The sequence below is a fragment of the Podarcis tiliguerta genome (genome assembly GCF_965153285.1).
Source record: "Podarcis tiliguerta genome assembly, chromosome: 1".
Lineage (NCBI taxonomy): Eukaryota > Metazoa > Chordata > Lepidosauria > Squamata > Lacertidae > Podarcis > Podarcis tiliguerta.
The window spans coordinates 31,193,936-31,481,662 of record NC_139534.1 but is presented as its reverse complement, the minus strand read 5'-3'; the positions used below and the strand labels follow the sequence as shown (position 1 = coordinate 31,481,662).

Genomic DNA, 287,727 nt, shown 5'->3' with positions numbered 1-287,727 from the left:
CATTACCTGGGGGTACGCCTCCTTGAGCACACCACAGTGGGACCTTCTGAGTAAACATGCATAGGATTGCATTAAAATAGTATGGCTGCAACTGAGTAACTTGTTTGATCAAAGATTAACCTTTTGAGCAACTTATAAAGATCCTCCTGATTATTTGGGTAACTTGCATATGTGTGTGGGTGTGTACTTTTTTTGAGAGGGGGATAATATAAGTATATGCTTAGATAAATGCCAGGTGACAGGTGTCATTTTGGAAAAAAAGACTCTTGTACAGAGAAGGGCTTTGCTCTTCCAAGATGTAGCACATTCATTAATCATCAAAAAACAAAAAAGCGCAATATTTTACATGTCCACTCAAAAGTAAGGCTATATAACATTTACCAGCTTAAAATACAGCTAGGCCGTTCAATTTGTATCAAAGCTGGTTTTGGGGGGAAGTGCATCAAAACACAGTATTTCATAAGAAATTACAGGGTAGATACAGTCTGTATATGGATTGTGGCTAATGCCATGTGTACAATTGCCATCCAAAACAGTGGTGGGAATACAATAGATGTACAGTAAACAGGACTGTGTATGCAGCTGCTATGTGTACACACTACTGCTTCCCAAAACCATGGATGGAGCGCACTGGGTGCAAAGCCAAAAGGGGTGTGTACAAAGCCTAAATCGCATTGAACAGTGGAGCTTACTCCCAGGTAAATGGACATTGTATTGTCATTTTAAGTTTCTTTACCCACTTACCCGAGAGTAAACCTTATTGAACTCCGTGGGACTTCTGAATAGACATGTATTTAAAGCTATTGATTTTTTCATGTTCATATTTGTATAGTATTAGTCGGTTAATTTATTAAATGGATTGATTAATCATTTAATTGTTTTATCGATCAAAACAATTAAATCAATCATGATTTCTGTAACAGGTTGAAGCCCTAACTGGAAGCCATGCACCTTAAGAGGCAAATCTAAATGTGCCAGGACTTTAGAATATGTTGGGTAATAATATTTTGGATAAAATGACCCTTTTATGTCTCATAATTAGGGGTTGATAGCGAGACGGAAAAGAAGAACCCAGTCATTATATCTTTGTATCTAATAGGACAAACATTCTCCTCTGTGTGGAGCTCATAATAAGATAAAGCCCTGGAAACAGCTAGTTGCAGTGCTGTAAAATTGAATTAGGAGGGACTGTGGAGCAGAAGGCTTGTTTACAGCATGCAGGGGATAATATTAAATATCTCTGCAAGGAACTAGATGACCATTTCCTAGGAAAACAGAGCTGTAATGAACAACTATTGTTGAACAGCAGGGCAAACAATCAAACTGAATGTAATTAGCAGCTCATATATGTGATATATAGAGCAATACGCAACATCATTCCAGCAGATGCAACAGGACTTTCTGTTACTTACCTCCTGCAGCCCCCTAGAACTTTTCCTGTGGATTCTTGGAATACACAGCTGGCTGCAACATACTAGATCTTTTGGTTTGACTGTGGCTTCTTAAATACACTTTGGAGTAAAGCATACCATCCTAAACAGGTTCGATTTCCCTATATACAGTATACTATTGCAAAATCCTATCATTAGGGCTTAATTAGCAAACGTGGGAGTACTGGTGCTGAAGCTGGTCATTTTTTCTTAAATGGGAGCCCTGCTGCATAATCCAATCTACGCAAAACCTGGTTGTAGTTACGCAGTGGGGGGAGTGGGCCCCCTTTACATGCTCAGTGTACCTCTTTTTGTTATTACTTTTCAAGCTCTAAAGTTGATGCTTGGCACCAAAAATTAGGTTGCTTGGGTGAGCCCTGGCTCACATTACGCCTTGTCTTTTACCTCTGTGTTCTGCTTGGCCTCATTTAACCTCAGTTCATCAGTGTCAACAGTATTATTAAAGCTCACTGTAGTATTGGTATGGTTTACAGTATGTCTCATCAAATCAAAGAAGGAAAAAGAACCATTTTTGTATTACTGAGATGACTTAGATGTAATTGCTCCAGTCCATCATCCCTAATTGCTGTTGTCAGACGCTACAGAGGAGCACAACAGGGGTAAGGAGGGAGAACTTATGCCTGAAGAAATGAAAGGATGAAAATGAGATGACATTCAAAATATCAAGCATGAACGTGCAAGGAACTCAGGAATAAAGGAGACACTCTCTCTTTGGGAGTGATCGTGGGGAGTTTCTGCAACATTTTTCCAGCAAGTCTTAACCTTACTAAGATATATGCACACACAGAGGGAGACTTTTTTTTTTCTTATGCCATTCAGTTCACTTTTATTTATTTGAGCTATTGGACGTAAGCAAAAATAAAATAAGATATGGAATTTAATCTAGCATCTACTAAATTCATAAAAACAAACTGGGCAAAATGCCATTATTCATTTTACAAGCAATCAACTCCTATTCGGATACTGTGCAACAAATAAATTATGTGATTTCCTAGAGACCGTTAAATTACAGAACACAATAACCAATCTCAAATTTATTCATTTGCTTAAAACACTGTGCTTATTTAAATTACTGCTGCTATGTGGTTCGCATGAACAGGTATCTTTTGCAGCTGGTTACTCAGTTGGTTGAAAATAAATAAATAAATAAATAAATAAATAAATAAATAAGCAAATTCCAATAGTAATTTAATTTAAAATGCATTCTTGATTTTCCATGGAATTTTATTTTTGTTTAATAATAATAATAATAATAATAATATATTTATTTATTCATACCCCGCCCATAAAACCTACAGATAAGAAAATACATGTCCACCAATACAACAAGATACATAGTCACCTCTCTTTTTTTTTTTGTTTTAACATTCATTTTAATCCCTGGAAAACATATCAAGAAAATTAGGCTTTCCAGATTATCTGTAATTTGCATATAATTTTGAACATAAGTGATATGTGAAGTTTTGAAAGGGCAATTCAAAATTTTATTTCCCCCAAAGTAAAGCAATAAAACTTCACAGCTGAAGGACAGGACTATGTTTTTCCTATTCCCTTTGTTTTAAACGAGGCAGACAGTGCTGAAAAGAACTGAACCATTTATTGTAGCTCATTATTATACCTGTTTCACAATTACATTCTCTCTCTCACACCCACCCACCCACACCCACCCCATAGACTCACAGACACACAGAGCTAAACAAATCAGAGCCTGCATCTTTAGAGACTAAATGTCCTCACCCTCTTGAATTTCATCAAGGCTTTCTGAAACAAAGGCTTTAAAGGAATGATTTCATCTGCAGGGAGCTCTTGAGAAGAGGCACCCTTGCAACGCTACAACCAGGCTTTGCTATTTGCCCTTGGGCATGCATTTTGTTGCTGCTGCAGTGAAGAGTTTTTATGGGAATGGTCAGGACCTTTGCACAAACACACAGAAAACCTTTTGATAAGAATTAATAGAAGCTAACTGTATAATCCTGATTTGCTTGCACGAAGTTTACAGTGATGTTAGATTATATCCGGTCTTTATTGAGCATACATGTTCTTCTTAATCATTCATTCCAACCCATACTTTTCAATTAATTTCCATGCCATCTTCCAAAATGCAAAAGATCTGGCCTATTAAAGGTGCCTGGTTTATGTGTTTTACTGGTTTTTATGTTATGCCCAGTGTGACAGAAATAGTCACACTGTCCTAAATCCACCACTGTTGCCGAGTGGAGCAAGCAGGGGAAGGAACCCCTGCCCCCAGTGTAAATATATATATATTCATATCTATACTTTTAGTACCAAGTACTCACATTCTCCCATTTGAGGTTTCTGGCAATGGCATCTTAACATTTCATTTATCTGCCTTGGTCATGCTGGTTGATGATCTCTCAGAGGCCTTTGACACCATCGACCATAACATCCTTCTGGACCGTCTAGAGGGGCTGGGAGCTGGGGGCACTGTTATACAGTGGTTTCGCTCCTTCCTCCTGGGCCGTGTCCAGAAAGTGGTGGTGGGGGGGATGAGTGTTCAGACCCCTGGGCCCTCACTTGTGGGGTGCCTCAGGGTTCCGTCCTCTCCCCCATGCTTTTTAACATCTATATGAAGCTGCTGGGAGAGATCATCAGGGGGTTTGGATGGGTGTCCATCAATATGCAGATGATACCCAGCTCTACCTCTTTTAAATCAGAACCAGTGAAGGCAGTGAAGGTCCTGTGCGAGTGCCTGGAGGCAGTTGGAGGATGGATGGCAGCTAATGGATTGAGGTTGAATCCTGACAAGACAGAAGTACTGTTCTTGGGGGACAGGGGGTGGGCTGGTGTGGAGGACTCCCTGGTCCTGAATGGGTAGTTGTGCCCCTGAAGGACGAGGTGTGCAGCCTGGGAGTCATTTTGGACTCACAGCTGTCCATGGAGGCACAGGTCAATTCTGTATCCAGGGCAGCTGTCTACCAGCTCGATCTGGTATGCAGGCTGAGATCCTACCTGCCTGTAGACTGTCTCGCCAGAGTGGTGCATGCTCTAGTTATCTCCCACTTGGACTACTGCAATGTGCTCAACGTGGAGCTACCTTTGAAGGTGACCTGGAAACTACAACTGATCCAGAATGCGGTAGCTAGACTGGTGACTGGGGGCGGCCGCCGAGACCACATAACACCGATCTTGAAAGACCTACATTGGCTCCCAGCACATTTCTGAGCACAATTCAAAGTGTTGGTGTTGACCTTTAAAGCCCTAAACAGCCTCGGCCCAGTATACCTGAAGGAACGCCTCCACCCCCATCGTTCTGCCCGGATGCTGAGGTCCAGCACCGAGGGCCTTCTGGCGGTTCCCTCACTGTGAGAAGCAAAGCTACAGGGAACCAGGCAGAGGGCCTTCTTGGTAGTGGCGCCCACCCTGTGGAACACCCTCCCATCAGATGTCAAAGAGATAAACAACTACCTGACATTTAGAAGACATCTAAGGGAAATTTTTAATGTGTGATATTTTAATATATTTTAAATCTTTGTTGGAAGCCACCCAGAGTGGCTGGGGAACAAATAAATATTATTATTATTAATCTTTAATTGTTCTTTTTGTATGCAGTTTTTCCTATGAACATTTGTTTCTATATACTCAGTTGCATGTTTAACTCAACCACGATTATGAAGACCTGAAGCTTTGCCATCAACGCTGCACAAGGATGGGATGCAATGCCTTTTGTGTATGAAAAGTGCTATGGAAATTATGACTAATTATGACTATTGAACAAACCTGTGATGTGACTGTGGAAATAGGCAGGCATTTCTAACCTAAGTGTTTAAGAAATTCATGTTCCATCACATGTCAGTGTTAGTTGTGGAGGCTTCAGCTTGGTAGTGTGTTTGATGCTCAGTCAAGCATGACAGCATCAAGCCATTCAAAATGAAGAGCAGAAAAAACATCATTGAAATCTATATGTGAAGCGACGCTGATTACAGAATGCATCTTTTCTTTAGTTCACGAAGTCAGCATTTGTGGGGGACTCTCATTGCATCTGAAGCTCAGTGACGTACCATAACATCCTAGTTTTCTGAATCTCAGTTCTGTTAGAATCTCCCAACTTTAACCTATGAAGAATGATCAGGTTCCCAGCTAGTAAAATCAAAGGAAGAAAACGTGTTGACGTTTGCCTTGGGGCACTGGTTGTGTGTGTACCAATTGACAACTGCTGGGCACTTAAACTTCTGTTCTACAAATCAACGCATCCCTTAACTAGAATTTAAATAACCATAGTCTTCTGGACTAAATATGAAGAAAAATAAAATTACACTTAGCCTTTCATCATCATCATCATCATCATAACCAGTGCTATATTATGAAAATCATGGGTCCTGTATGAGGCAGCAGAGAGGGCCCTCATTAATTGGTAAATTTTCAGGGGGCAATAGTACACTGCCCCTGTGCTATATTATAAAAATCAAGGGCTTCAGGAGAGTGGTTTATTTTTTAGCCTATTTGGTCTGCAAACAATAAGTAGACAACTACTTCATTTTTGGCCAACTGTTAAGCACCTATTTGGACCAGCCATAAGTAGCTTCCGATATAGTCTGTTGTCATTACTCAATAAAATATTTACATTTCTATTTTGTCTTTAATAGAAATTAAGCTTTGCTGAAAGCCTGAGACTCCACTTTTAATAAAAGTACATGGAGTTTTGAAGGTTCCATTCCCTAATAAGTCTTCTGCCTCTGTTCAACCACCCAGTTGCACACAGTGCGAGTAACTGCACTTTTTGCAACACAACATGTGAGCAAAATATCAACAAGTCAGTACACTGAAGGCCTGAATATAATCCAAGCAGTTTGCCCTGCCACTTTGGGGTGGAAAATACTCCAAACCTGCCCACCAAAAGTCAATGCAAAAAGGAGATAACATGGGCTGAAAAGGCGTAACACATAACTCCTTATACGCTGCAGCGTAAAGTGCCTCAAACTGTCAAAACATATAATAAATAAAACAATCAAAGAAGCCTGAAAGAGAGATGATGAAATCTTGTAAAGTGTAGTATATAGTGTAGCAGTCTTTATTTTTCAAATTAAACAACTTGCATACAAGTAAATCATTGGTACAAGTCTAACATAAAAAATGATTTCGGCAGGCATCTTAGTAAAAAGAGAAGATGCTACTGTGCAATTTGGGAAAGAGCAAGGTGAAGAGAATATTTGTTATCGTTCAAGAGGAAATGCTTAGCTTTACAATGCTTTCTAAAACCCTCAGTTTTGCATGTAGACAAAAAGCATTAAAGAACTCTGCTAGATCAGGCTAAAGTCCCATCTAGTCCAGCATCCTGTTCTTACAGTAGCCAGAAGCCCATAATTTGAATGTGTGACATAAAAGGTAAAGGTAAAGGGACCCCTGACCATTAGGTCCAGTCGTGACTGACTCTGGGGTTGCGGTGTTCATCTCGTTTTATTGGCCGAGGGAGCCGGCATACAGCTTCTGGGTCATGACTAAGCTGCTTCTGGCGAACCAGAGCAGCGCAGGGAAACGCCTTTTACCTTACCACCAAAGCGGTACCTATTTATCTACTTGCACTTTGACAGGCTTTCGAACTGCTGGTTGGCAGGAGCAGGGACTGCTGAGCAACGGGAGCTCACCCCGTTGCGGGGATTCGAACTGCCGACCTTCCGATCGGCAAGGCCTAGGCTCTGTGGTTTATACCCATGAGTGACATAATTAATACTTATTATACAGAGGCATACTGCCTCCAGCAGTGGAGGCAGCATCCTCCATGAATTTGTCTAATCTGCTTTTGAAGCCATCTACATGGATAGCCATCAGTACATCTTGGAGAGAGTTAAAGTACTTCTTCACATAACTCATAGTTATCTTCTCTGCCCTTGAACTTCCAATGGCCTTTGCGATTTGAGTACAATACAAGCATGTATAAACAACTAAGCAGGTGAAATCACCAACCTCAATTAAAATTTAAGACCTATACAATTTAAAACTCAATGCATTGTTGTGGCCCTTATTTTAGTTGGGGTTTCTAAAGAATTTTGCAGTTTTTGCTGTCGGGCTTGTTTTGATTTCCAGTGAGAAAAGTCACATAATAATCAGCTGGACACTCTGACTGAGACAATAATAATGGAATGATTAACTCTTCATGTGAATCTCTGTATAAGGAGCAAGACAAAAGCACATCAACCAGTTTTAGCTCTGCCGCCTCCGCATGAAGACTTCTTCAGCTTCATTAGATGGTCCCAAGTTCTAGTATTATGAAAAAGGCTTATCCACTTTTCCCATACCACTCAAAGTTATATATGTCTATCATGAGCCCCGTCTTACTCACTTTCTTCCTCCAAAGAGCCCCGAAAGTTCACTTAGTAGATGCTAAAGAAGTCTTTGCCAACCTGGTGCTCTACAGATATTTTAGACTTCAACTCCCATCAGCCCTAGCCAGGGTTTGTAGTCCCAAACATCTGAATTTATAGTCCAAAACACATGGAAGACTGTGTGAACAGAGATTGAAGATCTGGGCATGCACTCTTGTGAACTTTAATTAATACTTTTTAAATGAAGTAATCCAGCTGTGAACACACGCTTTATAACAATAACATCTGCTTCCTTGTGAAAACACTGAATGACAAATATCTGTGGGTCCTATTTGATGTCACTGTGTCCTGAGATTTTTGCATTTGTGAAACTGACTTATGTGTAATCAATGTAGTCTTGAAATGATTCCTTCTCCTGCCAAACAAATTAGTCAGTCTCTCCACAAAGGAAGTGGTAGTCAAGCAACATGCTTTAGAAGCAGCTTATCCAATATTTACCATACTTCTTATCTGATGAAATAGCCACACTTAAGTTGACCAGAAGAACAGCTTGGTCTGCAGTGGTTTTTTTCTTTTCCTTTCCCCCCTCTTCCCTCTTGATGCAAACTTTTCTGCCTGGAGGACCCACTCCATTAGTACTTTACCACTAAAGCACAGGACATTAATTTCATGCGACATGCTGCTTAAGTGTTCTCATTTCCCATCTGGCTAGAACAATTATTATTCTGACTTGGAAGGCTTTGTCTGTGACACATCTTCCTTAACTTGGGAATGCATAGTTCTCTGAGGAGAGCAAATAAGAATGGAGCCCTTTAACCCCAGGGGTGTTATTTTTTGGGGTGGGAATGAGGACAAGCTTTAGCAACACAACTCTCTTGTTACAGTAGTCGCTTTGCAGTTTCAGAACTAATCAGTTATTACAATTTCTGTTGAAGGGACAATGGGCTAACCTCCTCCTCTTTCCTTCCTTGGAAGAAAGTGCCTCTCGTGCCTAAAACCAAAAAGATAACTTGCTTTTGTATTAGTTTCTTTAGCTCAGACATGTTTTCACACACATTATTATTAGAAGCTTTATGAAAGAAGGCACATGAAGGGTATGTAGAAACCATAGCTGATGAGCACTGAGGAGAAACAAACTCAGCCCACTCCAAACCACAACAGTGGAGAGTTGTTATGATGCACCTTTCACAGACCCTTTCACACAGTGAAATAAGAGAATTCTAGTCCATGGAAGAGGAGAATAATAAGACATGGGGTGCTGGTATTTTGAATTCTTCTAAGGATTTTGATTCCAGCAGCATCACAGAAGGTCATGTTCTTCAAGATATCATCTTTAGACGTCACTCAATGGCTGCTTACTAAAGAGTCTTGCGCTGGAGAACCTTGTGCTTGATCTCGACTCTTCCAGTGGGTTTACTGGACGATAAATATCAATAGCATCGTATCTGCTTCAAGTCTGTGCACTACTTCCAGAGTTTTCAGCCCATATATAGCAATGAACATATAACATGGTGTAGGCTGTAGCAGGTCTCTTCCATTCTTGATCAGTCAAAAGCTGATTACAAAAGGGTATAGGCACACAATGATCTGATCTTACATTGTGTTAAGAACACGAAATTGATTTTAATTGTACAGGCTGAATATATAATATTTTGTATTAAATGAATGTGTTCTTGGTCCTTACTGCTGTATCATTGAATTTCATCATTTTTCTCAAGATTGCAAATGAGGATGCTTTCTTCAATGGCTGGAGTGTCAGAGTTCGCTTCTTCTGGACAAGCACTTCTCAGCTGCAGCATCCTTCTACAGAGATGGGTGGGTTTGTTCAAGCACCACCAACATGCAAATATAGCACTGGCAGCTATCACAAATGTCAATAATACCACCAAGACCACAATTCTACGGTACGGTACTGGGAAAGGTGAAGGAGGAGAGGAGAAAACATCAAGTGAAATAACACTACGTTTTGTTTTAGCTTCAATTTCTCTGACTCAGATATAGCAAAGTTATTACAAAACATACCTTTAACGGGCTGTACTGAAATTTCATGATAAGCTGAAAAATAATAACCCAGAATTGAACAGTGTAAAAGAGTGGGCTTGCACAATTAACTGCTTAAATAGTTATACACAGAAGATATTAGTCTGTAGTCATCAAGTCAAGTCTCACATTTAATAAATTCATCTACATGAAAAAAGAATTTGAGAACCAAGGAACAAATCTGGCCAGGCAATAACATCAATACCTTAACTAAAAATGGTCCAGCTAAAGAACATTTTATCAACAATTAACCATTCATTCTTCTAGCAACAAAAATGCTTTTGATTTTTATTCACCTGTACATATAGGGTTTAACCAACTAGCAATGCAGTCCCAATATTTACTTAGAAGTAATCACAACTGATTCAGTGGAAGTAATGAAAGGGAATCCCACAGGAAAGTGATGAAGTAGTACGTTTCTTGCTCACTAACAGGAATCAATTTTCAGTATCCAACCAAGTGACAGAAAACCCCCCCACTCAAGGTATGTGATAGGTGCAACAAAACTGATGCTGTGGGAAGCCGGGCTGCTGATGTGGCAGCGGCTCTGCCACTCCATAGAGCCCTGCTGACAGGAGGTGGGATTTTTACTGGCGCCAATAATCTGATTAAGCGTAAGCTGGAAGGCTAGAATTCGAAGAGGAAACGACAGTGCCCTCAAACATCTCCTTTGGCAACCCCGTCTCCAGCTCTCTCAATTTTGTATTTTGAAATTTTTGTTTAGATCAGAACCTGGCCCCTACTGCCCACTAGTGAGCGTTTCAGGATTCTGGGTGGGCGGTAGGGGGTTCTACGGCACAAGCTGAATCCTCTTTCCATCAAGCACTGGTGGGCGGTAAGGAAATTTTACCAAGTAAGATGCATTAGTGGGTGGTAGGTATAAAAAGGTTGACTACCCCTGGTTTAGATAGATGTGTTACTTGATTTGTTTGATTTTTTTGTATGTGTGTACAGTTGGCTTGGCTTGCAGGGGTGGGGGGTGGGGAATGGTCTGAGCCAAAATGGGCCTTGACAGCTTTGCAGATTTCAGGTGCATTCCCCAGGCCCAAGACTGGGGACCCGCATATGTTGTTTTCAATGTGGATTCATACCTGTGCTTCTTTTGCATACAAATCCTTTTTTATCTTGGCAGGTTGATAATTGCCAGACTCCATCTGTGGTCCTTAAGGCAACACAAACTTTTCCTGTCAGCTGACCTAGATCAGGTTCTTGGATGCCCCAGTTTGAATATTGAATGGGGGAACCAGTAAACCACATTATTGTATTGTCTATGGGCAAAAAAATGTGGAAATCATTATACAGCTGTGCAGAGCAGAATGCAATTCTAGTTGTCACCTTCCTTCCCAAATATTTGCGTACATCAGAACTGATTTTTTTTGGGGGTTTTCTAAGAGTATCTATGAGCAGAATACCATATTTCTGTTGCTTCCTGTATAAAAACTAAGCAGTTTTTTGGGCTCTGCAGGGGTGAGGGTAAGTTCCATCTACCTTTAGCCGCCTCCAAGCAAGAATAAGAAGGTGTCCTCCTTGCCATAGAAGTTAAGCTATTTTGGAGGTGTTCATGGAATATTTATGAAAATTCAATTTCTTTGGGGATCTACCCTCATTTTAAAAAATGCAATATGTTGTTTATTTCTTTTTTTAAAAAAAAATATTGGTTTTTAAGTGTTTGCTGCTCACAGCCTTTGGGATGGAGTGGCTTACAACCCCAAAGAAAATAAAGTTATTTGTTTATTTCATTAACTTCATACATCACTTGATTGTAAAAAAACAAAAAACCTCAAAGCAATTTACAAACGATCAAACAGTAAAACCGAAAAAAGTTCACAACTGTACTTGAAATAATAAACAAAATGAGGTGTTTCCTCTAAGTCCAAATGATCAGGGTTGATCAGAATAGCTTATAGCAGGATGTGCTTCCTAGTCACTTCTGAATAAGATGTAATAATAATAACTCTGGGCGGCTTCCAACACATATAAAAACATAATAAAACATCAAAGACCTCCCGATACAGAGCTACCTTCTGATGTCTTCTAAAAGACATCTCCTTGACATCTGATGGGAGGGCGTTCCACAGGGAGAGCGCTACTGCCGAGAAGGCCCTTGGGGCTAGACATCAGTGCCTGGGCTGAACAATGTGGGTGAAGATGCTCCTTCAGATATGGCAAGAAAAAGCCCAAGATGGAAGGAACAGCATTGATCAAGAGGTGTGGCAGGGTGTGTGTGGGGAAAACCCCTGGAGGAAACAACAACCAGTTTGACTGCCAGACCATCCGTATTTCAAACACAGAGACATACTTATTAGTAGGTATTCAGACTGAGGAATTAGCCCATTACATAAGAGGAACTGCAACAGAAACAAAGTGATTATGTAGCCAGAATTTGGCAGAGTGTCTTACCGACTACAGCGTGTATGTTAACTAATGAGCCAAGCAACTTGCCCTGTAAAGGCAGCTATACAGAAACAGATGGGTGTATCTGATCAATTCCCTTTACTTACTCTCAGTAACAAACTGGATATTCAGCCAAATTGTTTCAACTGAAGGCCCAGAAGAATGCAATTCTTCCAGAAGAAAAGCATTTTCATGTTCATCTTCAATAGTTAGAAGATTAGAACCTGAGGATGAAAGCAGAGAGAAAGAGAGAGATTCAGATTTACGCATGATTTGCTTAAAAACCAACACTCTCTCACAACGCTATCTGAACTCTACGCATTGCTATCAAATACAATGAGCAGACCATGCCAGTACATTGCCAGTTGCAATAGTTTCTAGTTTGTTTCCAGGCTCAGTTCTTTGAAGTGCTAGTTTTTACTTTTAAAGTTAAGACCAGAGTGCCTAAAGGAATGCTTGCCCTCACATGTGCCTCCTTGGAACCTAAGGTCTTTACCAGAGACCTTCTCTGATTGTCCCCACCAAGTTAAGTACAATGGGAGGTTACTAGTAAGCAGCCCTTCATCCACTGAGGACAGACTCCCTGTGTGATGCTCACCTTATGGAGGTTTGCCTATCTTAATGTCAGTCCGGCATGATAAGTCACTGAATGAAAGGGCATTAATACTCAAATATGAACGGCAGTACATAAAGACCCCCCCCCCCAATAAATCCTCAGCTACCTTCCATGATACTCGGAATCATTACTCAATATCATGGGTGCATCCTTAGATCAAGAAACAATGTCATATTAATTCAAGATATATATTTACAGAGTAGAGATGAGCTATGCTGCACAATAATCCAAAGAGAAAGTTGCACGGGTCTGTTTCATTGCAATTTTCTCTTGCAGGCATGTGAAATTGTCAGGAATTTCCCCCTCCTTAGTAGCTTTGAGACCTGCGCACCAACAAAAAAGCCTAGCAAAAAAATTCCAGGCTAGACCTTCTGATGATGTACTCTGGTACGAAGAAAAACAAAATTACATGCACAGCAAGATTACATACTTCCTCATTCCAAAGCAGCACCAATAACCTTTCCATAGCTGTTTCCATAAATACAATGGTTCGGGTGTGCCCAGCTAGGCCAAACTGGAACTGGGGAGGTATAGCAGTAGACTATCCCCCCAAATCTCAGAAACAAATCACCTCCAGAAATGGAATAGTTCTGCTTTTGGAGTTTTTGTGTCTATACTAGTCATAACAATACTAACCAGATTTCCCCCCCAGTAAGGGGAAATCTGCAGTAACAAGCAGGGGGTGGGGTGCAGAATTTTGGATGCATTCAACTCAAACATGATGCTGTGGGTGGCTCCCTCCCACCTCAAAAAAGAGTGCTGAGACACTGCAAAACCCCATAAATTTGCTGGTATGGTGCCCAATGTGGTGTTGCATGTAAATTGCCTAGTTAATTTTTATTTTTCAAATATTTAGAGTACAATGAATTAATAACATACAGTAATGTGTGAAGTGGCCATGGACTCACTGCTTTGGCAGTACCAGAGATTTATCTAGCTTTTTCTGGACTGCATCGGCTATGCTGAACAACATCAAAACAGATCAATAGTCTTTGAAATAACTTCTCTGAAACTTTGAAAAGAACACTGACGATTAGGCGATGCAAGGCCATAAATCCTCTGCCAATTTTTCCACCAACAGATTACCTTGCTTTTTGCAGAATTCAAATGCTTCATCAAAGTCTGAGTTCTCTAAAACTGTGGAAAAGCTGTAGCAGCTCCTTTCAAATTTTATCCAAGGGACAGGTTTTTCATCACACAGTCCCTTAGATTCAGCTGGCTTCTCCTCTGTGACAGAAGGAATAGTTTAGCCACAACAGAAAGGCAGAATTTGCTCTCCAGAGATCTAACAAATTCTGCATTTGCCTATTGAGATAAATATATTACATTAGCACCAGTCCTATGTCTGCAGAAGAGTACTTGTGTACCTTGTGCCTGGGGGAATGTACATTACCAAAAACTTTGAAGGAAATGGGGCAACACTCTGTTTTTAAGTAATCCTTTGCTTTTTTTTAAGAAACTTCCCCCAAGAACCATGAAGCATGGTGTGGGCTCATGACATAATATTTTCTGCTCCTTCACTGTACTCTCTTATTTTTTTATCAGCTTAGCCCCAGGCAGCCGAATCATCCCCATCACAAAGAACCAGCTCAACTGAGCAAACTGGTTGCACTTCTCGTCATATTTGGGGAAAGCTGTCTTCTTTCCTTAGGCAGACATGTTATTACAAAGTCTGACTATTTACAGCACAGGCGAAATACATCTCAACATGGAACATTTTTTAAAAAGGCCCTTTCCTCATTTTAACTTCCTTAAGATGAAGCTCAGAGGCCAGAATGGGCTCTTTGCTGAGACGGTTTCAGTGTTTAACGTGAGAGAGAACCAGCTTACGGGGTGGAATATGGCAAACTGCCCCATTCAGAAGTCTCTCACAGTCAGTGCTCCTCCAGCGTCCATCAATATCAATGTAGACACAGCTTCCAGAGGTCTGTGATTCCTCATCTCTCCAGAATGTATGCAGAGGCTTGGTACCATCTGACCATTCAAAATTAAGGCCATTCTGACAAAAGAAATGTTTGATTACCTCTGGCAGTTCACAAACTGATTTTTATTTTTTAACTCTTTCTCGCAAAATTGCAGCCCATCCTCTCTCAGACAGACGTCTCTCCCAGTCCCAACTAGAGATGCCAGGGATGGAAGAAGAAGAAGAGTTTGGATTTGATATCCCGCTTTACCACTACCCGAAGGAGTCTCAAAGCGGCTAACATTCTCCTTTCCCTTCCTCTCCGACAACAAACACTCTGTGAGGTGAGTGGGGCTGAGAGACTTCAGAGAAGTGGGACTAGTCCAAGGTCACCCAGCAGCTGCATGTGGAGGAGCGGGGAATCAAACCCGGTTCCCCAGATTACGAATCTACCGCTCTTAACCACTACACCACACTGACTCTCAGTCCGAGGACTGACCCTTGGATCCTCATGCAATGCAGGTGTTCTACCACTGAACTGCAGCCTCTCCCCCCAGTATTTTTTAAAAAGGTACTTATAGAGGCAAATGGTAATAAAGACACACATTGTTTTATTTACAAACTCACTTAACATGTTCAGCTACTGAAAGGGTAAATTTGAACATACTTGCTAAATCACAACAAATGAGCAAATATTTTAAATACCTACATCTGAAGTGAATAATCCAATCCAATGGGCAAAGCCCAGTCGATTTACAATTACAGTGAGGAAGGCTTGGTGATAGTGGTCTGAAATGCTGACCAATTCAGCCCCATTTTCCTTGCAGGTTTTTAAAGCCATGTACCAAGTCATATTCCCACGGATTAATGTATATGTCTTGTTTGCATACTCTAAAGTATTTGGTACTGGGTACATCACGGAAGAGTGTATGACATTTCTAGACATATCTGTGACAAGAATAAAATGAAAGATCAAGAGTTACCTGGAACGCCGTAGAAAACCTTTTCAGTTTAATGTATGCTATTAAGAAATTTACATTTTCAAACAGGATATAGCCATGTGTGAAAGTAACAACTAAATTAGTCTATTAAAAGCAGCAAGGAAAAACCCCAAACAAAATAGATATTAGAGGATATTATGGTACATAATACTATTACCAGAACTTGTTTAAAATTCAGCCAATGGAGGAGTAAATAATAAAATCACATTTTTCGTTGGCTCAGTATTTGAAAACCTTGAAAGCACCAATCACTGCACAGACTTGGACCAGAACTGAATAGTAGCATAAAGGAACCAGTTGTGCCTTTTCACTGACCCTAGCACTGAGTGCTCACTGGAAGGACAGATCCTTGTAAGCATAATTAAAAGGCATAAGCCCCATACTAGCACATCACAGTTCAAGCTGTAAGTACTTTGAGAATTTAAGTTTATGCTGAATTTTAAAGTACATTACCATAACAAAGAGAGTGAATATGACAATTCTCCAAGCAGTTTCAACTAAGTTGTTGCATGCACAGATTGGGGTCTGTACACACAATGGGATTTCCCCTCTCTTCCCTCTTTGCCCCCTAAATTTGCTCTGGAAGGTTGGAGGAACCCCCAGAACAGGTGTGGGGGGAGCGTGGTAGGAAGGAGAAGGGGGTAAGGTCCCACTGCATGTGTAGACTGCATTCCCATGTGCATAAGCCCCACCATGTTGAATCCTATCCAATGGAAATAGATTCTGAGCAGGACTTACCAGTAGTTGAATGGAACATTATGAATCACTCTTGCTTATGGGGTGCTACTACTAGTATCCAAATACAGTGGTACCTCGGTTTTCGAATGTCTCCGTTGACGAATGTTTTGGTTTTCGAACGCCGTAAATTTGGAAGCAAATGCTTTGGTTTTCGAACACGCCTTGCAAGTCAAACATGCCATGCAGCTTCCGTATTGAGTTTTCGGTTTTCAAATGTTTTGGAACTCGAACAGTCTTCTGGAATGGATTATGTTCGAAAACCAAGGTACCACTGTAAGGACAAGAGTTCTCCTTTGGTCTAGGGTGACATCTGCTACTAGTAAAAAATAAAATAAAATCATATGATGAAGCTTGAAGCAGTCTTGGGAAATGGGAAGAGTGAAAAGCTCAACCACTAATCTTAGCCAGTAGGACTGTAACATGCCCAAACATTCACTAGAGAGAAAACATTTCATGTTTCATTTCCAAAGAAGAGAGCAGAGATACAAATGTGCCATTGCAGCTGGATGATCATAGGCCATTTTTGTCTCATAATACTGTTGTGTCTACTATTTCTTAAATTGCTTACTAAAATTAACTCAGAGCAATTTATGACTCATATGGTATCTTAAAATATCATTTGCTTGTATTTTCTTTAAGATAACTCACTGGGGATTGACAGAACTGGGAGGAAAAAGGCACAGAAAGGAAAAAGAAGAGGTTCTGTTTTTTGGCAGACCTTTAAAACCCCACTATGCCATTTGTTTAAAACCAAACCCTGTACATTCTCTCTTGATTGTAAGATAAAGCACTGGCGGAGGAAGAGGCATGGGGGGCGCACACCACCCCTGGCAGCGTGATCCTGGCGGGGTGCCATCGCGGCTGCCCACCTCCTGCACGGGGCGCCACGCCCCTATGGGCGGCACACCATGCTCCCAGAAGAAGAAGAAGAAGAAGAGTTTGGATTTGATATCCTGCCTTTCACTCCCTTTATGGAGTCTCAAAGCGGCTAACATTCTCCTTTCCCTTCCTCCCCCACAACAAACACTCTGTGAGGTGAGTGGGGCTGAGAGGCTTCAAAGAAGTGTGACTGGCCCAAGGTCACCCAGCAGCTGCATGTGGAGGAGCAGAGACGCGAACCCGGTTCCCCAGATTACGAGACTACCGCTCTTAACCGATGCGTGCCACGCCCCTACGGGCAGCGTGCCACGCCCCCGGGATGTGTGCCAGCCCTGACCCCGCCTGCTCTCCACCCCCGCCCCCGGTGCCAGAGCATGAAGCTCCGCCACTGAGATAAAGATCAGTCCCATGCCAAAAACTGCACCCCCTGAAAAGTAGCTCCACTCCAGGAGTCAACAGAGCCAAGAGAGATGTGTGGAAAGAGCAGCACCAACTAGCAGTTTATACATTGCAGAATGGGGAGGGTGCTGGCCCATTCTCTTCCCGCTTCTCATCCTTCTAAAATCCAATTACTAATTGTAGCAGTAAGCACTGATGGGAGGGAAAATGCATTCTGTGTTCTGCACAATGCCAGGAACACTGTTGGAGCAAAATAATGTTAAATAGTAAGCTAAATCCCATACTATGACTATTATACCTCCTGAAGTGCTAATATGTCTTGGAAATTTTCTCACACAGAAAAGGAACGGAACATACATGCTTACAAAAAGAAATGTTACATGATTTATGTTACTTTTTTTTTTTTTGCCTCTGAGGGCCACATGTGAAGCAATGGGTGTGTGCTCAGGACCTGCCCCCCTCCACAAACACAAACACACCCTCGCTCAACAGATGTGCATATACTCATTCAACATACACAATAGTTTTTCAATCCTTTATCTACTTATCTGGGAGTAACCCCTGTAAATTCAGTAAGACTTAATTTGGAGTAGACATATATAAGTGCCTTTTTAGGGGTGGGTAAGTAGGAAAAAAATATTTTGTTACCTTGAGCCTTTTGGCAGATAAACCCATTACTTTTTCCACAGTTTTCTAGGTGCCATTTTCCCATTAAACTGAAGCTAGGTTTATTTAATATGGAAGCACATAGCGGAGCTTTTTCTTGGATTTCAGTACTGTGATCATGGTGATTCTGTAAACAATATGTTATGATGGAAATCACTGTGAGAACAATACACACACACACACATACATACGGACACACACACACACACACACACACACATGTGACATATTAACAAAATGATCATCAGAAAAAATAGAGAAGATTACTCAGTATACAGTAATGAAAAGACCCTGAACCTTTTATGAAAGAGCAATAGATTTCTCAGTACTTAAAAAATAAAAAGTTTGACCAACAAACTTTTGCAAAGTTGGTTGCATCATAGGCAGCTAAAAGATATTTTCAAAGAGGACAATAAGAAAGGCTTTCTATACACGGTTTCTAAATTCCAAAAGGAAGCAATAGAGGAGAACTCAAAATTACTAAAAAAGATGTACAGTATCCTCTTGGAATGGGAAACGAAAGCTGAGGAAGTAAAATTAGTTATGATCAAGATATAGGCCACAATATACAATTCGAAGATTGGATAAAACTTTGGAAAGTAAATTTGAAGTTTACAGACTATATATTGTTAAAAGAAAATTATATGAAGATGATGTATAGATGGTATGTATCACTGGTGAAATTGGCCAAAATATATAAAAATGAACAGAGGGGGAGTGTTGGAGGTATAAAGAGGTTGAAGGGACCTTTTACCATATGTGGTGGGATTGTAAAAGTATTAAGGTATATTGGGAAATGATATATAATGAATTTTAAAAAATGTTTAAAATAACATTTGTTAAGCAGCCAGAAGCCTTCCTGTTGGGTATTTTAGGACAAGGTCTGCCGAAAGAGAAAAGGACACTATTTATGTATGCTATGATAGCGGCAAGAATATTGATAGCACAGAACTGGAAGACTGTGGAACGCCCTCCCTTCAGATGTCAAGGAAATAAGCAGCTATCCTATCTTTAAAAGACATCTGAAGGCAGCCCTGTTTATGGAAGTTTTAAATGTTTGATGTTCTATTGTGCTTTTAATATTCTGTTGGGAGCCTCCCAGATTGACTGGGGAAACCCAGCCAGATGGGCAGGGTATAAGTAATAAATGATTATCATCATCATCATCATCATCATTATGACAATGTTTATTAGAAAGGACTGAAAAGGAGGAAAAAGGCAATGTCAAAAAACACACAAACGAAAACTCCACACAAAGCTACTTTTAACACTTGCCTGAACTGCTTCTGCTGGATACCAGTTGGAATATTCCACCTCTTTCCCATTGGCCCATCTTTCGTAATCAGTACTCTGCAGACCAATCCAGATATTTGATTTATGCCCAAACAGATTCATTGTTATGAAAGCTAGACAAGGAAATCACAGTTAGAAATGAATCACCTGTAGGTATAAATCAAGCAATTGAAGATGACAGACTTTTTTTAACCCATTAAGAACAGAAGCAAAACAATTAAGTTAGTCTCTACTCAGTGGCACTTTACAGAGGCTGAAGTCACATGGAAGTGAAAAAACTACTGATTAAGCCAGTGGGGAATGACCTGATGTAATGCTGTTTTCTTTCCCCACCTACTCTGTGGTGTATTTTGCCTCTTGTGCGTGCTACAACAGAGGCTAACACAGCTTGATCTATGCCTATTCACTCAAAAATAAGTCCTGGTGAATCAATTGAGCCTTAATTCCAGGTAACTGTTTCCACAATTGTGACCACCCACTTGAAGCTTTATTTGGAAGGAAAATGAAGAAGTAGCTACAGCATTCTTCACCGCAGTCTAGGCCTCAGTTGTTCCACTATCTTTCCAAAAAGTTCATCTGCTCTGGTGGAAGCCAGAACTATAAATGCAGTCAAAACAATAGAACAAGAAATGAGGGCCCAATATGCGACAGACACAGACAACAGCAGCTTCTTCTCCTTTTTCCTCCCAGAGAAAGTGTGAAATGGCAAAAAGGTTGTCACGCCAGGCACAGTTACATGGGAGTAACTCAGGCTTACTTTCAAGTAACCTCCCTTTATAGCTCTCTGTACCTCTGTCTCCTTCGTACTGTCAATTTCCAAGTTTATTTGCAAAGGCTGAATGCAGTAGAATACTTTACCAATGCAAACACAATACAAGACTGGGTGATAGTTATAGTGTTTAGATCTGGCACCTTACCCTAGCAAGCACTGGCACTGGTTAGTTATCAGTGTTTTGAAATGGGACTTTTTTACCTGGTGTTATTTTTGCTCTTTTCAATATCAGATTAGAACCCACCTCCTGTGAACAGAAGGCAGGTCTAAGGCCATTTCCTGCGTAAGGCAGGAATCCTTGATCCTCAAGTAATCAACCTTTAATTCTGGAGGAGGTTATGAGGGCAGCAACAAGCGACATCCTCTTAAGGCCATGTTTTAGGCATCTGAAGATGTCTGAGATGGAGGACAGCCCATTTGCCCACATGGATGAAGTGCACAAGGCCATACAAAATCTATGCAGTGGCCTGTTTCACTTCTTTTAGTATGAGAGGTGACAGCAAGTCATCAGAACCCATGGACAGGATAACTTTAGCTACAGGACATGTTTTTAGGGAAGTCAGACGGTCTTTGGAGAATATATGGGACAGATTTCAATCAAATCAGAAGAGGCTGGTATGCTTTCCTCTAAAACACTTCTGAGAGCTACGTAAATCTATTTCTTAATGACATATTTATTCTCTTGGCCCCTGGCTGATCCCAGGTAGGGAGAGTGAAGCGTCTGCCAGTCTGTGCAGTGTTAGGTAAGTACATTTTCAGGCACTACCCTAAGCCACATACTCCCAAACCTTCCCTTCCTATCTGGCTTAAAGGGAGGAAGTGCTGAAGCCGTTGGGTGTCTGCAGATTGTCGTTCTGATATTGTTTTGACATTGCATTTTGATTTTTGCAGTTCTTAAAGAGCTCAGCAGAAATCTTGTTTTGCTGTTTGAGGCAGGAAGACAAATAGACATCAAGTGTGTGTGTGTGTGTGTGTGTCCGTCCCAAATGCCAGAAAACAGTTTTAGTCCTGCTTTGTTTTCCCAAGAGATGGGACCTTTCCCAGAATGGAATGACTTCCAACGTATGAAATGAGAATATACATCTTTTTTGACATCATTACTCCCCCCTCCCCCCCGGAAAATACATTTATCCTCTTTTAACTACAGACTTCAAAGAACAGCTGGAAGAGAAGATCTGTAGTGGTAACTAAACGATGTGCAGTTGTATTTTGCAGCCATAGTAGAAAACAACAAATATTTGAATATAGCACAGAAAACTCACTCAGGTCATATTATTTTTAGTGTTGAAGGAATCGCATTTGGATCCTCTCAGTACCAATACTTAAGAATAGCTACTGAAACTGTTACAACTCACTTGTGGTTTTATTTAAGGTGCACAGGTTATCTGTTGGTTAGGCCAACATAAAACAAACATAAAACAAACATAAAACAAACAAACAAAAAATCTTTATAGTGCCATTATGAAATGGTTCACTATTATACCTTGTTCAACTTCATTTTCAATTGAAGCAAGCGATCCATCATAGTGACTGCAGAAAGCTTGTGCAGAATTCCAGCTCTTCAGGAGGCCTGGGTCTTTTGGAATCTGCACCAGAAAGCACTGCTCAAAAAAGGAAAGTTATTTAAATGGAGCAGTAACTGTTAATGGAGGGGAAGGGTATATTTTGACCTACCTAGACCTTACTCTCTAGGGCAACCCATACATAATAATAGCCAACAACTCAGTGCTGTGGAAATAGTGGGTAGAAAGAGGGATCACACAACTCCCAACACAGAACAGCACATTTTAAACCTTGGCTGCATTCCAGAAGGCATTTAAGGTCCCCTCTGCCCTTGGTAGGAACTTGGCAATTTCCACAACACAGTAGAAGGGGAAGATTTGGATCAGACGCACTAAGTGCAGGGATACACCAGACCTATTACTCATGGCACGTTCCTTGGCACTCTGCAGAAAACTTAACAAATGCTTCTGTTCCTTAGTATGTAATGCACTAAGCCCAGTCGTGAACTCAACCAGACAAAACTGGAACACATAACTGGAGATTTGCCTAGCAACAGCACAATGGACAAAAAGCTTTGTGCAGCGTTAAGGCAGCCACCTGCAATATTAGACTGAGACTAATTCAACAACAACCACAACAAAAACCCTGCATCGAGCCTACTGGACACCAGCACGCTTTCAACGCCTGGGCATTTTGCCCACAGACAAATGCTTCTCTGGCAGCCAAACGAAAAATTCATCATCACTGGAAATCCTGAGTCACACCAGGCATGGATGGTTGGATGCAGGATTTTTTTTTTTTTACAATTAGCAGCTCATGAGAAAATCTTGTTTTGCAAACAACATAAAAACCCATTCTTTCAAGTGACTTTCTGCAGCTCTTCACCAAGTAGCTCACATCTTGCCACAAAAAGTGGGAGGCTTAGTGTAGAAACAGCAGCCTCACCAATCTGCCATCTGCTTCACTGATAATGCAACAAAAGGTTGTTGCGTATTGATTTTGATCTTTATTTAATTCACTGCCCAGAACACAGTGACTGAAGAGATTAAGGAGTCAAATGGAGGGTGGGGAGGAAAGACCAAACTACGCTATTGGAAAAGCGGGGGAACCCTAATAAACTGTCCATTAACCCCCACCCCCAAAAGAAAACTTGCACCATTAAAGACAAAGACAGATCACATGTGTTTTGGCCCTGAATAACTCATATAGGATTTGAGTTGCATGGCCTAGACAAGAGGAAGTTTGGAAAGAATGAAGAAGTACTGTAAGTTGAAGAAAGGAAAATGAACAGGAGTGGCTGACGTAGGTGTGTGTGTGTGTGTGCGCACGCGCGCAAATGTGCTGTTCCACTTACCAGGATGGGGCAAGATTTAGGGCTAAGCAGGCACACTGGCAGGAGCCCCACAATGCTGGCCACTTCTGAAAACAAGTACATACTCTTGAGCATGTTAAAGGTGGGGGACGAAATACAAAAGAAACCCCAGATTAGGAAAATAGACGAATAAGGAAGAATTAAGTGTACTTGGAAACAGAAAGCCACAAGGGAGAGAAATTTGACAGGGGAAAAAAGTGAAGTGATGAGCAACATTGGCTAGCGAGGCAGCTTGCCAAGGGAAACTGCTGACGGTGACTGTGTGAAGATTAGGTCAAGACAAAGGAGAATTAAAGTGTGTGTCTGTGTGGAAATTCCCACTATTACTTTTGGGTGCTGGGAGGAAGTGTTAGAGGCAGGAGAAATCTCAGCCAAAAAACCCCAACCAAGTGCAAAGTTGCAGCCTGAATGGTTGCTCCAGGTATGAGCTGCTGGTTTTCCATGGTTCTACCTGAGGTAACTCACCAAGGGCACATAAGAACAGCCTTTCTGGATCAGGCCAAAGGCCAATCTAGTCTAGTCTAGCATTCTGTCCTCACAATGGCCAGTCAGATGTTCTATGGGAAGCCCATAAGCAGAACCTGAGTTTAACAGTGATTCTGCAGCTGGGTTTACAGCACCCTTCCATTTTGGAAATGTATGTATTTTTGCTATGGAGGCTGCCCAGATTCACAGGCACAGCGTAAATCCAATTTCCAGCTTCTACTGAATTAACTAGTTAGTTTCGCACTACTATGTTGACAGGGGTGCCTGCCACCTTCAGGAAGGTGGTCATTATTAGCTATAGCTGTAACGTATGATATCAAGGCCTCCCAGTTGTTTCATGTGCTCTCAACATTTGTCTTCCATCTGACGAAATCGTCAGATTTCCCATTAAATCAGTAGTCACCAATCTTTAGGGACAAACTGTAGAAAATGTACTTCTTTTGGCTGCAAAAGAATGCTTATTTCAAGCCTAATTTCAATGGGGAAGGGGAGGGAGAACTTGTGGGTATCAGGCAAAGCACGTATGCTTCTGCGGCTGACAAGTTGGTGAATTCTGCTATAAATCAATGGGAACAAATTATATATGAAAAACTTTCCTCTTAAACACTAGCAGCATCCAAATGCGCATTTATTTTTAAAAGTGTATGTTAATGTGCTTTGGTTTTTGTTGGTTCAAACAAAGCAAGAAAGTACCTTGAATGCAAAATAAAGCCATCCTTTGGGGCAGACTCCTTGATTAGGCTGCTCTTTGGGTATTTCTCTCTCAATAGTCCATATCTTTTTACGTTTGCAGATACAAGGTAGAGAATTGGTACAGCTTGCAAATCCCCACAACCCTAAGATAAAAAAAATAAAATCAGAATACTTATTAATACTAAACTTACTATGTAAATACAGATATAAAAACACTGGCTATAAATTTGTTTTATACGTTATGATTTATGGGCAATGGTTATTGAGACTTATGTCCCTTCCAGAAGAACACTTATTTAATCCCAACTTATTTAATCAAACTATATTGCCGTAAACAGCTGCTGATGCAACACTAAAAACACATGAATAATACTTATGTACTTCTGTTTTTGTTGAAAACTCAGTGTAAGAAAAACAACAGGTTTGACTTTGTTCCATAATCCTCTTTCTTGCATTACAAGGACAAAAAATGTAACATCTCCATGTGTGAAGACATGATTTTCACAAATGAAGCAACTTTGCTCTAAGCTCAATAATGTGGGAGCAAAAACTGGAAAAGGCCATTTCACAGTGCTCAAAACTTTCTCCAATATTAGGGCTTGTGGTTCTTTTTCAAGGTATAGTGTGGACCTACAACAATCATTGCTGGGATGATAGAAGCTGCCATGTGGTTTGTGGGGATGTTTCCTGAGCTCCCCAAGATTAGACTGTAAACTTTCTATTGTAGAAATAGTGATTTATTGTAGCAATAGTGTAATGCCATAGGTAAAACTGTAGAAGGGCAATTTGGTGGCCATGGCAGAAGGAAGCACTTGGATCATGTCATTTGGGTTGTACTCTTAAGGCTGTGATCCTATGTGCATTTTCTTGAGCCTGAGGGCTCATTCACACTTCTGCTTGAACCATGCCTAGACAGCATGGGTCCGAGTGGTTTTCTCCTTGCCCCACTCCTTTCCAAGGGAAAGGAACAAACAGATAGGAACAAATGGCAATCCAGGGAAAACCCAAATTGCTGTTTGTTCTGAATGAGCAGTAAAGAGCAGCTTCCACCAGGGGAACGAAGTGATACAAGAGCAAGTGTGGATAAGTCCTATTGAGCACAGAAAGAGGCACTGTGGCAGCACTTACTATTATTCACATAAGTACCGTGCTAAGTAACTTTTGCTAATAGGGTGTTTCATCTGTTAGCAAAATGCCAATGTTTTGCTTGCTTGCTCACTTAAATTGGGCTGCAGAGCAACTGATTCCATACAGGAAAAGATTAAAAGAACAGGTATACAAAGAGAAAAGGGAGAAACAAAACAAAAGCATATGGCTCCTCGAGGATTTGCAGTCTGGATGACAAACACAGCACCTGTGGCCAGAAACATATCCTCAACAGCTCTGGCCAGAAAAACAGATTTATATATATATATATTTTGTTATGAAATGCATATGCATAATTTATCATGCAGGAAAAACCTGGCAGAAATGATATAAATATCTACTCTGTTATCTGAGAATATATTGGGCTGGATCCAACCTAAATTAGACTGTATTCCTATTCCCCTGCAATAAGTTATGTAACAGAAATAGCTTCCTAAATATTTCATTTGCAGGAAACAGGAGGCAAGTCCTAGTGTTTTCAACGAGACTTGCTTCAAAATAATGTGTTTTAGGATTTGTTTTGGGATACCAGTGATCAAAAGATAATACACACCCCATTTTTCTTTGCAAGTTACTTTGAAATGTGTGTTGTATAAAAGAGGAAGAACACCTTAGTTCTTTTTTCTCTAATCACATATGACTCAGTTTGGTTTTGTATGTTGTTCAGTAGCTTAGCCTTGAACTCCCAACCCAGCTTAAGTCATGTGTAGTTGCACATGACTGGTTGCACTAAAACGTAGATGAGAATTCACACCTAGTATAAAGTAATACACAACATCAGAATTTGCATATGCACCTAATTTATGCATTATTGAACAAATAGTTGATATGCATACAGAAGCCTGCTTCCATGAGCAAATCTCCTTCAGTGCAATCTCATTTCAATGACTCACTAATGACTAGAAGCCCAAAACTTAAGTCATGCTGTCAACATTTAAAGGCCAAGCATGGGGCATAACGACCCCTATGCCTGGGACATGAGAAACAGCAATACGTTGTTCAAATTATCGTCACCAGCTTTAACAGGAACAGATATTTTGGAACAGAATGAAAGCTACGTCAAAGAAAAGTTTCATTAAATATTAGAAATACACAAAATACAATCAATCCATCTCCTTTATTGACATAGGGTAAAGTGCATCGTATACATGGATCAGAACACAACACAGTTAACGAAACATAGTAGGAGATACTTTAGGATAAAACTGTCCAGACATCATGATGTACAAAAATGACTCTTAGGACCTATGGTGATGTAATTTCATAGCGTCACTCGAAAATCTTGCCACATTCTCCACAATGTCATTACTACAATTGTTAAGCAGATAAGACACCCTGGGAGAGTCTGTGCGATAAATCGCCTCCTTCAATAAGGAGGTCAAATACTTGTCATATATTTTTGTATAAAATGGGCAATAAAATAAATAAAATAAAATGTGTGATGGATTCAACCTGTTTTGTGCCACAAGGGCAGTATCTTTCAGCGTATGGGATTTTCGAGAATCTACCTTGCAAAACTGCAGATGGTAAGACGTTAAATCTTGCGAGGGAAAGAGCTCTGCATAGTTGGGGATCGTAAAGCTGGTATAAATATGGAGTGTCTTGGCCAAATGAGGGTGGAATTCCCAACCTCAATGGGGAACAGGTTTTTTTGGCTGCACTGCAAAGGGTTTGGAATTCAATCTCTAGGATTCTGCACTTGATTGTCCGGAGTGCTTCCAACTGTGGGAGTATAAGCAGCGACTCAAGTGATAGGCCACAGGTTCTGATTTTGCTCTAAATGTAAGCTAGCCATTTGGAGTGGTGGGATTCTGCCAGCATGAGGAAAGTTAAAGAAGGCAGATTGAACATGAAATGTAGGCGGAGCCAGAATTTTATAGCAGTGAGCCACTATAAATATATACTGTACCTGTTTGGGAAGAAATAAAACCACATTTGTCTCCTTCCACATTCATAGGTCTTTCTTCACCTCCTTCCCAGTTTTGGTATAATAATGGTGAGCCGTCTGCCCATCTGTGTAGACATTTTAAGTATTTAGTTCTTTCACTGCAAATGACTGTCAAAAAACCCTTTATTCTAAACCTAGGGCATGGGCAGTCTGAAGGCAAGTTGAATCAATCTTGAGAAGCTAAGCATATCTGCATCTTGCTAGTACTGGATGGGAAACGACCCTGGAATTCCACTGAAGAAAGGGGAGAAATGACTGGAAAATATAATGCATTTTCTAGAACAATGATTTTGAATTCATTGATTTGCTTATCAATTAGTGGATTAAGATGTAATTAAATATATCATTTTTTTAAAAAAAATCCATGACTGAATGATTATTCAATACAAGTGTAAAAATAAGGGATGGGACCAGAAGAATCCAACTCTATAACAGTCAAAGAAGCTGCAACACTTGAAGATAATAGATTACCAGCATATTCTACAGTACCAATACCCCCCCCCCCGAATCTGTAACAAAGATCTAATCTAAAACAGGAGTTCTGTAAATTCAAAATAGAACAGATGACAGAAAAAGAATCCTTTCACCAGAAGCCAACTATAAGAAGACAGAAATAATTTGTTTAGGCTTTTTTTGTGGGGGGTAGGTTTCCTTCCCACCTCCCTCAAGAAGTCATACGAAAAAACCGCATTACACTTATATTTATAATCCAGAAGATATTATTGTAAGGGAAATGTCTTGAAGTCCAGATCTCTCTCCCTTGGTGTGAAATCTAAGCATAGTTTGTAAGATTGGACATAATAATTCAGTCTTACCGAAATCCTTCAGTAGCTATTTCTGAATGTAATGCAATCCACCAATCATTATTCATTTTTGATACCTGTAAAAAATAATAATTTAAAACAATTTAAAAAACAAACAAATATTAGATGAATTTCTTGCTTGCTGGTATACAGATTTATCCAACTCCGTCTTGCGTTATTTATGTTATACCAGTCCATTAAAATGAAAATATGGGAAACATTAAAATGAACGGCAGAAATCATGTATCAGCTCCAACTACTGCACAACTGCACTCATTTCACATGCTAGCAAGGTTATGCTTAAAATTCTACAAGGCAGGCTTAAGCAGTATGTGGACCGAGAACTCCCAGAAGTGCAAGCTGGATTTCGATGGGGCAGAGGAACCAGAGACCAAATTGCAAACATGTGCTGGATTATGGAGAAAGCTAGAGTTCCAGAAAAACATCTACTTCTGCTTCATTGACTATGCAAAAGCCTTTGACTGTGTCAACCACAGCAAACTATGGCAAATTCTTAAAGAAATGGGAGTGCCTGATCACCTCATCTGTCTCCTCAGAAATCTCTGTGTTAGAACTGGATATGGAACAACTGATTGGTTCAAAATTGGGAAAAGAGTACGACATGGCTGTATATTGTCTCCCTGTTTATTTAACTTATATGCAGAATTCATCATGCAAAAGGCTGGGCTGGATGAATCCCAAGCTGGAATTAAGATTGCCGGAAGAAATATCAACAACCTCAGATATGCAGATGACACAACCTTGATGGCAGAAAGTGAGGAGGAATTAAAGAATCTTTTAATGAGGGTGAAAGAGGAGAGCGCAAATATGGCCTGAAGCTTATCATCAAAAAAACTAATATCATGGCCACTGGTCCCATCACCTCCTGGCAAATAGAAGGGGAAGAAATGGAGGCAGTGAGAGATTTTACTTTCTTGGGCTCCATAATCACTGCAGATGGTGACAACAGTCACAAAATTAAAAGACACCTGCTTCTTGGGAGAAAAGCAATGACAAACCTAGACAGCATATTAAAAAGCAGAGACATCACCTTGCCAACAAAGGTCCGTATAGTTAAAGCTATGGTTTTCCCAGTAGTGATGTATGGAAGTAAGAGCTGGACCATAAAGAAGGCTGATCGCTGAAGAATTTATGCTTTTGAATTATGGTGCTGGAGGAGACTCTTGAGAGTCCCATGGACTGCAAGAAGATCAAACCTATCCATTCTTCAGGAAATCAGCCCTGAGTGCTCACTGGAAGGGCAGATCCTGAAGTTGAGGCTCCAATACTTTGGCCACCTCATGAGAAGAGAAGACTCCTTGGAAAAGACCCTGATGTTGGGAAAGATTGAGGGCACAAGAAGAAGGGGACGACAGAGGACGAGATGGTTGGACAGTGTTCTTGAAGCTACGAACATGACTTTGACCAAGCTGCGGGAAGCAGTGGAAGACAGGAGTGCCTGGTGTGCTCTGGTCCATGGGGTCATGAAGAGTTGGACACGACTAAACGACTAAACAACAATAACAACAGCACCACCTCACAGTCGCTTCTGGCTGGACTTAACCATCCAGGGACCCTTTACCTTTTACCTTTACCTTTTACCTTTACATAGCGGTAGTAAGAACCTTTGGCCTGTGGGCCAAGTTAGGCTTCTCAGTCTACCCATTTGATACAGCCCAGCCACACCACCTACCAGCCATTTGTCAAGAGAAGATACACAACAACAGCATTACAGCTGAATTTTTCAGAGAGCACCTACACCATTAACTTGCCTCAGTCTCTGAAGAGAAAAGAAACTGCATTTCACCAATTTGGAGTCACTATATATTTACATTTGTCACGATTATGTAGAGATGGCTACTATAAGAGTTGAACTATAAATGTCTTTCAAATATTTTAAAGTGTCTAATCCCCAGGTTGTTGTTTTTTTGTAAGACGGAGGAGGCAGGGATAAATTCTGTTCTCTGAAAATGTAGAAAAATAACTGGTTATGTTACCTTTTTTATTCTGCTGTGGATAAATTCCTGTTCGTTGGAAGAATGTATTGTTGCTATATTACCGTGGAGCCAGCCACAAACAAACTGAAAAGTGGACCAGTCTGAGGCGCTGTCATAAAAAAGGTATTCTGCTCCTTGATAATAAAACCACGATGGCTCTAAAAAATCAAGTTAAATATTATCTATTTGAATATGTACGTGAGGTAATTTTATAGTTAATTCAGTTTTATTGCTGTGGAGCTGATGTTCCACAAAAGGAGCAAAATCCTTCTAGATCAGAACTTGCAGCATGTTTGGATAAAGATGCTCCCCTAGTGGTAAGATGTTGCTAAAACTGTTTAATTTGGGAGATGCTGTTGCAAGTACATTTTCAGATTACATACAAGACTTGTTTTTGTTTTGTTTTTTGAAGACATTTTGGTAATCCGAGTAAAATTTAAGTTAATACAACTGACTGATTTTATTCATGTCTTTAAGGAAACACAGAGAAACCTTTTTAAAATTATGTTCATTAATATGTATACAGTATTTCATAAAATGATACTGTTGCAGCATTTGTGAAATAAAACAAACAAACAAACCCTCCCCTCCCCACCTCATACCATGTATATACCACTGCGGAATCCTTGGTTTCACACCTGTAACAGAAACAATGAACAATTTGTGCCACTCATGCAATGGGCTTTCACAGAAATTATTTAACTATAACCCTCCCTTTCTTAAGTATCTTTTGCTAGGATTTCATTAGCAAATTCTCATCAACAAAGAAAACTTCCAAACTAATGAACAATACAAGCAAGCTAAATATACTGCCTTGTAATCTTCAAATCCTGGTAACTGCGATTATGTTCTGCTGGTGCTATGAGTGAGGATGCATCCTGCCTTAGGACAAGATTAAGGTAAAGGGAAAAAGGTAAAGGACTCCTGGATGGTTAAATCCAGTCGAAGATGGTTATGGGATTGCGGTGCTCATCTCGCTTTTCAGGCCGAGGGAGCCGGCGTTTGTCCACAGACAGCTTTCTGGGTCATGTCGCCAGCAGGACTAAACCGCTTCTGGCGCAACGGAACACCGTGAGCCAGAGCGCACAGAAACGCCGTTTACTTTCCTGCTGCAGCAGTACCTATTTATCTACTCACACTGGCCTGCTTTCAAACTGCTAGGATGGCAGAAGCTGGGACCAACAAGAGCTCACCCCATCACACGGATTCGAACTGCTGACCTTCAGATCGGCAAGCCCAAGAGGCTCAGCGCTACCTGCATCCCTTAGCTCATCTAGCCCAGTATTCTATACTCTGACAAGCAATGTCTTTCCAGGATCTCAGGCATGTCTTTTCTTATACCTTGCTACCTCACCCTTTTGTATCTAGAGATTCTGGGGACTGAACCCAGGTCCTTCTGCCGGTAGGAACTGGCGAGGCAGGTCTGTTCACCTGCGCTCCTGGTGTCACACTCTGGATTGGATCCCCACTGACTTGCCGCCCATAGTGCATGAAACTGGGAAGCCAGGGGAGCAGCTCAAATGTATTCCGCTTGCAAGGTATGCCCTCTATACTGAGCCATCACCCCTCTTCTTTATAAAATAGTCATAGCCACATATAGTGAAATATAATTATTAAGCTAGGCTTTTTACCTTTCGGTATTTTGCATATCCATTCACGCTCAGAACTGCAGTGTAGCGGCAAGACTGTTCCATTAACTGTATACGCAGCACAGCTCCTCACATTATCTTCAATGTAATTGTTTTCTAAAAAAGCAGATGCAACCTGCCACAGAACAGTGCATTAAACTGAGTTATGATACACAGACAAAGATGAATACAATTAGTAAGGAAAAGACTTTTGGACAGGTTATGCTCCTTCTGTTTTTATGTGTGGAACGTATTTGTTTATGGTCACCCTAATGGACACTTCTCAAAGTGCACTGTACACTTGGCCACAGACACATGGATTGTGTCAGATAATATGAGTATGTGTGTGTATAATAGCACTATCTTTAAACTACATGGAAGCAGCAAGCAGGTAGAGATGAGTTTCCCACCTCTGTGATCCCTAAATATGAACAGCAACAAAAGCTGGGTGGTTTGTAATTCATTGTTGGTATATAGAGCAAGGGGTCCACAACTTTTTTGGGCCCAGGAAACATTTGGACACGTGGGAAACGGTTGTGGTATAACAAAATATCCCTTTAAAAGAAGAAAAATTGGGAGGGGTACTGAAGATGCTCAGAAACAACCCCCAAAACAGGAAAAAACATCCTCATTCCCCAAACAAAATACAAACCCTATCAAAAGGCAGCCATCTCAACCAAATACCAAATCTCTCTCTCTCTTTAAACCAAACAAACCAGAGGGGCAGGTATGTACCCAAGATGCTGAAGCATTTATGTCCCCAATGATACACCATGACCCTTATGTTTATTATTTTATAGTAGTCCAGTCATCTTAGTGGCCCTACGATAGTTTCCCGCTATCACTTTAATTCTGACTCTGCCATTTTAATTTCCCTTTGATTACATTATTTAAAATCTCTTTCCTTGAGATATGATATATCAAGGTAAGGGCTTGTCAATATTTAAAGTGTACTAAAAGATATAGGCTGCATTTGCGTGCAACACTAAGTTCAAATGCATGAACACGCTGGCTCCCCTGGAAGAGAACAGTTGCTTTGCTTTCTGCCAATCCTTTAAGCTCAGCAGGGCATGGCAGTTAGCATTACAGTTTGTGGTGAGGAGGCAACTTAATCACAATCTCATGTTTGCATGACACAGTAAGCTAAACCTTTTCTTAGCTGCCATTCTGAGCTAAAAGGACCAGGGAGGGGCAAAGTGAGTGTGAGCTCCTCTCTGGGAATCAGCAAATTTGTATGGACCATGTAAACTGTGGCTTGACTTACTGTGATGTGTGACCCAGGCCACAAACTGAATCTTGTTTTGAATGGTCAGAAAGTTTATCAATTGGTGAAGCAGGCAGGTGTGCAGGAAAAACAAGTTGTATCTAATGGTAATTTTGACTTAGTGGAAAACTTTTCCTCTCATGCAACTCAGGCCATCCAATTTTCACTGACCCCACCTACCTTCTATAGCTTTTCTCCGATTCTGTTCCATTGGATACTAGAACCTTTAGAACAGGGTTTTTTAGAGGTTGAATTGGTAGGATGGGTTAATGAAAATTGGTTTCCCTGCCTTGCATGAACAGGAATGCTTTTTCATACAGCAAAGCCACCACTGGAAACAGTCTCATTTGTTTTCTACTATTTAAAGCCCATTTCAATGTAATGAGGGGAAAAATATTTACAGGCGTTCCATCAGACCATTCCCAGGATCCTCCGGCTAATGGGTTCCTTTTGTTGAGTCCAATCCAGAACTGTCTTTCTTCATCACTATGATTAAAAAAGAAACAAACCCCAGAAGACAGATGAACACTGTTAGCCACTATTGTACCTTTGCACACATCAGAATAGGATGTGTGAACAGAGCTGAGGAAAATTGACTGAATTGTTTGATTCACTCCTGAGTTTTCTGAAAGGGTGACCCAATTCCTGACCTTTTGAAAACAGGAAGCAAACAGCATGCTACAAGTACATAGAGAAGCCTTAATTGGTTTTAAGGAAAAGAAGTTGCAATTTTTATTAGAGGAGCTTGTGAGTAAAGAAAGGCAGTGCTTCCTGATATTTTTACTATAAATCAGGAGTGGGAAATTTTGGCCCTCCAAATGTTGTTGGACTACAGTTTCCATCAGCCTTAGGCCATGCTAGCTGAGACTGATAGGAGTTGTAGTTCAGTAACATCTATCTGGAGGGCCAAAGGTCTTCCCATCTTTGCTCTACATATTACACCCAATCAGCTTTTCTTGGCATTATTTGTGGGCTGAAGTCCATTTTCTCAGATGCATGTGGTGTCATCCTTACTCAGTGTGGCCAAAAGACCACAAAATGCAGAAGGTAAAGTCTTCCGGGTAAACGTTATTTTCTACAACTTACACACACTGTATGATTACAGCAGAAATATTCTAGTTTATTCTTAGATTAAATTCCAAGTTCAAAAGATCTGTATCTGAAAAGAAATCGAAGGAACAAACACTCATCTGATTTCCCCTCTCTTCTGCAGAAGTCTCTTTGATAGTCAACGGAAGACTTACACATGAAACATGGTGTTCAAAAGTTTGCTCAAGAAATCCTCTTCAAAGGCATGTGTAAAACTAGCAAGATGTGCTCCAAAATCTTGACACAATGCTTCGGCTTCATCCCAAGCCCTTTTCATCAGTACTTTTTCACTGTGAAATACCTGTGCAATAAAACAAATACCCCCCCCCCCCAAATAGTTTAATTTGCACATTGTCAAAATACTATGGAGGGAAGAGAATACAGTCATACCTCGGGATAAATACGCTTCAGGTTGAGCGCTTTTGGGTTGTGCTCTGCGGCGACCAGGAAGTAACTGAGCGCGTTACTTCCGGGTTTCACCGCTCGCGCATGCGCAGATGGTAAAAATGACGTCACGCGCATGTGCGGAAGCGACAAAACGCGACCCGCGCACGTGCTGTTCTGTTCGGGATGCGAATGGAGCTCCAGAACAGACCCCGTTCGCATCCCGAGGTACCACTGTATACAACATATACTAAAAAAACCTACAAGCCTGTTCTAGAATAAATAAATTTCTATCCTTTTGTTATCTACAAATATCACTCCATGCTTTCCAACATTTCACAACTGAAAAAAGAGATGTGTGTATAAAATCTCCTGTCAAGTGTCACTGCCTGAGCTTGCCCCAGCTATTATATGTGGCTAAAGGGTCTACTTTGCTTGCTGCATGTTGTATTCATTTACCCACTCTGCAATAGTATTGTTTAAAAGCTTAGGTGTTATTTGTTCTTTTTGGTAAAAGATACAATATTAAAAAACACAAACTGCCTGGCAATATTCTATCAAACTTCAAATACATATCTCAGCTTCTGCAGCACGTGTAATGGCAGGTTCTCCACTGCCTGGTGCTTTAGCATTTATACCCATGTATTTAAATGCACATGAGACAAGTTGCATCCTTCCCAACTGAAGCCCTGGAGGGGTAGTTTGTTCCTGGAGAATGGCAACTTGTCCATTTCAAACTTACAGCAGTTTAATAAGGCACCTCAGAAGTAAAAAATAGGAACAATGTGGGGATGTTGGTTTCCCAGGAAAACCAGAACTGTCCATACTAAATAGGGCCACTTGAACTTTGTGTCTGGCATATATTATACTATTTATTACCCCATCATGGATTCCTAAGTTCATTTCATTTGAGTTTTCAGTGAGAAATGTGTCCCCCTTTTCACCTTATAACAGCTGAGCAGATTGTGGTCCGATTCCCATCCAAACATGCAAGAATTAAAAGTCTTCTCAAAATGTGATTCTTCATTAGGGTCATTTTCTCTTTGGTATTTAGCTTTTTGCTTACACAGTGACATAGCCTTGAAGCTTGTACAGTTTTTCACTTCCCAAACACCAAGAGGTCCCTTCTGTCGTTGCATAACAACACACCCTCCAGAATGCCCTATAGTGGGGTGGGGGTGGGGGTGGGGAGAGAAAGACATTTTAGCAGTATCATTTTTTTCTTTACAAGTGTGGAATTTTTTTGTTGGATGGTAGGTTTTTCCCTTCCAAAAGACAGAAGCAGAAGGAAGCCATTTTCAGATGCCATAATTTTACTGTTACCAAATGTGAAGTTTACATAGTATGACCACTTTTAATTTTAATAGCCATAAAATAAATAAATAAATTTTGCTTTTTGTTACACCGGTTCTGAGTGATACCTAAGGCTTATTTCATTACATCAAACACGCAGTGCTACCTAAATAAATTATTTGTTGTTGTTGTTTAGTCGTTTAGTCGTGTCCGACTCTTCGTGACCCCATGGACCAGAGCACGCCAGGCACTCCTGTCTTCCACTGCCTCCAATAAATTATTACATTTACTAAAACAAAAATACTGTTCAAAACATTGCAGGCATTCTTCATGCTGTTACTACTCTGTCTTTATAATGTCCAGTTTTGGAAATTTGAGCTTTGTTACCTATTAAGTAAAAACAAAAATTGTGGTGGGCAGGGAAAGAAAATTATTACTAATCCCTAATTGTAGCCATTAACTTATGATTCCCAAAATAATATCTAAATACCATAGTTTCACAAAAGGGAACAAAAATTATTTTAGGAGTCCAAGAGGATAAGGATCAATATTTTCCTCCCCTATGCTTGGGAAAGTATCTAACCTTGCTATGCTTTGAAGGTGTGTCTGCATAACTAGTATAATTTAAGGCTGCAGTCCTGTGCATGCTTAATATGAGAGACAGACAGAGAATTACTTTATACAATGGAAGTCTTTCTAGATAAACTTACAGAATTACATTGAATGTTGGCAGTAAACTAATTTACAATACAATCTTCACAATGCCTATGCAGAAGTAAGTCCTGCTGCATTAAATGTGGCTTACTCCCAGAGTAATGGAGTCACAATTGCAACCTTATTCAACAGTTTCATCTATAGTACATACACTGAAAACATCTGGGAACTGAAGTAGGCACCACTAGAACCAGATGGTTTAAGTTCTTATGCTACAAAAATATGCCAACTCATCCAAATAACTCAGTACCTGGCCGTGTGCCTTTCTGCCCTCCCCTCTGCTATCTCCATCTGTCTGCTACAGACCTGATCCTGTTTTCTACTGGATTCAAGATCGATGTCTGAAACAGTGTTTTAGATATATTGTTTGGAGGTTCTGCAAGGTGCGCATGAAACTCAGACATAACAACTTGCTCCCAAAGCAATTCCCTCTTGAGAAACCATAATACAGACAGCAGCTTTAGTTATCTGGGGAAAGGATATAAGAAACACCAACTAACTAGGCTTTTTAAGTCTGTGAATATATTTCCCTATAGTCAACCAGTAGAGGTCACTGTTGAAGGACAAGAAGAATCCTCCTCCATAATAAACCAGGCAATGCTTGTCCTTCCGGCTATAAGAAATGAGTAAGTAAATGAAACTACAGAATGATGCAACATTAAATCACTGTGCATTACTAAATGGGGACAGAATACAAAGAGAGAGATGTTCGAAGGGCTGTCTCAAGTGGATAAATAGCAGCTTGGCAGATAACTTCAAAAGCCTACCAGCACAAAATATAGTTTTCAAGCCTTTTAGTTCTGCAAGTACTTACAAGGCAATTTTAATGGTGAAGCTGCTAGCAGACTATTTGCCCACAAGAGATTGCTAATCAGGTTAAGTGTATGAGCAGCTAACTGTAAGAATGGAATCCGGAAATTAAGGCTGCCATTCCAAACACACTTTCGAGCCATGTGTTTTAAATGTTGGTTAGGCCATTGTCTTCCAGATGCTGTCCTGCATTATGGGGACTGTAGTACAGTAGCTGGAAGATACCGTGAAGGCTATCCCTGGTATCTAGCAGGCTATCAAACACTTAATTTGTTGTACTTGCAGGTTCCATTATCTTGAGGTAAAATTTAATGTTATAGGTAAAGGTAAAGGGACCCCTGACCATTAGGTCCAGTCGTGGCCGATTCTGGGGTTGCGGCACTCATCTCGCTTTATTGGCCGAGGGAGCCGGCGTACAGCTTCTGGGTCATGTGGCCAGCATGACAAAGCCGCTTCTGGCGAACCAGAGCAGCGCACGGAAACGCCGTTTATCTTCCCGCCGGAGCGGTACCTATTTATCTACTTGCACTTGACGTGTTTTCAAACTGCTAGGTTGGCAGGAGCAGGGACCGAGCAATGGGAGCTCACCCCGTCTCGGGGATTCGAACCACTGACCTTCTGATTGGCAAGTCCTAGGCTCTGAGGTTTAACCCACAGCACCACCCGCGTCCCATTTTAATGTTAGACTCTGGCCCAAATTAAGACATCCTGGTAATAAGCGGAAAGTAGAAAGTGAGGGACGCGGGTGGCGCTGTGGGTTAAAGCCTCAGTGCCTAGGGCTTGCCGATCGCAAGGTCGGCGGTTCGAATCCCCGTGGCGGGGTGCGCTCCCGCTGTTCGGTCCCAGCGCCTGCCAACCTAGCAGTTCGAAAGCACTCACGGGTGCAAGTAGATAAATAGGGACCGCTTACTAGCGGGAAGGTAAACGGCGTTTCCGTGTGCGGCTCTGGCTCGCCAGAGCAGCGATGTCACGCTGGCCACGTGACCCGGAAGTGTCTTCGGACAGCGCTGGCCCCCGGCCTCTTTGAGTGAGATGGGCGCACAACGCTAGAGTCTGTCAAGACTGGCCCGTATGGGCAGGGGTACCTTTACCTTTACCTAGAAAGTGAGGAAAAGTGTCACGTTTGCTTCAAGAATCAAATATTAACAAGAGCTATAAAGGTTATAACTCACTAGGTTGATATTTTCCCCAGTTTGTATAGGTCAGACGATAAGGCTTCCCATCTTTATTTAGCCAAGTGTATTCTCCTGTATTGTTGAGGTCTTGCAGTGCTATCCAAAAATAAAGGTTATCCGTTTTCTCCATGTTGTGAATCATACTGTTGAGAAAACCCTGTTCAAACCTTGAAAAAATATGAAATAAAAACAAGGTATTAGATTCCTTACATCACATTTCAAGAGGCACCCCCTATTCATCCTTTTGAGCAATATAGAAGCAGTATAGAATCCTGTTGAAACTGAACAAATGACTGTGTTACCTTGGGTTAAGAACTTAATTCGTTCTGGAGGTTCGTTCTTAACCTGAAACTGTTCTTAACCTGAGGTACCAGTTTAGCTAATGGGGTCTCCCGCTGCTGCCGCTCCAGAGATTTCTGTTCTCATCCTGAAGTTGTTAACCCGAGGTACTATTTCTGGGTTAGCGGAGACTGTAACCTGAAGCGTCTGTAACCCGAGGTACCACTGTACATAAGAACAGCAGATGAAGCACATTAAGTGTCTGGTTTTTAATACTTCACTAGGGGCAAATGGTGGGCTGTGATGCAGAGGCAAGCTCCGTTAGAGGAAACTTCAAGTTACTTCAAGAAAAACAATATGCCAGATCTCTTTGGCTTAGATCTCTTGGAATGCAAGTTCAAACGGCCACTTGCTCAGGACATGCCTCTTCTAACTGGCATCCTGCTCATGCCATGAGCATGCCGGCTTTCAGCTCTACAGTTCTACATGGAATCACAGAATCATAGAATCGTAGAGTTGGAAGGGATCCCAAGGATCATCTAGTCCAACCCCCTGCAATGTAGGAATATGCAGCTGTCCCATATGGGGATAGAATCTGCAACCTTGGTGTCATCAGCACCATGCTGTAACCAGCTGAGCTATCCATGACTTGGGCAACACACATTAAGAGGGCATCTCTTTCTCCAACTACAGTGGTACCTCTGGTTAAGAACTTAATTCGTTCTGGAGGTCCGTTCTTAACCTGAAACTGTTCTTAACTTGAAGCACCACTTTAGCTAATGGGGCCTCCTGCTGCTGCTGCGCCGCCGCACAATTTCTGTTCTCATCCTGAAGCAAAGTTCTTAACCCGAGGTACTATTTCTGGGTTAGCGGAGTCTGTAACCTGAAGCGTATGTAACCTGAAGCGTATGTAACCCAAGGTACCACTGTACAGTTATTCTTTTAAAGGTACAGAAGAGGCTGCTTTCAGTTGGCATGATTGGTGCATCATTCAAATAAGACTATGCAGAAAGCCATCCCTGGTGGTTGTTCTATATCTCTGTAACATGCTTCCTACATAGGTTTGTAAACCCCCATGTGTGGAACATCTACCAGAAACACTGCAAGACTATTTTTAAAAAAGTGATCTTGTCCTGCGACCTTGTGAGGTATGGAAAACAGAAGCGTAAGAAAGGCCCTTCTCCGTAGTACTGCCTAAATTACTACTATGGAATTCACCACCCGGGGAGGTCAAGGAAGCCTCTGTACTTTGTGCACTTAGGTAGCAAGTTGAGGCCTGAACTAGACACAATGTTAAATGCATCCTTACATTTGCACCTGTTGTGGGAGCTGATAATTATTGGGATCTCAGCAGACGGGGGCAGGGAGGGGGAAAAGATGGAACTCTTTCTTCCCCTGGCTGCATTCCTGATGAAAAGCATTCCTTCAAAGCTGGTATTTGTGCTGGGAAGAAATTCTCAGTTGAGACCAATAGGGGAAGGAGGTTTCTTCCAGTGCAAATAATAGCTTCAAAGTAGAGTTGTTGGTTTTTTTATTAAAAAAAAAATCAGGACAGCAGCAGGGGAGGGGAGGGTTAAACTCTCCCTCCCCACCTGCCATGAATTAAACCTATGCACGTTTAAAGCACAGAGTTTATAATGAATAAAAATGTGTTATCATAATCAACATAATCAGATGGACAAACAATGATCAGCCAGATAAATAAATAAATAATAATAATAATAAATATGTTATTTATACCCCGCCCTCCCTGGGCTCAGGGCGGCTAACACCAATAAAATCACAGTGAAAACATAATAGAGGAAAAAGAGGGGGGGGGGACCAATTTAAAATACAGGTTAAAATGCAATTTAAAATGCAGCCTCATTTTAAAATAGCCGATAAATCAAGACCATTAGGGGAGGGAAACATAAGGGTCAGACTGAGCCCAAACCAAAGGCCAGGCGGAACAGCTCTGTCTTGCAGGCCCTGCGGAAAGATGTCAAGTCCTGCAGGGCCCTAGTCTCTTGTGACAGAGCGTTCCACCAAGTCGGGGCCAGTACTGAAAAGGCCCTGGCCCTAGTTGAGACCAATCTGGATGCCTCCAGAAAGCTTGCAACTGTTGGAGAAATTTTAAAGACTGGAGGCACTGGTGGAGGAAGAGGGGGGCGGGGGGAGCACACTGCCCCTGGCACCACAATCCCAGTGGGGGGGCCATCGCGGCTGCCCCCCCTTATGGTGGGTGCCACGCCCCCACAGGCAGCGTGCCACACCCCTGGGATGTGTGCCAGCCATGCCCCCATCTGCTCTCCACCCCCAGTGCCAGAGCATGAAGCTCCGCCACTGACTGGAGGTATCTCTCCCAGAGACTCAAAAGGAAAAGATGCACAATGCAAGTGAAAAGACAGGCTTTTAATTGAATACAAACATACAAACAGCCTCCTGAAAAATCTGAGAGAGGCTGCAAAGAACCACATCCAAAGCAATGTTTCTTATACATTTCCTTTCCCATAGAGATTCCAACCCATAATCTTCATTCTAAACCAAGCGGAGATCCTTATGCTCTTTTGACTAGCCCACTCCAACCTTGTCATTATAATAATATGTAACCACACACTGCCATCCTTCAATGTTTGATTTAATTAATTACTGATTAATTATGCTATTCTTTACCTGTCTACAAACGCCTATTCATAATAACCCATGATTAATACATCCATTCTCTACATTAACCTAAATTCAATGATACAGTCCCGCCTAGCCGATCACCTTTCATGTATTCTCAACTTTTCATTATTTTACATTGGAATGATTTTCACATCAGAATGCAGGATATACTTGAAATATACTGGGTTGTGTGCGTGCGTTTCTACTAGGAGAAGTTGTTGAGAATTCATACATGGATTGCTAAGCAGCACTGCTATTGTCAAATACGGAGTTTTAACAAGCAAAATGGAATCCTAACAGAGAGATAAAGGGAGTTGGGACATTATCCTTCACAAGCAGGGCATGAAGCCAGAATCCCTCCCCTGATGTTCTGCACCCCAGCCCCCCTCCCAAAACTGGTATTCAAATGAACACCTCTGTTCCTAGAGGCTCAATTTAGCTCAATGGAGAACACGCACTGAAAATATCCTGTCCTTCATAAATTTGTCAAAGCCACAAATATAATTAAGGCTGCAATCCTATACACACTTTCCAGGGAGTAAGTCCAAATGAACTTCATAGGACTCACTTCTGAGCAGACAGATTAAACTGAGTTGCCTTCAGTGTAGTACTAAGGCAAACACTAAGTCCGTGCAAGGATTTCTCATTGCACACCAGTACATCCCCCCCCCCCCCCGTTCCACCCATGTACCCTCTAGATCTGTTCTGGAGCAGATTTCAGGACAGTACAGGGCATATGTGGTAGGAGAAAGGGGGGAAATCCCACTGCGCCAGCACTAAACCCTGCAAGTATTTAATTGAGTACCTCTCATTGTCTGGGGCTTACTTCAATTTAAGAATAAAGTGTAATGAAAAAGAGAAAATCGCATCATCTAAGTAACCAGAGAAAACCTGTTACTGGAGTTATTTCTTATTGTTTCCATATGGCGAAACTGGGTTATTAAAATGAAAAACGAACAATGAGAATAGTTTGCATCAAATAGCTGCACATGAGCAAACGAGTATATATTTGTCAGGATTGTTAGCAAACACTCCCCGGCTTCCTGTAATGAAGATGGTGTAAATCAACCCTGAAGGAATTAAAATGTCAGAATTCTTGCATGCATGAATAATTGCATGTCGCTGAACATTTCAATCTAGCAAGTAACTGATTAATTCTATCCGGTTTTCATTTTGACTTGAGCAATAACAATCAGAACATTTTATTTCCGTCAGTTTTAGCTATTGATCCAGCATGGTTCTTCCATTTTCTTCTCCAGTGTCATAAGAGAGTTAAAATACTGTTGTTGTTTTAAATTGTATGGTAGAATTAGGTACCTGTTCATTATTGTTGCAAGTAAAGGACAGTAATAGCCACTGGAGGAGTGTTCAAAGCTTCGAGGAGTTTTGTCCACATGGTAGCAATATCCACCGTGCCTTTCCCATCCCTTCAAAAACAAACGTTGGTTATTGTAACATATGGCATATTATAAACATGAACTTATCTATAAATAATTATTGGATGCCACCCAAGTAGGTACCAGAGAGACTACTGAGGAAGGGAAGGAACACTGGAGAACCAATGACAGTCAGAGTAGGCAAGAATAGTCAACACCATGCCCTCCCGATGTCATTGGAAAATACCTCAGCTGGTAGAGCATGAGACTCTTAATCTCAAGATCATGGGTTCAAGCCCCATGTTCGAGAAAAGATTCCTTCATTGCAGAGGTTGGAGTAGATGACACCCACGCTCCCTTCCAAATCTACAATTCTATGATTCTATGACTACAACTCTAACTATCCCTGACTATTAGACATGCTGTACTAGGACTGATAGGGAGTTGGAGTTTACAACATCTGGAGTGCACCATGTTGGCGATCCCTAGAGTAGGTGATGCTGGCCTAGATGGGTAAAAGGTCTGAGCTGGCAAAATCGGCTTCTTTTGTTCCCTTTCTATACATGCATTTTACCCACTCATCATGCAAATATGATTCACACACACACACACACACACACAGAGAGAGAGAGAGAGAGAGAGAGAGAGAGAGAACAGAATCCATGCATAGTGAAATCTATTCAGGACACAGTAATTTCAAGGGGAGAGTTAAGCAGAGCCTAGTGGAGAAATGATATACGCATTTAATCAGAAACAAGACTGATGGTTCAATGCGGCATGCTCTCGGGAAAATGTACATAGGATTGCACTGAAGTGCTTAACATTGACTGGATTGTGACCACACTGCATCTTGAGAAGAAAGTGTCAAGATTCAATGCAAATATAAGGATGATAAAGATGGGTATAAAGAGTGTGTAAGAAAGGTAGATAATTGAGAGTTATTTTGTTAAATATTTAAAGATGTTTGGCTGCTTAAAGCACCGAGAGCTGATGAGGAATGTCAGGTCAGTGGGTAAGTATTTCATTATTTTATTTAATCACTCATTGAAACAATTTATATACCACTCAACTACAATAGTTTCTAAATGGTGAATAACAACAACAGCAGCAGCAGCAGAAACAACAAAATATGCTATCTATCTGACTGGGTTGCCCCAGCCACTCTGGGCGGCCTCTAACAAATTAAAACATTAAGCGCAGTAAAACATCAAACATTAAAATCTTCTCTATACAGAAATATATTGAACCTGCTTACTGAACATCATGCTGACTCAGTTTGTATTATTGAAACCTATCCCGATCAAAGGTTGGTGTGAACCTATCCCAAATGAGCTCTTCAGGCTCAACTAAAGGAGCAAAGAGGGTGGAGTCAGTGTACCACCTCTCTGATTAGCAACACAGACAATGGCTAACTTTGAGTGCGCTGGGCTTCCAAGACAGAATAAGGATTTAGTTTGGTGAAGAGCTGTGGCTCAGTGTTACAGCATCTGCTTTGCACACAGAAAATCTGTGTCCACAGCATCTCCTAAATCCCTGGACAGCCTCTGACAGTTAGTGTAAATAATACTGAGATAATGGACCAGTGGACCAGCACATTCCTATATTCCTATGATGTAAGAGTACTGACTAACTCATTGCCTAATAGTCTCCCTACCTGAGCTGACGGGAGTGGTTTTCAGTGTGGTGTTGAAGGTCCCAAGTCCTGCGTTTTAGTTCTCAGCTGGACATGGAATTATTGCTGGATTTATTAATGTTGTGGATATGTAGGATGTTTTGTAATTTTTTTTAATATTATCGCTGTTTAAATTTTTATTTGTGTGTAAGCCAGCTGGAGAGCGTTCTTGCTCATAAAGATAAGCCTCTAAATTAGTTTAAAAAAATAAATAAGCATCCCGGGAAGAGTGCCATCCCAGCATACCCTGTCAATGTCATGACCTCATTCACTAAGAAGCCCTATAATTTGAAACAGCCTACAGCCAAACACTTAAGCATTATTAATTGTATCAAATACATACTGAAATGTTATAGAAACTCGGTGAATTAGGGTAGACTTTACATGGGAACTCTGTTCAGTGCTGTGCAGTAGGCTGTCAACCTCACACTGAAATAACAAGAAAACTATTATTGAATTAAATACTAGCCTTTGTATATTTTGAGAGAGAGAGATGGGGAGACCATTTTAAATTAAGGACGGTAGAATTTACATCTGGCTGAACTATTTCTCTGAGTATTTTAAACTGAAACAACTAGAATTGCCAGTGTAATATTATACAGTAATTTCCCAATAATTCTGGTACCTCTGTCCAATTAGAGATAAACTTGCAGATAAAGGTCATTTTTAATGTGAATTGTAATACCGTCAAACTCTTATTATTCATTGCACAAATTTACCTTAACTCATCAAAGAGTAGTTCCATATTAACTTAATTTAATGTTACTAAACCTCCTTCTCCAATCCTTAAATTATGTTTTGCCGTTGATGATTTGTATGGATGAGGTCCTAGAAGGCTTTTATCCATGCTATTCTTTTACGTTTCTTACCAAACTTCAAAATTGGTACCCCATTTCTTCAATGACTCTGGTAGGAAATTGTTAGTTTAGGTGTTGCCTAGAAGGCTCTTCAATACTAAGAATCAGGACCCCAGTCTCTTATAAAAGTTGAAAGGACTAAATCATTGCTTCCCAGTGACTGCAGTGAATGCTTCCCTGTTGTGAAAGAGAATGGTAAAGCAATGCCCAAGTGGTAGTCCACATGTCTGGAGCAACTGAGCTGTTAAGTCACTGGAGCTTACTTCCAGTAATATGTTTGGTATAGTAATATTAAAAGCAGCTTAACTAAACTTGGCTGAGGAATCACGTAAGAAGGGACTGGTATTTTATTTAAGTTCTGGTAAGGCAAAACTGTCTATCAATTAGTTATCTCAGCTTACTTCTTTTAGATGAACTTCAGGGGTCATTCCAATTTTTGTTTGCAAATAAAAACAATATTTTCTGACTTAAGCAAAGAATCTTTCTTTAACTAGGTATGGAGCTATATCTACTGTTGTCTTTGCTCTGGTAACCTCTAGGTTAGATTACTGCAATGTATTATACGTAGGGCTGCCTCTGAAGACGTTTCAGAAACTTCAGCTCGTGCAGAATTTGGCGGCCAGGTTGCTCACCGGGGCAAGACGGTCTGAGCATATTACACCGATCCTGGCCCAACTGCACTGACTGCCAATTAGTTTCCAGACCCAATTCAAAGTGCTGGTTTTGACCTACAGCCTTAAATGGCTCAGGACTGCTATATCTCAAGGACCACCTCTCTCCATAGGAACCTATCCGGACCCTGCCCTGAGTTAATCATCTGAGGCCCTTCTTTGTGTACTTCCTTTATGAGAGCTCTGGACGATGGCAACATGAGAATGGCTTTTCTTCAGTGGCTCCCCTCTTTGTGGAATGGTCTCCCCAGGAGGTCCACCTGGAGCCTTCATTATACACCTTTAGGTGCCAGGCGAAAATGTTCCTCTGCAACCAGGGCTTTGGCTGATTAACACCTTATACCCCTTTTAAATGTCTTTGTGGGAGGAGGTGTGGGGAGGGGATTTATTGGTTTGTGGTTTTCTTGTTCTTGTTTTTATTATATATTTTGTGTTTTTTATATTTTGATTTTATGTTGTGAACTGCCCTGAGATCTATGGATGAAGGGTGGTATATAAATTTTAACAACAACAACAACATATGTATTGGGGGTTATGTAGAACCTTTATCTCAGTCATATTATTATCATGAAAACACATCTAAAAGCTTTGTGCCTGTGAGCCCTACATTTTTCACAAAAGATAAAGGCATATACCGGTATCTGTTATTACAAGAACTTATGATTCTTTATTTGCAGGTGCAGGTTACTTTCCAGCCCCACCTGCAAGTGAATATTTTTTTCTCTTCCAGCCCAGCTTGACTTCAAGCCAGGAATGCAAAGGAAAAATTTGGGGTGCAAGTTTGAGTGTGCTCTCAATTCTTCTTACATTTATCAGCAGCATGAAGTTCCAAGCCACAGCTTGAACTTTCCTGCGCCTGACATTATATATGTCAGACCAGGGAAAGTTGGGTGTGGTTTGCCCCAAACAGACTGGTAAACCAACCTCCAAGGTCTGGTGGGCCTAATTACACCTGCTAGCTGACGATTACCCACCAGTGAACCACTGGTGGACCTTATAAGAAACTGCTCTGTTTAAGAGCCATTTACGATTCTGAATATTCCAAGTCACAGAATAGAGACACATGATGGTTGTACAACAACTAATTGTGTGAATCATCACCAAGTTATAAGTTTATCAGCTCAATTCAATCAACCAATTCCTTTCCCTGGAATTCAATGGACCAAACTGGATTAATTGGTTACAGCATTGGCTACTTACATAAAATTCTGACATTTCAAATTGTAAGTATTGTGACCCTAGTTTAACCCAAATGTTGTCAGCTTCAAAAAGCAACATTTCTTCCTTTCTTCCTTGTCAAGCATCTGACAGCTCCATGATGCCATTCCAAAAGCTGGCTTAGGGAAAGTGCCTAGATAATCACTGCTTTAGTGTTTAGACAGCTAGCTTAAGGAATTTGACCTCAGTAACAAAACATTTGCCCTCTGTTAGCAGTTTATAGATTAGGAGAAGGGGGGGAACAGTTTGTTGAATTAGTAATAAAATCACATGGCATATGGCCAACTGAGCAATGAGCACTTTGCTGCAGTGTCTAAGAAAGATATAGAATCATCAATTTGTCAGAAATATCAAAATGATTTAAAAAAACCCAATCAAAGCAAATAAGCAGGATAGTCTTCCAAGCACATATGCCTGAAGCCAAGAACAAATGACGGCACCGATGGGTTATGAACTTAGAGATACTGACATGTATCTCATAGTCACAAATGAAAACAAAATGGATCTGGATCCTCTAATTTTTACTCCAAAATGTCAACTAAACTCCTGGCTAACTATGCACTGACATTAGAAATGAAGAAGTAGTTTCAGACTGGAGTGGCGACATTCAATATTATGAATGACAAATGGAGGCAGAGTTTTCAATAAGACATTCAGCCCAAAGGCTGCCTGTGAATGCAAGAGTTCTGGTGCTCAAATAGGAGTTCATGCCAATGAATGGCTTCTCCCATTCAATGAAGTGTCAGGGAAAGGCCCACATCCTCATTATGAACACAGAGCTGTCCAAATATTGCAGCAAATTAGAAAGCACATGCATGCTGGCAGACATGTGTGCATGGCAGACCACCCGCAAGCAGGAAAATGAATGGGGTGTTGCTCCAAACAGTCTCACAAAGTTAGCAGCTAACTTCCAGAATGTTAAACTTTATCATCCCATTCAAAAATATATGTGACCCTTTGCATTAACTTTATATTCAAAGACTAGGCAAAGGGCATATCAGCATATATAAACATGAAGATGAGAAATAAACTATTTATACCACTATGATGGCTACCTGTATTTCACTGGGTACTTCTGAGAGCCTCAGTTGTCTTAAATTTCAATATTTCAATATATTAAATGGTCACTGAATAACAACACTGATATATTTATAGACAACTTTCACATACACACCCCAAAGTAGAGAAAGCAAATGATATAAATTAATAATTTCCGAAAGAGGAAATTTAATAGCCAATTAATCCAAGTGCCCATGTATGGATAGAAGGTTAACACAACCTTCTCTGTTAAAGAAATAGTTGTTTTCAATCCTGTCATTCCTCTAGAAACAGTATAAAAGCCACAGGCAAGATGAAACATCATAGCGCAGTTGTTATTTGTACAGATGGTCGACCAAAGTGCCGTGCCTTTTGATGTAGAAAGTTAGAAGAACTGCATTCAAAATCGCTGACAGAGCAAGTGACCCACAAAAGGAAAACTTCATGACCTCAATCCATAAGCGCTCCAACATGCTTACAGAGATTCTGCTTCAAAGTGCATGGCAAAGCCTGCCAATCAGGTGATCAGTGGTGCCTGCAAACCTGTTTTTGACTCAGACATGACTTTACCTGCCCTCCCACCTGACATCATATAGGATGATGTCATATATGGCAATTTAGGGCAGGTGGCCATGGCTTGGCCAAACGGGGAGGCAAACCAGAGGCTGCCCACCCCTGATCTATAGCAACACAACTTGTTTTGGAAACTGGAATTTTGTTAATGAAGCAGTGCTGTGCATATTTACCTGAAAGTAAATCCCATTGGTCTCAGTAGGATTTGTTTCTGAATAAACATACATAAGATTAGACTGCAAATTGGGAAAAGGTGTGAAATTCTAAATATGCTTGAATTCCTATCCAGATATATTCAAACACTTCCAATATTTACTATTTTAAATGAGGCATAACTGTAGGGTTTAGACTTACTTCTGGGCAGCCTGATTCTTCCTCTGAAATGAGATTTCCAACAGTTCCTGCTCTTTTACAAATATAAAAATATATGTCTTTACAACTTTTAACTTTCCAACGTCCCTCCTAGTTAAAAACAAACAGGAAGAATTAATGAAGCTTAATATGTCATTATTTCAGGGGGGGGTATTAGCTTAATGGGCTTATTCATAACATGGGAAGGAAAGCTGGTGGTGGTGGTGGTTTGTTTTTGATTCTTTAGAATATTAAAATACTTTGATTACAAGTAGAAGTTGTGCATTCTGCTAGCGTTTTTAGATCCCCCATAGAGTTTCATACTGTTAAGTGCATGAGTAGTCTCTACTTGACTAAGCAAATGTTTGTTAGATGTGACCTTAATCTCTCTCTCTTTCTGTGTGTGTGTGTGTATAAGCACACACACATTAATAATAAATGTATTAAATAAAATACGATAAATTCATGTCAAGGCATTCGTATTTTAGCTTCCACTGCTTGTTTATTCTACCTATTTGCCTCTGGAATTGTCTCAAGAGCTTGATGACCTACTCTGAAGTGTCAGAGTATTTCCCGATATTGTAGCGGGTCAAAGCCAAACAGTGAAGAATTGTGTTTTTGCAAAAAGTTTATCTCGGAGGACATCTCATCTACAGCCTGAGGATAGGGAAAAACTGAGTGGCCAAATGGAAGGTTATGAAACTAGGAGAGGAAAGTAGAAACGTGAAATAGGAATGATTCTGAAAAAAAGGATAGGTAGAGCACTCAAAGCCCTGAGATAGTGCAGGAGGGGGAAAGAATGGAACTGAAAAACCAGTGGGCCTACAGGGGAAGAAGGTTTATCAAACAGCCTAAGGAGAGGAGAGCGGTGCCTTATTAACACACATTTGGACTGGATAGACAAGGTAATTGTGGACGAATATTGTTCCATTATGATTTGCTGTGTGCATGAGAGCAGTCATTATATTACTTGAGAATCATCAAGCAAATAGAGCTCTCAGAATATTCTACTTCTGAGGCATTGCACACATAATGAAGCAAAACAAAACACACACAAACAAAAACCACCACTTCTAGGACAGAAACATTTACAAAATATTATTATTTTTATATATAAAAAAGAGAAAATAAATAAAACATACATATTGCTCAGCTGAAACACAAAGTTGATTTCCCCCCTGATGGACATTTGGCTCTTGTTTGTGCCAGTAAGTGAAGGTTACCGGAGATCCATCAGACCATTCAAACTCAACTGGGGTCTTATGACTGCTCAGTCCAAGCCAAGTTTCTGTCACATTTTCTGTAGTATACGATTAAGTGCATTTTAAGATGATTTGGACACACCAGGTCATTTTCGACAGCACAATAAAAAACACACACAAAGTTGTCTCCACATTTTAGTCAGACTACTCTTTTGCAACCTAGATAGGCCCCTAATTTGATGCCCTGTCCTAACATGCAGGTGACCTACTGTTTTGAGGGCTGCCGTACGTCCGGAATTTCCCAGACACAGCTGGAATATGGCAGTCAGAAACAGTGCCTGGGCAGAAATCGCTGATCAGGCCAATCTAGTGTAGCATCCTGTTTGCCACAGAGGTCAATGGGGATGGCCTTTGGGAATATGAGGGCAATGCCACTCTGCCACTGTTGCTCCCCAACAACTGGTGTTCAAAGGCACTGGAAATTCCTCATCCTGCTTTGAACTCGGCACATCAGCCTGGAACAAGGGCAGGGGAACATCTCAGCCTGAGGGCCACATTCACGCCTGAGTAACCTTCCAAGGCTCACCTGCCAGCAGTGGGTGTGGGCAAAGGTAAGGGAGGCGGGATCAAAGTCACATACATACGCCAATCACACACCTCCCTCTACACATACATACCAGGATTTCCCTAAGGGGGTAATTCAGTTTTGCTGATGTATTGCTCTGTGATTTGTTTTGTGCTTGTTTTGTGAATGTAATTCAAATGGATTATATTATGCAGTTTACTGATATAATATTTTTAAATATATCTAGAGAGAGAGCACAAATAAAAATTAAATAAATAATAAATGTCCCTTCCCTTTCTCTTTGTCTATCTTCTTCTTCTTTTCAATTTTTATTTGCATTTTCAAAAACATGCAAACAGAGAGCATATTTAACCCTCCTCCCCTTCCCCTGTGCCACTAACAGCTTCATACCAAATACAGCATGCATACATATACCATATGACTTCCCTTCCACACTTTCCTGGTTCCTTTGCTTTTCTACTACTCCATGTAATCCACATCTTTTTAACCATCCAATTTGTTATCTATTAAATACTCTATCTATTTCATCTCTGTTGGATTTACTCAAGACCTGCTAAGCTATGTATTCGTCTATACTGGTTGTTAAAATATTCAATAAACATTGCCCATTTTTCCTTATATTCCTTATCTCCATTTTCTCTTATCCTGTTCGTCAGATCAGCCTCTTCAGCATATTTGAACATTTTACGCTGCTATTCTTCCTTACACTGATATTGCTCCTGAGCTGCAGGTTAGGGGTTAGCACAGGTACGCCCTCTTGGGGCCCTAAGCCTTTAGCAAATTCCTGGTGATGCCAACCTCTGACACTGGCCCCCAATGGGGTTTTTCTATCGACTTTGGGTTGGATTGTCACACTTGACAGAAAGGAATTCAGAGTGGCTGCCTTTAAAAGGAAAATTGTCTGTACCTTAAACCAATGTTTAGTGCACATTAACTATGAGAACTCACCATATTCAAGAAGATTAATGAGCATCTCTGTATCAGCCAAAGAGGTTATGCTAATGAGTGTGCTATTATCATCCTGGCAGGAAAGCAAAGCTTCATTCCAGTTTTTTCCTTCTTTATAAAGTTTATAGCAGTAACGATTATATGGATACCAATTATAGTCACAGTCGGTAGGATAAAATTTCCACGAATCTTTTCAATTAAAATGTACAGAAACAAGGCTATATTAACCAAATGAATTCTTTCCTAGTCCTCATAAATCTATTTATGCAATATACATGCACATATATAATAGCTCTTTTCACTATTTCTTTTTTTTAAGAAAAGAGAACACATTTGCCTAGCAAGAACTAGCTACAGTGCAAAAATGTGTTATATGAATATGTTTATGCATGCATAAGCACACCCCCCCACACACACAAAGAAAGAAAATAAAATTGCCCTAAGAATGTTCGAGAAGTTCAGTCTTTGTGAATTCTGACATAATCTGACCTAAACCACACCTTCCAGCCTAATACGCAGATTGGAACATACGCTTCAATCCTAACTCCATTTATTTCCAAGTAGACATAGTAAAGACTCTTTTTGCAAACCACTTTGAGGTTCTTTTACAGTCAAGTGGCATCTAAATTTTATGAATACATAAATAAATAACGACTGCCACCACAGTTACCCATCAACCTTTGAGCTTCCTGAACATTCCAATGCAGTTCTCACTGCAATAAAAGTATCAAAATGATTAAAAAATTCATGAGTTAAAAAAAGAAATTGGATTTTCATACAGATTTTTTAAAACTTCAGGTTAATGTAGACTTATGGGTCAAACAGAACAGAAACAGACTGATTTACCTATACTGTTACCTTTCACTGAATGTACAGTAGTACCTCGGGTTACATACGCTTCAAGTTACATACGCTTCAGGTTACAGACTCCGCTAACCCAGAAATATTACCTCAGGTTAAGAACTTTGCTTCAGGATGAGAACATAAATCGTGCTCCAGCGGCGCAGCAGCAGCAGGAGGCCCCATTAGCTAAAGTGGTGATTCAGGTTAAGACCAGTTTCAGGTTAAGAACAGACCTCCGGAACGAATTAAGTACTTAACCCGAGGTACCACTGTAATGGGGCATACTTCTGTGTACTTTGTGTAAATAGTGTTCATTAACAACCAATGCATTACTAACAACATACAGGTCTCAGCTGGATTTGTCTATATTCTGGAGCAAGACCCTAACAGAAGGGTGGAGGATGTTTGGACCTCCAAATGCTGCTGACTCCAACTCCCGCCAGCCCCAGCCAAAACGTCCAGTGGTCAGGGGTGATGTGAGTTATAATTCAGCCACATTTGGAGGGCCACAGGTTGCCCACCTCTGCCCTAACAGAATAAAGAAAATGTTGCTGAAATTAACATCTATTCTAAAATTATAAACCTACATATGCTTCCACATTTTGGGTTCCATTAAAACTCCAGGGAAAGCTTTGTTAGTTTTAGAAAGCTTAAACCATTGTAAAGGCTCACAAATTTTTTCAGAAGGGGAGAAAAAAAATCTGTTTGCTTGTTTGCATACTAAAAAACCTTCTCCGGAATCTGCACCAATAAGACATACAATGGTACCTCGGGTTAAGAATTTAATTTGTTCTGGAGGTCCGTTCTTAACCTGAAACTGTTCTTAACCTGAGGTAAAGTAAAGGTAAAGGGACCCCTGACCATTAGGTCCAGTCGTGACCAACTGTGGGGTTGCGGCGCTCATCTCGCTTTACTGGCTAGCATGACTAAGCCGCTTCAGGCGAACCAGAGCAGCGCACGGAAATGCCGTTTACCTTCCCACTGGAGCGGTACCTATTTATCTACTAGCACTTTGACGTGCTTTCGAACTGCTAAGAGCAGGGACCAAGCAATGGGAGCTCACCTTGCCGCGAGGATTCGAACCGCCAACTTTCCGATCGGCAAGTTCTAGGCTCTGTGGTTTAACCCACAGCACCACCCACACTTTAGCTAATGGAGCCTCCAGCTGCCGCCACACAATTTCTGTTCTCATCCTGAGGTAAAGTTCTTAACCCGAGGTACTACTTCCGGGTTAGGAGTCTGTAACCTGAAGCGTCTGTAACTCGAGGTACCACTGTAGTTGGCTTCCATTAGGGCTGGGCAGGGAAGAGAAACTGCAATGAGTATATCCCCTCTAATTTTGTGTTCTGCCATGCTCCCCACTGCAGCCATTTGGTGACTGGTGGTGGCTGCAGTACTCTCTCAAAAGTCTAACTGTACCTACTAGTCCAAAAAGCCTGGCGATCCTTGGACTATAATCTATAATAACACCACCTTGACAGCGCTGGGGAACTGCATCTGGCCAACTGGCCGCATCCTTATTGCCAAATCTTCCCCTGCAGGCCAAATCTGACAGGTAGGCAAAACTGCCCCCCCCCGTCAATCACGTGACATCACAATGCTGTTGCAATGTGACCCGATTCAGCCTGTACAGTTCAAACTCAAACTGTGAGCAAAACAGTCTGCAAAGCACAGAAGATCAATTGATTCATCAGCACTTGTGAAGCCCAACATCGGCACAATGTGCTTCCCAAGTGCCACTCAGTTGATAGTCGGTGCTTGAGAAGCCCAGTGGAGGGACCTTTGCCAACATTGCTGATCAGTTGTATTATGTATTATTCTATCAGGTGTAGGTGAAAGGAGAAGGCCGGGGGACGATGACGAGGACTAACTTAGGCCTGCAGACTGGAGGTTTCCCACTCCTGCACAATGAAATGATAAAAAAATGAATAAATGGGATTCTATTCTCCACTACATGCAGAAAATGTTCTTCTGAAGAGCTAATTTCTCCTCCTTAAAATCTAATGAAATAGGTATGCTTTTTGCCCTTAGAATGGTAAAAGTGGGATTGTTAAGTGTTCGATTGCCTTCAAAGCTTATATGCCAATTTACTAACAAAGGGACCCTGAACAATGATTTATACTTGAAACTACCTTTCTCCTGAATTCAATTGGCATACTTAGCACATCTTGTAATTCCCAAACACTCAAACTGCCTGAAGCCCAAGATGTGGAATGTACATATGTCCCCCTTATTAAAAGTAGAAAGAGATATAAAAAGCCTCACAGATCAAATTACATTGCTGGTTAGAGACTCACCAAATGCTTCGTGTTCAGTAACATTTAAATATTTTTTGCATACATATGGTAATCCAGATTCACATGGGTAACTTTGCCAGTCCTGCTGTATTTTTGGGTTAAACACTTTGCAGCGATGTTGCCCAAGAGAACTGTCAGAAGGATCTGCAAACAGAATATTATTTTAGCACCATGTGTACAGTACAATACAATATGCAGCGGGTATTTTATATATATCTCTGTATCTAAAAACCTGACATTCTGCCCCAATCAGCAAGATTCTCCAAGTCCAGAATGATGACCAAGGAACAGAACCACATCTGGGCAGGCATGATTCTCAATGGCTTTCGTTTAGAAGCTATCAGGCAAGTTTAGCCTTCCATCCAAATGGGGTCCTGAAGTGCACCACTTACTTTATCCCATATTTTATTTTTAATTGTATTGTTTTATTTTTTAAAATAGAATTTACATCCAACTGCTTTCCTCCAAGGAGCTCAAGGTGGTTCTTCCCCATCTTATTTAATCCCCACAACAACCCTGCGAGGCTTCATGGCCAAGTGTGGGTTTGAACCCTGGACTCTCCCAGGTCCTAGTCTGACACTGGCTCTTTTCAGTTTGGTGGCTGAAAAATTATGTTCTGGGCAACTCTCAGGTCAGTGGATTAAATAACATTTTTAACTGTAACTGTTTTAAAAAGCTTTTTTAAAAAATTGTGGATGTGTTTGCCACTCTGGGCTCCTTCGAGAGAAAGGACAGGATATAAATTCAATCCATCTACAGTGGTGCCTCGCAAGACGAAAAGAATCCGTTCCGCGAGCCTCTTCGTCTAGCGGTTTTTTCATCTTGCGAAGCAACCCTATTAGCGGATTAGCGCTATTAGCGGTTATTAGCGGCTATTAAAAGCTTAAGGGATTAGTGCCTTAGAAAAAGGGGGTGGGGAGCGGAAAAAAATCACAAGAATCGCAAGACATTTTCGTCTTGCGAAGCAAGCCCATAGAGAAATTCGTCCTGCGAAGTGCATTGAAAAACGGAAAACCCTTTCGTCTAGCGGGTTTTCCGTCTTGCGGGGCACCACTGTAGTCATCCATCTATCCCATAGTTTGTCCATTGCCAAACTACTGGATAGATGGGTGAATAGATGGATAGAATTTAAGCATTCTAAAACAGTTAAAACAGCATTCTAAAACATTACTTTATTGCATGTGTATTAACTTCTTGCATCTACCAGTAATCAGGGGAACAGAAAACTCAGAACCTGGTCTTTCTAATGTTTATATTGGAACATACTATTGCCAGCTCGTATTTTGAGTTCAATAGCAATAGCAATAGGCATAGAATCCTGGTGTTATAACAGAGCAAAGGATGAGGATCTGCGTACCTGATCGCCAGTTCACAAATGCCAAGGGTGCTCCATCTGACCATTGCCAGCCAGCGGCTCCATCCAGCTGATTTAAACCTGTCCACATCAGAACTTCCTTTGTGCCCACCTGTTCTGCAGTGTAACAAGAGATCTAGCTTGACATTCAGGTACCAGTTCAGTATTGCCCAATTTATACAGGAATTGCATCTCCAAGCTGGTAGGTTACTTTCTCCACCTTCCACTAGGGAGAATGAGACATCAGCAGGAGGTACAGGTAACAGCATTCTGCATTCATTACTGTCAGAGGAAACAAGAATCACTTTCAACTCCATTGGACATGCCCAGGCACCCCAAGATGCCAAGCAGTGTAACAGGGATGAGCCCATTGATTTTAAACACTTGGATGGAGCCTCCTTGCAGTGCCTGCTTGAAGTTGAAATCCCTAGGCCCCCCTCGCAAATTATCTCCTATTATGTTTTTGCAATTTTCTTTCAAGATCAAATCAATATTATTTTGATTCATTGTCCTGGGGCTCCTAAAAGGTGTGGTGCCAATAGGCCCGTGCCTGCTCTGCCTGTTTGATAATATGGCACTGCCTCCTTGCCTACGTGGGACAAGTGTAGTTCCTTCTTCCTCTCACCACTCCAGTTGAACATGTGCTGCTAACCTCCCTCCTGGTATTAGTAAGTTTAGCTGCTGTCAGCCTTTCCCCCTTAGCCACTCCCAACCAAGGAAAGGAAAAGAGTGCGCAGGGTGAGGGTGGGGAGATTAACCGTGGAAGGGGAAGTAGGAGCAGTCATGTTGAAACTTTTAATATTATTTCATCACAAACTATAGATCCTCTTGCACACTAATGAATGTCTTCCGCCAAGTGCATGGGCTCATTCCTATTACCATGCCCCCAACATATAGGAAGGCCAGGACACATCCAGTGCAGTAGACAAGGAGCAAGATGATCCCTATGTCCTATGATAGCCACCCACATGGATGAGCACAAAGTTCCCCGTGGGTTTACCTGCTGAACAAGGTTGTAGGAGAAGGGAATCTGGAAGGTAGGTGCAATTTAGGGTGTTTGGGGAGGCGGTAGGATGGTTGAAAAAGTTTGAGAAGCACAGCTATGCCTCTTTGTGAATCACCTGTCATTCAGGATTACAATGATACGTTGCACACATAATGCTAAACCGTAGTTTAGTGCTATGTAAATGAACAACAGTGATTTTCAAGCTTGTGTACTCCCTCATCCCCTAACAAGAGATTGAAAGCATCTGTTTTCTGTCACAAGCTAATTGTGGTTTTTCTTTATGGCTGAAAAGGACAACCTGTGGCTACTTTAAACTATGCACTGTTGAAACAAAACAGGATCAAGTTGTGATTTATGACGCTGGCTTGATTCAATAAACCATGTTAAATTAATCAGAATTCTCAGTTAAGACATAACAGAAACTCCAGTTACATGAAAACAGGAAGAGGAAGGGTTGTGCAATGGTTGAACATGGAAGAGAGGGGAAGGAGTATGTGAGCCCAAGGTTTGTTGCTGCTCTTTCATGTAGTGTTAAACTATGGTTTCACATTACATGTGAACTGGACCCATGAATTTTGCACAAATGGGGCTAGAGCAACTAGGATGAAATGTGAAATGGACATCTCTCCTATTCTAGCCGCTGACAGAGTCAAATGAAAGGTTTCACTCACAAACATGGTTTCAAACCTACCACGTGGACCACTAATATACTTCTGTTCTGCCATATCTGTGATGCTTAGCAAATCTGCTCCTTGTCTCTGACATGCAACACGTGCCTCATTCCAAGAGAGAACAGAAAGAAGATTGAATTGGTAACAGATCTGAGTGTCTGCGTTCATCTCCCAAAAAATGTCACAGCCAGTCTCTGTGTGAAAAAAGAGAAAGAAATCAGTTAAAAACAGCATGATATTACAAAGCAATTAAGAAAGATAACACTCTGAGATAACAATCTAGCTTAATTAACACCAAATGAACAAATGGAACTGCTGGGACGTTATTATTACAAATTTGCTTTCAATGTTCTGGTGTCAAAACTATATCAGGAAGTAGGATGTACTCTGAAATTTAAAAGGAAAAGGAAAATCAACTTCACACATAGGACTGAATTCCTCCTGTCTTGATAATGTCAGTGAGTAATACAAGTTTTGACAATTAAGGAAACAGTCACTTGAATTGGTGAGCTAATGAAACATTTACTTCCCCATCTTTCCTTTCTCACTGTCCATTTATTGGTCTGATCTCCACTGACCAATAGACACATCAATAGAGTTAGTAGACAGAGGTGCATATTAAGTAACATTTCTTTTGTTTAGAAGTTAATTGCTACATCATGTGGCAACTGCAGCTATGGTAAGAACTGCAACAATAAATAAATTGATAAAAATTGCAAGTACTGTAGCAGGGGACACTGTTCAAAGGCAACATTTGTTTTCCTAGGGCATTTATATCCGAGGTGCACTTCAAAGCTTCTTCACTTCTTAAAAAGCCTCCCCTTTCTTCTATCTTCTAGATTAAGACAGGAAAGAGACAGGATTCCTGTTGTATTTGCACATAAAGGAAAACATGGTTGGCTCTTTAAAAACAACAAGTGGGAATTCCTTTTCAAAAGTTGTATCTTTCTTGCTAGGTGGTTATGGGGCTGCTAAATACTTGAACCTAAGATGTAAGGAATCGCTCTTATGATTGCATATTGATGGAACTGGTTGAGAAAATAACAAATCTCATACAAAGATAACAACAACTTCTCTCCATGATGTCAGGAAGACTTTAATGAATTATTGGGGGGAGGAAGAGGAATAGAATCTGATCTGATGGAGTCAAAAGTTTATATTTTCATGTAGAGTTATGGGAAACGTTTAATGAAATGAGCATGTAGTGTTGCATCGGAAGTCCATCCCCCTTGCTATGATAACAACTGAAAATATTGTATCAGCAAAAGGAAAAAGTACACATTGACACTTGAAAATCTTACTGATTTCAGTGGGGGGAGTGTGCACTTTTGTTTTCTTCCAGTGAAATCAATGGGATGTGCAAGTGTTTAACTTTGGCTGGATCATGTGTGAATGTTGTTCTTGCAAGCATAGTGTAATCCAATACTTTCTTTGAAAGTGGCCAACTAGAGAGAGGGAGAGAAAGAAAGCAGATGAATGCTGGCGAAATTTCTCACTTTGGTTTTATGATAGTATAAGGCAGCTTTTACTAACCTGGTGCCCTTCAGTTGCTCATCCTAGCCAACAAAGCCATTGGTCATGAATAATAGGAACTGGTGTCCAAAAAGATCTGGAAGGCACCAAGTTGGTGATCCCTGCTATAAGGTATGGGACATGCTGAATGTAGCATGTAAGACGTGACTATCTTGTTATTCATTAACTGTTGAAGAACACGAGCACATACCAGAATTTGGGCAAAGTCCCCATTTTTCATCTTGCTCATACTGACTTGTTGTGGCACACCAGGGATAGTCATCTTCTCTGGAATCTCTGATGCACTCATAGTGCCATTGATTGTTGTATTTAAATGGAAAAACACAAGGCGAGCCATGGGAATTTCCTAACAGGGTATATGTCTCTGCATGAAATAAAATACTGAGGATAAATCACTTAGAAAAAAAATATATAGAAAACAATAGGAAACCCTCTAATTTGTACTCCCCCAAATCTGGTATCACAACGGTCCTTTGATTTGGAATAGTAATCACACTTACATGAAAGGAAGTTCCTTTGAAATCAGTAGTACTTCAGAATAAATGCATTTGGGATTAGGATCGAATGTCAATAATGCAATATTTTCAACACCAAGGCTGTGAGTTACCATAACTATATTTGTTTTTCCATTCTTCTTGATATTATAATGTAGAAGTAACAATGAACTGCTTCAAAAATGCATCCATTTGCAATCAGAAAAGATTTTCAACTGCTGTCATTATTTTAGTTTCATGGTTTTTAATTTTTAATAGTAGCAAGACAAAATTGCAGAACAATTATTATGTACGTGTTCATGGACAAAGAATGCCAGAGTTAGCTTACTAAACCAGGACATCCACCCATATTTTTTATTTGGTAGCAGTAGACTTGTCCTTTTAAAATGCATTACTACAACCATCATAGGATAACTAAGGATTAGAAATTACTCCACAAGCCATCAAATCCAAATGATGCCCTTGTGTCAGGATGTCATATACAGTACTTATACCAGTGTAAATTCATACAGCGTCTAAATTTAATGTATTTTAACATTAAAAAATATGGGCCATATATTTGCATTGTTTCCCTATGAAATTTATACTTCTCCCCTCCGCCCTCAAACTTTTGGTATGGATTATGTCTTGATAGTAACAACTTGATTTGCAACAGAACATAGGAAGCAGCCTTACACAGACTCAGACCATAAGTACTGTCTACACTGATCAGCAGTACCTCTCTAAGGTTTCAGACAGGGTCTAACCCAAGCCCTACCTGGAGAACTGAAGAGCTTATGGACACAAACCAAATGCTCCACCACCGAGCCATGATATTACAGTATTTTTATTTGGCCATTCATCTAGTTATAATGCATTGCATATAGCTAATGGCTGCACCCCAAGACAAACAGTATATATTTATTGTAAAACTTATATTCACAGGTGGTCTTTCTGCAACATCAGAACACGTGGTGTATATCGAGCACAAGACTGTGCAGATCATTGATTCATAAATAGGTTTGTAATTGTGAATGCAGAATTGCAGGCTTCACACAGGAGCACGACTGGAACAAGTATCACGTAAGCCCAGTAATTGTTGGGCTTAGCCATGTGAAATAGATTGAGAATTAGGAGCATAAGCACATAGAAACTGGTGACTGTGGGAGTGCTTTGAAATTAGCAAGCTAAACAATATTTTTTAGAGCACGGCCACTTTTTTGAACTGAATTAATATTTGAGAAAGGTATCACACTGGTAGCCTAGAGAGAGATCGAAGCCCTTTGCGGCAAATCAAACTCATGGCATGCATAACACACAAGAAACAGTCTTTGGAGTGCTTCTCCACATAATGTGGGAATAGTTGGCTCAAGGTGTGTTTGCTTGCAAGCCACACACAACAAATGGCTTTCCTTAACCCATGTGATTGGATCCTGTTTCTGTTTGTTTTAGTCACTTGTAAAATGCTGTTTTGGGAAAAAAAAAAAAAAAAAGCCTATTACCAGTAATATTAATGGAAGCATGGAAAGAAAGCAAATATTTATTTTACCTTCGAATGCATGTTCACAAAGATCCCCATCAAGAGACAGGAATTGTTTCCATCCATATGTTGAATTTCTTTTTGCCACAACAAATTTGCCACTCTCAAGTGCTAATTTGTACTGTGATGCACCAATCAACCCTTTTCCAAGGCAGCTCCACCACAGTGAGTGCTGAGCTGAATTGCATTCAGCCATGACCAATGGCTGCTCTTGGTTGCTGATATTGAGTCCTAGACAAGTGCTTCGGCCGATGTTGAAAAGATGCTGTTTAGAACCCCATTTCCATAACATGTATTTCGAAAGCTGAGTGCAGTCTTCAAGGATGAGCTTCGATGTCTCAGCTTTAACACATGTGTTGAGGGAATCACTTTGGATAATAAATATCCCTTTTTCTAGAACAAAAAAAAACTCCATTTCAGTTCATTACAATGACTGGATTATTATCCATAACAGTGATAAGACATTCACAATGCAATCCAATGAATCTCTACTCAGTAGTAAGCAGCACAGGAGTGCAATGGGTCTTACTCCCAGTTAATTATATATAGATTGAATGAATGCATGAAAATCCTTTACTCATTCAAACTTACAACCAAACTTGCCCAGGAACTTTGGATTTTTGCGATTAAAGTCAATTAAACACAGCTAATGTGGCGCTGTGGTCTAAACCACTGAGCCTAGGGCTTGCCGACTGGAAGGTTGGCGGTTCAAATCCCTGCAACCGGGTGAGCTCCCGTTGCTCGGTCCCAGCTCCTGCCAACCTAGCAGTTCGAAAGCACTTCAAAAATGGCGTTTCCGCATGCTGCTCTGGTTTCGCCAGAAGCGGCTTAGTCATGCTGGCCACACAACGCGGAAAAACTGTCTGCAGACAAACGTCCTTTCCCTCGGCCAGTAAAGCGAGATGAGCGCCACTGTCAGGGGTCCTTTACCTTTACCTTTTTTAAACACAGCAAACCCACTTACAAAGACAGAGAACTTTTTGCGTTTAGGGAAGTGATGTGGGGAAATGCATTGGGAAGTGTGGGTTTAACGAATGATTAGCGGGGCAGGTGCTTCAGTCACCCCACAAACAAATCGGACCTAATGCTCACTGGAAACTAGATATACTCTAATCATCAGTGCACAAACAAGTCAGGATGAATGAATGTTGCTTGGAGGAGCCCTAAGCCTGTTTAGGACTGCAGGCCAACAGCACAACCCTAGCCATCCCTACTCAGAAGTAAGCCCTGTCGAATTCAGTGGGTTTACTTAGACTGGGCTGCAGTGCAACCCAAGTTATTTGGAGTGACAGTGCCACTTAAGCACGATGCCAAGCGTGCAGCAGCCCCCCTGGACTGGAAGATTAACGCCGGGGGAACTTGACGGCTGACTCACTATGATAATAGCTGGAAGGGAATCAAAGGGGAGAGAGAGAGAAAGAGAGAGAGAGAGAGAGAGAGAGAGAGAGGAGACGCGCAGAAAAGAGCCGCCGCTTTCCATTCAGCGCCGTCCAAGGCAACTGCACTTTCCCAACAAAACCCGGCCGCTCCGTCCAGCTGACTTACTCCAAAAGTAGGGCACTTGGTCGCGCGTCAAAGCGCCGAGCTCCTCTTCAGCCAAGCTGGAGCGAACTATCAGCGTGGAGCAAGCCCAGACGAGCTGCAACAGGGACTTGGCACGGGACATTTCCGCCGCGTTTTAAGAGAGGGGAAAACCTTCCCGCGGAGTTGGCAGGAGGAGGACAGCCCCCGTCCGGGAGAGCATGAATGGGGAGCGAGGGGAGGGAGAGCAGCTGCTTCTGTGGGGGTGAGCTGAGCAAGGCGGGAGGCGCTTCCCGCCCTTTCCGCCCGAGGGAGAAAAAACGCCGCAATTTCTTCTCTCTCGTTGCTGCAAGTTCCTCCCTCCCCTCCTGAGGGGAGGCGGATGTCAAGGAACCAGGCCGAGACCACGGCAGAAAGAAACAGGCAGGCCCTGCGGGGCGCTAAATAAATAAGCCACCTTTACGTTGGCAGAAGTAGCTAGAAAAATGGGGGACAGGCCACTCTGGTTGGCGGTGTTTTCCAGACGACGTGCTCCTCCTGGTTGGGTTGTGGGGAGGTTGCACTCGCAGTTCATTGCGGCTTTGGCGCTGCTGGCGCGCGCAAGAGTTTGGCATGCAAGTAGCAACGGGAGTTTGCTGAACCCACAGCGGGCTGGTGACGTGATGGAACGTAGGCTCAGCAGCTTGTCATTTGCAAAGCTAGCCCAGGGAGCAAGAGACAAGCATCTGAGCAAGAATCCTGCCCCACAACCATCTCCGGCGAAATTCCAGCTCCATAGGCGGAGATTGCTGCGTAAACAAAGGGCAACTTTCTTTGGCTCTTCTTATACAGCTTTAGTATCACTGGCGCCAACTAGTGACATTAACTAGGAACCCGCTCCTACTTTAAAAGCTACCAGATCACATGTATTCCTGGTGCCACATTCAGGGGCCGTTTTATTTATTTATTTGGCAGATTTATAGATTCCTCATTTCAAGGCGGATAATTGTGTTTCCTAGAAACGTGGGAAGCTGCCGTATAACTGGCCCATGCCATGGCTCTTCCTATCCAAGTCTCTGGCTAGTGGTACTTTGTATAGTTTGTAGCAGAATCGTAACAAAATTAAATCCTATCGAATTCCATGGGGCTTACTGTCAAGACAAGCCTCTAGGATTGCAGCCAGGTAAATTGCTAGGTGGCACTGGACTTAGTAACTAGGTGGAGTCAGGAGTTTCCATCTACTGTTCTCGGATACTGATGTGCATTCTATGGGCACTTCCAGATTTGTATTTTTTGGGTGGGATTCAACCACATCCCGGAACATTGGTCATTTTTAAAATAAATAAAAAATTATTAAAGATTTTCATGAAATACAAAATAACATGCAATCTCACTTTTTTCTGTTCAGATTGTATAGTCTTTTGGTTACATTCAGTGTAGGCCATGTTGACTGGTGGGAACTGGAGTCCTATAAACCTGGAGAGGTCTTGTCATGGGTGGCTTTCATTTACTATTATTTATAAATTTATATACTAATGGCATTATAAGCAAGTTTCTGCAAATAACTTTCCCAAATATATTAATGTTTATATATACATCTCAGTATTAATAAATTAAAACTGCAGCACTAATAAACATGTATAGGTTTGGGCTGTAAAGTGGTAAAGGTAAAGGGACCCCTGACCATTAAGTCCAGTTGCAGACGACTCTGGGGTTGTGGTGCTCATCTTGCTTTATTGGCCGAGGGAGCCGGCATACAGCTTCTAGGTCATGTGGCCAGCATGACTAAGCTGCTTCTGGTGAATCTGAGCAGCGCATGGAAACGTCGTTTACCTTCCTGCCGGAGCGGTACCTATTTATCTACTTGCACTTTGACGTTCTTTCGAACTGCTAGGTTGGCAGGAGCAGGGACCGAGCAACAGGAGCTTACCCCGTCACGGGGATTTGAACCACCGACCTTCTGATCGGCAAGTCCTAGGCTCTGTGGTTTAACCCAAAGCAACCCTAAGCTGCTGTGCAAATACATATAGATGAAGCTCTTGGTTTTTTATGGGTCTTCCAGGCAAGAAGGACTACAATTAACCCCTTGCTTCTTTCATATGCTCCTTCCATTCTCTCTCTCACCTGCTCACACAGACAGATAACTGAGACTGACCTTAACTGTTGACTTATGGTTGACTCTGATGGTTCGAAGGTTGGGCATGCATAAGGTTATAGAACATGTAGCAAGTGGACTGCCATGCTATTCTGGTTCCCCTACAGATGCCAGATTTACAGAACAACCCAGACCATGTCATTGATTTCAGTGAAGCTCTCTCACAGATAAGTGGGGTTAGACTTGCAGCGTGGAACAACCACTGACAGTAGGGTTTGAGACACATTTACCACATTTACACTGACTTTAACAGGGCTTACTGTACATGGATGAATGGGCAACAAGGTGTAAGTGGATGATTCAGCGGTTAGGGAAATTACAGGAAATTACTGCTTCTATGTTTAGTCCAAATGATATTTGAGAGCTACCCAGAATTGATTATTGGAAAGCAAAAATTGTAAAAGATGTGTATTAGCATTTCTCACAGGTATGCTTAGGATCACAGCCAGGCAGCCCTAAATGTTTTGTGCCACAACAGTTAAAGCACATTCATTACTTGGCAGGTTGTGCAGGGATAGATTTAATTTGATTCACATACCAGACCCATCTGCTTCCACTGATCATTGCAGCTAAGAAAAGAAGGGTATTTCACCCTCACCCCAGCAAAATGGACCACATTGTTGGAAAGGAAACTGCATATATTTGCTGACCACAAGTCACCATGAAGAACTAGTTCTAGTCCATAGATATAATTTTTAAAAAAGGCAACATTCTGAAAAGTAGTGTTCTAAATAATAGAACAAATTAATAATAATAATAATAATAATAATAATTTTATTTATATCCCACCCTTCCCAGCCAAAGGCGGACTCAGAATTCTAGATACAACTTGCATAGCACAGCAGGAGCTTTCTGTGTTCATAATAATTGATTACTATCAATGTCATTTGACCAGTGGGGTCTCATAAAAAGAAAGATATAATAAACACAATACACAGAAGTGCTTGGAATTCCAACAAGGAAAACCACAAAACTAAAAATAGACTTTTGCCTAAGGGAGCTTGCTACAATTTAGAGGTTACATCTGTGGAGACAGAAGCAACCAAATCCCTACTCTGAGACATCTAAAATGCCAGGTTTTAGAAGCCCACCCAGAACCTACTGAACTTTCCATAAAGCTTTGTGAGAGATGCATCCAGCAACCAGAGGTGGATTTAGGGCAGTGTGAATGTTGCACCGGGCATGCAAAGCCTAATAAGCACTTGCCCAGCTTCTGGAAGGTGGTGTGGGGGTTTGGATAGAGTCCTCCTGTTTCCTTTTCAAAGCTGGCCAAGTGCTTTCCTGTGTAACTCTTGCAGTAAAATATTTTAAAGTGATTTTTTTAAAGAGAGAGGGAGAAGATTGGTGGGAGGGTGGGAGAAGATTGTTGTGGGAGGAAATAAGAGAGCCAGCCAAAGTTGCAACTTTTAAAAGCAGGAGCTTTGAGCCTCTGGAAAACTTTCTTGACAGCCTTTTCCAATGGGAAAAGCCTTTGATTTGCTTGTCAACCTTAAGGCTTCAGCTCTTACAAAAAAAGAAGTTTTTAATCCCTCCTTCAGTGCTAAAGGAGTGCCATAGTTAAAGCTTGCTGCTAGACTTGCAGCTCAATGGAACGTGCTAAAAGAAGGACCAGGGATTCCCATGACAAGTGCTTGAACAACACATGTAAGCCAGTAGTGAGGCTGTGTGGTCACTGTGTGGGGTTGGGCAATGGAACTTCCCCTCCCCCTCTTTCCTTCCCAGTGCACCTCTCCCAAATCTGCAGCAGAGATTTGGGGGGATTCCCAGAGCAGGGTTTGTTTTTTTTTGGGGGGGGGGGAGTTGAGGAAGGAGAGGGAGAGGAGATGAGAGAGTTGTTCCACTTGTGCATTGACTCTGTGGGAAACAACCCAGTGACAATATCCAATGTTAGGCCTTATCAAAGTAGACCTTTTGAATGTGGATTTAATTCTATCAGTTTCAATTGGTTTACTCTAAGTATGATAAACATTGGCTACCACCCTATGTAAGTAATCCAAAACAATGCACATTTTTTCTGACTCTGACTATACTGTGCAATAAAGGAAGACTCCTTGATCCATGTGGGTTATGTTCCATCCTTGCAGATAAAAAAATGCATCTGAGTATGCTTCATAGCTTAGAAGCACACTCCAATACAATTTTTAAAAAAATCTGTAAGGGTGAAACAAACCCACACAGATCAAGGATTCTTCCCTTACCGTTCAGTATAGTCATAGTTAGAAAAAAAATCCAAATTTGTGAAAGCTTTTGGCAAGCTTTTGCTTTTTTATTATGCCTGGCATGTATAATCATGGTTCTTCTAAAGATATCTATCCATCTTTTCCAATTGGTGACAAAATGTTAAGACAGTGGAAAGATTTTAAAGTATGGACCATTTTCTGGAAATATAGAAAATGAAGATTTAGAGAGAGGTTGATTGTAGGTAGGTTCTGCTATAAATTACAGACCACGGATAGCCACTATAGAGCTAAATCAATTCCAGCTTTCATACCCCACTGTGAAATATAAGCAGACATTCCCATGGTGTGCTTGAGAAGTATGATAGAGTGGCAATATAGCCCCTGTCAAAGACAGAGAAGGAATGTGCTCTTCATCACAGCAGGATATTAGCAAGAAGGATAAATATATATATATATATGAATTTATATTAGGGGAGGAAAATGAGAACCAACAGAGAAAAACTCTGCAATTTCTCCAATATTTTACAACAGTGTAGATGAAAAATAATTATAATTCTCTATCCAACAATTACACATAATTGTGTAATAACCTGGAAAAGCAAGTTGACTACAAAAGACTACATTTATTTGAAAGTTCTTCATAAAGCAGATGCAAAAATGAGCAGCAATGCTTGAGTTAGAGCAATGTTTTAGGAAGTTGCAACAACAACATCTATGTCCAGAATTTGACCTGGGGTTATATAGGTATCATTATTGATATTGCCCAAAGTAATCAATAATGTAAGCGCTTAGACAAAATAGGTTGGGGGAAGAAAAGAAAAGCAAAAACACTGTAGGAAAGCAAATGGAGGTCTATGGGGATTGCTGGGGATAACTGAACTCTTTAAAGCAATTTGAGAACTTCCAGAATTGGCAGTATTTGTAGAAAACCTAAGCATTGTAAAATAATGCAATCTTCCCTCTTCACAAAATGTTTAAGAAACTTGCATCTGCAAATAAGATGGAGTGACTTTACTTGAAAGGGAGTAGAGGGGTAATTAGTATCTCATATAAACTTTTTAATATTATGCTTATGTGGCAAAAATATCTGGTCTGAACCAGATAGCCTGAGCTGTGATACTCTATGTGTGATGGGATACCAGAGTATGCATCCAGAATGGTCATGTAATATGGTTGTCCCTTGTAGAGAACTATATGCCTGAAATCCTGATTTGTGCAATCTTTTTATCCATGTTTGAGGGGAAAGAATAATGCAGACCTGTTTGCCCCATGTACAAGGCTCAACATTGGGCACCTTCAGTATTTGCATTACAGAGTGTATGGGTACATGCCCATTCTTCAGTAGAGGTGACACAAGTCATTTTGATTTATATCTGATTAAGTCAGAGGTTCCAAAACTGTGGTCCATGGACTAGCTTCATTCAGGTGTTCTGTGGTGTAGTTCATGACTAAATGCCACTGACAGACTTGCCTTCTGTGAATCTGTCTAATCCCCATCCTTTTAGATCATTGGCCATCACCACATCCTATGGTGAACACCTTATATATGTGTTGTGGAGATTATGTTATGCTTTTCCATGCTTCAGGAAAATCCAGGTGGGCATGTGAATTCAAGTGACGGTGGCAATACGCACATGTAATTAAATATATATGTTAGATACTGAATAGGGATCCAAAGCTCTTTCTTGAAAGTCAGTGTGATGTGTGGTGGCCCTGAGATAAACATTGCGAAATTGTGACACCCACCTGTTGGTTTCTGTTTTCCTTCACTGTGCAGCGAAAGGGCTTGTCACGAGACAGGTGTTTACATTCCACAGTCTGTACTGTACTGTTGGAGTTTCTCACGGGAAAGGGAGACTGGATGTGACGTACACTGGTTTCCTGTTTTTCACTGTGTTTCTTTTTTCTCTCCAAGCTGTCGAGGAGAGAGGATGCTTTTCTGCTCCGGCAGAGGCAAGATGTCTTTCTGTAATATAACTGCTTTGAACTGTAAATAAAGCAACCAAGAGTATGCAGCACGTACTCCTCATCCTTCCGCTGGGCACGGAACTCTGCTTTAACCAACACGTGGTTATGGGCCCAGAAGTCGAATCGGAGTGCCGGCAAAGGATCGGAATGCAGAGGGACAGATCGGATTGGAATCTGCTCTGCGCATAAACATGATTGATGAGGTATGTTGCTACTGCTCCGGGCAGCCTGCCAGCTTCTAGTTAATGGCTTTATGGCTGGACTTTGAACTGTTAAAGCCGTTTTGCCGGGAATAGGAAAATGGCTCCCAGGCTCAAGTTACTATGCTGGGGAAATCGAAAGTAACTTTTAAGTGCGCTTTTGGAATAAAGCAGGTGCAGCAGTGACGCAGCAAGATTTAAAGCAGCATATATGACGCTGAAGGCTAATGCCAGAGTCATGATGGCCCTTCAGGATGCTTGTGGGATTCCTAAGCTCAACAAGAAAAATTATGCCGACTGGGTTTTGTATGCAGAGGCAATTCTGCGGAAAGAGGGTTTGTTTGAGGTCATTACAGAAACCCCCCCAGCTCCAGTTACAGATGCATGGAAAGTTAAGGATTCCAAAGCACGGGGAACACTTACATTGATAGTATCCCCAGAAGAGCTCTGTCTATTGCGTGATAAGACCTCAGCCAGAGAAATTTGGGATTCTTTGAGAGAGGCTCACTTAAGGACAGAAGCTGGATCTACTATGTTTTACTTTAACAAGCTGCATAATATGGCTCTTGCTGAAGGTGGAGATGTGCGTTTACATCTGATGGAGATGCAAAATCTGAGACATGAGCTGCAACAGAGAGGACTCAACTTTCCAGAGGCTGTGTATTCTTTCATGATACTACAATCTTTGGGTTCAGGTTGGGAGTCTGTTGCAACCCAGATTGCTGTGCAGCCAACAGCTCAGCTAACAGTGGACTTTGTTACTGCCGTGGTGTTAAATGAAGCAGATCGCCGGGGTGCTAGCTGCATGGGCAAGGGGGAGTCTTCACAGACGTCATCCCATAGTGCAGTGGAACCACCAGATGGCGCCAAAGCTTTGAAGGCAGTGAAATGCTACTCGTGTGGACGTCTAGAGGGAATGCAGATATCCCAGGGCCAAGACAGAGCAGCGCAGCGAAAGCTCATCGCGTGGAAAAGGCCGAGGCAAAGGCAAAGGTCCGGTGTCTAGGACAACGCAGCACAAGGCTATGGTTTCACGCTTCACTCCAAAGGTTGCAGAGGTCCAGAAGACGTCTAGATCTTTCTTCGTTGTTGATTCGGCGGCGACCCACCACATGTGCAACGATAAGAGACTTTTTGTGTCTTTTACACCGCAGGAAGGTGCGATTCACCAGGCGGATGACCACACTATTCCCAGTAAAGGCTACGGAACTGTTGTTCTTCACAGTTTGGACTTATCGATACAGAATGTCCTTTACGTGCCAGACGCCAAACATAATCTGCTCAGCGTTGGACAACTGAATGAGCGGAACATTGACGTTTCCTTCAAGAACAAGAAGTGCATCATCACAAAGAAAAATGACTATGAATTGCATGCTGAATATGTTGATCGTTTGTTTGTTTTGTATTATGATGATGTTGTGCAGGATGACACTTGTTGCATTGCAGGTTCTAACAAAAGTTTGCATGCAGGATGTATTCATGATTTTCATCGAAAATTTGGTCATTTGCATTTTGAGGCAGTATCTAAAATGCCTGCCTTGGTTGAAGGTATGACTATTAGACCCTGCAGGTACCACATGAAGTGCAAAGCATGCGCAGCAAACAAGGTGAAAATGGCTGCGAAAGGTAAGGTGTCTAGTAGGCAAGCTACGGAACCATACCAGATTATTCATGCTGATTTGGTTGGACCACTAGCGCCCTCTTTGGGTGGAAATAGGTACTTCATGGTTCTCATTGACGCATTTTCTAGATATATTTTTGTGTACAATCTCAAGCAGAAATCAGAGGCTTTTCCTAGGTTCAAGGAATTCTGTGCTTGGTTGGAAAATGTGCATGGTAAGAAGATAAAGACTCTTTTCAGTGATCGCGGGGGAGAATTCACTTCTCAGCAGTTTGAAGCTTTTCTGACTGAGAAAGGAATTCAACACGATTTGTCTAGACCTCGCTCGCCATGGCAGAATGGACTTGCGGAACGGGCAAATCAGACATTGCTTCAAGGGTTAAAAACCTTGCTGCATGATGCCAATCTTCCAGAGAGTTATTGGGCCGAATCTCTCTCGTGTTTTGTTTACAGTTACAATCGCAGGTTATCTTCAGCGATTGGTTGTACCCCCTATGAGAAGATGTTTGGCAAGAAGCCATACATCAAACACATGAAAATTTTTGGTTCTGACATGTGGGTTCATTCACCACAAAATTCAAAGTTAGACAAGCGTGGATTGCATGGTATCTTTCTAGGTTATCAGAAAGGGTCTTACAGAATAATGATGACTGACTCTAAGACAATTAAGCTCACGAGAAGTGTTGAATACAATGCAAAGTGGGGGGAGAATGTGGGAATTTTCCAATGTTATCCTGATGACAGTGATGAGACTGAGGATAGTCAGAAGCAACCACAACAACCCACACCCACTGATGAAGGTTCTGAGTCTGAATCTGAAACTGAATCGGGTGATTCAGAGGATTTCAAGAGTGCGAAAGCCTCTATGCGACCCTCTGAAAGCTCTGATCAAGAATTGGAAGAACCATTGTTCACAATAGGTCGCTTTTCTCCTAAGAAGGAAGAGGAGAGTGTTGAAGACTTAAGGCTAATTCGTAGGTCACAGAGAGCCACAAAAGGCAAACCTCCAAAGAGATTTGCTGATGAATTTGCTACGATAGCAGTAACAGCTGTTAAAAGCTCCAAGAAGGTATTTGAACCTTCAGGTTTCCAAGAAATCCAGGGTTTGGATTCAAAGGAAGCTGAACCATGGTTAAATGCCATGAAGGCTGAGCTTGATTCCTTGGAAAGGAACAAAACATGGGAGCTAGTTCCAGTAGTTCCAGGATTGAAACTGCTTGGAAGCAAATGGGTCTTCAAAGCGAAGACTGATCAAAATGGCAAGATAGTCAGACACAAAGCCAGATTGGTAGCCAGAGGTTTTGCACAAGTACCAGGTGAAGACTATCACGAGACCTACTCACCCACAGTGAGGTATGAAAGCATTAGGCTTATGCTCAAGCTAGCTGCAGAGGAAAATCTACACATTAGTCACCATGATATTAATACAGCTTTTCTGTACGGATCTCTGGATGAATCACTTTATATGCTTCCACCTGATGGCGTACAGGTAAAACAGGGATTTGTTTGTGCTCTGAAGAAATCCCTTTATGGTCTCAAACAAAGTGCACGGTGTTGGCACACAAAACTCACTGAAGTATTGTTTTCTCTAGGTTTTCAGCAAGGGAAAGCTGATCCATGTGTATTTGTCAAAGAGGAGGGGCAAAAGAGACTGTACTGTTTGTTTTATGTTGATGATTTATTATTCTTTTGGAAAGATGTCGCAATGTACAATAACGCCCTAGCTCAACTGAAAGAGCACTTTGACATGAAAGATCTTGGTGAGGTAAACAACTACCTATCTCTGGAAATAGAAAGAGATCAAGATGGTAACATTCTAGTACACCAGTCACGGAAAATTGCTGATGTGTTAAGCAAACTAAACCTGATGGATGCTAACCCTGTAGACACACCGATGACAACAGGTTATCAGGTAGATGACACTGGAGAAGCATTTTCTGACTCTACACTGTACAGAAGTGTGCTAGGCAAGCTAAACTTCATTGCCAGATGTTCAAGACCAGACATTGCTGTTAGCTGTAATTTGCTAAGCAGACAAGTCAACAATCCTAGTGTCAAGGATTGGAAAGCTCTGAAACGCATAGCGCGGTATTTGAAAGGCACTATGCATTACAGACTGAGATTTAACAATCAGAAGTCTGGTGGTCTTGAGATATTTGCAGATGCAAGTTTTGGAAGTGACACTGAAGACAGGAAAAGTACGTCTGGAGTTTGCTACATGTACAATCAGGGTCTGTTTGATTGGTCATGCAAGAAGCAAACAACAGTTAGCTTAAGTACTTGTGAAGCTGAACTGAATGCACTGTCTTATTCACTTAAGGATTGTGAATGGTTGATACAATTGTGCAAAGATATGAAAATTCCTGTCAAATGTCCAATCCAGGTTTACCAGGACAACAAAGCATGTTTGGCTTTGCTGAAGTCTGAAGGTTGTAAGCAAAGCACGAAGCACTTGCAATTAAAATTGCAGCATGCTAGGGAATGTATTCAGAAGGGACTCGTAACGGTGTCCTATATGCCAGGTAATAAAATTCCTGCTGATGTATTATCCAAGATTGTATCAAGGGATCAACACTGTACCTATGTGCAGAAGTTGGGTTTGTACTGATATTGTACGAACACGCTGCCCAGTGATGTTCACAGAAAGGGGGAGGATGTTGGTTTCTGTTTTCCTTCACTGTGCAGCGAAAGGGCTTGTCACGAGACAGGTGTTTACATTCCACAGTCTGTACTGTACTGTTGGAGTTTCTCACGGGAAAGGGAGACTGGATGTGACGTACACTGGTTTCCTGTTTTTCACTGTGTTTTTTTTTTCTCTCCAAGCTGTCGAGGAGAGAGGATGCTTTTCTGCTCCGGCAGAGGCAAGATGTCTTTCTGTAATATAACTGCTTTGAACTGTAAATAAAGCAACCAAGAGTATGCAGCACGTACTCCTCATCCTTCCGCTGGGCACGGAACTCTGCTTTAACCAACCCGAGTTACTTACAAACAGCAGGAATCAGTACCAAATGTTGTGACACATGGCACACACAAATTATAATCTTTATGGGTCATAACCACGCCCAGGATATTTGACTTGTTATAGAATCTGAAAACCTGTGCAAAAGTGCTTGATCAGAACAATTCTGCTTACATATTAACATTTTAAAAAGAAAAGAAAAACTACTTAAAATGTCAGGTTTTTAATTTTTTTTAAATTTAATGCATGCCATTCACACAATATTTACATATTAAAAAAAACCTCGTAACAAAATGCCCAAGGGAATCCAATGAGTAAAATGTAGTTTTGGCCTCATTTAAGGTCCAGCCTTGGGTCAAAACTATTTCACGAAACATAACTGTTCAGACATTTCCAGTGTCTTCACCAAGTACATTCATACTATGAATAACATAGTGAAAGTTTGCTCTGGGAGAAAAAAAAATCAAATACCACTTCATGGTAAAAAAAAAAAAAAGACACCCCGCTTACAAGCCAGCTAAACCCTCCATCTTTTCTCTCACCTTCTAAAATGCAAGAGGCACTCTGCAAAAAGACTTTTTTGTATAACTACATATACAAAACAACATTTTAAAGCAAATGTAAGTTCTATTTTGTGCAATAGGATTTACATCCTAGTAGCAGGACAATCCTATACATATTTATATGCAGTAAGTGAGGCTTCCTTCTGAGTAGAGATCTATAGGATTGCACTGTAAGTCTATTTAACATTGCAGCCTTAGTTGTGGGGAATTTTATTAGCCAAACACAGAAACCTTTCCTAAGTCTGATTACTTTTAGTACTGGAATCTTTCACCATGTCAGAGCTTTAACGTCCACATCAGAGAAAGAAATTCAACAGGTTTTGAAAGCAGTAGTGTTAAAATCTTGAGTTTATGTCATGTGGCTATTAACAGCATAGGAATCATGCCTCAAAAAAGTGGCAACTAACATCTTCCATGACTATTACTGCTTATGAGTAAAGCTACATTCTGTTTTGTCATTTGGACACAAATGCAATGATTAATGAACATGCAGCATTTTATTGAGATGGCTCACGTGTATTTTTTATAATGATCTGCTTTCTGAAGTGATTTGCAAAGGAATGAACATAGCTGCCATCTTTGTTGAGGTGAGTAGGGAAGTTTCCATATGCACAATCTCTGTGTGTACACTTCAGAACACAGTGCATCCTAAGAGAGGTTTGGTTTCAGGCAGTGACACCAGTTTACTCTTGACAGGTCTCTCCAGCATCTGGCTATGATGTTTCTGGCTGCTGAGAGTAGGTGGGTTTATAGTGCGCATGGGAATTATTATCTTGGAAGATGTTTAGTAGGGCCAGTTCTGGGATGACTTCTAATAGCTGTTTAGTTACTTTGCTTATTTGTTGTAGGACTGTTGTCCAGAAGGGTTGGATTTTGGGACATTCCCGCCACATGTGGAAGTATGTGCCTGTGGAACTGCAGCCTCTTCAGCATTTTGGTTACTTCACATCCAGTTCTGAATTCTGATACAGAAAATGAGTTCTCATAGATCAAATTAAGCTATGACTACAGGTCTTCCAACCATGAAAAGCACATATTCTGTCATCCTAAACTATTGTACCACTATAGCATATTAATAATAAATTTTGAACAAATTTAGTAAATGTAACATTTTTTCAAACTATTCCCCTTCCACCCCCAAAATCATTCAGGGTGCTAAAATATATCCGCAGCAGATCCGGGTTGTCTTTCCTTTTGCCTGTATGTAACATTTTTAAATGTTGTTGTTGAGCCTCTGTACAATGGGTTTATTCCCTAGAAAAGAGAGGGAAAATTGTATTCAGTAAACTACTTCATATTTGATTCTGTGGCTTTTTTTTTTTACTGCATTTGGTTTTTTTAACAAAAACAGTTAATAAATAGATCTGTACTTAAATCTGATGTTAAATGAAAAATGCAAACAACTGAAGTAAAATATTTTGTATATTTCCCAAGAAATAACTTAGGCTATCGAAGGGTCATGATGATCCTATTTAGTTTCTATTTCTGCAGAAGTATAACAGAAACAAGTTAGTCTATTTCACATAGAATTAGTAGTATACTATATTAGTTGTCCTGTGCTAAAAAATGCAATCTCTAACTAAATTTGTGCTTGTATATAACAAAGTAACTCCACTGAATGGGATTGTGGTGTCAAGCAATTCATTCCTCCTGCTCTTAATTGCTTGTTCATGGAGCATCAATGATAAAACAAATTACAAGCTCTTCCTATTAATGGCAATTTAATTTGATAGTGCTACAAGCATTGTTCTTCCTGGTGGAAAAGGCTTTTCACATGTCATACTTCACTATGTTCTATACGTGCATTGTTCCTTTTACCTCAGAAACTCTATCTAGCTTCTAGCATCACAAGACATAGCCTCTCTTATAGATTGTGGGGCTTAGGTAGAGAAAAGCGCAGCATAGGTTGTTGGCTATCCAGTGTGATACTGGGCTTTAAAATTTAATTGTTACCTCAAAGCCAATTAGTAAGATGCACACACTGGAATTCCTTGCATGAGGAGGACGCCATTAAGCAGGGATAGAGAACCTCCATCAGCCCCAGTCAGCATGGCCAATGGTCAGGGATGGTGAGAGCGCAACAACATCTGTAGGAGTGGAGGAGTGGAGGCAGAGGGGTGGAACACAGATTCTCCATATGAAGCTACTGGGGTTTGGGGTGAGGACTGAATCTCCTCAGCCATAATGCCATTACCACTTGCCCTTAGCAGTTTGGCCAGGGAGAGCCTGCCTCTACACACTCAAGAAATGGGCAGGGAAGTTTGCCAGTAAGCTGCAACACAGAACTAGAGAAACTGTATGTGCTTCTGTCCCTCTCAGATATGGTGGTACACTTCCATTTGGAAGTAAACCCAGGGGGTGACATTTCATGAGGAGTCAGACATCTACTAGGTTGAAAGCAGCACACGCCTTTGTTGCATGCTGCCTTCTATATAGATGTTAATAAGTTCTGCCTGGGCCAAATTGATCTTCAGATGTGAATACTGGTATATTTACTCCTTACTTTAGATACTTTCAGGAAAGAACTATGATGTTTCCTTGAGTATTCTGAAATATCCTTATTTTAGACATTTCAACAATTTTAATGCCACTATGTTCAGGTATGTCTTAGTGAGTCAGTGGAGTACACTGCAGAACATTCAGTTTTTCTTGAAACACAAAATCTACCCAAAACATGTGGCAGCTGCCATTTCACAACTGAATAAAGTAAAGAACTATGAAATTTTACGTACTGTTTGCCATTTGGCCTTCGATCTCTCTGCTTCAAAATTAGCAACTTCTTTGCGGTCATGAAATGAAACAAACAGTTTCCATATGCAAAGCAAGACAACCCCAGTGAGGGAGATAGCAATCGAAAGACCCAGCACAATCATTGTAATATTTGGAGGTTGTGGACAGGCTGTAAAAAGAAAGGAAAACCCACATATATGGTTACAAATTAGGCTACACATTTGAAAAGATGCTCTGAGTGGTTTAGTTCTGTATGCTTTTCATGTAAAGACTGGCATCCTAACCCAGATCCCAGTGAAACAACAAGGGATGTTATGTATGCTGGCTGCCTCATTCACTTCATTTCATGAGGAAATTCTGCATGCATGAAGGAATGCACATGTGGAGCTCCACCTATCATTCAAATGAATAGGACAAACTTTGGGAGCATCCACAGTAAATCAGATGATACATAGCTGATAATAAACTTAGCATTGTCAGCCAGGCTGGTTTCTTTTCCATATTGCTTCTTATCAATGGTTGTGTAAGAAATGAATATCTTAGGTGCACTTTCTTAGCTCATTGAAGAACAGTCTCTCTATAACTTATTGGCTTCAAGACTGAAAACTGGACCTCCTCTTCAGCTCCCTGTACCCCTGAGAAGCTTCTTTGGTTGGGGGGTCAGTGGATTCTCCTGAACACTGCGGAAATTTCAGAGGCAGTTTTAGGGCACTGTGAGTGGTGTGGTGACACTACTACAACAGAACATGAGAGGTGGGCTGCACTGAATTTTTTTGCGTTGCACAAGGTGCCACTGAAATTTGAGAGCCCCAAGTCTTCCACTGGTGGAATGGAGCATTTCCAGAGAGTGTTACCCAAAATATGGTTGAGCTCCACTTGCACATGATGCAGCTGTTCGATTTTGGCCAATTTGCTCTCCACTGCCCCCAACCTCAGCATAGGAAAATGTGAGAGCATTTTCAGGCAGATAGTAGAAAGGATAGGAATGGAAAATGGTAAAAACCCCTTCTGAGAGCGTCCTCCTCCCTGCAGTTCTCAGGATCCAATCCAAATTTCCAGGCCAACTTTTAAAAATATATATACTTGTTAGTAGTGTATGTAAGAAATTATTTACCAAACCCAAGTTGCCTACCTTTTTGATTTATGCTACGAATGGTTGTTTTCCCCTGTTCATCAACTGCCATTTGAAATGTGATAGCACATTCATTTTCTCCAAGTAACAAACAAGGAACAAATTTATCTTCCATGATATCTGTGGGGGAAAACACTTTTTTCAGGTCAAAAACCATTCATCATGCAGTAACCATGCAGATTAAAGGATTTATATCACAAGGCTGTTTTCAACAGGCACTAAGGAAGGAAGCTAAAATACTTAAAAGAATTTCACACAATACTTCTACCACTAAAAGGGTTCCGCCTTCCCCGTTTTTGTTACACTTTGCACTTAGGTTTCAGTTGAGAAGGTCCAGGTGTTGTCAATCTGCATTGACCATCAAGAGCACCCACCAAGTCTGCTGTAATTTGAAATTCAATGAATTGGAAATACTTCCAAGAGAGATGTCACAGCTATTTAGGTAATATAATAGCCCTGATTATAGTACAAAGTAAATAATATGTTCTCTTTGTTTTTTTGCTACTGGTAGTATGTCTAGACTGTGTTTCAATGCATAGCATGTTCACTTCTCAGAAAAAGAAAGGAAGGATACTGATCCTTTTCAAAGGAGCTGCCGCATATTGCTTCCAGAATGTTGTTATAAAGATTAAGGTAAAGTGCATTTCAATAGTGATTAAAAAAAACATTATGAAAAGAACTGAAGCTTTTGGAGAATTCTAATGTTGCTCACTGAAAAATAGATAAAAATGAATCTAAGATTAACCTAAGATTTTCCTATTTGTATTTGCCTCTGTGCATTTAATATGATTCTGCAAAAAAATGTTTTCACCTAAATAGGAAAAAGTTTATGCCCCTTCAAGAGCCTAGAAGGCATGGGTTTTGTGTGAGGAACTGTGACTGACCACGAAAAGGAAGAACAATGGAATATGAATCAGTTCACTTTAATGTACCTACAGGTGCTAAATGTCAAGTCTACAATCCACAAACTATTTTCAAAAAAACAGTAATAATAGTCCTCATGGAAGTTCCTCTGAAATCCATAGCCACACCATGTAAAGTACCATATTGGTGTAATTGGCAGAAACAAACAGTTTGCTGAAAGATTCCGCTTGCCCTCCAAACAACCTTATTTATAAGTACTTATTTCGTAGTAACTTCCATTGAACTTCAATGGGTTTGCTTCCAAGTAAAATGCATATAATTGCTGTGCATATCTTGACAGTGGGGCAGAGGATAGAAGGAGGGAAGGACAAGGCAAAGATAATAAGGTGGGTATAATTGTAACTGAAAACCCTACAACTTTGAAAAAGTTGAATGCCCATGTATGACCATTCTCTGGGCCTAAATGAGGCCTAGGTGAAGACAGGCTCTTCCCATACCAATGCAGAAAAATGGCAAGAGAATGCTTCTCCCCACAAGCGTTATGAGTTAGGTTGCGCATATGCGCTTCCCTCATCATAGCACTGGAATAGCATGTTAGCTATTAGTCTTGCTGAAATTGTGGTGGATTCATGGAAAGTAAGCAGAGTTTTCGTTCCACTAAGGCTGCATACCCAGCACACTGAAAGCACATGGCTTCCCCTAAAGAATCTTTGAACTGTAGTGTAAGGGTGCACACTTAAGCTACAGTTCTCAGGATTCTTTAGGGGAAACCATGTGCCTTCAATGTATGTAAAAGAAATCCTCTGCACAAATTCTCACATGTATAGGGATCCTTGTACAGTGCTTTGCTTTGCTTCCCTTCACCCAATTCTCTGCTACCAAGAAATATACTATTGCATTTTTTTAAAAAAAATTATAATAATGATGTTGGTACAGAATGTAAACATCAGTTTATTGTTTCTATCTGAAAAGCCTTTGGTTTGTTCTTAGCAATTTGGGGCAACCATCGTCAAGATGCTGATCTACTAAAAACGCCTCATTTAGGTGTTTGACCTAATTATTATATCTGTGAGGTCATGTCTGTGAAGTGTTTACAGCACCCCAGATGATCTTACTTGATCTCAAGAACTACAGTTTTGTCTGTTATTCATATTTGTTGTGGGTGGGAATAGAGTTGACAAATGACTTCATGGAATAGATAAAAAGAATGAGTCTCATTCCGCCCCCCCCCCCATTTAGAGATGCTCTATTTCTTGGTCAGCTATTTGACATCAGTTCTGCCACTGGGGTCAACAATGAGTCTGGTTTGTAAACCGGAAAGAGAAATAGCCTCTCTTCCTGCTTTAAAGAATTTAACAATTCCTATCCAAGTTTGAGGATGAAAGGTGAAATTTCTTTCAAGAAGGGGCCTTCTCCTGTACCTTTAACAAATTTAGCAGGTGATACTTTTTGTAGCACAGAAATCATTGTGTGAGATAAAGAATATTGTCTGTAGGCAGATGAGGTCACCACCTTCTGCTGCTAAACAGTTCTGGGTAAGGGGCAGTGCCAGCCTCAGAGCAAAATAGATTTTAAAAGCTTCATATGGTACATTTCCCTGCATCAAGTTGCAGTTAAAAGAAAGGCACAGGAGTGCCTGCTAAAACATTGCCAGCCCTGAACCTGAAATTGTTGTAGCACTTTTCTGTTTGACTAGTGCTAGTGTCAGGGAGCTCATCTGTTCTCAGCATTTCTTTATTTTGCAAACAAAGCCCATAAACATCTACTCTTTTTATCTTCCTTCACATTGGATCACATTGCTGTAAACTGAGATAATCAGTTCTGTTGTCAGCATAATGAATTTGTTGCATACATTTAGTTGCGTAAACATTTGGCCTTGAACACCAGAATTTACTCTCTGCACACTAAATCAGGTAGACATATAAGTCATATGCCAGATGTATTTATCCTATGTATACGTCTAAAATATTATATATTTAATGCTAATAATAATAATAATAATAATAATTTATTATTTGTACCCCGCCCATCTGGCTGGGTTTCCCCAGCCACTCTGGGCGGCTTCCATAGAAACAAAGAATACAGTAAAATATCACAGATTAAAAACTTCCCTGAACAGGGCTGCCTTAAGATGTCTTCTAAATGTCAGGTAGTTATTTATCGCTTTGACATCTGCTGGGAGGGCGTTCCACAGGGCGGGCGCCACTACCGAGAAGGCCCTCTGCCTGGTTCCCTGTAGCTTTGCTTCTCGCAATGAGGGAACCGCCAGGAGGCCCTCGGAGCTGGACCTCAGTGTCCGGGCAGAACGATGGGGGTGGAGACGCTCCTTCAGGTATACTGGGCCGAAGCCGTTTAGGGCTTTAAAGGTCAACACCAACACTTTGAATTGTGCTCGGAAACGTACTGGGAGCCAATGTAGGTCTTTCAAGACCGGTGTTATGTGGTCTCGGCGGCCGCCCCCAGTCACCAGTCTAGCTGCCGCATTCTGGATTAGTTGTAGTTTCCGAGTCACCTTCAAAGGTAGCCCCACGTAGAGCGCATTGCAGTAGTCCAAGCGGGAGATAACAAGAGCATGCACCACTCTGGCGAGACAGTCCGCGGGCAGGTAGGGTCTCAGCCTGCGTACCAGGTGGAGTTGGTAGACAGCTGCCCTGGATACAGAATTGACCTGCGCCTCCATGGACAGCTGTGAGTCCAAAATGACTCCCAGGCTGCGCACCTGGTCCTTCAGGGGCACAGTTACCCCATTCAGGACCAGGGAGTCCTCCACACCAGCCCGCCTCCTGTCCCCCAAAAACAGTACTTCTGTCTTGTCAGGATTCAACTTCAATCCATTAACCGCCATCCATCCTCCAACCGCCTCCAGGCACTCACACAGGACCTTCACCGCCTTCACTGGTTCTGATTTAAAAGAGAGGTAGAGCTGGGTATCATCTGCATATTGATGGACACCCAGTCCAAACCTCCTGATGATCTCTCCCAGCGGCTTCATATAGATGTTAAAAAGCATGGGGGAGAGGACGGAACCCTGAGGCACCCCACAAGTGAGGGCCCAGGGGTCTGAACACTCATCCCCCACCACCACTTTCTGAACACGGCCCAGGAGGAAGGAGCGAAACCACTGTATAACAGTGCCCCCAGCTCCCAGCCCCTCTAGACGGTCCAGAAGGATGTTATGGTCGATTGTATCAAAGGCCGCTGAGAGATCCAGCAGAACCAGGAAACAACTCTCACCTTTGTCCCTAGCTCGCCGGAGATCATCAACCAGCGCGACCAAGGCAGTTTCAGTCCCATGGTGAGGCCTGAATCCCGATTGGAAGGGATCCAAATGGTCCGCATCCTCCAGGCGTGCCTGGAGTTGTTCAGCAACCACGCGCTCAATCACCTTGCCCAAGAATGGAAGATTTGAGACTGGGCGATAGTTGGCCATACTGGCCGGGTCTAAAGATGGTTTTTTAAGAAGCGGTTTAATGACCGCCTCTTTCAGCAGATCTGGGAATGTTCCCTCACAGAGGGAAGCATTCACCACCCCGCAGAGCCCATCGCCCAGTCCTTCCCGGCTAGCTTTTATTAGCCAGGATGGGCAAGGATCAAGGAGACAGGTGGTTGGTTTCACGCGTCCAAGCAGCCTGTCCACATCCTCGGGGGTAACGGATTGAAATTGATTCCATGCAACTTGACCAGACAGAGCTCCAGCACTCTCCCGCCCCGGCCCTGCTCCCACGGTGGTGTCTAGCTCCTTCCGAATATGAGTGATTTTATCTGCAAAAAACTTTGCAAAATCATTGCAGGAGATCTTGGGGTCTTTACAAGGCCCCGGTGGTAAAGGTGGTTCCGTTAAGTTGCGAACCACCTGAAAGAGTCTCCTGCTACTATTTTCTGCAGATGCAATAGAGGCGGTGAAGAAGGTCTTCTTCGCCGTCGCTATCGCCACTTGGTAGGCTCGACGTTGAGCTCTAACCTGTGTCCGGTCAGATTCGGAGTGAGTTTTCCGCCACCGACGCTCTAACCGTCTCAACGATTGTTTCATCGCCCTCAGCTCCGAAGAAAACCACGGGGCTGTCCGGGCTCCATGCAATCGGAGAGGGCGCTTCGGAGCCAGACAGTCGATAGCCCTGGTTAACTCCACATTCCAGCGGGCCACCAGGGAATCAGCTGAAAGGCCATCAACATGGGTTAGAGCATCCCCTACCACTCTCTGGAAACCATTTGGATCCATTAAGTGGCGGGGGCGGACCATCCGAATTGGTCCCACCTCCCTGCAGAGGGGACGGGTCGCAGAGAAGTCCAGTTGCACCAGGAAGTGATCTGACCATGGCACTTCTTTTGTTTCACTTTTACTTAGTGTCAGATCACCCACGTCACTAGAGGTGAACACCAGGTCTAAGGCATGTCCATGACTATGAGTTGGGCCAAACTTATTCAGGGACAGCCCCATGGAGGCCATGCTTTCCACGAAGTCCCGAGCAGCCCCTTGTAAGGTCGTGTCGGCATGGATGTTAAAATCCCCTAGGACAACCAAACTAGGTGTCTCCAGGAGAAAATCCGCCACGACCTGAAGCAGCTCGGACAGGGAATCCTTGGTGCAGCGGGGAGGTCGGTACACCAAAAGGAATCCTGTACTGCCCCTATTGCCCAACTTCCAGAACATGCACTCAGAGAGCTGGATCTTCCCAGTAGGACGCCTGGTGCAAGCTAGTGACTTCCTAAAAATCACTGCAACCCCCCCTCCCCGCCCACATGACCTGGGTTGCTGTGCGTAAGAGAAACCTGGTGGGCAAGCAGCGGCAAGGACAGGCCCATCTGCTTCCTCCAACCAGGTCTCTGTCACACATGCCAGGTCAAATCCTCCATCCACAATCAAGTCGTGGATGGCAGTGGTTTTATTCATCATTGACCTGGCATTGCACAGCAACACTTTCAGGTCATGCTAAGATTTCTGACATGAATTCTTAGAGCAAGATACAATAGAATAAAATAACCAAATACACATTAACAGTTAAAAACATACAGTCCAATCTATACTTTATATTGAATAAGCTACCCCCACTTCCTGAAGGAAGACCTTAGATCAGGGATGAGCAACCTGAGGCCCTCCAGAAGTTGTTGGACTATAACTCCCATCACTCCTGCCCACTGGCCATGCTGGCTAAGGCTGATGGAAGCTGAAGTCCCACAACATGTGGAGGGTCACAGAGATTCTTCACTTCTACAATAAAATAACAGAATGACTTGAAAAATACAAGCAGCAGCATGTAATAAATACTACTGGGGATAAATAAGCCTACAACCAACGGTGCCTAAGCAATACATTTAAATAAATAAATGTACTACATACCTTCTCCACTACTGACAGTCGCATCAACCAATTTACATTTCTCAGCGCACTCTTCCTGAGACTGATCATTAGAAGCTAAATAGCATTCTACGCAGCTCCTGAGAAAAAATGATTCAACAGCTCATCAATCTCTGTCATTTACAAGGCACCAGGAACAAAAGGGAATACATATGTAGTGTTCATTTTCAAAAGTAACTTACAAAAGATCTACATGGGTCAATAAGTAGTACTTAGCAGTGTTATGTGTATTGCATTTAAAAACTCTGAAGAAATATCCTGCAGTTAAGTCTTTTCCTGCACTTCCCCCTTCCTTATTTAAGCTCTCATTGGATATAAAACACAAGAGGGCAACATTATCCATGTGCAGCAGCTTTCAAACTGTGTGTTGTGACATATTAGTGTGTTGGCTGCAGTGTGTAGATGTGTCACGCAAGCACTCCCCACACTCCTCCCAGGGCTGGAAAAGGGTTAGCTTAACATGAAGGGTCTGGAAAGCTCTGATGTACAACATCAATGAAAACCTTGAGTAAACCTGAGGCTTGATTAGCATTATGTGCTCTCTACAGAGCTTTCCTTAGGCTTAGTCCAGAGGCTGCAGCTGAATGTGGTGGCAAGATTGCTAACTGGAGTGATTGATTGCCAGCATATAACAGTTGTGTTACAGGATCTGCACTGGCCACTATGAGGCCAGTTGTAGCTATTGGTCTATAAAGCCCAAGGGCATACCCAGACTGTCACCTGCCAAGGGCACAGACTTGGGGGTTGCAAAAATCATGCCTCTCCACTCCAACCTGGAGTGACTAGGAGCCCACCTGCCCATCCACATGCTTCCTCGCTGCTGCTCTTCTGCTGCTCTGGGCGGAAGGGTGAGGCATGTAGTCTCTTCTGGGCACCTCCACAGCAGGACTCCAAGGGTGCAAGTGGTGGGAAGGGCATCAATACAGCTCCTTGCCAAGGGTGCAAGGGGGCCTAGGTATGCATCTGATAAAGCCCTTAACAACTTGAGACCATGGCACCCAAGAAATAAATAGTTACTAAAAAATGCCTTGGTTTTCATTATGGTTTTTTTGGGTTTTTTTGCTTGTTTATGCAGACTATTGTTGTAGAACAGAAATTTGCTCTAGAATGGGATATATAATTTCGACTTGACATATAGATAAAGGCTGCAGGTGCAATGTATAATTTTAACTACTTAAACCTCATTAAAATCCAAGGGACTAAAGTGTGCCTGACTTTGGGTCGGGTATGGCCTATGACTTTAGCCTTTAGTCATAATCAAAACTGGGTTCCTAATAGACCCCAAGTGTAGCATCATGATAAAAGGGAAGAAAGAAAAAGAAACCCTGTTTCTTCTCTTAATGGAAGTCGCTAGCATATTAGTCACATATCTTAAAAGGTACAAATGAAAATATTAGTTAAAATTAAATGTGTTTGTTGATTTAACTGATGGCTAGAAATGGCATAATTAAATTCATTGAAGAATTATGCACAAAGAAAAAACATATCTGAATTGATCTAACACCCACACAAGTTAGTGGAAAGGTTGTTCATTATTCATCTGCAATTGAAGCCAGGTCTGAGCTTCCTAGTTAAAGAACGTAATAAATGACATTCATGAAAGAAATTTACATGTATTTTCATACAACCTACCAGAAAAATGACTAATCTAACGATAACTTGAACTAGAGTTCAAGGAGTGCAACTTGATCCTATGAGTAATTCTGCCAGCAAATACGTGTTTCACACAGGTCACAATGACCACTCTGCTTGCAAAAGCCATTATATGGGGCATTGCCTTGATGTTGCAATCCAAACCATGGCACAGCAACAGTAGTGACTAATTTTTATTTTAATTGTTGCTTCCCCCACTGTGGTGTTTGCCACCCTGGGCTCCTTTGGGAGGACTGGTGGGATAGAAATTGAATAAAAGGAGAGTAAAAAGAGAGAAGTGCTGGTACTCTACCAGTGAATACCAGCATAAAAAGCAGCAGCAGCAGCAGCAGCAACAACAACAACAATAACAGGACATTGAAAGTAAGAAAAATATATTAGGAAATAAAAGGTAACAGGTAAAGGTAAAGGACCCCAAACAGTTAAGTCCAGTCAAAGGCAACTATGGGGTGCGGCTCTCATCTCGCTTCAGGCCGAGGGAGCCGTCGTTTGTCCACAGACAGGTTTCCGGGTCATGTGGCCAGCATAACTAAACCACTTCTGGCGTGACGGAACACTGTGACAGAAGCCAGAGTGCAGGGAAATGCTGTTTACCTTCATGCCACAGTGGTGCCTATTTATCTACTTTCACAGGCGTGCTTTCGAACTGCTAGGTTGGCAGAAGCTGGGACAAAGCAGCAGGAGTTCACCCCATCGTGCTGATTCGAACTGCCAACCCTCCGATCAGCAAGCCCAAGAGACTTAGTGATTTAGACCACAGCGCCACCCGCTCCTTTTATATCAGGAAATACAGGAAATACACCAGACACAAACTCAGCACCCTTGAAATATTGCTATACTTTTGGACATGCGACAGAAAGAGACATTTCCAGACATTTAAAGGCGTATAATTTACCGTTTAGAAGTGCAAGGGTCGGCATAGGGTGAGTATTTTTCACACGTGCTTCCTGAAACCCCGGGATTTGTGCACACACATTTTCCACACATGCATTCACCTCTCCCACTGCAGATTGTGCCGTCAGCAGAAGCACAGCTATTGGTGTCAGTGGTGCAGTTACAGTATTCACCCGTCCAGCCACTGTGGCATCTACACTGACCACAGTCACAGTAGCCGTTGCCTAAGGAAAGTCATGGAGGTTAGTTCTTGTTTTGATTTCTGTTCTCCCCCAAGCCAAGGTCTCAAAGCCCAGAATAATTCGATCAATCATTATGCCCCTCAAATATCTCTGTCATTTGCAACCTTTCCCTCTTAATCCCCACAAAGCTGCCTCAAATGTTGACCGTGGAGTTTGGGGATGATAAATCCAAGAATTAATATAATTTGAAGAAATTCAGATAGCTGCTATAGTATTGTAGCACTTTCATTGGGACCAGCTAAAATGGCAAAGTACTGAGCTAGATTTTTAGGTGCGAAGGGTTGATGTTTCACAGACAAACTCCCTGACAATGCCAATCCTAAGTGTGTTTATTCAGAAGTATGTCACATGGGGCTTACATCTTAGTAAATGTGTTTAGGTCATAGGGTTGCGATATTCTGAAGAGCAAAAAAGAGGGTGCTATGATGACTCTCATTTTAAATCCCCCTACTATAGGGAGGCTATAGCAGCTGGAATATATTGCTGGGGTGGGGGGCAGGAGAAGAGAAGAGGAAAGCAAGTCTTCAACCAGCAGTTATGTCTATGACTCAACCAGAAAGTATAGTCAGAGACATTTTGGCAATTTTTTTTAAAAAACTACCTGGACAGAAATGTTACCCCTGAAAAAGAGGATGTGTCCTCGAAAAAGAGGACACATGGCAACCCTAGTTTAGGACTGCAACAGTAGTCTGCAAGAGCTCCTTGAACCACCATGTTAAGAACAATCAATGTGAATTTTTAAATGGATACTGTTTTAAACTTGAATACTGCTTATACTGGAATACTGTTTTTGAAATAGAGCATATATTCAATTGCCAACTTCTATTCTATTATTTATAATTTTAAAAAATGGCAGTTTGCAGTGGACTTACCTGCACATAGCAGTCCTCTAAATCTCCCACAAGAGAAATTGTCACATTCACAAAATGATCCATAAATATGTCCATATGCCGATGGGTGGCAAATGCACTGTCCACAAAAGCAGTCACCTCTTCCACTACAAGAGGTTTCCTCTGGAGAACTTTTGCAGGAACCTGTACTCAGTGAGTCTTTTTCACCACATTCACAGTGAGGACCCATGTAGCCTGGGTTGCAGGTGCACACCCCACATTCAAAATAACCATGTCCGCCATTGCACTTGAAGCTGTTCATTTCAGCTTCTTTCTGACAATTGCAGCTGCATTCTGACTGGATCTCAATTTCCAGAACTTCATTCAAGCCCACCGGCTTTATTATGACGTTCTTTGGACTTTTCCCACAAGCAGACAGGCTTAAAGTCACATTGAAACTGACCTAGGAAAGGAGGAGGGGCATCTGTATTTAACCATTCATTGCTGCAGTGTACAAAAACGCAAAAGAACAAATATTAAAAATATAAGCTAACAAAATCAGCAAACTCTAAGTATTCAAGAGAGTAGTTCCATTAGTGCAAGGATTTCTGTTCATGTAACAGAACTTCCCTTCCCTCTCCTTTCCCTATGTGTTCCCATGCCCTACCTAAATCTGCTTTGGAGGGTTTTCGGGAATTCCAGAACGGATTTAGGGGATGGGGCGGTAAGTGGAGAGAGGAGAAGTTGTATTGTGCAGTCAAACATCTTTGAACTAACAGAACTATTTTATTGGATAGTTATTTTATTAGAGCATGAGCTTACACAGATTAGAATCCATTTCCCCCCCAAATGCAGCTGATGGGAAGCAGAAAGAGAATGAAATCCCTGACTAAAGATGTTTTACCATGTGATGCTGTCTTTGGCTTGGCGAAAATTCATTGTTTTATTGCATTGTAATGTAGTTTCTTTGGTTTTATTGTTTGTTATTATATACATGTTGTATTTGTTATTTTGTAAACTGCTTAGAGACTGGCTTAAGTATTAAGCAGTATATAAATTTAAATAATAACAACAACAGTACAAACTTTGGCATGTCTACTTCGAAGTAAGCCCCATACAACACAATCATAAGTACATTTTTTGCAAGGAATAAGCAATTGCTTGGGGACTTACATCTGAGCAAACATGCATAAACATTGCGCTGCACACAATGGAAAACACAAGAAGGAAGCATTCACTTTTATGCAATTTTAAAATCAATTTAACATAATATCCAGTAGGAGAACTCTTTTTTCTTTTTCTTTTTTAAAAAGAAGAAAGCTATAACTGGAGGCAAAGAAAAGAAAATTCTGTTACAGCATTAAGTCAATTCCAGCTCAGTCCAATGTCGGAATTCTCTGACCCTGAGCTCCGAGGACTGTGCAAAACATTCTGCATGCAGGACTTCACAGGGAACTCTGTGAATTGCAGCTCTGTGAGGGGAATAGGGGCTTCATAACAACTCTCAGCTGATATGAGTTGTAGCCCACAACATCTGGAAGGCACCAGGTTGGGGAAGGCTGCTACACACCTTGACTATTCCTTAGAATCAGGTTATAATCAGATTTACAATGAGAAACATGATTTATGAAATCAGAACCTACTTACCACCTCTCCCACTTGAATGTGAGAGCATTTCCTTTGGTGTGGAAAAGCAGTGTTGTTGTTACAAATAGCAGTGAAAGCAAGGTTTACCCCGTCTGTGTCTCCCAACACCTCCAGCTCGATTTCTGACCGGAGTGCCTTAAAGGACATAATGATTGGAACAATGTAATTTCATTTGGGAAACTAACATCTTGGGAGGCGCTTTTCCAAGTTGCCCTGCCAAGTGAAGTTCAGCAGGTGGTTGTGGAAGAGAGGGTCTTCTCAGTATGTGGAATGCCTTCCACAGAGAGGGTCTCACATGGAACTTCATTTGACATCATTTCAGTACCCACTGAATATCTTTTTTTTTTATTTTCCCAGGACTTTTAAAACTCATTTAAGTTTTTTGCAAACAGGATTTGAACTATGAGCAACAGAAGGTATTGAAGATTATAGTAGTTTTATTAAGGTTTAAGAGATAGAAGACAGTGTGCAGCAGAGGGAGAGAAACAGAAACACAATGAAAAAAGGGGTGGGAAGTAAAAAAAAAGTTTTTGTTATGTATTGAAATTTATGTGTGAAATTTTGGGAAATTTAATTTTAAAAACTTCAGAAATGAATTAAAACCCATTTAAGTTTTAAGATGGTTTTAATCTCTCTCACTCACGTTTTTATGCTGTATTATGTTTTTAATTATTTATGTACCATTTTTTCCCTATAGACTGCCTTTTGTCCCAAAGGATCTCAGGGCAGTGCACAACACGTCTAAAAAACATCAAAATTCAAAATGCCAATAAAAACAACTTTGCCACTAAGATATTTCAGCTGCAATTTAAAATAAACTCAAGCAGCCTGCAGTGCTCACCCAAATGCCTGTAAAAAGAGATGTTTTAAGTTGCCTTGTAAAAATCATTAGTGAATGGGGTAGGCATGAAGTTTTGTTTTTCTTAATGGGGTTCAAATTTGGGCCTGTACCAAATTGGGCAGCCCCAATTTGAGGCTGGGCTATTTTCAGAAGTACAAAATCAAAGTCTGAACCAAATTTTCTGATTGGTACCCTCGTCCCCTTACAGACATTTGCAGGAAAATGGGTAGGTTGCGGGTGATGAATCCCTTGTCTATTGCTTCTGTTTGAATGAATGACTGAAAAGAGCTTTGGATTAGGTAGGAGGATATCTATTAATTTAGTCTGAAAGAGTAACTGATTGTGAAAATAGCTTGAGGTGTGCAATGGCATCTTCCGCTTGAGAAATGCTCTGGAGGGTAGGACTCAAACCAATGGCTTCAAGTTACAAGAAAGGAGATTCTGACTAAATGTTAGGATAAACGTTCTGACAATAAGAGTTGTTCGACAGTAGAACAGTCTCTCTGGGAGGTTGTGGACTCTCTTCCTTGGAGGTTTTTAAGCAGAGGTTGAATGACCATCTGTCATGGGTGCTTTAGCAGAGTGAGATTCCTGCATTGCAGGGGGCTGGAGTAGATGACCCTTAGGGTCCCTTCCAACTCAGCAAACCTCTTATTCTCTGAAATAAAGATTGATAATACAATTTTTTCAGTGTCTGAAATCTGGGTGATTCTAATCGCAGGCTGATCTGTTATGCCTTTACCTTCATAAAGAATTTTCTTCTAGCCCTGGTCACATTGCAAACATTCAGAGTGGGCAAAGTTAACTTCCAAATGTAATTTATTTGCTGTTACAGTGAGAAAAGACAATGGATGAACACTAGGTTGAATTTAAATGAATTATGCCTGAATGATCTTAGTGACCCTCAGGTGAAAGCCTTGAAGGTTTCTAAGATACATGAGCAAGCATGCAATAGGAAAATGTTGCTCAGCGAGTCTTGCAACATTTCATTTTATAGCTGAAATATGCAAAACCTGTGTTTGCAGTTTAACTTACTTCTCTTCAGTCTTGTATATATTAACTGCTAAAGAGAGTCAACTGCTGGTAAAGAGGTTTCCGTGTGGTCTTATTTAATAACTTTGTGTTCCAGCGCCAGTCTTTACTTCACATAGACTTTGACTAAAATGTCTGCTTTGAAGACACAAAACATCACTTCAGATTTATTTATTTTTTGCAGTTTTTAACCTCTCAAGGCACGTACTGACATGCTCGCTGGAGGCTGTGACTTACGTTGGAAGGGAATAGGAGAACGTCTTACAACAAATATTTTGACAGCTCTCTCATATGCTCACTTCCTCTGAAGAATTTAAAAGCCAACACATCTGTGAATAATAATAACTTAGAGCTTTCCACTTTAAAATTGTGGCAGAAATCCAAGGACTCAAGAAACTTCAGCATGATTATCCTTCTGAGGGCAAATGACAATTATGATTCCTCCCCCCCCCCCCTTATGAGCACACTGAGGCGGAATGGTGAGGTTATTTTTCTTGGGACAAATACATTACTGAATTACATAGTACTGCTGGTGACATGGGGTGGCAGAATGGGGGCAGGGGAAAGAGCGCCAATATTTTTGTAGTAAGAATTACATTTGGCAGTGAAGTGAAATTAAATATATTATCCTGTTGTGATGGAAGCACAGCACAGTCAGGCAATCAAGAGCAAGCACCCCATGGGTTCACACAGTATCATCCTCCTTCCTTCTTATGGTACCATTCCCTTTTCCATTAACACTATGATTGGCATAGGAGCCAACTTCTAGGGACCGAGTTCCCTCTGGCCACCACAAATTGTGTGCATATGCCATGTCATGTGATCAGTTATGTGGGTGGGGCTTACCTGCCCCTCAACATTTAATTCAGGTTGGCATCCCTGATGTTTGGTATTACATCAGCATCAGCATTTTCACTAACCATAGTTAAACCAAACTACAGTTTGCAAACCCAATTCTAACCACGGTTGCAAATTTTCTACTTTATTTTAGTTTTATAAAAGAGATCTGGTATAGAAATCATTGTTTATATACCTTTGTGAAAAGAATCCTATGTAAGTATTTTCTCACAGCAGAGTTGGTGTGACCTGATCATTCAAAGTAGCGATTCCTAAAGTCACATTTACATACTCTAGGCTTCTAAAAATTGTCACACTCTTCTGTCAGGGATGGAGAAAAGATAAAAATACTTGTTTCTTATTTTAATGGCTTAGTTAGATGTATATGAGTTTAGTACTTGGTAGGAATTGAGTTTTAAGGCTGTATTTTAGGGAAAGGGATAAAGCTCATAATTTGTATTAGATCCCATTCCTGGCATGTGCAGGTAGGGTAGGGCTAGGAGAGACTCTTGCCTGAACCCTTCAAGAGCCACTGACAGTAAGTGTCAACAATACTGAGCTAGATGAAACAATGGTTTGACTTGGTATAAGGTGGATTCCTACATTCCTGTCACGCATATCGGTTGCCATGCACACCTCTACTTGTTTTGTTATACATCTGTACATAATGGGTATTATGAAAACACCACAAGTACTTTCTGCTCCAAAGGAAAGTGATCTCATAAGTTGCCTGGAACTTTCCATTTCCTAGGAAAGTATGGAATATGAAATGAAATAAGATTATTCAAAGTTGCAAGCAGCCGAATAAAGAATAGTAAGCGAAAGCACATGCTTATAGATGGAGCTATGAACTCTGCTTATAATCTAAGCAAATGACTCTGACTGTTTGCAATATATATTTTTCCAGTTTTATCTTTCTCACTGGCTAAATGTGGACAGAAACACAGGGAAAGCTACACCATTAAAACACACACCCTAAAAAAACTATTACTGTGTTTTAATTACTTTATTGTACACTGCTTTGAGAGCATTGGGGGCATCAGTCAAATAGGAGCTTATATATTTGACAAATATTGTCAAAACCATAATTTACTGACTGCATTCTACTTAAGAAGTCTTGGGTGGCAGTAAGGGGCATAATAATCACATAGCTAAAGCAAGGCAAACTGTTCATCAATAATATAATTCTTGAATTTTTCTATTACATCTTTTTTTGATTCTGGAACTTTTCTCTGTGTGGTTTCTTTGTTTGACATCTGTGCATAACAAATGTTTCACACACCAAAAAAAGAGTGTGACCAAATTTTTATTTGCACTAAATCACTAAGTTTCCACCGGCATTCAGAACTACTACTACTACTACTACTACTACTACCATTATTATTATTCCTGATATGCATTCATATATATTCATACCTTATATGCATCAATGATCAACTGGAGAACATTTCCAGAATCCATCTGGAGTTTTCCAACAGTAGCTCCAGGAATAAGATTAGCATAGTTCTGCAAAACACAATTATGACCACAAAAATTATAATAAGGTAATCTATAACTGGTGAAAACAAACATGTTTCTTGAATGCTTTTCATGAAACCTCTTTTGACTTCCCCTTTCCTCCCTCCAGCTTCCTGTAAAACCCCAGAATCTGCTCCAAACTTTCAGGAACAGATTGGTGTGAGTGTGCAGAAAACTGGATGGGGAGGAGAGGAAGCTGTGTTCTGTGAGCATAAATGGGACATTGTCTTATATGTTTCAATAGGATTATCAATTTACAGGTTAAAGCAAAAGGCAAGTATAATGTATCCATGGGTTACCACCCTGCAGTATTTTCTCTCCACCCCACCGCCACCATCCTTCTCTCCTTAGTTGGGTGCTGATGCTGGAGAAAGTGCTTGGCGTTGCAAGGAAGTGAGACAAAATAAGGAGAAGAGCTTTTCCTTTTTAAAGTCCAGAGTGTATGTTGGCCATTATAGGATTTACTGTATATCTGCACATTACAGATACAGTGGTGCCTTGGGTTAAGTACTTAATTCGTTCCAGAGGTTCGTTCTTAACCTGAAACTGTTCTTAACCTGAAGTACCACTTTAGCTAATGGGGCCTCCCACTGCTCCACGCCAGCGGAGCTTGATTTCTGTTCTCATCCTGAAGCAAAGTTCTTAACCAGAGGTACTATTTCTGGGTTAGCGGAGTCTGTAACCTGAAGCATATGTAACCTGAAGTGTATGTAACCTGAGGTACCACTGGACAGGAAATGCAGAAAGCATCTGTGTAGTGTCTGCCCTAAATGTATCTATAAACTCTGACCATTTGATTTCTTCATACTTCTCTTGTGCTCTGTACTGCTGACAGCATTATGATCTTGCTGACGTACCATAACATTTTAGCAATGCAATGGAAATATCTCATGCCTTACGTTTACAGTGAAAAGTCAGCAGGATTAACTATATTTCACATTCTAGCAGGCAGTTGCACATGACAAATACTTGTGCCCAAGTACTCTGGAAGATGATTCTTAGAGTATATTGGCATTGCATTTCAGAAAAAAAAGACAGTTCATATATTGTAAGTGAGAAATTGTGAAGTCAGACTCTGAAATAGTGCAGTCTTTTCCTGGCACATTGCCAAACTACAGCATGACATAACTCATTAGGGATCACTTTATTTCCATCAGTGCAATCTCACTGAATAGAAATCCATTACTGGAAGAAATAATATTGGAATATAGTCAAAGCTATTTAAGAAAATGGGACAAGTGGGAAAAGAATCATTTTGTAATAGGCCTGTTTTTAATATTTTGTGTTGCTACATCCTGGTTCACCCATAACACAAAAACATGATTGGTTTAGCCAAAGTGTGGCTTGTTTGGATGTCCAAACTGAACCCAGCTGATTAAATGTGGTTTGCTTTATGGCAACTAATCACTATATGAATCATGTCTTTTAAAGACAATCTTTTGCTATTGTATCCAAACTCTATAAACTTGTTTAACCACGGTTTGGCCACCCGACCTTGGCCACTTGCCAAACTACAGAGGCATAAATAAAGCAGCAGCACTAAGAGCACAAACCAAGCTTTGGAGATACAAATACAGTTGTACCTCGGAAGTCGAACGCCTTGCAAGTCGAACATTTTGGCTCCTGAATGTCGCAAACCCAGAAGTGAATGTTCCGGTTTGTGAACATTCTTTGGAACCCGAACGTCCAACACAGCTTCCATGGCTTCCAATTGGATGCAGGTGCTTCCTGCAGCCAATTGGAAGCCTAGCCTTGGTTTCCAAATGTTTTGGAAGTCGAACGGACTTCCAGAATGGATTCCGTTCAACTTCCGATATATGACTGTAATGGCTTATTTGCTTTTCTGTGAGACCACCTGTGATTAATAGAACAAACCACATTTTGAAGAAACCATGGCTTAGCCTTATGTTCAAACACAGCTATTATGTGTGACTCTAGTGTCCAGGATCCAAAGAAATGAACAACTAATTTCACCTGCCTAGGAGATGGTAATTTTTTTTCTTTGAACAGGGGCCCCACTAGTTGCATCTGGAAATTCACTTTTGAAATTGAGGGGAACTTCAAAAGCAGAGCACGATATATTAGACAGACCCAGGGTTTAAGGAGTAAAACACAAAGTGTCTTTTGGAGCATGCATCCCCTTGGACATATCTAAAACTGCAATCTCAGCTCTAAATGAAATTATTTCTGAATAAGCATACATAGGATCAGGCTGTATCTCTTTACATCTTGGCCAATATAGGTATATGTCACTCCAGATAATTACCAGTCTCAGAATATACCGCTGGTATTTGTTATTTCTCTTTAAAACAGAGTACACATTGTTGCTGAATGACATTTTCAACTAAAACACAACAAAGAACATAATGTCTAAAAGCAACTAAGTAACAGTAAGAGGATACAGTACAACTTGAATAACCAACCTACATAGAGCAGAAAGAAAGCGGGGGGGGGGGGGGGAGGAATCATGCCACTCACACAACTGAAGCAATGAGCAGGTAAATAATTAGAGTGTGAGCAAGCACAGTGAATTCAGGAAGCTGTAATTACCAGTAGATTTTTAAACTAGCACACCCCAATACACAACTGGAGAACAGTGAAACAGGATAACTGAATCTAAGTGTATAAATAAATAGAGCTGATTTGAACAAGTTTGTAACATGCCTGGAATGCAATGCTTTTGATTTAAATGACAGAACAGAACTTCCAGGATGAATTAATGATAGATTCAAGCTCTGTTATGTTGGATAAGTGGAAGTTGTAATAATTATATGTAGACTACTGCAATGTGGGTTAGATGGGACTGCTTTTGAGGGTGGTCCAGAAACTTCATTTCATTCAGAACATAGCTACGAGATTACTAATTGGGCTTGGGGAGGGAAGGGGGATATGAGCATATTAATCGCTGTTTGCCAGCTCACTGGCTCACTGTGTTTCCAAATCAATTCAGGCTCAGGGTTTTGACCTTTAAGGCTACAGTGGTACCTTTGGATACGAATGGGATTCGTTCCGGAGCCCTGTTCGCATCCAGAAGCAAACGTAACTAGCGATGGCATGTCTGCGCATATGCGTGTCACTTTTCGCTGCTTCTGCGCATGCGTGTGACGTCATTTTGAGCGTCTGCTCATGCACAAGCGGCGAAACCTGGAAGTAACGCACTCCATTACTTCCAGGTTGCCGCGGAGCGCAACCCGAATGCGCTCAACCCGAAGCGCATTCAACCCGAGGTATGACTGTATTCACGACTTGGGAACAGGGTACTTCTAGGATCACTTGTTTCCATATGCACATATCCAGACCTTAAGATCTTCTTCTGAGGCTGCTTCTTCAGGTGAGGTGCTATTGGACAAAGGATCTTTTTAGTGGTGGCTCCTTGGCTATGTAACATTCTCTCCAGAAAGGCTTGTCTGGTGCCTACCTTGATGCAATTTTGGCACTATTAAAATACTTCATTCTTTTTCTTTTTAATAACTGTCCTAGACCTTTAAATCTGTTCCTACTTTAAAATAATTTTTCCTGGGCTGTGCATTTTAAAAATGTTCTTGGTGGTTTTATGGATTTATATTTGCATTTCTGATTTGTTTTTACTATATAGCTATAAACCCCTCTGAGAACATGTTTATAGTTTTCATATACGTATTTTAAAAATACTAATTTTATAATATCTATCTACCTATCTAAATAGTATATATTTTAATGCAAACAAATGAAAAGGATTTCTGTTAACTGTAGCATAACACCACTCTCAGTCATTCCACAGAAAACATAACCCTCTATTTGTGATGCCATTTATTTCAAGCTGTTAGATCTAATCTTGGGGGCTTTTACTTGTATTCCAGTCTATTTCTACAGGAGATTTGTATGAGAAGAGGGCTGCAGCTTACACCAGCATTCTCTCTAAAGATGCCCTTCTTTATATGTATGGAAATCTTGTCTGTGTGCAATACTAATTGACTGACACTTGCTGGAAACTGAGCTTTTGGAGGTAGACATTCCTGTTTGTATTCATACATGGTGGTCCAAATCTGTTCACATAGATACAGTGAGGGCTTCCATTGTGTATCTCCACATATGGAGTGACATCTAGGGTCAAACTGCACCAGCGATTGTGTCTAACTAAATAATGAGTCCCTTGTTCAGCAAGAAATCTTAATTCTAATGATACACGAATTGCAGAGTTCAGTTTCTTACAGGGCAACCCTACTATTCATATATGGGTTGCTGGGACAAAGAATAGGCATGGGCATAGGGGCGCTAGCAGTGGGCATGGGGTGCCAGGTGAGATTTGATGGTGGAACAACCACCAAAGCTATTGCTATGTCGTTTCACTGTGGGCAGGGGAGGTTTTGGGGGCCGCTTTAATTACCCACTGGGGTAGCTCAGTCAGTAGAGTATAGGACTCTTAATCTCAGGGTCATGGGGTTGAGCCCCATACTGGGCAAAAAGATTCCTACATTGCAGGGCGTTGGCCCAGATGACTCTTGTGGTCCCTTCCAACTCTACAGTTCTATGATTCTACACCAGCCCTTGGATTGACATAAGAATCCTACCATTAATGCAGGTGTGCTGGGGAAATTACGATGCTTTGGATACGGCATCTTTATGCCTGCCCACAACACATCTCATTTTCACCCACCCCACTAGTGGAGCTTTCCTTCAGTGTGTCTGGGGGCTTCCAGCTAAGAAAGTGTTGGCTCTCCACAGTGCCCTTCTGTCTCTGTTGGTGGAGCAGCACTTAGCACTACTTCCTGAAGCCTCTCAGCTGCACAAGCTCAGGCTCAATAACCTGCAACTTTGAGGCGACTGGAGTCATTTGTCTCCTGGTTTAAAGTAACAAGTTTGTCATTATGCTTATGGTTTATTGAAACAAGCCAGGATCAGAAACCATGGTTTGATCTTGTGACTCCAGTAATCCATAGTTTAACTACAGTTTGTGATTTGGAAACAACATCTCATAGTTTGAATCAAGAAGCAGATACAGTGGTACCTCCGGTTACATACGCTTCAGGTTACATACGTTTCAGGTTACAGACTCCTCTAACCCAGAAATAGTACCTCGGGTTAAGAATTTTGCTTCAGGATGAGAACAGAAATTGTGCTCTGGCGGTGCGGCGGCAGCAGGAGGCCCGATTAGGTAAAGCCGTGCTTCAGGTTAAGAACAGTTTCAGGTTAAGTACGGACCTCCGGAACGAATTAAGTACTTAACCTGAGGTACCACTGTACTTACAATCTCCTTCTCCAGGTTGCACAGAAGCGAAGAGCATTCAAGCTCAAAGTTTCAGCAGCCTATTTCCTCTAAGGCAGGAGAGACTTGCACCCGGTTTGAGGGACAGACGTGGCCTCTGCTCTTCTTCCCTCCCCTCCTCAGTCATCAGATCATTCAGAATGCCTCTCCTCAGGTGATCTGCACGGGTTAACTGAGAAAAGGGGCTGTGTGTACACAAGTGTGTGCACACCCACTGGCACGCACACACATATTCTCCCTCTCTCACACACATCAAAATGTCATTATATAAATAATATAAATGTATCTTCTTGTGCCTCCTCCACATGAGGTCCAGAGGGTGGCAACATGAGAATGGGCCTTTTCTGTAGTGGCTCCCCATTTGTGGAATGCTCTCCCCCCAGGGAGGTTCTCCTGGTGCCTTCATTATATATTTTTAGGCACCAGGCAACAACATTCCTTTTCAACCAGGCCTTTGGCTGATTAATATTTTACAGTCTTTTAAATGTGTTTGTGGGAGGGAGGGATAAAATAAAATATGGTACATAATCTGCAACAGGAGGTATAATGTCTTTGGAACAGGGATATTAGTGCTGTGAGACAAGGGGAAGCCTTCTAAGCCACACATGACATTATTATGGAACAGAAATGTGGTCTGGACTGTGTTGTTCAGAAAGCATTCATTGCATGGGCTGAGCATTATATCCAGGGGAACACAGGACTTTCAGAACTGAAGGGAAAATATTGAGTGGATATGTTTTTAGATAAGGAGTCTCTGGCTTCCGTTCAGTCTCTGCAGTATACCTATATTTCATCCTGAAACACTAACCACCTCTCAATGACTGCAAAATTCCATTTTCCTTTGGAATGCTACATCCCTCACTATCTGAGTGGGCTACCACTCTTGTTATAAAAAGCATCATGTTTCAGAATCTCTTCATCAGTTTTATCCTTGTATCAGAGTTCTCAAGTGACTTCCTCTGTTCATTGGGAACATTATACCAAGTTTTATAATGTATGAACCCCTATTCTATTGTTATACTTTCTATGGCATTTTTGTTCCCCTCTTCTTAAAAACACTACCTCTATTTTTTGTGTCTTGTAGAGCATGCAGTTCTTCTGCTAAATAAGTCTTGGTTCCATATTTTTAGTGTCGAATTAGACTAAGTGCCTATGTGTGCTGAATCCATGCTACTATAAAAGAGATTAGGATCCTTAATTAGAGGATGTTGGAAGCTTTACAGTGCTTTTTGTACTGATGTGCCATCTTAACACACATGAAAAGGAGGATCAAGTAAGAAATATGTCTCTTACCTTATACAAAGGAACCTGTTCCTTTGTCACTGCAAAAATTAATAAAATGTTGTTTTGCACAATCTTGTCTATCAATTGTCCCAAACTTGGATATTCCTGAAGACAAACATAAAGAAAAATAAATCAAGCAAAAGTTAAACTTTAAATCAAAAACATGGCTTTGCTGTCTTTAGGCTTATCAAAAGAAGATGGTAGCACAGAAGAGTCTAGAAACTGAGGCCTCTGTGTGCTCATCTCTGGATTAGTTGGACCTATGTATATCCTTAATACATGCCTCTGGTGAAAAGTTGCATTTGTTTTATTTTACAGTCCTGCACATGGCTCTTCAACACCAGGCCAACTAATTTATCCAGTGATGTGTTGCCGAACACGTATCTCCAGGCATTTAAAAAAAAACCTTCACCTGTTAAAAATGTATTTGTGTTGAAGTCCTAATAAAAAAAACTACAGAAACCATGCCTGTAATAAAACAAGTGACAACTCAAAACTCAAGTAGCACATCTTATTATATGAGTTGCTACAGAGCTGCCCTACTGGGATTAATGCAGTGCCATTTACCAAAGAATTCCAGGGCTCTGCGTATTTAAAAAAGGACTGATACACTGATGTGAAGAGAGGTGGTTGCTTTCCACACTCCTGAAAAGGAATGTGTGTTCCGTGGTATAGTCTGAAGTCAGGAGAGACCACCACCTTCCTGAAGTGAAGTAGGACTGGGTCTGGTCAGTGTCTGGATGGGTGATCACATGCATGCTGCCTTAGATTCCAAACAGTAGAGAGGTGAGATAGCAATATAATTAGGTAGACAGACAGGCAGGCAGGCAAATAAAATAAAATAAAATAAAATAATAAATGTTTTAGTTCTCAGATGGATTCCTGCCCCTCCCCCCCGGCATTCTACTATCTAAGTATCTCCGATAGTGTTATTCAAATTCAGTTGGGAATGGCCCCAATAGTCCTTTCATTTGTTTTCTGTGAATGTGCACATTGCAGATACAATTAATTTATAGAAGAGTAAAGTGTAAAACTTGAAGCATATTACCAAAACAGTTGACATGGAATACTCATTATTATGATCCAAGTGGCATTCTCCATCATTTGGAATTACAATTCCTGCCAGTTTGCTATCCATCCCGAAATGGGAATCGGCATCACTCACAAAGACCAACAGATGCAATGAGTCGTTCCTCCACCCAATTTTTTCCTGCAACAAAAATGTAAACAGATTATGGTAGCAGATACATTGGTAATGTATGAGTACAGTACTTCTATATCATTGTCTTGCTTCAGTGATAAAAACCATAACAGTCCATGCTCTAGTGTCCTTCCATCTGGACTATGCCAATGGACTATGTGGGGCTGCCCTTAAGCTGCAGCTAGTGCAGAATGCAGCTGCCAGATAAGTGAGTGGTGTGGAGCAGCCCAATGGGATCATGTATGACCAGTCCTGAATGTACTGTGCTGGCTACTGGCAAGCTATCAGGCCCATTTCAGAGGGTTAGTACTAGCTGGGACGGCAAATCTGTCCATTTTGTTTCTTTTTTCCTAGTAAGCTTTCTACATAAACCTGTGGTGTTGTTCTTTTAATGTCCTCATGAAAACTCATCAGAATTGTAGTGCGAATTTCTTCCAATACACACATTTTTGCAAATCAACCTTGCCCAATATAATGCATTTTGAATGCTATCTGCATTCATATATGCACTTATATACACACTTTACCCCAGTATTGGCATTTTTGTATACATTACTTGAGTGGAGAACTGTAACACAACATTCAGAGAAGTGGAAATTTTGAAGGATGGCTGTGTTTCAGTTCACATATTGCTTCGGAAAGTACAAATTTTGCAGTTTCTCCTTTAAATGCAAACTGAATTAAATTTCTTCTCCATCCCTAGTACTAGCATGTGGAATCCTAAACAGCTTGGGACCCAAATACCCAAAAGGTCTTCTCCCCAATACTAACCATCTCAGGCCTTACAGTACAGCCAGCATCAGAGGCCCTCTTGATGGTACCACCTGCTACCAGATGCTGCTGAGAGGACTTTCTTAGCACCTTGGATTCATCAGCGTTTATAAAATGGAAGTTAAGATTTCAGTCCCGCTCATGTTAGATAAACTTGGACTCTGTGGGAAGTGGTTTACTATGGTGAACACAGCAACAGAACTTACCTAAAGAGTTCTAATTTAGATTTCCTTACCTTACACACAGCTGCCTGCATAATTGCATCAAATCCTCCCTCTGGAGTATCTATATTAGCACTGATTTTCTGTTCTTTCACAATTTCATTGAACCTTTCAGCATCATTTGTCAATGACAGAATGTGCTTGTATCCAAATGTTGGAGAGCAGTCATGTGGGACACTTCTGTAGATACAGACACACAATGCAGCAGATCACATGAAAATTCTTATTAATGAAACATACAGCATAGCACTTTGCTATTTACAATGTTCTACTGTGTAACTTTATTTACCCACAAATGCTTGTAGATTAGCATACACTCAGTAATAGCTTAAAGGCGGCTTGTAGTCTTTGTAAAGATACTTTCAGCTTCTACAACCTAGCTATATGACAAAAACGGATCTTTTAAATGTTGTTACGGTGTTTATTTGATCAGATGTGAATTGTATAATGATCCCATAAAGCAGGGTGCTACAGAGACTTCACAGGACTTGACTACTACAGAGTCTCAGTACTCTACAAGTGCAGTGGGATTTAAATTCATCTGTTCCAGACCAACACATCAATTATCCATCAGCCCAAAACATTCCCTCTAGCCTTATAATTTGTAAAAGCTCTCATAATTCACAACTAATGTTATAAAAATGATCACTACCTCCAACTGAGGCAAAATATGCTCAAAAATGTTCAAGAATTAACATCCAAACCGATTGTACCAAATCCAGGTAAGGACAGATTCCAAACAGCAGGGAGAAAGGGGTCAAAACTATTAAAGCAGTGAAACAAATCTACTCAGGTTATGTTAAAAGCAGAAAATGTAGTTGGTATCTGGAATTGCTTCTAGAGAGACAAGGGGTAAAAGTCTAACTCAAGAAGAAGGAGGCAACACATAGATGATGTGAGGCAACCAACACATTGCATCAAATCACCCAGATTCCCAACAAAAATGGAAATGGCTGCAGAAATTGCAGGCCTTCACTAATTCATCCCATGTCTGGAACGGAGATTAATGCAGTGAATATGATTAGTATTCCTGTTGTTACTTTCAGACTGTGAATAATACATATAAGATTATGTTTTTTTCATTGCTTTTGCTCTGCACTAAAATGAATGGGGTGGAATAACATAATAGTTACATTTGGCCATATTCATTTAAGGCACTGCACAAGCAGAAGCCAGTATAAAGATGATGATGATGATGATGATGATGATGATTTATTAGATTTATATCCCTCCCTTCATCATAAGATTTCAGGGTAGTTCACAGAATAAAATACAAGATAAAAACAAGCAAATAATTAAAAACAAAACAGCTAAACAATACCCACCCTTTCCACAGACACATTTAAAAGGCTCTAGAATATTAGTTGAAGAAGAATGTTTCCATCTGGCACCTACAAATAGACACTAAAGGCACCAGGCGAACCTCGCTAGGGAGAGCATTCCACAACCAGGGAGCCACAACAGAGAAGGCCTGTTCTCATGTTGCCACCCTCTGGGCCTCATGTGGAGGAGACACACCAAGAAGGGCATCAAATGATGAATGCAGAGTTTGAGTCAGTTTATATGGGGGAGAGGTGGTCCTTGAGGTATTGCGGTCCTAATTCTTGCGAGTGTAACGGGACTTCCCCACACCTCTGCTCTTCCTATGAGCCCCCATGCCCTTCCCAAATCTGTTCTAGAGGATCATGAGAACACTCAGAATAGTGTATGGGGTGGGGAGGAGAGAGAAGATAGTTCTATCAGGCTAGCAGAAATTTTTGTGCTGATGGAACAATCTCCTTAGCGGTATGTTGAACACAAACCATCATCAATTAAATAAATAAATACCTAAGTTACAAAATTTTGCTACAGCGGACTGCAAGACAAATAACAAGATTTTTGGCAGAAGCTGATCTACAGGGTAATGGAAACAGTGCTGCATGTGATGAATACAGGGAGGACGGCAAAATTGTGCCTTCCTATATCTTAATCTGTCTGTCTGTCTGTCTGTCTGTCTAGTTTTATTTTTATTTTATTCTTTTAAGTGTCATATTTAACAAATAAAAAGATAGATTAGAAAATGGCTGAAAAAATATGCACACTGTCACCTCACATTGAGAACAAAATAGCCACTAGTTCTTCCTTCTAAAATTGAACAAACAGTATGATAAAAGTCCTCCAGATGCCCAAATAGGTATCCACATGAAATTGGCATTCATAAAAATATGTTAAAATGTAACAAAGGTGGTAAGGTCCTCAAATCACTATGCAATGGACAGTGGGTATTTATCCTTCTAGGATTGAAGTCTATTGGCAAACATAAGGGCTCACAACATCTACTTTTGTTCTGTCTGTCTGTCTGTCTGTCTGTCTGTCTACACACAAATACACATTCATGTATAATTGTTTGATTAAAATTAAAAAAAAAAGTAATCTGAAAGATAATTTTTTCAGGTGCCAATCCGAAGGTCCTTGGGAAGGCCCCCAAGAAACTACAGGATGTTTCAGAGACTGTCTCTCCAAGGTTAGAGACAGAGACTTACCTGTGGAGACATTGCTCACCACCATGGAAACCTCGGCAGCCTTTGCTTTACTGAGCTAAGGGTATAGGAAAAGATGGTTCATCTGCCTTTGGTTCTCCTTCCTCCCACACTTTTAGATTGCTCTGCCCACATTTCTATTGTTTTCAATTCATGTAACACAAGTAAAAGGTGAAATACTGATACCCCAAGAAAATAGCAACTAAAGAGACTGGAGCCCCCTTGAAAATGAAGGTAACTGGTTACCCTGCTCCCTAGACCCAAATTAACTTCTACCCCTGAAAAGGACAGAAATCTGATCCAAAATGTATTTGAACTAGATGTTTTTGCTACTCACTGGCAAGGATTCTTGATTTCTTCTGGCACGGTGTTAATGAATGGTGAAACTGGTTTTTCTACAAAAGACCCAAAACCCAGCTGAAAGTTACTTGTCAGTTTAGACATTTCTTTTGACAAGGTAGAACCCAGTTCCTTAATGGTTTCCAGATCATCATGCATGGAAGCTGAAAGATCCATGAGGTAGTAGAGGTCAACTGGATAATCTTCAGTCTGACGAACATTGATTTGTATTGTTTCTTCATTTCCTTGTGAAACCACAGGGGAAACAGAAAAGAAATTAACACAGCTGTCGTTAGAGAGTGAAAAGGGAAATGCAATATTGACTGGAACTGTTTATTCTTGTTGCCTCACAGTATTCTTTTTCTGGTCCTTTGTAACAAAGAAGTGTTCCCAGCAGTATTACTAGCCATCACAATGTGTTAAAAGACATACTTACAGTGTGATTCTAATGGTGTCTACACAAGAATAAGCCCAAAGAATTCAATGGGTCTACTCCCAGGTAAGTGGAGATTGCAGCCTAAGTCCTGCTTCACACATTATGCTTGTTGTATAGGATGTTCCTGGGCATGGATAAAATCATCTCAAGCAACATGGGTGCTGCTTTATACAAGCCACAAACACAGAAGAAGTCAATGTACTTTGGGTACGCTGTGGCAACCATGTCATAAGAAAAACATTTTATGTTGGAAGTGTAGAAAGCCGATTGTTAATTATCAGCATTCATGTAAACTTCTTAATAAAACATGGGGGAATAGCCTTGGGAACTTTGGAAAAATCATTTGACGGGATGCATTCCTGACATTGCCCTCATGTAGAACCTCCTACTCATCAATTTCTGTACCCTTTCTATCTCTGGACACATCTGAGATGAGCTGAGGAGTTTTACATTCTAAAATTCAGAAGCTCATAATGAGCCTCTATAGCCACACTTCCAAGCAGAGTTCTTACCAGCCCCCCTAAGAAGACTCCAAAAATGCAAGCAGATGTGTTGATTCATCATATGTGCATTACATTTACACCACACATTTCAGTTTCTGATCACTTTGTAAATGGGAAGCTGTGTCAGAAAGGCGGTTGTCACTGCCACATCAAGATTTTAACTGAATTAGCATCCAGTTTTTCTTCTTTCCGATGTAAAACTTTAAATCCCATTTCAGAATATTATCCTCTTATAGTAGGACCACTCACCTTTGGTGGTGGGTGGTGTTGCAGCCAGGCATCCAGGCCCTTGAGGTGACCCAGCTTGGGGGCGGGGGATTGACGCCCCCTTGCACCAACCCCAGCCGCGTCACCCCCACCTGATAGTAGCTCTCACAAAGAATAAAAAAATGTGTTGGCTCCTCTTGTGTTAGCTGCAGGGCTGGTCTGTCAATGAGGCAGACTGGGGGAGCGCCTCAGGTGGCAGAATCCAAGGGGCACCTCTATGGGCACCTCAGCAGGCATGCCCCCCTAGTGCCAGACAATTGAGGAGAAGTGGTTGTGGTGGCTTCTGGGTTCCGGCGAGATCTCGCAAGAGGCCTTTGTGTGATCTTGCTAGGCTTTCTTGCGATCTTGTCAGAAGCCACAGCCACATGACCCTAGTAAGTGAAGCTTCAGCGGGGACGGAGTGTGGTGCCATGCACACTGATAGTGCTACATGAATTATAAAAGATAATATTGAGATCTGGCCCTGATTCCATATTTATGGTAATTTAAGAAAGTTGACAAAGCACTATAAGAGCCACGTGTGAAAAGCATAGATAGGAAAACTGTCTGAGTAGGCAAAAGCCAACAGAAAGAAGCATGTTGGTTATGCTAATTTCTCAATGGGAGGAATTCAAGCAAATTTCAGGGTGCTCACGGGAGGAAAGCTCCACTGAGCAAGCCAAAATCTATGTGTGTTTTCTGCTGATGGGACTCATTAGTTGAATCCCACCGATCATTATCCTGGAGATTCATCTGAAGCCTGTGAATAGTGTGAGGCAGTTACATATGAAGGTTGGTTTATGTGATCTCAGCTACAGCTTTCACCAACTGCTACTGCCGCTGTGGAGTAGAATTACCAAATTTATTTATAAAATGTGCTGTGATCATTTCCAAGCCTTTAGGAAACAAACAAACAATTGACCTGTATCTGTAACAATCTTACAAATGTTGGGGAGATATGATTTTAGGTGATATCGGTGGAAATTCTTAATTCTTTATATTTCTTACTTATCCTTCATCGTTAGTTCCCAGGGCTGATTACAGCAATTTAAAAGCACAATTTAAAAATTAGTTAAAATAATTTGCAATCAGAAAAATAGGGCGAGTCCTTAAAAAAATGCTGTTTTTGTGCCATGTGAATGTTGCAATAGAAGAAATACAAGGAAATAAATCTTCCCCTGCACAGATGCTTGGCGGGGGTGGGGGTGGGGCAGGGGCGGGAGTTCCCAGAAGCTCATCAACCTTACACATCCATTTTTAAGAAGCCTAAAAATGTTTCCTCAGAAGTAAATTCCTCTAAGTTCATCGCAACTTTGGTAAGCAAATTTAGGATTGCAACCTAAATATGTCACATCTCACATCCTGATATTTAATATGAACAAATGGAAGCTATCTACAAAGCTACAAAATGATTTTTAAAAAGTAGCATTTATGAACAATACAACTTACCTGGCCGCAGTAGGATAGTTAGCTTTTGAGGAGAAATCTGTGTAACATCTGAGTTGTTTTCCTGCGGGCCTTCACTAAGAGGCTTGTTTTTGTGTATTACCACTTCAGAAGTAGGAAATTCAATGAAATTCAATTGGCATCCTTTTGAAATAAGCTCTTCAGGAGTGCCACACCTTCTAAGAATTTCGGATGGATCAGTAAAATTCTATAAGAAACAAAGAGTGCAAGAACAGAGTGCAATGCAACACTATATGATACCAATTCTGCAAATGACTGAAGGCATAGCATAATATTTTTTATATAAGTTATGTCACAAATCCCTATTTGTAAGTGGGGATACGCAGGAGAACAGTGCAATTATGACTTACTTTGAAACTTTTGTGTGCAAAAGGGGTGTACTTATAACTGACTTTTTCAATAGATTAGTCTCTTTCTCCTGCAGTTTAGCCTTCCATGAGGATGCACACTCATTAAGCAGGAAAAAAAAAATCAATGCAATAGAGTCATTGCTTATAATGTCATAGTCATACATTCCATTACACCCATCACCAATATTTCCAGCACTATATAATTTAATACACATTACACAGAATAGAATTTGTGGTCAGGGAGTCTCTGCCCAAAATGATGATGTGCATCTAGTTCTCAAGATATGCAAAAATTCTGATTGCCAGAAACTGCAAGTCAAAACTAAGGATGGGTCATTGAACAAACATTGTGTGTTGAGTGCATTTTGAGGCATCATAACTAAAGAAGGCATTTTGGAATAGATGAAAATATGAGCCAGTATAGCATTCCAAATGCCTTTCCAGTACGGTACTTGCATTCAAAAGCTGCTGCTTACCCAAGGGGAAAGTTTTGAAATCATTTAAAAATATATTTCTTCGCTGTCGTATAAAGCCTTGACACACAATGGTGTCTTTTGCAAATAAACTGAAGCTGGCAGAAGAAGCTGTTTCCCCTTTCAAATGCCACCCATAGTATGATGGGGTAATCCTAGTACAAAAATATTTTTAACAACTACTTTGTTACATGCAAAATGTCAAAGTGACCAGTTACAATTAGACTCAATAATAATTCTATTGGGTGATCTAAGGGAAACAAATGAAATCAATTGGATAACATTGGATAACATTGTTGACTATTTGTTGTTTCTTATTAACAGCGAGATTTTGGGTAATTGGGAAGTGTCTTATATGCCCTCTATCTCAAAATGGATAAATACAGCTTGTGGCTAAATTAGGAGGTAAAAAAGATGTGATAATTAGAAAAAGATAATTTGACAAAATTAATAACTTTCATATATTATGGTTTCCTTTTTTGTGAAATATCGCATGACATATAATAATTTAAGTAAGCTGGAAATAGATCTGAAATGATAAGCATGCAATCATTTCAAAAAATAGTTTGTCCAATTATGTCACCAGTTTAGGATTTTTTGAAGGATCTGATAGCAAGCATTAGTGTGACCCAGCAGTCCACTTACAGGCCTTTTCTAGAAAAGTCACTGGGGAAAAAACAATTCTGATATAACCTCTTCCGTGTTGGGAAGGGTGAGTGGGGGTATATTCTCAGGAATCATTCTAAAGAAGGAGGAATACGTTTTTTGTAATATATTTTTATCCTTGTAATTTTTAAAGTAAATTGTATGTGTTTCAAAATTCAGAAATAACAACAACAACAACAACAACAACAACAACAACAACAACAACAACAACAGAGTGTGCTAAGTGCAAATAGAGCCATTCCTGTGTTAATGTTAGATGAGGTGATGGTGCTTCTAGAGACTACCATCTCTAAACTTCCATTAGCTTTTATTCTTCTAGTTGCTGATGTGAAAATGAAAAGCATGTACAGTGGGGTTGTGGGGCTGCACATCTGACCCAGTTCCCTGATGTAAGACTCACCCTCCCCACCAAGTCTCACCCCTGCCATCCATGTGTTAGCATGGGCATCTATGACAGGGATGCCTTTGCACTTTTACCCCTTTGTGCAAAGGTTTCCATGGATCTTGAGCCAACGGCCTGAAGGTTTGCCTGCCTCAGATAGCTATTCTAACACATGTATGGTGGTGGCTGGGCTGGGGAATCATGTGGCATAGTGGGTGGGTCAAAAGTGCAGCCCACAGCCCCTCTTTATTCACTTTTCCTCTTTATTCAAGTAACTTACAAAGAGGGCTTCTGAGTGGGCCATTTTTGTTCCACTGCCCAAATGGATCATGTGAAAGTTCTGGATTGGACAAGTCTCTTTGATTGCCATATATCTGTCAACCATTAAAAAACCAAAACTGTCTTAAGCACATTTGCCCCCTCAAGTCATGCAATTTCAGATAGGGCAACTGAATAAATAATAGAGCATGGCTATTTTAAATCTACAAATATAAGATCTGCCTTTGCAGTCCTCCCTGAGAATATACCATAACAGTATCAATACAGACTTTTCAGTGCTTCCGTCTTCAACATAATTTCTCGAAAGATTGCTATTCCTCATATTTCCATGAAAACCAAACTTAGTTTATTAATATATTCAAAGGGGATGTTGGCTTATTTTTAATTTGGCAACCAAGCTTTCACAGCCAAAGCAGTATATATAAAAATCACCTACTGCTATGAAATGCTTAGAGACAACAGCATATGATCATCTCCAGAAAAACACTCTGAATCTGCTGACTTTTCAAAAAAAGAAAGATGCATTACCACGTCAGCCCATATTTTAAGGATGCTTAGACTCAGTATTTTTAGCCAACAGTCTGTGCTGGTGATTGTAGACAAAAAAGAGGTAGGGGAAAGAAAGAAAAAGAAAAAGAAAAGGCAAAGGACATGCTCAGAAAAAAAATGCAAACAGAAACAATAGTTTAGTGTCTTTTGGGGGATTAACTAAAAGTCACCAGCTATTCACACAACTATTCCTCAAGCTTGATATTCAACACAAAGCAAAGGTTTCAGATGAGACTTCCATTGCCTACACTTGTGTTGTGCCTGGGAAAGCTTTGATGAATCTAGGGGGGCTCCTTTACAAACATCGCTGAATCTGCGCTTGACTGGACTGATTCCAATGTTTTTCCAAAGCAAGCAGGCTTTTTTTTTTTTTACATTTTTATTGCTTTTTATATTTCATGACAATTCAAGTTCTATGAAATGCAAAATGTAATCCAATAAATTCCAGTATAATAAATAAAAGAGATATACTTGAAAATTGAATAGCATCTAACACAGTGAACTACAACAAGCAGAAAAATAATTAAGTGGTCTGCCAAGACCATTAACAATTTACATGCATTTTGTGAGGGGGAAAAGCATTGGTCTAGTTGGATTAGAGATGGATGAACCTGTTAATTCTGGTTTCCCTCAGTTTTCATTTCCCCAATCTTAAATTCAGTTCTGTACCCGTCCACAACAATTTGCAATTATCTGCTTTTAAAAAGCATTTTCATGAAAATTCAGCATTTGTGTATGCTTAAATGCTAATATATGCATTTTATGCACATGTACCTGTAGCATTTGCTTACGCATAGTTGTACAGATTATTTTAAAAAAACACTGGCACTTTTAAAAGTTTGAAATGCTGTATAGAAGAAACCGAGGAACTGAAGAACTGATAGGCTGCTTCTCCCCTCTCTTTGCTTAATCAATGAGGTTTCTAGTTCTTTCTCAGAATCCCATCCCCTACAAAAGGAGTATTCTGAAAGCGAATATTTTAGTTCACTTTCAGGAACAAACAAAAATATAAAGGTTTGGGATATTCCAAGAAAATCCAAACAATGGAACATTGATGCACAGTAGAACATAATTTCTTCATTGGAAACTTCTGAAAGAAGAAATAGTTTCACAGACTGTTTTCTCTAAGTACTGTATATGTTGTGAAAATAATGCCTGATGCAGTTACTTAGAAACTGCCATTCAAGGCCAAAGGTACTAATTTTCTGCAATTCTGAGCATGTACAATTTCGCATAGAACTCGATATGTGGCACAATATTTGCATTCCTCACAAACTCAGCTTTTGCTTCCAAAGAAAAGGAGGAGTGCAATTCAGTCAACGTTAAGCACATTCAGTTCCTTTTGATTTTGAGGCCTGAATGTTAACCACATGGCCAAATCTCCCCATCAAAGTAGACAGCACTTTAAGGTTATAATCCTATATCCATTTGCCAAGCAGTAAACTCCACTGAACTCAACGGGATATACTTTTGAGCTGATACATATTGGATTACACTGTAAAATTCTTAGCTGTGGCTGGTCCATGACTGAGGTTCAAGTTCTCTTAACTGTGGACAGGCATTTGAAAACATGCAGACTGTACATTAAGAGTCTAGAGGGGCCACTCAATAGATCTTTTCATGTAGTTGTTGCAGTGTGTGAAAATTTTCGCTCCAAGAACAAATTCAAAACATATTTTCTGCCTTGACCGGCCCTATCAATAGGCATAGTGAGGAGGGTCATGAAAGGTCAACCATTTTCTTTCAATTAAATAATAATAATAATAATAATAATAATAATAATAATTTACTGCCAGGAGCAAGGTGGAGTGGACTTTCTGGGGTTTTTTCTTTAAGCACCAAAATGACTTGGCTAGCCATGAGTACTAAGCACCTTGCCTTAAGGGGGCATTTGCCCCCTGTCTGTCAACGAAGAGTTTCGGGTCAATCCTGTTTCTGCCCATGGATTGCCCTTATTAGATGTACACATTTTTTCTTTAGGTAGTTTCTGAAACATAGTTCCCTTCCCCTTCCAGATAGATTTGTGTTATATCTTCTTACCAATGGGCCTTTGCTTCATGTCATTTATCCATCTCTCTGTTTCTGTCACCATATTTCCTTTTTGCCAAAAACTTTCAAATTCTGAAAAATCTCAGAAAATGTATACACTGAGCAATCCTTAGGAAAATACTTTTCTATGCCATTAATACACAAGGCCTCTTTTTGCTAGAAATCTAATAAATGCTTTGGATTTGTGTTTCTCAAGCAGCAGCTCTCCATGCCACACATCAGACTATTTTTTGAAATGGAGGGGAATGTAAACAACCTAGTTTGTGTGGTAGATTAGGGTTTAGGGCTGGGGACCAGCTACTTAAAAAGAAGTCAAATATTTTACTGGGTGTGCTCAAGCCCTTAGGTTCTGAAATAAATCTTTTGATTCAGCTTCTGAATTTCTTCCCTCAGGGCAGGATTAGAATCAGAGCGGAGAGTTGGACAGACTCTTTTCATACCAACTTCAAGTACTGGTGTTTCTTTAAAATATTTCAGATAATTCACTTTACCTCTTGAAAGCACCATCCACAATGCGGTCCAGAAAGCAAACACTCTTTACAATTCACTGCACTCCCTGGATTACAATTCCCTGCATATAAAAATCAAGGAAATATAATAGATCAGAACACAGCATAATTATTGCAGGTAACAAAATGTTCTGGGTATTGTTCCAACTTCACCAAGCACAGCCTGCCAGTGTACCCTTCCCACCCTTTGAACTGAATGTCTTTCGATATTCAAAACGGTGACCAAAAAGTGCCGTGAAACTGAAGTCATTATGAAACAAAATTACGTTGAAGCATAGCCTTGACTGAAATGAATATCCAGCTTTTCAGAAGGTGACAACTGGTGAAAAGAAAGATTTGTAAAAAAAATAAAAATAAAATTTTTTTGTATGAATCAGTCATTGTGTTTCATGTACTTGATTTCTATCATTCCTGATTCAGCTGGATCCATCAGCTCTTTGTGCACCAGACATTTTCTACTGCTGCTACTTTTCTGGATATTTATTTGTTCTGTAAGTTCAAAATGTATTAGGTTCTATAAAACATAACAGAATCACAGATGCAGTGTAGATTATTACACTATTCATTTGTAAAATTAAGCAGTCCTTAGGATTACATTCCATACATAGCCTCGGTAACAGGAACGAAACTCCGTTCAAAACAGCTAGACGATAGTCAAGTGGAAAGATACAGCTGCATGCATAACAGGACTAGTATACTCGTTTAAAAAAAGTTTTTAAAAGAGCAGGATAGAACATTTCCCCAAAAGTTAATACATCACCTGTGAGCCTTACCTTGTACATAGTTAATTCTTTGCAGGAATAGGAAAAAAAGGCAAAGCAATTCAATCCCCATTCGCTTTCAGATCTGGCTGCACATACAAAACATATCAAAATTAATTATGTCCAGCGTAATGAGCCCAGTGCAGAAACTTTATGAGAACTTGACGATTGAGAACTTCAGTCCAGGCAGGTTTTAGAAGAAATATTCTCAGTTACCAGAACACTACATTAACATAAACAAGGCAACAATACAGTGTGCCACCTGGATAGGTGAACTGCAAGCTGTGCCTAAGGGCTATCAGCATGGTTATGGAATTCTTTATCTTACTTCCTTGTTTCCCTTATAAGGAAGACAGGTATATAGTCAGAAGAAGGTGGGGGAATTCATACAGGTACAGTCCTGAGTTCCTGGTTGCTGTTTTTAATCCACAGACTTAGCTTTACAGAGCTCATTAGGAACCCATGAATGTTGGAATATAGTGCCTTTAGAGTTGATATACAGGCCCAATATCGTTTTTCAAAGATGTTCCCTTTGTTAACTGAATGGCAGAATAATTTGGGTAAAATACCTGGAGTGGAGATGTATAAATCCCATTTTTTCCTCAACTTCCTTGTTGGATATGAACCTTGTAAAACCAGTTCTGAAAATGGAAAAAAGTATATGTCACCACTGTGTAATCCTAACCAGCAATGTTGGAAGTTGTGATTAAATTTGCAGAGAAATTTGAACTTTGCACTAGAAGGATAAAAAGAGCAAAAGCAAATGTGTGTGGCTAAAAAGTAAAAGCTATTATGAGACACATCTGAATGTCAGCTTGCTGGAATACATTTTGAAATATAATCACTAAGCTTACTAAAATGTTGGCTGGCTAAGGCCCTTGATGTCAGGGACATCGAGCAGCATAGGAGCTATTTTACCTCAGTGGGATTTTGTGTGTGTGGAGGTTTCTCTCTGCATGGCTGAGACAGACCTTTTTTGGCTGGGAAAGACTCCTCTCACATATTTATGAGATTTACATAGTCACACAAGCAGCATGGGAAATCAACTCTTGTGCCATTTTGTGTGCACGCTCACCAGTATCAACTATCTCACAGCCTTTGATCGGCAGGTGACGCCTTGGTGGTGGTGAGGCCACTCTGGGCTGCATGGTAGGTATTGGCTCATGACAGGGCCTTTTCAGTGGCTGTTCCCTGTTTGTGGAATGCCTTCCCTAGTGAGGTGCAGCTGCCTCTCATTATTGACTTTCATGCATAATTTAAAAACCTTACTATTTACCCAGGCATTTGATGGCTGAAAGACACTGTTTCTGAGTCACTGAGATCACTGTTCATAGAATGTATTAGCTGTTCACAAATTGCTTTTAAAAATATTTTACTATTGATGTTGTGGGAATCTCAGACCTTTGTAATCACAGACAGAGGAGGGATGCTCTATTAAAGCCCTTTGCAAATCACTCTTTGAAACAGCCTCCCCTTTAAAGGTTTTTCAAGCATTGAGAAGGCCCAGATGGGAACATGGGAGCTGTCTTAAAGCTCTTTGCAAAAGTGCTCTTTGAAGCAGCAACCGCTCCTTTTAACATTGCTCAAGCAATGTTTAAAGGATAGGGGATGCTGCTTCAAAGAATGTTTTGCATGGATTCTGACAGGTAGTTGGGGCAGCCCACCTAGCCAACATGTGTCCCCCCCACCTGTTTTATTCTGTAAAGAAAGCATACTTTGGGAATGAATGAAACAATGTGGACATGAAAGGTACCCTGCCCGTACGGGCCAGTCGTATCCGACTCTAGGGTTGTGCGCCCATCTCACTTAAGAGGCCGGGGGCCAGTGCTGTCCGGAGACACTTCCGGGTCACGTGGCCAGCGTGACGAAGCTGCTCTGGCGAGCCAGCACCAGCGCAGCACACGGAATGCCATTTACCTTCCCGCTATAAAGCGGTACCTATTTATCTACTTGCACTTAGGGGTGCTTTCGAACTGCTAGGTGGGCAGGAGCTGGGACCGAAAGACGGGAGATCACCCCGCTGTGGGGATTCGAACCACTGACCATGTGATCGGCAAGCCCTAGGCGCTGAGGTTTTACCCACAGCGCCACCCGCGTCCCGCCACCCATTTTATTCTGTAAAGAAAGCATACTTTGGGAATGAATGAAACAATGTGGACATGAAAGAAAGTACTTAAACTAACATAATCCAGTCTGTCCAGTGTCATGCTAACAGCAACAACAAGTTTCTCCTTTTCCCATCCCCATGCTGAACTGGAAGCCCTCCCCAGGAGAGATAGTCAGCATTTCTTCCTCTGATTGCTTAAAAACAGTGATTAAGTGTCCTTAGCTATGGTGCTGCCTGTCACATGCTGAAGCTTTAGAATTGCCTCCACAATTTGCTTTCTAACTTTTGTTAGAAATGTTCAATTGACTTTTATTTATTTATTTAAATGAAAGCTTAAAAAAAAGTCTGGGGCCTGGTATAAGTATAGCCCTCTGTCAGTGTCCCTGAGAAAGAGAGGAATCATACCTTCTACTTGACCTGTGAAAGGACCTTCCATGTGAACCATTTACAGACCTTTGGTCAAATGTAAGAGTGAATAAGTAGATTCCATTTTAGTCATCTCTCAGTGCATTCAATTTATGCAGATTAAGTCATGAAAGGGCTGGGTTATGCAATACTGCAAAGGCCTAATTTGGCCCTGTGCATGGAGCAGGTGCACTAGACTTATCTCTGCTGTCCATAGATCTCTGAAGAGACCTATATGCATAGCATCCTACGTGCATAGGCCAAGATCATGTGGTTGATTGGTGGATTTTTATCTGGAAATTGACTGCACAATTTTGGCCTGGACAAAAAAAACGTATTTTGTGCATATAAGGATGAATTTGAAATGATCTTTTGAGTTCAGTTTTGCTGTCTTGCTTATACAATAAGCTCACTGATGTCCCCTGCCCCACTCTCACGTACTGCTTCTCCTAGTACAATGCCCTTCTGACTTAGGGAAGCAGCAAGAAATGTCAAGTTTCACGTTGTTGGGATAACTATTATTTATCAGGAAATCTCCATTTAATTTTTGACAACTGATAAAACTTTATCCCTCCTGACATTCCATGTAACGCATTAATTGAAAGTATCACTTGGGGGCAACATTTGCATCATTGCTGAATATATGTGGCATACTGTTTGCAAAATAGTTTCAATCAATCTTGTAATCCAACCCACAGAGAGGAGTGGCAGTTCCTAGCAAAGGAGCGTCTTACTGTCTCCAATTTTTCACGCTTTAAAAAAAGCTTTCCAATAAACCACACAGCATGTGTTGTGTGTCTGTTGCTAGAGCTGTGGCAGAGCATCTACTCTTTTCTGCTTTGGATAAAGCTATAGCCAACCAAATGGAGGGTTCTCTGCATTTATAGTTTAGACCTTCTGTTCATTTGACCGCAGCAGTCGCTATGCATTTAGAATCTCTGAATTTCCATGCCATTCCTAGGGTTATCACAGGGTTGCCCCTGTTTGAGAGGCTCATTTGACAACAAGAAACCAAGCCTTTAGTGTCATTGGCCCAGTATTGTGGAATACTCTGCTAAGAGAGATTCAGCAAGCGCCTTCTATTTCAACCTCTAAACACCTGCATTAATGTTTGATGTTTTATCGTGTTTTTAATATTCTGTTGGGAGCCAACCAGAGTGGCTGTGGAAACCCAGCCAGATGGGCGGTGTATAAATAATAAATTGTTATTATTAATATTATTACGAAAACATTTTTTATTCTGCCAAGTCTATGCAGGAATTAAGAACACATCTTTCCACAATACTTAACTGATGTTTGATTTCAATTCTGATTTCATTTTTTCATGTGGTTTTTACAGTATGATTTTATGCAATATTGTAAACCGCTTTTATATTTTTCTGTGAAATAGTGGTATACAAATATTTTTTTATAAATAAATAAAATCTCCCCACTTTTCTGATAACCGAGGGGCACTGTTTTCTGAAACAGAAAATAGAAATGGGAAACCTAGGGCACACTTTACTCTTACAGCTGCAAACATTCACATTTAGAGTGCCTCCTTGTAATAATTATCTGGCCCAAGACATTTTGCTGCCTGAGGCAAAGGACAGGATGACACCCCTACATACTGTGTTCAGAAGCTGACTGAACTGGCATTTAAATCTTACTTTAATACACTGCCAGTGTCTTCTGCTGCAACTGAGGTCAGCAGGCTAGTTTAGGGGTAAGCAAGGCAAGTTGTGGGGCACACACAGCTGTGTCCTCCAACACCTTGCCACTGCCCCTCCCCACAGCATCTGCTGCCTGAGTCAAGCGCAACATTGCATCTAATGGTTGAGCCAGCCCTGCCTCAAAGGAGACTACCCTTTTCTGTTTCTGCATGCCGGTATTCTGGTTGTCCTTGTTAATTAGAAGATGCACAGCAGACAGTCTCTTTTGAGGTGAGGTAATGCCTCAGAAGAGCTACGTATGCTCCCATCATACTTGGCAGAGAGATGGAATTACTCCCAAACAGATGAGCAAAGCCTGAGCAGTACGTTGTGCAGATACACTGGTGAGGAGAGGGCAAGGCACCTTCTGTGGGAGCAGTACTATTGGGCCACACAAGATATTTTTGTGTGTGGCAGACTAGCATATTCCTCACATTATGGGGATTTTGGGGCCTGTTTGGTGTGCTAAGCACATCAAAAGCACAAGTCTAATTGCTTAACATCTCACGATAACTATATGCAGTGCTTTTCCCCTGGGGGTACGCATACCCCTAAACATTTTGTGAATTTAAGTTTGGCCTCATTGAGGGGCAGTATTTCAATATGAGTAAGAAAATGGGGGTACCCCTAAACATTTTTTTTTAGAAAAAAAGCGCCGACTATATGAAACAAAAATGTGCTCTCTTTCACTCTCACACACTTTAAATACACCCCTGAACGAATCAAAGAGCAGGATTTTAGATTTTGCTGAAGCACAACTTCCTGAAAACCTTTGTCTCATCCCCAATTGACATCTGAAACAATATCCCTGCTATTTTAGCTCACTCCCCCAACATTAAGCTCCAATCAGCTGCTTTATTACAATGCGATTTATGTCCCCTTTCCCAGGCTAGAGGCCTTGACTCACCTGTTACCTGAATGGGGAGAGCTATGCCCTTCAGAGGATAACTACTCTTCCCTGCATTAAGAGCCTAAATTTATCTGATTAGGCATGAGTAGGAGTCAGGACACTCAGTGGATCATTTGGGAGGAAAACCCCTTTCACTGCAAGCCATTTCCTTTCTATGGTACTCCTGCTAAGCATTCATTCACTCATGCTTTCATCATTGGCTATATTTATAGCCGACTTATGACTCGCAATGCACTTTACCATAAAAAACAAACAAACCAATTTGCAATTAAAATTATTCATGGCATGGAGAAAGTGGATAGAGAAACCCCCTCCCTCCCAACACTAGAACTCATGGGCATCCAATGAAGCTGAATATCAGAAGATTCCAGACAGATAAAGGAAAGTTCTCCATCGTGAAGCACATTGTTTAACAATGGAATTTGTACTCACAGGAAACAGTGGTGGCCATATACCTAGATGGAGTTAAAGGAGGATTAGACAAATTCATGGAGGAGAGAGCTTTTGAAGGCTACTAGTCATGATGGCTATGTTCTGCCTCGACAGTTGGAGGCAGTAATGTTTCTGAATACCATTTGCTGGAAACCACAGGAGGGGAGAGTGCTCTTGTACTCAAGTCATGCTTGTGGTTTTTCCTCAGGCATCTACTTGGCCACCGTATTTTTAATTATGCCATTTGTGTAATTTGCGTGGACAGGCGGAGTCCCCAGATCCCGAGCAGTCCCCCCTGTCATGTGGAATAACGACTCAAGACAACGTGCTATGGGATTAAATTGGCCACAACTTTATTAAACTTCAAATGTGGGAAGACCTTGGCTCAGGCATTGGGCGTTCTCCCTCCCCAGTCCCCAGCCGGGGACCTAGGGAGCATCAGGGTTATCCAGTGTGTGTGTGGGGGGGTGGGCCGGCTCTGGAGAACATATGTTCAAGCAGAGATAGCCACCCCCGTTACGCCGCCACCGCAGGGGAGAGCAATGACGACCTTTCGGTGTACGGTCAAAGCCTCCCTTCAGAAACCCCTTTAACGGGGAACCCTGGTATTGCCGCCGCAAAGAGGAAGATGGACTAAAGGATTCCGCCCAAGGCCTGATACCGCCAAAGTTGTGACGTTTTGCTACGGGAAAGGCGAAACCTGCCAATGCAGGGAAATTCCTTTCCGGCCCTTTAACAGCGACCTTAACGTAGCAGTGGCCGCATACCTGTCAAGAAAAGTTAACCTGCAAAACCTGTGAAGGAAAGTTAACCTGCAAAATAAGACATTAACTGAGGGTGGGTAGGGTGGGAGAAGCTCTGGAGCCAAGTGAGGATTCCCAGGTAAGATCCTCCCTCTATTGTGTGGGCAGGTAATCCCTCCCCTACCTGGCCTTGTCTCCTTGGCAACGCTTCCCCCAGGTGGGATTGGACAACTGACTGAGGTAGGCGGAGACCTCCAGGTATCCCACCTGAGGGAAGGCAAAGCCAAGCCTATGCTGTTGGAGCCGCTCCAGATTTAGGGGCTGTGCGTGTCCACGCAAAGGGCGCCCCCCGTTTTAAGCGGGGAGCGGTCATTATGAGACTTGCTTCAATATTTTTCTTAAATGTGGGCTATATCTTTACAATTACTTTCTTGCTTTTTAAAAAAATTAAGTGCCCTGTGAACGTTTTTGGTGAAGGGACAGTTCAAAAATGGCTAAATAATCAAATGAATAAATAAATACATTCCACTGTTGCGAATACTATGGGTTCTTTTGATTCCCTGAGAGGAAGTGGCAGGGAGTATAGAAGAGAAGAAATGGAGCAGAAAAGGGGACAAATTTCACATCGCTCTTCACTGGCAAAAGAAAATAGCCAGACATGCAAATGGGAATGACATCTGACCAGGAAAGAAAGAAAGAAAGAAAGAAAGAAAGAAAGAAAGAAAGAAAGAAAGAAAGAGTCTGTTAAAAAACAACAGCAAAGCTTTCAGGCCAGGAAGGTAAATAAGTGGCTAATTTTTGAATAGCTGAATATATTATGTGCAGAGGCAACTTTTCTGTTGTGGTACAGAGCTAAGCCTACCTAAGGCAGCCCTGAGCTGGATGTCATGAAAGGGCAGAATATAGTTAGTTATTTAATATATTATTGTTGTCTTTGGGCTGCCAGAGTGATGGAGCGATGCATGTGGAATTTACTGGTTCAGACTTGGCTAGGCTCGGGTGCTCTGTGCCTTGACTGGAGGAGATGGAGTGCTATTTACTCCTCCTCAGGCAGCAAAGAGTCTTAGGCTGGCTATAATACAGACCCACCACAGACAACTGGGTGCTGACTCGGGAGAAGAGAGAAATCTGATTCATTTACAAGTGAAAGGCAAACTTATCTAATTTGCACAATCCAAAACAATAAGAGAACTGAAATACATACATCCTTCAAAATTGGCATCTCTCTGAATTTTGAAGTGCAGGTTCCCAGCCAACTAATGGGTACCAAAATAGGATAAAACATGCCTATATGTGGAAATGGTGAACAAAAATGTTGCTGAATTTCCATAAGGACTAAAAATAAAATCACAAACTGACGTGGAAATGTGGAAGACTGGAAAAACGAGAAACTCACATTGACGGAGTCACCCACCCTTAAGGTTGACCCCAGTTGCAGCTCCCTCTGAACTCTGCCCCCGTCCAGTTACCAACATAGTTTTGATTTCAAGAGTTAATAGCTTTATATGCAAGGGAGTTTACTCCACAAGTCCTAAAGATGACTGTTGGAGGAAATGTGACTCACAACGTCTCTCAAATGTTTCCCTAGGCTGCTTGTAGCAAGGTGCAGTGACATGCCATATTCAGATTGAAGAATCACGTCCTCACCCTCGGTAAACACAAGCCGAGTAATCATAAGGGGAAAGAAGCAGGGGGCGGGGGGGGGCAAGAAAGTAAGCAAGCAAACTGAAGAGCGTTTTTAGTTTACATATATGAGTCACGGTACAATGGCTTCAAAATCATGGAATCATAGAGTTGGACCCAGAGGTTTCTGTAGTTGAAGTTGAACCCTCTGCAATGCAGGTATATGCAGGTGGCCTGCATGGCGATCAAACCCACGACCTTGGCAGGAAGTGGCAGCTTGTCTTCTACTGATTTAAAAGTCAGAAGGGCATTTGCTATTTTGCTTAGAGAAATAATATATTAGGGTGTTGTGTGTGTGTGTGTGTGTGTGTGTGTGTGTGTGTAAAACTGTTCTGCAGCAGGTTATTGACAGTTCAAAAATATTCCTCAGAAGCTATGGTGTGTGGAATGACAGGCTGTGCACTACTTACATTTTATGTTATATGCATGCTTAATCTGTCCACATCAGTTCTGAAGAAAAGGAAGTCATAGTGCCCCAATCCAAATCAGAAGCATGTACCAATTTACTTCCCTTTACCCCATACACACTACTATGCACCCTCAACAATAAAGAGGAGCAACCATAGGAGAGCAAAGAACTGTATGTGGGTGTTTGTGGGTCAGCATGGAAGTGTTGTTGATGTTTGTTAATGAACTATGTTGTATATCATCTTGAGCTCCTTTGGGAGGAAGGGAGCTAGATAGAGCCTGTGAGAATAAATAAATAAATAAATACATTAAAAGAGGCGAGAGGCATCCATTACCTGCCAGTTATTCTCTTCCCAGATCCCAGTTGAGTTCTCTAGATGGGAGGTAGCTTATACTGAGGATAATGTCAACTCCTGACAACTTGCCCTAAAATGTGAATATGACATTCTTCGATTGCACAAATAAGGAGAAACAGGGCAGTGGGTGACCAGGGTCAGGGATGCGAAAATAATGACTGTTTGAATGTATGTATCATATGATGCGCAGTGTAATAAGATACATGCTTACTCAGAAATAAGTCTTATTGAGTAAGCCTCCCTAGAGTGGCAATGTAATTCACAGGATTTCAGGACTAGGAAGTAGCTCCTTGAAGTTCATCATTCAGCAACACTCCTTAAGCATGACAAGAGCTGAAAGCCACCAGCACTTATGGTTGGATTCAGATTTAATCAAGTAGCACATATTAGTGCATGAGTTGTGGGGTAGCTAGATCACTGGACAGGAGATTACAAGGCTTGGTAAAGACAAAGAGGGGAGGAATTATTGAATGTTATCAGCGTATAGCAAACCTGCCAGCGCAAAGTGTAGACTCACTAAACCACAGGCAGACATGTGCTTGTCATGTGCAGTCCTAAGGAGTACTTCACTGACCTGTGGGTGCTGTTAGTTCCACCTAATCCTTCTGGGGCCATTTGTGCCCACATATGAAAGGCATGGGGCTCACTCATAAAGGGTAGAGAGGAAAATGACTCTCCTGCCTGTGAGAATACTGTGTTCCAGTGTTTCTTTCTATTGTATTATTATTATTTTCTTAATGTGTACATACACCTAAGAATTACAGTATATGAATTTCAAGCTAGTAAAGAACTTAAGCAATTGAATCATGTATTTTAAAATATTTATATCCTGCCTTTCAACTCTAATAAAATAAAAATTATATTTCACATATATTTGCATGTGTGAAACAGTCATCATACAGAAATCTCAGTAACTACCACATAAATGATAGATTTTTAAAGGATTTACTCTATTGTGGTAAATGGCAGGTTTTCGTACAAGAACTGTTTCACAGAAAAATGAGGAGATTAAATTGCCATGCATGGGCTTACAGTAAAAGAAAAGGATTTGCCGACAGTATAACTTCTCCAAGTGGTAGAAAGACTCATATTTAGCAGCAGTTTAGGGTATGGGTGGTGAATCTCAGGCTTTCAGGCCAGATTTGGCCCACAAGGCCATTTCTGTCAAGCCATGTATGCCTGCCCCACACCTGATGGTCATACGTGGTCATACGTGTGGAGCAGGGAGAGATGCGCAATCAGGAGTCTTAAAGTGCTGATGGAGAGTAGAACAAAAGTCTACTAGATCAGCTGTGCTAGTGAGTTCTCCATGGTTAAATTCCTCATGCAACTGATGCCTGCAAAAACCAGGTTTTGGCTCCACAGTACATCAGTTAATTTTGGAACATCAAAGTGCCCTATCTGCTGATGTCATTGTTTCCCCCCCCCCCTTTTCTGCTGATGTCATTGTGATGCCAGGTGATTGACAGGTGGCCAGCAAGGCTAGATTAAATAAAAAGTTCCTCGCTCCTGGTGTAGAGCTTGGGGAGTTTGCCCTTGTATAGTTGCTCTAGTCTTTTCCAGTGATCTGATGCACTGTTTCTTTTGGCCACCCAACACACTGCTCCATCCTGGACACCTGGGACACTGGAGCACTGCTGGATGAACGGCAGAGAAGAGTCCTTCTTATGTTGTTTTAGAAAACAGCTTGATATACAGGTTGTGTTTATATATAAAGTGCTGCCATCTCCTGGTAACATAACTATTTGGCAGGCAAAAATATTACACTGTGGCCTTTGAAGTTTTAGAAATTCAAACTTTGGATTTTACAGACATGACTTACACAATATTGTGATGTTCAAGCACCTTTTATACATTATGCTTGACTAAGACTTCACGACCTTGGAATGGCTTTTCAAACATTGCTAAAGGAAGTAATGGAGACAAGAATGGTGAATCCAATTCTAAAACAAAGAAGGGTACAAATAAACTCTCTCCTGCGGGCTTTCATTTTTAATTTTTTGTTAGTGAAAGAATCCTAAAAATTGGAAAGGGTTTAAGAAATAATATATTATCTTCATTATACAATGTGTAAATGTCAGGATAGACTCTTTAGGTTTGCACAGTGACTAAAATAATGGGGTGAAGGGAGAAATTAGTTCTTGAGCCTTGATTATTTGGTTAGATAGATAGCATGAGTGCTGAATTTCTGTACAGACACAAATTAACATATCACATCACGAGTCCTTCCTACACCTCCTTCCCCATCCCCACCTTGCCTCAGTGTGTCCCAGTCCCAGCTACACCCCTCAATGGGATCCCCTTTCTCCTCCCTGTTGTGCTGTCAATTCATGACAATCAGTAACTGTATATTACAACCCCCCTCAACCCCCATGCATTGTCCTGGGGGGGGGGGGCGTTTCCTGAACCACTCAGGGCCACATTTTGGGTGTGTGTGAAGAGGTCATATGTGGGCAGGAGAGGGAGGAAGCCCCAATGCACAAGTCGAAGGCCTTGCGCAGGCTTCTGCTGACTCTTGGATCACAATATGTGAAGGGAGGTAGGAAGAGGACCAATTCCCTTTGGGTCTTCTTGTCCCCACAGTGCCAAACGATGGCTATTGCGTCCTGTAGCACATCCCTATAGCATCTGAAAAGGACTATTTTCTTCAAGGGTGATGTCCAAACTGGTATCAATGATCAGGAATCAGCACTGGTAACCACATTCATGTAGGGTGACAATAATACTATAACTCACCAAGACTGATTCTCTGTTTTTGCAAGTCCCAGTTTTAAAAAGAAAGTCCTTGATGTGCTGTCAGTGAAGTTATTTATTCTCTCTCTCATATATATATATATATATATATATATATATATATATATTTGCTTTCGTAGATTTTCACGGGTACAGGAATGCAGGTTTTGGTGTCCTCGGGTGTCTTCCCGTGTAAAAGTTGGGGTGTCTAGGCGACGTTTCGACGAGGTCTCACTCGTCATCTTCAGGCTGGTGCTTTCGGCTTCTTGTTACTGGAACAGAGCAGGATCTTAGTGTTTGAGTTCCTATAAATACTGTTGAGGAGGTGTGGTGTATAGCCTCCAATGTTCTGGGCAGAGAGGAGGTTCCCAGGCTAGTGTGCCTTTTCTTCTTTGTTCCTTAATTACTTGAGGGATATCTTGAGTGATTTCTTGAGTGATTTCCTGAATCCCACTTAGGTGGGTCATTAGGTGTGGATTAGTTGCTAAAGCCTTCGTGTCTTGAACTCTTGAACTTTGTGAAGAGTTTTTCTGAGAAGATGGCTGTACTGCACTTGGTTGTGCTCTGGCTTGGCTTCGTGTATAGGGGCGAGCTGTGGTTTTGTGGCCTGTGCCAGCCAGATCTGTGTAGGGATTGCAGGGGGGTGCAGCATCCGGAGGTGCCACCCTGGTTTGGCTACTGGATGGTGTCTGTAATTTATCTGTGGAGAGGGTCTGGGTTTGGGTCTGGTGTGGTTGATTGGTGATGGCGTTCTGTGTGCCTCTGGATCTGGTGTCAGATTTTGTGGGGAGGGCTAATTTCCAGATGTCTGGCAAGCGGGATGTGTCGTCACGCTTGTTCATGTTGTGAGGGTGTTTCTCTATCTCGATGGCTTCCATGATTATTCTCTTGTGGTGATGTTCCATGTTAAAGAGCAATTTGGAATCTGCAAAATTAATTTCGTGTCCTGTTTCTTTCATGTGTTGGAAAAGAGAGGAAGTTTTTTCTTCTTTTTTGACGGCATTCTTGTGTTCTGCGATACGTGCATTTATTCGTCTGTTTGTTTGTCCAATGTACGTGGCTGGGCAGACTTTGCAGGGTAAAAGAGAATAATCATGGAAGCCATCGAGATAGAGAAACACCCTCACAACATGAACAAGCGTGACGACACATCCCGCTTGCCAGACATCTGGAAATTAGCCCTCCCCACAAAATCTGACACCAGATCCAGAGGCACACAGAACGCCATCACCAATCAACCACACCAGACCCAAACCCAGATCCTCTCCACAGATAAATTACAGACACCATCTGACACGAAGGCTTTAGCAACTAATCCACACCTAATGACCCACCTAAGTGGGATTCAGGAAATCACTCAAGAAATCACTCAAGATATCCCTCAAGTAATTAAGGAACAAAAGAAGAAAAGGCACACTAGCCTGGGAACCTCCTCTCTGCCCAGAACATTGGAGGCTATACACCACACCTCCTCAACAGTATTTATAGGAACTCAAACACTAAGATCCTGCTCTGTTCCAGTAACAAGAAGCCGAAAGCACCAGCCTGAAGATGACGAGTGAGACCTCGTCGAAACGTCGCCTAGACACCCCAACTTTTACACGGGAAGACACCCGAGGACACCAAAACCTGCATATATATATATATATATATATAATCAGGACCACAGCAAAGCATTACATGCTGGGGTTGTCTATCATGAAGAAATTTTCTTTTCAACCTCTTATTTCATTTTCAGCTACTCCACCACTGCAAGTGCTGGTTTCTTTGCTTTGTAAAACTTCCAGTTATAAACAGCAGCATATTAATATCTTTTCCTCTTGTATGAAGCAAAATGTTGCTGTTTTTAAAGTTTTTTGGTTTGCTCTTTGGACAGATATGCTCAAGCACATGGCTAGGTAGGTCACCTGGGTGTTTATGACACATCTCTTAATGCAGTGGAAAGCACAGACAATATTATCTTTGTCTGGCATGTTCTTCGTGCTACTTTGTGTGCTCCAGGCAATGTGACGAACATTCCTAAAGCTGGTAGGTCTAGCCAGGGGATTTCCTAGGTTTCGTTTATTGTTGTCTTTAAAAAAATTCCTCAGGTAGCTGAAATCATTCTTGCCTTAATAGCTGCCTTCCCCTGCTTGCCCAGAGATCAAGTACAAATTAATAGCTTGACAAAAAGGGCCTTTGCCATACCAGAATGTAACAACGTTGTGTTTTGCATTGTTTGGTACTTAAAATAATGCTATTTGGCTGCCCCCTTTTTGGCTGCTGTCTTTTCTCAATTGTTGAGAATTAGCTGCACTAAAAAAAAGTTGAAAGCTGGTTGTTATAAGAAAAAGTGCACAACAGATTATTTCTCTCTGAGGCAGGAGGGAGTGATATAAGACTCGATGGGAAATACTGGTCAGCTGCTGAAAAGTAGCTGACAGAGTAGTAGTTCACTGCTCCCAAAAATGAGAGCTGCAGCAAGTACACAAACACAGAGCAGAGCAAAATAAAAAAAATCCTTCCAGTAGCACCTTAGAGACCAACTAAGTTTGTTATTGGTATGAGCTTTCATGTGCATGCACACTTCTTCAGATACAGTGGTACCTTGCAAGACGAATGCCTCGCAAGACGAAAAACTCGTAAGACGAAAGAGTTTTTCGTTTTCTGAGTTGCTTCGCAAGACGAATTTCCCTATGGGCTTGCTTCGCAAGACGAAAATGTCTTGCGCCTTTTTAAAAAAACCGTCAATGCATTCCTATGGGAAACTGTCAATGCACAGTGGTGCTTCGCAAGACGAAAAAATTCACAAGACGAAAAAACTCGCAGAACGAATTAATTTCGTCTTGCGAGGCACCACTGTACATGCACACGGAAGCTCATACCAATAACAAACCTAGTTGGTCTCCACGGTGCTACTGGAAGGAATTTGTTTATTTTGTTTTGACTACGGCAGGCCAACATGGCTACCTACCTGTAAACAGAGCGGAAGTATCCAGTGTGGTAGCAGGAAAGTGGCTATAATAGGTGTATTGTTTGCATGTTCAGGGTGCCCGGTGGAAGCCTCTGGAAAAGCTTCCATGTGGCTTTCAAAAGAGAATTGGATAAATTCAGGGAGTTTAAGACCTTCAGTGACCACTGTATTCTATCTCCACTGTTGACGGTGGTATGCATCAGTATACTAGTTGCTGGGAATCACAAGTTGGGGATTTCCATAAATATCTGTGTCATCTTGCTGGCTGATATTTTTTTCTGCTGCTGCTCTCTTTGGCAACTCTGCTCCTCCCTGCGCACCTTCCTGTCCTAGCTAGCTGTTCCTTTCCTCCCCAACCCCTGAGCAGAGTACAAACCCTCTAAAGAAGCCCATTTCAAAAGGACTCACTTATGCATTGATACAGGTATGAAAAAGGGAGGAGGTAGTTTGCTGTTTGCTGCCACCCCTCACCTGCTGCCACCATACCCTCCAGTATTTCTCCAATGAAAATAGGGACGCCCTAAGGAAAACACTCCGGGATCAAATCAGAAACTGGGATGGCTTCTGTAAATCCATGACTGTCCCTGGAAAATAGGGACACTTGGAGGATCTGCTGCCTGCAGCATGTGCCCCTCTTTTACCACCCCCACCCTCCTGATCTGGCCTGGGTAGATGCCATATGGAATGCTGCCTATTGTCCCTGGCACAGAGAAGCTTTTTAAGTGAATTCCTCTGTGACACCAATATTGTACTAATTGACTTTGCGGAATTCATAAGGGATAAAGTGGAGACATGCAAAGCATGGCATGGGGTAGAGGCTGGTGGGTGGGAATGGAAGGAGAGAGGAGCTCAAAAGATGGGTCAGTGCCATAAGTATGAAATATTTTAATTTGATCATTTCTGGCACCTGATGTTCTGGTCTAGTGCACTTCCAGTTCAGTCAATGGAAAGCAATTCAGCCCAAACCACTATGTGGGTGAACAGTTACACCCCACAACAGCTGCAGTTTCTTCAAGAACAAAAACCTTTGACCGATTAATTCTTTCCCAGGTTTCTGACTCAGCAAGGCACAAAAAGCTAAAGCATTTATCCACCTGTTTCCTATGTAAAAGAGATCAGGAATTTTATCATTGGAACTTTCTGCAAGTCTGAAGATAATTCTGTTTTTGGTGTTCATTTGTTTTTAAAGCAATAATAGGCTTAATCACCAAAATGATAACAATCTGAATAAAGAACTTGAAGTCTTGACTGACTTACAGTACATGGTTGCATTTTTGTGGCCAGGCTTCTGTCTCAAGATATATGCCTTTATAATGATCACTAAGCCTGCTAATTTATACACACAAATAAGGATAATGACTTTGGATTTTATAGTAACTTCGGTCCAGTATATCTGAAGGAGCATCTCCACCCCCATCATTCTACCCGGACATTGAGGTCCAGTGGCGAGGGCCTTCTGGCAGTTCCCTCACTGTGAGAAGCCAAGTTACAGGGAACCAGGCAGAGGGCCTTCTCGGTAGTAGAAGTTTGACGCCCTCCCACCAGATGTCAAAGAGAACAACTACCAGACTTTTAGAAGACATCTGAAGGCAGCCCTGTTTAGGGAAGCTTTTAATGTTTGATGTATTACAGTATTTTAATATTTTGTTGGAAGCCGCCCAGAGTGCCTGGGAAAGCACAGGCAGATGGGTGGGGTATAAATAATAAATTATTTCTTTTTCACCCTCAAAGAAAGATATCAATCATTTCTGTGTCATTTACAGAGGGGTGGGGCAACAGACACTATTGCACATGCTGTTGACTGTTCATTTGGCTGGTTTTCCAGCATCCTGAACTTTCACTCCAGAATACACTTGAAATTCTTGGGTGGTGCTGCAGTGGTAGAGGGCATGCCTGGATGTCTCGGGGTGGCTGGCTGTGGTTGCTAGTAGCCATAAAGCAGGGGTGGAGAGCTCCCCCTGCTAATAAGTCCCACCAGGCCTTTCCATTTGGACCATGAGGCTATTTTGGCCAAGCCATGCCCACCAAAATGTACACCTGATGTGTACACCTGATGAAATATATTACATACCAGGTCATATATTACATACCAGTAATCCTGTTGAATTCCCATAGTGCGACTGGCAAGACCTGACAGAGCAGCTCACATTGCCCCCAAATTTTGAAGCTGTTGATGCCAAGATACTCATTACTTTTGCAAAGTAAAAATGGAAATACCTCTTGTGGAAGGTTTTTTTTTTGTTTTTTGTTTTTTTTTGCTACACACACATCAGCAAAATTTCATTACTTAGGCACTTCAGTGATCTGGCACCATGTGCCAAATTCATGGACTGCCAGGTTGCAGGCATTTTGAATGCCGTCAGCACTAGAAGGCAGTCTGGGTTATGCTGTCTTGCTTCTTAGACTGATTTCCTACGTCAACATAGCTGCTGAATCATTCCTACTTAACAACATTCTGTCTGTTATAAAAAGAGTCAGTCAACTAGAGTTAATGTTCAGCCTGATTAATAGGAAATAAATGTCTGAATAGCCAACATAGATAAAATATAATGAGTTCTCCTTTTATTTATGTTCAAGAAAGAATATTAGACATCTGAGTCAGTTTCTATGGAAGACAAATGTGATTTTTGTACTTTTGTTTGCATAGAAAAGGTTCAGACATGAGATCATTTTATGAATACATAAATGACTGTCATGATGTTTTCAGTACCCTCTGCAATTGCTACGTTTCAGAATATTCTTTTGTGGACTAATGATTTACTATAATATCTGTGCTGCAGAGAGGGGCATCTTTTAGGTCCCTGAGGTTAAGCAGCTAAAAGTGCTAATTTCATGGTCTAATGTTAACATACATATTGTATTGAAATACATTGATATAAGTTTGCTTGACTCTGGGTGAAACCCACCACTGCTGTTCTGCTTGTGGAATGGCTTTTGGTCCAGCAGATGTATCTGTTATTGTAAGAGAAGGGGATGAGATTTTCTCTTATTTCGCACTTTCTGCTGCTGTATGTATTGGTGCATACAGATAACAATGTATGGCACAAAGAGTTTTTTTAAAGTGTGTTTTAAGCACCAATATACTTTATACATAGCATAAAACAACAGCCACTTAAAAACTGCTCCAGAGGGCTGGAGGACCATCCAGAACTGTGTGGAAAGAGTTGCAGGGAAAATCAGGGAAAACCAGTTCCCCTTCTCTAATGTCTGCAGATGCTTCCACTTGATCAAAAGCTGTTCTGAGAATGGATTTCACTGGATTTCACCCTCTGCATTGGATTGTGACTAGTACATACCACTTACAATGCAATAATTTTTCTAAGGCTTTATCTGCACAATTCCACAGAGTATACATGAGCTGCATTTTTGCTCCTTTGTGTTCCTGTCTTCATCTCATAAAATACCATATCAAATCTCCATGGAGTAAGAAACAGGCCAGAGGAAAGATACCTTGCTGTGATGCTTTATCAGTTTCACATCTTCTGTCTAAGGTGAAACTGATAAGCCTTGTTCTATATGCCTGGAAGACTGTTGTATCAAGAAGGGGGGGGGGGGGAGAGATAATCCAAATATCAAATAAAAGTGGAAAGGAAAAGACCTAGGAAGAGATTGGGTATGGGGAGATGCGATGTTGTTACTATTTGCTGCTTCTAAAGAGTTATGGGAAGAACGATAGGATATGCTCAATGCATCCTTGAATAACAGTTAACAGCTAAGGCACAGAGGGTTGCTTGGCTATACAGAAGAAGCTATGTAACTCATCACTACCGATATCATGGGCCTAAATACCCTCCACTCATACTTGGGCAAGCCAACCGGCACAGTGGCAGTGGATGGATGGAATTCTATGTATCTAATATGTGTTTTAATACTGCTTGGGATATGCTTCCACTTCCTGCCCAGTGTCTGCTGGAGGAACAGCAGACCAATATATTGCTCCAATATATTGCTCCATCTATATGAAACAATATGAAATCATGGAAAATTCTAATATCCTAACTTTTTCATGCATACATAGCTCATTTAAATGGAACGGGGATGAAGTTGAGGTATAGCTGCCATTCGTAGGTTGGCCAAAATATAGTTTGACAGACTGGAAATAATTCAAGTACCAATGGAATCTGACAGGAATCCTGGATAAATAACCTGCCATATGTTTTCTAGTTAACAGGTACCGGTAATTTCCACTGGACATGTTTGGTGCTGCCTTTAATTATTTTCTAAGGTGGGTTGGGGAACCTCAAGCTCACCAGGTGTTAGTGGACTATAACCCTCCTACCGCCACCTGTGGCTGATCAGCTGGAGTCCAACCATATCTGGGAGGCAGCAGGTTCACCACCTCTGGCTATAATGCTTGCCAGGTTATAATACAACTGACAGTCTGTTAAACATTACTAACTCTTGTCTATATCAACATACATTTATTTAATATGATGGGTTTCCCAAAGAGATAACAAAAGGTAACACAACTGCTAGGAGATCTACATGCAAATGAATAAATATATATTAGTGTGTTTGGAGGAGTGCCCTCTAGTGTATCATAGGGCAATAAATTCAACTTTAACTCCATTTTTTGTAGCAGTAAAATGTTCTGACTTTACATGGTTGGCATTCCACATCCCAAACTTATCATGCTGTCTAGAAATTTGGGGATATTTTTTTCTGATATATTAGACATAAGAAGGGAGTGCCATAACGGCTCCTTCCTCTTGTATTAAAGACAAATGATCTCTTCTGCACCCTGTTCCCTATTCTCCAACATAGGAAACAGTTGGAGGAAAGTTAGTGCATAGAAAAAACAAATACATCATTGAGGTGGGAAAATGCTTGAGCATCTGTTAAGTTTTCTAAAGTTATGAACCTTTGAATATTGGATGTTACACTTGGGCAGTTTATGCAGATGTGCATTCTATGACTATCCCCAGGCTACTCCATCAACATCTCTGAGTGCAGTGCAATGCTAGGGGGTTCCTTCATCTCTGTTTTCACAGATGTGCTCACACACATTAATATTCACTCTCAGGTCCCTGTGTCTATTGGACCTTCCCTTACGCCATCTGTAGGGGCATAGCTATTGTTCAGAACAGCATGCAGGCCAGATCTGACAACGTTATTTATGTGTTCAAAAGGCTGCCATGTGCTCTTTGTACCTCTTAGTTCAGGGCCCAGGGAGGCTGAGGAAAGGGGTGAACATATTTGTAATAGTCATGGCAGCTGATCGAGGTAGCACAGAGGAATTCTTTTTGGGAGGTGGGGAGCTTTAGGAATATAGGAAGCTGTATTATACAAAGTCAGATAATTTGTTGATCTATCCCAGTATTTTCCACATTGTCTGGCAGTGACTCTCCTGAGTTTCAGATAGGGGACATCCCATTCATACCTGGAGATGTCGGGGATTGAACCTGGGATTTTCTGCAAGCAAAGTACCGGTAGATGCTCTACCTCTGAGCCTTTCCTGTGGCAAGCGTTAAGAACCCTGTTTTGGACATGCTTCATATTAAATTGCACTCACCCCCCGCCCCCAAGTTACTGAGGAGTGGGAAAACAAAGCAAAAAAATGAATGACCAGGGAAATGCAACAAAGAAGCAAAGGGAAACAAAGAAATGCAAAGCACTTTAAAAACAGAAAAAGAAGAGAAGAAACAAAAGAAGTTTAAAAGGTCTGATTGTGCTTGCCCAGCAACTTGAGTACTTTGATGGTAATGCAAAAATAGAGGTCAACATGCATAACCTATGTTATGTTATGGTGGTGAATGCTGGGCTGGAATGCACTTGTTGCCAAAAGTCATGGTGTGCAGGCCCATGAGGCAGCAGGGTACACTTGCTCCGGGCCTCAAAGGCTAAGCTGGGCAGGGGGCCTTGCCAGGGGCCTCTGCCAGGGGCCTGTTGGACTTACGCTGTTGAGTTTATAACTTTATTCTAACAATATTCATGCCACAGGCCTCAGACAAGCTCTGCATGGTCTTGATGGGATAGGTGGGTGACAGTGGGTATATCAGCCTGAACCCTATTTATTCTCTCTCTTTTTAGTCATCAGAAGCCATTGCTAAGTGCAGTTGCCTCAGTCTAGATCAAGCTGACCTAAGGTGAAGCCTGTAACATGATGAAGCATTAAAGAGATGCTTCTGCATAGATGATAAGCTATGGGTGTGACCACACACAGCTTATTATAGGGAATGCCAGGCGAACAGCGGAATGCCAGGCAAAGCAAGGTTTTTGAGCTGTTCTGAAACAGTGGGGCTAGGCATGATGGTAAACATTCTACTTGTGTGATTCTAGTGGTGTTTCGGAGACAAAATGGTTGCTGAACTTGATTTTAGGCTTTGTTTCAGCTATTGATTCATTTTCATAAAATTTATATACTGCTTGATTGTAAAAACCAAAAAAGCAAAGTGGTTTGCAAAAAGAATAAAACAATAAAGTTATTAATAAAAACAAAGCTTTTTAAAAAATAAAACCAGCAATAAACTAAAGGCACACCTGCATCCTGTATATCTGGGGAGGCTTTTTAATGCTATAACTTAGCTCTGGAACATGGGAAGAAATATAATTGAAGAGTGTGATGCTGATCCCATTTCTCATGTATGACTAACCACAGCCAACACCCACATATCTAGGACTCAGAACTTTCCAGGTTCAGGGATGGTTTCCTGGCATTTGAGATCCTCCTGGCACCTCTTATTTTAGAAATGAAGCACTGCTTGGCATGTAATGCCATTAATTGAAATTGAAATCTGACAAGGGCTCAAGCGTCTCCAGGAAAAAGCTTTTGGCAGTTTCACTTCATGACTCATGCTGTGTGTATGAGATTATATTCATGTCATGATAGCATGCCATCATATTTAGGTTGTACAAATGTCAGTGGGGTTGTAGGTATAGTATAATTAAACAGAAAGGACTGGCTGGTACATATACGATCAATCACAAGGCAAAATCCAGGCAGGATGGAACAGTTAAACACATACTTATATCTCCCCCTTATCAAGCAACTCATTATTGGCTGGAATATACCCTCAGAAGAAAATCAAAGTTAAGCCCACTGAAGCCCATTTATTTTAATGGAAGAAGTAAGAGGGTGCTTAAACCTCTCCTGTGAAAATGGCTTAAAAGCCTTTGGCCTTCATGTTTGTTCATCAGCGATTTGAGCTGGTCCTCTGGAGCTACTGGGGCACAGCCCTCCAACTGAAAATGCCAAGCATTTTAAAAAAATATATCCTCAAAATCTAAACACAACTGTTTTCCTGTCCCATACACATATTATATGATGAAACCAGTGCTTCTATATCAGTCTGCTAGGATGATTGTAGGACAAAAGAGTTAATATGTAATCAGTTTATTTGGCCTGCCCAGATAGTTTAGCTTGCAGTTATCTTCTATAATCCTCAGATTAAATGGTTTGAAAAACTGGAGCAGCAAAAATAATAAATACAGCAGCATTGAAGTTAGGCACATTTCTACTTCCAAGCCAAATAGTTTCAAAGGAGCCTCCTTTCCCATTATCTGTGGAATGGAACTCACACCCTCCACTCACAATCTCATTGCTATCTCAAATACAAGTTAGTTTGCAAAGTGCAGGATTCCCTCATATCATATCTTTAAGTTCTCTCTTAAGACACAGTGAAGCAGGAGCACATACTGAACACAGCAAAATTGTGTTTGTGGGCTTTTACCTAAGGCAAATTCTAATCTAAGCTGAAATTGTAGTGGAAGTATCTTCAAGAAAGTAGTATATGTCACTGTCTCTCAGTTTAAGCATTTATTGTCAGTTCAGCCCACTCCTAAAAATCTTTGCTTGGAGGTACATACATCCAGTGGGACTTTCCCTTTATAGGAAATTATGTACAACACATTAACCAAGAGAGAAGGAAGAAAAAGAAGAAAGAGGACAACATAATACGCACAAGAGTTTTCCCCAGTTACAACAAACCAGAATTATGGGTCAATATTATCAAATCCATATGGGGCATGACATTGCAAATCATGTCCATCCCATCCATTTGCCATGCCATCCCACAGTGTTTTTCCATAAAAGTCCATTTGTTAATGGCGATTGCCAATAGAGTACATAAGAAAATATTGCCAAGTCTTATGGAATTTGTTTTTGGGTTTTGTAAAGTCCGATGCAGAGACACTGGGCTGATCACACTTTGAAGTGGAGTACTATTTCTAGATAAGAGTCTGGTCTCATGAGACACTGCTTACATTTTTCAATACATAAATCTAAAGCCATTTCATCTGTAGTGTGCAATACAAAATGACAAGTGAGTACGCTCAAGAATGCTTATGAAATACAAAGATGTACTCTCTCTTTTTATAGTATATTTAATTTTTTTAAAAAGGGTATCTTAGTGCCTTCCTTGTATAAAGTATCCAAAAAGCCAATGGACAAACAAGCATTCAGAGGCAATGAAAGCTGTCCTGACTGAGACTCAACACCCTGCTGTGGGAAGCATCTCAGTATTACGAAAATGTTAGCAGTACACAAACAAGGGGGTGATTTTCCTTTCCTAATATTGCTCCTTTCTGGGCACATGATTGCCTACTGCTTTTAGTTCTATACATGGGCCTCATAGATCCTAATGCAATGCTGAAGGCTAATATTCTAACAAGTCTACAAAATACTTCATTTTGGTATAGCAGTGGTGGGGAACCTTTAGCTCTTCAGATGTCATTTCAATTCTCATCAGCCCCAACCAGCATGGTCAATGGTCAGGGGTGGTGGGAGTTGGAGTCCATCAACATATGGAGGGCCAAAGTTTCCCCTTCATGATTGTATAGCTTTGTATCGTCTTCCAAGCATATCGTGTAAGTTTAAGGATTTCTGACATACGTTGTAATTTGGGTGGGGGGAAATAACAGGTAATTCTTTTCAAAATGGGAAAACCTAAATTATATACAAACATTTCCCTTTTCTACTTAGAGGCTTATATGGGGCAATTTGAAACAGAGAGAGAAAAGCCAGAACCAAAATATTCAACTCCCCAGGTGGAAGTCAGAAAACTAGGCAGTTCTTTTCATATTGCCTAGTAAATGCTATCAAAGTTGGCTGGATTACATAGGTGTCATTCAAAATACAGGCCAAAATATTTTAGTCCAGCTGTTGTCAGATGCTGAATCTGACCAGTGTCATGGATCCTATAGGCCTCAAATAAATCCATATCACAAGCTGAAAGTTCACATACTAAGTAGATTATTCTTATTTGGTTATTTAGATTTATATCACACACTGTATAAAAAGATCAGGGTAGGGAGACCAGTTCCTTATCATATATTATCAAAACCACCTTAGTGAGATAATTTACGTAGTGTTATGTGTGTGTGTGTGTGAATGAAGTGCTACTTCAATGTGTGTGGAAGCAGCAGCAGAGGTAACATTTTGTGGAGGCAAAGAATATTTTCAGGTAGCACATCTGTGTATAGAACTTGTGTTTCTCGAGTGTGGATTTCTTTCTGGAGTCTGTGGACCATCTTAGACAACATCTCCCTAGACTCAAAGCACTTTATCATGAGAAAATGTGTAACATGCTATGTAGATAACCACATGTGGCGAGTGGACATGTGTATGCATAAAAAAGGAAATGTGATCTCGTTACACATTATGATCTACATGTTAAAATCGTAAGCATTTTAACCTAAGGTTACCAGATTTTTTTCAATGAAGCCGGGACACTTTTCAACTTCGTACTAAGTAGGTGGATTTTGTCAGGGGACTGATTTGTAAATCCAGGGACTGTCTCCGGGAAACGGGGACGTCTGATAACCTTATCTTAATCATGCATGAAGGCTTCCTTGCTGCCTGCATTTGTGCTGCACACTTAAATTTATTTCCAGGGACAGAGCAAGCCAGAACCAGCAACTTAGCAAGCAAGGCTAGGGAGACATCCCTGCTCTCACATTGATTTAATGTGTGACTGCTGCTTCTGAAGGGTGTGTGTGTGTGTGTGTGTGTGTGTGGTGCAGGTACATATGTCTGGAGTTTATTGGTATGGTTAGATTGTGTCAGTGATGCAGAAGATGAACTAGGTTGGTTGAGGAAACTTCCCAACCTCATTTCCTGGGAACGGTGATTTTAAACAAGACCATATTCTAAGAAGAGTACTGCTTGAGCTCTTTGCTATGTAAGGCTAACTAAAATGTTTACTAAAGGTTTGTCAGGCACCATAATTTTCAACTTGTTTATTGGATCCGAATATGTCAGTGTAAGCATTTTGTTTTGATTAATTGTAAGTTAGTGCTGAGTGCTGCAAAGGTGCAGGTTAAACGGAAAAGGAAAATATTGAGTGGGACTGAATCTGTTGACAATTTGAGCGTTGTTTTAAGATACTTTTCAAACAATAAATTATTGGTTTGAATGTAGTTGGTTTGAATGTAGCTTTATAATGGTGAAATCTAGAGTAAGTTAGGTACACTGAAATCTGAGAATGAAGTGTTTTAACTATGTGCATAATTTGCACTGAATTTTATAGGACTTACGTGCATTTAAGATGTTTTAGGATTGTACCCAAATTTCCCCTGACATTTCATTAATCAAAACAAAATAATTTGATTACATCAATCTTGGAGAAACAAATCAAATTGTTTGTCAGAGTCAAAGTTTTGTTTTTTTGATAACGGAAAAACAAAAAAATATTGAGGGACATTAATGGCTAACACCTTTTTATGGTATAAGCTTTTTTTTTTTTTTTTTGGACTAGAGTATGCTTCACCAGGTACACAGAATCTGATGAAGCAGATTCTAGCTCACAAAATGTATGCCATAATAAATTTGTTAGTCTTTAAGGTGCCACAAAACAGAATGGAATTATAGACTCAAGACACCACCACTTTGGTATTTTAAACTTTCAAACACCGTACTCTCTGATTTAAAAAGCATACCACTATCCAAGACCAGGAGCAGCTGAAGAACACCATTCACAGAAGCCAAATGCAGTTCTACATATACCAGACTGTAACATTCTTGGGAAACTGGCATTAAAAAGCACACATGAAGAAAACTGTATTAACAGTGACTTTTGTTTCACCAAAATATATGAGCCAAGCTCCCTTTCATTTCAGTTATGCCAAGAATGTGCTCTGGACTAAAATAAACCAAAAAAGGGATTATTTATAAATACATTGATGGATTCAGCCCCAGTGACCCCGGGGGGGGGGGGAGGGGGATCAACAGGACAAGAATGGATCTAGGCATCTGTACTGTGAGTTTATTAGCCATGCATTTATCAAAGGACTTACCTTTCAAGGTGGGCAGGTCTTTCATTTTGGAAAGTGCCGAATTACATTAGCTGGGTCCATTATCAATCGTTTTCAGCAGACATATCATTTATCCTTGGCCTAGGAATGAACAGGTTCCCAGCATTCTCATATCAGCATTCTAGAAGTAAAGAGAACGGCCCCATTTAATTTTCTTCCTGCCGGCTAGAAGAAAAATGTTTTATAAAGCACATTAAATGAAAAATAAAAATAAATAAAGGAGACTACCACAAAGAGCAGGGAGTAGGGAACGACAGAATGCCTGGTTGATTTACAAGTGCTTGTGTGAGAAAAGGTTAAAATTAGATTGACGAGCAAATGTGTTCGCAGACTGCTGGCTGACAAATGGCAGAGCTATGCCAATGTATTACTTATGCAAGAGATGTAGCGGAAGTATGCAGGAGGATCATATCGGTGCATTAGTCAAATGCATACAAACCCACTGTAAACATAGAATGTTTGGGCGGGCACAACAGACGTCTATTGGAGATGTATTCTGTTGGGTTTTATTTAACAGCAATGAGTAACTAGATGAGTTGAACTGGACAGAAAGATTACTCATGTTTTGTGGACAAGTGAAGAAGGATGGCTTTGTTATCCTATCAATGGCAAAATTCTCCTTGGATGAATTTCCCAGCAGCTTGCAGATAAACCACTTCCACTGAACCGCTGATTAATTGTCCTTAGAGAATCCCAGGTTAAAGGGACACAGAACACATATAGACTCATCAGGGTCTGGCATATTCCATGTGTTTGTGCTTTCAGCGTGTGCACACACACACACACACACACACACATACACACATACACACACACACACACACACACACACACACACACTACAACAACACAAGAACAAACACAGAATATTCTGTGTGCTATTTTACTAAATAGAATCTGTAGGTCTATTTGCAGTTCAATCTGTTTGCATGATCAAGGCTACCTTCTACCACTATTTCACACCAGGAAAGTGTCCAGAATATAGAAATGGCACAATCTTTGCCCTGAAGGAGTAAGAATGTAAGAGCCCACTTCTTAGTTATGTGCCAAAGAAAATCAGAAGAGCCTTGCTTGTTCAGGCTGAAGGCCCATCTAGTCCACCATCATTTTCTCATGGTGGCTAACCAGTTGCCTATGGGAAGCCCATTAACTGGACATGAACACAATAGCGAAACAGCACTCCTACCGTTTCTCTTCAGCAACTAGTATTTAGAGGCATACTGCTTCTGACAGTAGAAATATAGTAAGGTCATTGATAGCCTTATCTTCTATGAATTTTTAAAGTCACCCAAGGTGGTGGCCATCACTACAGCTTGCAGGAACAAATTCCATAGTTTAAAAATGTGCTGCTTAATGCATAGGTTATGGTGTGCTTATGAAGCAGAAGGGCTGATCAAACAACCATGTTAATCATCTCCTTGAAGAGAAGGAGAGTTGGACACCCCCCCCCAAAGAACATTAAACTGCCTTAGTTACTCAACCACTGCAGAATCAATGCCATTATTCCTGGTAATGTCCTGAACACCAAGCAATTCTCCTGTCCCACATTCTGCACTCTGCCGGTATAAATGGCTGACATTATCCTTCTACGTAGGTGAAAGTACTATTGCTTTCCATGACACTGTGCTGTGGCACCATTCACAAACACTCTTGACACAGCAGATATAAATCGAGGAGCTGGCTTATGCAATAAGACCCATTGATTTACAGTGCTTCGTTTTTGAAGTGTTGTGACTCACAACTGCCAAACTAAGTCATATTTCAACAATGAATGTATAATACTTCTCTCTCTCTCTCTCTCTCTCTCTCTCACACACACACACACACACACACACCAGCCACCATGCCTCCTCTTGATCAGGAGTGTGATGTTGTGATGTGTTGGGTTTAATCTTTCCTCAGGTGCCACAATCCTGCCAAAAAGTAAAGAGCCTGAAGCTGCTAGTCCCACTGGGGAAGAAAAGGACAATGAATTCTCCTTTGTTCAATGCATTAAAATATAGCTGTCCTGGAATGCAAAATCCAAGCCAGAAGATATGAATTATTATATTTTTTGGCTAGGGCTGATGGCAGTGGCAGCCCAAAACATCTGGATAGGAAAGGTTGGCATAAGCACCAGTGACCAGATAATCACCAGATACATCACCTATCCCCTTTTTGGGGAGGATGCTGGAGGGCGATGTGGTGGGGCAGCTGCAAGCATTCTTACACAGATGATGTTGGAATTAAACTTTAGCTCCCAATTTCAGAGCTATATGGAAGAGAGCCTGGGTCGTTTGACCCTTGAATTATTTCCCTTTCCCGTCCTGTAAGAACTATGCAAGACACTCTCTTTTAAAGTTTAAATAACATATAACTTTTGCTTAGTGTACATGCACTTACAGATTAAAATATATACAATGCAGATAGGTGTTACTTATGTTGCTAATACATCTTACATAAACTGTATCTAAAAGAAATATGGATTAACTCTGAGGCGGACAGCAGCATAACATAGGGCTGCAATATTTTAAGAAGTGAAAATCCAGATACAAAAGTTGTTGAGCTTTTAATCTTTTTTAAAAATAAGTTTTTAAACTATTCCCCCCCCCCCACACACTTCAAAAATGGGCTGCCATACGCCCAGGTTTTCCCAGATGTCTTTAGCCAGTTTTTGAAAATTCCTCTTGGACGCCATTTTTGGCGGATGAATCCTGGCTATGTCTGGGAAATTCTGAACGTATGGGAGCCCTAGCATAACAGAACATACTGGCTGCTCTAACTGTTAATAACTGCCATAACTGTACCAACTGAAATAACTGCCTCAGTTGTATGACATCACAGAGTTCTATAGCCCTCGTGAGCATCAACTTAGCACTTTGGATACTTTCATACCACAGATTATATAGATCCATACCAATTAGGGTGCAGTCCTGGCCATGGGGCTGAGTTGGTCTTGGTTACCTTGATGGATGACCTTTGCAGAGAGCAGGACAAGTGGAACATGGCCTTCCTCCTGATTCTTGATCTCTCCTGCTTTTGTTCCCACTGACCATGGCCTTTTCCTGGACCTGTTCTGGGCAATAGGAATTGTGTTCCAGTAGTTCCAGTTCTACCTCTGGGACCGAATTCAGAGAGCAGCATTAGGAGAGTGCTTTTGGCCTCACTGGCAGCTACGTTACGGTGTGCCACGAGGCACTATCTTTAGCGCTATTTACTATCTACATGAAGCTGTTGGAGGCAGTCATTACGAATGCTGGGGCAAGGTGCCATCAGTATGCTGAATCAGAGGCTGCGGATAAAAAATTGTCTGAGAACTTGGTCCGTTGGTCTGCACTCACCTTGAAGGAGAAAGTTTGCAGTTGGGTGCACCTCTGGGTCCACCTTTCATCACTGGTGGCCCAGATAGCCTCAGTAGCTAGCAGTGCATTTAGCAGCGTTAATTTATATGACAGCTGGACTGGGAAAGACGGGCCACGGTAGCCAATGCAATGGTTAATTCAAGACTGCATTCCTGCAGGGCACTCCACGTGGGGCTTCCCTTGTGCTTGATTCAGAAGCTGCAGTTGGTGCAGCATGATTGCAGATAGGTGTGTGACCTTATATAACACCTGTTCTTAGACCTGATTGCTTATTTGCTACCGGACCAAGTTAAAGGTGTTACGATTAGCATATGAAACCTTTAACAACTTAGGACCAGTTTACCTGCAAGATCACCTTACCTCACATGTGCTCTTTCAACCACTTCAGTCGGTGGAATTTGCACTCTTACAGGTGGTATATAATACTCAATCCACATTTATAAGAAGTCAATCTTGTAGTATGGCGACACACACTTTGGAACTCCCTACCTATTGACACCAGGCAGTTGCCTTCACTGCACTCTTTTCTGTGCCTGCTAAAACATTTTTGTTTAGACAAGCCTACCCAGATATGTAGAAAGTTTACATGTCCTTTAATCTGTGTTTGGCTTATCACTAATGTTTTAAATAGCTGTTTTTAACTACCCATAACTGTTCCAGCTGATGATTTTATTGTTTCACTCTATTTGTAACTTGGAGGGTGGTTGTTGGGTTTTTTAAATACAATCAAGAAGTAAACAAATGTTATTAAATGAATATGTAACTACAATTCTAAAATCATTTAACATTTGTATGCGGCCCCATAGGAGAAAGTTATCTGAGAATCATATAATAAATATTAAAAAATATTGATGATGTCTCCTACCTTCCCTACTTTTTTCTCTCACACACCAATATAGTGGTTATTGCCTATTAAACTGGCCATCATGTTTGGAAACTAAACAACTCACAATGGTGTAAACATCCTAAAAGGTATTTCCTCTAAGGAGTCCTAGGCATAAAGTTGATCAAGCCTTGGGATGAGTCTAGGGACATGGCCAACTCGCCTGGGACATTGAGAGAGGCATCCATGAAATTGGTAGAGAATTTGGGGCTTAAGGAGGCGGCAGAGGGTGATATCCCTTGTGTAAAACTCAAAAGAAGAGGCCACACTTTCAAGAGAAGGGCCCCCTCTCTGGAATCTACAGAAATGGTGGTTTATTAGGTGCTTACTGCAGCTACTGCCAAACATTGCCCCAAGTTCAAATTGTGGGTTTTTTCTTATTCCAAGAAGTAACCCTGACTTGTAAGGCTTTGTCTGTCTTCCCCATAGTGGGGCAGTCAAAATCCCTCACTTCACAGTGCAGAGCAGAGGTGAGAAAGGAACAGGAATAAAAAAGGCGGGAAAGTGTGAGGAAAGCTGAGGGCGTTGTTTTTTTAAAAAACACAGTAAGAGAAAACAGATAAACAGCTACTGGAGACTACAAATACAGTGGTACCTCAGGTTACATATGCTTCAGGTTACATATGCTTCAGGTTACACACTCTGCTAACCCAGAAATAGTGCTTCAGGATAAGAAAAGAAATTGTGCTCCGGCGGCGCGGCAGCAGCAGGAGGCCCCATTAGCGAAAGTGGTGCTTCAGGTTAAGAACAGTTTCAGGTTAAGAACGGACCTCCGGAACGAATTAAGTACTTAACCCAAGGTACCACTGTAAGGACAAAAGACTTGAAATAAAAAAGGAGAAAAACAACAACTGGTAGGGCAGTGCTATTTTTCTAGAAAAAGAAGTGCCGGATCGCACCACGAATGACAATGACAATGTCGCCTACCTGAAGGGTTCTGGCAAGTTCCGGCTGAAAAGAAGCCCTGAGGTAGGGTATAAGGGAGCAGATTGAAGGAGAGAGAATCCAAATGGGATGTTGCTCTGAGATGAGACAGGAAACGGGCTGAGCCTCAACAGGAAGAGAACAGAAAAGTCTTCTGGAGAAGTTTGTGGCTTAACTTTACCTGTACTTGTTTTAATGGTGCAATATGCTTTATTTTGCCTTATCTTGTCTTGTCTTGTTTTCGTAATGGCTTTGGCTACACAAATAAGTAATATTCGAATGTAAGCATATAAGTTTGTGGTGTTTTCCTGCCTCCAAGGTGCAGAGCAGGCAACACAACACACTTGAAGCCCTCCTTCATCCACCGGTGAGTGAGTGTGTAGTGCAAGAAAAGACCATTGCTGCCAACGTGCCCTTTGTGCAACTGTTTTGTCTGTCCAACTCTCACAGTTGTGAAACGTAGTAGATGTGCATTATGGTGCATCAGCAGCATGTTCTATGGTTGCAAATTTTATGAAATTTATTCTCATAGGTAATTCCCAATCATGACTATTGCATTGTTACGCAAGGTTTTAACTATTTATATAATGGAACAATATGTTGTTTAATGTTCTTAAAAAATATGAGGCCGATGAAACCCCAAAACATGACTCTTGTTAGTTTATGCACTTCACATTATTGAGTCCAGTGGATACAGTGTTACCGAGAAAGGAAAGTTCTCAGTGGTTTTGTGTTACAAAACATCTAAATAGTGTCATGCTTAAAACCATCCCACATTTTATTTTTGTTGCTTTCTTCGGACGCAGCTGACTCTCCTTTTTTTTTTTAAATTGATGGAAAATTAATGCATTGAAATGCTGGGAAATTATTTACAATTTCATCTGGAATTATATATTGCATTTCATAGGAATTATATACTGCATTTCATAGGAATTATATATTGATCAGTTTCAAGAATCATATAACTAATATACCGTGCAGATCTTGATGGGTGCAAGGGATTGTACAAGACAAGAGGACAGTTCCAAAAGTATGCCTTTTAATGAAGGTTTGGATTTGTTTGCAGGCCAATACTAAGGGTCATATTAGGCAGTACTGTATGTTAAATGATAAATGATGAAGCACTGTGGGAGAGTATCATAACTAAGGTCAGAATAATAACCCCCAAAGCTAAATTGGTAAGTGTACCTCAGCATAAATACCATAATATGAAAATCCAGTTTTGCTGGCTCACAATGAAGGTTCGTGTTTTTAAACTTTGTAGGTTGGGGTTGTTGTCTTTTGGGAAGGGCCTGGCAGTGCCATCATTGCAGGAGGCTAGGAGATGGGTAACTCACCAGGGGTCCTTCTCAGCTATCTCTCCCAAATTTCAGCTGATCCTAACTTTGGTTTGTTTTTTGTGTGTGTGCCAGCTAAAGACTCTTCTCTGCACGGGTGTCCTCTCCAATTCTCTGCATGTGCATTCAGAAGTAAGCCCTGCTGAGTTCAATAGGAATTACTCCCAGGGATATGTGTATAGAGTTGCAGTCAAAAATGTTAATTCATGCGTGGCCATTATTGCATCTCTCAGCATTGTGTTACATATGCATACACAATACCATTTTTGTCAGTCCATCCATGTAATCAATGTTTAAGAACAGATAAATCACCCAAGCTCCAGGAAAAATGTTAATTTCCACTCCACTTTTAGCATTTCCTTGAAAGGAATTGATACTTTGGTGACATATGGAGTTGACATATTTTGGTGGTGGCGGGGGTGGGAGCGTGGGATATTTGTAACTTTTGGGCATCAGTTAATTCAGCTCTCCAACCTATTTGCATTTGACAGCCCAGCATTAAATGGTAAGAAAAGAATGTGAAAGCTTATTTATCATAACCACTAGAGGGCCATTTTTGGCTTTTATTTTTATCAGTCTGAGAAGTGTGGGATTTAAGTTACACAAGGACAAAAAAACCTTGCCAACTTGCCTGGTTTTAATTTTACACTCACAATGCACTAGAGCTGAAATGATTTGGGGAGCAGGGGCTGCTCACATTATCCAAATTTGCATTTCCTTACTACAGTTCTAATTCCTCTTCCTCAATTAATTAATCACCCTTTATATATGTGTCAAAGCAATTTACAAGCATAATACAAAACCAGCTAAGTTTTAGATACAGTAAAAAAAAGTCTGATGTTTTAAAATGTTTTAAAAAACCATTCAAAGAGAACATCTAATTAGAAGTGACCCTCTCCTCCATATTCAGAGTTATAAAAGAAATAGAATTATTAACTTTGAGAAGTTGATAATTATCACTATTGCCTGAAAATTCATCAAGAGCTTTCATCAGCTTTTTAAAAGATACCACTGAAAGCTAGACTTTCAAAATTCAGAACTGTTAAAGGTTGCTGAATTCCAAAATCAGTACAAAATATCTAGTATGATTGCTCCAAAAGTATCCTGAATCAGAGAACACAATAGGATCTGTTGCTTTTGTTTCCACTAAGAGAAAGCCTGGGATACTGATGAATATGATCTCCTTGAGTCAGTTCAGAATTGGCTTGATATTTACTAGCTTGTGAAGTATGGGCTGTAGCTCAGTGGTTAAAGCACATGCCAAAGGTCCTAAGTTGAGTCGCTAAGTCCAGGAAGTGTTGGGGAAGTATTCTGGAGAGGCTCTGCCAGTCAGTGTAGGCCAGGGGTCGACAAAGCTTTTGTGGCTTGGGCTGGTTCACGGTCCTGCAGACGCCGCGGTGGGCAGGAGTGAGCACGCGCACACGCATGCACAAACGCTATTTCTGGCACTCCTTCCAGTGCAGAGGAGGTGTGCACAGCTTCCCATTGGCTGCAGGAGCTTCCTGCAGCCATTGGAAAGCTGCGAGCGTCGCGGAAGGCAGCCCCCGCTCTGCTCCGCGCTGGTTTAGCACGGCGCATGGGAGCAGACCGAGCAGGCAAAGGCGGTCCCCAAGCAGGCGGTGGGGGTCCATGGGCTGGTTAAACGACCCCCACCGCCTGCTCGGGGACCGCCGTTGCCTGCTTGTGGCCCATGGGCCTTAGGTTGCTGACCTACTGTAGGCAATACTGAGTTAGATTGATTTGGTATACAGGTAGCTTCTATGTTTCTTCCCATGGCTTGCAACCAGGCTTTTACTGGTGGGGCCATCCCCTGAATGAGGTTTGACACCAATGGCTACGGACCATTATGGCTACGTTCTGCCTCCACTGTTAGTGGCAGCATGCCTCTGAATGCCAATTGCTGGGAATAGCAAGTGGGTAGAGTGCAATTTTGCTCAGGTGCTGCTTTGGGTCTTCCAGTAGGCATCTGGTTGGCCACTGTGAGAACAGGATGCTAGAATCAGTATTGGCCTGATTGAGCAGGCTCTTCTTAAATTCACTCTTGGTACATTCCTATCAGGAGAAAGGGAGGAGGCAATGTTCATGCATTCTCCCCTCTTACAACCCGTCCCTCCCAAATCTGCTCCGGAGGTTTGGGGAACCCTTCTGAGCAGCATGAGAGACAGTATGGGGAGAACTGGCAAAAAATGCCTCCCCTTTCTTCTGCCAGCAAGTTCCTCCACCAGATCTTAGTCCCATCCATGAATGGAAGAAACCCTGGTTAGGATCAGAGCCTATGTTCTTCTGAGCATCCCATCTATTTCTAAGAGTTCTCTCCTGGTTTGGTGCATGCAGATTGCTGGCGCTATGCATGTGTGCCTTATTACATTGTTCTCTGGGAGTTGTTGTTCCCAGCAACAGCCGGAGTTGAGAACTGCTTAGGAATTCACCAGTACCCCTTGCCAAAACAAATATCCTGAGAGCAATACAGTTTGTGTGTGTGTGTAAAGATCTGGAGTGGGGGCATAGCAACCATATACATTTCTTTAAAAGAAGTAATTGGAGGAGTTGCAATTTGGCTATTTGAGTGGATGGTTGATCACTGTGAAAGTAAGGGGCTAAACAGTTAAGAACTTCATAGCCAACTTGCTGTTGGCTTTGTAGTTTACATAGCATCACAGCAATCAGTGTGAGCTTCCTTGTGAGGAGGGAGCTAATATTCAGAGCAGCCTGGCCTTTAGCCTTAAATGCTATTGCTTGTGTGAGGAATCTTGCTTTATGAATTCTGAACCAGAAAACAACTTAAAATGATGCTTGATTCATATTATATCTGAACATTCTGGGTAGATACGGGTGCAATTCTGGAATTTTATATATTGCTCTGGATGTAGCCACAATGATAGCCATATGTACAAAGGGATGTCATGATAGCAGAAACATAAGACAAGCAAACTTTTAGAGATTTGCTGTATTTCCATTGTTTTATAAGATGATTTTTATTTTATAGATACCGGTATTATTCCTGGGTAGCAGTGGGGTATGTTGTTCCTTTATTGCATAGAAGTGTTGTAATGGTTTTCATATTGTGAATGCTATTGTGAGTCTAGTGAATTAAATAATTGATTTTAACAGCCTGTATATCATCATCTGGACATATGACCTTAACAGGTGTAAAATGCAATTCCTCCATACCGACATGAAAATCTTATAAATCAAAACATTGTGAAGAATTCAGGTAATCTCTTCACAGGTTCAGCGAGGGAAGGGCAAGGATTAACAGTTTTATTAATATCCTATTTGATGGTAGATTAATAGAGCATTTGTGTGCATTGACAATGTGCTGAAGCCCAAGATACAGAGGCTGTGTAGGAGAAAGAGAAGGGCCTTCTCAGTGGCAGCCCCCTGGTTGCAGAATGCCTTTCACAGGAAGCTTTTCCTGGCACATACTTCATACTTTTTATTTTCTTGGGCCTTTTAAAGATTCAAATCTTTAAACCAGCTTTATTGCTAACATCCTAACATCTCCATTTTGTGATGGTGCTTTTTGCCTTTAGGAGGATTTTATGGTCTGCTGTAATGTGATTTCTGCTTAAGTTTCTTGTGGTGTTAAGCTAGTTTTACAGGAACCATTATTTTGTTCTGCTTTGGTGCCCAGAGACCCTCAGTTATTTGGCATTCGAGATATAATGTAATGTAATAATCTAATTACTATTTTTATTGAAGCAGTCCACTTTGCAGTATATGATAAAATTTGATGACAATCCTGTGTTATTTATTATTTCAGGATCAAGTCAGAAAAAAATATGTCCTTTAAATTAGTTAAGCTATTTCAAAAATTGTTCTAAATATATGTCACCAAGGCAACCTTTCCCCTCCAATTAAGGATGGATGCCTCAAGCTTCTGAAGGCAGTGGAAGGTAACAATGTTCTGTATAAAAACTACACTTTAGTCTCCTCCCCGACAGATCTTGAAATATATATTCCAGACATATAAATGGACAAGTAACATATTGTTTGCATATTAACGAAATGAAGTTGCCCTCTAGTGGCTAATGAGAGTAAAGCCATTGAAATCCCATTCCCTTCTGGGAAAGATAATGGATTTGTTCCATGTCTGTTCCCCCTTCCCCCTCCCCAACCCTGGTCCCAAAATAGCTCAGAGGAAAATTCTGTGGCTGCTACTAAAATGAAGACACTTCTGGGATAAGCAGCCCTAAAGGCAAAGAGGACCTTTAGAGCAGAGCATTTGTACATTTGCCCTCAACTCCCCCATTTTTATGTTCAGGAATTCAGAGCAGCTTTCATAAAGGATCTTTCTCTTTGTGCATAACTAGTGCTGGTCATGTGACTGCCATCTGGAATCAATGAGGATCCCATTCACTGGCTGAAATACAGGCGGTGGTGTGTTCTTTTTGTCCTGAACTGTTTTCCCAGAGATAACTGGTGGATTATTTCATCAGCAAAATATTTTCAGGAAGGGAATTGACTGGAACTGATCAGAAGCTCCTTCCCCCACACCCTTTCAGACTGAAGCAATATCCTCCCACCAGCAAATCCCTATCTGCTAACGTTGCCCTTAAGAATGCAATGTGAATAATCAGTATTGGAGTCGAAGATTTCAACAAAGCACAAAGTGTGGGCCATATGAACACTTAACGGTGGGGAGAGCCACTGAGAATATACAAAATAAATTCCCTTCCCCTCTGATGGAAAACTCACACTTCACGTGGAAGCTGAGTTTTGTATTATATTAGATATACTGATGTTGTAAACAGAAGGGGACACAGGGGGCCACTGCATACAGTATGTGGGTGAGGATCCATTCTTGGCCAATGATCTCAGAAACGTGTCTGCTATACATTTACAGACAAACGCTTTCCAATAACATATTATGGGCATCTACTAGGATATGTACAATGGACAAGTATCTAACTCTAAGTCTCCAACATGGCACCTATGAGCACATTGACATTCTAAACATCTTCTTGGTGCCCACCAAGTCCTCCTACCCCTCCATTTTTTTTTATAAAAAAAGCATGGAGGGTTTTTTCCTCCTATTTTGTTTTTTTTTTTAGCTGGAAAGTCCCCCAAACATGTTTTATTTATCCTGGAGAGAAATAGACATTTTGCCTCTTGGTGAAAGAAGGGAACTGGGAAAAGGTTTGGGGCATTTCCAGTTTTTCTTCTTTGAAATGGGTGCCCACAAGAGTTTCCAAATGTGCCGCCCCTTTAGATACCCTAAAGTTAAGTATCCCTAATCTGTCTGTTGCAGAAAGTGTGAAAAAGTGTGTGATATACTCCTTTGGTCCATTCATCCAGGTGTTACCACCTTGTATCATTTCAAGGCACTCAGATCTTTTTTTCTTGGTGGCATTAAGAAGAGAAGAAGAGTTGAGTTTGGATTTGATATCCAGCTTTATCACCATCCTAAGGAGTCTCAAAGCAGCTCACAATCTCCTTTCACTTCCTTCCCCACAACAGACACCCTGTGAGGTGAGTGGGGCTGAGAGACTTCAGAGAAGTGTGACTAGTCCAAGGTCACCCAGCAGAAGCATGTGGAGGAGCGGAGACGTGAACCCGGTTCCCCAGATTACGAGTCTACTGCTCTTAACCACTACACCACACTGGCTCTTAAGACATTGTGGAATGTCTCAAATGACTCCTTTGGGAGAATCTTGATTTTCATGGAATGATAAGGTTTTAACTCACCCTGTGACTGATAGAATGAAAAATGGACAAGAAGCTGAGTTCCGCAGAAGCAGTATGTTATCTTTCCTGCCCTGAGCCACTGATGAATTTAAAAGGCTTAAAAAGTAAATAAAAGAATATACAGAGATCTAAATGCATCCAAAACCCATGCCCATGAATTTCTTACTCCCCATCACCCAATTCTCTTAGATCTCATTATAGGCCAAGCAGGGAGATAAAATCTTTTAATGGCAAGATGCTTCTGTGGAAAGGCTATCTACTGGCATGGAGCAACTGTCCTATCAAGCCAGTTCTTATAGGTGGCACAGGCAATTCGCCAGGGCTCACTTCAGGTCACTAGATAACTTCCCTCACACACTTTCCCAAAGCAAGCCTGACTGAATTTGTGCTCTGATCTGATCTGACAGCTAAGGGACTGCCACAGAGAGTGCCCTTTCTTGGGCCTTCCTATATACAAGGGATCACATGTCCTGGTGCAAGGAACAAGTTCTCTGAAGGTACCACCCAGAGTAGAGGCAGCCTAGCTGGCTTGCCAAGTGAGCTAAAATTGAAAGAACTCCTCCTACATATTTGGCCAACATCCTTTGATGTGCTTTTTACTATTGTAAGATAAAGAGGAAAGACTGCCACTATTTTAGATGAGGTTAGAATTATGTGAGAGGCTTATTGATGCCATATCTTCCAAAAAATTGCTGGGTCTGGAATGGAAGGACACTGAAGAGACAAATGCTCCTTGTTTCATTTATGGCAGCTGGTCGTTTATGTTAGTTGCATTTTACATTATGTAGCATTTCTTCCTTGAGAATAATATATTACAGTTTGAGAAAGTTACTATTCATTTAAATAAAGCCTACGTAAATTCACCTGAGATAGAAGTAATATTTTTTCTAAGCCCCCCACCCCCTTTTTTCAATTATAAAGTTCAGCTGCCTGTTTCCACCCACTGTTAAAAAACACACATAAAAAGTTTATATTTTGATCTTTTTTATTCAAAAGTTTTCAAAAGAAACAAAACAGAAAAAAACTAATGATCTAATCAAATTTACAGTTCAAAAATGTCTTTTGGCATTTAACAACAAGTCCTAGGAAACAAAATGACAGAGTATCTTGAACCGGACAAATAAGTTACCACTGGCAAGTTTGTGGCACTAGTAAAACAAAAATAAAAAATTAACTCTCTTGATCATATAGATATCTCTATGAAAATCTTTTTTTTTTCAATCTGTACAAAAGGTCTTTCTTCATAAATTATTTTTTTTATAATTTAATGGCTGTCTACTATGTGATGTTTAAGTAACTGATTATTTCTTTATGTACAGAGGTTACATTTTGCAAATCTTACCCAGATAATGAGTATGGCACTTAGTTCAGACTTTTCCAGCAGCATCTATTCCCTCCCTCTAACCCTAATGCTTAGCTAATTGAAATAAAACATCAAGTAGCAAATATCTGCCTGCCCCCACATCTTCTCCCCCACATCTGGAAATACACCAGCTATAGGGAATGAGTTGCAAGAAGTCTGAACTTTGACAAAGCAGTCAATTCCAGGGAGCATAGAACCAATAATACCACAACTTTTTAAACTTTTTTTTTAAAAAAACAAAAGAACAAAAACAAAAAGAAACAAACACATTTCTTATGACTATGTAATTTACTAGAATCTACACTTCTCAGAGCAGCATTGACTTTTGAAACTATGAAATGTCACTGACATCTGTACTTGAATACTCACATAAAATTTAAAAACTTTTAAAAAAAAATAAGTGAAAAGAAAGAATTGCTTAGGCCTAGCTCCTGAGCTAGGATGATTTGGTCTGTGGTAACAGGGAGGGCCAGCAACCTGTCCCATTACAAAAGGAAATAAGCCTTGAGGTAGATAACTGATCATACACAGCTGACCAGACAAGTACACAGTTTTGGAAGACAACTTAATTTACCGTTTGATTTAATACACATGCGATCATAATAAAATGAGCTTTAATAGCAGTGAGTTTTATAATCTAATATGTAAAAAGTACAAATAACAGTGTATTTGTTAAATCAGGAATTTCATAGTTTCAAAATTGTATTTTCTTCTTCTTCTTCTTTACACTTAACACTTGTAGTGATGATGTAAAGTGTGGCACTGCTTGGATCCAAGTCTTCCTTCATGCTTTTTGTTTGTTTGTTTGTGTCCATACATCAATTAAAAATTATAAAACCTAAATGCAAATGTACAAAAAAAGGCACATTCTTCTAACCGCAAACTGGTCCGGCAACAAAATTAAAAGAGTACAGAAGACATAACTGCTGAGACAAAATCAGAATTATTGGTTACTGGCTCTTTGTTCTTTGGTAAAGTTACCTTTAAAAAGTGCCAAGTCTTTATTTACCTAATATAGAGAGCTAGTACCCAATCTAGTATGTTTTCTACTTACATCTCAGCTTATGTTTTGAAAAAAGTCTTTTAGCTTTCGCCTTTGCTGTAAAAGCAAACGCTTCTATTTGCTATTTTCTCTGCACAGCATCATTCTAAAGCACTATTCATTACTAGAAAGGAAGGACAGAAACATTCTGTGGATTCCCCATCCCCAAAACTCCCCCACCCTAAAACTAGAACATCAATTATCTTCTGGAAAAAGGCAAAAAGATTTTTTTTTTTTACATTGCATCATACAGCAGAGTTCCTAACTAGCAGAGGAAAACTAATTGGCATAAGGCCTTACAAACAATTTATCCTATTAAAATTTCCCCAGTCAGAAAATGTGTTTCACACAAAACATTTCCCTACCCCCCAATCTTGCATTTCACAACCTTACATTATTATGTGAGGGGAAACAAAATCATTAAAAACACCTACTACACATTTTTTAAAAGCCAAATTTTTCAGCAATTTTAATCGACTACCTGTTAAAAGCCCTATCCTGCTGTTTTACAAGGCATAATAGACCAGCTCATTTGGTCAAAAGCATTCTACACCATTAGTTTGGACTACGTACTGAAACAGCTACAGCATTAAAAGAGTTAAGGCAAATTGGAATTGATAGAAAAAGGATAAGACACTTCACACTACCTTAAAAGAAAAAGAGAGAGAGAGAGAGAGAAAGCTATGAAAATAGACCCTACAACTGCAACACTGCACTATAGCGACACTCACACGGCAAGCACAGAACATCGGCATGGATGTTTTTACTAGTTTAAACTTCAAAAAACAAAAACAAAATCTTAATACGGTAAAACAAAAAAAACAAAAACAAACCAAGAGACTGATTCTGTCATGCACGTGAACATGTCTCCATTGCAATCTGTGCATGGACAGATTTCCCCCCCATTTATTTAATTATTTACCTTTATTTTATTTTTTTGCGTCGTTAATACTTGATAAAAAATTTCTTACTAAAATAAACCTGTTCAAGGGGGGAGGGGGAGGGAAACAGCTACTAGGATGAATTTAAGGATTTTTTTTTCTTTTTCTTTATGCACCTTATAGAACTTATAGCAAAAATAGTTTCAGTTGATTTCATTATAAATAACGTTTTCAAGAACCTGTGCAAAACTGTCAATAATTTCTAAAGCACAATTGATCAGTAAAATCCATGATTGTTTCAGCCTTTGCATCCTTCTCCAGGCGAGGTCAACAACACATTTCTGAAAGGGAGAGAAAAAAGAAAAAGTAGAATTCAGTTGTACTCTTCTGATTCATAGCATTTATAGCCTGTGTGACCTGACTCTGTGAGTCTAGAAATAGAAAAAAGTAGATAACTACATATTTCTTTGTGCCTGTGTATGTACAGGCAGATTTCTGCATGTGGTTACTTTGGCCAAAGGGTTTGTACTTCTGGTTCCTAGGACTGCATTAAGCATATAGAATGGAGAAGCTATACTGATCTGAGCATAGAGGAAGGAGACATCCTTTTCCACATCAATATCATCCACTTAATTTATTACCTCCACTTCACCCTAAGATTCCAGGGTGCATTACAACAATTTAAAACACATCACAAGCTTTTAAAAACAACTTACAATCACAAATGCAGGCTGGATCCTTCAAATAGGCCTCATGTGCAGGACAGAGGATGTTGTTGTGGGGCAGATTCATGACCAAGTTACAGTAAGATAAGGTTTTCAAAAAGGCTCAAGTTCCTCAGTGTCAACACTCAAATGTGTTGAAGATACATTGAATGTTGATGTTAGTTATCTCACAACTGCAATCTGAACTAAGTGACAGTGGGCATTAGGATCATGTTACACTGACACCACGCCAGTTGCAGTGGTTCCCATCCATTTCCAGGTCCAATTCAAAGAACTGATTTTGACCTTTAAAAGCCCTTTGTGACTTAGGATGAGGATACTTCAAGGGCCACTTGTTTCCATATGTGCGTGCCTGTAGCTACAGCTGAGATGCTCTGCAGGTTCTCTTGCCTTGTGAGGCAAGGTCAGCAGCCTTCTCTGTGGTGGTGCTCTCTGGCCTCCCTAGAGAGATCTGCCTGGCACCTACTTTGTTGTCCTCCTATTCACAGGCACAGACTTTCCTATAGGATTGTGCTTCTCTTTGCCACTAACTCATTAAAGTATTGCTGCCATCTTCAATTAGCAATGAAGTATCTCATGTATGAAGCAATGAATCCGCTCAGAGTGGCTGGGGCAATCCAGTCGGATGGGTAGGGTACAAGTAATAAAATTATTATTTGAATAACAAATGTATGATATTTAGGTGGTGCCTTTATCTAAAAGCTTATTTTAAAAATGATTTAATGATTCCAGGTAAAGCTGTTAAATCAAATATAGTAATATGGCACTATTTGGAACAGCTGCCACACATGTATATGGGGATGGGTCAATGGTCCAATGAAAATTATAGATCCAGTAGCTCAGTGCCCTAAACAATTTGCTGCAACAACCATAAACAGAGAACTTGGTAAATCGCTTTATCTGGAGTTGTTAAGTCACTTTTATAATACGTTTGACAAACTGATAGTTCATACAAGCCAACTTTGGTAAGTCACAGATATTCTGAAGATGTTCAATGTACTAAGTGTATGGCATCTATGGAACATGCATGCAGCTTCTCAGTTTGTTGCATCATTAAGTGAACATCAAAAAGGCTCCAGAAAATGATTGGAAGTGTCTGAATATACTACATGAAGAGTGTTTTCCCTCCAATTTACCTCACGATTACTTGTTTTGCTGATAAGTATATGGCGAATGATCACTGGACGTTTCTACTGTAACTTGCTGTTGACCACTGGCTTCCTGTAAGAGAAGAGATTGTAAGCAGGAGACACACAGCATCTAATTATTAGCTGTGATATTACAAAGGGTAAATTTGTCTTGAGTTTTATCATTGACTGCCTGTGCATCTTCCATAGTTTATATCCATTCTTGAAGAGCACCGGGGGGGGGGGGGGCAGATGCAGGATTTGTACCAATGACATCTTTTGCTTGTTGCAGCACTGATGCCACTTCAGCAAGTTACATTTATTGAAACATTATGTATGATGTAAATAATGGATTTTAACTAAAAGACTCTCCCATTAATTAAAAAGAAAAACTACCTCAACTGGAACAGCTGCTGTCTGAACGTGTGTGTACTGGGGTATGTAGGCTCCTTGCATAGCTGTTGTGGCAGGCATGTACTGCAAAGGAAAAAGAGATTAATGTATTCAGCTAAAGGAAACTAATACACACAACAGATGGTTCGACCCAAAACAAATGTGAAAGGAAGGGAGATAAGCCACTAGTAAAGGTAAAGGTAAAGGGACCCCTGACCATTAGGTTCAGTCGTGACTGACTCTGGGGTTGTGGCGCTCATCTCGCTTTATTGGCCGAGGGAGCCGGCGTTTGTCCGCAGACAGCCATGTGGCTAGCATGACTAAGCCACTTCTGGTGAACCAGAGCAACGCACGGTAATGCCGTTTACCTTCCCGCCAGAGCGGTACCTATGTATCTACTTGCACTTTGAAGTGCTTTCGAACTGCTAGGTTGGCAGGAGCAGGGACCGAGCAACAGGAGCTCACCCCGTCACAGGAATTCGAACCGCTGACCTTCTGATCAGCAAGTCCTAGGCTCTGTGGTTTAACCCACAGCGCCACTCACGTCCCTAAGCCGCTGGTAGTGTTCCACAAATGCTTTCAAAAGTGTGATCTAATAAACAGGTTGCACAACACTTCCTTTACATGAGGTTGCACAGAAAAGACCATCTTTGAATTTCACCTTTCTTATGCAGCATTCCAGCATAAAACATAATGCAGCCCTTCAATGATGCATGCCCTCCACATGCATTAGCGTGTCTTTAGATACCACCCAAATAATTCAAAACACATAGAAAGCCCAACAGCCTTGGGTTTTGTTTTTGCTTTAGGATGTAAGAAGAAAAGGAACTGGGTCTTCTCAAAATTGTTGCTAAGAGTGATATTTCTAAAAACACTGGCAATACATCTTCCCTTTAGGACAGAGGGTCCATTTGGCAATGCCAATTCTTATCCCCAGCCTAGGGACAAGGAGATGACAGGATGATTTATGCTGCGATCCAAAAACATACATCCACAGTAGTGTTATCAGCACTGACAGTTCAGATCACACATTTTGGTGGAGAACCCTGTCCAAGCTCCCCACCCCCTCTATTCTGATAGATAAAGGAAGATCGGCAAGATACAGCCTTACGCTGCTCAAAGCTGTCAATAGTAGCCAAGTTTTACCTCTTCAATATTAAAAGTAAAATTTCCCCAAGTGACTAAGATGAGTTGCAATAGAAAATGGATTTATAATGCACATGCAATTACTGGTCAGTGAAAACAAAATGTGACCGATGGAATATTCTAAATGTCTTTCCTATGGGCAGAATATATAGTAAATATGTCAGTTTTTTCTGGGTGTTGTTGTTGTTGTTATTATTAGAATTGCCACGTACTGTTCCAGTACTGCCCAATGAAAGGTGACTCATCTGCTGTGTCAGTGGACTTATCATTGATGCAGGCTGCAGTGACATGGTGTGGTCCATGGAAGGAGTTAATACAGTACCCTGTAAGAGTGGGGGGAAAATTGTTTCAGATTAAAGCAGTAAAGTTGTACACAGCTTCTGTTGATTCACGTTTTACTGACACATGTTCAATTTTTCTTTTGTAAAGGTGCATGCAATTGAAACACTTCATTGACAGCAAAACATGGTAATGTGACAAATACAGTAAGATCCATCTATGGGTCACAAAAGACTTGAGGGTATACATGAAATCCTGCACCTATGAGTCACTCTAGTTTGTGTTTTTTGCAGTGGCGTAGCGTGGGTTGTCAGCACCCGGGGCAAGGCAAGTAATTTGCGCCCCCTAACCCTGAGTGAGCCAGGTAGGGGCAGAGCGCTGCGAGTGCGAGCGCCCCCCCCCCAGATGTTGCGCCTGGTGCGGCCGGCCCCCCCTGCACCCCCACGCTACGCCACTGGTTTTTTGCCAAGAACCCATGGGATTTGTAGCAGAAAAAATTCTACTCTGAACTGGAGCTCCCTTATGAAACTACAGTTAATTCATGGGATAACGTCTTACAGTGGTGTCAGTCTAACCCTCTCAATGCCTAGAGATTCTAGTTATCAGGGGTTCCCCTACTGAAATGAATGGGGGGGGGGGGACGACAACAACTAGCAAAGCTAATTGGGATCCAATCTATCACAAGGAACTTCATTATCCTGTATAAAATTCCATGTTTTGCAGTTGCATCTCATTGGGATTCTCCCCCCTCCCCACAGTCCTTGAAATATTCTCACTTCCCTGCTTGTTTATATCTCAAGACAAACACCTGTTACAAAGCATTACATGGGTCTGTAGGGCCAGAGAACAAAATTTTATCCTAGGGGATTAATTCTGCTCCAAGTTGGCTTTATCTTAACACTCTCATGATGCAAACAAACACTAATTTTTATTTATTTATAACATTCTTCCAGGGGAAAAGAACACTATTAGGGTATTGAAATACATTGAACCCCTTCCAGTGATTTTATTAGGCGCCTAATATTTCCCTTAGGTATTTTTGTTGTTTCTTCCCACCCACCACCCCACTACCCCCGATTATGAACCTACTATTTCACCAACCCTCACCTCCATTTTCCTCCCTCCAGGATTTCCTGATATCGCATAAAAGAATTTGAGTTAAGTTTGAGGGGTTCAACATACTCCAAAAGGTTTTGCGTTAAGACTATGTGTTTGGAATGCAATGCTAACAAAGTTTTCTTTTATATTAAACTGGAGAAATTTTGGAATCAGCTATTAAAGTTATTCCCAGCTAGGACTTTAAAGGAGATTAATGTTATACTGGGCACTATACAGAAGAATATGGGCTCTGCCCAGTTTCACCGAAGCAGATATCTGACTGCACAAGCTGCTTTGCCTAATTACCAGCAATTTCTCCTGGCACATTCCAAGTATTCAGTGTGGCTCCTCTGACACTCAGGAGAGGTTTGCAGGTGGTTGCTGTGTTGTGTGTGTTCTGCAGTGGGTAAGGAGCAGGAAAGCCCGTCCCCTACTTTTGTAATGCTGGATTCAGCCTACTACGTTCCAAGTGTGGGCATGGATTTTAACTGGTATTGAGAAAATCAGTTGCAATCACATTTGGCATTTTACCTGTGAAAAATTCAGCAGCCAGTGATAGACTGCAGGCAACCCAAAACATGCCTGGTGATTGTTCTCCATGGCTTAAATTTGCTTTTCTTTAAGTACCCAACTTAAAGTACCCCTCAACCACCTTAATCTGGAGCAGCTCTCAAAGAGTAAGGGAATGAAGAACTATGACCTCCATGTCCTTCCTGCCTATGTGCTTCCCTGAAGCATCTGGCTGGCCAGTGTGAGAAACAAGATGCTGAACCTTTGGTCTAATCAGGCAGGACTCTTTATGTTGTGCCAATAGGACTTTTCCCCGACCAAGTCATTTGAGGACTATGGACTGTACTAGGGTAAGGAATTAAAACACAAGCACCGTGTTCCACAAATACAGGGGGAGGGGATTTCCCTGCCCCATAGGTTGCAAGGTTCTTTAAATTAAATTCAGAGTCAAAAATGTGCACATAGAAAAAGTCAAACCCTAACCTTTAGAGATCACAGACAGGGAGCTTTTGTGTGCCAGAACTATAAATCTGTGGGAGGCTTACATGATGAAGCATAATAGCCCGGCAATCTCAGTGCCTTGTCTTTAACTGCTTAGCTTTCGATTTGCATATTGTTTATTATTTTGGAACATTTGTTAAGTGCTATCATTGCACTTGTGAGAGACGAATCCAGCTATTCTAATTATTCTAATAGGAAGGATCAAGAGAATCTAAGTGTCCAAGACAATTGCATTTGCTTTCATATGTAGAAAAGGCATAATCAAAGATGATTCGGATTTTGATAGCTGTACGGAGATCAACACCAATACCTTGTCTATGCTAGATTCTAAAGTGCTATTGTTTGCAAGCCGTGACACTGCATACATTAACACAAGAAACCTTTATGTGTATTGTCATTGCTGTATGAATACGGTTCTCTTTTGCATCTGCCTTGCAGCAGTGCAATGTGGGAGATTAAGAGGCATGTATAGTCTGTGCAATATTTATATGTTAATGGAGCTTTGTTCCTTCCCTGCTCTGTACAGGTGCATGCATATGCTTCTTCAACAAGAAACTCTTAATTACCTTGGCTCTTTTACCTGGGGAAGGGCTGTAGCTTATTAGTAGAGCAATTGCTTTACATGCAATTGTCCAAGGTTGGATCTCCAGGTAGGACTGGGAGAGACCCTGACCTGGAGAGCCATTGCTAGTCAGTGTAGACAATACTAGAAGGACCAAGCAGCTTTTTGTTTACATTAACCTCTTCCTTACCTCTGTCTTTTAATCAAAATTTGACTTCTAACTTCCATGAGCCCCAACCAACACAGCCAATGGTCAGAAATGATGGAAGTTGTCATCCACAATATCTGAAGAGCCATGGGTTCCTGGCCCCCATTGCACAGCTTTCCCTCTCCCCCTCTCCCCTCCCAGTTAGTACTTCATTCCATTGGATGTTGCCAGAATCAATTAAATAGCCACCTATCAAGATTCTACTGTTCATGCTAGGAAGACTTGGCATAAGGCTAGGCTATCTATTATTGGGCTGCAGAAAGCCATACCAGTTGGATGTTATTTAGTGTTGGTATTAAGAAATAGCGCCCACCAGAGAAAGAAATAACTAATGAAAATGAGGAACAAATAAGAATATTGATCCTAAGCTGACATAGGCGAAAGTATGCAAACTTACAGGATGCTGCATTATATATGGTTGAGGCTGCATCCATGAAGGGCTCTGTAGATAATGAAAAGGTTTTGTTTTGTTAGGAAAACAATCTTCACAACTTTAATGTATATATTACACACATTTCAAAGCATCATGCTTTCATCTTTACTCATTGTTCTGGCCTTCATTGCTGCCTACAAGTGCTAAGAATTGCAATAACCCTTTTTGAAGGACAAGAATGGGAAAAGCCTGAATTAAATCACAGCCTTCTCCTTTCTCTTATTAAGTGCACCCCCCCAAAAAAAAATATTATGTACAGACAATTTCAACAGAAGCTCTGAGGATCTGAGATGGCACAGAGAGGAAAGAGAGAAATCTCCAGTTCCTCAGGTTCACTCTTAGGAAGAACTGGAATGAAAAGTATGATCAGTTCAATATTCACTTTTACTCAGCATGCAGCAAGCCGAACACTGACAATCCTATTCCGACATCACAAAGACAGCCAGAGTACAGGATGTGATCTTCTCTGTGTGCTTTTCTCAGAGAGCATGGAGAGGGAGTGGTTCTGCTAAGTGGTAACATCTGTTTCCTCTCTCTCCAACTGACTGAGATTTGCAGTATCAGAGATGGCTTGAGCCCTGGTAGAATGCCCAACTGCGATGGCAGGTTAACTGCAGAAGATTCTCATAAATATGCTCAGCAGCCATTCTGCTTTTATTTTTGAAGGGAGGGGGAAATCTTCTGTAAAAGTAACAGCTAGTTGTGAAAAGTAGAGATTCAAGAAACTAAGGGAAATTGTTCCTTAGGTCTGATAAGGAACAGCTGGAAATTGGGAGGCAGGGTAATGGAGAAGAAGCTATTCCACAACATACAACTGCAGCCCTAGATCCTTCTTTGTTTGTATAACTAAACAAGAGTGTTTAAATGCTGCTTTCCTTTTCCAATAAGTACTGATTAGAATTAGAACAGCATACTGAGTTGGCAGTTTGGTAGGTTTAGAGACTGACTGGAAAACCAAGTGTAAGTAACATTTGCCTTTGGAAAAAAATCAAACTGAGGACCTGAAGTAAGAGGAGAGTTGTGATGCACCCTTCTACCACTCCCTCCTGTACCTAGTTCTGGGGAGGTTAGTGGAGAAGTGGAGAGGCAGAGGGATGGAGACTCTGTTGTTTGATCTCACCCATCACTTTTCACTGCATGCTCTCTTGAGCCCTCCTTTTTGGTTGCTTTTGGGAACTTGCAGGCAGGAGAATTCTGGGGAAGTGGCTAACATACCCAAATGAGATGTGGTGCAGATGTCCCCAGAGTCCCTTCTCTGTATGGAAGCTCCAGTGAGGGCAGGGGGGGTTACTGTTCTCCTTGTGACCAGCCCAGCATTCAGCCTATCCTAACCCTGAAAAGAGCCGCAGGATCTTGTGTTGGCTGAACAAAGCTCTCTTCCCTGAAACCAGAACAGTTTCCTCTTCCAATGGGCCAAGTGTTAACACACACAACTTTGACCTTTGCTACCAGAGATATTTCCTGGAAGCATGAGGGGAAGTGTGCGTGTACAACCTTCACCCACAGCAGTTCAACCCCACTTCCCAAACCATGCCTCTTTCCCATGCTCAGTGTCTTTAGAAAGAGAAAGACAAAGAGACTCACAAAGGAACTCAAGAGAGGTTGAGAGTAAGTGGAGTAGCAGGATTCCCCTGACCAGTTCCCACCCATTTCTCCTAATCTAGTGGTCTATAAATCCTGGAGAGGCTGGTAAAGTGTCCTGAGAACTCATGGGATGTAGGGTCAGACCTCCACAGAAACCGCCTGCGAAGAGTTTGGGGCTAGAAGGGGAGCTTGTTCACCACCCTCATCGATTCTGAGCCATTGTAGCAACTTGTCTTGGCATCAAGGAATGAACACAAGCTCTCTCTCCCCCTTCATTGCCAAATCCTCTATGTGTGGGGTATTGAGTGGAGTCAAAGGAAAGCAAACAGCAGGACATTTGCTTCCTTGCAACCATCCATCTCTCCCCATTGAGACTGGCTGAGGTCTTTCGCTTTCGCTCTTCAGAGTGTCCCTGCACCTCCAGGCAGTGTGTATTTAAAACTGCTGATCTGAACCAGGTTTTGGGGGGAGTTTACTGTGCTCTTGCAGGATATGTTTGAAAGTGGTAAGCAAGCTCTCTTTCACAGAAGCTTGTCTTGCCATTACTCGTCTCCTCACTGAAAAAAAACACAATGACATCTGCCTTAGCAGTAAAATTAAGCAGCACAAGCTTCTATTTCATCATACTCCACACACTGATTTCTGTTCTACAGGAAACCAAGAACACTTCAAAAGCAAGTTTCTTGTGTTTCCCTTTCTGTCTCCGGCTGTTTTATACGTAGAATGACAAAAATGATAAGGTATTGCATTCCACAAAGCCTTCATGTGAGCTCTACACAAATTCCTACCAAGTATTTTAATAGCTTATCCTTCCATCTTGAAATACAGACCTGGTATGCAGAAACTGGAGAAGCAATATATGGCGTGATAGACGTCTGAGTGATCATTCTGTTTGTTGCAATACTGTATGGCGAATGATAAAATCTAAAAGCACAAACACCTTTATTAATACATTTAAAAGGGTACCATGGAATAACTTATATTTATTGTCTGATTGTACATACCCATTTTGTAAAGCAGCTGTAGTTGGATCATACGTAAGTGTCATTCCAGCCTTTAGGGAAGGGATAAAACATATACTCAATGAAAAGACTGGCTACCACTCCAAACCAAAACATTAGCACTAGCCCATCTGTCTGAAATAGTCAAAGTTGCCAGTACTGCCTTATGTTTTGTGAAATTTTGTTGGCACAAGTGATATGCAGTAAGTAACCTGTTTTGGATCTCCCTTATGCATTAGAAGTTTATGGACCCAATCCAGAAGCTTCTTGCAAGGACATGGAGCTTCTGAATACACAAGGGCTTCCTCATTCCCTACAACACCAGGATAGTTTTGCTTCTACTACGTTGCAATGGCCGCTCTGCAATTATACACCAAAGTACCATTGGACCCATGTGTGTATCCACTGTATACTTTTTCATTATTTTTATGTGCACCACTAAGAAACTTTTGTAATTAAGCGGCTTATAAATACCTTAAATAAAGAAAGTACCATCTCTTTTGAGAGGCTGTTGGTAAAATCTGCCTTGATGAAGACTCAAAATGGCCCAGCTTACACACACATGAAACAGTGTGCAGGAACACAGTTGAGATGTTAAATTATGTGCAGTATGTTCTAGAGTGATCTACTAGCAATGGGCAATTTCAATATTTGCAGCCATTTTATTGGGACGTCCAACTGGCTCCAGTGTTATTTGCCTTCAGACACCAGGTTAAAAGCTGGCTTTAAAAATAAGGACTCTGGGGTCAGTGAATCTTGCTTTTCTAAAATGGACCATTTTCTGCTTCCCTGGATTTCCCCTGATTAATTATATCATGCTGATTTGGTTACAGATAGTTGACTATTTATCTACTGACTTTGCTGGTGTTTTTATTGAGCCTGTTTGTGAGCTACTATGTATTATTTAAGAAAAGTCAGCCTTAAACACACACACACACACACACACACACACACCAAAAGAAAATACATTCATATAAAATATTTACAATGGGTTGCATTCATCTAATTACAATGGGTTGTACTCAACATAGGACTAAGGAGATAGAAATGTGTGTGTTCATGGAATTATCTCCCCTCCCTTCCATAGTGCACTGTTCTGGTAGTTTTCCAGTCCCTCAAGAACAGATTCAGGGAGGGTGTGTAGGGGGAGAAGTACTGCTGGCGGGAATTCCCATTGCACTCATGGGAACCCTAGCACTGGTTTCCGCTAACACAATAAGTTGGCTGAATATGGCCCAATATTTTAAACAGTGCATTTAAATATGTCAAGTAATGAAGCGGAATGAAGGATTGAAATATTCCATTGAACAATGCAGGAGGACGCCAAGGCAGCACATCTCTTTGCGACTATTGTTTTCTTAATGCATATCCATAGACACACATACACACACACACACACACACACACTCTAACTAAAGGTTGAGAGGAGGACTTACAAGTCTCACCTCGCCTTCTCGGTGCCACGCCCTTCCATTCTGTATATATTTGTTCTGATTCTGTCTCTTTTTTTGTCCTCCATCTGCAAACTTGCACAACAAAGGTTCTGCAGGAGCTAAAACAGCAACAAAACAAACCATTTAGGAATAATCCACATAATAACCTTTGTGATATCAAAATAAAGTGCATTTCAAAAGTTGTCACTTGTGAAAAGATGTTACATAGTAGGGTTTCCCCAAATTATTTTGCTTGGAAACCGTAATATTCAGATACATTCGATAGTGCCCAGTGTTTTCACGCATTCCCAGACATCCAGATTGCAAAGATTTGCTATGTTTTAGTAGATACAAGCACTCCAACACACCTACATGTGACATTTCTTCATTATTTCAACAATGGGCCATAGCTGAAAAAGGATGGATACACAGAGCTGCTGCATTAATTGATGTAATTTGGAAAGCCTGATTTCTTTAGGAGCTCCACAGATGCATCAGAGCACACTGAAGGAAGGGTTTGCAGTGTGGAATCTGTTTTGATGTTATGATCAAAAAAATAATCTGACAAATGGTTTACACTAGGGGTCAGCAAACCCACTGTCCCTCAGACCTTGTGGGGGGCTGGACTATAATTTGAAAAAAACAATAATGAATGAATTCCTGTACACACTGGGAATAATGGGGCGGGGGAAGGGCAGGTGTAATAAAATAAAATAGTGTGCATTAAAGCGGGGTGGGGAGGGCTCCTCAACAGACAAGCTCATCCACTACCATGCTGCTCATCCTCCTGCCACCCCCCAAAACATACACACACACAGACCCACAATCGCCCCACAGAGAAAAGGGAGGCAAGTTCAATATGCAGAGAATGGCCAAGGCGAAGGAGAGATGGCGGCTCTGGGGAAGCAGCACCAGGGGGGTGGAGCTGGAAGAAGAGGCAAGTGGGGCAAGTAGTCCTCCCCCCAACCCCTAGCCGCCTTCCCAGTTTGCCGCCTGCCTCATTTGCCAAAGGGCTGGCAGCGGTGGCATGAAACAGGCTTCCTCCCCGCCTAGAGAAAGAGCTGCCACCGCTGCTTTTCATGAAGCGGGTAGGCAGAGTGAGCTCATCCACTCCGCTCTCTGGCCCACAGGAGCACCAGGGCGGTGGCGGCGATGGCGATGGGAGGAAGATTATTATTATTACTACTACTATTTCCCCAATGGCCTGACTTGGAGGGAGAACAAGAGGAGAAAGGCTGGTGGGAAAGCAGAGAGAAAGAGAGGAAAGAGGATTTTTGTCCTTCCACCATCTAACTCCCCCCGCGCCCTCAGCTTTTGGGGGCACAAAACAATACAAATACTAATAATAATATTAATGATATCAGGGTAAGTTAGCAAGCAAAGGCCACTGAGGTAAACCAGGTAAACCAGGCACAACGTTTGATTGGCAGAGCTGCCACTGCTTGGCCTCTTCCTCCTGTTGCGATCGCCGGGAGTCTCGGCTTTGCGGCGCGTGGTGGGTTCTTAAATGGCCGGGCGGGCCTAATCTGGCCCAGGGACCGTAGTTTCCTGACCCCTGGTTTACAGAGAATTCTCCCCTCATAAGTTTCTGGTTACAGATGTGCTATATACCCGAAGTCACACCTACGTGCTCTGTCACTTCATTGCTAGCAGCTAGTCCAACTCAACTTTATCTAAAAATACTGTATCTGAGGCAAAAGTAGTTTTCTTTGCCTCTGGCATTAAGTCTACTTTGGCTTATTCACTCATGCACTTAAATGATTGATGTGCATGTGCGCAATGGCCCTAATGAAACCAATAGGGTTTACTTCCAAACAAACAGCTTTAGGGCTGAGGTCAGTCACTTAAATGACTTAAACGACGTTTAAACCTGTGTGGGAAGACCTAGGATTGACACAAAATGGCCATCAAAAAAAGCTACATGTTTATTGTGCTACTTTATGCAACACATGAAAGAAACCAATTAGATACAGGTATTCACTGAACATTATTTACATTGGTGCTCTGGTTGGATTACTGAATGAGGACACTAAAAATTGCTTTCAGGACACACAATATATGTTCTGGCATGCATTTCTTATTTTCATAAGCCAGCAGAATCTTGGAAGGCTGACTCTGAGCTCTGCATTCAAAAGAAAAAATGGCAAGTTATGAGCAGAAGCCACTTGAATTAATTTCTGTGGTTTCCATGTCTGGTCCTTTCGTTAAATGAAAACACCCTTTGAGTGTTTCAACAGCATCCCTTTACTTACGTATTGTTCCAGTACCACAGATTTCTACAGAAAAGGGTTCTCTGAGAGAGTAAATTACTTTTGACAACCATGCAACTAATGGTTAAGGGCATGGATACAAAGATGCTGCAAAAGGGTTGAGTGCTTTTTTAACTCTTTCCAGTTTGAGTGCTTTTTTAACTCTTTTCACTGTGCAAGCCAGAAAGGTGACTTTCAGCGTTTTCTGTCTTGTTCTATACAAGTATCATATTACATGATGAGCTAGCAGGTGGCTTTTACTTAATCTGATAACATATGCAGGTGACCCGTGCAAGCATTATTCCTATTTTACAGACATGAAACCCAGGCTGAAGAATTGAGTTTACTAAGCAAGCTGGTAAAACACAATAACCCAGTTTCCAAGCTCCAAGTCAAGCGCTCATGTCCTTCATTATAGTTCTTGTTCTGTTTTTGAAGTTTAACACAGCACAATTTCAGGAGTGGCAATGCTTGCCTCAGTCATACTCCATTATCTAAATGCACCACCTGCATCAGGCTGAAATAGAGTCCTTCTCTCTTTTTCCTTGTTATCCCTAATCACTGAGTGGAAATGCTGTTGTAGTCTTGGCTTGCCACACTTTTTGCTAATAATTTCCTTCCTCACAAATCTACAGTTATGTAACATCCCAGACAGACAAAGATGCCTACAGAAATGTGCTGTTTCACAAAATATACAACCCATGTTAGAATTGTGTATGTCAGAGTGATAAAAAACAAAACTGATATCATGGATGGGTGGCACAGAATCAAACAATCAGCTTGAATGTTCCAAGGTGTTGTGGCAATTCCCTTCCTGCTGTGGTTTTGACAGCATTGTGGGTTGAACTTAAAATGGTAACTCACATTCTTATGTGCTGTTTTGGACTGAATCAGCAATGTACACTTGGGCTTTCAAAGAAATATTTGATGATGTTCCCCACTAAAGGTGCCTGAGTAAAATGAGCAGTTACAGGATAAGAGGACAAGCCCTTTATGGATTGACTTTTCTCACAGTGGAAGGGATTTCCCCTCAAGGACCTGTATTAGGACCAGTGCCTTTACACTTGTTCATAAATGATCCACATAAGAAGTGAGGCAGACAAGTCTGCATATGACACAGAATTATTCAGGGTGCTTAAAGCCAGAAAGAGATTGCAAAAAAGGGATTGCAAAGCGGTTCCAAAAGTGAATGTCTAAACTGAGTGAATGGGCATTAAAATGGCAAATGCGATTCAAGATAGGTAAGCGCAAGATGGTGAGCACTGAAGAAAAAATTTACTAACCCCACATTGATGGGGGCCTGGGATGGTGGTGAATGATCAGGACAGGGATGAGGTTATTATTATTTATTATATTTGTTAGTCATATTTCTATCATTGATTGTGATGAATTAATTGGTCAATGAAAATGTCAAACCAGTGTGGCAGTTATGAAAAATGCTAATTCTATGTTAGGGATCATTTGAAAGGCATCAAAAAATAAAATTTGCTACTATTGTAATGCCTTTATTCAAATCTATGGTATAACGTCACCTGGAATACGGTGTGCAATTTGGATCAGAAAGGATATTGTAGAGCTGGGGAAAGTGCAGAAAATGGAAAACCAAAATGGCTGCAACTGGGCTAGTCCCACTATGAGGAAAAGTCATAATATCTTTTTTGGAAGAGGCAGGGGAGTGAGTAAAGTGGGAAATAATACAGACATTTAAAAAATCATGTACACTATGGAGAAAGCAGGTACGAGCTACATTTTTCTCCTACTCATAAAGTATTAGACCCCAGAGTCATCTAATGAAGATGACTGTTGGGATATTCAAGATGGAAAAAACGAAGCGCTTCTTGACACAACACACAGTTAAAACTATGGAATTTGCTACCATGAGTTAATGGAGGATAATGTCAATGGCTGCTAGTCAAGTTGGGGGGAAAAGATTGAGGCAAAAATATCCTAGCTCCACAAGACGCACCAGGCCATAAGACACACCTAGTTTTTGGAGGAGGAAAACAAGAAAAAAAATATTCTGAATCTCAGAAGCCAGAACAACAAGAGGGATCGCTGCTCAGCGAAAGCAGCAATCCCTCTTGCTGTTCTGGCTTCTGGGATAGCTGTGCAGCCTGCATTCACTCCATAAGACGCAAACACATTTCCCCTTACTTTTTAGGAGGGAAAAAATGAGTCTTATAGAGCAAAAAATATGGTACATGGATGATGTCTGATCTGGTGGTGAGTGATGGAGAGAGCTGTTGGGCTCCAGTGCTTGCAGACTTCCCTTAGGCATCTGGTTGGCCTCTGAAGGAAACAGGATGTAATCCAAAACATCCGGAGAGCACCAGGTAGTGGAAGGCTGCTTTAATGTTACCTTGTAGCTACCACAGGCTGTGCCTGAGACTATGGCAGGAAGTGTAATCTTCAGAGTTGATCTGTTTGTGCACTCTGACGTTTTAATGTAGTGTTTCCACATACAAATTTACAAAAAAAAACACCCTACTAAAACTAAGTATGCACGTATTTTGTTACCAGCTGGTCTAGTCTACTTGAGTCTGTTTGCACAAGAATTTCTTGATCTGCTTCACACTATCCAGGAGGCCTGACCTCCTTTCTTATAAAACTATTTAGCTATTCCATTTTCAGTTCCAAACTCTCGCTATTTTAGCTAAGCTGCACTATGACAGCATGCTTTTCTTAAACAGATGTTCCTCCTCCTCCCACACCTATTCCATTGCCATCTTCTGGATTCTCCATCCATTATGCCATTTCCCCCATCCAACTGAAATTTGCCAATTTACCCTAGTTTCTGTGAAACTTGGCGTTACAAGCATTTTCATGCTGCAGATTATTCCTTGCCCTTTACCTGGGAAGTGCTTTGGTAATGGCGCGTCTCCTGAACTTGGGAGTGAAGCAATGCCTGCCCTCTCTCACAAAGCCAAGAAACAAAGTGAAGGTCAAATGAGACAGATGACTGAAGACACACATAGGACTCCAGTAACATAACAAGGTCAGCTGAAGGCATATGTGTGTGCGCACACATGTAATTATGAGGCAAGGAATGTGGTGTAGTGGAAAATGGCTTTGATTATCTACTCTGAGAAGGGAGATCCCGTAGGCCTCCATGTGGGATCACCTGCAAGAGCTAAGTCAACCACAAATAACCAACCATTCAAAATTATGCTGCAAATTCTATAACATCTGGGAAAGTGCTATAGTTCAGTGGTAGAGCATTTGCTTTGCCTGCAGGGAAGACCCAGGTTCAATCCTTAGTACCTTCAGTGCTTTGAAGAATTAGCCATGTCCCTCCTAATAGTGATACTAACCTCAACCCAGATTTGTCACTAAGTCTGCTGCTATTTGTATAGCTCTAAAGGCAGTAGCTGCTATGGAGTCTGTTAAAGGTTAGTTCCTGTAACATGAGAACTGAGAGTTTCTTAGTAATGATAGGAGTATGGCACAGCAAAGGTTAATTTACCTTGCCCCATCAGACTGTGTATTCTGCTGGTCAGAGTCAGGCTGCTCAAAAGTGGCTGGTTGCTAAATCAGCCCAGTTACCTAAACAACAGGTGTTTGCAGTAACATGGGAAAAGGAAGTATATTATCTTTCTCTTTTTTTGCACTGGGGGCATCCTGGGAAACTCTACATTGAAACTCCATTTTGAAGAATGTGTGGCTACCACCCACACCAGGGGGGGGGGGGAGAACGAAAACATGGGATATATAGTCTGAAGGTACATGAGGTCATGACCTTGCTGAAGTTCAGCAGGTCTGAGGATGGCCATTGCCTGGATGAACAACCACCAGGGAATCACATGTATGCAGCCTTGGGCTCCATGATGAAACAAAGACAGGATATAAATGTAAGAAGAATAAATAAAAATGAATACCCTACCTTTGATTTCTTTCTTCACCTGAATTCTGCCATGCATGCTACTATGTCTCATCTTTCTTATAGGATACCATTTTACTATCCCCAGAAAGTCAAAGAAAAAGCACTATTTATTGTATAGTAAATTTCCTCTCTCACTCTGTTATTGTCTTCTGTCTTTCTGGTCATATTAATTTAGTCCTATCCAGCAATAATCTGCTACTCCCTGGCAGAGGCTGATAGTAAAAGGGTGTCAACTCTTGGCTTCAAAAGAGCCCATAGTAAGAAGTGCAATCAATTATCATGAGCTGACAGCTTTCCATCATAAGATGGGTTTGGAGTCTCCCAGCAGCAAATGAATAAATTAAGCAGCATTAGGAGAACACCTCATGGACCTTTTTTGTTTCCTTGCTAAATTTTTTTGCCCCAGAAAGACGAAGTTAATTTAGACAGGAAGACGGGGGAATCTAAAATTATCATCTTCATTTGGTATTTGGGTATCAGGTTTTCTCATCGAGATTCATTCACCTTCAGCACTATTGAACAAGCTCGCAAAGCCACAGGAAAAGGGGACTAATTAAATAAGCCTTATTTGTTCCCCTCCCTGCACACCTTATCTAGAACTATTTACAGCTGTTGGAGGACCTGTGCCTGAAGCTTCAGAGCGATCCTTGTAAAGCAGCAGAATGTTACAATGCTCAGAGTAGCAACGGCCTATATTCAGGGTCTTCAGTGTCCAGGCTCACGTGGTTTTACAGAAAATGGGATAATGCTTGACTACAAGCACAGTAGTTGAATCACTGGAGTCAACAGCACCCTTCATCTCTCTGGCCATACTCAGCAGCAGACTGGAGCTGTGTATTACAAATTCAGAGAGCTACCATCCCTTGTCAGTGTCATAGTGCTTCTCCTATTATATGCAAACCTCTATAATGTAAAGAAAATGCTGCTGTGATTACAGAAATACTACCAACTATGCTCACTTGCTCAGTTCACAAGTTGCATGTGCCCTCATGAATACATTCTGGGAATGATGATTTGGATGTTCAAGTAAAGGTGTGTGAATTCGTATTGGGTCTACAAGCCTATTAGCCCACGGGGAAGGACTCACGGGAAAGCTAAGAAAGAAGAGATGTTTCTGCATTCCTGAAATTTCTCCCTCGGCCCCCCAAGGGCCTGAACAGCACAGAGTGTCCTTCCTCAGGGCTCCAGACAGTATGTAACAGGGATATTGTAGTGCTGTTCACCCCCCTTTTAGAGGTGGTGTTATGCAGGTGCCGCTTGCATAATCTAGTTACAGGAATCATTAGATTGTAACATTTTCAGAAGAATACTTAGACCTACCTGAAACTCCTGGGGGTGTTTTAATAAATTTCCCATTAAAATGAGCAATTACTGCTTCACATTTTTCTGTCGATTCCATCCTGTGTAAAAGACAAAAAAAGAGATAACTGTGTAATATTGACTTGCACATGTTTTGCTTTCTTATTAGGTGACAATGACAAAGCCTCCAGCCCAGTCCAGTCGTAATGACAAAACAAGGCTTGGGCAGTATGTGGATAAACATATGACTTGTGCACTCCCTCCATCCCTTTGTGCACTGTGATGTCTTTCCTCATTGCTTGCTGGCCATTGTTTGCCAACACATGCAAAGTGGGCCAACTGCAGTTTTCTGACAAAAAAGGGAGGCAGTAAATCTTAGTAGATGAACCCAAGGCTTGTTCCTGTAGTGCCAAACCAGGGAGAGAGGCCATAGCTCAGTGGTAGAGCACATGCTTTGAATGTAGTGTGTTCCTGGTTCCTGATTCACTTCCCAGAATTTATGACTGGAAAATCTCCTTGAGGGATGCTATTGGTCAATATTGAGATGGATGGACCAGTGATCTGACTCATTATGAAGAAGCTTCCTATGGTTTGGAATTATGTCTGTGTCCGTATCTGTCTATCTCACTGTCTCTCCCCGGCTCCTCCTACAAGCTCTATGCAGTGCTTGCACATTTTTGTATGTGTGTAAGAAGGATGCTTTAATTGTGTGTTTTGAAAAAATAAATTTTGGATAAGATTTATGCTTTCCCCCAATTATTGTTCCACTATTAAACACTGAAAGTAAACATTCAAATGGCAGTGTTTTTCTCATTGCACATTGGAACTATCTAAAAAGGAAATTCAACTTGTCTTGGGTATGAATACAGTTTTCCTTATTTAGTCTAACAGGTTTCTTGTGTGTAATTACTAATCAAATTCAACTTTGTATATTACCTTTGTATGGATATGGCAATACTGGGTAATTATTTCTGAGTACTCATTGTGTAAGAACCCTTAAAATAACTGAGCCAATTAAAAACATGCAAAGAATAAGGCAGCAATATTAGGATTGGAATAGAAGGCAACTAACAACTTGTTTGATTGCAGTTTAATATTGTCTAATAAGTCAGTATTGCCCTTGTGTCAGTTGTGTCCCATCTTGTAACTGCAAGAGAGCAATAAAATTCAAATTGCACCTTAAAGCAAGTGTGGTGTGAAAACCCATTTTTCTTCAAAATTCAGGCCCCACACCCATTCTTCTAAGACCAGCCTTTTCAAACCTGGTGCCCTTCAGCAGTTTTGGACTATAATTCCCATCAGCCCCAGCTGCCATGCTGATTTAGACTATAACATCTTATGTTCTTTAACCACACCCACCTTTAAACATACACTTTTGTCTTTTGTGGCTGGTACATTAATAATAAGCTGTTAATGCCAATATTTGACATTTGCACAATTCTCTACTAGAGTACTAATAGGTGCATGCCATGCATCCTTGAATATTATTTGACCCATTAATATTTTGGTTAAATGATCAGTCCTACCATCTTTGTTTTGAGTTTCTTGTCATGGTAAGATACTGTTTTCCTTTGCTAAGCACCTTCATTTTACTTTAACTATAATTCTTCTGAAGATACTATTCATGAAGTGATATAAAAGACAGCTACCATCGTACCTTGCAAAGCCAACCCCACGACTTGTGCCATTGGAATCACGAAGTATTCTTGTAGAGATAACTTGCCCAAAAGGTTTCAGCATATTCTCCAGCTCTTGTTCATCCATTGAAAGTGGCAAATTGGAAATATATAGATTAGTTGGATCCTGCTCTTGTTGCTGAAAAAAAAGCAATAAAAATAATATTACTTTTCAGAAGAATATTGGAAATTTTGAACATAAAATTGTACCCATGAGACTTACTTTGCTCTGAAAGTCTCCACAATAAAGTGGTGCCAACAGCAGTCGTAGCTAAATGTGTAATTTTGAAGTCACTGAATAGCAGTCTCTCAAGACTTCCCTAGGAGATCAATGAAACTAAAGAAACGGCTGTGGCCAAAATGTATGATTACATCTATTCATCGTTACTATCATTCACAGAATAAGCTCTTCCTTCTTCTGACAACATAAGCCACTATCATCTCTAGAATTACATTCATGGGAAAATAAATAGATAAAAAGGAATGTATTTGCTGCACCATGGAAGGGCTTTTGCCATGCTGGATCCTGCATCCCTGGAAAAATTGTCCCAATTTTAATCAGTTAGCTAAGACAATTCATATGAAAGTCCACAACAGATTACAAGGCCTATTTCAAAAGTTCTGCAGAATAAAGTGGCTTTGCTCAGAGTTGGTCAAAAAACCATGGCTCGGGTTCAAAGATTCTGATGTGCAAGTAGGAGACCCTTCTGCCCATAGGTTTTCTGTTGCCAATTCCCCCTCTAAAAATCCACCTCAGGACTCCTATCCAATCCCCTGAAGCTAGCAAGGACAGTTGTAGATGGAAAGGGAATCTGTATATTTGCACTGGAGTATTTGGCTCTAACTTGTTTTACAAATCTTGTTTGAGTGAGCTTGAGATAAAATAGAGCATGTATGATCAGGAGCTCTTCTTCTGTCTCCTGAAGCTGCCTTCCATATTTATATACACTATCTCATTCTCTCTTTGACAGGGAAGACTAAGAAGTCGTTGGCTCTATTTTAACATTATATAAAGATGCAGATTATGAATAAACAGATGACATCAGAATAGTACAAACATCCCAAGGCGTTACAAGGCAGTAACAAATTTAAAGTGAGGGCAACTTCCATGCACGATCAGTCTCTGAGAATCCATTTAGCAAAGATTCACGAGAAGCACATGCTTCTCAAAGACGAGACAATGAAACTGAATATACAATACAAAATTATTCAGAACGTGTATGTGTCACCTCAGCAATTTGTAGCAGGTCTAGCTAGTAATAAGAAAGGAAGAATAACACAGCAACGCTTTTAGGTAGAGGATGCTTTTCGGCCTAACCAAAAAATACATCAGGCAGCAACATAGCAGTAGGCTTCTCAATGATGGCACCCACTTTATGCAATACAAAAGGCACCAACAGTGGTTTGTCTCAGTTACCTTTTAAATACCTATTTTTTTTTTTGATAAGCATTCCCAGATAATTGATGCCAGCTTTAATTTCACCTTCCACACTGCATTGTGGATGTTTTATGATATTTTATAATACTGTTGTCCTGTTTCTGTTTCTGTAAAGATTTTTGAGATTATGTATCAAAATGTGCTGCTATGTTTCTGTTTTGAAGGGATTGTATTGTTTTATTGCATTTATTATAGTTATGTTTTATACCGCACCACACTGAATAATAAATACAAGATGTAAACGGGTCCTTGCAAAAGAAGAACTCCTGTGTTGGGCTTCCACTAACAAAAAGGGAGGTAAGGTAACTTAGAACTAAAAGCTTTCGAGTCTGCTGAATTCACTTATTTGCTTCTCCTCAAGCATATCAAAACAAGGCTGATTTTAAGTTAGCGTTCTTCTGTATGTATGCATGTTATTCTTCCTTAGGCACTCAAGGGATTAAGTATCTAATAAGCATAAAGCTATGTTCAGCATTTATTAAGAAATGGGGACAGCCAGCCGTGAGCATCGACTTGAGCAGGGCAGGGGTGGCAGATAGGGGTGGGGTGTTGGATAGAAGAGTAGTAACTGGAGGTCCTGCATGGTATAAAACTCCCAGTCATCATCTGAAACTAATTAACAAAAACTCCCTGTGTGTAGAACTGTTCCTAACATGCAAGAGGGGGGGAAAAGCCCCAACAACTTGGCAGCATGATAAAACATCTGTTTTCTCTTCCATTGCAAAGGGTCACGGCTAACAGACAGCCATTCAGAAAACATGTGACTGTATGGAAGACCCTTTTGGCAAAAGGGATTCGATCCTAGCTGGCCTGCCTTCCCATGGAAGCGGTGCTCATGTGTATCACTGAAGATGCACCCACAGTTAAATGTAAAACTATTCAGCTTCAGCTGCAGTGCTGTCAGTTACTTGCTCTGACCCATTCAGCAAATGGGTTGAACTAGGCATCCATATATGGCTTTATTTCTGGTCTGGAACAGCCACAAAAATGCATCAGTAAAAAAGAACTCCCAAGTCTACATTAGTCAGCTAATTATCAGGGTCCTCTCTCTAAAAATAAAATAAAATAAAATAAATTAGCGTGGTTATTGTTTTTGTTCATTGATCTCAAGGAACTATTTAAAGGTACTTTGTTACAATGAATGCTGTTGTAATGCTAACAGCATGGTTAATTGTTTAATCATATGGTTTTCGTCTTCACGCACATCCTGTTTTTCCTTTTAAAAAGTACATGAAGCATGAAGTTGAAATAATTGTGCTCCAAGACCGCTTAGAACACAGAGCTCACCCTTGAAATCACAATCTCTATAATTAGAAGTTTCCCCCCCTCCCGAACAAGTTGAAATACTAAGCCTCTTTAAAAAAAGAAAAGTGGTTGTATTTATTTAGTTTGGAATGGTGCCTCAAATTGCCTATATTGTGCAATAGGTTCACAAAATAGGGGAAAAGATCAGCGGAGGCAGAAAACAGCATAATTGCAACAAAATTCATATGTTGTAGAATTTTTTACGGATGAATTGCAGCCACCGTGGATATACCTCCATGGCCTTTGAGGTCTGTGGCTGAATCCTTCATTCATGTTCCCAAATTTGTAGAGCCAAGTTGTAATATAAAGCTGGGCCTTTTTTTCTAGTTATCATGGAGTCTACATTATGTAATTCTCTGTCTGGGAACATTGGCTATGTAGCCTCCTCTCATAGCTTCTGCTGATAAATTGTCATCCTTAGAATAAAGCAATTGAAATTGATGGGTCTTATATTAGCCACAACTAACTTACCGATTTCAGTAGGTCTACGGCAAGCAAGGCTGGATCCAATCCAATCTGGCTGCTCTCATATAGGTGTCCCCCTCTTCCCACTTAATATTTTAAAAATTAACTGTTGCTTTAACAACTTTTGTTATGTTTTAATATACTTGCAAGCAGCTTTGCATTCTCTTTGCTCTGCAGAAAGGCTGTGACCCTCAGGAAGTTCCAAAAGATTAGTGGGGCTTATTGCAGATTTCCTTAAAAGACCATGTTAGTAGAAGCTTTCAGAATGCTGGGAGCACCAAAACAATATCCCAACACATGGGGACCACCATATGTATTTATCTAGCTCTCTTTGAAAGCTGGAGAGAGAGACAGGGAACACAGATCCATTATGTTCCATGGGGATCACTTCCCAGTAAGTGGGTATAGAACTGCAGCTTTAAACTAGTTAGAGAAAGGGGGGAATTAAAACCAAAAACAAGAAACACACTTTGCATTATCTAGTCAAATATAAAAAATGCCAACAGAAGCAAAGTTAACACTGTATGGCAACATTTTCAGTAGGCATGATTGATAATCCTTTCTGGTTCATAGAACTTGGTTCCATTGCAATGGCAGGGGAGAAATTGCCATGTATATCATGGTTCAGTATGTTACTTGCTTCCCAACAAGGGATATACATAGGTAGTGAAGTGAAATGATGCTCATGTAACTCTTTCAACAACTTGCCACCTGAGGAAAGATTGCGCCCCGATCCCCCAAATGATCTAAGAATTGCCGGAGGAAACATGTGTAGCAACCCACAATAATATGGGAGTCTTTGGCACATTAGTGCAATTATGACCAAATTATTCCTCAGCTTGCGACTCAGTGCTGACAATCACAATCTAGTACAGTGGTGCCCCGCAAGACGAATGCCTCACAAGACGGAAAACCCGCTAGACGAAAGGGTTTTCCATTTTGGAGGTGCTTCGCAGGACGAATTTCTCTATGGGCTTGCTTTGCAAGACGAAAATGTCTTGCAATTCCTGGGTTGTTTTTTTTCGCTCCCCACCCCCTTTTTCTAAGGCACTAAGCTGCTAATAGCCTTTTAGCAGCTAATCCGCTAATCCCTTAAGCCTTTAATAGCCGCTAATAGCCGCTAAACCGCTAATAGCGCTAATCCGCTAATGGGGTTGCTTTGCAAGATGAAAAAACCGCTAGACGAAGAGACTCGCGGAACGGATTCTTTTCGTCTTGCGAGGCACCACTGTACCTCATTCATTCATTCATTCATTCACTGCATTCATATATGCCTTTCTGTGTGGGCACCCAAGGCAGCTTATGATTCTAAAGGACTAAAACAAAGTTAGCCCGATGGGAGGGGACAGTCCCACTGGAGCAGGCCCTAATGTTGTCTGTGCCTGCCTCCCTAGCCTCTTCTTCCTCCTCACAGGGCAGATAGTGAAGGAAGAGAAGTCTTAACCTCATAGAGCTTGGCACAAGATTCCTCGATTCAGTTCCATCACGGAACTTTCAGCAGTGCTACTAGAAAGCTTCACTGAAACAGGAAAATGGTGTGCCATTCATACTGGTCTTAAATCTATGTATGAACACAAAAGACAGTATCTGCTTCCTGATTATAGTGGCATTCAAACAAGACAAGCAGCATGGCTGAAAGGGGCCTTTATTTTTCGCCAGACTATGGTACAAGAACATAGCTGAGCAAATCTGAAACAGCGTTTCTTTTCAATTCATGAGAATGGAGACATTCCTAAGTGCCTTTTGGATAAGAGGACAACCCTTTGTATGAAGATGTTCAGGGCTTTGTTAAGAAAACAATGCAATGAGACCTTTTAGAAGCTCCATGTGTATTCCACTAACCTTATCTGAGAGGACCACAAAAAGCCAAAAGCATTCATGGGGAAAAAATAAAAATAAATACTTTTCATTTTGTAAGAGGAACTCTCAGTTAATTAAATCAATGGGCATATACTGTAGGCATGTATAGGTGTTCAGACTTCATTTTAACATTGCACTGAGCTCATGGAAGTTGGGCGGAGTGGGCAAACTAACACAATCAACTTAAGAAGTACACTTGAGTTCACGTAATCCAAGAGACCAAGCAGTGGTCCAGAGTAAGTATGTTGTAAGAGACATCTCACTCTACTGTCTACGGTGATGTTCTGGTGTTTAAGTAAATATAATTGTGTGTGTATGTCATGATATTGGAGTAATTAAGGTAAATGTGTAGGTAATTGTGGTATTTAAATTAAGGTATGTGTTAGGCTGGGAGAAGGAGAGAGTTCTTGGAATGCTGGAAGTGAGTGGTGACTGAATAAGAATTTGAGAGGGAGCCTCAACACTGGTGTGAGACTTCGGAGAATAAGTTGAGTTTCAGACTGGGTGGTAGTTGGGGTGAGAACTGGAGGTGTTTAGAGTGTGTTTGAGTGGTGGTAGCAAGGGTTGGCATAATAGAATAGTATTGCTTTATATGTAACAAAGGGGGGGGGAATAAAACATAACAGAAACCATACCCTTCTGTGCACTAAGTGATCACATAACTTCTGTTTTAATAAAATTACTGTATTGCACCACATGCCACTTATTTGGCTACATTACAGATGGGAAGGATGCAGGTACATCGTATGTGGGGTGGCAGTAAGATTAAAGGGAGTTTACAGAAAGCCATTAGAAGCCCAGCTCAGAGCTGTACCTTTTGCAAAGAGTGAGAAGGTGGTAGAGGGGAGTAAGGAGATTAGTTCATCAGGTGACAAAAGCAACATAAGAAGAGGACAGAAAATAACCATAAAGGAAACTGGTAAGGCCCTACAGGGAAAACTGTCTCATAAGCAATTTGTTTATAAAAGCAAACATACTATATATTTTAAGATTACACAGTACACCCAGATATCAAGACACAGCATCAATAGCCCTTATTAAAAATAGGAAATGTTTTGTGGAAGAACAAACACATTAAGATGTCATCTCCTGAACCCTTTTATTTATATAACAATGTTGTCAGCTGCCTAACTTTATAGTCCTAACCCCTTTAACCAGCCAACATAAAGGTAAATAACGGCCCCTTGCATTACACAAAAAATTAAGCTTACCTATGGGCTAAAATGAGATTTCCTTCTTGATGCAGGTTAGTAAACATAGTGCTCAGTCTACAGCAAACTAGATGTACAGGTTCTAGGCTAGTGTTCTCTGTGACATGTTAGCTTTCTGTGTGAGATTTTCAAAATAAGCAAGCAAAGGAACCTTGAACCTTGTAAGCTTCTATCTGCAATGGTTCAAACCACACACAGGTTTATCCTCTCCATCAGACTAGGTCGAGGCCACCATATAATCTAGAAAATGTGGTCTCTGCATGCCTGAACCAGGATGACATCTCTAGTTAGCCAACTCTGCTATTCACATGTGAAATATATTTCCCCTTCTCTCCCCTTTGCTCACTGAAACTCTGCTCATTCCAAATACTATGGAATTAGATGCTTATCACTCATCATATGTAATTAGGGTGATGAAATTATAGTCACATTGCCTTTTGAGTTTTATAAGTGGACCCCATCAGCACATACACATAGTTCAGAGCACTGTTGCCTTTTCAGATTTCTATCCTCTTGTATTTCCAACTTATGTTTGAAATTTAAGAGCATAACCATAAACATGTTGCTGCTTTTAAAAGCATCACCACCCAAATTCACACAAAGAGGGCTCATTAATATTGGAGACAAATGTGCACTATTTCCAGTTTTTGTTTTGTGTGTTCCTCTCACCCGTCACGTGCCTAGATATTAAATATTATGACACCACCAATAACACAGAGACCCACAGAACAGCCATAATGCAAGAAAGTCATCTAGTAAGAGCAAGTGTGCATGCATGTGATAAAATGTGCATTAAGTAATAGACATATGGTTTTCATTTTGCTGTCCTGGAACTAATCCAAGGACATTTCAGGTTATTAGCTCCACTGTTCCTCAGTGGAGAATTTGGAAAAATATTGCCTAAGCTGAAAAAAGCCACCCTGGTTTATACATTACTCAAGAAGAAGCAGAACGGAGAAGAAAGGTGTGCCAGATTTGTTTCATATTTAATCATTCTGAGGGGCTCTCACATTATTTAGTCACTTGAATATTTTAGAAAGTACTATGTTTTCAAACTTGGAAGGATAGACTTTAAAGAATGATTGCAATATACGTATGTGCAGAAGACCTGCATCACTCATAGTTTACAATAATTCCCATTATTGACAGCTGCCTGTATTATAATCTGTCACAACTGGACAAAGATAAGGACCCAAACAGCAAAAGATTGGAGGATCAAAACATGGGAAATAGCAAATACAATAAAGTTAACTAACCTTGTGGAAAAGTGGGGTATGTCTATAATATATTAGTGCACCAGAGTACAGGAGTACATACTTTTCAGGATGTTGCAAGTCACTTAAGAAATTATATATATTCTGTTTAGGTAAACAGTATTGTTGGAATAGATTTGCTATTACAATGTGTTGGCAGCTGATGACCACACATCCCAGAGAGTTCTGTTACCTTTATATCTCTATCATTATATCTCTATCATTAATGTATCTCTTTTGTTGTAATTATATTTTGACTGACTTGTAGTTGGATAACAACAAGAGCAACCACCACAACAATGGCTCCCACTTGCTGGTCTTATGAAAGTTTGACATACAAATAAAGACTATCTGAACTGCTCTATTCTAACTCTGCAAAGATTCACACTCTTCAGTCATTTTCTACTTCTTTCATTTCATATGCCGTTAATGCAGAGAGGTAAGCACTGAATTACCACTGGAAGTAGGGGAATATGCTTTAGAAAAAATAAGTGTTTTGCTGCTATAACCAATACAAATTTTTCCAGGAAATGGCAGGGACTTTCTATTTAATGAAGTTCAGATTCTGAAGAAAGTTTATTCCCGCCCCCTGCTGTTCAGTTCTTTCCACAAGAGTGCTCTTTCTCCTAATTTATATGCATTCTGTTGGCAACCTTTGGCCTTTGTAAAATGGGAACATTTGTAGCATTACTCAGGCTGACTTGAGTTTTATCAGATTACATTTCTTTTGGTGGCTGAAATGGCTGATTCTATATCAGTAGAACCTGACAAAAATACCGCAATTTATTTTTTAGTTAGTGAACCATGCCTGACATTTTGGCTTCCTCCATCTCCAAAGTAAGCCATTTTTCTAGTCCAAGTTCCATGTGCTAGGCCACAGTATGTGATGGCTGGAGTTGCAATTATTTACAAAAATTTGCCACTCACTGGTTTTATTTGCAAGCATCTTCATATTGGAGTACTATATGACCTCAGAACACTGGTTGTCATACTGTAGAGCTTGGTCTTTTGGTTCCTGATTATAGATAATATGTGCATATTATACACATAACCAAGTCAACATACCTTTCTTTTAAGGGGAGTAAGAAGGGTGATGGGTAAATAGGCCTTAATGTGGACAATTGCATTTCCCCCCAAAATATAAATGCAGCATAAACAGCAGAGTTGAAAACTGTTGTGTTCCATCTTTTGAAAACAAGAAACAATGCATGTCTCATTGTCATAACAAGCTGCTGAGAATATGTGCCTGGTAGTGACATAATTTTTGTCTTGATGGTTAGCTTAGTATTACAAGTGGTACCTGCTGAGCATTCTGTCTTCATTGGGCTGTTTGGAGATTTCATCTCCCCTTCCTTTTCTTCCTAAAGGTTTGTTGTTGCAAACCTTGGGGTTTCCCCTCCTCTACTGATAACCTCCTTTCTCTGCGTTGGTGTGCTGTTTTGGCTACATTAATCAACAACACTCATGCCTGGAGACTGGAATTAGAGGGAAAGATTCCAGGCATGATCTGTAAGGTAGCCAAAAGTAGTGACTACTTCCTGAGTAAAGTATTTAGTTTCTCTTCAAGGGACAAATTGTCATCGCTATAGATTTATGATAACAAAATCTAACTACCCCAAGAGTAGTACTGTCAAAAGTCATCCTAGGTGATTGTTTAGGACCTTGCCCCATGAGCATGTTTTGTTTTTTAAAATGATGGAGGACTTCAAGTACACATGAGAAGGTCCATTATGAGAAGGCATTGATGAGAAGGCATTGATTTCATGCCAGGAAGGATCCACTATCACCAGAGTGTAGAGCAGGGGGGTGAAGAATATGTGGCTCCCCAGGTGTTGCTGGACTATAACTCTTTTCTTATCCCCAGCCAATATGGTCAGCAGTGAGGGATGATGGGAGTTAAAATGTCCAACAATAACTGGAGGACACAGGTTTCTGAGGTTGCTCTCCAAGTGGTCCAAATGCATTTATCTTACCTTTGCCATCTGTGCTTGGACTCCAGTGGCCTTCAGAGCGGATACTGCTTTCTGAGCTGCGGCTGGACTGTCAAAGTCTACAAAACCATAACCTGGAATTTAAAACATCGCTTATTTATTGGGTAAGAAAAGCTGAAGTGTTCGCTTTCTATTTCATCTGAAAGCTTAAGGGCAATGGCTTATAACATGCATGTTTTATTTCATCCTCATAACCATCCCCTGTAAAACGAGGATGAGGAAATAGTGTCTATGAAAGCACACTCTGCATTGTTTTCCAGAGCTTCTAAAAGGCTTTTTTTCTTTAACAGTTACTACTGCACAATTCACTAGAAAAGAGTTGTTGTCTTAGTTTGAAACATTTCATATTGCAAAAAACAAATATCTGAGACGTTTGTTTGGATTTGGTTTTTTATTGGCACATGCTCCATTTACTGCCTATAATGATTCCTTGTTCAGTGCCATATATAAGGCTATCACTTGCAGCCTTTTACAAAAATTGTATATGCGCATTATTTGTACATCTACTGAATATACAATATACAATGGGCATTCATCCATGAATGGTGATATCTCATCATGAAGAGAATGGCCAAATGTATTTAGCCCGTATTTGTTGCTAACCCTTATCTGCACTGAAATATGACTGCAACATCACTAAATACAACAACCTGCTTATCCAGATTTTTTTAAAAAAACAACACCAACATGCTATTCTTGGGCTGGTTCATACTTGCACCATGCCATGGTTCAGTGCTTATGTTGGCAAGCTTCTGAGAGATTCAGCAAAGAGTAGGGCCTACATGTTCCCCTTCACCCCATGGCCAAGACTAGTTTGAAAGAACCATGGGTGAGCAATATGCATGAACCAAGAATCCTGGTTTAAAACAAGCAACAGGCTGTTACAACAAGCCAGCTTCATAAACCATGGTTTGAAGTTGGCTTATTTAGCAACTAATCATTGGTTGTTGTAAACCAGGGTGTAATACGAAGTGGATATTCTTTGAAACTAAAAGTAAATTAGGAAGATGCAGCCATGCAGGAAGATGTGAAGAAGAGGATGTGTCTGAGCTCATTAAAGCTTGCTCATGGTTTTTAGTGCTTTGTGCAGACCAGCAGATTTTCACTACATGCAGTTAAATTAAAAGGAGGAATGCATGCTGTCTGCTTGGGTGGACACTCTCATCACAGTCATCCTAGATGGGAATCTGGAAATCTTTATTAAACCCAGTCAAGGATTACATGGCAACTGGGAGTGCACCCATATACTAAATTAAAGAGACTGTTTTGCAATTTATTATATGTTCTTTATTGATGATGGTCATGGTGGTAAAACAGAGGAGATTAAGCAGTCTTTTCGGTGGCGGCACCCATACCCTTCCCTGAGCAATAAGGCATATGCCAATGCTAGTTCAGTTGCTGAATACTTTTTTATTTACTTTCGCCTTTGTCAGCCTTTGATGCCCATTGTTACAAGTTTTAATTTATTTGGAATATAGATTGTGTTTGGATTTTAATTTTATTGTGCATTGTATTGTTTTTTACTATAGCGCATTTCCCCAACTATCAGAAATGTTTGAAATTAAGTATTTTATTAAAAGGGAGAAAGTCAACTTTCCCTCCATATCTTCTCCTAGGGTGACATTCCCAACTTTGCTCTGGAGCATTGCGGGAAACCCCAGAACAGATTTAGGGAGTACACAGGGATAAGAGTGGGAGGTGAATTTTCACTGTGCAAAGTCCTTGTGCTTACAGAGCTACTTCATTGGATACCCCCAATATTATATTATTATTCTAAGTAATATATGATATAATATATATTTAATATATTTAGATATTTTAAGTAAGATTACGTTTTATTCTCTTTCTTAAGAAAAATGAAGACACTATGTTGTTTCCACTACAGTCGTAACCTTGTTTTTGAACAGCTTAGTTCTCGAACATTTTGGCTCCCAAATGCCACAAACCAGGAAGTGACTGTTCCTGTTTGCGAACTATTTTCAGAAGCTGAACATCCAACGGGGCTTCTGCGGCTTCTGATTCGCTGCAAGAGCTTCCTGCAGCCACTCAGAAGCTGTGATTTAGTTTCTGAACATTTTGGAAGTTGAACGGACTTCCGGAACGGATTCCGTCCGACTTCCAAGGTACGACTGTAGTGGCCTTCTGCAAATGGAGTCTTTCCATTTGCAGAAGAGTCTTTGTTCTGGCATATGCCTTTGTTAATGAAAGAGAAAGAGAGACGGTTTGTGCAGCTTCTGCACTCATCTTCCACACTGTTCTGGATGGTCCCCACAACCTCCTGGGAAGAGACCCCTCACATGAAATGAGGGATTGCTGCACAGCAATTAAGTACAAAACAATCCAATAAAGAAGAATGATAACATATGACAACTGTAGTAAGCAGGACTCATTTGACTAGTATCAAAGGCCTGCGGAAGCTTGAGTAAGTAGAAGCTCTCTACAGTTGCCTGCTGTATGTTGGTGGGAAGGTCATTCCACAGGCTGGGGACCACCACAGAAAAGGTACATTGTCATCCCAGCACTGCAATCCTATACATGTTTATTCAGGTGAAGTCCCTGGGACACTCCCACAAATGGGTATAGGACTGCAGCCTAATTCAGTTTAAGTAATTCCTGTTTTCAAACACTGGCTACAACTGAGCATTAAGTTTAGCATCAGCATGAAAATAATGTGGACAAATCCAATTAATAGAATCTCTTTTGAGATTAAAATCCTCTGTATGTGTTCTAAAATAACTGGCTTTTTACCATCAGCCTTTGAGTAAAATGTTTGGGTTCGGTTAATGATGAGCTTTCACTTTCTTTGTTCTTGCTTGTCAACTTTGTCCCCAATCGTGGAGGGAGTCAATATTAGCCTTGCTAAGTTGGCAGATGCTTTCCTGTGCTTAAGAGTGGTGTTCCTCCCCTTTTGGAAAAAGGGGCTGCAACCTGATATGTCAGTGTTTGCCATTACATTCCACCCACCACTCATTCTGTTAGGAAATGATCTAATCATAATTACACTGAAGGTCACCAAACTAAATTAATGCACCCGGTGTCTCAGAAAGAAGTTTATTGTTTCTCCCCCAGCTATAATTATGTCAGTGAAAATGAAACCCTTTCCCCCCTGCTCCATTATATTCAAAAAGAAACAGAACACAAATACAATTAGAGGATTGGAACATGCAATTAAGAACTGCTTAACACTACTTCGTTCTAATTAATAAAGCCAATTTACACAATATGTAATCTTTTCAGATACTTTCTGCTGTCAAATGGTCCTTTGTAAAGAGTTCGCATCTCGGCAGGCTAAGGGGGGTGGAAGCATTTCAAACCTCCCTTTCTTCTTTGAAGCTGAGGCTAAATGGCAAACAGTGCCATGCATGTTAAATTTGACTGAAGTCATCTGAAGTTTTGGCACCCTGTTTGTAGGGCTGGGTACATTCCAGACCTACTAGGGAACAAATGCTCCAGAGTAATGCATGGCAAGACCATTTGTGTGTGTGTGTGTGTTTAAAGCAAATTTTAAAGGATATTAAATCAAAAATTGAAAAAGAATTAACAAGGAACATACCTTTGCATTTGTTTGTCGTTTTATCCAAAATAGCTTTCGTAGACACAATTTTCCCATATCTAAAAATTTTTTTCATAAAAGGAAGAAAGCAGAAGTTACGCTTACAAAATTCCAGTACTAAGAATGAAACTGCAGTACTACTGTGCAACCCTGCACTTGTGAAAATACATTTACTCAATTGCTTTAACCTCCAAAAAGGAAAAATATACTGCCCAACAACCCAGTCCTACCCATGGCTGCAGTGACCTGAGTACACAACAGGGCTTTGCATCAGACCAGCAATAGTGGCACCCACTGTGCCTACTTTCTATTAAACAGAAGGTGGGGGAACTGCATGCTTCAACTCCTTTATATTATGTAATACAGCATTTGTGGACCAGAACAGCTGGATTCTATCCTTTGTCCTTAAATTTTATCTGTAGCACTCCAAAGCATTTCATTTTGGATTTTTTGTTCCCATTTTTCAGAATTGATACTTGAGAGTTGTAGAGAGAAGGTATGGTCCACAACATTTGAAGGGAATGTCCACCCCTGGTATAGACATTATGTAGCTAGATGGAAAAATGGTCCAACTTGATAGAAGGAAAAGTCCTTCTTATGGTCCATCAATTCGTCTCAAGATCTGGGCTCTAAGCAGAGTGAAGCCTGTTTAGTTTTATGTGCTCTAAGACATGTGTTTCGTGTGGCTGTTGCATGAAAGCTGCACTTTAGATTTATAGTACACTGCAATAAGGTACAGTAATACAACACAGCATAAAATTGTCCTTTATTTCCTAATAAATTTATTTATCAAGGAATATGTAGACTAAAAATATGAACTCACAGTAAGAACTCCTCCATTGCATTCCTGCAACACAAACCTGTGTTTTCAGGGCTAGAAGCTAATAAACTTTTTTAAAAAATATTTTATCTAGTGGCATAATAATACCCACTTTCAAGTTTTCCAAGGGTGATGAAGGCCAGTAATACAGGGGTGGTAGTTTCCTTTCAGATGCTAGGTGCAGATGTATAACATTTATAGAAATTTTGAAACCAGGGGGGCATTTCCGCCCCCCCCCCCGGTTTGTAGGGTGTAGGAATGGAAATCTTCGAGAAAATAGGAAAATATGCATTTTTAACATCATTTACAGATCAAAAGCCACTTGGTTTGTCATAACATTATCATGTTTGGAAAGTAAAAGTACAGTTCATTTATACAATATAGTACTTACAATTTAAAATTCCTTAATTAAAGGAATTTAATTTAATTAAAATAAATTATTATGTATTTTGGAATACATAATTGGAGTACACAGTCTCCACAGTGCCAAGCAGACATAAAGCATTCATTGCCATAAAAAGGAGGGTTTTATTCTGTATTGTTCTATTTCATGTTTTAATGTGTTGTAAACTGCTTTGAGATTTTTTATTTAAAATATAAAGCAGTGCAGAAATGAAATGAATAATAATAATAATAAAGTCCACTGGAAAACCAAAACAAACAAAAACGGCGCCTAGACATTCCATTATGGCGACTGTAACCCACGTTTATGGCGCCATTTTGTGCATATATATCTGGAGATGATGAACTAGAGAGGAGTCCACTTTTTGGACTTACACATACTTCTTGCTTTAAAAAAAAAAAATCTACAAAGGAGCAGCACACATTCCTAAAAAGAAATCGTGCCCTTTTTGGAGGGTGGGGGACTGGAGGCAAGAGATGCCAGGTCAGCAGCAGCTACTGACTAGCTCAATGTACCCCACATGGACCTGGACTTACTATGTCATAGGTCCATGCCCACATGGGATGCTGCTGGCCAATAAGCAGCTATGTGCCTGCACCATGATGACCTATCTGCCCTCCACCACTGCTCAAGTCACCAGCTGGTAATCTCATGTCCACATCGTCAGCTACCACCTCTCATTTCTGCTAACATTATCTCACCTAAGAAAAGCCCTGCTGGATCAAGCCAATGGCCCATCTAGTCCTGCATTCTGTTTGTACAGCAACCAAACAGATGCATGTTGGAAACTTGCAAGCAGGATTTGAGCAGGAGAGAACTCCTCCCCTCCCTTTGGTTTCCAGCAACCAATTTTCAGAAGCATTTCTGCCTCCAACCATGGCTGGTACCTAGAAGCTGACCTAGAACTGGTGCAGACCAGAGGAATCTGACTGTTCAACGTTGCTCAGAAGTAATGTTTTAAGTATATTTAAAAATGGCTTTGTTGAAACCCCACAAACCTATACAATAAATCAAATCAAATATATGGCCAGCATCTTTTTTTCACAGATGGTTGTACATATGTTCTCAAAAAATTAATAGCCAATTTCTTTAGAAGATTCTATCACTATCTATCTTCTCTGCACAGAATGTGTTGGTTTTGAGAAGAGCAGAAGATCCATGCATTTTGTTTTCCCACTCCTAGACACTTGGAATTTCCTCCAACCTTTAGTATTTTTCATGAGCTCCCTGCTACCATAAACAAGCATGATTACATCCCACCTTTCTCTTCAGTTAGTTTTTTAAAAAATAAGTTGGAAGCAAAACAACATGATCTACGTCTATTAAAGACTATTATACAAACCACATTCCCAATCATCACAGCAATACTTTTATTTAACTGGGCACATTCAGTCTTGAAGCAGCTTTATACAAATACAAAAAATAAAATAAAATAATCATCATGAAATATTTTACGGTGATGTGGATCCTTAGCAGTCAACAATGATTACAATCTTACCTTGGAAGTCGAATGGAACCTGTTCCAGAAATCTATTCAACTTCCAAAATGTTCAAAAACCAAATTGCGGCCTCTGTAGCCAATCAGAAGCTGCAGAAGCCCCACTTCCAGTTAGGAAGGGAGGAGGGAGAGCGCAAACAAAGCAGGAGACATGGTGCCTGAAAATTATCTGCAAATTATCTGTAAAATATCTGTTCAGCTGAGCTACCCCCTGGGAAGCTGTCAAGTCTCCAACTTTAGTTCACAGGTATATTGCCTTGTCAAAACACTTATCACAATGTTATTTCAATACCGGTATTTAACAATATGGCGATTTATCGCACAGCCCTAGTGTGTGTGTGTACATATATAATGTAAATAAGGATTTATTACATATACATTTTCTATATGTTCTTTCATTTATTCCCCTATAGCTAACATTTTCACACCTCTTCTTGAGCTTCATAATTATATATTTTTCCTCTATAAATCTTTATGGATTGTTTCACATTCTACAACCCTTTCATTAAAAAAGGGGAAGGGAAGGCTGTATATGTAAGTATACTTTCTACTGCATGTAACACAATAGAACAGCAGCATGTGCAACTCTTTCTGCTCTGTTCAAGTCCAGATCACTTTTAAGTAACATCACTCAAGGTACTTTACTTTAAATTAAATACTTTAATAAGCATAGTGTCTTGGAATGTGTTCATCACACAAGAAATACAAGTCAAACCAGTTTCTCTTCACTTGAAAAAAAAAGTGAATGAGCAGCCACATCCCTGCACTATTCCTTTTACAATGGAAGCATCTAGACAAGTCAAGAACAACAAATGCTGACTTCAATAACTCATGCTCAAATCCTCCAAGGGAAACATTTTGTCAAGTATGTAGCATGTGGCTGAAATACTATGGCACATTATCACCCCACCTTTCTTCTAAGAAGTTCCATGTGATGTAGCTGGGGTTCTCTCTTGTTAACCACAGCAACTACCCTATGAGGCAAGTAGGTTGAGTCACTGCAATTTATCCAAGGCCACCCAGTGAGCTTGATAGCTCAAGCAAGAATTTCATCTGAGCTACTAAACAACAAACTCTAACCTCTGCAGCACATGTAGAAGCTGATCTGTTGCACAGAGTATTTCAAGGAACACGTAAGAAATGTAGACAACTTTAAAGACTCAACTCTCACTCTTCACCTTTTTGCTATCAGTCGCATGTGCTAAAATGGACTCACCCTATTTTGTTTATGCAGTGTTCAATTTATTCTATTCACTTTCAAACTACATTTTGTAAGTCTGTCATTCTCAATTACCTTCACCGATGTCAATGACCTTTCATAAGTATGTCCTCCCCCTTTAGGAAAAGTCAGAGGAGAGTCACACTGTGCACTCTTATGTGGGAATAAACCCCACTGAATATAATAGGACTTACTTTACTGTTAATTGGTACTCTTAATCAAAATCAGCATTAATTCAAAGAGAATGGGATCTTGGAATTCCCATTACGGAACAAACATGGCTCCCCATATTTCATTCTATTAAGACAATGCCATTAAGTCTGCAAATACAGTATAAACTGTTGCTTCAGTGGTTCTTAGAACACCAGTGCAACTTAATAGGATATCCTCAATCATTCAATTCAAATGCTAGAATGTAAGACATCTGGAGCAGATCATCTTCATATCTGATGGGGATGCCAACAGGCTCAGGTGTATGAGCAACAAATACTGCGCCGTATCTCAAGACAGCATCTCTCACATTTGGTTCATAGCCTACTGATATCATTTAATGTGACAAAGACAGATTTACCAAGCCCTATGAAACTGTTCACGAAACTCACTGATTTCTGTTAAGACAATTATGGGCAAGACATTGGAAACATTCCCAATCAACCACAATTTGGGAATGGTTATTAAAACATGTTAAAACTGGGCTGCAATGGATAAATTAACCAAAGAGGTGCACAGGAAAGAAGGCTTGCAACAAATAATCAGAGGAGAAGATAAGGATAGAATTTTACGAATTATTGATAAGATTATGGATAGCACTGAGCAAATGGCATTCCAATGCAAGTGCCAATTCATTATTATGAAGTATGTGTATATATGTGTATAAATGACAAGGATGCCATTTTCCCAAAGATGGATAATTTAGGACAGAGAAATGGACTAGGCCTATAACTATAGATAATGGGGATGCTATTCCTTTAGGGAAAGTGGACAAAGCATTCTGGAAGCATGAGAGGAGGAGCAGAAGCAAAGACAGAAGTTCAGTCTCATTCAAAGTACTGACATCAGTGTCAAAGCATGACCCTGCATGTGTTTTCCCAAAAGGCTCTGTAGTGCTGGAGGAAAGGGATATAGCAAGATGTGCATCCCACTGTGATAGGAATGTCCACATCACCTGGTGGCCAGCAGCGTTAGTAGAACTTCAAAAGCAAAGTGGAATTTTATTCTGGAGCGTTTTGACATATGCTTGCATGTACCTGTGAGATGACTTTGTTCAAAGACTTGAAGAGGGCCCAATTATTTTCACAACATAAAAATAATTATATCCTTTAAAAAAAAATGTTTTAAATTGTGCTTCTGTGTTACTATGAAGCTTGACCCTTCAGGGACCAGGTAAATCTAACTTTATGCTTCATGGTTTCAAAGAAAATTAAAGTTCATGGTTGTTTTCTATGAAGTATTTATGCATACTAATAATTTAATTCAGTTATTAAATGTGTATACAGCCCTTCATCCGAAGACCACAGAGCGGTTCACAACACAAAAACACAAAATACACAACAAAACCCCCAAAATCAGCCTTATTAAGATTTATAAGTTTGAAGAATGAATTCTCTTGCACTGTGTCACCCAATGGCCATGTTTGCACATCATGGGAAGTCATATACCATGAAGTAGTGCATATAAGTGAATTGTATCCACTTTGGTCCTTCCTATTAGCTTGCAAAGGAAACAAAAGTCTGGCTTAGCAGTATGTCTAAATTTAAACAAACCTTGATCAAAGAACAAAATTTGGCTTACCAATCATGGTTGAAGGCTTACTGTGATGTGTGAATGCAGCCAATGCCTTTTGCTGGTTGTTTCATAACAATTTGTGTCAGTGCCAGATTTCTTTTGCTAACCCATCTTTGGATCCAGCCCATGACATTTAAATTGTCTTGTGTATGCAAAGCTTGCTATGGAAAAGTTCAGCTGTGCAATAATTTTGGCATAGGAAATGAAATGAAGGCTATGCAAACAAGAGGAAAGGAGGGAAATGCTTTAGAAGTCAGGAAATGTTTCTTTCCTCCTGTTTGTAGAGACTGGGTACCAGCCTGTGTAGTCCAAAATCCAACCGGAAATGCAGTAACCCACACATTATTTTAGCCTTGAACAGGGATTTTTTTGGTCAAAATTAAACTTAGTTGTTTCAACATTGGGAGTGCATTTTGGTATGCTAATCAAAGAATAGGGAATTAAGTGTATTATGGCTGTGTCATCTCTAGGACATTTTGAACAAACACATCAAAGTGCATTTCCTAATCATGACTATAAGATCTGTTACTGGTTTACAGAGAGGAAAGCAACAGTTTTAGTTACAGAAGTTTCAATGTGAAAGTTTCCACCAGACAGAAGACAGAGCCTGGCAAGACAGATCAAAGCATCCTTTAATTATTTTAAGAATATTATCTTCCATGAAAACATGTGATACGACACCATGCTCTAGTCATTGGGCTGGATCCAAAGGACTATGAGTGGAAGGAAAATAGTAATTGGCTCTGTTCTGCAACACTCAAACAGATCACAAAGTGGGAGCAACTATGGCTCAGTGGCACAGTGCATGCTCTACAAGAAGAACATCCCAAGTTGAATCCCCAGGATTTAGAGTTATAAGCAGGGAACTCGCCAGAACTGAGTTCTGGCACCTCTCAGGTGGGTATCATTGCCATTATAAGAGAACAAGAGAGACGTTCATGGTGAGTTCTGACACCTCTTTTTCTAGAAAAATAGCACTGGTTGTAAGGCTCAGGTAACAGGTGATAGGAAAGACCTCTGTCCAACTGTGGGGTGCCACAAGCCATGGGAATATTGCCATGTATACACCAAGAACAAGCACACACACTTCCTGTGAGAACAGAAATAATTTTGTTTTCTTTATAAAGCAAGGCCAAAAGGTTAAGCTAATCATGAATTTACTGTGTTTCACAGTAATGTGCAGAACACAAACAAATGAAAAATCCAACAAAATAAATAAGATCCAAGCTTGCAGGCGACCCTTTACTGACCAAGGATCTCTGGTAATGAATAGGCATAGCAAGGTCAATAGTATAGATAGACACCTAAAGAGGGCCAATTACAATGAACAGTGAATTGTGAAAAATTAATGTGGCATTCATACAAGCAAAATTCATAGTTTGCTTTTTGTGATTTAGCAAGAGGAAAGTATAGCAATCACTAAGCTCAAAATTTGATTACTTTGGCCTGGTGATGGTGCAATGTTCTTTTTGTCTAACCATGTTTAGGAGACTGGGACCATGTCATCTGAGAGCAACACACGTGCTATTCTTCTACCTCTCATTACTATTGGTCTTGAAACATACAAGAAATAACATGAATAGGTTTAATTGGGACAGAAGAGTAATTGATGCCCTTATATTCCTATGCTCTTCTACTTAACCATTGTAAATTAAGTCAATTACCCTCCTAAACAATGGTCTGAAATCCATTATATGGGGTGGAAACTTTTCCATTACTGTAGTTTTCCATAGGAAAATATTCCACCTTCAAAACTGATCACACTAACATTATACACACAATACAAATTGAGCAAATAGAAAAGATACAGTATCTAAAAGTCAAAGTTGTAATTCTTTTTTCATAGCTTCATTTTCTCTCTTAAAATCTAACTGCACATTAATGAGTTGACTTTAACATTATTTACACATATTCCAATGAAGTAACAATAACTACTAAGCCAAGCTCTGACTTTCTTTCTAGTAGCACCTCCCCCCCCCCCCCCAATGCTGTGCAGCAGACTGGTTGGAGCAACATGGGAAGCTGCCTTATACCCAGTCAAACCATTGAGTCCATCTAGGTCAGTACAGTCTACACTGGTTGGGACTGGCTCTCTAGGGGACATTCCTAGCCCTACCTTAGAGATGCCAGGGATTGATCATGGAGCCTTCTGCAAGTGGTTGTTTTATCACAGACTTATGGTCCTTCTTCAAACTTGGAGAGTGCCTCTGATTCAACAGGAGAAACTAAGGCTAGCATAAAACATGAGGGAAACCATGAGGGAGAACACAGAAGTGCCTGAACACACCTAGGTGAGTATCCTTTTAAAGTACAGTGGTACCTCGGGTTAAGAACTTAATTTGTTCTGGAGGTCCGTTCTTAACCTGAAACTGTTCTTAACCTGAGGTACCACTTTAGCTGATGGGGCCTCCTGCTGCCGCCATGCAATTTCTGTTTTCATCCTGAAGTAAAGCTCTTAACACGAGGATAAGGGTTAGCGGAGTCTGTAATCTGAAGCATCTGTAACCTGAAGCGTCTGTAACCCAAGGTACCACTGTATGTCATTCCCCCCTTTTAAAAGGCTAAGTTATTAGAATCCCAGTATTCTGCCTGCCCCATCAGAAGGTATTAAAAAGTAAAGAACAGTAGATCACCAGGACAAGATAACCAAAGGTTACAAATATCTATTAATATGTATATAGCAGGTGCGGGGAGCCTATGGCCCTCCAGATATTGTTGGACCTCCAACTCCCATCAATCCTACTCTGCACAGGTAATGGTCAAGGATGATGGGAATTGCAATCCAAAAATTATATGGAGGGTCAGTTTCCCACCCTGATGTGTGGAGCGTGCTTCCCTTCTGCAAGGGGAATTCTCAAGCCTCCACCAATACTGAACTGAACAGTAAGTGTGGCCTCAGAAACAAGCCAGGTTTAATGTACCTGCCAACCCCAACTCCCTGATGATAGAGGGGAGGAATATGTTTATCTCCAGAGTAAAAAGCTATTGTGCTCCCAGCTGGCTTTATACTTATCTTGGCTTCCTCATCTCAGAGGTGAGTCCTCCCAGGTTGGTTACCCCAGGTCCAACACCATATCCATTTAAGACTATCTGCTGCTTCGCCTTCCCTTCTCCCACCAGGCCTAATAGGAAGCATTACCTTTCTGAGAATTGGAGTGATCCCTGAAGTTGTTTTATCCAGGGACTTCTGGGGTTGGTGCCTAACCATAACATATCAAATGAAGCAACAAACAAACAAGCTTAATGGATAAGCCCTGTTAGGAGCACCCTACTGGGAAAAGGCCACAGTAATTTCAGAGGAGAGAACAACAAGAGGTTGCTTCTCTCTTGAATCTTACTGCCCAGTATAATCACTCAGCCAAGACTTCAAAGCAAGCACTTCAATATTAGCTGCAACACTGAATAAGACTATATTTAAATACATTAATCAAGATCAAAACAGGATCCTTGCCAAGTGGTAACAATTTACACCACAAAGGAATTCATTCCTTGGGTTATTTGAATTAAAAAAGATCAGCATTTCCTCCTCTGATTCCAGAATTAGAAAGAGCTGTCATTAAATTGGGGGGAGGGGGAGAAATTATTGTTATTATTAAACTGAAGGCATTAAAGATGCTTAATAAGAATGATAAAATTAAAAGTACTGGAATAATTTAAATAAATCCTTCCTCTAAAGGCTTAATCAATGGTTAGGTTTCTGAAATAGTTAATGTTGAAAGGCCATCAAATAGCGGAGTCTCATTCCTACAACATTGCTTAGCATCTTTGTTCAGCAAGCATAGCCATTATGCTCTTGGGTCCCATTATCCTCGACCACCTGATGAGAGCTGCAGTCCAACAACATCTGGTAAGTGCCATGTGGGCTACTCCTGCTGTGTAGGATATTTTTAAAAAAATAAAATGATGCAAACATGCATTACTTAAAGAGTGTGGCTTAGCAGCAAATCACAGATTCAAAGTCCCAGATTCAATCCTTGGCATCTCTAGATGGGACTGTGGAAAACTCCTGTCTCAAATGCTGCAGAGCAGCTGCCTGTTGCTGTAGACAACACTGAGCTAGATGGCTCTAGTAGTATAAGGTAGTTAGATGCATTCTCTGTAAGGCAGCTTCTTCCTATGTTCCTACAACATAGTAGTGTGCACTTTTTCCTTTTGATGCACAAGGCATGTTAATGAATTGCAAAGAGTATGCCAGGTAACATGTTCAGATATTAATGCAGAAAGATTTTATTATTTCTTGTGCTGGAGGAGACTCTTGAGAGTCCCATGGACTGCAAGAAGATCAAACCTATCCATTCTTAAGGAAATCAGCCCTGAGTGCTCACTGGAAGGACAGATCGTGAAGCTGAGGCTCCAGTACTTTGGCCACCTCATGAGAAGAGAAGACTCCCTGGAAAAGACCCTGATGTTGGGGAAGATGGAGGGCACAAGGAGAAGGGGACAACAGAGGCCGAGATGGTTGGACAGTGTTCTTGAAGCTATAAACATGAGTTTGACAAAACTGCGGGAGGCAGTGAAAGAGAGGAGTGCCTGGCGTGCTCTGGTCCATGGGGTCATGAAGAGTCGGATACGACTAAACAACTAAACAACAACAATGCATTAGGCACAAAGGGAAGGATCTTTCTATATCTCCATTTCCCAGACCAGAGAATAGGATAAGTGCACACAGATCTGCTAATCAGCTGAGGTACCTCACTTTCTAACTAGTATCTTTTTTTGCCACCCAGAAACTAAGAAAGTGTGACTGATTCACTGCTGCACACCAATCTCTTTGTGGCCCTTCAGTAATCCAAGATCCAGCAAGGAGAAGATTCATAGATCTGCAGCCCTGCCCATCAGTGGCTGTTGTTTGGAGGGAGGAGAAAAAAGAGTTTAATTCCCAACTGCATCCATGTCCTCCTTTTTTAAGGACAGCCAGTGGGAGACATGGTGCAGTGAGAAGATGATGTTGAAGCAAATATCTGTGCTAGTGGGGACAAACAATGCATTTGTGCATAAAACTCAACACTGAAAACTTTCTTCCCCGTGTTCTTCTGATAGAATGAGGATCTTGCCAGTTCAGAGACACGTGCATACTTCGTGAGTAAGAAGAGGTGGGTGCCATGCCACTAAAGGTGCAGCATTATGAGGCTTAACTGTAAGATTACTACACCAATCCATTAAGAACAGTAGCAAGATTGGCAATGGTGATCATTATGATTAGGTTACTTACTCAGTTGAAACTAGCAACATGTTAGCCCAAATAGAATGCACATTCTCTGCACCATGATCTCCTCTACACAAAATACTCAGTCATGACTTGAAGGAACAAGATCTTATTGATGGGGCTCACAAGAATGGAAATAGCACAGAAAGCGGAGGAAACTGTCGGTCAGGTCTTCTGTGCTCTTCTTGCCAATAAAGCATTTAAATCTTGCTACATGCATCTTTCCTCATATCAACTGAAAAAATCAGTGGTACCAAGCCAAGCTGCCATTGTTTTTGGCATACATTTTAAAACCTGCTTTGCTGGTTTCCCATACTTATGGCTAAGTTTGTAACAAATATTCAAGTGTTTATCTTAATTTTGTTTACTTTAACTTTTTACATGCCACTTTTTCAGCTGTTATGAGTGGCCAAAATCAGCTTAAAGCTAAACTACTTGAATGTAATAATGATAAGCAGGTAAGAAGCAATGCAGCATGTATAATATTCCAAAGAAGAAATGGGAAAGCAAAGTACATTGACAAACACCAGCTGGGCATATAAGCCTGCTGATACAAACCAGTTTTCACTGCCATAGTAGGAGCCAAACCATAATCAAGGGCAATGTGTTTCATAATCTGGAAATTACTATGGATAAGGCCCTCTTTGGCATCACCACCAACTAAGCCTCTTACTTGTATTATAGACGGCAAGAGAGACCTGTAACAGTGGCAATGTGAAGTGCTCTTCATAAGGGTTCTAGGTAGTCAAGCAACAATACCTTCTTTCAGGATACACCATTTCGTAGTAATTACTATCTCAGAACTATGCATTCATGAAATTGGGAGGCAAATGAGGAAAACCTAAGGTTATTAATTTAGTTACCCAAGCAGAAATGAAGACAATTCATCTAATTAAACAATGATGTAGAAATACCTGCAAGCTTATTGGTGCTACTCAAATTTACAAAAAGTAGGCTACATGTGTAGCAGAAAAGCTTATTGCTGGACTGTTACATCTAAATGTTTTGCACATAAAGCCATCAACTCAGCTACCTCTTGGATTATGCTGGAACTACAAAAAAAAGAGTTTTGCTTCCTTGGTGCTAAAGTGTTCAACTTTCTAAGGCTAAATGTGCATCTTTCTGAAGTTCAAGTAGGGTTATAAAGGCACAATTCCAAAAGATTTACAGTCTCTTTGGTTCATGTATCACAAAGCTAGTCTTTAAGAGACCGTGGTCCATTATTACATCAATCCTGGAAGAGGACTGTGATCTGCAGTCGTAATTATATCACTAATTTTATTATCATAAGAACAGCTGCTTTTCTAATTGCAGTTCAGTTTAATGTCTATGTGTGGCAGCCATAACAGCAACATTATAGAAAGAGGAAGAACTTGAGCAAGAACTTTGTTTCTGATATTTTATTACATATGTTTGCCAGGATTTTAAAAAAGAAACAAATCAAATAGATTTTGAATAGAATATTCAAAGCTAGATATGTCAACCATGTTTCAGCAGCAGGAGGGCTACTTAAGAACAGAACACCACTTAATACTAAAAAAAAGAGAAATGTGCCAAAAAAAGAAGTTTTCTTTTGGAGTATCGCCAACCAATGGACTCCTGACACAGGCATTGGTAAGTTACACTGCTTCTTACATTGTGGGGTTGTAAAGATAACAGAGGACATCAGGTTTTAGCAGCAGTCTAGTGTTCTTACCACAAACGGTTTTGCTCTATGGTGGTGAACCTGTGGCCCTCCAGATATTGTTGGACTCCAACTCCCATCAGCCCCAGCAAGGATTGTCAGGGATGATGGGAGCTGAAGTTCAACATCACCATCTCTATTCTATGACACCCAACTATAGAATGAATGGGGGGCAGCCAAGAAAAGGCCATCATCACAAAAAAGTGCTATGCATAAGAATTCCTATCCTTGGATCAAAGTACAACATGTTCTTAAGTTCTGAACCATGGGACTTATATAGGTATTCACCTCATCCATCTTTTGCTTCAGTGAGATGCTCATAGTTCAGTAATATCCGCCCCCCTCCCCCCGGGGGAAGCATTTGTATGATAGTTTGAAAATGCAAAGCACTAGCTGCAAATCACCTCAACAAAAAGTCCAATTGAGCACAATCCTCAAATCATTCCGTGGTCTCTCAAAGAGCAGGGAGAGGACTTGGCTGTCCTAAAGCAAAACAACACTGGTACATTTGTGTTTCAAAATAGGGCAACCTATTGAAAACAGAGTCCTGCCTCCCCACTTTCAGCGAGAGCTCCACTAATGCCATCTGAAAACACCTGCTCTCCCAAGCGAGTGTTTGACATACACTATACAGAAGTCTGTTCCAATCTGGCAGGAAAAGCACAAGCTGTACACCCGTTAGAAAGAACAGATGAATAGAGGTGAGGAATAGAAGATACCCAAAGAGGGAACAGACTGGCAACAAGAAATGGTCTCCCCAGCAAAAGTACTTTCCCCACATTAATCTGTTAAAAAGGCACCCAAAGCAGCACAAAAAAGAATGCAAACATTATAACTGTACTGCTACAAATAAGGAGGTAAAAAACACAACATGCCTGTAATTAGATAAGAGCTCTCTCAAGCAACTTCCCAAAAGAAGTTCTTCCCAAAAGAAGAAAAAATCCTCAGAATACAAACATGTTCAAGTTTATCACTGCCAGTAGCACTATGCCAAAACGGAGCTGAATGCAGTGGACAAAGCAATAAGGGGCAGAAACAAATGGACACAGAAGTAAGAGCGACACAAATATAGCAAAAGCTCCTTCTGAAACCAGAAGAAGAATCCAGAAAAGAAATACAAATGAACAGTTTAGGTGTAATTTTAAAGTCAAACTGGAAAGATTTGTATCACTTTGCCCCTCTTGCCAAGTACAGGGTGCTGTGGTATCAAACCACTTTGTATGTTATTGCTGCTAAAAGCACATTAATAAGGCAGTGTTGTCTGAGAGAGAAATTTAGCAGGGAACAACATTGTCCAAAGAGAAATTTAGCGGGAAGAACTTGGCTTACGCTTAACTTTCCACAATCCATAAAATTAATACAGTGACAACTTGGCAAAGGCCAGCTAGTTTTTATCTTCTTGAACCATTTGCTTCTAGTTGTTCAGGACCATGTTGAAAGAAGTTAGCTTTCATAGACCCACATATGTTGCCTGCAGTGACCCAAGCCTCATGTACCGTACCTATCTGGATATCTTTTGTTAGACAAATCTGGGCCTGTTCTATCTACATAGTTGCCACTTGATTCAGTGATAAACTTAAAGGGTTGGATCCAAATAACTGTGAGTGGAAGGAAACAGCCACCACTGCTCCACAAATGCCCGTCCAAGAACTTGAACATATAGTGCTATAATATGTAGGTTCTCTTATAGTTGTTATGCTTCCAAGTTAACAAGCTTTTGTGCTTATACGAAAGAACGTAATTAGATTTAGTCAAATTTTTTCTCGTACAGCTCTTTAGTATGAGGTGTAAAAGACATCCCTTCAATAAGGAGAATACACATTCTTGCATGTGAGGCACAATATCCTAAAAAAGACCCCAACACAATATCCTAAAAAAGAACAGCACAAATGTTTTACTAGTTTTTATTCAAATGATTTCTGCAGAGCTAACAGCATCCCTTTTAAAGTTTGCAAACAACAGCCTTATATTTATATACGAGGAAGAAGTTTTTGCAAGTGAATAGCTCCATAACACAAGTTGCTTCACAGCATACAGGTGATGCATATGGGCAACCTCAACCATTTTGACTTGCTTGGCTTCAGTATTTATTCATTCATTCATTTATTTAGGGGTTGTTTGAATGCCCTGCACAAAATCACTTAAAGCACCTTCTCACTTTAGCAACATATCCCTCAATTTTCGAAATGTATACTTACGGTTGGCATAGTTTTACTAAGTCCTGGTCAGTGGTGTTTGGTGGCAGACCTCGAATATAAAGATTTGTTTTGCTTAATTGATCCCATCCTGAGTTGCTGCTGCTGCTGTTGTTGCTATTGCTGCTGGTGATGATGGGGCTAGGAGGAGCCATTGGATGGGCAGGCACGATGGGCTGCTAAAAATAAAGCAAGAAAAGAGGAGCTCATTTAGGACATACAATATGAACTGCACAGCACCTCGATTCATCCTGAGAAAAGTTCTGATGCTATTACTCCGTGGTACAAATATCCCTGCTTCCACAGCCTTGGAAGCCTACAGAGCAAGTCACTCAAAGCATGCAAGGATGCAAGGAGATGACACACGTATTATGGTGCAAATACATCATATTGCCCTTTCACATGATGGCATATAGTACAAAGTAGAATGTTTCTCTTTAAACAGACAAGCACAACTGAAGATGTAGAGAACATAGACCTATTATCATCAGCATGTCTCTCTTTAACCAGGCTAAAGCTTCCAACTTAAAATAAGGCTGTCAAATCAGCATGAGCTTGTGTCTACCCTAAACATACTGCACTATGTCATATCATGGAAAGTTATCCACTCCTTTGTGCAGGAGGAAGGGAGAAGAAACTTTTCAGGTAGAGGCAATGTACATGCTTGGTGATGTATTATTTAAGTTCAAACACTCTGAATAGCTTAGTCCTCATTGGAAATACGTATATAACTGAATTTACAACAATTATTCTTTATTAATTTACTTCTCCTTTTTGTTACTGCTCTACTGCTTCCTCACTCACCCATCAAGTTCTAGCTGTAAGCTCCTTGAAGCAAGAGTTGACATTTTTAGTTCTGTTGCATTGAACTATGCACATTTATGGCATCCATTATCATAAGTGTACTGGATTGCCAACCATATAGAACAGGGGTCAGCAAACTTTTTCAGCAGGGGGCCGGTCCACTGTCCCTCAGACCTTGGGGGGGGGCAGACTATATTTTTTGGGGGGTGAGAACGAATTCCTATGCCCCACAAATAACCCAGAGATGCATTTTAAATAAAAGGACACATTCTACTCATGTAAAAACACGCTGATTCCCGGACTGTCCGCAGGCCAGATTGAGAAGGCGACTGGGCCACATCCGGCCCCTGGGCCTTGGTTTGCTTACCCCTGATATAGAATAATAAGTCTTGCTGAAGCAAAACCAGCATGGCTTTTGAAAGGGTAATCTGCCCTGCCTCCTGGATATGGAGAACGTTCTTCTTGGATCAGCAACAGCTAGCCAAAGTTATGGGGTAAGCTAGTTAGCATATGTCTATGTTGTTTTCTTCTGTTGGATTCTGGACCTCATAATCTGTTTACTCCAAATAGGTTTAAGCTTCAAAATTAGTAATATGCTTCTTCTATGTTTTCTCTGGTCAGAATAATCATCCCAGCAGCAAAGCCAGAAAGAACAATCTCTCTGTTAACAAATATATTAGCTGGTAGCAGTGAAAACCCCGATATAAGAACTGATTCCCTTGTTTCTGACTGTTACCACACATGTCCTCAAGGTCTGGGTTTGAGTAATACTAGAGTGACTTTCCTCCCCCATATGCAAATACTATGTTAAATGCATAAAATAAAATATACAATGCAATATGAATGTGAATGATCTTCACACCCACAGACAAGAAGAGCAGGCATCAAATTAGGTCATATTTTCTGCATGTGTTCCTAGTTATAAAATTAACTTGGATTTTTAATGTTGAAACAAAGAATGTATATATAAACCACTCAGCATATTAAAGGCAACCACTATTTCTACAGCAAATATTTATATTACCAAATGAGGGAAAACGTTTAGAGGACGAGCCAAATGTTCCAACCAAAATTAAGCAGTTTTAAGCTCAAAGGAAAGAGTAAAGAAGATGAATAAATCACTCCAACTTAAATGAATGAAACCAAGAGTTTGACTTGAGTTGGACTGTGCCCTAGACTTGAGATCTTCAAAAACACTGGTGCTTGGAAGTCTAAGCCAGCTGCACAGACAAAGCATGAAAGTTTGGCAATGGAAAAACTGAAAGTCTTAATTCCAAGAGTACCAAACACATTGTTCATAAGTACTGTTTTAAGCAATGTTTAAACAATGTTTAGGTACTGTCTGAACCCTGAAAAGACCTAGTGGCTTAGTGCTATGCCCTAAGAGAGGAGACTATAAATTGTGTTAAAAATGACATATTTCAACTCAATTAAATGTTTATGGACACTATGGGCAGAATAGTTCCACTGGTTAAAGCCTGCACAAGGGCTTCCATTAGTGCAATGGGGCCTCCCCTGGTTTCCTCAACTTGTACCCAAGATGCCTCCCCCCCAAAAAAAATTGGCTTGGGAGAACTAGTGTATGTTGGAATGGGGGCTCATTCCATCTGGCAAGCTGAAAAGTGTGTGCTGACAGAATGATTGTTGTAACTGCTATGCTGAATTTCTCCCATGACTACTTAAAATTTGAGAAATACTGATATATGTACCTAAAGCTAAAGAGCCCTATGGACATTTCTATGGCATATACTGTACAAATAGCAGCTGAAAGCCAATTACTTTGATAACTGAACCCAAGTAAGTGGGATGAAGAATAAGAAATTAGAACCAGTTTCTACTGTAAAAAGGTAAAGGGACCCCTGACCATTAGGTCCAGTCATGGACAACTCTGGGGTTGCGGCGCTTTACTGGCCGAGGGAGCTGGCATTCACCCCTACTCAATTGTTGAAGTGGGCATGGAAATTTCTAATACTGCAGACACATCTCCCCGCCTATACACACACACACACACACACTTCCACAGCACAGCAGTCAGTCATACATTTCATTTTTAAATATCTCAAGAAATATTTGTAGCCATGGGATAGTGGTTAGAATGTCATAACACGGTTTCATTAAGATGAAAGAATTTTGTTCCAAAAAATCATCTATAAAGAAATATACAAAGTAAATCTGAGTCCTGTTTCAACACTAGTGAGGCCGATTTGCAGAAGAGCCTTATCCAAAATAACATGTGCAATAAATTGGAGGATGGGAGCATTAGGACACACAATAGGGCAGGAGTGGGAAGACTGTCAATATTATCCTATATTATCCCAAGTCCCACTTTGTGGAAAGCGCCTAGTTAATATTGGTGAACTGCATAATCAAGGAAAAGGAGTCATCTGCATGGTGCAGCGGCCCCTTGGTACTGCAGCAACAGTTCGCTAACCACCGCCGGGTACTGCTGGTAGAGGGACTTGCTCCACCACCAGTGTCCAGCACATAGAAGAACAAGCTGAGGGGGATGGTTCAGCTCTCCTAATCTGGACAACCCTTTTGCTTAAGACACATGCCCCCTTTTAAACTATTGAGGAGGACCATGTTATGTTTAAACACACACGACTGCCCTAGTTTGGCCTTTGAACAGAAGCAGACTGTCTTAAGGATGCATCTTCCTGTACAAGACATGCAATGCAATCCTATGCTTATTTGCTTAGAGGTTTTACAGTGCTATCCTCTGCATAACCTGCTTGGAAGTAAGTCTCACTGGTCTAAATGAAGCCAACTACCTACCAGTGTTAGAAACTCAGATAAATAATTTAATCGCCAAATGGCACCTTAAACCTAGGGTTATGGTCGCCACAATCAAATGTCTAGGCACAGGTTGTTGGGGTTTTTTTACGATTGAAACTACTATTACTATTACTATTATTATTATTGTTATTATTATTATTTTCATTTCTATACTGCTTTATACTTTAAAGAACAAATCTCAAAGAACAAATCTTTTAGAACACATTAAAACAGAAAATAAAACAATCCAGAACAAAATAAATTCAAGCTTCAAGGTAAATATTTCATATCCTTCTCTAAGTGAATTTTTGCTTTCCCCAGTCGCCAACTTGGCATCCAGGGATTGCCACATGATTGCAATTGGACCTATGCCAGTCACAAAATGTGCCTGGTGCCTGACTAGCTTCTAGCACTGCTTCCTACATAGGGTGCACAAGATTGCCACTCTGTACCCTGAACTGTGGTCTAGAGGTCTAACAATATTCTCAGCATGCTTCACAGTATGCCATTCATTTCCAGGGTTTTAAAGCCACAGCAGTTAAAAATGTAAGAAAACCATCACACATCTGTAGTAAAGCTAAGACCGCAGACACAATTATGCTCTGTATACCTAACCTGCAATAGATGTTAGGAGGATGCACCAGACTTAACTTGTCACTAGAGTGAGGCCACCTTCTTCCAAAAAGAAAGAAGGCAATGTTAGATGTCCAGATGTAATAGATTCAAGTTAATTAGCCAATGATTTATGACTCCTGCCCCTTACTAGGGAATTAAATCTGAAACGTTGCATACTAGCATGGACAGATAGTAATCTACCATTCTCCAAAAGCAAATGCTAGTTTATTACATTTAATAAGCTGGATATAAAGGCTAATTGTATTTTCTTAACTTTGGTAAGGAGATTGTTTTCAGTACCCAAGTAATCTAATATATGATTTGGTTGAAGGAGAGTCTGCACTATGGGGAAATTGTCTCAGAATGAAGTACTAGCTGAATATTTGGATGATCTGAACAATCTTGCCATTGGCATTCAGCTTGCGACAAGGAATTAAACGTGAAGTATCAGCTTTAATCCACTTAACTGCTGTGTCTTTCATTAAGCCAGTGTCTTGACGTACAAAGACCAGCAGGTGTAGTTTTTAAATATAAGATGAGATGAAGCATTTTGCCCAAGATACCTAAATTAGTGTGAGTGTCTGCATGTCCAAAATGCCCCTGAATTTGAGAACAAAGGTCTGAAGTAAAGTAGTAATTGCCCTTCACTTAAATGCTGCCAGATCACTTCATCAGTTTACTCCATTTGGTATGCAACTAAGGGTTTTTGTATATAGCTTGAGTTAACACGTGGGCAGCAGAGGTGTGGCCTTTCAAAAGCTTCAAGGCAAAGTGAGACCTTAAGCTTGGGTTGCCCCACACTTCATCCTGCAATCTAACCACTACAATTCACGGTAACTACTTCCTGCTAGAAAGCATTTTTAAGAACTGAAAGAAGTAGTAACAACTTTACTCTAGTAACTTTTTATCCAGTTGTTTTGATGCAGATATCAAGTGTTGTTTTTTTAAAAAAATGTTTTGGGGTTGTTGGTTTGTTTTAAAAATAGAGGAGGAGGAGCACCCCCCCTTTAGCTTCTACTTATGAGGCAGTGTTTACATTAGGGCTGAAAGGTTTAACACGTTTAAAGATAAACCAACTAAATCCTTAACCACAGATACGCCAAGCACCCTCATTGTCCAAGGACAGACTACCACATTAGATACTCACTAGTATGGAACTAAGAGGAACCTGTGTGAGCAGAAAGCACTCCTGTCTTTTATTTATTTGTTCAAGTTTTTTCATGTTCTTTTCCTGATTTCCATAGGCTCACGTCTCCTCTCCCTGCAGCAGCAGCAGCCTCATATGTGAGTGCAGAGTGGAGAAAATCCCTGTGTTGTGAGTTGAAAGCCACTCGTGATTTATAGGATTCGAATTCAGTTGCCCCCTGTACCTCACAGTCCATGCTTTATTAAGCTGTCACCTAGCACAGCTTCAAATTATTAGAATTTATGTTATTTGTATTTGGCTCATTTAGAAAAAAAGGTGTAAACCATTTAATTAAAAAAACCTAAGCTGTGTACATAAAATAATATAAAACACCACCACCAGATAAAATTAGCAAAGTTTTTTTAAAACAAAACAAAACAGGTACACATCACCAAATATTCTAATTGACCAGCTTCTAGAGAGCATAGTAGCCACATTAGTGTGCTTCAGCCTTGTTATATTTTAAAGACTAATGGATTTATTATGGCAGAAGCTTTTGTGGACTACAGTCTGCTTGTAGAATTCCCACTGCTACTGGGAGCAATTTGAAGCACTCTCCACTTGGCAGGTGTTGCAAATTCAATGGTCACCAAGAAAGGGGAGGTTTGCGTGCCATGCTGTTAACTATGGCTCATAATTATGAAGGGAAAACCAGGAAGAGATGAACATGGTACCTCATAGTAAAACAGAATTTTCAAAATTTCAAAGGAATTGTATGGCTTGGATACAGTGTTCCTGATGAGTAGAACTTTGCTTGTGGAATGCTGCTGGAGGAGGATGGGGCAGAAGATTTTCAGTGATTCCTCTTGCAGTACCCTGTAAAACCTTATTATCCATAGGGTTGAGCAACTCTTAGGAACAAAGTGAGAAATGGTGTACAGGACTCCAGGGGGGTATGGTATGTGTGGGGGTGTGTGGGGGTGTGTGTGAATGGCCTCTCTTTGTATTCTTCCCCTGTGAGCTGCTGCTGGATCTCAACCTCTTCTGTTCACAGAAGGGACATTTGCCAGTCTTGAGTGTTTATTTAAAGAGATTGATTCTAAGGTTGCAATTCTATCTCCAGTTACCTGGAGTAGAATTAAGTAGATATGTTTCTGAAAAGGTATGGTTAGGATTTCCCTGTAAGATGGCTAGCAAAACACAAATAAAACCACTCTAAAAATGCTAACATCAATTACCATTTAAAAACTAGCACCAACAATAAAAACAGCAGATTAAAAACCAGAAGGAAAGCAGCCACAACACAAGACAAACAGCAGAAATAAAAGCATTCATTAAAGGAGAAAATAAATATGCCTTAAATAGTGCTTACTGCACCACCAAATTTGGTGCCACCTGAGGGTCCCTGGGGATGGCACAACCAGGGTGCTTGCCATTTTTGCAGGTGGCAACACTTCCAGGGGGGCCTTGGATGCAGATCTTAATAATCAAGCAAGCTCTATAGAGCAAGGTGATCCTTCAGATACTGCATATTAATAACAGTATTGTAGAGTTGGAATGGACCACAAGAGTCATCTTGTCCAACCCCCTGCAATTCAGGAATCTTTTTGTCCATGAACCTGGGATTGAATATTGCATGCCCTACCAACTGAGCTATGTTGCGCTCAAAGCGGCTCACAATAGCAGTAAAAAACAAACATTGCAATCACTGTAATATCAAAAACAGCTTAAAGCAAACAACAACAACAAATTCATCAAAACAATTAATACAATTTAACAAAGTTATACTAATACGTCAGTGAGGAATTTATAGGAATAAATAGGCTGGCAAAGGTTTTGTGCATAGGTGCAATTTCATCACTGTATATTCAGAAAATTATTTTTCCACCTCCAAGCATGAACAAAATAGAAACAAGCCAGATTCTGTGTTAGCCAGAAAATCCATCTGTGGTCTAATCCTGTGACAAAACAACCTAGCAACAATCCCAGCGCCACCAATACTATAGGCTGGGTTTGCCAAAGAAGCAGATGCATCTTATAATAGATATCCTTGGCACACAATTTTTGCTTCATAATGGCCGTTTTAAGAGGAAAGAGAAGAATAACAGGATGTACATGTAGTTTGAGGAGGCCAGTCATTCATAGAAAATGTACTAAAAAAAAAGTACACTAATGCAGGACTATTTGTAGTTGTCATACAGATTTCCCACTAATGACTTGTACAGTGTGGCTCATGCTATCTGAATTCTTTCAGAGACAATTCCAGCACAAACTTCACAGATAAGATACTCTGAATCAATCATGTTTGTTTGCACTGAACATGGAACCTTTGCCTCTTCCTGATGGGCATAGAAAAGGCTATTACGCTTTTGCCATTTTTCTGAAAAAAAATCTGTTCCAGTTACTCAGAACTATCAGGGAATGGTAAATATTTGTGCTGAATTTCACATTAGGCAGCTGTAACAAGATTTTAACTTTAGCAAAACTGTCATCAGTTCTACAGCAGAGTTCCTGAATCAAATTTTGGTCAATTTCAACATGTCTTCCTGATGCACATTAAGTGCTAAAATACTTTTTTACAACTTCCATTCTCTTAAGAGATGGTGGAGCATTATATTTTGTTCCATTTACATTTAAATCTTGGACCCAGAGTCAAACACAAAGAACATGAAATATTGTAGACAACATGTCATAGAGATGTCTCCAACACTTTCTGGCAGATGTATCTTAAATAAAGGCTTTAATAGTTATGTTAGTCATGTATTACAAAAAATTATCCATCATTTCACTGGCAGTGTACTGTTTTTCTGGGAAAGCTGGTTACTCAAAAGGGTTTGCAAAGCTTGGAATTTTTGCTCTACTTACAAATACTGTACTATAAATTTCTTAAATGAAATCGTGTAGCTTCTAAAATGTGATATGACTGGATGTGGTACTGTTATTTTTAGGTCTGACTTTTATTTTGCTTTTTGGTGCTAACTAAAAATTCCAAATTTTTGGAACTCTCCTCCCTTGGTGATGTCTTTTTTTCCAAAAAGGCATTGCAACAATTCCTCTTGCCTCTGAAATTATAAACCACAAACTACAAAGCTTCAAATTCTGCACAAAGATACCATTCCAAACAGCATCACCATGCACCAGCTCCTTTTTTAATGAATGGGTTTTGTGAGAGAATAAGTCATTGATGGAATGCACCATAAAATGAGCCACATTAGTTGAAAATTTACCCCAAATTTTGTTATGTCAGCCACTATTTGGTAATTGTTCCAGTTATTATCCAGTTTTCAGAAATGCTTTTTAACTGTTCTGAAGACATTGTTTAGGTGACTATACCTCAACATGTCCTGCATATGAGCACAGATTGCTTGAAATTTATCATTCATTTGAATAAATTATTTAGTATTCAAATTTCAAGAAACACACTTAGGAAGTTACAGAATAGTTACTTTGGTTCAGAGACCTTGTGCATGTGATTTGAAAATGCACTACCTGAAGCAAAAACACACTAAGCAATCAGCTGAGTAGAAGCAGATGGGGATGTTGTGATCTTATTAGCACCAAACAAGTCTTGTATACATCTGTGAACTGCACACGGATGCAAATGTGATTCCCAGATGTATTGGGGGGGGGGGGGAATGATGTAGCAACCAGAGTGTCCCTGTAATCACAGAAGTCTTTGCATCTGCCATCTCCAAAGCACGGCATACTGCTTCAGCTTGCTGTATCACTGTGCCTATACTTATCCTTTTTTTGTATTAGGTATTTATCACAAATTACCGTATTTTTTGCTCTATAAGACTCACTTTTTCCCTCCTAAAAAGTAAGGGGAAATGTGTGTGCGTCTTATGGAGCGAACGCAGGCTGCACAGCTATCCCATAAGCCAGAACAGTAAGAGAGATTCAGAATTTTTTAAAATTTTCCTCCTCCAAAAACTAGGTGCGTCTTGTGGTCTGGTGCGTCTTATAGAGCGAAAAATACGGTAATAAAACTGTATTTTATTTTACTTTTTATTAAATTCCTATACTGCCCATCACCCAAAGATCACAGAGCGGTTTACAATATAGAAGCACAAAAAATATATAGCATAATAACAAACAAAAACAATACCCCCTCCCCATAGTTTTAAAAGCCATAGATTGTTAAATTAGCCTAATGCCTGGGAGAAGAGGAATGTTTTAGCCTGGCATCCCTAGGGAGAGCATTCCACAAGTGGGAATCCACTGCAAGAAAGGCCCGCTCATGTTGGTGGTGCTTTCTGGACCTCTTGTGGAGGAAGTACACAAAGAAGGGTCTCAGATGATGATCACTGGAAAGGTGCATATGAGAAGAGATGGTCCTTGACGTGTTGTTCATGGCTTTGTAGGTCAAAATCAGCACTTTGAATTGGGCCTGAAAAATAACTGGCAGCCAGTGCAGTCGGCCCATGGTTGGCATTCTATGCTTAAACCATCTTGCCCCAGTGAGCAACCTGGCTGGTGAATTCTGCACCAGATAAAGTTTCTGAACCATCTTCAGAGGCAGCCCCATGTATAACACATTGCAGTAATCTAACCTAGTGATTAGTAGAGCATAGACAACATAGGTTAGGCTCTCCCTGTCTAGATATGGGCACAGTTGGGCCACAACCAAAACTGATATAGGGCCCCCTGCACAATTGATGCTACTTGAGCCTCAAGCGACAGCAAGAGATCCAGTAGTACCCCCAAGCTGTGCACCTGGTCCTTCAAAGGGACTGCAACCCCATCAGTAACAGGCATCCTCCCATCCATGCAGTCTAGGGAACTACTGACTAACAGTGCCTCAGTCTTATCTGGATTTATCTTCAGTTCACCAGCTCTCATCTAGTCCATTACTGAAGCAAGACAACCCCACTCAGTGGTTTCATGTAGATGTTAAACAGTATAGGGGATAAAATCGATCCCTGAGGAACCCCACACTGAAGACCCCACGAAACCGAAATCCAAGTAAGGCCAGAACCACTGCAATTTGGTGCCACCCACCCCTAACTCATCAACAACCGCTCCAGAAGGAAACCATGGATGATGGCATCAAAAGCCACTGAGAGGTTGAGGAGAATTAACAAGGACACATTTTCCCTGTCTCTCTCCCGACAGTGCAGTACTACCTGAGAGAACATTGGGATAAAGCCAAATATCATTAAACTGTAGGCACCATCTACAGGCTTTGGCACCATCTACAGCTTCACCAATATATGTTAAGGAATTTATGAAAGAAACAATGGGTAGGAGGGAAAGTAACTTATTTCGATATTGCGACTTGTTTAGAAGCAAGCATCTCCTTATCATGAAACATTAGAAATAAGCTTCAAGAAATGGGTGGTGGTTTATTTGTCCTCTGACCCCTCAGCAGGTGACCTCCAGAGGCTTTGGAACAGATTCTTCCCCCCTGGAGGACCAGAACCTGTGGATTTGATCCAATATACACATCCAGTTAAAAATACATGTGCCAAAACTCTTGGGCAATATGACCTTCATTAATGTCCAACAGATTTTTCAATCAATATTTTGTAAAAGGAGGCAGTTTCAGCAAAAATGTATTCAGTGTTCATTTACTTGGAACTTCTCTACCCAAAAGTTTCAGAATACCCGTGAAAAGGATTAGAGGACAATGATTACTAATGAAGATGGGTAGTGTACCTTTGGTTCTTTTACACTGGCAGTTTATCATTCTTATTTCACACTGCTCTTTAGCAAGGCAGACTAAAAACAAAATTTAAAAGATTTTGATTAATTAATCAAAACAGAAGCACTTGCTACAATGAACAAGAAATTCTAATATAATGTATATGTAATACAAACAGACCAGAAGCAATTCTCAGTGAGATCAACTTGTCCCTCAATTAACTAGGTACAAGGAAGCAATTACTCTGAAGTGGCTGGGTTCATACTTTGGCCAAGCCACACAGGGGACCTAGTTGCTCAGGGATAACCAGCCAGAAGCACAAAACAAGCTCTAGATACAAATATTCAGTAAGAAGCTGGTGTGTCAGACAATCCACATGATCCCAACACTTGCCTCAAAACTGTGGTCAGTTGTGGTTTGAAGCTTTACATCATCTGATGCAAATAAAGAAAACCCGAAATTCTAGAATACCATATTGAAACCAAGTCAGCCTCATAAATCCTTTCAATAAGTGCAGCTTCTAGGCTACCTCAACCTTCATTAGAATATTTAACTACTCCAACATTGATTAGCCACCGTATTATAAATGTACAAGGACAGCTTTGTCACCTAATCAAAGGGTATACTTGATTAAATCAAAGGGTATACTTGTAATTAGTGCCCTATTACCATTGCAGAAGTTACCATACCAGCTGCTCCTACTCATCTTCCAGTAGCAACACAACTACATATGTCCATCAAGAGTTGCAAATCTAATTATGTAATTGCACCATGTTTTCCATTAAAGCATCTCAACAACTATATGTGGACTCCCAGAAGTTGTCAGACTCCAACTCTAATCAGCACCACTCAGCATGGTCAATGGTGAGGGATAATGGGAGTTGTTGCCCACCAACGTCTAGAAGGCATAGGTTCACCATCCCTGCTACAGGTCTTTTTTGACAGGCTAAAAGATAGTAATATAAGCAAGGCTTCTATAACAGGTCATCGCAAGAGTCAGGGACCATGGAAATCAGTTATGTATGCCATATATCACCTGCTAAGCATGAAGGATGTGCTTTGGGGAGAGTTGAACTGGTCTTGGAAAACACATACTTCATGCTGCAAATTTCCTGAACAAAAACACGCCACTTTCAGATCTCAGTCTGAAGAGAAGTTTTCGCTGGCAGGAGGCCGAAGGTTTCCTCACATGTGTAATGAATACATCATAGTCCAGGACTGTCCTGTCTTCTGTTTTGCAACCCAACAGAGCTCTTAACATACCATTAAAGGAAATAGTCCAAAAAGTGACGGTGTTGTAAAGGGGGAGAAGGAAGGACGTCAATTGTCAGGTATAATACATTGTGAGTGAAATTGTAACTATACAAGAGAAGCTTCTATGTTACCAAGTAGACTAGCCTGGCAACTAGTACCAAGAAAGGATTTCTATCAGGTAGCACTGAAGGAGCTTTTGTAATCTGGAAGGAGACACGGTTCCCTGCCACCCTGCCCAAATAAAACAGGCCTTCAAATCCACCACAAAATTGCTAACAGAATTTTGTGTTTGCAGACAGGTTAGTAATTATTATTTATGGCATTGCAACTTTTGTTGGCATATTGGCAATGATTCAATTAAGTCATAATGAACGAGTGTACCAATGACTGCTCTGCACTTGTGAACACTATCTCCTTCTGGCTTTCCAAATACCGCAAATGTTAAGGGCATTATGTATTTTAGCTGAGTTTTTGTCTTGTTAGGATATTGATGTTCCTTGGTTTTTTAAAGTTACAGTTTTTATGTGAAGCAGGATAAAGTCAAAATTGGCTAACACCTAGCTCAGACTCAACGAACAGTTTGCACTGTCTAAAATTGCCAAATTGTTCAGATGCTCTTAAAGCAATTTAAGCATATATTTTAATCTGGCTCCTTGCTATCTTTTCCTACATCTCACCAGAACAAGACTGAGTAGGTATTTTAGGAGGAGAGGATAGCGTAAGCATAAATGCAGCTGTGGAACAACACTAATTAAACCTGTACTAGGCTTGCAGCATTCTAGTTAATAGACAGTGCCGGTCTTACACTCCCTGCTGAATTAACAAATGGTTCTCCACCCACTTCTCTCATCTGTCTGCAGCACATCCCTTCCCTTTCCTGTTGCATCAGGAAACTGCAAATTGAGACGGTTCTGCACGGTGCAGCTAAATTTACCACACTGCATTGCAAGCATCTAACTTATTCTTCCCCTATGGCAATGGCTTCAACCTCTTCTTTGAATTTAGTCAAGTGCAAAACCCCAGGCAAATTTCCTTAAGGAGAAAACATTCGTTATTTTGGAGAGAGAGAAATTCATTTGGAAATACATTCTTTTGTTTTGAGATTTTTTTCTCTGGAGAATCTCCCTCCATAAAGTGAAAACAGCTGCTTGAGAGAGCAAGACAGAGGCCTCCTATACATGAAAACTTTATTGACTGTTGTTAGCTATGGCTGTATTTCACACTGTGGTACACATCCTTGCTTCTTAGCAATATTGGGATTTGCTTCATACAAGAGCAGTCTATTTATCCACCTAGCTCGGTATTATTGTGATTGAAAATAGTTTGCCAGGGTCTCAGGCAGGGATTTTGCCCATCATCTGCTACCTAGAAATACCAGTATTATGGGACTTTCCACATGCAATGCATGAGATCTCCTACCAAGCTAGGACCATGCACAACTAATTACTGTATTTTTCACTCCATAAGACAAACTTTTTTTTCCTCCTAAAAAGTAAGGGGAAATGTCTGTGCGTCTTATGAAGCCAATGCCGCGGAGGAGGCACGGACAGGGAGCCATGGCAAGTTGACTTGTATGAAGTTCTACACATTTCTAGCAGCCTCAGTTACAGCTCTTTTGTCACCAGTTACAATCTTCTTTGCCATGGAACTGCATACACCATCCATAAAGATATACCACCAGCACAGATGTAGGATCCCTTGGTAACTGGGGAAAGGGGAGGGGAGGAAGAACAAGAAGGCATGCTGTATTTTCTAAGAACTACCGTATTTTTTGCTCTATAAGACGCACCAGACCACAAGACGCACCTAGTTTTTGGAGGAGGAAAACAAGAAAAATAATATTCTGAATCCCAGAAGCCAGAACAGCAAGAGGGATCACTGCTCAGTGAAAGCAGCGATCCCTCTTGCTGTTCTGGCTTCTGGGATAGCTGCACAGCCTGCATTCGCTCCATAAGACGCACACACATTTCCCCTTACTTTTTAGGAGGGAAAAAGTGAGTCTTATAGAGCAAAAAATACGGTATATAGCTCTTAATCTCCATATTTTTAAAATCTTGGGATTTTAAATAATGGCATTCAAATAATGGCATGCCAACAAACAGAAAAATGACCAGCTTTTGTCATCCAACTCCAGCTATAACAATAATACTAAGCAGCAGTTTTTGCTAACATGCTTCTAAGACAGGTACAAGGGTGGTTTAGGCTGCAATCCTAAACTTGCTTGTCTAGAAGTAAGTGCTACAAAACTCAGCAGGATTCAGTTCCGTCCATTAGTAGTCACAGTGTTGCAATGTACATTAGGTCACCTTGCTTGGATTTAAGATATTGATTTCAAACCACTAAAAATGAATGCCAACATTATTCTGTTTTCTCCTCCCAATGCACTTTCAAACGCCTGTCCTAAAAAATGCAAGGAGAGGGTACTTCATGATATATGTATTTCACTGCTATGTTTGGCAAGCCTATGGAAGCTGGTCAGCCAAATTTATGGTTTGCTAGTAAAACAATCTTTCTAAGTACATTTGCACACATGTTAAGATTCATGCCTTCTAAAGTGTGAATAAAGTAGTGTCAGAAATAGTCTACAGTAAAGATGTTTTGACAGATGCTCATAGAGGAAAACAAATGTGAGCATCTCCTGAACAGAGTGACAATTTACAATATACCTGAAGAATTGGAAGAATTTCAAGCAAGGGAGCTACTAACTCAATGTATTAAAAATGGGTAGAAAAGCAAACAGTGACTGAAAAAAGGACCAAGACAGGACGACCACTATAACTTACTGCAAGTGTGCACACTTTAGACCAATGGTAGTTGTCCTATCAAGGACAGAGAGCTCTTTTGTCACATCCAGCTGTTCAAAAGAAAGAGGAATTTATTGAATCTTTTAACGTATTTTATGCTGTTGCCAGAAATGTATGCCATGGGCATGAAGACCAACTGTGATCCACATGCATTATGCTTAAATGTTACAGGTGGGGTGGGATCATTTGTTGTGTGTGTTTGGTGGGATTTCATGCCAAGTTTAATTTGTTCATCAACCATGATGACGTGTGTGACTAATTGGTCAGGACTCCTTGTTATGCTTCATCAATATATCAGTATACTAAAAATGTGCAACAGATTTTTCCACTAATCAAGAATAAGTGGAGAATAAGTAGAGCGAAATCAGTACACCCAGATAAAAGTATTTTCAAAATCTAACATTTTCCTGCAATTATACTAAAGATATGATATGAGAGGCTGGTGAAATTATCTTATCAGCCATAGGACAAACCAGTACATGGCGGAAAATAAAGCAATTCAAGTATGTCTACAGCTTAGTAGCAGAGTGCAGCAATATTCTCCTACTCACTGTGGCTAGCAACTGATATTCAGATGCATACTAACCCCAAAACTGGAGATGATTTAGCCATCCTGAGTAGGGCCCTTGTCCTCCATTAATTTGTTTAATTTCCTTTTAAAACCATCTCAGAAAGCGGTCATCCCCCCATCTCATGGAAGTGCATTCCATAGCTATGTGAGAAAGTACTTTCCTTTTGTTTCTCTGGAATTCATTGACTGATCCCTAAATTCTAGTGAAATGAGAGGAGGAGAAACACTTCTCTCTATCCACTTTTCCCCACATTATGATTTTGTACTTCTGCCTAATACATCACTGAATATAAAAGGAAAAAGAGAGTAGTGTATAGAATCTTCTACCACATAAAAAAAAAAAAAGGTCTGATATATCAGATACATTTCAAAACAATAGTCAATAGTCCATCTTGACATTTTCCTTTGCCAGTAACCCATTGCCAGTTAGACAATAATGGGATAGATTGACAAAACAGCCTGACTTGATTTAAGGCAACTTCATTCAGTTAAGATCTGGAACAATAATATGTTTAGATCTGTTCCTTAGAATTGAGAGGAGTGCCACATTCTAAATTACCTACATTGGAATTCAGGATAGAGCATTAAAACTGCAAGAAGTACAATATCTGTGAGTTATAAAGGATTCATGTTTAGATATTTTTTTCCATCTATTTCTCCAGTCTGGGCTTTAGGAGAACTATCCTGAAGGTTTCACTTTATATTTAAAAAGAAAAGAAGAATTGCAAGCAGATGATGACACATAAATAATTTCACTTCATGCTCACATTGGAAACTACAACAGGCCATAGCTCTAAGTGCAAAGCACTTCATGTACATTTGCAGAAACACATGCATATGCAATTATTGCAAGCCATAAGAAACATTATTCTGTACCCTAGAACTACTCTGTGTGCAGAAAATTGATATCTGAAGTATCTTTTACTCCACAAATCCCATTTTTAATAGGATTATTCCTGAGTAAATTAATTGTGGACTGATGCCTAAATGTTAATCCAGAAGGCATTTGTATACACATGCTTTTCCAAGTTCAAATGCAACTATAAAAATCTAAATATATTAAGAGTTTTTAGGATCAAGTGTGCTGGTGGGGGTGCTTTTAGTTTCCTGCAAATTACTGAGGTAAAATGCATCACCAAGCTTTTTCCTCTCCCTTGTATAAGTCTTTACCTTTCAAATCTCTATACCGTCACTATCTACCCGCATTAGAAAAAAATATAAAACTTGAAGAAGGAATTTTCAACAGCAAACAGATATGATGCTTTGATGCTATACTTTAAAATCAAAATGTTGAGAATCAAACACCATACATTTTAAACCTGGATCGCCATATAGCTTTTTTCGTTTTACCACTTCTAAGCAAAAAAAGAAGAAGCCAGTTTTAGCCAAATTTAAAATTCATAATACAAATCCTATTGTGAACAGACCTGGGATCAAGAGTTTTGTGTGTCAGCCACTAAACATGGCCAAGCACTGAATCAGTGTTAAATTCCTCACATGCAGCTACGCCCAGTTAATCTGCTTGAAAGCAGCAAACTATGTAAATCTACTTATGCTAGTGAGATAAACATTACAGTCATCAAAAATGTAACAACATGCAACAAGAATGACTGTTACTTAGCAAAAGTGGATGTTGGGGAGGGGAGCAGAACACCTCACAAAACAGGTTGTCTTACAACCAACTTATTTTCAAGCAGTACTGACTGGCAGCACACACACACACACACACACACACACACACACACACCAACTTCCTCCCCTAGTCAAGTTTCTCCACCAGCTCTGCAGAGACACAAATTGCATACAGAATCGACAGCAAACCATGCTTTCCTAAGGAAAGCTTAAATCAGTTTTTGCTTTCACATCTGCAATTCAAATGCATTTGAGAAGCCGCTCTCGTCTCACACTAAGATTCACAAGAAACAAAATTCCAGGCTAAATTTGCATCACCTGTGAAAACACCCCAATTCTCTATTCATATAGCAATACCCAGGAGTCTCAAAAAAAGGTCTCTGATTTATACAAAGTGAAGAGGAAAAACCAGACTGCATGAACAGGTTTCTGAAATGGTTAAGATAAAAAACGTATTTGGTAAAAGAGTTAAAATTTGATAGTGCTCCAAGGTAGTCTCTTTGTTGGTAAAATGCCCTTTTAATTTTAAATATTGTCTGAAGTAAAGCATCAATAACTTTTAAAGACATCACTGCTCTTGTTTGGAAGATTATGATTTGTATCCAGATATTCTAGAAAAAGAACACATGCGCATTTCAACTGTGTTCCATTATTCTGTATTACCTAGGCACAGTTTCCAAAGTAATTCTGACCTGAGCAAAAGAGGACTTCAGCATGCTCCATTCTGACCACGATGCAGGAAAATCCTGTTTAAACAGATGACTTCAGAGATCAGTGTTCACTGTTCACCATAACAGTAGAATACAGGAAAAGATTAGGCACCACCTATCTCTTTCTGACCTGAAAAAAGAGAGATCTAGCTGACTGGCTCCTATGACTAATGTAGACGAGAAGCAGAAAGCAGTATAGCAGGTCTTTACTCAAAGTACTGTAATTATATATTCTTCTGTAACGTGAACAGGTTATTTAAGCAGCAATACACTCATGCGCATATGGAAGACACATGAACATTTTTTCAACGTTTTGAAATTAATGCACAATTTCTTTCTACAAAAGTTGTCAAGAAAGTGTCTTCCCTTTGCCTTATGCATTGCCCCAAGGTTGTCCAGGCTCTAGGACCTAGGACAGCCCATCCTTCTCTACCTCTTCAGTGGGAGCAAGCCCTCTGATCTGAAAGGAACTTCATTTTGAGTAGACATGTATGGGACTACCCTGTGACATATACTAAGAGCGCCTTAATGATAGTTCAAAAGATTTTGGAACCCAGACTTTATTATCTTGTATAACAATATCATAATAACATGTACGCTTTGGGTTTTTTTTTTGTTTTAACTCTATTATTTTGTCTGATCAACAACAAAAGCACATGTGTTCTTATGATATATGCTTCATGAAAAGGCACATTTATGCTCTATTATGACTTACAGTTATTTAAAAAGGGATATAATGTGACAATAATGTATTGAATTTTATTGGATTTTTCTAGCTTAATGAAAAAACTGGGAAACATACTGGAGCAGGGGTGTGTGTGTCTGTGGAACCTGCGCTGAAAAGCTTAATATGGGTCATTAAATTTTCTATTTTAAAATATTAGGATAATTTTAGGGTGAAATAAGAATATCTGCACATTAAAAACCAGACAACCACTTTTTTATCACCTAGATTCATAAAGACATCTGCAAAAATGACATCATGAAAAGCACTTTTGAGTGACGAGGAGCCACAGTTGTCCCCAATTAAAATCAATAGGAGCTTATGCTGGCAAGAATGCAGGCACGCTCAGCCTTCCCTGTGTGGGAAGTGTTTCACCAAAGAATGGCTTGACACCAATAAAAGGAATCTTTGGTACCCAGGGTCTTAGGACCACATAATGACCACACATTCGTTTTTTCCGCTCCCCATTGAAAAAGAAGTCTGTTTGTTTTTCTGATTCAGTCAGCCCTTTTAGCTCTTTGAATTCAAGGAGTGCACTGTGAAAAGAAGAGCATCTTATCAGTGTGTTCCAGACCAGCAGGCCGACTCACATCCGCATGCAAAACATACACCCCTTCCAAGTGAAAGGCTTGCCCTCTGCACTCCCCCCCCACCCCGCCTTTCATCACCAACAGCCCATGGTGCCACTGACAAATCAATGAACACACAAGACTCCAAAAAGTGCCTGGCTTAATTAACTAGCTTTTCAGACTCCAACACTCCCTAAGTATTTGTTTACATAGTATTTGCAGACCGAATAATGCTATCCTTTACTGTACCATCCACACGGTAATAGTTCTCTATTAAAAAGTGAGAGGATACCAGCTAACCAAAAGTATCCACCAACTATGCCAACTAATAAAATTTACCAACACTTACAAATTAAGGCTTTAAAACTTGCTAAAACATGAAACAAAGTAAGATAGGGTTTTCATCGTTCAAAGTACTTTATGAAATTCACAATATCCTCAAAAACTATTGGTGAGGTGGCTTTAAAAATTAAATCAGTACTCCATGAAATCCTTGGCAGACATATATATTGTACAGTAACTATTCTCTGCCTACAATAAAGTCAAAGACAGGCCAATTCTGCTATTTTATTTATCTATTTTATTCATTAAATTTATATGTCACTCTTCATTGTAAGATATCAGGACGGTTCGCAGAATAAAATACAGGACAAAAACCTGTAAATAAGTAAAATGAAACAGCAAAACAATATCCCCCTTGCCTGTAAAGTTACAATAATTAACTTATTTAACCACTTACATTGGTGTAATCTCACTAAAGTCATCAGAAGACACTGATTCACTTCCTTTAAGTTACTGAGAACAGGCCCAACTCCCCACCACAAGAAAACCATGAGTTCTTATTTTCTAACCCAATTTCTTCCTGATCACCTCTAAAAGAGGATTCACAAACTCGCACACACACAATACATGCATACCCAAACAAAGAAACACCCAACAGCAAAAGAACTTTGTGGAAGGCAGCAAAGTAAAAAATGAATGAACCACAACTGCTTCATAATGAAGAACGTAGCGCTCAGAAGATTGTTGAAGGAGGCATTTCCAACTGCCATCTTATTTTTAAAAGCAGGTTATTGGTACAACAACCATTGTACAACATTGTACTCTGCCTACTACAATGTCCTTTCTCGGCATAATTAAATCAGCATGTCAGACTGAGGCAGATTCATCCTATTTATTAGAATCCAATTTTCCTACAGTCTGAGACAGGATGGAGAAGGAAGTGGGCGGGAAACAAATCCGTAAGAATTTTGTATCTAGTTACCCCTTAACACGTTTTAAACATTATTCCTTAAGATTAAAGAATGGCAAGGGGAATAATTACACATGTTTTTACCTTACATGCTACTATTATTATTATTATTATTATTATTATTATTATTATTCTAAAGGGGTGTCTTATCCCAAATGTATTTTGTTTGTTTTTTTTACCTGGGGGGATATTTCCCACAAGTACGGGCCATCAAGACCCGCGACCGCACTATTTTGGGGGGGGTGTGTCTTTTTATTTTAATTTAAGGATATAAGTGGAGTCGCTTCGCGTAAAGGGGTTCCCACTCCTACTTGGCTGCTTCAGTAAAAACGGAAACGGTCGGTCTCAAAGTTTCGATTTCCAAATCATGTTGTCGCAGGCTCTAGAAAGCCAAAAGGAAAAAAAGAAAGAGGGGTGGGGGAGCCAAAGAGGGGGGGGGAACCCCTCACTTGTTGCTCGGAGCCTGATAGGGAGTCCCCCCCTGGGCTGCAGTGGTTATACCACCTAGGAAAGTTGCCCAATCTGGCACCTCCTGCTCAACCCAATTACGACGAGGCAAAAGATGTCCTTTCTTAAATCTCCAGGGGTGGGGTGGGAAGGAGAGAGAAGGTTAAAGAGGATCGCACGTGACATAAACTTAAAAGAGACACAGACTTCTTGTCTGTAGCCCCCCCTCCCCCCGGGCAGTGGGGGTGGGGTGGCCCGAAGACGCTTCCTCCGCAGACTGCTCAAGAGCAAGCCCCGACGCCTCCAAGTCCCCACCCCTCTTCCCTTCCCCGAGACCTCCTCCGCCTCTCCCCCTGCCATACCCACCCACAAATATTATAACGCGATTCCCCACCCCCCCACCCCCGTTTACCTGCTTTCTATAAGGAGTCCTGCCGCCGCCCGCAGAGTTACTGCTGCTGCTGCTGTTGGGGAAAATCATCGCCCAGCCAAACAGCGAGCCTCCCCTCCGCCCGGGAAGCAACTTTGGAGGCAACTTGGCGGGCGCGCGATTCAGGGAGGCGGCCGCGGGGAAGTGCCTCTCCCTCGCCGGCTGCTGGGACTGGGCTCCTCTTCTCCTGCCGCTGGCTGGCTCGACGCCTCTGCCGCCGCCGCCGCCTCCACCCTCTTCTTCTCCCTTGGCTGAGTCTCTCATGCAACGCTGCTGCTGCTGCCGCTGCTGCTGCGCGTCCTCCTTCCCCTCTCCCGGGATCCCTGGCGGCTGCAAAGCCAGGCTGAACGCAGACAATCAGCCCAGCCTGCCAGCCATAAAAGTCACTTCATTGATCGATCTACTACGATCCGCGGCGGCGACTTCTGCACCTACTATCGGCCTCAACCACCGCCCAGAGAGGGAGAGAGAAACACACACACACACACAGAGGCTGAGAGCGCGCAACCGAAGAGGCGGGAGGAGGTGGGGGGGGAAGGAACAGCCCAGTGCAGGCACCGCGCCGCCTCCACGCCTCCAAGCTGCAGCGGCGACAGTGAAGTCTTGGGCACTCGGCGCCGCTTGCCTTTGTCCCCCGAGGGGCGGGCTGCTCCCCCGAGCGCGCGGGGTTCTGCGCCGGCAGGAGGCGTCGGCCGCTCCCTTCCCCCCTGCCCGTCCCGCCGAATGGTTGGTTCTGCCTCCTGCATACCGCGCATTCCTCGGGGCAGCCAGTCAGTCGGCGCGCTCGGCCGCCCCTCGCCTCTTTGCGCGCACCAGCGGCAGCACTGCTCTCTACGTGCCGGCCCAAGAGCTCTCCGGTGGCGGGCGGGGGAGAAGGGATCGAGCGAGGGTGTGGGAAGGGGAACCCAGAGAGCCCCCATCCGACACCTTCGTCTACCTTGGAGAACAAAGAACCCCAAATTTGGCCAAAGGACTCGCGCTCTTCCACGCTGTAAATCTCATGGGGAAAGCGCGAAATGTCTGCGGGTCTGTTTGAGAGGGAAACGAGAGAAACTGCCAAGGGAGTGCGCCCTCCCATTCCTCTCGCGTTGCGTTTGCGCCGACGAGCCCCGTAGTGGGCGCGGAAAACCGCGCACCATTTTAGTTTCTGTGTTCAAGGAGAGGCCCAGTTGTCAGTGGCCGACTCCAGCTTCTCGCAGATGGCTTGGAAAGGGCCCAGCCTTCACGAGGGCGCAGCCAGGACGCTTCACGTCTTCCCAATCACTTTAGGTCACAGGGAGAAAGCTACTTTTACCAACAGGCTCAGAAGCCAGAGAATTAATTCGCGCTCCACTCACTGCAGAGTTTGGCACGAACTTTTCGACTCGTGCCACATCAAGGGACGAAACTAAAACGCGCCTCTCTCCACCCCACCTCCCTACCCCGCTGTCCCCGGGGAGACTGCAAGCTACCCTAGTGGCAGAGGAAATAATGTGCGTGCGTAAAAACTTGACAGAGGACTCCAAAGCTTGTGCCAAAGCCTTGTGATCTCCAGTAATATGATCCCCGACACAGGCGCGTACAGAGATTGTGAAACTGCTATTAAAGCGCCAAACCCCGCTCTTCAAGTAACTGCGTTCTTATTAGCTACGAGATCAACTTTTTAAAATGACCTAATTTTCGTATACGGAGCGGCCCGCCCAATAGCAGTCAGGCGGCCAACAACAGTCAGCCCAATAAAACGACGAATATCTGTAAAGTAGACGCACTGGTTTTCATGTCCCCTTAAATTGCTTCGCTGTGGATTTGACTTGTTGAATGAACAACGAAGATGAGAGATATTCTGGAATCTTAATTTGGGAGTAGGAAGCTTAAATATCTACTTGTATCTTTCCTCTAAAAGTAACTCCCAACAAAAACCAACGACAGTAGTATGGGGTTGTACCTTCGTAATGGCTACAAAATTGGATGATTAGACTACAGATAAACCACAAACGTGAATAAGATTCTGCAGAGTAAGAGGACCATAGATTGCAACCTTGTTTCTTTCCTTTTCTCTGGGGGCGCTGATTGACTGTGGCTGCAAAGTCTAGACTTAAATGTTACACAGGAACATTACTTTGTTTCAACATGGTAACCCTGCGCCCAAAAAGTCTTTCTATCATGGGAATGTAGGAGGAAAGAAGCCAGTTTTTAAAAGCATGTTGGCTTTGCAAGAATAAAAACTGCATTTTTACCACCTGGCCCTATACGTGTTTACTTGGATGTAAGACACTGTGTTAAATGGTACTCCACATTTTAAGTGTGCACAAGAGTACCACGCTGGTACTTAGATGAGCTGCCCGATGTATGCCCGTCTTGGGAAGGGGGGAACCTAGGTTTTCCTCATTCACCACTACCCCATATATTACACAACTGAGCAATTATGGAAACTTCAGGTTTTGACAACTTGGGAACTGTCCACTCATTTGCCAGTTACCATGAACAATGAAGAGTCACAAGCACTGGCTCCCGTTTAACTTGCTATCTGTGCAACTGAAAACTTGCCACAACTAAACAGCAAATAAATGAAGAAATGAAGAATATGCAATTTACACTTCTGTTCTAAAATTAAACTTGACCTTTGAATGACAATGTAGAGCATCATCTGCTTGCTTCTAAACAATGACTATATGCCCTTATGGGAAAAGTCTCCACACCTTAATTTTATTATAGTATCACATACAGATGACCTGAGCCGATAGATGCATTTCCAGTGAGACAGAAAAGGAAACAGAGTTTTGCTGCACAGCCCTAAGCAGTGTTGCATCATGACGTGGTTTCTTCTACTATATGGTGGATGCTCGGGTTGCAAATGTTCACAACCTGCAGTGGTGCATCTGCGCAAGCACAGGTTGTGATTCGGCGTGCATGTGCAAAGTGCGATTTAGTGCTTCTGCGCATGTGCGACTGCCGAAACCCGGAAGTAAGCCGTTCTGGTACTTCCGGGTTTCGGCAGATGTGTGACCCAAAAAGACGCAATCTGAAGCAGCTGTAACCCAAGGTATGACTGTACTGGCAAGTCAAGCAATGCTGACACATTAGCATGGCACTTAGCCTTCGGCATCAACAGATGCAAAGTTTTATACACCTTTTTTCTCATCACTGAAATAAGGGAAAGAGAAAGATGGGATGAGGCCACAATGAGGAAGTCCTCATAAAGAGTGAACCTGCATAATATCTAAAAGTAATTCGGGACATTAGGGTAACCTTTACTAATCTAATATTTGGTAGGATGATGTTACAAGAAGATTTAAATTGAAAGTGGTGTTTGGTTCCTAATCCCACATTCTGCCAGCACTCTTATCTCATTTTGTAAATTGCATAGCTCTAGGCTTGAAGTGTGTGATTATTTTTTTTATTAAAAAAAAAAGCTTTCTCAGATTATTAATTGTGGCTTATTTACAGTATGGTACAATCTGTGACCTGACACTAGTTCAATGATTCTTGGTTACTGTGAATTGTGATACATTGTTTTTCATGAATTGTTTGTATTCTTTTTTGTAATCACTTATAATTATTGTTTAGCACTGAATTATTTTGTTGTATGTTACCTTAGTATGATGTGAATCAGAGGCAGTATATACATAATTGAAATGAATACAAAAAAGTAAAGAAACACATTTTGCTACTTTTTGCTATTCCTATGAGTACAGCTTAGAATTTGGAAAAATGCAGCTACAGCTCATGGTTTGTTGCAAGCAAGACAAATCATTTTATCTCCACACCATTAAAAACGATGACTGCAGATCAAGTTCTGTTAAAAGTCTAGGACACTTCTTTAGACTATCTGGCAACTAAACTTTCACTGAAAGCCAACACTCCACTAGCCAACCATTGGCCTAGACATGCTGCAGAGCCTTATACCTACTGAACAAGTTGGTTCAACAACTTGGAATAACTTATTTTATTTATTTCATTCATTCGGTTTATACACTGCCCTTCCTCCATAGAGGAAAGAGGAATATGGGTACCAGGATAATAAATATCAATATGTGATACTGAGGAAGGCAATCTTTTAGGTACTTGGGTCCCAAGTCTTTTAGGGCTTTGTATGCTAGTATTTAGTGATGTATGGAAGTGAGAAGTGAGAGCTGGACCATAAAGAAGGCTGATTGCTGAAGAATTGATGCTTTTGAATTATGGTGCTGGAGGAGACTCTTGAGAGTCCCATGGACTGCAAGAAGATCAAACCTATCCATTCTTAAGGAAATCAGCCCTGGATGCTCACTGGAAGGACCGATCGTGAAGCTGAGGCTCCAATACTTTGGCCACCTCATGAGAAGAGAAGACTCCCTGGAAAAGACCCTGATGTTGGGAAAGATTGAGGGCACAAGGAGAAGGGGACGACGGAGGATGAGATGGTTGGATAGTGTTCTCGAAGCTACGAACATGAGTTTCACCAAACTGTGGGAGGCAGTGGAAGACAGGAGTGCCTGGCGTGCTCTGGTCCATGGGGTCATGAAGAGTCGGACACGACTAAATGACTAAACAACAACAATGCTAGTATAGGGCCCAGTAACTCATTGGCAGCTTTCATGGTCAGTGGTACATGGCCCTATCAGACTGCCCCTCTTACCAACCTAGCAGTCACATTCTGCACGAGCTGCAGCCTCCAGACCACCTTCAAGGGGAGTCCCACACAGAGTGCACTGCAGTAGTCCAGGTGGGAGATAATGAGAACATGGGCAGCTAAGGCCAAGCAGTCTTGAGCCAGGAACAGCTGTAGCTGCCAAACCCAGTCTAAGCTGGGCATAAACATTCCCAGCTACAGAAGCCATTATGACTCTAGTGAGAAAACTGGAACCCAGGAATAGTCCCATATTATGTAATAAATAGAACAACTGCTCCATTGCTTGACATGCTACCAATTCTGCAGGCATATCTGTGCTGCAAATTAAGCTACACATCTGCACTGCAGACTCAGCTATCACGGTTTATTTAAACTTGCAGCTCTTTGAAGAGCCTTAAGAATTGCTATTGACCTCAAAAGTGCTGCTCCCAGGCTTCTTTTGGGTTCACATGCTAGTCAAAATATATGCTCACATTATTTCCAAACTGATTGAAATTTGTAGTGCAGCAGGTCTGTGTGACTTATGATTCATACACAGACATTCTGTTCCATGTTCTACAAACAGCTGCATTCGTATTTGTAATACAGGGGTTTTGCCTATTTTTTAAAAAAAAGCTGCAAATTTTTTTGGTCTATGCTCCCTCATCAGCAAGAATTGTCCTTATTTTAATGCACAAAGAAATTCTTCTTCGATATCAACAATATTGCACTTGTTTGGCAAACGTTAGTAATCAGGTAAAGAGTTGACAACTGTGACCAGTTTCCTCTGTTCTTATTTACACCTGTCAAATGCCTTTCTCTTTCTCCCCCGCCAGCCTGACAATATTTCTGTGTTCAAGGTCTCTCGAGTAGACCAATCACCCTGGAATAGTTCCATAATATGGGTGTGATGTGTGGCAGTTTTAAAGGTGAGTAGTAGTGTTGTTTCCATTTGTAATGAAAAGTCTCACATTCCATCCCACTCACAAACCGTGCTACTTCCTCTTTGACAGTGTAACTATTCCGGAACTACCCCCTACTAGCAGTGCCGGATTTATGTATAGGCTAAGTAGGCTGAAGCCTAGGGCCTCTAAATCTAGGTGGCCTCGCCAGCCCTCCCGCTCCCCAGTGGACAGTCTCCCCTCTCCCAAAATTGCAAACCCAAGACTTCATGCGAGGGCAGGGCAACTCAGGCCCAGCAACTATGAGACTCAGGGCTAGCTAGTGGGGCCCAATTTGAAGCAGTGGGTTGCAACTTGATTTTTTTTTTGTAGGGCCCCAGTTGACAGCCAAAGTCTGCAAAATCTTATAGATATAAATAAAATCCATGTAGATTGCCCTGGTGCAGGGGCCCCCTTAGGAGTGGCCTACGGGACCCAATTTGGCCCAATTGCTCCAGTTGCCTTAAGGTCAGCCCTGACGAGACTGTGCAGGGATTGAACTGTCAAGCCCTGCACCTTCTAGGTCCCTGGTGTCACCATTCAGAGTACAGACTCAAGGACTTGTTATGGTCATAAAGGAAATCAGTTTTCTCACCTCTTCCCCCTCCCCAAACCCTGAGACAATGAGCCCAGCCGCCTTTTATTCACAGTCGCATAAGCACTACACTACAGCATGGCCATAAACTTGTACGTTCAACCACTGAAATATACACCCAATATGTAGCAATGGAGATTTATGTTACTGTTTTATGAATGAACACTGTGTTTTATGAATGGACTCTGTATTTTGTGAATTACCTAAAAGCCACCAATAGGGAGCTCCCAATAGGGAGCTAAGCAATTGGGTACTACCAAACAGCGACCCCTATTGCTGAAAGCAGGTAACCAGCAGGAAATGCTGCAGCTCAGCCTTTGCACTGTTGACTGAACACCCCCTGCTGTGCAGATAATGGAGAAAGCTCGTAGATTGTATCCCTTCTGGCATCCTGGCCAACTCTATTATGCTGCTGTAAACCCTGGTGCACCAGAAGCACAGAATAGCAGCAAATAAAGTCTGCTCATATGTCAGCGACTGATAAGTCAACCAGTTCTTCCAAAGTCTTCCTAAATTATAAAGCTCCAAAATACAGGCCAAAAGAGACCAGGTCTGGGAAGAGTGAGGCATACAATGGGCACCACCAGTGAAAAGGCCCTGCCCTGTGTAACTCCTGCCTTGTCATTTGATAGAGTGCCCACTTGCCCTCCTTCTTGACATGGAATGCTCTCTATTGGAGTCTCCAGGTCCAGTACAAAGACCATAAGAAGGGAGAGCAGGGACCTTAAATTTCCCAACAGCTGTTAATCAAGCAAGCAAGCACACAGGTCACCTTTGTCACAGTCAGGATGCCTATGTCCTGGCCAGGCCTGCACCCAGTCTTGTTTTTATACAACCTTGTTTGTCCGCAGTAAACAAAATTATATTATCAACATATACAAGCAGAAAAGTTGTTTTCCTTCATTTGCAAGGTCTCATATAAAACAAAGTGGCACTAATAAAGAAAAGGTCCAGGGTGGCAACAGAAAGCAAACTAAAAATGCTTTTGCATTTCATCAAAACTATCCAGCAATATCGAATTATAGGAAAACTGGTGCTATTAACAGTAATCCTTCTAGTTGGTTAATTGGTTTGGCAGCTTCCATGCACATGACGTGTGATGCTACTTATTTCCTCCAAGAGTTAATAATAATTAATCACAGGCAGCTACAGGAGAGCTATGAGATTCAGGTGAGGGTCAGATGCCTTGTCAATCCCAGCAGGTATATAAAAGGATGACCCGCCTGTGGTTTGCCTACCATTCTTCTAAAGAGGAGAAGCCTAGCATGGAAGACTTGTGTACAGTACGCAGATCTGAAAGGGCCGCAAAAGGTATGCTGAAGAGTTTGCTAAAACAGTCATAGGAGATACAGCTGTTGTTAGTAACTCAGAGAAGGTTTGGGAACCTTCAAGCTTCCAAGAGGTCCAAAGTTTAACCTCAGAGGATGCTGAGCCATGGTTAAATGCCATGAAGGCTGAAGTTGATTTCTTCTGTTAAAGAGCCAGCCTGTAAACAATACGACTAATCACCTTTAAAGACAGCTGACAACTAGACTTCACAAATGTGTGCTCAAATGAATTCTACCAAAGTTGCTTCTCTAAACATAAGAATACATGGCTTAGAGATCAACCTGTCATATACAGCTACTGCAGCAAAGCAATCCCATCATGTGGATTTTGCCTGTATTTATTATTCATTTGGCAACACTATGGTTCATGATGACATTTTGCTCTATTGTAAAGTGAAAGGGTAGTTGAGCTGTTCTAACTACAGAAAGTTTACCACCATCATCAAACCTTTTATTGGCATCACATAGAGGCAAAAAAGTCTAACATTACATCTCAAGGTCTCCAGGAAGATCAGACGTCTGCAATGTGTTTCTGTGACAAAAAACCAAATAAAGATATTTAGCCACTAACTTGGTGAGCTCCTGATCATTCCCCAGTAATAGAAAATGTATGACCTCCAACTCTGGTATCCATTTGGGGATGCAGAGTTGATCTAGAAACTGCTGGCGGAGATCAGCATATAGTTTACATTTAAGAACCATATGAGTAAGAGTTCCAGCAGGTGGTCTTCACATGGGCAAATTCTTTCTCCTTCCACCATTCCTGAGAACCTACCCCAAAGGAGGTTTGATGGGTCTGAATTAAACCTGGCCAGCAAAAATGCCCTTCTTTCTTGGGGGATAAGCAGAAATCCAAGATAATTATAATTAGTTTCATATGTCCAAGAAAGCTGAAAGTAAAGAGGGCAGAAAGTTTATAAACCTTAATGTCCTAACCTGATCTGATCTCAGCAAATGCCTGTTTCCAGTGTCACATTTGCTGAAATAGTGGGACTAAGATTGTCCTTAGTGGAGCACTTGTGAAGACAATCAATTGGCTTTTAGTTTTGGGTCCCATCTTGGGTAGGGAGAGCACTGCAGGGAAAGGTTTACAGTAAGTGTTTTACTCTCAGTTCTCTGTAAACGTTTTACACACACAGAATTACAAGAGAAACATGGGATTGGGATCCCAGTGCTTACCTTGTATAATGCCTAATGTAGACTAAGCTTTCAGACAGCCTCCCCCCCCTAAAAAAAAGTGTGAAGAAAGGGGTGCATGATATGAACATTGATGCTTGATAATAGCTGGCAAGAAGTATGAGTAAAAACAAATTTTGAGATTCTTTGTGTAAAGAACATCACTGAAGGGATAACACTTGAAATGAAAAAAAACAAACAAACCCAACTTACTGATACAGATCTGTTACTCTCTGTGATTGTAATTTGTATCACCATTATGCAAATTTAAAAATTGCAGGATTGTGCACAAAAACTACAAGTTATGTTAAAAACAGCGGTTCTATCAATATTAATTAATGGTACTTTTTACAGTGGCAATAATGTTTCCAGATGGCTCCTAAAACCAATAAAACGTTCACTATCTGAAAGCAAAGGCACTCCAGAGGGCAGCTGCATAATGCTATTGGAACAAAAACGTAGGGGCATTTTTCTGCAACTGTATTTGGCTCTCCAACTTTGGATTTTAGCATTGTGCCAGTACATGAAATGTTTTTCAACTGCTGTATTCAGTTTTATTAGAATGAGTTTATTTAGTTTTTGTGTTTTATTTATACATGTAAGCAATCCTTGCTCTGAACAAGACAGTTCAACAATGTTTAAAATAAAGAAACAAATAACAAAAGGCAGCAAAAGGGATACTTCAATAGGTTTGCACCCATTCAGTTTTGTTATAATTTGGCACATCATCATGGATACACATCTATCATTAACATTGCATTAATTATAGACTAATCATAATAATCTTCTATTAATATCCAGAGAGGTGACAAAAATTTACCAGACAGACTCTCAGGGTAGGTATTTAACAAAATAAATATGTATTGAGTGTTTTATTTCAATAGAGGTGTAAGTACTTTTAACAAACAATCTTTCTGAGTATTCTCTTTTCAACGTTTTTAAATGTACTCTCATACTGCTTTGAGATACAGTGGTACCTCTGGTTACGAACTTAATTCGTTCTGGAGGTCCATTCTTAACCTGAAACCGTTCTTAACCTGAGATACCACTTTAGCTAATGGGGCCTCCCGCTGCCACTGTGCACGTGATTTCTGTTATCATTCTGAGGTAAAGTTCTTAACCCGAGGTACTACTTCCGGGTTAGCAGAGTCTGTAACCCAAAGTGTTTGTAATCTGAGGTGTTTGTAACCTGAGGTACCACTGTACTCTGGCTGCATCCAGATGTAACATCAAATCATGGTTTGGCATTATATCTAAACTTTGCCAACTTAAAAACCATGTATTGCAAGGTGCTGTTTAGGCCCGGTCCTTCTATTAGGCAGAATGAGTCAAGCTGCCTCAGGCAACAGATTTGGGGATACCATGAAACAGCAACAAAATGTATTTAATTTTATTTCTTATTGCATTTTTATTGCTAGGGAAGAGTAGAAGTGCATGGGTTTTTTTTTCCTGGTCCCAGAATAATTTGGTGAGCCTTGAGTTTTCTACAGCTTGCTTTGGTAGGAGGGTTGGGAGCCAATTTTCTGCTCTGTCTCACGGAAGGCAGGGAGGAAAGGGGGAAAGTATAGTGTCATACCTGGGGCTCTTGTACTGGGGTATGAAACCATGGTTCCAAGCTAGTTTGCACACCATTGGGTCTAAGTCCAATGGTTAGAAAGATCTAACCCTTTAAGCCATATCTGTGAGGCTGCCAATTATAGTTGGTGCTGCCCTGACATCAGACAGGTAAAGAAGACCCATGATTACATGTGCCAAGATAGGCTGTGAATCTGCAAGATGCAAAGCTCTCCCATTCCTTTGGCATGCCTACAGAATGGGTGACAAATTACATTTGCCTTGGTATAGTCTTCTCCCTTCCATGGAGTCTATGAAGACACATCATTATTAAGGGCATTGAGGGAATCAGTTCACGCAAATCCTTTCTGCCCTGCTGGGAGAAGCCTAGAAGGGCTTGGCTATGGTGGACTCTCTACCTTCGGTTCTCTCTTTATCACTCCCTTTCGGTTGCTAACTGTGGTTGCTGTTATGCCTGAATTCACAAGCTATGGTTAGTGTAACTGCTCCACCACAATAGGCTGCTGCACCATAGTTATAGAAAACTGAGTTCTGAGCAGTTGGAAGACTTATGCACTCAAGCAGCTTTAAACCATGGTTTGCCTGCTGTGAGTTGTATCCTATGAAGTCGTCCCATTTGAGCAACGAGTTCAATTTGTGCAGCAGATCTTCCACTCTTCCTCTCATTTCCCACCCAAAATCTGTGCTGGGTTTCCCCTCCAACCCCCAAGAACAGATTTGCAGGGTGTGTGGGGGAAGAGAATGGAGGTTCCACTGCACAAGTTGAAGTGCTTGTATGAATAGGACCACTTCATTGGATACAATCTTGTATGCCTAGAACAGGCATAGGCAAACTCAGACCCCCGGATGTTTTGGGACTACAATTCCCATCATCCCTAGCTAAGAGGATCAGGGGTCAGGGATGATGGGAGTTGTAGTCCCAAAACATCTAGAGGGCAGAGTTTGCCTATGCCTGGCCTTGAAACTCAAACTGTAGAGTACCGTAGTTTGGGTTGACAAACCATAGGTTTGGCATTTCCCCCCTGCACTGAGCCACTGTTGCTTTTAAGGTAGCGAGATTAACAAAACTGGAACATCTATTCCTATTATTATCCAGGCTAAAGCTTGGGTTAAAATAAGTTGAATCAGTAAGGGTTGAATCAGAACTCTCGTTTTACTTTCTATAAGTAGATGACGATAATATCTACTTCTCATACAGTTTATTCCAAGCAGCTACATCTCGCTGCTGTAGATTGCACTACAGAGGGAACAGAATGCATAAGAATCATGTTGTATCATGTCAGCCGAGTTTTATAAAGCTAAAGTGAAAAATAATTTTGAATCCAAGAAATGCCAGCTTGTTCAATGAATAGAGAATAATCTACTTGTGGTTTTCAAGACCCCTAAGAAACAATTCCAATGAGCAGATGGGAAAAAGAAGTTTCCTTAAGTCTCACAACTATTTTTTTGGTCTTGCTGTTGTGCCTTTAATAATAAAAAGCAGTCATATACATAGAGTGGAATTCAATATTGTGCTGTGTTGAATGTTCTGTCTGCACAAGCATATCAGTTGGCCAGACAGAACAAGCAGGGGGAGGAGAGGGGAAAGCCTTGCTGTGCAAGTGGAAGCCCTTCCGCTGATGGAGTTCGTTAGGTGAATCCTGCCCAAAGAAACTGAAGTGAATTTTATATGAACTAAAGTAATTCAATTTATGTGGGTCAGGCTGGTGTTATAAGGTGCAAGTGAGCAAGGATCAGGATGAGTCTTTTTCCATTTTATAGTGAGGCAGAGGTTTACACTGGCTGTCACTAGAGGTGACATTATGAGTGGCACCATCAACACCCTGCTTTCAGAAGGGAGTCTTCAGAGCATCCTAATCCCTCCATTGCAATGGATTGAGGGTTAAGATGGCTCTGCTGGCCCTAATCTTTCTGAGTTTATTGTTTAAGATAAAAGCAAAACTTGAAGAATTGTTACTTGAGGAACACAAAACCGCTTTCTCATGTTCTGTGAACCTCAGTTCCAGAATCATATATGGGCTTAATTCAATTGCATTTAATGCATCTTAACTCATAGGTAAGTGTGTTTATTATTTTCAGCTTCTGGTATATTTCATAAATTTACAATATAAATAATATGGACTTGTTTTGAGCAAATTCAGTAGTTTTTATCCCCCCCCCCCCCACGGTGGATCTTAAAGGGCACTGAGTACTGATGCAACTTTCCAGACATCAATAACTGTTGCTTTACAACCCTGTTTGTTGCAGTTCTATTCAAGCCTCAGCAAAATAAATGGAGGTTGCATTGCATCAGTGGAATATGAATTGCCCCCTATATCTGTCAAGGATTAAAGCACATTCTAAAGAGCATATTAATAAAACAATGGTGATAGAGGAGCCATTAAGCAACAGGCTAGATTATAAATTATTTTTCTGTGTAGATATTCCTTTTCTAGGAGTCCTGGGGAGTAAGCAGTATTTTTACACCTGTTTCATTTTTCAGCAAGACCAGTTCCATTGTCATTTTTTAATTCTCTTAATTTATTTACTTATCAAAAGGTATATATCATTTGTATGCAACAAAAACTCAAAGCAGTGTACCACAAAAAAATAAACCATGAAAACTATCAATACCATCAATAACTATGCTTAGTTATTTATTTTATATTTCTTGCAAAAAAGCACTAAATCCTTTTATGTTACAGCTCGTAAATGTATTAGTTTTACAATGCAATCCTAATACTGATAATTAAGTCTCACTGGGACCAGTGGGGCTTACTCCCTTGAGTTTAGTCCCACTCACAACTGAACCATTTCAGGCAATCCACCAGCATATCTATACTGGTTCATCATATCTGTCCCCACATTTTCTGCAAGCATATTTTTAATGGCGCATCCATTCTTCTGCTAGCATAGTGGAGCTTCCAGCAAATGCTATAGGTTCTCCACCAGCAGATATTCATTATAGGATTATGCCTTAAATCTGTAAACTATTATTGCAAACTACTTACTTATGACAGATGGACTACTTTAAAAAAAAAAACCCCACCATGCACACCACAAAAATCAAGCTAAAATCTGTAGCTGGCTGGAGATGCAGCATGATTTTTTAATACAGTGCCAGAGCAATCCTATGCATGTTTACCCCACGGGATTCAGTTAGGCTTACTCCTTAGTGAAAATGCTTAGGACTGGAGCTTGAGTTTGGAATGTTGGTGTTTCAGTGCCTTCATTGAATACACCAAAAAACAACTTGCTTTTAAAAGGCTTTTTTTATTTAAAAAAGTGCATGTCTAGGTGTAGATTGAAGGAAAATGGGAAGCATATTTAAAACGTATGAATCCTTAGCTCTAAAAATGGTGACATTAAGTATTTCCACAGTGAACTGTTTATAAGAAATTACCTCAGCGGGGTGCACGTGTTCATTTTCATAATCAGGCTCCCCTACTCTACAGTATTATACTGTATTCCAAAGAAGTTTGCATACTAAGTTGAATTTCACTCTTTCCAGGAAATGATTTTAGTCCAGATTGAATACAGCTGTAAAAGGGTTTGTCATTGTCAATAAATATAGGCCGAGAATGTTTCACAAGCAGCCGATGCTTGCTTCTGTGAAACATACACACACCAGCACATGTACTAACAGAGAAAAGAAGAATATATTTCTAAAAGAACCTTAGAACCCCATTCTTCTGAGGGCTGCAGAAAATTCATTACCTTTCCAAACAAATAATACAAATACCATAAAAGGGTGGTTTTTTAAAATGTTTTGCACCAGCTATTTTCATGTTGTTTTCTAACTCCAAAGAGATCCAAAATAATGGGGAGATATATGCTGTTGTTGGCATCCATCTGTCTTGAGAGACAATGGAGTGCACCACTGGGGGGTGAAGCCGCTGCATCACCAGCACCAAAGTGGAGCAATCATGGGCAGTGTGTATGGAGGTCCTGAGCTGCCCAGATGACAAGACCCCCCTCTCAACCTCGCTCAGAGAGCCGAGCAATGTTTGGCAGCAGCTTGGCTGCAGGAGTTGCCGGAAAGAAGAGTACAAGGTGCCATCCAACTGTCTTAAGGACTCCACTTTGGATTTGTGTAGGGTTTACTCCTTAGCCTTTTCTGCTCCCGAAGATATCCCACAAGGCAGTGGAGGTTTAGAACCACAGTTTTCCTTCTCCTAGATGGGCAAGCTTCCCAAGTTGACGAGCCCTATCTGCCCCACACTTCCCACTACGGTATGTGCAGAAACCACCTTCTTGACCTTTGGACCCACTATTGGTCTTGTCTGCTCAACCAGCCAGAGACCCATCAGCTACCCTCATCTTGTTTAGCTGGCCAGATATAGATATAGATATCGATATAGATTATATAGATATATTTATTGCTTTGCCTCATATTCTAGTATGGAATATCACACTTCTACCCTTAAAAAAACACACCATTCTGTGTTCTCTTAATGTGTGTACAAATGCACCCTGGCAAAGACTGGGGCCTTCGGAGAGGAAATGCTGCCAATTACTAACACAGGATGTAATTGAGACCACAGGAGACACACATTCTGTTTTAACTGTTGAGTATGTGGGGGGGGGGGGGACAGGACCCAACACTCTGGTTGTTTCATTGAAACAATTAAAATAATCTCATACTCTTGTTCTAATGATACACAAATACATATTTCAAGTCTGTGTGACATCTAGTCATTTCTGCTGGCCTAGATTTTTGTAATAGTCCCTCTGCACCACCTAGTTTGGACCAGGGCTGGTTTTTATTTTTATTTTAAAGGTATACTGACTGGATACAAGGAAGCAGTATCCTCTTTAGAATCCAATGCCCAAAGTGAACAGTTCACCTTACCGCACAGTAAGGCCAGAAACCTTGTTGTGCTGGGAATTTAAGACTCGAAAAATGAGAATCTGAAAATCTGGGTTTCCACAACCACCCTTAATTCGCTTGCCTCAGAGAAGCAGAGTTGGGTGTCAGTAGCTTACTGACAACACTTTGTCCAGGTCTCCCAATTACCACACCCAACAACAAATTACTGGTTAAACAGCGGTACCATGGTACCCCATGGAATCCCACAACATAGTTGCCAGGGGGCAACAGGAAGGCCCCAGTACTGCAAAAACCAACCCTGCATATAGGAATGGATCCACTGAAGATCAGTGTTCTCCTAATTAACCTCCCACATACAGGCATTGTGCCAGACCATGGGTAGGCAAACTAAGGCCTGGGGGCCGGATCTGGCCCAATCGCCTTCTCAATCCAGCCCGCAGACGGTCCAGGAATCAGCATATTTTTACATGCGTAGAATGTGTCCTTTTATTTAAAATGCCCCTCTGGGTTATTTGTGGGGCCTGCCTGGTGTTTTTACATGAGTAGGATGTGTGCTTTTATTTAAAATGCATCTCTGGGTTATTTGTGGGGCATAGGAGTTCGTTCTCCCCACCCCCTTCCAAAATATAGTCTGGCGCCCCACAAGGTCTGAGGGACAGTGGACAAGCCCCCTACTGAAAATGTTTGCTGACCCCTGTGCCAGACTCACCCACCTGTCAAATACATTACAATTCACAGGCCGTCAACGATTCTACTGGACATTAAAAACTATATTTAATTCACTTATTTATATATTGCCATGTCGTCATAAAAAAAATCAGAGTGGTTTACAGCAACATATGCAATAAAAACCATGTAAAAATGTTAACATTGCAGACCAACTAAGGAAATGCGCTTTCTTTATTGCCTGCATGAGCATGGCAGCATAGAAAGGTTTTGATTGGGTGTTTAAGTGGTAAAACACAAGGCTTTTGTGGAAACCTTGTTTTGCACCTCAAAAAAGGGGGAGGAGAAGGTCCATGCATTAGTTAATGCAGCATCATATATACCTCCATGATATAAAAAGCTTGATGTGCCTTATCACCCTGTTTTCAATGCATGCATTTTGAGCTGCAGGAAAGAAAATTGCTACACCGCTGCAATCCCAGTGGTTGTTTTGTTGTGTTTTTTTAGAGTGGAGGAAGTTAAACATAAACTTTGTTAGCCAAAGATTTGCTTCAAACCTGGCACACAGCTATCTTAGTAATTAAAATATTGACTTTGGGCAAAAGGCCATAAAGTGTATGATTAAAATGTTTATGAGCACCTCTTATCAAATGACACACCGACACAGCATACATTGTACATTTCTGTGCCTCACTTGTTGTGATTTGTTTCTATTTGATCATGCTTCCTTAAACCAAAAAACCATTTATTTATTTATTTATTTATTTAAAATATCTATATAATCCTATTCATAAAAAATATCAGAGAGGTTTACTACAGCAATACATAAAACTTTATAGTAAAAACCACATAAGAAAAGTAAAATAAGAAATCAGCTAACTATTGCAGAAATATGTATGAAATATGTATTGCAGAAATATGGTCTGCATAGGTCTGGCAGAATAGAAAAACTTTCAACTAGCATTTGAAAGTTGAAACAGGAGGCACTTGCTGAATTTCCATTGGCCAAAGTATTCCACAGTACTGGGTCTGTGCCACTAAAGGCTATATTTACTGTATTGTCATCGTCAAAAGAGGAATGACGTTGCTGCAGATGATCTCAGTGATCAAGCTGGGTTATAAGGGTTCAGGCACTCCCTGGGGTACCCTGGACCCAAGTTGTTCAGGGCTTTGTCCATTAATACAGGGACCTTGAACCCGGCTCGTTATGTTCTGTTCGTTTGCACTATGAAAGATTCCAAGACATCCCACCCCTGCAAGAGTCAGTGCTGCTGCTGAACAAGGGGAACTAATGCATACTGTACACAGCTCTTGGTATATATAAATGAAAGGCATGGCCAGACACAGCCAAGGAAAATGTCAGCAAGTTGGCAGGCAATTCAGTTATTCTAGCTGCTGGATAGTTCCGAGGAGGAGGTGGTGGTGGTAGGTGCTGGTGGTGCTGGTTTGGGATTCCTTGTCCAGGGGTGGGGGTGGGGAATAGCCCCTTCAACCTCCATCTTGGTCAACAGCAAAGTGTGGAGTACTCACAGATTGCAACCTTAGAAAAATACCACCTGACCCCTTCAACCAATTCATATGGTGACAGACAGCCACTGGTGAAGAAAGTTTCCCCATACTTGCCTCTTTTAAGCAGAGTATATAAAGAGTACATGAGCATGTGTACTACATATAAATAGTATATAAAAAACAAAGATTTAGATAAAGGTATTTATTCATCAGTTTTGTGTTTTGCTCTTTCTATCAAGGAATACATATCATTCTTTCTCCAGACAAGCAGGCTAGGCTGAGAGATTGTTAACCCCCCGCAACTGCCCACTGAGCTTCATGGCAGAGTAGGGATTTCAACTAGTCGAAGCCCAAAAATCCATCCACTGTGACTATGCTATGTTGGTTCTCAGTGTGAATAAATAATCTCATGGTACCACCATTCCTCTAAGTCAGCTTGCTTGCACAAGAGATTTCCACTTGCACAATGGGACTTCCCTTTCTCTTTCCTCCCACAACCCCCTCAATATATTAAGGAGAGGTCAACAGAAGGTAGACCAGGATTTACAGGTAGATCGGTTGATGATTGGAAGTCGATCAGCAAGGATTTGTAGCTTCCAGTTGTTGAACAATGGCAACGAAATGTTCCCTCACCAAATTATGCTACTGAAAGGAAGAAGGGTGGGGACTAGAAGTGGGGGGGGGGGTTGTTTGAAAGGAATGTGAAGTACAAACAAATCCCTGGGCTCAGGATTTTTTAAAATTCTAACTGTATATCATTTGCACCTGGCTCCTGTGTTTAGTGGATTTAAGGGTTCTAGCAGAAACTAAGTACTGTATTTTTTGCTCTGTAAGACTCACTTTTTCCCTCCTAAAAAGTAAGGGGAAATGTATGTGCGTCTTATGGAGTGAATGCAGGCCGCGCAGCTATCCCAGAAGCCAGAACAGCAAGAGGGATTGCTGCTTTCACTGCGCAGCGATCCCTCTTGCTGTTCTGGCTTCTGAGATTCAGAATATTTTTTTTCTTGTTTTCCTCCTCCAAAAACTAGGTGCGTCTTGTGGTCTGGTGTGTCTTATAGAGCGAAAAATACGGTAGATGCCAGAAGCCTGAAGTATGCCTGCCCTTGGTTAGGATATGCAGCGTTTTCTCCCTCCTATGTGATTTCTCAACATGAGAAATGAGCTTAAAGCATTTGTTCTCTAAGGAAGGGCAATGTGGGATCAGCCCTTACAAGCCATTTCTGGTGTAACCATTTTGTTTGTGGAGGGCCTCTGCCAATAACTCATATGATGAAAACAGTAGCATCAGAAAACGCCATACCACTTTTAACAAGCAAGCCGATATGTGTGCATTACCAACCAAAATGCAGCAATGTTGGGTACTATGGAAAGGGTCACTCAGAAGGCTGTGGTGTGCTAATTTTTGACTGTATTTGTATTTTGTCATTTTAGAATTGTGTACCATTCAGGTGACAAGGTTTATTAATGCAATGATTTAAACAGTTCTTGAATTTTCATTTTTAAAGCCACCAGGATGGTCATATTGGGGTTTCTCTCCTATAAACAGATGGTGATTTCTCCTCTGGTACTGGAGGAGAGGGAGGTATTTAGTCACTTATCTTGTTGTGCTGTTCTTATTGCACTACAATGGGTTGTTCTTAACATTTTATTATAAGTCACCTAAAGACTGGGACGTGGGTGGCACTGTGGGTAAAACCTCAGTGCCTAGGACTTGCCGATCGCATGGTTGGCGGTTTGAATCCCCGCGGCGGGGTGCGCTCCCGTCGTTCAGTCCCAGCGTCTGCCAACCTAGCAGTTCGAAAGCACCCCCGGGTGCAAGTAGATAAATAGGGACCGCTTACCAGCGGGAAGGTAAACAGCGTTCCGTGTCACGCTGGCCATGTGACCCGGAAGTGTCTTCGGACAGCGCTGGCTCCCGGCCTCTAGAGTGAGATGAGCGCACAACCCTAGAGTCTGTCAAGACTGGCCCGTACGGGCAGGGGTACCTTTGCCTTTTTAAAGACTGTGACAGTAGGCATCCAATGGGTTCATGTTACAAGAAATGAGATTTCCAACTAAACATCAGGAAGAACTTTCTGAAAGTAAGAGCTGTTTGACAGCAAAACAAACTCCCACAAGAAGTAGTGAAGTCTCCTTCCTTGGATATTTTTAAGCAGAGTTTGGATGGGGGTTGGACTATATGACCCTTGGTACCTTTCAACTTGACAATTCTATGATTCTATTATTCTAAATCCCCACCCATTTCAGCCCCTTAAACTAGGCGGAGTTACCACAAGAGTGCTGTGCTCCAAAGAGAGGAAATCACTCTTCCCTTTAGAGTAGTCAGAGGCACCATAGGAAAAGTTGGAACCCTGCTCTTGTAACGATTACAAGAACCAAGAAGTCAGGAGCAATTTCTGCTTACTAAGTATTGTTAGGCAGGTAAGTTAAACGGTGTTAAGGGCTTAATAAACTGATGGAAATGCTTATGGTTTCAGGGAATGCCAACCCTTTCCATGGTTTTTAAAGGGTCAAGTGTAAGCTCAGTGTTACTATTTTGATCACAGTGGTCACTTGCAAGAGCACTTCTGTGGACAAAAATAGTAACATCAGAAGCAGCCAGCAGCACCACCATGCGTGCCATCCAAGGCACATAGAGAAACATTTTCCTTCTCTTTATTCTCCTGCGAAACCAGTGCCAGGACTCAATTTATGTGCTGCAGGAATACAATACATTGTATTCAATACAATATACAATATACATTTTGGAAAATACAATATACATTTTGGAAAACAGGGTAACTCCCGTGGTAGAAAATATTAAGGGGCACATACATTATCCCATGATTCCAAAGGCCTATCTAGTTAAGCATCTTGTTCTTACAGAAGCCATCCAGATCCCTATGGGAAGTCTCAAGCATGGCCTGAGTGCAGCAGCACTCTTCCCACTTATGATTCCAGCAGTAGGTATACAGAGACTAGAGGCAGAACAAAGCCATCACAGCTAGTAGCCATTATTACCCCTATCCTCCACAAATCTGCTAATTCTCACTTAGAGCCATCCAAGATGGTGTCCGTTACTACAACCTGTTCAGCTGTGTGAAGTACTTCCTTTGTCTGTCCCAAATCTTCCAACATTCAGCTTAATTGGAGGGTCCTGAATACTAGCATTATAAAAAAGGGAGAAAGCTTCTGCCAACTTTCTCCACATCATGCACAAACTTATTCCATTATACCATGTCCCCCATTATGTGCCCCCCAAACCCCGAAAAATCCCCAATGGTTGTTACCTTTCCTCATAGTGGACTTGCTTCACTCCCTTAAACAATTTGGTTATCCTTTTATGAAACTTTTCCAGCTCTACAATAATCATTTTGAGATGTGGTGATCCAAATTGTACACAGTATTTCAAATGCTGATGCACCATATATTTGTATAATGGCATCGTGCTTTTGGCAGTGTTATTTTCAATCCCTTTCCTGATGATCCATAGCATTGAATTTGGCTTTTTACAGCTGCCCCTCATGGGGTTTACATCTTCATGGAGCTATCTACTACAATCCCAAGGTTCAGACCCTATTAATGTTAAAGGGGAGGGCTGCCCCAATGTGCATAATTTTACATTTGCTTACATTGAAGCACATTTGCCATTTTCCTGCTTATTTATCCAGGTTTCAGGGATCTTTTTGGAGATCCCCACACTCCTTTTTTTTTTTGTCTTAACAATCCGGGGGAATTTGACATCCTCAGTAAACTTGGCTACCTCACTGCTCTCCTCTTAGATCATTTATGAACAAATTTAAAAGCTCATGTTTGTCCCAATACTAATCTTTGGGAGAAATCTTCTTTCTACTTCCCTCCATTGGGAAAACTGTCCAGTTATGCTTCCTGTTCCTCAGCCAGGATGATATCTGAACTTGGCCAAAGAGTGCTCTTATTTAGCAGAGTAAGCGTGGAGGATGCATGTTTTTATTAAGTTCTTATTAAGTAAATAAAAAGGTTAGGTTTACCCCTCAAGGCATTACTTTGGCTATTATGGGTACTACACATTTTGTGTTATTCATAGAAACATAAAGGAGTGGGTGGGAATGCAGGTGTACACTAAACTGGAAGACAATGGGGTTGACTTGGTGATAAGTCTGAAAAGTTCCATTAACAATATGGTCTGTTGGTTGATTAGTGCTGCTGATCTGAGTTTTTTAAAATAATAATAATAATAATTTTATGGTTGCTTTAAGAATTGGTTTAATAGCATTTTGCATGTTTTATGGTGTTGTGCACCTTGTGCTCCTGTTAAAATGAACAGTTGGATCTAAAAATAATATAATAAATACATAAATATGTCAAACTGTACAACTTCTACTGCTATTTTTCTTTATTGTTAAAAATGTCTGTCTTTTCAATTGCTAGCAAATGTATTAAAAGTTAAATTCAACCAACTCTAATCTTGCTGCTAAGATCTATTTTGCAGTGTTGTTTTTTTAATTTTAATTTTAATTTGTGTGTGTGTGTGTGCAAAGCTTCTGAAGAATGCACTGTTGCAGGAAAGGTTGGCAAGTAGTACCGAGTGTAGGAGGAAAGGAACCCTTCCTTTGGCACTGTGCCCCACTGTGTACCCAAAGCAGACCAATACCTCACACAGCTACAGAGTCTGCCATGGCCTTTCTAAATAGTAACTGCAGATATGAAGCTCAGCATTCTAGCCTGCATTTCCATTAAACCCAAAAAGAAATTTACAAATGCTTCTGGTGTGGATTTTCAATTATGTCTTGTTTCTGTATAGAGCAGATCCATGTCAGATTAAATATCACTTACTTGCTTCTCCTGCCAAAAAGCAAGTGACCCTCCTTTGCCCACAGGCCATAATGGCAGAGAAACACAATCTGTATGCACAATGTCCTGGGTTTAATCTGTAGTATCTCCACTTTATGGGTTCTGAGATTTGCAAGTCTAGGAGAGACCTTGGAGAAATGCTGCCAGTCAAAATATACGGCTTTGGGCCCTGTGGTCTGATTCAGTACTAAAAAGATAAACAACAGCAGGCAAGTTGCGAAGCCTGTCCCTCTTGATGGACATTCATTAATTTAAATTGATACATCACTTGATTATTTTTAAAACCCTCAAAGCAGTTTATAAGACAACAACAACATCATCAACAACAACTACCATCATCTCTGACCACTGGGCATGCTGGTAGGGGGCAGATGGGAGTCAGTATGTCCATTATCTGGAGAGCTACATGTTCTGTACTCCTTATAATCTTTGAATGAAAGGTGATTAGATAGATAGATAGATGATAGATAGATAGATAGATAGATAGATAGATAGATAGATAGATAGATGATAGATAGATGATAGATAGATGATAGATAGATGATAGATATAGATAGATGATAGATAGATGATAGCTAGATGATAGATAGATATGCATTATATCTTGACACTCTTTGTGTCAAAACACATTCTTTGTGTTTTTAACATAGAACAGTGGTGGATCTTGGCATCTCAAATTTCTGTGGCACCCTGTGTGATGCCAGAATCTGGCCGCCCCTGCCTCTCGCCTTCCATTGGGTGTCATTGCTGCAGCACCTGCTGCAGTGCCCCAGAAGCTTAGCGCCCGGTGCAACCAAACTGATTGCACTCCCCTAGATCTGCCTTTGCTGAGAAGGATAAAGGATGATGGAGAAGAAGAGTTGCTATCTGTTTCTTTGTATTTTCAAAATCTTCTGACAATTTCCCCACTATATTAGAAACATTTACTAAGAACAAGAAACTGAGTCCCCATCCACATTTACAATAGCAGATTTAAGTGCACAGTTGCGGTTATCATCTTCACCAGCTTAAGAAGTACATAAATAATACTCAGGTTGTTCACAAGATTTTGCCTCTTATTTAAAATATGGGAAACTGCTCTCGGTTTCATTCACGGGAAATAAATTACTCTGAATCTGGTTAGACTTACTTTCATGTTAACAGACACATACAAAGAAAAACATTTTTTGTGATAGAACTGAGGTTTTCATTCATTTTACTGTAGGCTAAGAACAATGTAAGTCTCTCTCCCTCGCTCTCTCTCTGTATCTTACTTTGTTCTGCATCCTTAAGAATCCATATTATTTTTGTGCAAGCCAACTCTTCTATCCTTGCTTTAATGATTTTCTTCCTTGGTGTAATATGTTGGACATGGATACACACTCTCACAAACGTATATATCTTATTACATCCCACTTTCATGTTAAAAATTTGCAACCAAAAGCTTGCAACACAGCAATAAGAACATTTTTTAAAAAAAACCACAACCCACAAAACATCAGTAAAATAGAAGAATAAAAGACAACATACCTAAAGCTGAGAGCAAGTAAGAAATGAATTACAATTAAAAGTCCGGGCATTTTTTAAATCTTCCCACCTGATTCTTAATATTGGGTGCTCAAAGATTAGATAGTGATCATTAGACTAGTGTTCATTATACATTTTCAGCTGCAGCAACATTATGTAGTTTCTGACTTCTTTGCTTGATGGGGTAAATTCAGAGAGGAGGGGAATAGGCAGATAACAAATAAAAAGAGCTCCTTGCAACCTGAGAAAGATGTTCTTTCCCACTGTATTGTACTCTGATACACACTACACACCATCTCTCAGATAAACTTAGTCTTCCACTAAGAAAGGTTTGGGCACATTAATTAAAACAAGCATTGTTTAAAGTTATTATGGTTCTGCCCCCTCAAATGAATCATTTTGTCTAGTCATGTCCAATCTATTAACTAAGACACAACAAAACATTTCCTAACTTTTGTAACTCCTTCTTCAGCCTGGTTTCAGTTTTCCTGAGTTGCAGCCTTCAACAGGTTCCACTCCTATGTTTGCTAATAGGGATTAATTACAGAAACAAGGCAGCTTCTTATCTACACAGGATGAAGGATTATAATGCAAAGGAGTGCTGCTGTGCAGATACCAGTCAGTGTCATTTAGGATGCAATCCTAAACACACTTATCCGGAAGTCAGTATCTTTGAACTCAGTGGGAATTAGTTCTGAGCGGGCCTGAATAGGAATGTTGAGCTGTAAGTCTCTTAAATAAAAGACTTATGGTGAGAGACTTCATTAAGAAAGATGAAAGGTGGCAATAGTTACACTTTCTTGGAGTATTATCATTTTAGAATATTAAGCATGTAGAGGCATTGCCAGTAGTAAGTAGTTTTATTTTCCAAATTCATGCCATTGTTCCAGTGGCGTAGCGTGGGTTGTCAGCACCCGGGGCAAGGCAAGTAATTTGTGCCCCCTAACCCGTGGATTTGCGCCCCCTAACCCTAACCCCCAGATGTTGTGCCCGGTGCGACCGCCCCCCCTGCACCCCCCACGCTACGCCACTGCATTGTTCATCTGTATGTTGCTCTCTCTTGGTACTTCAGTTCTATCCAACAACACTTTTAAGTATACATATTTCTTAGTCTGCATCTGTACAGGAATTGAGTTTGAGATGTTGTTATTGTTTTATCAATTCTTGTTTGCTGCCTTGGGCTCCTTTGGGATATAAATTTAATAATAAATGAATAGATAAATAAACAAATAAGTAAATAAGTAAATATGTAATGTGGCTCTAGCACATCCTAGCACATTAACTGGGGAAATAGGTAATTATTTGCAATTAATTAATTAATTAATCAATCAATCTCATTTTGATCTCTAGGGCCAAACAGGCCATAATATTAATTAATTAATTTTGTTTATGATTGATTCTTCTCTGGTTCACAGGCTATATATTTGTTCTTTGGGGAACATATTGAATCTCAGTTCAGCCCTTTAGAAACCATGAGAATTTAATTCTCAATATTCTGAATTGCTTCTATAATTCAATTCAAAAGTCATAGTTCTGTCACCAGCACATGCATTCTCCATTAAAATCAATTCAATCTCGTAGAAATGAGGAAGAAGAATTATAGGGTATAACCTCACCATTCATTTTTGTGCAGAATCTGCCATTTCCTCTTTATAAGCAGCCAGTGGCTAACATGCCAAAGTCTTAATGTTCTCATATCCTGGTTTGATTTACAACTCTACTTCTGGGGGTTTGTATAGGAAATCTGACACTTCACAAAATAGATATCAATAGGACTGTCAGCTGTCAACACTGCTGGAAAAGAACTTAATTAAAGCATCTTGAATAGAACATTAATACTTTGCCTCAATAGTCCTGTATTTTATATTACTGAGAAACTCTTGGGAATAAAGGAAAAATGTGCTGAACATTTAATTATACTTGATAAGGTCTAGTGGGGTGGAGCAAAATAATAAAGCATTAATTTTGCAATATATGTAGTAGATGAGCATTGCCTGCAGACCTACAGCCCAGCTAACAAATGCAACCCTACATCCACAAGCCTGGCGTATAAATCCATTAGTATTTCATAGTATTGTGCATAGTGTTGCATTATTCTGCATTACTTGATTTCTAGTTTCTGTTCCATCATATCTAAAACTTTATTCTCTGTGTACTCAGGAAGCATAGGAAACAGTTACAGATTACTGCTTTCTGCTCCTGTTTATGTGAAAAGTTCCAAGAACGGCTATCATATGAGTACAATGGAGGTCTTTTAGCAGTGTGCTGACACGAGAGAGTCATGGAACTATGTTGTTTAATTGTGTATTCTCCAGTGCTAGGCAACTCTCCAAAACCTTATTGTAAACATTGTATAAGATTTGCCAGGATCAGCACAATAATGGAACTCATGCCTTTATATGCCTAACCAAAAGTGACAGTTACTTCTTCTTTAGCATTTACATTTCTCTTACTCTGGATTGCAGATTGTGACTTTATGCCTTTGACTGACCTTTCCATGGACATGATTAAAACCTGCCATTTACAGCTCCAGCCTCATACCAAGCTCATGTACTGGCATATTTTTTAAAATAATAATAACAATACAGAAGCACTCATCAGTTAACTTGGGATTGCCTGCCTTTTTACTCCCCCAAAATATTCATTTGTATGGTAATATATGACAACAAGCAATAGATTAAAGGTGAACATGCATATTTTGCAATCATTTTGTGCACATTTCTACTGCAGTCAAAAATGTGCAGTTCTTTCTCAACGTGTTTGTTTGCCGTGCTTTTAACTATTGTCCACCCACATTTGAATATTATCACTATTAACTACAGTGGTTTATAGTTACTGTGTTATGGGACAAAGAGTATAGTGCAGAAATAACAGAGACAATTTACTGTTCAAAGAATGTGATTTATATAGTTCAAATTTCCATTGTATATTTGCTCTATAGTTGCTCTACAGAAAATAATAATAATAATAATTATCATCATCATCTTCTAGTGCAGCTATTACCCCAAAATATCTACTATCTATAACCAGAATAAACCAGACTTTACTTTCTCCTGCGTCTAATGATTGAATGTTACAAATGCCAATCACAGTACATTTTAATATAAATAAGAAACCAATCTCTCATCCTTCAACTTTTTACATGATGTCTTGATTGAAATAATCCAATTTATATGGAGGTTTTCAGTTACAAAGACAGACCATCTCAGGCTCTGAAAGGTACAAGGAAAAACAAAAAGGAACTGCATGGTATGATCTGCAGCTATTCTCACAATTAAATGTTTTAGAGTCACGTGGTTGACTGGCAATTTATAAAGAAACAACAAGAGAAAGCACCCAATTGGTAAAAAGTTGTTCCCAAGCAGGTCAAAAAATGTTAGCCTATCTTAGATTTTGCAGTGCAGTATCTTCTTTTAAAACCAAAATTGTGAAAATTTTCATTGGCACCAGTCTCTGGTTTTGACATATTATTCTTTCCCCCTTCTCTCAGTGAACAACTCATGCATTATTTCTGTCTGATTCAAGAAGTCCATTGCCAAAGAGCCAGAACCATTCACCAAAGAGCAGGTATGTCCATTTTGGCTACCTCAAGAAATATAACTGATTATATATATATTAATGATTAAATGAAAGCAAGTCTTGTTTATAACAAATGGTATTTGCAGTGAAATATTGCTATAATGTACCATCACCTCTAAACAGGAGTGTTTCTGTTCCGGGTTCCAGCCCTGTAGTCTTCACCAGGGATACAGAGACTCAGGCAAGCCAATTCACTTGTCTTCCTCACCCCAGTTTTTTTGTTTTATTTTTCCAGCTGACTTTCAACATTCCATGTTGTGCTTTGAGACCAGTCTTGTTGGCGTTCATCCACCATTCCTTTAAGTGTGCCATTAGATGAATGATTTATGCAACACTGGTAAGAACTATCAATTTGACAAAAGGCACAATATTCATAACCCCCTGTTATCATATGCTTAATATATCAGTATCTAAAACATTTACATTTGATAATTCTCTGTCCCATGTTATAATTTATCTGGGAATGTCTATAAACCTTTTGAACTGCAGGACATATACATGTGCTTTTAGGTTCACAGAGTCATCCTTCGGTAATTTTGTTCTGTCTTGTGTGCCACTGCAAGCCTTTAAGACATGGGTAGAGTTGCACTGGTCAAAACTGCAGCTTTATAGCAAACTTGTCACATGACCAGTTTTTCATCTGTAGAAAGCCACCATGAGAGTGGCAGAAAAATAAGCTATTATGGGCATCCAACATTGATGGTCTGGTTCGGCTCTCAGGAAATCCTATCACCTGGAGAAGCATCATCATTGGCCAATATGTAACCCATGTATCCCAAATGTTAAGGGTCTGTGTCATACCTGGACAGGTGCTAGAGAGTCTGTGGACCTAGGAACAGCAACAAACAAACCCAGGCCTGCACTCCTGCCTGAATCCTATGTGCTGTTCTGCCCATTGGCTCAATAGGCAAAATCACTCCAAAGCATGGGAAGGAAGGGGCTAAATAGTATGCTTGGCAGTGGCACTCTGTCATATTTTGAGATTTGACTTGTAGCCCACTTGATAAAAACAATAGTAGGTGAAGTTATCTGTCAAAAACTTTCTATGCATGATTCTGGTGTACCAAGACAACAAACAAGAAGGACTAGTAATAGGATTCTTCTTGTCAGTAACCCCCTGTTATCGGTTACATTGATATATTAGATTTGCTGATCTCATAGCAAATAAATGATACAATGTCTTCCCAAATTGATGGGTGAATGCTAATGGCAATTAAAAATGAGAAGGATTCATTTTCTTCCTGAAAGAAGTTTACTTTAAAGGCATCCTTTTTACTGGCAGTACAACTAAAATTGTAACACTACATATTAATCATGCCATGTACTTATTCATTTCACTCATCCTTGCAACCTAAGCTTCCCATTAAGTATATGACTTTCAGAAGAAAGAACTAGAGAGCATTCATTATTCACATAGTGCAATATGTTTCCTTGAAAAGGACTGTTTAAATCATTCCCATTGCATCGTTTGATTTGAATTCCCTGTAACATGTTCGTCATGAGACACATTCCATTCTTATGACGTGCTTCATTGATGAAATATGTGTGCTTCTTAGCATCATGATGAATTCTGTCCTTACAAAGAAATTACAGTATACTCAATATTGTTCATATGTGGCTAATATTGTACCTTTGATTATTCACATGCATTGGTGGTGCTGCCCCATTGATATGCTTCTTGCCATTTCCATTTGCTCAACCTACTTTACAGAGGACAACCCTCTATCTGAAGGGCTATCAGAGGACAGTCCTTTTGGAATAGGTTATGAAGATCACTGGCTGGTCTTTTTAGGAAAGTTTAGAGCTCCAGGCAGGTGTGATCCACAGGGAGAAATAACTAAGAAGTTGAAGAAGCCATATGTAGTGGAACAATGGGATTGACCCAGCACACTCAGTTCAAAAACTCTTTCAAAGTTCAGAATGCTATCTGAGGGAGCTCTGATTCACAAAGAATCCCTGCCCACTGAAGTAAAAAGGACCCAAATAATACAAGTGGCATTCCAATACAGGACTACTAATGAGAAAAGAGGGGTCCATAATGGAAGTAATACAGGGTATAAATGAAAGAAAATGAATCAATATATTTTTGCAACGGGAGTGTACTTTTCCTGTCATGCACCGGCAGCATGAAACACCTTCTGAAAACTAAGATGTCTCTTTCTTAGAGAAAAACGTAAGAATGGTAATCAAATAAAACATGTTTTTACAAGCTTCACTGAATCACAACACGAGATGCTGAAGCCCCCAAGGCATTCCATGAACTTCCACAAAATGTGGACCCAGATTTATCCTTGCAAGTCGCTTATTGGATCAGTTCTGCACCCCAATGCACCTCAGAATGCATACCTTACTGTACATACAAACTATCAGTAGCTGCACTGCTTTCAAAGGGATGCACCAAGACCACAAAAATCAGTAACAGAATATATTTCTTTGATGTTTTCTTACTCAGAAAGGAACCACCATCTAACAACAACAACAACAACAACAATTTATTATTTATACCCCATCCATCTGGCTGGATTTCCCCAGCCACTCTGGGTGGCTCCCAACAGAATTAAAAGCACAATAAACCATTAAACATTAAAAACTTCCCTAAACAGGGCTGCCTTCAGATGTCTTCTAAAAGTCTGGTAGTTGTTCTCTTTGACATCTGGTGGGAGGGCATTCCACAGGGTGGGCTCCACCACTGAGAAGGCCCTCTGCCTGGTTCCCTGTAACCTCACTTCTCTCAGGGAGGGAACTGCCAGAAGGCCCTCGGCGCTGGACCTCAGTGTTTGGACTGAATGTTGGGGGTGGAGACACTCCTTAAACATCTCAGTGCAAACTGAAGTGCTGCAAAGGTATAACTTTTACATAGCCCTGCCCACTTAAAATCATAGGATGCTGCCTTATGCTGTGTCAGACCATCTGGTCTAGTATTGTCAGAAATGCCTAGCAGTGGCTCTCCAGGGTCTTTCCCAGCTAGAGATGCTAGAGACTGAACCTGAGAACTTCTTCATGAAAGCAGCTGATCTACCCACTGATCTACCACCATTCCCTTGTGGCAGCACGTGTGAATATTGTGCATATTACGGATATTGTACATATTGTGAATTGCGCAAATGGAGCCAAAAATGCAAGTTACTATTATGACACCTTAGCTGAGATATTTGTTCCCTCTTGTCTGTTTGCAAACGTATTGTGTCAAGTTGGAAACTGAATACAGTGGTACCTCGGGTTAAGTACTTAATTCGTTCTGGAGATCTGTTCTTAACCTGAAGCACCACTTTAACTAATGGGGGCTCCTGCTGCTGCTGGGCCGCCGCTGCACGATTTCTGTTCTCATCCTGAAGCAAAGTTCTTAACCCAAGGTAATATTTCTGGGTTAGCAGAGTCTGTAACCTGAAGTGGCTGTAACCTGAAGCATATGTAACCTGAGGTACCACTGTATAAGGAGGGTGGATGATCAGTGCTGCACTTTCAAAATTGTATGAAAAGTGTTTAATGGAGTTGATTTAACTTCCAGAAACATATTGTTGCTGTGCTAGGTAACTGCTTACTGATCATCTGTTTAATCAAACTACAAAGGTATGACCCCTAGCTCCTTGGGATTCCCACCCAATATATAGTTATAGAGAAGCAATATTAGTACACTTTTAGAACCCTTCTGTTCTCGTTTTCATTTACATATTCACTAAACTGTGTTTTCCATTATTTAAGTTTAAAATATCCCTAAATACAGGTTTTTCATTCTGTGCCACTCTTCTGAAGTTTCATTTATTTATTATTTTAAAGCCTGCTTCAGCTTCCTTGCTTTTAAACAGAAGACATGACAGACACAGATGGAGTGTTGCCTTTGGTTACACTAGCTATGATGCTTGCTTCTTTCTTTCTTTCTTTCTTTCTTTCTTTCTTTCTTTCTTTCTTTCTTTCTCTCTGGGGCAAGGAGACACTTCACCTTGGCAGAATCAGGTGACAAACTCCAGCACTAGATAGTGACAGACCTATTTGGCAAGTATAAACCAAATTTGTTCTCACTAAACAATAAAAACAGCAGCAGCAGCAGCATACTTTAAGGCTGTATGCTTCAAAGACTGTGTGGAAGGTCGCTGGCAGATGAGCTGTTCCATTGTGCATTAGAACCACACAAAGGAGAACCATAGTCCCATGCCCACCCATGAAGATTAGGTATACAGTACTGTAGGGGCATGAAAAGAACATTTTTTAAAATCTGTGGGCAGCTTGGGACCCTCTTTGATCTGCACTGCTACAAGAAATTAGGAGCAATATTGGAACAGTCAGTCCTGTAGATACAGTAATAGTTATCCATATTTTGTTGTGTTATCCTTGATTTTCATAGATCTTTTAAAACAGCATTGGTTTTAAAACAGAAAAGGTCCCTGTTCTACAGGTGCTAAACTAGTACTTAGAGGCAGGGATGGGCTGAATGAAGGCTAGTAAACTAAATATGAATCTCTAGAGGGAAGACATGTAGGTGAGTGATTGTCAGGTAGGCAGCCTGTTCTGGTTGGGGACACACTCCCCCTGAAAGAACACGTACATATTCTGGTGGTACTCCTTGATTCAACTCTGCCACTAGAGGCTCAAGTGGCTTCAGTGGCACAGGTTACCTTTGTCCAGGTCTGGCTGAGTCACCAGCAATGGCCTTCCTAAACAGAGATTACCAGAGCAGTAGGTCTTGGTTTACTAGGTTATCTGCTCTCTGTATTACTGTAATACACTTTAGGCTGCTTTTGAAAATGGTCTGGATGCTAAAATTAATGTAAAATACAGCTGTGAGGATGTTGCCTGGGGCAGTAGCTGGGATAGTATAACACCGTTGGGTGCCTATAAATGTCTTGACTGCACTGAAGGTGCTGCTATTGACTTGGAAAGCCCAAAACAACATGGGACCTAGGTAGCTGAAGGAGCATGTCTCCCTCTACCCTTATATTTAGGCATGAAGTCCTTCTCAAGACACTATGCAGCAGACAGAGCAAGTATATTCCGTGGTGAGATGAAATAGGCCCTAGACTCTAGATTAGAGTTCAGAGCCTACAGAGTGATCTAATTCATCAGGTTTATTTTACTTGTATTTAGAAAACAAAGCTGAAAACTTTGAAACTGCCAAATTTGTGTATTACTCTACTTGCAGTTGGCATTGATTCATAGCTACTAATGAATTTATGAAGCAAAAAAAATGTTCTGCACAAAAACGAAGCCCTGGAAAATTTCCCATAAAATTTCCTGCCTCAAATCATTGTGACTAGAGGGCCAGAAATCTCTTGGATAGATAGATAGATAGATAGATGATAGATAGATAGATAGATAGAACAGAAAAATAAAAATATAATTCTAAAATAGTAACCAACGGCCATATCAATTTAGTGCTCCTGCTGTGCTTGCAGCCTGCTAATGGTGATGTAACATCAAGACCCAGACATACAGCTATCTAGCCAACATACTCAGAACATAGGCTTCCAGCCTTATAGCACGATCCTAAGCATCCCAGGTCCCGTTCAGTTACACGGAGCTTACTTTTTCTCTACATTTAGAGGATGGGGTGTTCCTGATTTAAAGCAATAAAACCATTTAAAAACCTTCAAGGCAGCTCACAATATTTGCTGAAACACTACAAGACAACCCAACAAAAACTGAGGGGATACTAGAAGGAAAAAAGTTCACAAAGTCAACATATACCATAAATGGGAACTGTGGTTGTACTCAGTGTAGCCCTAAGCAGATTGTTCCATCAGTGCAATGGAACAATCTACCACCTCAGTCCTCCACACACATACTCAATTTGTTCTGGGATTTCACATCTACCCTCCAGAACCAATTTGGGGGGTTGTGTGGGGTGCACATAGAGGCAGGAAAGGGGTGTGTGTGTGTAAAATATCATTGAGCTAGTGTTAATCCTTGTACTAGTGCAAAAATTCAGTTGGATACCACCCCATTGTATATCACCTCATTTTTTAAATTAGGAGGTCATTGAATTGTTGTTAACCTATCTTTTTTCATTTGTTTAACATTTCTTCTTATATGCAAAAAAAATACTAAAAATACTTTTTAGAAAGTAAGACATCAAGACCTCACAACAACAGACAGTTCTTCCATAAGAGGCACATCTTATAGCTGGCAAACTGTAGTACATTGTAGAACGACAATGACATGTTGTCATAGATAGATTTGTTACTTCCAAAGCTTCCCCACCTTTTAAAAAGACCTACATTTTAAGAATATTTCTGTAGCATTTTGACTCTTGTGCCTTCATGTCCCGAGGTAGCAGAAACAAACAAGGAAATCCTAAATATAAACTACAGGAAATAAATAGAAATGAAACCATCAATTCTGAGCAAAGAATTTGATAGAGACTGCTCTCCACATATGGACAAATTCTCATAGCACATATGGAATGGTTCACTCTATCTACGAAACCTCTGAAAGGTCCCTGTGTCTCTGCACATTTCACCCACTTTTGGAAGAATAAGAGGTTTCAAAACACAGAAATTCAGCTGGTCTTCTAGCTAACCAAAACATCTTTTTGAAAGGTAAAACTGAGATTCTCTTCCACTGTCACAAAGATTTGTGTCCAGCTATACTTGTATACTGGTATTTGTTCATTTCTGTGTCCCTCCCTGCAGTCATTCCTGATTCCCATATCAAGTACGCATTGCAGTCATTGTCTTCCAGCCCTCCAAAGAAGCAGGTGTTCATTTTCTTGTTTGCTCTTCCTGAATTATGATTATGTTCTAGTCATGTAGTTTCCTTGAGTGCTGCAGAAACATCTATAACCCAAGTGAGTGCATGCGGTGCCACTTGATTATACTATTATACAAGTATTAATATTTTTATGCTGACAGCCATTCACATCTTTCTCAGGCCAAAGGCCTACAGCCAACAAGGTCTAATCATATGCCCTGAAGGAAGATGTAGTTCTATGAAGTGTAGGTTCACATGTAGACACACCCAGGCTCAGAGCACTTCACATGCATTATCTAGTTGTAATCCTTACAATGGAGGTCAACAGCAACTCCCATATTGCAGGTGGGGAAATGGATGCTTAGGGAGATGCCCAAGATCACCTAATAAGCTCATGGCAGAGATGAGATTCAACCTGGGGAATTCCGGGTTCATAAGTTAGTCTATTTAACCACTATTTAACCACTACACCTCCCTGGGCCAGGGAGGTTATCAATGCCTCTTTACGAGAGGGGGTGGCTCTTGCCTGTTTAAAGGAGGCAGTGGTAAAACTACTCCTTAAGAAACCTTCACTAGATTCAGAAAACCTAACTAACTACCAGCTAGTTGCTAATCCCCCTTTCCTGAGCAAAGTTCTGAAGCGAGTGGCTGCAGACCAGATCCAGTTACTCTTCGAAGAAACTGATTTTCTGGATCCATTTCAATCAGGGCTTTGGCCCGGTTTTGGCACAGAAACTGCTTTGGTTGCCCTGTATAATGACCTCTGTTGAGAGAGAAACAAGGGAAACATGCCCCTGTTAATTCTCCTTGACCTCTCAGTGGCTTTCGATACCATTGACCATGCTATCTTTCTGGAGCGACTGTCTGAACTAGGGGTGGGTGGCACTGCTTTGCAGTGGTTCCAGTCCTACTTGGATGGTCATTCCCAGAGGGTGTAGCTTGGGGAATGCTTTTCAGCCCCATGGAACCTTCAATGTGGGGTTCTGCAGGGCTCAATCCTATCCCCTATGTTGTTTAACATCTACATGAAACCGCTGGGTGAGGTTATCCAGGTTATTCAGCTGCCTCTAAAGATGGTTCGGAAACTTCACCTAGTGCAGAATTCAATGACCAGGTTGTTCACTGGAGCAAGATGGTTTGAACATATTACACTGATCCTGGTCTGACTGCACTGGCTACCATTTAGTTTCTGGGTCCAATTCAAAGTGCTGGTTTTGACCTTAAATGGCTCAGGACTGCAATACCTCAAGGACCACCTCCTTCCATATGAACCTACTCAGACCCTCAGATCATCTTTTGAGGCTCTTCTTCATGTGCCACCTCCCCAAGAGGTTTGGAGGGTGGCAACACAAGAAAGGGTATTCTCTGCAATGGCTCCCCATCTGTGGAATGCTCTCCCCAGGGAAGTTCACTTTGCACCTTCATTATACACCTTTAAGTGCCAGGCAAAATCGTTCATTTTTAACCAGGCCTTTGGTTTATTTGATTGACATCCTATGCCCTTTTAAAATGTGATGGGGGGGGGGGTTATTGGGTTGTTGTTTTTATTTTGATTGTGTTCTTTGTGGTTTTATATTTTGATTTTATTCTGTGAATCACCCTGAGACCTGCGGGCAGTATATAAATTCTGTATAGGGCAGTATATAAATTCAATAAGAAAGCAAATAAAAATGCACTACACCAGCTCTAAAGGCTGCCTTCACCAATCTTATGTCTTCCAGATGTTGTTGTAGTACAACTCCCACCAGCATCAGCCAGCATGGTCAGTGACCAGTGATGATAAGATTTGTAGTGCAAAACATCTGGCGGATACTAGGTTGGTGAAGGGTGTCAGTATACCTGAAGAAGCATCTCCACCCTCATCGCTTAGCCTGGACACTGAGGTCCTCCTCCGAGGGTCTTCTGGCAGTCCCCTCACTGAGAGAAATGAAGTTACAGGGAACCAGGCAGAGGGCCTTCTTGGTAATGGGGCCCTCCCTGTGGAACACCCTCCCAATAATAATAATTATTATTGACAGAATTATAGAAACTGCGTGAGAAGATGGATGGAACTGGTGTGCTGGCTAGTTGTGCTCAAGCCTGATCTCTGTGTGGTTGCTTTGAAATGATCACTAGCTGGGACTGATGGGAATTGTAGTCCAAAACGTATTGAGGGGAACAAGTTTGGGGTAGGCTGCAGTAAGGTCCCCAGTGTGTAGTCATCATACCATGGAGAGGAAACGCATCCAGAGGGAGCAAAAAGCTGTACATGCAGGTTCAGATCATGGATCAGTGGCGTAGCGTGGGTTGTCAGCACCCAGGGCAAGGCAAGTAATTTGCGCCCCCCCCCCCCGCTGCACTGTCCCTACCCCAGATAGTCCCTCGCTCTCTCTCCACACCGCACTGCACGCCTGGCACCCTCCCCTCCACAGTGGGCGGCGACCTGGTAGCTCGGATCGGATTCGCACAGCCAGCACTGCAGTGAGAGAGAGTGAGCCAGGTAGGGGCAGAGAGCTGCGAGTGCGAGTGCGCCCCCCCCAGATGTTGCGCCCGGTGCGGCCGGCCCCCCCTGCACCCCCCACGCTATGCCACTGTCATGGATACAACACTCTTCACAGCTCCATAAGACGTGTGATAGAGCAGCTCCACAACAACATGAAATCAAGAGAGCTCACATAGAACTGAATGTCTCATTTAAAATAAAAGAATAACCCAAGAACAATCAATGCCTGTTTTCTCAAACTTATCACAGGAATAACAAAAGATATATTAGGGGACCAAACTAGAAAAGACACACAAGATCCACGGTCAGCTCTCCTGACATTTCTATCAGGATTTGTTCTGTGGTACTGAAGGGGTCACTAATCTATTCCTCATGTCATTCTTCAAATTCAAATGCCTACACACTACAAATGCTATGTGTGAGGAAAATGTGTAAGTTTCCCTGCACTGCAACCGAGTAATATTACCAATGGGGTTTGCCTTTTACAGCATTTTAATTTTTTTTCAATGAGGAGACAATATTTCTATCCATGAGGAAGAATATTTACTTTGGGGGACAGAAATAAGTCTATGAAGGACAATGGTTAAAACAGTCATTACTAAAGTTCTTTAGGGGAAACATTCACTGTTTAAAGTAGTATCAGATGTTTGGTGTGAATATGGCCTATGTCAAGTTAAAAATGTGACCGTTTTAAGAGTTTGCAGTAGTGTAGGTTGCCGTTGGCTCCTTTAGCTGCATCATTTCAATTTATTCCAAGTTTCTGGAGAAACAGCGGTGAAGTGCTGTTTTCAACCATTCAGTCCTGGATGATAAATTTATTGAATCTCTTACAATGTATATGTTTTCTGGCTCTTGAATCAGGGCCTGTATCGACATTTTTGGTTTATATATCATTAGATAAAATATGTCCTAGCAGTTCTTAATTTCCCCCCAAAATGACTTAAGAAAAATGATACATGGATTTTGCATACTAATATGATATAACAATCAACATTTGTTTGGAATCACCAAATAACATTCACATATGACCAGCTAGCCAACAACAAACCATGACTTAAGGTCAGCTACTGATCATGGCTTGCTAGAGAGCAACATATCACTCTTCCTGGTTTAGATATAATGGGAAGTCTTCTGGGTTTGCTCCTCCACTAGCACAAATGTTATAAGCAAAGTGGGAGTGATTTAGCAGTGTACACTAGCAAGCTGCTCATTCACAATAAACCATGATTAGCCTGAAAGTTTGATTCATGCTTACAGGAGAAAAGAGATACCATGCAGATAAGTTGTGCTGAACTAGGCATCATTGTTGTGAAATCCTATCATTCTAACACTTCCCAGAACCAAAGAGTTTGGCTAAAACTCAGTAGTCTAGTTACTTCAAATCTGACAGTTATGTGGGAAGCTCAAGTTTTATGTTTCGGCTGGCCAAAGGCAGGGTATATTTTATATCCTATATTCATTTTACAGTATGCAACAGCCAGCTTTAAAAAAGCTGCATTCGCACAGCACCTTTGTTTCACAATTTTGTTTTGTTATTAAGCTAAGGGCGGGTGGGGAGGACACTAGAACTACATTTTCAGAATGTTTTTATGGTGTTGTAAATCACCCTGAGTGTCGTGGCTGCAATTGGAGTCCACAGTATAAATTCTCTTTAACAGAATTAATAAATAAATTTAGAGACGGAAAATAACAAAAAGGAACCCCCCCTTTTTTTTAAAAAAGGGCATTTATCCTAAGCCAATTTTCTTCCCTTTTAAAGAGTAAGGTAGAAGTGGGATTCTACACATAAATTGAAATATATACACCTTTTTTGCACACACCAGCTCCCTAAACATTGTTAACTCACAGGAAGAACCTTGTTCAAAATGTTGCTTAACCTTAGAAATTGCTCTCTAATATATATTTTTTTAAATCCTGCATCATTTATCATTGTATTTCTAAACTTGCCTTGAAACCAATATTGAAGCATAGTATAGAAAGGTATGCAGGTATGCAAATGAAAAGTGGGGCAATTCCTCCCTTGCACCTGCTGCTTTCCAACTCTGTACTTTACACAGTGAGCCATTGGAGAACACTGCCATCAATGTGTGTCTGTGAATTCCCTTGTTGCCTGACACTAATTAGGTTTTTGCAGTTCTTATCATGGAAAAGTGGATATTACGCTACTATGGGAACCTTGGATAAGCAAAGCCAGCTTGCTATGGAAATGATAGATGATAACCAAGTAGATATTTCGTTGCATATGCTGACACTTTGAAAATGTCTCAGATTTTAGGAAGTGTTTTGGAGAACATTTTAAGAAAGCAGACTTCCGTTTTCAGGCCTATTAGTTTCATCAGTGTTAAACAACTAAATATACATGCGTTAAATGGAGGTAGAGAATATCATTTATTCACTTATTCAAGGGGATTTGAAAGTCCCTGAAAACTGTGAACCTGGTGTTTTAGGAAGACAGCAATCCTTTCCAGAACAGGTTGAATACCATTCTCTTGGTGGACGGACCGTCAACCAAGATTGCATGGTCTAACTACCCACAAGAGGATTTGGTTTATTTATTTGTTTGTTTCATTCACTTATTTTTTCAGGCCACGGTATAGAGTACAGCTTAGGCTGTCAATATACAAAGATTGGTCAACCCTGGGCTAGGTCAACCACTGTTGTTCATTCTGGTATACAGAGGTACCTCAGGTTAAGTACTTAATTTGTTCCGGACTTCCGTTCTTAACTTGAAACTGTTCTTAACCTGAAGCACCACTTTAGCTAATGGGGCCTCCTGCTGCTGTGCCGGCGGAGCATGATTTCTGTTCTCATCCTGAAGCAAAGTTCTTAACCTGAGGTACTATTTTTGGGTTAGCGGAGTCTGTAACCTGAAGCGGATGTGACCCGAGGTACCACTGTATATGATATCTTGACATAGCTATTTCACTACCTATACCCACAATAATGACCATGAGAGAAAAGTACATTGTGTTAGCTTTACAATCTGTTATCACAGGGCCATATCCATTTTTGTAATACTTAAATATTATGCACATGGCTGCAGTTGGAACATATTCAAATAATATTTATGGTATACAGTCAGGCTTCCAGCCACTAAATTACAGCTAAAATGAATTGTGGATTTTCCTTGGAAAATCTTAATATAGGTCTAGTATCAAAGTCTCAGATTTTCCACATATCATATCATACAAATGCTATAAGTGCATTCTTATAGGAATTCCAGAACAAAATTCAGTCCTGCTGTTCCAAAGTTTATTATACCACCAAGCAAGCACACTAAAGAAGAAGAGTGTTGGTATTTGAAGTTACTGTGTTTGAATGTGCCTCCTTATTCCAAGTATCAGGTACTTCACAGCATTAAGAGGAATAAACAACTATATTTAAAGTGTTCTCAAAGCAAAATGTTATAGCATAACCAGTAGAGTTTGTTTATGTACCATTCATGATCTGGAGATAAGGGCAAAATTAAAGTTTCATAAACCACACAGCAACATTTTGTAATAGAGAGGCTATATTAAGAAACATGGTCAATACTTTATTACGACTAGGTAAAAAGCTATTGCATTTGCCTGCATTCCAGATGGTTTAGCCACTGTCATGAAGTTCTGAATTCAACAAAATGCAAGGAGAACCTCTAGTATTCATCATTAATATTTCTGCACTTGCATTGTATTACAACTTTTGCTTAGTAGAACAGGTCAGCTGTGCAAACATGCATGTTAAAATGGCCTCTGTTTTATATGAATGTGGACACAGCCTTAACGTTGCAGTTATCACCTGCTAATCATGTCTCCATTGTAAAACCAGATCACTTATTCTGCAGAAATATGGGCAGCGTCCAGCCAAAGCTAAGTGATACAGTGATACAGATATAAGTATTTTCCCATGGAAATATGTAGTACTTAAAAGAGTTTAACTTCGGCTGAATGATCACCTATTAAATCTACCCAAAAATTTATTACAAAATAAATTGTCTCTATTTGTAGCTATAGACAGAGGAGAATTCTTATTCAAAATCTATTCTATACATGATAGCTCTTTCTATTTTGGGAAGAGTCATTGTGTCCTTGATCCACAAAATTTACCATCTAAATGTGGAGAAGGGAGAAGAGATGGAATCACAGCTACTTACACTACTCTGTGCTTTCATCGTATGACTATATTGCAGAAATAATGAGAATGTTTCATGACTAACTGCAATGAACACATTAAAAATGAAGATTGGGTCGTTTAAATTGCTTCATGCATTTTGAATCTGATGAATTCATTTACAGTCATTAAAATATCATACAGGGATATTTGACCTTACAACCCCATTTGGGTTGGGTGTTGGGTTTTTTTTTTTTTTTTGGTTTATAATGAATATTTTTGCTAGCTTAAAGATGGGGATCTTTAAACTAATTCCAGTAGCTTGTCAATTCACTTCTTTTGATGGCTGTGTAATTTTTATTTAAATCTGCTTTAAAGAAAAATCCTATTATATCGCATTATATCTAAATGTGCTATATAAAACCTGTGGAGCACTTCTATTGCTGCCGTGTAACAAAACCTGAAGCCACTTGAACTACTGGAGTATTTAAACCTATTTGGGTGAGTGTGCGCTTTTAAGCTAAATTACAGGGCAAATGAGCTTTTGTGTATGGAAACAATTTGCCCACATGTCCAGGCCAGATTTATGTACAGACAAGAAATTGCTTACTTATTCCACTGAATTATACAAAGTAGCTGTCTGCCCTTTTTCAATTGGAACCATCTATAATTTGTTTTTATTTTCTTCCTCTCCCCTCAAAAAAGAAAAAAAGAAAACAAAGAGCAGGATGTCACTAAATCAGGAAATTTGGATATAATCATCAAATCTAGCAGTTCATATATGTAGGTCAAATTGACGTGTGAGCTTCCCTTATGAAACAAAGACTAATGTGATTTCAGACCATAATTTCATAGGAGTAACTGCAATACATGTTTTGAAGAAGTCACTGACTATAGAATAAATCAATATTAAATACTTTATACAGGAAGCATACTTTCAGAAGATGGTCCTTGAGGCTTTTCTCTAGATGATATCCTAATTACAAGTGCAAGCTTATTACAGTTTATCTCTCCCTTCAATTATTTACAGGGCAAAAAAGGCAAGAGGTACTGCATTAGCTATATTAAAATATTGTGTGCTTTGTTTCTCTATTATTAATAACATACAAAAATAGCTCAGGCAAATATTCCCGTGCAAAAGTGTGCTTTCCCCACCTGAGCTCATTCATTTATTATTCATATTGTTATGTGCAGAAAAGTAAAACAGAAAAGAAAAACACACCAAACCCTTTAGGCTTCTACTCTGTATTACTGAAATAATGAAGGTTGCACTTCAGTCATAAACCATAACACTTAATGATTCTGTTGTCTCATATGCATGTGTTGGCTTAAACCTGAGTCGACACAGAGCTTCTAAGCACCAACCATATTCCAGTGCCTACTATGGTTTCAATTCAAAATATCCAAAAGTGCTGATACATTTAGTAAGACAACAACAACAACAACAACTTGAGGTTACTTTTTATGAAATGCAGCTAATCTGTAGCAACTTGATGTGAAATAATGTGATTGCTAACAGATAAGAATTTGCCAAGCTCAAACTGCTGCTGCCAAAGACACAAAGGCAGAGAGAGTTCAGAGATCCATGTTTCTCAAAGCAGAAGGCCAAGGGTTCCCAATATAGCTGCTAGGAGAAGTGTGAGTTCCTTCCCATTCCCTCTTATCATAGGCTCAGCACTCCTGCCTACTAGCCACAGCCTGGTCACTGCTCCATTTTATAATTTACAGGCTTAGGTGGCTTCCCTCTAAGAGAAGCAAGATACTATTTAGGTAACTAGCATGTGAACTCTTCTAGTTTGTATAAAACAAATGCTAAGATTTGTGGACTTTGGGGATACCCATGTAAACACTAGCAGTCTCAGATTAATTTAATGAATGTCTGAGAACATATGTAAATAGACACACACACACACACACACACACACACACACAATTAGTAGGTGCTAACAGTCCTATTTCAGTGATTGTCAACATTCACCTGCCTATATGTAAGTTTTAAGACAATTTGTCCGAGACTGTCAATGTTCACAACTGAATTTTCACATTCATCACATTTTGGACGGTTGCATTTTGGATGGTCTGTTAGCTAAAAATCCATTAGTGTATAATGATCGCCAAAGTTCACATATGATACAATTTGTGTATTGTGTGCAATGCTGGTAGCTGGAGAACATTTGGGATGCCAAATATTCCAGACAGTTGATGCAACCAGCCCTGAATTTGCCAGTTTGCAGCATGATGTACCGACTGGCCTTAGGGATTCCACAGGCATCCATAGTCACAGACATGAGCATAACAAGAGATGTCAAATGCACTTGAACAGAAAAACAAAACAAAACAGCAAACAACAAATCCGTCTGCAATCAAACTAGCTTCGAGTGCTGTACTTTCACTGAAAGAGATTCTTCAGACTCTCATCATCCAGTGATGAGAGATAAATGAGAGTTAAATCTGAGCTTCATTAAAATGTAAACCACAGCTACTGACAACCGATTTCATTTTTAACAGTCTGGCTAACATTTTAAATTTCTAAAAGCAAACTTTCAAATGCACACAATCACCATCATTTTAAAAAGGGTTTTCCGTTGCAATCCAGCTGTTTCCAGACTTGAAAGTATCTTTAAGGTCAGTTGCAAGTTACAATGCACTTATAACAAGGGGGGAAGGCAACAGTATGTGGATGAGGGCTGGCTAAACTTGATCCCATTTTGTTACTGCACAGAACAGAGATGGAAGGAGCGGAAATGGGGAAGGCTTCACTTAAATCCCCAAGGGAAGCCCCAAAGCCCAGGGGCAGCGAAATGCCCATCTCCGCACTGATCTCTATTTAGCATTGTGGAAGGGGAGAAAAGAGCGTTGTCAGCTGAGGATACATCTCAGAAGGAGGCAGAAAAGAAAAGGAAAAGAAAATAAGAAGGAATGTTCTCTGGATGAAGGAAGGCAGCGTGAGGAAAAGGGGAGGGGTGAAGAGGAGGGGAGAGAGAAGACAGCTGAAGACAAGGAGAAAACAGAGGAGGAGAAGGGTCAAGAGTGGCTGATAGACATGAGAAAGGAGGGAAGCCTGGGAGATGGCAGCAAGGCAAGAGATGGGCACAGAGAGGCAGCTCTTGCAGTTCAGTGACCCAGCCAGCTTCAGAGGGGAAAGCCTGACACTCATTTCTTTCTTTCTCTCCCAAACACACGCAAATATATATATATATATCCTGAGAGGGAGCAGAGGAGAGGCAGAGCCAGGAAAGGGGCTTCAGGCTCTTTCCTGTATGTGTGTGTATGTGTGTGTGACTGTAACCTGATGCCATCCCCAAGAGCCTTCCCCCTCCCCCTTCTCCCAGAGCGCCCCCTCCCTCCCTCCCTCCCTCCCTCCTCCTTCCCGGCTATAGTTAGCAAGCCTGCAAAACTGCAGCCCAGCCCTGCCCTGCCGCCCCCCTGTGCCCTTCCCTGGCAAGGGAAAAAGAAGAAGAAGAAGAAGAAGGCGGAGGAGGGAGAGAGGGAGAGCAGCCCGGCGGCAGTACCGTACCTTAGCCTGCAGATACTGGGGGTAGTAGTAGGTGGTGTACTGGGGGTACATCTGCTGTTTCCACACTTTGCCCATGAAGCTGGAATAAGGGAGCCCGCAGCGCAGGGATGAGGGAGGGCACTTGACAAGGGGAGGGGAAGTGTGGGGGGGGGGGAGAGGAAAGAGAAGGAGACGGAGAAAGGAAGGCGCGGGAGGGGGGGGGAGAGGCTCGCTCTCTCGCTCTCCCTTGCGCGCGCGCTCTCCCGCTCCCTCCAAATGTCCCTGGCTCGGCTTCTTTCTTCCTGGCGGCGGTAGCTGCGGGGCTCCTCCTTCCTCGGCTGAGCCCAGACCTTCCTCCTTCTGCTGCCCTGAAAGGCGTCAGCGGCGGCGGCGGCGGCGGCAAGAAAGAGGCTGCAGAGGGCACCGAGGACGACACCAGAGCGCTCTCTTCTTCTCCCTCACACTCGCGCGCGCGCGTGTGTGTATGCGCGAGGGGGAGGGCGCGCGCGCGCGCGAGGGCCGGGAGTCGTCTCTCTCTCAGCCCAGGCACGACCAGGAAACAGACGGCGCTACCACCACCAGCGCCCGGCCGGTTGGGAAGAGTCCTGCGCGCGGGCGCGCGAAGTGGGGTGTGTGTGTCGCTGACTGGAAAGCCGAGGGTGTCGTGCCCGCTGTGTGGCAATGCCAAGGGGTGGAAAGGAAAGGGCCGGGGTGAAAGAGAGAGAGGGTGGGGGTGGGAGAGAAGAGGCGAGGAGAAGAGAGGCGCGCGGGGAGGGCAAGGTGGGCGGCGCTTAGTCCCGCCGAGGGTGGGACGGGCTTCCAGTACTACTGACTTGGGGGAAGCGCGCGCGGCGAGCGCTCCGGAGTAGCGTCCAGCCGGTCGTCGTGAGGGGAGCTCCGAGAGGCAGCCGGGCCAGCAAGCGTCGGGAGCCGACCCACTCAGGGTTGCTTCGAAGAGGCATGGCAGCATTGGCGCCCGGTGCTCTCCGGCTGCTGGACGTTGGAAAGCGAGAACTCAAAGAAAGGAGAGGAACGGAGCACCTGCCTCCCGGGATTCCTGGCTGCTCGCTAAAGATGCTCAGCTGCCTCCCCGGGCCATTTGTGGAGAATTGAACGAGCCTCGCATTGTTCCTTGCAGAGCACGTTCCCTGCGCTGCTAGGGACCACTTTGAAAGTTTATTTTGTTCGGTTTTGTTTTAGTTTGGTTTTTCAGGAACACACAGCTCAGCCTTGAACAGGGGTGCCTCGACTGTACATTATCAACAAAGGCATTACAGAGTAGGAGGGAAGCCCCCCCCCCCAAAAAAAACCCCACGTTTCGGTGGGTTATATAATGCTCATTCCCCAAGTGAAATTCTGGAGGGTGTCATAGTCTCCATTCTGTAACATAGTTGACTTTCTACCCTGAGTTAAGTTGCTCCTGGATACATTTGTGTCTATCTAGACTACATCTGACATTGTAACATTAAGTATATATATAAAATGCAGTAAAAGAAGTACAAGCATGATAGGAGCAGAGGTTGTTCATAATTCTGTTTTTGACTCTTGGCAGCTTGTTTCTCCCATTCAGTTTTCCAGTTCTTCCCATTTCTGGCTTCCAGAACTCATGCTGAGTTAGCTTCTCTGTGCAATTCCTTGTTTCAGGGTTGATCCTCTTCACCTAATAATCACCTGTTATAGTAGCAATAGTTGTCACTTGGAAAGAGCAATTCATAATGAAGTATGTCATGCAGCATAGAAACAAATGTTTCTGGGTCATCTTGAAAATTAACGTAGGATTTAATAGCATTCTTCTTCTCAACAACAGAGAAGCCTGGACTGACACATCATCAACATTTTGGGTACCACAACTGAAGAGGCAGGGAAATGCAGGCACATTTAGGCTGCAGTCCTATGCACACTTATATGAGAGCAGGCTCCCATTACATCTGAACTAGATGTACAGAATCTGACTTCTGGAGTCTTTGGAGAAAAATTACAAATATGATGATTTAGAATGCGCTTCGTATTTATTACTGCTATTAACAACATTTCTATGTTGTGATCAACTTCAACCCTTGAGGTGGTGTTCAATGATATATATGGAAACATAGTTAGAACATGGTCCTGATAAAGCCAGGGTTGCAGGTTTGATCCCTGTAAGGGACAGCTGCATGTTCCTGCATTGCAATGAGTTGGACTAGATGACCCTCAGGCTCCCTTCCAACTCTGTGATTCTATGAAATGCATCATATTCATAACAAAGCATTAAAATGCAGGAAGGAAATCTTCAGATGGGCAGTATATAAACACAATAAATAATAATAACAATAGTAATAAATGCAACTGAAAAATGAGGGCTTCTGTTTCCAATGTTTAGAGGTGAGTGCAAATGCTTATGCAAACAAAACATGACTTGACACTAGGCAAAACTCCCCGAGAAGAAAATTTCACAGTGAGGTGCCACTGGAAAGGCCCTCTCTGATCACCACTGGAAAGGCCCTCTCTGATCACTACTTGCCTGGTCTCAGAGAGTAGTGGAACTCAGAAAGAGACATTTGAGGAAAATCTTATGTGGGATATTCATATTGAATAAAAGCTTCCATAAGAAATTTAGGTCTCACTTCAAGTCTTATAAATTTTGAGGCTGCAGTCCTATATCCCTTTTCATGGAAGAAAGACAAACTGAACTCAATGAGATTGCTGCTGAGTAAGGATGTTATAGGACTGTAATGTGAATGTCAAAATCAGCATTTTAATTTGCACTTGGTAACAGACTGGAAGCCAGTACAGCTGTTTTAAGACTTGTGAGATACATTCTCAATATCTTCCCCGATGCGTTTCGTACTATATATAATGTCCACTCATTCAAGGCAACCCCATGTACAACACTTTTCAGCAGCTCAAATGGGATGCTACCAGAGCTTGGATAACTGTCGCCACGTTTATGTTTGCAGCAGCTGCCCTCTGCAGTTTTGGCAGGACACTTAAATATTGTATTTAATTTGAAGTTTTGTGGTTGTATTATTGTATTTTAGTGTTTTGTTGGAAGCCGCCCAGAGTGGCTGGGGAAACCCAGCCAGATGGGCGGGGTATAAATAATAAATTATTATTATTATTATTATTATTAGGGGGGAATACCTGATTTAGCTCACTGCTTGTTGATTTTTCATATTTATGAGGAAGATAAGTCACAATATCTGGTGCCTAGTTTATGGTATTGGTTACTAATTAGACAAACAGCAAATTTGTTTTTGTTGATAAGCAGAAGCAAGCATATAATTGAAAATATGGGTTCCTTTGCTTGTGCAGCAATGTATGTACGTACAGTTTTAATGGTTGATTTCCAGTTCTTTTACTTCTATGGGCCATATGTAAATTTTGTTTGATTTTTGCTATGATCAATGTATAATACCAACCAGTTTTCTCCTGGTGAAATGTAGTATAGTAGTGTATGCAGAATGCTTTCACTCATGTATTCAGATGTGCTTTATTAAGGATTCTTGTTAAGTAGCAACAATGATCCATCCCCCACATCCTCACCATGATCTTCACACTCACAGCATTAGAACAGCATGTCTCTATGGCTGGCATTTACAAAGGTCAGCAGATGTACAGTGCTATGTCTGAACGGGTTCCATGGAACTTCATGGAGAAATATGTGGAGGGCATGAAGCATGTTTAGAATTAGAAAGGGTTAGACTTTGCAAGGTCAGAATATCGTTCTCTCTTTCTGAAGAAGAAGATTTTATAGTATTTAATATAATAAAGCAAATATGCTTCCTGTAAAACCTGCCAAAATTCAATGTTAGGTAGTCAAAACCAAACAACAATCCCTTTTACCACTTAATATAATTTCAGCTGAATTGTAGGCTATCTACACATCACTGGCTTAAAACACAGTAAGGTGCTTTGTGCGTGTGTATGTATATGTGTGAGAGAGGGGGAAGTGTCTTATTGCATTTCAAGACACATTTTTATGCTGCTGTATGCACCAGGGAGAGTCAGGGATGTTTTCACCTGATGCACATCACCTGTTTCTCTATGCTTGCAATAGAGCAGGCATAGGCAAACTCTGGCCCTCCAGATGTTTGGGACTACAGTTCCTATCATCCCTGAGCACTGGTCCTGTTAGCAAGGGATAATGGGAATTGTAGCCCCAAACATATGGAGGGCCAGAGTTTGCCTATGCCTGCAATAGGGGTTGCATCCCAAAACCCTTATTCAGTGAAAGCGTCATTTATACAGCTGCTTTAAATGTACACACCCCACCTTAACTGCATCTTATGTTTTCAAATTGGATGGAAGCTGGTTTGTGGGGAAACATATCGATCAGCAGTATTTCTTAGGAATCTACAAGATACAAATGGATTGTGGCTAACATCATGCGTACTCAGCTTTAAACACCAGCAGTGGGAGCCAGTCTTAACAGTAATGTGTGCACTGTCTATATCTGCAATGTTTCAGTTGTAGTCATTGTAAACTTGAAGCCAGACAAGGATGTTCTTATCAATCCATTTTATAGTGTCACCGGAACACCGTCTTCCCTTCCCTTAACAGTGATGTTTTCCTCTTCCTGACAAGGCCTTATAAAGTAATCCATGTTTAATGATGGGATCTCTACTGCTTCCTCAAGAAAAGTTAAGCAAGAAACAAAGAGTTATGCTTTCCCCCCATTTCATTGCCACCAAACACTACCTTTTACAATTATTTTTCCTCTGCGGTGGAGTCTACACCAATGAATACATATACCTGCCATTTCATTTGAAGGAAACTCAAACCCACAGAACATTATGCTGTAATAAATTTGTTAGTCTTCAAGGTGCTACAAGAGTCTTCATATTTTCTTTTCCGGGCTGCAACAGCTAACACACCTACCCCCAGAAAGGAATGATCGTTATGCTCTGCAATTCAGGCATTTGAAAAGTCGTGCTTCTTTTCCTTATTTAGCAAAGCCACAGCCAGTTGTCTGTTCTTCTGTTGTGCTAGTATTTGTCTTTCTTTCCCAGGCATCTTTGACTCTCCCCACTCCTTGCTTTGTTTTTCAACCTACCAAGTAGGACAGCTGTGGGGAAAAAATGAGGGTGACCGTCTATCCCCTGCCTACATAAATATTTGACTGATAGCACAGCATTGTTCCTTGCCATTTCCCCTTCCACTGGAAGTAGCCCCCTGTGTAAAAAAGAAGGCTAGGGTTTTTTCTTTGTTTGTTTGTTTCAAACTTATTTCTCCTATCACTTCTGGCCTTAAAAACAAAACTGAAGGCAGTAGACTGGCAGAACATGGATCTGATTTTGGTCCCAAGAGAATTTGTGGATACTGGGAAATGTTTCTGTGGATGAAAACACCCTTTGCTGCAATACTAATCTTACATCTTAATAGCAAACTCACCATCCAAGTGTGGATCCTTATGTAGCCATAACAGCACCATCCACACACCAGAGGGTGGTATCAACAGGCTCTGTGGGAAGCCACAGTTTTGCAAAGGAATAAAAAGTCATTAGGGGATAAAACACTAAGAAGGGAGAATATATGTTTATGAAAAAGTAGCTCAATGAGGACTGAATGTTGAGAAGGGGGGAACTGGGAAAAGGGGGGGAAGGAGAAAAAATGAACGATTGGCGGGGGGATGGGGACGACGACCCTGAACAGGATAATTTTGCAATATAACATTTTGTTGCAGGTCCCAGTTGATTAAAATCATGTTTAGAGAACTGCAATGGATACCAATTTTGTTACCTTCCAAGATTATGTGAGTGCAGGGCATTTCTATCAGATCGAAACTATGGGCACCTGCCCATTGTGCCTCCTGCCTTGAACTGCTTGATATTCAGATCTCTACAGACCTCTTGGATAGCTAGAACATCAAATCTAATGCTAGAATCATTTGCAGCTCAAATGGTCCATGCTGTCAAATTGGATGGGAGTTTTGTCTCCTAAAGAGATTGCATGCTGTCAAGGTCACTTGTATAATTTCATGAAACATGGGTCTGTTTTGTATAAGAAAGGGTACAATCCACCCAAAGTTAAACACTTTTAAATCCTACAGATTTCAATGGGATGGTTTATCATCCAAGTACGGTAAATCTCTTGAATTTAAGTGAACAGGACATAAAAGCACAACTTTAGATAGATCATGCCTTTAATCTTTATTTTAAAAAATTAAAATCCAACCCAATATGATGTGGCAAGCATTCAGTTTACACAGGGGTCATGGAAATAGAGAACATTTTCTTGCGGGACATACAATTGCACTAAGAAACAGATCTTACAATTCATATAAGTATAATCAACACCTGCCTATTACACAATCAAAACACCTGCCAAGTGAAGAGATGGTTAATTATTTTTCCCAGTGAATGTGCAGATTAAAATAAATCTTGGTAACTTCAACAGCCATTAACAAATGTTAATCAAGGAATCAGACTGTGGTTTAAAAATGACAAGTTGGTTTAAAGGGGACTGTTGTAACCCTCTTTGGCACATAGCAAGCCTTGTTTTCCTCCAGGATTGCAGGTCTTTCCATTGTCCAAAGAGGAGTGAGGAGGTACAGGTGCTGGGCAAATGAGGACAAACTTAGTTTACCATTACTTACCATTACTTGTGAACCAGTGCTTATAGTTTGTTTGCCTTCTGACAAACCTTAGTTTACCAGGTTGGGCAGAAGGTAAGCAAGCAATGGTAAGACAGCCTCTGGTTTCCCCTGACACCTCAGTGTGCTGAAGAACAGAGTAGGGGAGGAATGAAGTTCAGTCTTTTGGGCAGTGCAGATCAGCCTACTCATTCACATGAAACCATAATTTAAACTATGGTCTGATGTGACATGTGAACCAAGTCAGTGGCAGAATGTAGATACACAAAATATTTCCCCAGCCCTTATCTTAGATTCTGTGTTTGATCATTTGGAAATATGTGGATGAGGATCCAAAGAAGTAAATATCTTGTCCCATGACCCAAAGGGAACTTTGTGACTGTGTTCCTCAAACAACAGCAGTTGGCCCATACCATGCAGCAATTTGCTTTTGAACTGAAGAGAGCTTGAAAAAGGAGTTTATGATATACCATGAGTGTCTAATGTGCAAACAAAAAAGGTTGTAAAATAATCCCAATGTGCATACCTAAACTCTTGGGTGTGACTAAAGTAGTTCTTTGGATCCTGGCCATAAATACTTGGGCCACAATCCAAATGCACAGTTAAGTGCACTTGGGCCAACTCATTTCAATGGGCGTAAGTGCAGAAGATCTTAACCTGGTGTCCTTTGAAAGCAACGGAATAACTTAAGCTACATGGCGTTGAATTGAAGTGTCTGTGGCTCCAGTCCAGCTGCCTTGGCTTCAGAAAGATCTCTTAAACTTGGGTAAATGGGCATTAAAATGGCAGAAGTGGTTCAATGTTTGTAAATGCTAAGTTGAGAACATGGGTTTCAAAATAAAAAATCAAACTTTACATATATACTGATCGGGTCTGAGTTGGAGGTGAGTGACCAGGGAAGGGATCTTGATAGGAATCAACAACACAGAAGGCTGAAGACCAATCCCTTCATGTTCCCAATTCCCAAGAGCGTGAACATACATTAGCCTTTAATGTGTGCACCTGTGGGCAAAATGCATGGTTTTGGATATGCCATTAACGGTTGTACACATAAATAAAAGTACAGTGGTACCTCAGGTTAAGTACTTAATTTGTTCCGGAGGTCCGTTCTTAACCCGAAACTGTTCTTAACCTGAAGCACCACTTTAGCTAATGGGGCCTCCTGCTGCTGCCGGGCCGTCGGAGCATGATTTCTGTTCTCAACCTGAAGCAAAGTTCTTCACCTGAAGCACTATTTCTGGGTTAGCGGAGTCTGTAACCTGAAGCATATGTAACCCGAGGTACCACTGTAACAGTTTTGGAGGAGCATGTATTCCATCCCTGGTATCTGAAGTACTTAGAACACAAAGCTCAGTTTGTACTTAGAACACAAAGCTAGATTGTAGCCAGTTTCTACATATATGGAAAGCCCCTCTTATGCTTTACAATTATACTAATTAAAAGGAAAACAGATTAGAATCACACCAATACCCATGTGCTAATTAAATGTGGCAAAGGCTGATCTGTTTCCTTTTTCATCTCTCTGCGATAACAAAATAGTAACAATGCCTCACCGCTGTAATGTACAATGAATTTCCTCCCACATTCACCCATACAACATATCTTCTGTTATTGTTTGGTCTTGTGTCTTTTGTTACTTTTTCTATTTGCTCCTAAGATAATTCCATTTCCCACACAAACACGGACCAAAATAAATCTTCTTGAATGAGTTGGTCTTACATTTGTCTCTCTAAACCAATGAGATAATACATAAGATTTATATTAAACAGTAACGGGGCGGGGGGGAGATACTATAAGAGAAGCCAGAGATTGCAATGTTAGCACATATTTAAATTCCACAGATGTCCATAGGATTTCAGCTGCCTGTGTACAGCATTGCAGCCAAAATGAGATGTGTGACAGCTGGAGTATTCCAGAACATCTGGATGGCAGGAGGTTGGACCTAGATCTTCCTCTTGCCTTTGCAGGTCCACAAATATGTAAACATTGTACACATTATTCCAACCCTACAAGCACACATATTGTGTTGCAAGGACCACACCCTTAACAGAGTAGAAGCATTTCAGATACTATTTCAGAAATATAAGACTGCGTTTTTTATTCTTGAAAAGTCAACCAGGCTGTGAAATAGTCATAAGGAGCCCTAGCTAACAGATTTTCGACTGAATCCTCTTTAAAATTTGATCAGATAGCCAGCATATTAAATGCTGAATAGTTCCACCCTACCTCACCCATCCTTGCAACCAAATCAAAAATAACAAACACTGTATTTGTTCAAATCCCAAATCAGTAAAGTGGAGTCAGCGCAGGGGGAGGGGAAACCCACCACTGCTCACTTCAGATCCAAGTGGGAAAGTGTGAGTAGAGTTTTCTCCTCCCAGCTGAGTGCCCAGGGGAGAGCCAGACACAGACACACAGCTGCTCTAATGAGTACAGACCAGAGCCAGAAAGTCTTTCCCATAGCAGAACTTGCAAGAGAGCAAAAAACTACTCTAGGAACACCACACTGTTCTGCACTTAGAGTGCCTCATGCTTTTCTCAAATTCAGGAGTTCTGACGGCTTTTTCTCCATTGTAAGAATCTCAGCTTTCCTTTTCGAAGAAGCACATTAGAAGACCACTCAGGCCTATTCACAATAATGAATGTTTATCCACATGGTTCTTATTACCAGGCCAGGCCCTACCATTAGGCAGGGTAAGGCGGCTGCCTTAGGCAGTGTATGGAGGAAATTATTTTTATCGTCATGTTGTGAATGACTATATCTGCATATGTGTGTGTGTGTGTAAGAGAGAGAGAAAGACTCCCACATACACACAATAGGCAGTCTCACACACAGAACAGAGAGACCACATACCACATCCTGAAAGAATCGTGGTGACTGAACTTGTTAAGGGTGCTGGGAACTGTAGCTCTGTGAGGCATAAAAACAAATACAAAATACAAACAAAATATCTCATTTGACTCCCCCCCCCCCTTGTGGATCCTTATGTTATGATTTTATATGCCTGTTGTCTTTGCCCATGGAGTTTTCTTGGCAGGGATACTGGAGTGGCTTGCCGGTTCCTGCTCAAGAGTCTCTCAAGAGACTCTAGAGAGTCCCATGGACTGCAAGAAGATCAAACCTATCCATTCTTAAGGAAATCAGCCCTGAGTTCTCACTGGAAGGACAGATCCTGAAGCTGAGGCTCCAGTACTTTGGTCACCTCATGAAAAGAGAAGATTCCAACCCTGATGTTGGGAAAGATGGAGGGCACAAGGAGAAGGGGACGACAGAGGACAAGATGGTTGGAAAGTGTTCTCGAAGCTACCAGCATGAGTTTGACCAAACTGCGGGAGGCAGTGGAAGACAGGAGTGCCTGGCGTGCTCTGGTCCATGGGGTTACAAAGAGTCGGACACGACTAAACAACTAAACAACAACAACAACAATGTTATGATTTCCCCCCTGCATCTCCATAGTTCAGATTTTAACTACAAGTTTTCTGTCAATCCTAATAATGAATGCAATTTTGTCTGTTGCAGCTTTCAGTCTGGCTATGCCCACTGCTGGAACACGGCCTTCAGAGACCAATAGTAAACTTGGGCCCTCAAAGGTTCACCATCACTGCTTAAATGATTCAATGAATGCATTTTTCACAGAACACAGTATGCCACAAAATCTGCCCTATATTGTTAATATTTGGAATATAAAATTAGAAATACCAGAAGTTTCAAGTTCTCAATAATCATTTTTTCACAAATATACCTTGCTGGAAACAACATTTCTTGTCGTCATCAATGCTGTTTTTAATTTAACTTTTAGGGTTGCTCCATTGGTTGGCTTTGACACTGGGAACATTGCAAACCTGTCAGAAAATATTTTTAGCACTTCCTGATTTTGACATAAGGCTCAAAAATGTTTTGTTTTTCATCTTTTTAAGTGTGCTTCTAATTCTTAGGAAATGTCATGTACAAAAAGTCAAGTAAGCAAATAAAATTCAGTGGCCTCCAAGAAGATTCAAATATAAATGGATGTTTTGCAGTGTGTGTGTGTGTTTTAGATTATTATTTTGTGCAAACTGTCTCTCAGTCTCTAGCTTGTTTCTCAAGCATATTTCCATAACAGGCCTATCTTGAAGGCAAACCAGCAATGTGGAATACCTAACCCAGCTTGTATTCTGTTGCAACTAAAAACAGTAAGTACGTTTAAAACAAAGTGGAGCTGATAATATAACTAAGACAACAAACACTATTTTATAGTCTCACCTAGATATTTCATATGCACAATAATGCAATTGTCATCCTCTAGGCTATTGAATGAGTTATTTCTACAAGGAAATGATGAAAACCTGTTCCCCAGGGACAAGACACTTTCTCTACCTGTAAGTTTGCTGCTGATTGACTTCCAGGCTTTTAGGGGAAACAAAACAAAAATGCATGGTGAAATTATCACATACTGCTTAAGGGAAGCTATCAAGAGAGTTTAAACAATGGTTGACACAAAAAAAACACACCTGAGAATCAAATATTAAATTCCTAACAAGTTTTTGTTTTGTTTCGTTACTTTGACTATCCGGAGTTAGATGTTATTTATTTATTCATTTATTTAACATATTTAAGAGCTGCTTTTCTGAACAATTGCTACCTATATTCAACATCAGCATAGTTTTAAGACACAGTGTCACATAATATGTTACTGTATTCAAAGCTGGCATCAACAGTTGGGAAATGATGGTACAAAAAGATACGTTACTGAAGCACATGGGTGCCAGCCTTATTGTAGAAGTGAGATCATTCCAGAGTAGGCACCACCACAGAGAAGGCCATTTTCTGTGTTGCTGCGTGATGGAGTTCTGAAGGTCGTGGTACATCTAACAGGACCTTCTCTGAAGATCTTTGTGATCAGGTAGCTTTATATGGGGAAAGGTGCCTGTCTGAATCAGGAGCTATGTGACAGCCAGGAAGAAGGGGATCCTCTTATAAGAATATAGCCTCTCAGTGTAAGCCAGGTGGTTATTGATGCAGCAGCTCCTTTGGGGCTCTCCAACCAGCCTCTCCTTTGCCACATTTGCACCATCTACCCCTTTGGAACCAGGGGAAAACCAGACATTCAAGTGATTATATTCTTAAATGTCTGCCCCATCTTATCTGTATTATAAAACATCAGGATGGAGTGCTTGCCCAGAGATAGGAACATCTGAAGCTGCCTTATACCAAGTAAAACCATTGGTCCATCTAGCTCAGGATTGTCTAGAGTGATTGGTAGCTGCTCTCCAGGGTTTCAGACAGGATACCTACCTTGAGATGCCAGAATTTGAACCTGGGACCTTCTGTATCCAAAACAGGAGTCATACTGCTGAGTAGAAAGCTACTGTTCTCTCTCAGCCTCAGATCCTCATCTGCAATGTGATAAGAATAACACTGATTCACTTCTCTTTACTGTTGTGAGGATCGCTGAGATAATATCTGTGAAGTGCTTTGAACAGTTGAAAGTGATAGGTGAATTATGTCAGTTAACCAACACTAAAAAACCCCCCTCCCCAGGTGCTTAACATTATATGACAGGCATAGTTGCCAGTGCAGTTATCCAGTTCTTGGCTTATATGTTGTTGTACCAGTGTGCACAAGTCTTTCAAGCTTTTCTTAAATGGCTTTTGAGGTGCCACGTTTTGTAATGGAGCACAAATCTTTTTGTCCACAAATAGTAAACAACAGAGATGTGAGTCTGCATCCTCAGTTGTGTGTCTTAAAGTACTGCTCTGGCCTGACCACAGACATTCCAGGACATCCCCATGGACACCATAGCTTTATTTTCACCACTAGAGCAACTAATTCCATGAGCACTCAGTTGAAAAGGTGTGAAAGCATTATTAGAACCAACGTAGTACTTTGCATGGCTCTTGTATGAATGCAATTAACTATTGTTATTGTCTTTGTTACTATCATAATTACCACCACTGTTATTACTTGTTTCATTCATGAATCACTTTAAACCCTACAGTGTCTGTACGAAACATGGTTGTCCTCCTCCATCACATTCTAGATTATGGCTTGTATACCGTAATTTATATTCAGTACATAGTGAACCTTCAACAGAGGTTTGAGTGCCATCAAACAGAAGAGTATGGGATTTTCCTGCCAGATATTTAAAGTTCCAAGTATGAACCTCCTCCTATCTTACAGAGTGTAACAGAGTTAATGTACTGTATACACAACTATTTTAGCATTGCATATGTTCTTTTTCTGTGAATCTATGTGTCATTGCTGTAATGTGAACGGTCATAGGCAGACATTCGGATATTTTGCAACTGAATCCACCCTTTTATTATTCTTACACATGCATATGTTCAGATTTAGCTGAATATATACAATGCAAAATTGAAAAATGGACAATCTTTCAGTGGTGCCATGTTTATTTGGCAACTGGCAACAACTGATGAAAACATTTCCACATTTGATAGGTGCTTCTGCCAATATGTGATTTTTTTCCTTGTTTCTATAACCCAAGCTACTGAGCATCCCAAGGGAAGTTATTAATATTATCTTGAGAAACTATTAACAGGCCTCCTCATTAGCACATTCCACCACCCCCTGCCCGTATCCCGTGTACTCTACTAGTGCTTGGAATCAGCACTGATGGATGCTCAGTAAATAGTGAGTCACAGTATGTTAATATTGCTCCACTATGCTAATGTCTTTATCTATTAAGCATGCCAGAGAATTGTGTTTGCTGTTTCCTTCCTGTTCACCTGCATGCATCTTCAGGGCTCTGCACACAACCATTCTGCATGACAATATGTGCTTTCTGAATACCTTGATCCCACCCAACCTGTGTGCATCTGAAACAATTAATCACCATGGCAGTGAAATATATACAGGGTACGTGGTTATATAAAATACACAAGATCTCTTCAAGCACTACAACCATGAATGGACAACACAAGTAGAAAGGACTTTGGGGCCACACTCCTCTCATTGGGCTGCTCTTGTTGGCTTCCGCACGTCTGCAGTGGGGAGCCTTTTAATCCACAAGATTAAGGACTATGATTTAAAGGCATGGATGGCCCCATGGCCCTTTTCTTCTCCTGCTGTCCCTTCGTGACCAAAACACCTGAAGAGGACCACCAAGAGTGGCAACATAATGCTGTAGGAAAAGCCCTTTCATTGTCCATAAATAGCTGTACAGCTTAAACACTTTGGACACAAGCCAATCAAAGGCCCATTGATTTCAGTGGGAAAGGTTTAAACATGTGCTTAACTTTCATGGTGAAACCAATGGAATGTGAAAGTTAGGATCAATGTTAGGCAAATTAATCTGAGTGGATCAGGTGCTACCAAATTAAGCAGGATGATTATCTATCTATCTATCATCTATATCTAATCTATCTATCTATCTATCATCTATCATCTATCATCTATCATCTATCAATCTATATCTATCTATCTATCTATCTATCTATCTATCTATCTATCATCTATCTATCATCTATCTCTATCTATCATCTATCTACCACCTATCTATCTGGGTTGCTGTTGAACTGACCTGTTACTTGCAGCAAAAGTGTGTTTCATTTTTCACCTTGCTTAAAAGTTATTCTGAATACAGTAGTTACCCTTCTCTGAATGTGATCTGCATGCTTTATATGCCACAAACTGAAGTGTACAAAAGATCAGTGAAGGATGCTAGGAAGGTAGGTGGAAGAGAAGCACACTAAGCCATTGTCGTGTGCCATTATCACCATGTTTTTTATATATTTTGCAAAACAAAGCAGGGAATGCCACTTTGTTGTTTTACTATTTAGCTTGTACACTCGAGAATAAAATGTAAATGCATTCATCATGCAGTAACGGGCTGTACAAGAAAGCAGCAACAGGAGGCGTGGTGGTACATTGGAGAGATTATTCTCAGGTATGCCATGATGCATGGTAGAATTAATTCCAAGGTGCCCACTATGACAGGTGTGAAGGGCAGGCTTAGTTAAAGAGACTATTTGGAATACAATTTCAAATTGTATAAAAGTCCTAGGGCATCCTTGGCAATCTGCTCCAGAAGGAAGGGGAGTTGTGCCAGCTCTACAATACTTTCAGAACCAGTTCATCACACATCATCAGCTGAGGTGGCAATGATCACAGACCATTTTACTTCCATAGCAGCTACTCAGTTCACATTATAATAAAGCTCTGTCCATGGTAGCTGTTCAGGGACAGCTGATTTCACAACTCCAGTGTATAAATAACAGCACAACTGCAGCTGGCACATGATAACAATGGTTTTGTTAAATGGACTCAACACACTTGAAAACCATTGTTAGCTGCCAGAAAGAATTCTGGTTCCTGGAGAGTTCTGCTCACAATCTTTGGTTCTCACCATAGCTAATGCTATTTCTACCACTGATCAGCTTTACACTCACCTCCTAGCACTCTTTCCAGTCTGCTTAAAAGTGAACCATGTTAAACTGAGTGAGGTGGTTATTCTCCTTAGTGCAGAGTGAAGGATGAGGGGTGTGGTCATATCCCCTCATCCTCCACACTAATTCTGCCTGGGTTGGTGGAGCAACCATTTATGAACACTCTCTGAGTGCTTCATTAATCACTTGCATCAAGAAATGCATCACATGAAATCTTCTGAGATGGGTTGACAGCAAAAGGGAAGTTGAGTTATTTCCTTAAGTTTCTGCTGTCGATTAACCTTGTTTGACTATGAAGTTGTAACTGTGTGTCAGGCAGCAGAAGAACCAACCCCTATGGCAGGTTGCCAGGAACAGATAAGACAAGGAAAAGTCCTTACCGCCTGCTTTCTATTCAATATTCACAGAGAGAGTCTTGGGAATGCAGCCTCTTAGAATAATGGTGTTGCCCCGAGAGACTCTCCACTCCCTTTTCTCCCACTTCCTCATTCATCACCTTCTCCGCTATGGGTGGCACTGAGGGCCCTTTGCTTCTGAGACCTTTGTTCTACTACTTTCAAGGCTCGCCGGGTTCTGGGAGAGGAGGTGGGTCTGGAATGCTTTCTAAAGACACTGCGTCCATCAGCTGTTGCCCTCCTGGTGCTTCCTCTTCCTCCTCTCCCATTATTTCCCAGCTTTCCCCCTCATCTTCCTCAAAGCTGTGACCTCCCTCAAACCCCTGTTGTAATTCTGAACTGTCTTCTTCTCTGGAAGGGTCAGGCTGGGGAGGTGGTCTCCACCATTCCTCCTCTGCCCAGTCCCTGACACTGTGTGATGAAGGTTATTTGATCTAAATAGTGCCCTAAAAGAGCTCATCAAAATTAAGAAGCATCGTAAGTCGTTGAGAATACTATTACCCACCTAGGCAGAAGAATAACCCAAGAAGATCCATGCTGGGTCAGGCCCAAGGCCCATCTAGTCCACCATCCTGTTCTCACAGTTGCCAACCAGGTGCCTAAGGGAAGTCCAAAAACAGGACATGAGTGCAACAGCACTCTCTCCACATGTGATTCCCAGCCACTGGTGTCTAGAGTCACTGGTGTCTAGAGTCATTCTAGAGAAGATGAGGTTAAGGGGTGATATGATAGCCATGTTCAAATATATAAAATGATGTCACATAGAGGAGGGAGAAAGGTTGTTTTCTGCTGCTCCAGAGAAGCAGACACGGTGCAGTGGATCCAAACTACAAGAAAGAAGATTCCACCTAAACATTAGGAAGAACTTCCTGACAGTAAGAGCTGTTTGACAGTGGAATTTGCTGCCAAGGAGTGTGGTGGAGTCTCCTTCTTTGGAGGTCTTTAAGCAGAGGCTTGACAACCATATGTCAGGAGTGCTCTGATGGTGTTTCCTGCTTGGCAGGGGGTTGGACTCGATGGCCCTTGTGGTCTCTTCCAACTCTATGATTCTATGATTCTATACTGCTTCAGTCACTAGAGGAAGTACATAGCCACCAGGCAACTACCCATTGATAGCTCTTTTCTCTATGAATTTGTCCAACCTCCTTTTAAAGCCATTCAAGAAAGGCATGTTATCATGTGTGTGATGGCCTGGGAATCAGATTCAGAGGCTGAACCTGAGGAATCTCAGCCTGCACAGGAGTCCCTGCCTCCAGGACCAGATGAGCCGGGGCTGGGGCTTGAACCTGAAGTGTCCTCACCTGTGCCGGATCCTCAGGAGCAGACACCAGCTGAGTTTGCTCTGGCTCCGGAGGTGATCAAGGACCCATTGCCTGCAGGTGCTCCACCCTCAGCCCCGTCAGGGGCAGAGGAGGTTGCCTCTGGGTCCGGTAACCCTCCAGCCTCTCCTGAGCTGCAGAGGCTCAGAGCAGAGAGGCGGAGGGAACTAAGTACTTGCAGAAGGAGTGCTCGCCTCCAGGCCAGGAGAGGCGAGTCACCTGTGGATGGGGACCGCCTTATGCCTTGGGACATATAAAAGCCAGCCAGCCCAGTCGCAGGTTGTGGGAGCAATGTTGTTGGTAATCTGTTCCTGCTGGCGCCCTGTCCTGCTCTTCTGCCGGAGTTCCTGACCACACCCGACTCCTTGCCTTGGACCCCGCTTCAGCCTTGACGGACAGCCTCCATACCACACCCTCGGCCTTGGTCTGGACACGGACCATGCCGCACGGTAACCCCCCTGGGACCAGCACAATATGGCCATTTACATATAGTGATTCCAGTAGGAATGTATTGAGTGTAAGATATCAATTAGGGTATTCTGGATTGCAGTGATGCCTGCCAAAGGGTGGGGAGGCAGGACGCACTGGGCAACTAGACCTGGAAGCCACCCACAATCCTGGCTACAGGATGAAGCCCACCAAAGGGCATGCTTCTGTGGGCTCCTTTCAAACCTGGTGCCATCTTTGCCACTAAGCTGTGTAAACGGGTAGGTAACCTTGGATCATTCACCATCTCCCAGCTTTAGCTCAGTTGTTCACGTTATTTTGTTTTACATTTTTCTGGCTTTAAATTGCTTTTATGTGTTGTATTTCATATTGTCAAGTTGCTTTAATACATTTTATTGAAGTGACTGATTGACATAATAAATAACAGCAACAATATGATGATAAAAACACAAGAATACGTTGCCCAGCCATGTGTACATTGGCTCATTTTCTGATCCTAATTGGAAATTTGTTTGAAAAACAAGAAACCAGCCAGCATCTGCAAATAAGTGTTTCTCTTCCTGTTTCTACTTTAGCTGTTGGGTTCTGATCCTCCTCCAAGTGGCTTTATTTGATAGATAATAAACATTTGTTTGTTCGGCTAGTAAAATAGTCACTGTCAATTCTGACCATGGAGATTTGAGTCAAAAATAGATCTTTAAGCTTGAAGCAGAAAGTCGACCATGCAGGTTTCTCCTCAAGAGGTGTAACACATCTCATTACCACATTTTGGAAGAAATCTGCTGTTAACAGAGGATTTTCTTCTTGTTTCAAGGGCATGAATATCATTATCACTTTATAATTTATGGAGTGCCAACTGCTCTACCACACATCTCTGAAACAGTAATGTGCTTTAGGGAATGCAAAAGTGTGTGGCACCTGCAACTCATTAGGAGGGCAGATTTTTAAAAATCTATATCTATATAGATAAAGGTATTAAGGAAAGACTTGAGCAACCTACAGTTTTTCATTTATTTATGTGGACAATTTGTATGCTACTTATATTTAGCAAATCTCTGGTTTACAACAGAATTTTAAAAATACTTAATAAAGGACAAATTAATACCAAACACCGTAAGACACAACAGCTAAACAGAATTTCCCCTTTAGCTTCAAACTAAACATTAGCTGCCCTGAATTCACACAGGGAGGGCAGAACAGGATCAAGCTGCTGAATGCTAGAAAGGAATCGGGACATCTATTCTTTAGAAAGCTAATTAACAAGTTTGGATGAGTTGCAACATAAATATTGCCAACAGACTATGCACTTTGAATGACACCTTATGAATGTAAATCGGTGGTGTAATTCTGGAACCTTGCAGAGCACAGTCAAGAATGACAGACAGACGGCACTTGCTGCTGGTAAGACAGATCATGTCACACTGAATATGAGAAGAATATCAAGATAGCATTTGTAGAATTCTATCAAATG

At 40.9% G+C, this 287,727-nt stretch overlaps 3 protein-coding genes across 15 annotated transcripts; all 3 read right to left on the bottom strand.

Moving 5' to 3' along the window:
* Nucleotides 1-6,464: 6,464 nt before the first annotated feature.
* Nucleotides 6,465-64,253, bottom strand: PLA2R1 (phospholipase A2 receptor 1). Of its 3 annotated transcripts, none has more exons than XM_083405543.1 (30): nt 63,418-64,250; nt 61,882-62,265; nt 60,050-60,223; nt 58,347-58,520; nt 56,653-56,766; nt 55,296-55,439; nt 52,156-52,344; nt 50,562-50,719; nt 49,423-49,530; nt 42,981-43,090; nt 38,736-38,905; nt 35,691-35,908; nt 34,518-34,663; nt 33,675-33,759; nt 32,013-32,145; nt 30,984-31,019; nt 30,382-30,539; nt 28,397-28,461; nt 27,543-27,646; nt 24,488-24,630; nt 21,917-22,034; nt 19,644-19,774; nt 18,351-18,495; nt 15,395-15,633; nt 14,613-14,781; nt 13,869-14,009; nt 12,274-12,390; nt 10,864-11,040; nt 9,755-9,787; nt 6,465-9,644 (listed from the first exon to the last, which is right to left on the bottom strand). In XM_083405543.1, the coding sequence occupies exons 1-30, from the start codon at nt 63,536-63,538 to the stop codon at nt 9,424-9,426; spliced, it is 4,425 nt and encodes a 1,474-aa protein (XP_083261669.1). In that variant the 5' UTR covers nt 63,539-64,250; the 3' UTR covers nt 6,465-9,423. The 3 variants fall into 3 exon arrangements, with proteins under 3 accessions (XP_083261669.1, XP_083261671.1, XP_083261670.1); XM_083405545.1 differs by having other exon boundaries at nt 56,653-56,785; nt 63,418-63,552; XM_083405544.1 differs by lacking the exons at nt 6,465-9,644; nt 9,755-9,787; nt 10,864-11,040; nt 12,274-12,390; nt 13,869-14,009 and having other exon boundaries at nt 14,639-14,781; nt 15,391-15,633; nt 63,418-64,253.
* Nucleotides 64,254-74,670: 10,417 nt separating this feature from the next.
* ITGB6 (integrin subunit beta 6) lies at nt 74,671-145,684 on the bottom strand. 8 transcript variants are annotated; one of them, XM_083408129.1, is made up of 18 exons: nt 145,667-145,684; nt 140,498-140,636; nt 115,414-115,485; nt 114,857-114,933; nt 114,066-114,145; nt 108,809-109,013; nt 106,173-106,419; nt 103,331-103,496; nt 102,172-102,333; nt 101,133-101,228; nt 94,493-94,582; nt 90,367-90,501; nt 88,762-89,182; nt 87,649-87,871; nt 85,083-85,180; nt 78,881-79,000; nt 77,751-77,917; nt 74,671-76,272 (listed from the first exon to the last, which is right to left on the bottom strand). In XM_083408129.1, the coding sequence occupies exons 4-18, from the start codon at nt 114,915-114,917 to the stop codon at nt 76,174-76,176; spliced, it is 2,370 nt and encodes a 789-aa protein (XP_083264255.1). In that variant the 5' UTR covers nt 114,918-114,933; nt 115,414-115,485; nt 140,498-140,636; nt 145,667-145,684; the 3' UTR covers nt 74,671-76,173. The 8 variants fall into 8 exon arrangements, with proteins under 8 accessions (XP_083264255.1, XP_083264253.1, XP_083264256.1 ...); XM_083408127.1 differs by lacking the exon at nt 145,667-145,684 and adding an exon at nt 143,412-143,561; XM_083408130.1 differs by lacking the exon at nt 145,667-145,684 and adding an exon at nt 142,650-142,838.
* Nucleotides 145,685-153,655: 7,971 nt separating this feature from the next.
* RBMS1 (RNA binding motif single stranded interacting protein 1) lies at nt 153,656-269,932 on the bottom strand. 4 transcript variants are annotated; one of them, XM_083411169.1, is made up of 14 exons: nt 269,161-269,932; nt 203,968-204,143; nt 189,155-189,213; nt 185,584-185,675; nt 176,060-176,217; nt 174,424-174,503; nt 166,987-167,093; nt 165,545-165,594; nt 165,371-165,464; nt 162,921-162,965; nt 159,578-159,688; nt 158,223-158,303; nt 157,836-157,920; nt 153,656-156,315 (listed from the first exon to the last, which is right to left on the bottom strand). In XM_083411169.1, the coding sequence occupies exons 1-13, from the start codon at nt 269,233-269,235 to the stop codon at nt 157,843-157,845; spliced, it is 1,206 nt and encodes a 401-aa protein (XP_083267295.1). In that variant the 5' UTR covers nt 269,236-269,932; the 3' UTR covers nt 153,656-156,315; nt 157,836-157,842. The 4 variants fall into 4 exon arrangements, with proteins under 4 accessions (XP_083267295.1, XP_083267294.1, XP_083267292.1 ...); XM_083411168.1 differs by having other exon boundaries at nt 166,978-167,093; nt 269,161-269,806; XM_083411166.1 differs by lacking the exon at nt 269,161-269,932 and adding an exon at nt 225,304-226,760 and having other exon boundaries at nt 166,978-167,093.
* Between the last annotated feature and the right edge of the window lie 17,795 nt (nt 269,933-287,727).

Coding starts and splice junctions, on each gene's coding strand:
- PLA2R1 (XM_083405543.1), bottom strand. CDS start 63,538: ATGTCCCGTGCCAAGTCCCTGTTGCAGCTCGTCTGGGCTTGCTCCACG. Junction 14,782..15,394: donor TTGGATTATTCACTTCAGAT/GTAGGTATTTAA, acceptor TTCTTTTGTCAG/AATGGCCTTAATTTTGAATG. Junction 9,788..10,863: donor TGTATGCAAAAGAAGCACAG/GTATGAATCCAC, acceptor ATTATTTTTCAG/CTTATCATGAAATTTCAGTA.
- ITGB6 (XM_083408129.1), bottom strand. CDS start 114,917: ATGGGGATTGAATTGCTTTGCCTTTTTTTCCTATTCCTGCAAAGAATT. Junction 87,872..88,761: donor TAGAGGACTGCTATGTGCAG/GTAAGTCCACTG, acceptor GACTTTCCTTAG/GCAACGGCTACTGTGACTGT. Junction 77,918..78,880: donor TCGTAGCATAAATCAAAAAG/GTAGGCAACTTG, acceptor TTCTTTTTACAG/CCTGTCCACAACCTCCAAAT.
- RBMS1 (XM_083411166.1), bottom strand. CDS start 225,585: ATGAGAGACTCAGCCAAGGGAGAAGAAGAGGGTGGAGGCGGCGGCGGC. Junction 176,218..185,583: donor TCCAAGCACAGATGGCAAAG/GTAAGATAAATG, acceptor CTTTTTTTTCAG/CAACAAGAGCAGGATCCAAC. Junction 159,689..162,920: donor CATATATAATGCAGCATCCT/GTAAGTTTGCAT, acceptor CCACTCTTACAG/GGTACTGTATTAACTCCTTC.